Here is a 288,358-nt window from a genome sequence, read left to right as displayed (position 1 = left end):
TAAGGCGCGGCCAAGCTGGCGAAGAATGCGCCCCTGCTCCCGGCGCTGCCTGCCAGAGAAAACGCGATAGAACACCAAATCGTGCAGTGCAAAGCCAGAACGAGGCGAAGCAGCGGGAGCGCGCGGCGGCGGGTGCAATAGCTGCAGGAGTGACCGATGGGCGCGGCCATGTTGCAGTTCCGCTGGGGAACGGGTGCCGCGCGGCTGGGAGCGATATGAAGCAAGGAAAGTGCAGTGCGCGCGCTCGCGAGAGTGCGTGGCGAGCAACTTGGTTGATGTAATGGAAAACACGGCGGGACCCTCGGAGAGGCCCGCGAACAACACAGTGGGAGAGTACGGACACGACCAACGAAGCACAGAACGACTGCAACAAGATCGAACAACACAGTCACAAGGATACAAACACGTCCACTCTTACACAGAACGAGGAAGTAAGCTGTCCAGCGCGAAGCTAGGTGTAAACCGACGTACGCGAGATTAGACTGGCTGGCTGAGTTTTTTTTTTTTTTTTCTTTATTGATTTTCAATTCCCCCCAAAGAGGGCGGGCTGGCAGCAGCTTACTACGCTGCTCTACAGCCTACAGACTTTTTTAAAAAAAAAGGAAGAAGAAAGAAACATGAAAAAACAGGCGATAAAATGGTGACTTAAAGTGTAAAATGGCGTAAAAATGCGGAAAGTTAAAACAGAAAGCAAATGGGGTTGGCAATGTTGTTAAAGTACACAGGAATCAGACAAGTAACATAGTAGACACACAATTAAAAAACATGGCGACAGTCTGGTTTCTGTTCGCAAGAGATAAAAAGAGCACACTCAGCGACAGTATGATGGCTGTTCGCTACACTTTCCAAAAGACACAACACAGAGCACTCACTGGAAAACCACACCGTAAAACACTGCACGAAAATGGCGGCACAAAAATGGCACTCCCGATCCAAGGCAGAAGGGGGGGGGGACCTGAAGTAGGGGGAAAAACAAGGAGGGAGGAGAGGAAAAAACGAAAAAGGGGGCGGACCAAGGAGGGAGAGGACTAATAAAAGGAGGAGAAGGGCAGACGCGAGAGGGAATGAGAGGGGGCAGAGGAGGGAAATGTAAAAGGACTTGGGGGAGAGAAGGGGGCAAAGAGAGGGGAGATGTGGAAGAAAGAGGATGGAAGGGGGGAGAGGGAGCCCGGGAAAAGGACAGAGGAAAGGAGGGGGAGTGAGGATCAGAGTTGATAGGAGGGATAAATGGAGGGAGAGAGGGCATCATCTGGGAGTTCATGGAAGCCACCTTGGGAAAGGAGATGTAGGGTGTAGGGATGGAGGGTAGGGGGGACACAACGGTGAAGACGTGGCAGGGGGCGGGGATTGGAGAGGAGAGGAGCAACCAGGGGGTGAGGGGGTTCAAGACGGCGGGAGGTGTAGAGGATGTGGATATATTTCGAGGAATAGGAGCATATGGGGGAAAGGAATGAGATCATAGAGGATCCGCGTGGGGGACGGGAGGCGTATACGGAAGGCGAGGCAGAGTGCATGACGCTCAAGGATCTGGAGGGACTTATAGAATTTGGGGGGGGGGCAGATATCCTGGCAGGACTGGCATAACAGAGGATGGGACGGATTAAGGATTTGTAGGTGTGGAGGATGGTAGAGGGGTGCAACCCCCATGTCGGGCCGGAGAGGAGTTTGAGGAAACGGAGGCGGTTGTGGGCTTTGGATTGGATGGAGCGGAGATGATGGATCCAGGTGAGGTGACGGTCAATGGTGAGGCCAAGGTAGGTGAGGGTGGGGGTGAGGCGGACAGGACGAGCACAGACAGTAAGGGAGAAATCCAGGAGCCGGAAGGAGCGAGTGGTACGACCTACGATGATTGCCTGGTCTTGGAAGGGTTGAGTTTCAGGAGCCACTGGTTACACCATGCAGCAAGAGGGTCAAGGTGATTCTGGAGAAGGCGTTGGGACCGTTGGAGGGTAGGAGCGAGGGCGAGGAATGCGGTGTCATCAGCATATTGCAAGAGGTGTACTGGAGGGGGGGGGGGGGGTTGTGGCATATCTGCCGTGTTCAGGAGGTAAAGGAGAGGGGAGAGGACAGAGCCCTGGGGCACACCTGCAGAGGGGTAGAAGGTGTGGGAATTGGCATTATGGATGGTAACATAGGAGGGGCGGTGGGAGGGCTGGCTGAGTGCGAGGCAGGCGCTTAAGTATGCTATCGGGGGCGCCGTTATTGGCCGCTGGGACCACGTGTTCTACTGTGGCGCCCCCACACTAAAAGCGGGCGAGGAGGCGCGCGCCGCCACAGCTTACGGTGCGATGGCGCAGAGACCTCTACGCGTCTTCGAAGTCCATGACTTCTGGCGCGGATTCAGATTGCGCAGCGCGCGGTACCAGATTGGTCATCTGCGACATATGTACGCACAAAACGTTCAGCCTCGCTATTCGACTGGGGGTGGAAACGGGGTTGAGATCAAATGGCGAATGCCAGTAGCAGCACAGAACGCTTCAAACTCTGAGGACACGAACTGGGGACTATTGTTGGAGACAATAACTTCAGGAAGGCCTAAATTAAAAAAAATAGACGTCAAAGCGCGAACAGTACGCGAACAGATGTAGTAGAAGACATAGGTACAACAGAAGGGAAGTAACTGTACGCATCAATAACTATCAACCGGAGGGTGTCCCAGAAAGGACCCGCAAAATTAACATAAATGCGCTGCCAAGGCGCAGTAGGAGTCTGCCACGTAATGAAGCGCTGGCTGGAAGCAGATTGATGCTCCACACAAGAGCGACAATTAGCAAGCAAATTCTCAATGTGTTTATCAATTCCGACGCGCTATTTGCTTCGTCCGCAGGACACCCTAATGACCAGCGTGCAGCAATCTGAGGATTTCCCACTGCAACGAACGAGGTACAACCACACGAGACTGATCATTGTCAGTTCGTAAGAAGATAACACCGTGGTGTACAGACAAGTTGTGATGTTGCGCAAAGTAACGTCGAACAAGTGGATCACAGATCTGCGTTGCGGATTGAGGCCATTGAGTACGAAAATACAGCAAAAGAATCTGCAAAGAAGCGTCGGCAGCTGTCACGGAAGCAACGTGGCGAAAATCCACTGGAAAACAATCAGCTAATTCCTTATCTTGCTAATCAATAAACATGCAGGACAGTTCAGAAGAATTAAACACTTTGTAGGACTGATGGGCAGACGAGACAAAGCATCAGCATTGCCATGCTGGGCCGTAGGCCGAAACAAAATTTCGTAATTGTAGTTAGACAAGAAAAAAGACCAACGTTGCAACTTTTGTGCCGTACGGGCCGAAACTGACTTTGACGGGTGGAACAACGACGTCAAAGGCTTATGGTTGGTGACCAAATAGAACTTACGACCATACAAAAAAATCATGAAACTTTTGGCACTCAATATACAATAGCTCAAGCTTCTTCGATTTGAGAATAGTTTTGCTGGGCAGAACTGAGCAACTTAGACGCAAAAGCGATCGGGCGATCGACAGAATTAATGCGGTGCTAGAGAACTGCTCTGATGCCGTAAGAAGATGTGTAGACAGCAAAAACAACTGGTTTGGAGGGATCGAAAGGAATCAAACAGCGATCACTCAACAAAGTAGATTTGAGCTTGTGGAAAGCAGATTTGAGCTTGTGGAAAGCAGATTTGAGCTTGTGGAAACCAGATTTGAGCTTGTGGAAAGCAGATTTGAGCTTGTGGAAAGCAGATTTGAGCTTTTTCGTAGCATCACTAGAGCGGAACACATGGAAAGACACTGTCCTGGTCGTTGCACCGTTTGTGGCTTGTAAACTACACACGATGAGCACAGATTTTCTGTCCAGTAAATGCAGTCAGCGTGGAATGTGAACGGCGAAGTGTGGTCGAACCAAGCAAGTATACGTCGATCTGTTCAGTAAAGAAACTGATGCACCAGTGTCCAGCTGCAGGCGAACAGAACGTCCACAAATGTTCAAAGTCACAATAAGTTTCCTCGCATCGCGGTGAATGCAAGACGAAGTGTCCGGCAAAACTTGATTCACATGACAAGCTGTCTAAGCACATGAACTAAAAGGCTTTGAATAAATGGCATTAACGTCCATAGGCTGATGTGAATCACGGCGGTTGCCGTTGCAGTGACGCCCACACGATTCACGCGAACGGGAGACAAGTTGGGAATTAGAGCTTCTCTTACTACACACAGTTTGCACATGTCCTTTCTTATTACAAAAATAACATTGTGCTTGACGGGATGGGCAACTGTCCCGTGTGTGGGCACGAAAGCAGTTCGGACATGATTTGACTTTCTTAGTGGGTGCCTGGTTTGAACCATGTTTACATGCGCGCGAACGGGGCGGCGTGGCTGGCTTGGAGGGCACGTGTTGTGCCGCGCTAGCAGTACACACACCCAGTGTCAAGTCGAACGCGGAAGTAGCCATGTCTAATGTGTCTTGTCTGTCTAGCAAGTCCACTACTTTCTGCAAAGACGGGTTTTTAAATTTGAGGATTTGCTCGCGGATGCGGTGATCCGCCACGTTCTGCGCAACAGCGTCTCTAATCATATCTGCATATGAGCGTCCACACGAGCAATTAAAGTCACAATCAGAAGTTAGTCCCGGAAAGTCCGCTAACCAAGATTTATTCGACTGATTAAGGCAGGGCCGGCCAAACGCTGCACAGTGTGCAGACGTGCGGAAGTGCTGCACATGTGCGCACGTGTGCGACAGCGAGCGACAGCGACATCTGTTATTAGACATGGTCCTAAATGAACGGCGGCGGCTCCACTTCCCTGTTTATGTGGTACAAGCAAGAGCGCAACATACCCAGTCTCGTTTACCCCTGGTAACTCTAACCTTAACAGAGAAGTACTGAGAAAAGGCAAGTACTGTGGAAAAGCAAAGGACGGGAGATCTATGTTCTCAGTCGTTTAAAAATTACTGGGAACTGCAATTCTTTTTTGTAGCCGTTGGTAAAAACTCACAGTGTTTGCTATGCCGCCGAATAATGGGCGACCAGCGTAAGTTTTCAATTGAAAGACACTACAATACACATCACAAAGACGAGTGTAGTGTACTCAACAGTGAAGAACGGCAAGCAAAATTAAATGTACTTAAGAAAATGGGTGAGACACATCAACTCGATTATCATTTCCCATGACCCGTGAGAAACGTGTTTGGATTTATTCCTTTCATAATTAAAAATTATTGTTTACTAACTGTGCATTATTGCCTCATTCTGCTACATGTTACATTATTATCAGGAAAGTTGGTCATTAAACCGATTGTTCCAATGTATGCTTACATTTAGGGTTTTTTTTTAATGTGTGAAGGGGTACGCTCAGCTGAAGTCGATAAAACGTAACATTCATCCAATTGTCGGTTATTATGCAGATTTCAGACGTAACTGATGAAAGATGAAGCAATAATGGTATAGAAATAGGAGGTGATCATCGAGAGCTCTGCGGTTATCATTCTGTTAGAGGTCAGTGAGACAGAAATTATGTGGGAGTAACTGAGGGGACCGAGAATTAGTTATAGGAAACCTTGCTTTTGTTTAATGTTATTTGAAATCACGAATAAGGTTCGTTGGAAGTCGCTCAGTGCTCTCTTTCTTAAATACTAGATCAAAAACATTACGCGTATTTACGTGCTGTCAGTCAAGGTACCTTAATAAAAACCCGCGGTTGTTAAATATATTACTTGTCTTACTGGGTTAAACTGTTAACATAAAAGTAGACGTCTCAATGAGTAGACTGTGACGGTATGTTGTATGCTGCGAAGTGTGCCTCGAGCTGGGCGACGTATTCTGGCCAGCGTTCAACGTCAGGACTGAAGGCACGAAATGGAGGCGCCGTCGGCGACTGCGTCGGTACAGGCGGTGGCGTCGGAGGCGCCGAAGTAGCTGCAGTTTGTAGCGTGACCAGTCCATTCATGGCAGCAAGCAGCTGCGTCAGTTGCTGAGCCTGAAAACGTTCAAGATCGGACAGCGAAGTCTGTTCCTGTGGCGAAGCCATGGTTTACACAAATTAAAGTATTATACTGAGGCTAGCACGAAAAGAAAGCAGTACCGAACAAAAAAGGAATTGATAGGAGAAAAAAAAGGGACACCTCGTGGCCAAATTTTGTATCCTGCCTGGAAGGCGGCGCGTATGTAGGAGCAGAAAAAGGTGAAAATCTCTCGGTACTGCAGTGTGGATTAAAATAACCTTTACTTTAGCAACAAGAGTAACACATAACTTTGCCCTGAGGGGCGAAGCTGAAGCGAAGTGGCCCGGCCGTCTGCTCATGATCAAATGGGCTGAAAGTGGAGCGGAGTTCGTAGAGCTCTCCCGCTCCGGCTAGAGTGCGCTGTCGTCGGTGACTCGTAGTGCCAACTTATGAACCTATGCCGTGACATCGTTGTTATCGATACCACAGACTACATAATCCATGCTTGCGATCCATATTACAGAATGCGTCGGACAAATATTTTGTATGTAATAAAGGAATTGGTTGCTCCACTCCACGTGTTCGGTATTTCACGAAACGCACTAAATGAAGTCGATTTTCAACTTATTTCATATTTCTAGTCGTGTTTCCCTGCTGATTTGAGGTCATCTAGATAGATTCCAAGATATCTGAAGTTTAGTTGTGGAGTAATTTCTTGTTCCCAGCGTCCAAAACGGAGTTTGTGAGTATCCTGTTTTTGGCGATTAATGATATTGCTATGTCTTAATACGAAAAGCTAACTTTTGGTTGGATTAGGTCGGATTCTTCATTTACTGAGCCAGGTTTTAAGTTTGTTGATGCAGCTGTTGGCTCGTTCATTAATTGCATCCCTGGTGGATGCATGACACCAATAAATGGTGTCATCAGCGTACGGGACCATGTCTTTATTCTGTCACCTAGGTATTGGGATGTCCGCTGTATATATCGTACATAAAGTGGACATGAGGGCACCCTGAGGGACTCCCGCCTTGGCTGTGGAGAAGGACGATTTTTGACACCAACTCCTATTCTTCTGTTTTTGATGAGGTTAGCTAAAAATTGGACCAATTCAGGTGGCCAGTTTCACTTTAGCATTTTGTGACAACGCGCATTTTATATCTTATCAAAGGTACGTTCTGTGTCCAGAAAGAGGATATCAGTTGCATTTGTTAAATTGCTGGTTTCTGCTATATTGATAGTCTTAATAATCGATCAACGGTACTGTCACTCTTTCTGAAACCAGCTTGTTCTTGTGGTATAACGCTGTTGTCTTCTGCAAACTGTTGTAGTCCTTTATTAATTATTTCTTTCAAGGTCTTGCACATTATTGGAAGTAACGTGGTAAGTATCTATGAGTAAGGATTGTTCTTGCGTTGTCCACATTTCGGAATCATGATAATATGTGTACGTTTCCACTGGAATGGTACAGTTCTTTTGAGTTAAGGCTGAATTAAATATAAGTTTTAGTTCTCGAACAAGTCTCTGCGGTAGAAGTAGTTTAAGGTGTAATCGTCCAATCGCATCACTTCCAGGGGCTGTATTTTTGCCACTTAGTATATTCTGTTATTTCGGTCAGTAGTGGATGATCGGCTGGTGTGGTATTTTTGTATAGAAGTGAATGAAGTTCCCTACTAATAATTTCCTCGTGGTTGTCGTCAAATTTGGTGGTCTGTGGATGGTCGTGTATTTTTTCGAGTAAATAGAGGAATATTTCGCCCGTCTCCCTTTCGTCCACCGTGATGTCCTCATCGAATTGTAAATCCGGTTCTTCGGTGACGGTTTTGCCCTTGATTCTCTTGAATGTATTCCAAAACAGAGTGGGGTTACGTGGGTCAACTGATGTTCCCATCTGTTTGCCTCGATTCGACAAATCTCTGATCTAACTAGATTGTTAAGAGGGTTCCATTGCTGTTTAGCCATTTCATTAGGGTGCAATTTAATTTGGCTACATAATTTTCTTTTTTCTTTGATTAGGTTAAGAATACGTGTAGGAAGCCTGTGCATGTAGTCGCTTGCTTTAATCATAAATATACTCATGAGTGATGCTAAATCTTATTATCTTCACGCAAAGAAATGTATTATCTTCTCAATAACCTCCAAATCGTGAGCTCATCCATAATTTTGTATATGAAATTAGTGAATGTACTCATAGCAGTTTTGTTGCCTAAGACTCCTGGACACGTTCACAACGCAAACTAATAATCAAATTAATTAATGTAAGAAGACTTAGCCTTCAATTGTTTGTGTACCCATGTACCAGCACTATAAACTAGAAGCAGTGAAGAGTTGAGGAAGTATGAATGAGAACAGTGGCATATTTAAGTTTACAAAATAGTGACAAATTTTATTAAACCTTTTGTAAGTACAACTATCTGATGGAGCTTAAACAAAAATGACAAACACAGATCAGAAAAGGGAATAATGTTTGTTTGGCAAAGCGTACATTGGGACGGAAGCTATACAAAGACTCCCTTGAATCAATCCTTTTACAACTCAGTATGACTTCGTTGATATGAATGCACTGTGGGGCCCAACTTTATATTGGTCCGCAGCTCGTGGTCGTGCGGTAGCGTTCTCGCTTCCCGCGCCCGGGTTCGATTCCCGGCGGGGTCAGCGATTTTCTCTGCCTCGTGGTGACTGGGTGTTGTGTGATGTCCTTAGGTTCGTTAGGTTTAAGTAGTTCTAAGTTCTAGGAGACTGATGACCACAGATGTTAAGTCCCATAGTGCTCAGAGCCATTTTGAACCCAACTTTATTCAAATGGAATAAACTGCGACCAAGTATACCACAAACTGTGGTTCACCTGATAACGGGAAGCTGTGAATACCATTTAACAAACTTCCACCGGCGCAGCAGTGTTTCGCCCTTTGACTTTGATTCAGGCGGCAGCAGGAAACGGCGCGCTGTGGGCGAGGAGCGGTTCGCTCGGCAGCTGTAGTGTTCTGACGTGTCCGTGAAAATATGCTAAGTGAGCGGTCTGGCGTTCTGATTATCAGAACGCGGGAAACTTCCCTTTCAGACCACTGAACCCCGGCAGATTTCAGTGTGAGGTGCACCCGTTCACTGTTCTGGCCAAATCAATCTGACTCACAGGCGCCACGGTGTGTACTGGAATTATCAAACGTCAGACGACCGACTCAGGACGAATGCGTTCGCCCTCATGACGCACGATATGTGCAATGTGATTTGCAGTTCCACTGTCAGTACAGCTGGAAACTGACACTGACTCTTAGTCCACCACAAGATACAGACAACAGGTCTCACCCACTATGGAAAGGCCCGAAGTTCTCCACTAGGGAAAGATCGGACGATGACGAAGGCAAAGAATCACAATCAATTTCCGCGAAGCCCCGGTACGGGAGCTGAATCAGCAAAAACCAAACCGCCTCACATTGCAGAAACCAAGCGAACTATCCACTGTTCATTGAATCTTCCCTCTTGACTCTCCTATTGGCCTGATAACCAAGTCACACATAGCTAGGGTGTTCCCGCGCTTGCTGAGCAAGCCTCCATTTTGTACATGACGAGGGGAGCCAATCATCGACTCCAAATTTCCCTTGTCCGAAAGAAGATGATTTCAGACTAGGGAGGTGTCGTTATCAGGGTAAGCATGGCCATGTTTTGGCGAAAAAGCATCTGCCTACACGAGGTCGTATCCCTCATTTCCGGGGAGATCTAATCTTTCCACGCTAACCCTTTCCAATTTCTGAAAGAATGGTGTTAAGCTTCCCAAATAGCCGTGCCCATCAAATATGTTTCTGGCGCTGGCTAAATGAACATGGCGAGCTCCTGGCGTCAGGGGGACCTACAGTCTTTCCTCCTGTAGACAGGTACACCAGCTGTTCTGTCCGTATCGTCCCAGGATCTAACGTGAGAATGCACAGACCTTTATGATCTTCACACTGTTTACACAATAGCTCAGTATACAGCAGTCTTTCTTACATGGCTTCCTCCACCCACTTTCTGCTAGCTGGTCGCCGTCACTTGGCCGAAGACAAGTGTTTTATGAACCGGCGCCCTTCAGTCTGGTCCTAAGTAGGAGGAGGAGAGGGCTTCGGTCAGAAATCTCTCTGCAAGTACGACTCACTGGCGCTGCTTCCCAAAATCACTCACAAAGACAGGTCACTGCACTCAGCATTTTGGTCCTAAATTCACCTCTCCCCTGTTCTCCGTCACCTCCACTGTGGCTGCTTGGGTACAAGTTCTCTTCAGGTTACACATGCAATGATAAGAACACTGTGCCCACAATATCCCCGAGCAGAAAAAGTCATAAACCACACATAGTAAATGTAGTACTGGGGAACACAGAGGTCATGACATAAAACATGAACGTCAATCTGACTGACAGTGTTGTTAAAGTGTGAAAGTGGCATTCCACTACCCCTCAGCCTGTCCTCAAGTTCTTTGATGGTTTTCTTTGGTGCCTTATTAATAAAAGCTGGTTACAGCTGACAAGGGTTTAATTGCTGTCGTCTTGTATTTCTTGCTTAAAAATTTTGTTCTAGTGTTTTCTGTATTAAGGTTTTTGGAGACGATGATAGTTTTCCAGTTGTGGTTGTCATTTTTGACATGGATAATTGATGTCTTTTTTTTTTTATCATGAGGAGGTGGTATGTGGTAATGCTATCAGCTATTTCAACGTCATTACAGTGACTAGCCATTTTCCTTGTGCAAATAATGTTATCTACTATGGAGGTTCCAGCGTAATTGACGAAAGCAGTTGAACTATTATCGAAGTGGATTACACTGTTGTTTAGAGGTGCAGTGGGGAAATCGCAGTTTTTGTTGTTGGTTCCTTCGCCAGCAGCAGTGGATCTGGTATTAAGCTCTCCTGTGATGATTTCTGGGCCAAGTATAGAAATGTCATCAGAGATATATTGGTAGATCCCTAGTGGAAGGTACATATACGGTTTCCACGAAGATTGGTTGCCTATGTTTTCCTACTTTTTACGACAATAGCTAGTTGTGTCTTCATGTTTTCCGGTATATGACGTCTTATAATAGCCAGTTCTTTTGTATGAAAGAAGGTGGCTCTTCCTTGTGTACATCTTCCTCTGCCTGTTTTGGGATTGTGACCCGTGGCATATGTAATCGGGAAGACTTATGTCTTTGGTGATGCATTTGGTTTCAGTAATTCCAATAAATGTAATGTTTCATTCCAGAATTAATTTTTCTAGGAGCTCATCTTTAACACAAAAACCATTCTCGTGAACAAAGCATATATTATCGCTGTCTTTTCTGAAAGTGAATGTGAAAAGATTACCAAATTTTTAGATTGTAGCAATAGGTTAGACTTGGGCAGATGAGTCTGACGTGTTGCAGATGTAGATGTGTATGTTGCTCCGCACCTGCGTAATTTTCACCTACACGCATCAAAAACGTTTTGCATCACCTCGGTTCCGAGAGTTCAGGAACCTGCACAGAAAATTGGAATAGAGATCCTTATAAACATCATTTCCGCCCTTTTTACTGCTCATTAAAACCACATATTGCATGTTGTACCACCATACAGCGTGACCTTCAGAGGTGGTGTTCCAGATTGCTGTACACACGGGTACCTCTAATACCGAGTAGCACGACCTCTTGAACTGAACCCCCTGCGGGTTCAGGGGTTAGAATAGTCCCGTGCTATTCCTGCCTGTCGTAAGAGGCGACTCAAAGGAGCCTCAAACGTTTCGACCTGTTTGTGATGGTCCCCTATCGGGTTTGACAACCATATTTCCAAATTCTTCCGAAGAGCGAACCAATTGGGGAAGGGCGTCTTACGTGGTGCATTGTGGCCATCGTGCATTGAGACCTTTCGCCAGCTTTCTCGTCGTCTCATTGCTGTCCCGCTCATTCTCCATCTCTTGGGTGCGATTTCCACAATGCACTGTGCAGTGTTGCTTTTTGCGGAGACGACGACCATGGACTTCCTGGCACCTAATATCCAGTACGGTAGCCACCATGTACCCCGTTGGTTGTAGCCCTCTGACAACACAGGGACCGCTCTGCTGATGCCAGCGCCGTTAAATCCCCACGTACGCCAAGGAGTAGATGCCTATCTCCATGGGGCATTGGGACTCTCGGCAATGGCGATCCTGCCAGGTGGCCCTTGCTGAGGCTGGGTGGCGACCATGGGGAGGTCCCTTGGTTGGAGTGAGTGGCATCAGGGCGGATGACCCGCAATGAAGCGTGGTACTTCATCTAAAAAATGGTTCAAATGGCTCTGAGCACTGTGGGACTTAACATCTATGGTCATCAGTCCCCTAGAACTTAGAACTACTTAAACCTAACTAACCTAAGGACATCACACAGCACCCAGTCATCACGAGGCAGAGAAAATCCCTGACCCCGCCGGGGATCGAACCCGGGAACCCGGGCGCAGCAAGCGAGAACGCTACCGCACGACTACGAGCTGCGGACTAGGTACATCATCTCTCGCTGGTGGCCAGCCGCCGGCAGTCTCTAAGTGTTCTCAGGCTCAATTTAACGCTCAGAAATACGATCTCAAAACGTTCCCCTCCCTGGCCACACTGTGGCAGGAGCGTAAGTCTCAGGATGGCAGTGACAGTTATTCGCCCCAGTTCCTAGTTTGTACGAGAGCTGATGCGGAGTCTTTCATGTCCACAAAGCCTCAGTTCTTCGTAGAGCATTTACAGGACAAAATTGGGGAGGTGGAGGGTTTGTCCAAAATGCGCTCTGGGTCAGTAATGATAAAAATGGCATCCTCTGCCCAGTCATGAAGGTTACTTGCTTGTGACAAGTTGGGGGATGTTTCCGTTACCATCACGCCCCATAAGAGTTTAAATATGGTCCAGGGTATTATATTACATAGGGACCTTCTTTTGCAGTCTGATGACGAGCTGCACGTCAATTTAGAGCGTTGAGGTGTTCATTTCGTCCGGCGTATTCATCGGGGTCCAAAGGATAATCAGATTTCTATCAGTCCCTCCAGCTTGGCCTTCGAGGGCGATAAATAACCGGAGAAGGTCAAGGTGATGGTGTATCGCTGTGATGTCAAGCCCTATATCCCTCCCCCGATGCGATGCATTAAGTGCTGGAAGTTCGGCCATATGTCTTCCCGTTGTACTTCCAGCCTCACATGTCGGGATTGCGGACGCCCATCACGTCCCAATACTCCATGTGCCCCACCTCCATCTGTGTCAACTGCAGAGAGCATCATTCACATTGCTCGCCAGACTGGAGGATCTTACAGAAAGAGCGAAAAATCATGGAATATAAGACCCGGGACCAATTGACCTATACTGAGGCTAAGAGGAAACATGACTGACTACATCCTGTGCGAATGACTTCTTCATATGCCGCTGCTACAACAATCGTGCTAGCCCAATCAGTCCAGAGAATTCCAGCCGGATCACCGAGCTGTACAACTCCACATGCTCCCTTGCCCATGGGGGGGCATTACCCACCGTGTTGCTCATGAGTCACCTACCTCAGGAGCGATACCCCCCCCCCCCCACCCCACCCATCTGGGATGTCCGTCCCTGCTACTAAGCCAGAGAAGCGTCCAACGTCTTCGGCTCCTCTCGCTTGCAAGGGGTCCCTTGGGTGCCTCCCTTCCCAGGTTTCCACAAGCAGGAAGGATGACGCCCGACAGTGGCATAAACGCCCACAAGCAGCTGGTCGTAGGGCTTTGTGATCCACCTCCGTCCTGGAGACTGAATCGGTGAAGCCCTCCCAGCCAGTGAAACTCAAGGATCAGCGATAGAAGTCCAAGGGGAAGACCTCTAAGGCCAAAGAACTTGCTGTGGAACCCACCCCACTGCAACCTTCAAACTATACGTGAGAGGATGAGGTGGAGATTCTGGCTTCTGCTGTGGACCTAGATCTCGCCAGTCCCTCAGACACAATGAACAGCACTCGCACAGGTGCTCAGTCGGTTGCAGCAGGTGACCCAGCAGCGTAATCTGCCTCCCCAGTCCCTTCACGCCTTTCTCGGCCATGGACAATGTCATCCTTCAGTGGAACTGCAGCGGTTTCTTCCACCATCTAGCTGAGCTCTGACAACTTCTCAGCCTTCACCCTTTCCTCTGAATTCCTCTTCAAGAAACTTGGTTTATGGCAATGCAAACCCCTGCCCTCCATGGCTATCGGGGTTATTATAGGAACTGGGCATCTTATGAAAGGGTATCTGGTGGCATCTGCATCTATGTCCTCCACTCCCTTCACTGCGAGTCTGTTCCTCTACAAACGCCTTCAGAGGCTGTTGCTGTTCGGGTGTGGATGCCTATTACCGTCTGCAGTCTGTATCTTCCACAGGATGGTGATGTCCACAGCATGGCCTGGCTGCGCTGATAGCCCAATTGCCGTCCCCTGTTACTGGGCTACTTCAACGCCCATAACCCTCTGTGCGGTGGATCAGTGGCAACAGGCCAAGGCAGCATCGTTGAGCAAGTATTGGCACAGCTCGACCTTTCCCTTTTAAATGATGGTGCCTTCACCCATTTCAGTGCAGCACATGGCATTTACTCAGCCATCGACCTTTCGATCTGCAGCCCTAGCCTCTTAGTGTCTGTCCAATGGAGTGTGCATGACGACTTGTGTGGTAGTGATCACTTTCTGATCTTTCTGTCACTGCCACAGCGTCGCTCTTCTGGGCGCCCCTGCAGATGGGCTAGGAATAATGCTGACGGACTTGTTCTCTTTCATTGTCACTATTGAGCCTCTTTCTAATGACGCCATTGATGCGGTGGTTCACTCGGTCACCACCGGCATCGTTACTGCCGCAGAATCTGCCATTCCCTGTTCTTCTGGGTCCCCTCGGCAGAGGACTATGCCTCTGTGGTCGCCAGAGATAGCTGAGGCGATTAAAGATCGCAGTTGGATGCTCCAGCATCACAGGCGGCAACCCGCAATGGAACACTTCATCGCCTTTAAATGGCTCCGTGCGTGGGCCCACTGCATCAATCGCTAACACAAGCAGTAGTGGTGGGAAAGGTATATCTCCACTATTGGCCTCTGTACCTCTCCATCGCAGGTTTGGGCCAAGATTAGGCACCTCTTGGCTATCGGACCCCTGTCAGTGTACCTGCGCTTTCACTGATTGGAGCAGTCTGTACTGACTACGACACAATTACAAACCGCTTTTGCGCTGAGTTCCGCTTCTGCGAATTACCCACTGGCCTTCTGCTGCGTGAATGAGTGGTTGGAAGATCAGAGCCTTTCATTTCACATGCGCCACACCGAACTGTACAATGTTCCGTTCAGTGACTGGGAATTCCAAAGTGTTGTAGCCGCTTGCCCTGATATGGCTCCCGGGCCCGATCGCATCCACAGTCAGATGCTCAAACACCTCTCAGTGGACTGCCAGCAACGCCTCCTAGACCTTTAAAACCGTATCTGGATTGAGGGTGAGTTCCCCACTGCAATGGCAGGAAAGCATCGTAATCCCCATTTTGAAACTTGGGAAGAACCCACTGCGGGTGGACAGCTACTGCCACATCACCCTCACCAACGTTCTCTGCAAACTATTTGAATGTATGGTGAGCCGGAGGTTGTGTTGGCTCCTGGAGTCTCGGGGCCTTCTGGCTCCATCCCAGGGTATTTCCGCTGAGGTCACTCAAAGACAAATTATTTGGTGTGTCTTGAGCCTGCCGTCCGCACGGCATTTTCCAGGCGCACACCTCTGGTTGCCATCTTTTTTGATTTACGGAAGGCCTACGACACGACCAGCTGCCACCACATCCTTGCCACGCTGCATGAGTGGGGCCTCCGTGGCTCGCTCTCGATTTTTATATGGAACTTTCTCTCCCTCCGTACCTTCCGTGTTCAAGTAGGAGGCTCCTTTAGCTCTTCCCATATCCAAGAGAATGGGGTCCCACAGGGCTCTGAATTGAGCGTTCCACTGTTTTTGGTCGCTATAAATGGCCTAGCAGCAGCTGTAGGGCCGTGAATGTCACCCTCCTTATACTCTGACGATTTCTGCCTTTATTTCAGTTCCTCAACCATTGGTGTTGCTGAATGCCAACTACAGGGAGCCATTCAGAAAGCGCAGTCATGGGCTCTCGACCATGGGTTTCACTTCTCTGCCGACAAGACCTGCGTTTTGCACTTCTGTCGACGATGGACAATCCACCCTGACTCTGTCCTTTTTCTTGATGGCCATCTACTATGGGTAGTCGAAACGTATTGCTTTTTAGGACTGGTTTTCGACACCCAACTAACATGGCTCCCCCACATTCGTCAGCTTAAGCGAAAGTGCTGGCGGCATCTAAACGCCTTCCGCTGCCTGAGCAACACCACTTGGAGGGCAGATCACTCTACATTGCTGCGGCTCTACACAGCCCTACTTCAGTCACGACTCAACTACGGGAGTGTAGTGTATGTTTCATCAACCCCTCGGCCTTAAAGCTGCTTGATCCACCACTGCAGGGTCCGTCTAGGACGGGCGCTTTTCGAACGAGTCCACTGGCCAGTCTCATAGCGGAGGCTGGAGTCCCTCCACTGCACATCAGACGCCGCCAACTGCTCGCCCACTATGTAGCGCACGTCCATAGCTCTCCTCAGTATCCGAGCACTGTGTTTCATCTCCCAGAATGGCGGCCCCAGTCAGGGATAATGATCGCTGTGCGTGTTCGTTCCCTACTGTTGGAACTCGAGTCCTTACCTTTCCAGCGTCTCATGCGGGTCCATACACAAATGCCTCCATGTTTATGTCTTGGCCAAAAGTACGGCTGGACCTATCACGCTTTTGCAAGGACTCTGTTCCTCCTGAGGCATTCCACATTCACTTCTTATCCATCGTTGACGAATACCAGGGTTCTCAAGTCATCTATGCTGATGGCTCGCTGGTTGATGGTCGCTTCAGTTTTGCCTATGCTCACTCGGCCCATGTCGAAAAGCGCTCCTTGCCGGATGGCTGCAGTGTCTTCACTGCCAAGCTGGTGGCCATCTCTCATGCCCTTGAGCATATTCGCTCCTGTCCCGGTGTGTCCTACATGGTATGCAGCGATTCGCTGAGTGGTTTACAGGCCATTGATCACTGCTACCCACGCCATCCTCTGGTAGTTTCCATCCAGGAGTCAGTTTATGCCCTCGAACGATCTGGTCGATCAGTAATCTTTGTATGGACCCTGGGGCATATCGGAATCCCGGGAAACGAGCTTGTTGACAGCCTGGCCAAACAGGCCACTGGTAAGCCGCTTCTGGAGATTGACATACCCGAACCTGACCTCCTATTTGTGTTACGCTGCAAAGTTCTCAGGATTTGGGGTGCTAAATGGCGCAGCTTAGCTATGCCCAACAAATTCTGCGCCATCAAGGAGAGCACAAATGAGTGGAAGTCTTCTCTGCGGGTTTCTCATAGGGGCTCTGTGGTCCTCTGCCGCCTTTGCATCAGCCACACTTGGCTGACGCATGGCCATCTTCTCGGGCGTGAGGCCCCACCATGTTGTCACTGCGGCTCAGGTTTGACAGTGGCCCACCTTTTGGTGCACTGTCCATATCTCACCGCTCTAAGACGGAATTTTAATCTCCCTGACTCCCTTCCTTCTATTTTAGGCGACGATGCCTCCACGGCTAACTTGGTTTTATATTTTATAAGTGATGCTGGTTTTTATTCTTCAGTTTAAGTTTTATTTCCTGTTTTTTTGTCTCCCTGTGCTTTCTATCCTAGTCCTTTTGGTTTAGAGATTTTAATGTGTTGCAGAGTGGCTGGCTCATCATTTTATAGCCTCGTGATCAGCCAGCCTGGGTCATGTGCTTTACTGTTTTAAGCTCTTCTGCCTGTTTATTATTTGTCTGTGGTCTTCTTGTCTTCTCTTGTCCCTGGTGTGTTCAGCTTTGTGTTTTTTTTTTTTTTTTCTATTTGTCCCTCTCGAACTCCTCTGGTGTCTGGTACGTTTTCCGTTTTAATGGAACAAGGGACCAATGACCATGCAGTTTGGTCTCTTTAAACTTCAAATCCACCACCACCTCTTGAACTGATGCATGCCTTTATTCGTCGTGGCATACCACCACAAGTTCATCAAGGCACTGTTGGTACAGATTGTCCCACACCTCAACCGCGATTCGGCTTAGACCCCTCAGAGTGTTTAGTGAGTCACATCGTCCCTAAAAAGCCCTTTTCAATCTATCCCAGTCATGTTCGATACGGTTCATGTATGGAGAACATGTTGGCCACTCTAGTCGAGCGACGTCGTTATCCTGAAGGAAGTCATTCACAAGTTCGGCACGATGGGGCTGCGAATTGTCGTCCATGAAGACAAATGCCACGTCAATATCCTGCCGATATGGTTGCACTGTCGGTAGGAGGATAGCATTCACGTATCGTACAGCCGGTACGGGGCCTTCCATGACGACCAGCGGCCTACGTCGCCCGCACGTAATGCCACCCCAAAACAGCAGGGAACCTCCACCTTGCTGTACTCGCTGGACAGTGTGTCTCCAAACACGTCTCTGACAATTGTCTGATTGAAGGCATATGCGGCACTCAACGGTGAAGAGAACGTGATGCCAATCCTAAGCAATCCATTCGGCATATTGCTGAGCCCATTTGTACGACGCTGCATGGTGTCGTGGTTGCAAAGAGGGTCCTCCCCATGGACGTCGGGAGTGAAGTAGCGCACAGTTTGAGTCGTAAAACGACGTCCTGTAGCTGCACGAAAAACATTATTCAACATGGTGGCGTTGCTGTCAGGGTTCCTCCGAGCCATAATCCGTAGGTAACGGTCACCCACTGCGGTTGTAGCCCCTGCGCGGCCTAAGCGAGGCATGTCATCGACAGTTCCTGTCTCTCTGTATCTCCTTAATGTCTAATGTCTCCGAGACGCCTGGACCCTTCCATTGTTGAGAGTCCTTCTTGTAACAATGCCGACGCAATCGAACAGCTGTATTGACTGTCTAGGCTTGGCTGAACTACAGACAACAAGAGCCGTGTACCTCCTTCCTGGTGGAATGACTGGGCTAATAGGCGCTGCTCATGCATGATTCTTTACATTTTGGGCGAGTTTAGTGACATTTCTGAACAGTCAAAAGGACTGTGTGATACAATATCCACAGTCAACGCCTATCTTCAGGAGTTCTAGGAACTGGGGTGATGCAAACCTTTTTTTGATGTTGTATTTTCGCAGAAACTTTCTGCAAATTGTTTTTATCGTTTCAGTAATGAGGGATCTACGTTCCGGTAGAATGTTGAGTAGTGCAGCGGCGAACACACGCAGAAAGTTTTCAGTTTGTAAGCATTCAGCGTGGGGTAAGGTGGTTCTTCAGTGCACTTGATCTTATCTCTTCTGTCAGTGTGAGCCGTGGTAAAAATTGTTGTTTTGAAGAGCGCGCCGCAGCGCGTAATGTGAAGCAGTCGCTCTCCGTTCCTGGCGGTAACGCCGCTGTGGCAATCACAGCTTTGGTGTCTCCTTTTGATGGGAAAGGGGAAAGGTTGCCTGTTCACGTGTATTTAAGGGGCGCTATGAGCTCGCCAGTCGGAGTCTGGGTCAGTCTCTCGTCCCCAGCTTGTTAGTATGTCTCTCGTCCGCATTTGTTAGGCAGCTAGTGTCTGTCTGTTGTTCGGGGGGCTAGTATGTCTGTCGTTCGGATCAACCCTTAAAGCCGGCAAGATGAGAGTCTTTCCACTCCGCCAGTAAGAGAACTCAGCGAGTGGTCACCCGGTCGGGGCTTAGTTCCTGCATCTGAGTCTGCACGTTAGGCCGCCAGTCTGCTCGAGTTTGCTCAGGCAATGGTCATTGGTGGTTGGATCGATGGGTTGGTCGGTCGCGCATTAAGACACCAGATGACTTGTCCGTCTTAAGCGTCGGCGCATGTGAGGTCGTCACGTGAGTCCAGTGGGCCACGGCGTATAGCGAGGGGTAGTGACTTCGCGGTCGACACGAGAGCAACAGGAGTCAACCCACGACATCAGTCTGGCCGGTGCGAGCTGCGACGCCGTGAGAGGGGAGATCGGCGCGTCTTCCTGCGTCCGTTGAAGCGGCTGGCAGGAGACGGTTCGGGAGAGCTATTTGGGGGTTCTGCGCCAGGTCCTCTCGAGAAATCGCAGTTTATTAGAAGTTAAGTGATTGGTGATATGTTGTATGATTTACTCTTGTTAAATTCTTTTGGTTTTCTTGGTGAGGTCGCCGGCAGTTTTGTTTTGGTGTCGTCCCACCATTCTTTTCCGTTTGTTTATAAATTGGGTGGTCAGGTTTCCCTTGTGGAATAGGGGCGGGTTACCGGAACCTGCTGTTCGGGTTGTTCGGCAATCTCCCTATCAATCTACCGTACGTTAGTAGCTGCCTCTGTCATATGTGTCGGATTTGGTGTGTTAACGAATTTATTGCTTGGAGAGTAACAACCTAATACCTGAAATATGTTTTGATCTTGGGAAATTTTGATATTGTTGCCTATGATCTTGAGAGGCGGTATCTGTGTACGGTGGAGCATCTTAACTATTGTCTGGCCAACCTTGTAGAATTTTACATAAGATTGCATTTCATGGCCTTTTATTTAAATGACCATTTTAGTATATAATGTCGACACATTTCACCGTAAGACTTTTCTTAGAAGTTAAAATCAAGTTGCACCGTCAGTGGCAAGGTTAATAATTTAATTGTTAGTGTTTTGTACCATTTTCATCCCTCGTACAGGGGGTGCATAGTTTGTGTCCTTGTGTAAATTGTTAAAACTCTTAGTTTAAAGTAATCTGGTGTGTTGCAGATTTGCACCAGTGTAGTCTTTCAAAGTCTGTTTTGAGCGGTTGTAACTACGGCTGAGTCAAAAGGGAGCAGCAAGGTTCTCTGCCCGAAAGCTTATACAGTCAAAACCTGTTTCTTTCTACCTATGAATAAATTGTAACTTTGATGTTTAGATGGTGCTTTCTGATTATAATTTTAAATATGTTTCTTTCATAAAAATGCTTTTAGGCACTATTAAAGTGAATAAAATTCCCATTTGTTGAAAGGAATTTGGTTATGATTTCAGCAGTTACTCCCTGGCAACTACTTACATTCTTACATAGTGTGATTAAATGTGTTAATTTTCTTGATGAATAGCTAGTAAATAAAATAAATCTTTAAGAATATTCTTTGAAAATAAATCACGGTTCACAGTGGATATGGGTTGGTCCTGGCATTTTGAGCAATTTAGATCGTTAGCGAGGTGAGTATCATTACAATTGCTGCAGTCAGGTTTTTAGAATAAAATTTGCACTGAAAATCAGCTGAGATCCACTCCACTTCCCACATTTGGATTCGTTGCGTCATTTTTCGAAGGCCTGTTGAAAATTGTTGCATTCTTTGAATTGTTTGGATTGCGAATGGAGTGGATTGTATAGTTGAAACTTATGTAGTACGCAGTGCATCCTGAAATGCTATGAAAGCAGTTTCTCTAAGGTTTCCTTGTAATCATAGGTGACATGTAATTTTTTGCTGGGTCGTTTAGTGAGTCGTGAGTAGATGCGGGTTGCTTTTTTTGAATGAGTATCCCCGCATCTTTAGTTACTCTTCGACTTCCTGTTTGGTGATATCATGATCGACAGTACTAATGAGGCCACTTAGGAAGGGTCAACGTGGTTTCCATTCAGGTTGCGATTTAATGCGTGAGTTCATACACTTGATAGTTGCTCCCAGTCTGTATGTGGTCCGAGTTGTTTTCTTTAGTTTGATTTCAAAATCAGTTTCGCAAGTGCTGAGTCTGACGTGGTTCATTCTAAAATTAGTGTCAGTCACAAATTACGCTAGGTTGAACTGTTTCAGTGAAGACATGAAAAGACTTAGTAGTTTCCTTGGGGTCCAGATTTTTAATGATAACAATTCTAGGTTGAATGTTCACATCAAACTTCAGAATCGTTTGTTTGACAATGAGTACTTGGCTGGTAGTCGGACTGAGAATGTTGAGGTGGATGAGATTGTTGAGAGTCAGTTGGCGACTCTTGAGATTGGCCTGTGTGGTTGTGTCACATATGTTGTTTTTTTGTCAGGTTTCTTGTTTGGTGTGTACAAAGTCATTTCTGCATGGTAGAGATGGGATGACTGAGTAGCCTGCAAAACCTGCTCGCATTTTCTAGTTCTGGCCTTTGTGCCTTAGCTTTGGTACATGAGGGCTGACTGACCTTGGGATAGGACAGTGGCCTGCAGTAATTCTAACTTTTCGTCCTGGGTCTAGCACATCAATTGGGAGGCACCACTGTGCTCCTCAAACCATTCCATCACACTTCTGGCCCTGTGATGTGGCACATTTTGTTGAAAAATGCCACTGCCATCAGGAAACGTGATCGTCATGAAGTGGTGCACATGGCCTGCGACCAGTGTACGATACTTTTTCGGCATCATGGTGTCTTTTACGAGCTCTACTGGACCCACGGATACCGATGTGAATGTTCCCCAGACCACAATGGAGCCACTGCGAGCTTGTCTCCTCTTGCAGTACAGGTGTCAAGGAGGTGTTCTATTGGAAGATGGAGGATTCGCACCCTTCCATCGGCGTGATGAAGAAGTTATCGCTATTCATCAGGTCATGTAACTCTCTGCTACTGCTCCAACGTCCAGTGCTGATGGTCGCAATGCCGTTTCAGTCGTATTTGGCACAATCACGGGTCAACGCTGCAGAGGCCCATTGTTAGGAGTGTTCAATGCACTGTGTGTTCAGACATGCTTGCAATCTGCCCAGCATTAAAAACTTATGTCAGTTCCGCCAGAGTTCGCCACCTGTCCTGTTTTAACTGTCTGCGCAGCCTATGATGTCCGACATCTGTAATGAGGGGCGGCCGCCCAGCTCACCAACGTCTGCACGTGGTCTCACCTTGGGCCCACCACCTGCTGTAGACATTCATCACAGCTCTCCTCGAACACCTGCCAAGTCGTGTAGTTTCCGAACTGCTTATGCCTAACCTCAAGGCCACCACAATCTGTCCTCAGTCAAACTGGGTAGATGACGCGCATTCTCCATCCTGCACACAGATAGCAAGCTCACTGATACTACATTCCTCATGCGTGTGTCTGACTAACAGTCATTTCTCGACAGGTGATGCTACTGTCATCTGGATGAGTTTATAAGTATAGCAGGTCACTGGTCATAATGTCCTGGCTGATCGGTGTACACTCTTATACACTCACCATAAACACGTGACCTCGACCTATATGGCATCATGTATCATATGTGTCTCACCAATTCCAGGTTCCTGCTTATTACCTATTGTAGCTTTCTTCACCCGGTTGGTTGTCGATACGTGCAGTATCCCCTTTAGCATTCCTTTAAATGGCGTCATGCGACACACGTGTATAACAGACGTTTTTGTGTAAACTGGACCTTCACATTGACCAGTGACGTCGTTTCTACAATCTAGTAAGGTCCTTAGTACTTAGCTAAAAATTTCTTTATATTAGTGTCTGGTATACAGGGATTTGTAACTTACCCATTGTCAAACGCAGTACTAAGACAGCTTGTCTATGCCTCTGTTCACCTGTTCCTGTCGTTCTAGCACCTTCGTGTTTGCCTTCTGTACATTCCTACAAACTTCCCTCATCCGGCCTTAATTTAGCAGACAAGACGTTAAAAGCGGTGCCTAATCTTTCTCGATGATATGTGAAATGATGAGAAATCTTGTAATAGACTAACCAAATGCGGAAGGTTTTTTTCGGTTTAGCATTTTCGTCGTATGCGTCTATAAAAATGTTCCCAACTCGATAACCCTAATACTCATTACCACGTATTCAGGATAAGGCACCGTACTTTTACCACGTCGAGGGAAATTTTATTCATGACCTCTCTCTTGCTCTAAGTGGGAAGAGTCCAGATTAGGCTATTAGCGGTACCCCAAGAGCAACGCCAGTACCGGATTTGCATAAACCAACCCAGCCGTAACATGAAAGGATGTAAAATCCTTCCGTCCTTACAAAGACCGCCGACATAATGCATTAATTAATTACCTTGCTAATCACAATGATTTTACAGGTGACTTGCAAACTATTCCTATGTGAGGGGGGTGGGGGGGAATTTCAAGTGATTGAAATAAAAGTAAATTGATACTAGTATTGCATCTTTATTAACAAAAGATGAGAAACAGGATGTTTTACAAGTACAAAAAGTGAACCTCGTTTTTCTTACTCGCTCTGATGGCGTTAGAACATGACCCTATGAAACGGGGGGTCGGGGGGTTGAAGTGAGGGAGATGGTCCAGCATGACAAGGCAGGTGTCCGGATACTTTCGATCGCATAGTGTATCACGCTAACTAGTGAGAGAGGATGAGTGCAGGGTACTCTTCTTTATTTGTGCAGTCAGTTCAGCAGCTTCATTGTAGCCACAATGGCGCCACTTTTCCCGCCTCTATCGTTGTTCTATGGGGAGCACGTGGGACCAGTTTGAATGCTAGGTGATGAACAATGTTGTTCCTCTTCTTAGTCTCTCAAGCTGTCGTATCAATTCTGAAATTTCTCTTCTAGCTCACTGGGCCCCCTGATTGGCCAGTGTTGGAGGACGCCAGTGTCGGCTACCTGACACCCCTAGTGCCCCTCCGGAGAAAGGAATCGTCGGTCAGTGCTAGTCTGCTGCTGCTTATGGCTGGAGATCCGACGACGAGGTCCCGTATCGGTAACCGTGAGTGTTCTTTTTGAACTCCAGCTTCATTGGTTACAATATCGTGAGCGACTTAGAAAATCGATCATTTAAGCACGCTCATAATTATTTTTTCCGATGCTACGTCCCCATATCTAAGCATATTCGAGCAGGCAGAAGAAATTTTCAAAACAATATTTAAACCACATCTGAATTTCACTGGCATGAAATTATCTTCATTTTCTCACAGTTAGAACAAGTTTAGCGACATTACATAATGGCTGCCAAATCCACCCACCAGTGGAAAAGGATATATGCTAAACATTTTACAAGAAATTAAAAGTTACATACGTGTTACGACTTCTGCACCACTTGTTATCAGCAGACACAGTGGCTGCGCCAAAGGCTGAGACGGCGTGGAGTTGTTCAATTATTTATTGAACTTTCTTTACAATATCTCCCTCGTCGTCCCTGCCCAGCCCTACGGATCCCTCCACCTGGCTGCTGCTGCGTAGATTGTCCAACAATGTACGCAACGCGCGCCGCTGATCGCAATCGGGAGCCTCAGGCCACCAGTGTTCCGCTGAAGCCAGGATGCCCTGTGGTTGAGATGAACTCGTCGCCACTCGGCGCCCCAGTACGGGCACGCCCAAGGAGCCGCGTCGCCGTGAGGTGAGCTGCCGACGCCTGCTGCATCGGTGGCTGGGAAACCATCAGTCGCGATGTCCTCGAGGTCCCGTCATAGGTGGACCACGCGCCGTGGAACCGGGTTGCCGCGAACTACAGCCATCAATCCCCCGGCGGCGCCTGTGACCGACACCGCGCTGCGGCCGGTCCTGCTGGAAGTTTTCGCTGTAGTTAGTCAGCCAGGGTGCCGACCGAACTCGGGCCGACGTCCAGAGCTGAAGTAGACATCTGGCAGCTAACAGATGACTCCTGCGAGCTGGAACACACTTCTGAAATTGTCACCTACGAAGATTGAACATTTGGTCACTGACCACGTCCGTCCTCAGATCCGAACTGCTTCCTAATGGCTTCTGTCTGTTGCTGCCTGCGCTCCACTATTTATATCCAGAAGGAGGACGTTTTTTAACCTCAGTGGTAGCTTTTTGTTATTACTCCCGCAGTATATTGCAGCATAACTTAGCGTGCTGGCCTCACTTCCCCTTACTCAGCACTCTCCAGGCTTCGCTCGGCGCTCGGTATGTATCCTTGTGTCAACCTGTTGGTACACTACTCTTGTCAGCAAGGCTATTTGTGCCTGCCTACTTCGCAACGCCTCGGTCGCCGGCGTGCGTCTGTTTTGCCATTCTCTTCTGTGTGAAGCAACGCTTACTACATGTGCCCGCAACACTGCCTCCTCCTAAAAATTAAATTCGTCCCCTAATTTACCCTATACATTAACTTTAGTTCTATCCTGTATACTACTTCTTCCCTATATACATCCAGGTTGCCCTGACTCATGTCCTACTGGTAATCCATTCTACAGGAATCTCGTGGAGCGGTCTTGCATTAACATGCTGAATCCTCCGTTTTAATAAGACATATACCACACTGATAAATACAATCAACACGGTAATAGTACTGGTTGAAATACCAATGGTCACTATGCTACGTTTCCACCTGGTATCATACTCCTCTACATGCCTTAATAATTGCTGCATTGAAATTTGACCTCTCTCCAAATCAATTAGTTTATCTATCGTTTGCAATACTATAGCATCCAAGGTGTTGTTAATATACGTCAAATTTTCTCCTGGAGTGATGCTGAATGACCCATCTGGCCAGTACAACGTCAGATGAGTATCTGTAACCTTGGTGACTCCCGTGACTGTCGCTGGTAAGCTGAAACGATCCCCTACTATGTCACAATTTGCCCTGTTGATTAGCAAACCACTGTCCCGTGATTCCATCTCTGTGGTTGCTGTCCAATTGCCATTGTCATAACACTTGGCAGATATTCTCTCCGTAGCGAATACTGAAAACAGCCAATGCCTCCAAACTTGCTGAAAATGTGGCGTAGGCTTCACTATTATTCTCCGACACTCTGAAGCTTCTGCTTCTGCCCTAAATAAGTGGATCTCACACGACTCCTTGCCCAGGAAAAAACTCATGATGGACAAATGAAAACTGACTCCGTTAGACATCTACTCAACTCTAAACTCGACATAGTAGCATGAGTATCCCCCTCCTTAGAAATCAATAAAACCTCCTGTGTCCTGAGCTATACGCCCTTCCCCATGCGCTCCCATCTGATCGGATAAGGATGCACTGTGTAACAGTGATACTGTCTCTCCACACTAGTTACTGGAAATCTTATCTCTATATACATCTTAACTCGATCCGTTGTTACCTTAATCCTAGACATATGATAAAGTGACATACTCGCTTCAATTATCAGCACTATGTGCTCTACCTCCTCTGGAAACTCTCCCTCTGCCTGCTTCAGGCTCTGTCTGAATTTTTCTGGTGACAGCGTCACACTCACCTGCCCGTCCAATGCATGATGTACTGCCTCTTGCAATTCATCCATCCTCACTCGTGCATCACCAACGCTGTTAACCAGTTCCCGAAGCAATTTAGCCATTTCCAGCTTCCTTTCCACTATATCCAATTGCGTTTGTACCTCTTCCAGATCTGTATTCAATAATTTCTGTGTTTGTTCCATATATGCTAGTAACCCTGTAGCCATCTAGCCATCCCACACCCCACAAGTGTCACATTCAACAACTCTGTACCTAATACCCGTATCTCCGTTGTGTGTATATCCACCAATTTCCCTATGCTTTCCTCCCTGTCGCGAATAACTGGTAAAGAATTGTTCAAACCCTCAATATCGTCTCTAACCGCTGTTCCAAAAATTGTTTTCAGCAACTTCCCACCTGCATTCAACCAACCCCCTCTTACTCTCTTTCTCCTCCCTGGAATCATGCTCACGACTTGACGCAGTTGTTCCCTTATTTCCTTACGTGACCTATCCAAAGCCTCGTACTCTTCTTGCACGTCCCGTAATATTCTGTTCTTAGATGCAACCATTTCCACACTCGATACCAGCTCCTGTAGCTGCCGCATCTCTTTCCTTACCTGCAGGATGTTTAGTGCCAGCTGAAGCGTCCACTCGTGATTCGTGAAGACCACATCCAGTTCTTTCCCGAACAACACCTCACTTTGCAACAGCATATTCTGTACCTGGCCAGCTTGTGTCAGCTGCCAGAGGACTACGCCCCATACTATCCACTTTACCCATCCTGCGTCACCTACAGAATGGAGAGAGAAGGAAAAAACTCCCATATCTACTCTTTAATACCAATAAAATAACCCTAGTCCGTGCACAAAAATAGTACACACATGATAATTATTGCTAACTACACATCCCTCGAACGCAACATATACTTAATACCCAGTTTACTGTCTGCTTCTGGCGCTTCTTTTCGCTTCCTGCCAGAAGTACATATACATGGATCTACTACCCCCTGGACCGGCTTAACGGTACTAACGTGAACCACTGTTGTCTTAGTAGGCAATTGTAATTTTACATTGACAGGTGATGTCATTTCCACCACCTGGTACGGTCCCTGGAACTTGTTTGTGAATTTCTTGGTTCTCCCTTTTGGAGCATACGGATTACCTAGTAGCACCCATTGGCCTACTCTGTACTGTGGCAACTTCCTCATTGTACCTCTCATCCGTTCTTGTCGTTCCAACGCTTTCATGTTAGCTCGTCTAACTCTCTGCCATACAATGGTTTTCGCAAATTGCCTTACATGCTCGCCCTCCGCTCCCAGCCTTGGACGAAGCATGTCAAAAGGTGATGGCATCTTCATCCCATACACCACTTCGTACAGGGACAGTCCTGTCGACGTATGTGCCTTACTATTATATGCACTGGTTACGAATTGAAAGTACACATCCCAGTCGGTGTGTTGACTATTTACATAGTGACTCAACATCTTAGCAATCATGCGATGCACTCTCTCCATCCATCCGTTTGCTTGTGGATGGAATGGACTAGTCCGTAGTTTCTTTACCTTCAGTAACTTACACAACTGCTTCATCAGATCAACGTGAAATTAATACCTTGATCCGAGATTAAGGACTGAGGTATCCCATACCTGAGTAAGCAATTATTAACTAAAGCTTGTGCCACCGTACTTGCTTTCTGATCTGGTAATGCGACCATGACTAAATAGCTAGAAAAGTGGTCAATCACTGTTAACACATTCTTATTCCCTGCTGCAGTCCTATTAAATGGGTCTAATACATCAATTCCGATTTGTTGGAAAGGTCTGTCTGCCTCTGGTAATCTTTGAAGCTGAATCTTTTGATGGCTCAAGTCCGCACACTGTGCGCATGGCACACAGTTCCTGACATACTCGTCTACGTCTTGACGTCGTGTCCTCCACCAAAACTTCTCCGCTATCCGCCTATCCGTAGCTCTTCTCCCGCCATGTCCTGAAAGAAAATGGTCATGCACCTATTGCAAAACTTCAGATCTTAACGCTGCTGGTACGACGACGCGCGGGCCGCATTTCGTCGACCTGCAAAGTAACCCGTCCTGTACTAGGAACTGCGTTTACTTTCTGAACAATTGACAATCACTACCTACGGCTTGTGCCCTTTTCCACTCATCTTCAGTCACCTCTGTTACTTGTAATACTGCCACTTTCCTGCTCAATGCGTCAGCATTTGTATGTTTCACACCTGGCCTGCGTATTACCTCATAATCGAACTCAATGAGTTTCAGCGCCCATCTCACTAGCCTACTCGCTGGGTCTTTCAGACCTAATAACCATTTCAGAGCTGAATGATCCGTCACAACCTTAAACCTTCTACTGTACAGACAACATCGAAAGTACGAAATCCCGTATATTACCGCTAACAATTCCTTCTCCATCGTGGAGTAATTTTGTTCCGCCTTGTTAAGTTGACGAGACATGAACGCAATCGGATGTTCTTTGCCATCAATTTCTTGCCCAAGTACAACCCCAAGAGCGTGATTAGACGTGTCACATTGTAGTATAAACTCCTTCGAAAAGTCTGGAAACTTCAAAACTGGATCTGATGTCAGTATACATTTCAACTCTTGAAACGCTTTCTCGCACTCTGACGTCCACTGGAAGGTAACACCTTTTCTTAGCAACTTAGTAAGAGGCCTCGCTATTTCTGCGAACCCCTGCACGAATTTTTAATAATAGCTCGCAAGACCAATATACAATTGTAATTGTTTAACCGTTTGTGGAAACGGAAAATCTCGTACTGCAGAAGTGAGACGAGGATCTGTCTTTACCCCGTCCTGACTAATAACATACCCGAGATAATTTACTTGTACTTGCGCAAAATGGCATATGTCGAAACTTAATGTTAGCCGTGCTGCCTCTAATCTTTTAAACACCTCCTCTAACTGTTCCACATGCTGCTCTATCTCTCTTGAAAAAACTATGTCATCCAGATACACCGCGCATTTTTTCGGTTTCAACCCGTGAAGGACTACATCCAACAACCTCTGAAATGTTGCTGGAGCGTTTTTTAGCCCAAACGGCATTCTTTTAAACTCGAAGTGACCACAATCCGCCATAATGCTGTTTTTGGCCTGTCCTCTGGACATACTTCAATCTGGTGATAACAGCTTTGCAAATCCATAGTGGACGAAAATTTACACTGCCCTAGGTTGTCTAACGTTTCTGCGATATTCGGAATCGGATACACGTCCGACACTGTCCGTTCATTCCAATGTCTGTAATCGCAACAAAAGCGAAATTTTTTCGACCCGTCCGTTGTCATCTTCAGAACTAGGACCACGCTACTAGAACAAGGACTATTACTGTGCTGGATTATCCGATCTTCCAGTTGTTGCTCTATTAATTGCTCTAGCACTGGTTGTAATTGTTTCAGTAGTCTATACGGTTTACAATACACCGGAGCGTGATTCCCTGTCGGAATACGATGCTGCGTTATCGGTGTAGCAGGTAACGTACCCTGTGCTTCAAACAAAGCTTTATACTATAGTAATAATGTTTCCATACCCGAACAATCATTTCCTCTCAAATGATTTACCTTGTCACAAAGTGCAAATGTGCTGACAGTTTGCTTTACATCATAGTCTAGCCTCGAACTATCGATGTCCTCTTCATCCATTAACTCTACTGTGGCTATTACTAATCCCTTCGGCAGATCGACATCATCGCGTCCGAAGTTATCCTAACTCACCGGAACCATAAACTGCCCATTTATTTCCGTTACCCATGATACACTCCTACAAATAAAGCAATGCTTTGTCTAAAACCTCATTATTTGGTAGTGGCTCTACCAAGAATAACCCCTGCTGTGGCACATCGACATCCACCGGTACCCAGATCAACTTCCCTGTACCTGTTCGTACTTTGTCACACGAAATCACCTTTAATGCACTTGTACGCAGTTTAGCTGGTATCACCTTAGCTATCGGTGCACCTTGCGACTCTGAAACATTTGCAATGGCTGTACCCATTGAGAACAAGTTCCCATCGAGTGCCAGCGTATGTTGCGAAAGGTCAATTTTGGCGTGGTGTTTAATCAGAAAGTCCAGCCCAAGTATCGCTGAAAATCCCTGTCCCACAGTTGACAACACCTTCATTTTCTCCCGGAACGACACATTCCCTATCTTAAACTTGAGCTCTGCTGTCCCTGGCGCATCTAATTTTTATCACCTACTGCGCACAATCTGTATCTCGGAGCTTCCAATGATTTATTGCCCTCTAGGTCCACACTGACAACTGATACAGGCGCTCCAGTATCCACTAAAACTCTTCGCCACTTATCTTTTATCTAATCCATCCAACTACAATCCGCCTCTTCGTGCACTCTGAGTACCTCTTTTTACTGGGAATGCCTCCCGACGACAGGAGCACTCCCTTTTTCGTTTAACAGTTTTTACCTGCTGTATCATTAACCTGTTTCTTGGCTTTACACTGCTATGCCTTATGCCCTATTTTCTGACAATTGAAACACTGTGGTTCCCGACATTGTCCCTTAAAATAATCTTGCTTCCCACAACGGTAACACTCTTTGGAGGACGAAAAAATTTTCTTGTCATTGCGACTTCTAGTGGCGCTATCCACTTTCTGCAAATGTGTAGCTACGCACAATGCTGCTGCTAAGTCACTAGGATTTTCCATCCGTATCCGCCGAGACCCGTCGCAAAAATGCGTCTAAAGCTCCATTCTCTGCTTCTTTAAATATAAGTTCATTTGCACTCGCATCTTGCGTTAACTCTTACATGTGCGCATTCGTTCTCCTAATTCTGTCTGAAAATTCTTCTACCGTTTCACCCGTTTTCTTGCATCATCCTCCCCAATTTTTCTCTAAAAGGTCTGGCACTGTTTTGTTTCCTAAACCTTTGCAATAATCCCTCAGCCAACTCTGTGAACTTAGTAAAATCCCTAACCCTTCGTGGTATGTCGCATAAGTCTTTGCGTCACCAACTAACATTAAGCTCGCCATTTGCAAACAAGAGAGCAGTGTTAATTCCTTTGTTTTGCTTTATCTTGTCTTAAAAAATCGATGCATATAATTTAAGTTCAGTAAATTAAATATCGTGTGTGCTCGAGTACAAATGGTTCCTTAAACGCTGAACTATCTGCCACACCGGGAAAGACAATACCCTTGCATTCTACACTATCGCTTCCCTAACCTGACTGAGTATTTTGCAACAATTGTTGCTCCATCCTCTGCATTTGCTGCTTTTGCAACTTATTTTCTTCAACCAGTTTCATAACTTGCTCTGTGAATGCGACTACAGCGTCACTTGTGCTGGTTGCACGTGTCTGTGGCATTTTCCGTGTGGTGTACTTCACCTCACAAAAATAAAGTTGTATTACACAGAAGCAAGTTAATTCCTAGCATGTCTAATGGCAAGCTATCTAGACATACCACATTGCCTCGTTACATGACCATAGAAGCCACACACATAATAAATGCTTGGTACAAATTTATCGCAAGGACTGACATGGCCTGTTAATCCACACACTACACATTTAGATGGTATTAAGTTAACATGACTATCATTCCCACCAAACTGTGATAAGTCTACAGGCCTGCTGGGCCTTTCAAATGACACTCTCAAATCCATTAACGTTGCCCTCAACATATCTAGCTACACATAAAAAAATTTAGAGAGAAGGCAGTTGCTGGACTCACCCTATTTGGTGTTTCTCGGTTGCTCCGCACGGTGCTAGTCGATGTCGTGGTGTGGGTGTGCCTGACACCACTTGTTACGCTTCTGCACCACTTGTTAGCAGCAGACACAGTGGCTGCGCCAAAGGCTGAGACGGCGTGGGGTTTTACAATTATTTATTGAAGTTTCTTTACAATTTCTCCCTCGTCGTCGCTTCCCAGCCCTGCGGATCCCTCCGCCTGGCTGCTGCTGTGCAGATTCTCCGAGAACGCGCGCAACGCGTGCCGCTGATGGCACTCGGGAGCCTCAGGCCACAAGTGCTCCGCTGAAGACAGGATGCCCTGTGGCTGAGATGAACTCGTCGCCACTCGGCGCCCCAGTACGGGCACGCCCACGGAGCCTGCTGGAAAGCCATCAGTCGCGATGTCCGCGAGGTCCCATCATGGACGGACCACGCGCCGTGGGGACAGATTGCCGTGAAGTCCAGGCGTCAGTCACTGGCAGCGCCCGGGACCAAGACCGCGCTGCGGCCGGTCCTGCTGGAAGTTCTCGCTGTAATTCGTCAGCCAAGGTGCCGGCCGAACTCGGGCCGACCCCCAGAGCTGAAGTCGACATCTGGCGGCGAACGGATGACTCCTGCAAGCTGGAACAGACTTCCGGAATCGTCACTTACGAAGATTGAACATTCGGACACTGACCACGTCCGTCTTCAGATCCGAACTGCTTCCTAATGGCTTCTGTCTGTAGCTGCCTGCGCTTCACTATTTAAATCCGGCAGGAGGACGTTTATTACCCTCGGTGGTTGCTTTTTGTTATTACTCCCGCAGTATATTGCAGCGTAACTTAGCATGCTGGCCTCACTTCCCCTTACTCAGCACTCTCCAGGCTTCGCTCGGCGCTCAGTCTGTGTGCGTCCTTGCGTCAACCTGTTGGTAGACTGCTGCTGTCAGCTACGCTATCTGTGCCTGCCTACTTCGCAACGCCTCAGTCACCGGCGTGCCTATGTTTTGCCATTATCCACTGCATGAAGCAACGCTTACTACATTTGGCCGCAACATATGTTATGAAACGTTGAGACATTATTTTGAATGAACAGATGGAACTACAAAAAGAACCATTGAAGATTTCACCAATGTTAATCTAAATGTTTAATTTTTATAAGTACATTCCTTTCTTCAGATAATGTGGTACCATTGATGAAATTATTTACAGGTGAAGTTATGTAATCTGTGTTATAGTCAAATTAATCATTATCTTCGGATGTAAAGCTCACTGCCACTGAAAACTACGCAATAACCAAATTTATATGCTGATTGCACTGGCATATCAGAATATACACTCCTGGAAATTGAAATAAGAACACCGTGAATTCATTGTCCCAGGAAGGGGAAACTTTATTGACACATTCCTGGGGTCAGATACATCATATGATCACACTGACAGACCCACAGGCACATAGACACAGGCAACAGAGCATGCACAATGTCGGCACTAGTACAGTGTATATCCACCTTTCGCAGCAATGCAGGCTGCTATTCTCCCATGGAGACGATCGTAGAGATGCTGGATGTAGTCCTGTGGAAAGGCTTGCCATGCCGTTTCCACCTGGCGCCTCAGTTGGACCAGCGTTCGTGCTGGACGTGCAGACCGCGTGAGACGTCGCTTCATCCAGTCCCAAACATGCTCAATGGGGGACAGATCCGGAGATCTTGCTGGCCACGGTAGTTGACTTACACCTTCTAGAGCACGTTGGGTGGCACGGGATACATGCGGACGTGCATTCCTGTTGGAACAGCAAGTTCCCTTGCCGGTCTAGGAATGGTAGAACGATGGGTTCGATGACGGTTTGGATGTACCGTGCACTATTCAGTGTCCCCTCGACGATCACTAGTGGTGTACGGCCAGTGTAGGAGATCGCTCCCCACACCATGATGCCGGGTGTTGGCCCTGTGTGCCTCGGTCGTATGCAGTCCTGATTGTGGCGCTCACCTGCACGGCGCCAAACACGCATACGACCATCACTGGCACCAAGGCAGAAGCGACTCTCATCGCTGAAGACGACACGTCTCCATTCGTCCCTCCATTCACGCCTGTCGCGACACCACTGGAGGCGGGCTGCACGATGTTGGGGCGTGAGCGGAAGACGGCCTAACGGTGTGCGGGACCGTAGCCCAGCTTCATGGAGACGGTTGCGAATGGTCCTCGCCGATACCCCAGGAGCAACAGTGTCCCTAATTTGCTGGGAAGTGGCGGTGCGGTCCCCTACGGCACTGCGTAGGATCCTACGGTCTTGGCGTGCATCCGTGCGTCGCTGCGGTCCGGTCCCAGGTCGACGAGCACGTGCACCTTCCGCCGACCACTGGCGACAACATCGATGTACTGTGGAGACCTCACGCCCCACGTGTTGAGCAATTCGGCGGTACGTCCACCCGACCTCCCGCATGCCCACTATACGCCCTCGCTCAAAGTCCGTCAACTGCACATATGGTTCACGTCCACGCTGTCGCGGCATACTACCAGTGTTAAAGACTGCGATGGAGGTCCGTATGCCACGGCAAACTGGCTGACACTGACGGCGGCGGTGCACAAATGCTGCGCAGCTAGCGCCATTCGACGGCCAACACCGCGGTTCCTGGTGTGTCCGCTGTGCCGTGCGTGTGATCATTGCTTGTACAGCCCTCTCGCAGTGTCCGGAGCAAGTATGGTGGGTCTGACACACCGGTGTCAATGTGTTCTTTTTTCCATTTCCAGGAGTGTAGTTATATAACTTACTTTAAAATGTCTCTGACATATGCTACAAAGTCAGTTTATGTAACCTGGAAGAAAATACAGCCATATGTTAATTAACAAGAAACGCTAATCACTCAAATCTTTTTCAAAAGATATGTTCTATTCTGTAATGCCAGTAGCGCTAATGATGGACAGTTGCGCTCCTTACTATCCCAGCAAAGAGTAAATAAAGAGATTCCCTACTGTTTATGCCAGTCAGCTCCAGTCTGTCACCAGCCCAGATGCTCCATACGTTACGTAACCCAATGCAAACCATTCTTTTGCCAGTTCAGTTTTTACAATCACCATGTCATAGTATGTACATAAAATAGTCCCAGAAACCTACCCATTTGTTAAATTTAAATGTAGCACGGTAGTCATATCACCACTAAAGGCTGCAAATTATTCTCTTCCTGTACAACCCAAGTTCTTACACACTGATATTTAGTTCCTGCCTCACAGATATCAGAAATCTTTTTCTTCTAACTTTATTTCCAATTCTGTCCTGATCATGATTCCTTACCTGTAGCTACCAGCAGTCCCCATAATCAGCAACTTCATTCATTACGCAAATAACTGGAATAACTAGATGAAAAATGGATGTGAAGAATTTCTTCCTTTTGAGTAACGCACGTACACTGAAAGCTGTTTAAGCAACATAAAAATAAAAGAATCTTAAGTGTAAATTGATGGAAAACGCTTTCTGGTCGGTAGATTTGTCGCTGCCGATATCAACCAATTTCTACATCTAACATATTTTGTGGCTATGAAAAGCATTTTAAGTGCTAAATGTGAATGAGGTACAATTCTATGAATTACGCTGCAAGGACAGAAAACTGGAAAACTGATAAATCCAGTGCCTTGATACAGAGGTCCATCGATAATGGGTACTTTTTTGACCTCAAAATTATCTCTTATTATCAAATGAACGTTTCACATTAAGTCTGTCCTTAGCTGTATATACTCGTAAGATAAAAATCCGGTTTCTGTCGGCATGATTCCTTACTTTGTACAATAAAAGTTAGTTAAAATCGTAATGATATTCCCACCTCGATGTTTCTGTCATCACTGCCAATTCAGAACTCTACAACTACTGTTTACTGATAATCAGTTGCTGCAATTCAGATTCTGGTATTCACAAGCACAAAAATTGAATTTTGGTATTAAATAGTGTAATAAAATTATCTGACACTGACTGAAGCTAGCAGCACATAAATATGCAACACAGCATCAACTGCACTAGCGTAGTAACGTCAAGAAACTGGCAATGGGAAAAGTTACGTCAGCACAAAACTTGTGGAGTAGAACAAAATTTCAAAAAAGAGGATAGAATTTCGTGTAAAGTAATGATGTTCGTTATGTGACTCGCTGCTAACATTGTTAATAATAACTATTCCACAGTGAAGCTACAACAGAAACAAGTACGACACAATACCGTTATTACATGGCGAAGAATGTTTGGTCGATCTCGTTAAACATTCAGAACTCTCCGCGTCATAATTGAATTTCGAGTACAGAAAGTCCCACTTCTAATGTCCAACCATGTACTGTGCGACTGTTCGGTAAGTAGCTTCTACGTACTGGTTGTTTTCTTCTTTTTTACACTTGGTTGCTCATCTATGGAACAACCAAGACATTTGCCACAATGGTCTTTTAATCTTGTTAGTATCAGTTTCATAGATTGCAGGCAGTATTTAAACATATGAGGCCAAAATCCAAACAATATTCTCAACTCACTTTGGGTTTCGTTTAACTCAATTACATTTATTGATTTCCCTTTGAGGTTGAATTGTCGCAACAATAGGGCCAAAGCTTCTCGAATTTATTACTAAAACGGTGCACCACATTATCTAGCATGTATTCCCAGAAAAGTACCAAAGCTTCTTTTAAGACCAGTCACCTGTGTTCAAGCTCAAAGTTCCATAATAGCTAAACTTCGTGAAATTATTCTATGTCCAGCTCACGCTAAGATTGTTCAACATGGAAATACTTGCAACTCCAAACACTCGCTTACTCGTGGAAATATTCTATGGTAAATCTGTGCTACTTGCGAGTATTATTACCACTTCAAAACGCATACAAACTCACGAAAATATACTACTCTGAGATTGTACGACTTGCTAGTACTATTGCAAGTTCGGAAATCCTCTAACTCGCGACAATGTTCTAAAACTACATGATCTGTTTATCAAAAATTTTGCATTTGCGCTGGTACGCTAACCATCTGCATATAAAAACATGTAGTGCACTTGAGCCAATTTGCCATTTGTTGCATGCCCTCTTGCTGGACAAGATCCTGAAATTTGTAATGGCAGTTATGTACATTTGTTTCTTCCCTGTTAAATTACAAATTACGAAAGTAGCAGTTATTCGTCATTGAATATTATAGACTTAAGCACTAAACTCTTTACCAGGAGCACGTAGCTTCTTTACCTTGGCAATTACGTCTAAGAATTGTTACTGCGCCTTCCTCGACAGTTGCAATCGCTGAAGTAACAACTGGGAGGTGACAGGTCTGTATGTTGTGTCTACGAGGAACGACGCAGAAGGTTAGGGCTATCTCTCAACTGTACGCTCATGATGAGCGAGAAAGTGAGAAAAATGTGGATAAGGAACTGGTCTGAAATCGACATGATGTAGGAGGGAAGTAATATTTCTTTAAGGTGGGTGTTATTTTAATGGACATTGCAAGGACTGTCGAATCAATACAGAAGGATAAAAGCCAGTCGCTTTCTCTGCTCCAAAAATTCTTTGTTTGTCTAAATCGATATTGTGCATTTTCTTAATCCCTTTGCTTTCAGTGTCATATTTTACCGTGTTTCATGCTATCGGAATTAATTATCTAACGATTATGTAGCACCACAATTGCTCATACTCACGTCACGGGAGAAACACAATTGGCAACGAACTAACAGGCTGGGAGTTTGCATTTTCACTGCATGCAATGAAAACCTCTTAATGGGACACAGCGATGATTGTTACGACACTTATTTTGTTATTATTTATTTGCTGGCTATTTTTAGTCAATTAAACAGGGTGATTCAAAAAGAACACCACAACTTTAAAAATGTGTATTTAATGAAAGAAACATAATATAACCTTCTGTTATACATCATTAAAAAGAGTATTTAAAAAGGTTTTTTTTCACTCAAAAACAAGTTCAGAGATGTTCAATATGGCCCCCTCCAGACACTCGAGCAATATCAACCCGATACTCCAACTCGTTCCACACTCTCTGTAGCATATCAGGCGTAACAGTTTGGATAGCTGCTGTTATTTCTCGTTTCAAATCATCAATGGTGGCTGGGAGAGGTGGCTGAAACACCATATCCTTAACATACCCCCATAAGAAAAAAGCGCAGGGGGTAAGATCAGGGCTTCTTGGAGGCCAGTGATGAAGTGTTCTGTCACGGGCTGCCTGGCGGCCGATCCATCGCCTCGGATAGTTGACGTTCAGGTAGTTACGGACAGATAAGTGCCAATGAGGTGGCGCTCCATCCTGCTGAAATATGAATTGTTGTGCTTCTTGTTCGAGCTGAGGGAAAAGCCAATTCTCTAACATCTCCAGATACTGTAGTCCAGTTACAGTAGCACCTTCGAAGAAAAAGGGACCAAAAACTTTATTGGCTGAAATGGCACAGAAAACGTTCACCTTAGGCGAGAGTCACGTTCATACTGAGTTGTTTCCCGCGGATTCTCAGTGCCCCATATACAGACATTGTGACGGTTGACTTTCCCGTTAGTGTGGAAAGTTGCTTCATCACTAAACACAATCTTTGAAACGAGAGATTCATCTGTTTTCATTTGAGCAAGGATAAAATCACAGAAATCGATTCTTTTAATCTTATCAGCTGTAGCCAGTACTTGAACCAATTTCAGACGATAAGGTTTCATAACCAACCTTTTTCGTAGGACTCTCCACACAGTTGATTGTGGAATTTGCAGCTCTCTGTTAGCTCTGCGAGTCGATTTTCCTGGGCTGCGAACAAATGCTTGCTGGATGCGTGCTACATTTTCATCACTCGTTCTCGGCCGTCCAGAACTTTTCCCTTTGCACAAACACCCATTCTCTGTAAACTGTTTATACCAACGTTTAATACACCACCTATCAGGAGGTTTAACACCATACTTCGTTCGAAATGCACGCTGAACAACTGTCGTCGATTCACTTCTGCCGTACTTAATAACATAAAAAGCTTTCTGTTGAGCGGTCGCCATCTTAGCATCAACTGACGCTGACGCCTAGTCAACAGCGCCTCAAGCGAACAAATGTACAACTAAATGAAACTTTATAGCTCCCTTAATTCGCCGACAGATAGTGCTTAGCTCTGCCTTTTGTCGTTGCAGAGTTTTAAATTCCTAAAGTTGTGGTATTCTTTTTGATTCACCCTATATTAGCTCTAAAATACAACATACATTACATGTGAAAATTCTCATATAACATGTAATGTATTAAGATACAGTGTAAAATGTATTCATTTTTGTACCCATCCTTATTACAAAACAGCAAAAGGTCTCTTGGCCATAGTTGCAGTGTGTCTATCCAAAGGCCTCCAATGGTAACAAAAATCGATTAGCAACGTTTAATACAATTACTGACATATGTAAGCAGTTTAAAATGCTACCTCATTATACTGGGGATATGAGTATTGTTACATTAAATGTTTAGCAGAGTAAGTCAAGCAGTAACTCATTTGTAAAGTAAAATTACTTGTAATGGAAATGAAGTAGTTTACTTAGTATGGATTGCTCTTCTGACACGTAATTTTTCAGATCCAGAACTCAGGAAGCACACTACGTGCTAACGCTCTACAGCACCCTCCCCATTTCTACACCACAGGTACTATTTAGAATTCTACATCACACTGAATTTCATAGCTGTAGTGAGAAATTTAACATCTCGTTGATGCCGACCTATTTTAAAGTCACATTTTTTTACAGTTTTTTGGCAGATTCAAAACAATTTTAACTTTCCTGTGTATTTAGTAAATCTCTTTATATTACAGAATAACATTTTGATGTCAAAGATCTGTCTGAAAATAAAAATACTTACTTGCCCTTTTTCTCTCTTGACCTTCTAAATGTGCCGTGCTCTTGCATGTACGTTACTGGCACTGATAAAGTCTGCTCCAGTTTCTATCTGTGTGGCTTCGTCGAAATTCCGCGACGTTTCGATGAATGCCACTTCCATCATCTTCTAGCGAAATGTCGAGGTTGTGTGGGTGACCCATATAGAAAATCTAACGCCCTTAGGTGCAGATATTTTTGTATGTGGTACCTAAATATTTACGCTTATCACTGTTTTGGTTGTTTCTCTGCGTCGAACTGTCTTCTCGCAAACATGTCACGAATTTTCGACATAATGTTTTCTGCACAGTCGTGAGTACACCACTAAGCAGACGTCGCTTTTCGTTATAGACTAACCGTTTTCTGTGCACGTGTTCACACTTCAATCCCTGACCATTTGCCCAGGGGAGTAGAAGCATCAACGGCTCACCCTTGCCACACCTACTTGGAGATACCAAGCAACCTACAAACATATGTGTTGTAACAGCTATAATACTGTTGTAATGTCGATCGCCGCGCCGTCCTCAGTCAACAGTACAAATATCGGCACTTAACAGCCATTTCATCCTGTGTATACCTGAACGGTGGCCGACTCTCCCCAGGCGCGGCGTGTGGTGGGGGTTGTGGACCTCTGTTCGACTCTCGGTGCATTCAGTGCCCAGATTCGCAAGGAGTCAACTGCTGAGTGCACGCTTGGCGTAAAGGATCTCTTGCCGAACTCAGGTGATAGCTGTCATCTCTGCTTACGAGATTATCATGGAGCCTTATCTCACTAAATTCTTTGATTATACTGTCCCAAAATCCACTCGCTCGGCACATAAAATTCGCTTTCTCAAATTTTAACATATGCCCCTCGTTGAGGCTGTGTTTCGCCAGTGCTGATTTGTCTTTATTTCCAAAATGTACGCATCTAATGTGTTCCATCCAGCGTTGCGGGATGCTGTGCCACATTTGCTGGATCTGTTGGGAGCCGCACTCGCAAGGAATGTCATATATACCCGAACCAAATACATTATTCGTTTTTCGTAGTGATCGGAAGGTGACTCTGATGTTATCTCTGTAGAAAGATTCTTGCAGTTCAGGCTTAGGTGAGGCTCTGTTCATCTTTCGGTACATCTTATTTCCTGATGGCTGTATCATTCGCTTTTTTCGATGCACGTCAGTCTGCGCTTCTCTCTCTCTCCTTTTTTTTTTTTTCTACATACAGTTCTATGGTGTTCCAAGTACATATCTAAGCGAGTCCTTTTTATAGATTGCATATCCTAGCGTGCCGTCTTCATTTCATCTTATTAGAATGTCCAAAACTGGAAGACATCCCTTACGTTCTAGCTCTGTCGTCAACTGTACGGTTTCATGGAAGCTGTTCAGGCGGTATAGGAACTGAGTCATGACCCCTCTGCCATGTTCCCGAACGGCAACGGCGACGGCGAAATGCGTGTAAATTATTGGCACTTTATTTGGAAGAAACTGCAAGAAGGTGGGAATTTAAGGAGATGGGACCTGGATAAACTGACTAAACCAAAGGTTGTACAGAGTTTCAGTGAGAGGATAAGAGAACAATTGACAGGAATGGGGGAAATAAATACAGTAGAAGAAGAATGGGTAGCTCTGAGGGATGAAGTAGTGAAGGCGGCAGAGGATCAAGTAGGTAAAAAGACAAGGACTAGTAGAAATCCTTGGGTTACAGAAGAAATACTGAATTTAATTGATGAAAGGAGATAATATAAAAATGCAGTAATTGAAGCAGGCAAAAAGGAACACAAACGTCTCAAAAATGAGATTGACAGGAAGTGCAAAATGGCTAAGCAGGGATGGCTAGAGGACAAATGTAAGGGTGTAGCGGCTTATCTCACTAGGGATAAGATAGATACTGCCTACAGGAAAATTAAAGAGACCTTTGGAAAGAAGAGAGCCACTTGTATGAAAATCAATAGCTCAGATGGAAACCCAGTTCTAAGCAAAGAAGGGAAAGCAGAAAGGTGGAAGCAGTATATAGAGGGACTATACAAGGGTGATGTACTTGAGGACAATATTATGGAAATGGAAGAGGATGTGGATGAAGATGAAGTGGGAGACACGATACTGCGTGAAGAGTTTGACAGAGCACTGAAAGACCTGAGTCGAAACAAGACCCCAGGAGTAGACAACATTCCATTGGAACTACTGACGACCTTGGGAGAGCCAGTCCTGACAAAACTCCACCATCTGGTGAGCAAGATGTATCACACAGGTGAAATACCCTCAGACTTCAAGAAGAATATAATAATTCCAATCCCAAAGAAAGCAGGTGTTGACAGATATGAAAATTATCGAACTATCAGTTTAATAAGTCACTCCTGCAACATACTATCGCGAATTCTTTACAGACGAATGGAAAAACTGGTAGAAGCCGACCTCGGGGAAGATCAGTTTGGATTCCGCAGAAATGTGGGAACACGTCAGGCAATATTGACCCTACGACTTATCTTAGAAAATAGATTAAGGAAAGGCAAACCTACGTTTCTAGCATTTGGAGACTTAGAGAAAGCTTTTGACAATGTTGACTGGATTACTCTCTTTCAAATTCGGAAGGTGGCAGGGGTAAAATACAGGGAGCCAAAGGCTATTTACAATTTGTACAGAAACCAGATGGCAGATATAAGAGTCGAGGGGCATGAAAGGGAAGCAGCGGTTGGGAAGGGAGTGAGACAGGGTTCTAGGCTGTTCCCAATGTTGTTCAATCTGTATATTGAGCAAGCAGTAAAGGAAACAAAAGAAAAGTTCGGAGTAGGTATTAAAATCCATGGAGAAGAAATAAAAATGTTGAGGTTCGCCGATGACATTGTAATTCTGTCAGAGACAGCAAAGGACTTGGAAGAGCGGTTGAACGGAATGGACAGTGTCTTGAAAGGAGGATATAAGATGAACATCAACAAAAGTAAAATGAGGATAATGGAATGTAGTCGAATTAAGTCGGGTGATGCTTAGGGAATTAGATTAGGAAATGAGACACTTAAAGTAGTAAAGGAGTTTTGCTATTTGGGAAGCAAAATAACTATTGATTGTCGAAGTAGATAGTATATAAAATGTAGACTGGCAATGACAAGGAAAGCGTTTCTGAAGATGAGAAATTTGTTAACATCGAGTACAGATTTAAGTGTCAGGAAGTCGTTTCTGAAAGTATTTGTATGGAGTGTAGCCATGTATGGAAGTGAAGCATGGACGATAAATAGTTTAGACAAGAAGAGAATAGAAGCTTTTGAAAAGTGGTGCTATAGAAGAATGCTGAAGATTAGATGGGTAGAGCACGTAACTAATGAGGAGGTATTGAACAGAATTGGGGAGAAGAGGAGTTTGTGGCACAACTTGACAAGAAGAAGGGATCGGTTGGTAGGACATGTTATGAGGCATCAAGGGATCACAAATTTGGGAATGGAGGGCAGCGTGGAGGGTAAAAATCGTAGAGGGAGACCAAGAGATGAATACACTAAGCAGATTCAGAAGGATGTAAGTTGCAGTAGGTACTGGGAGATGAAGAAGCTTGCACAGGATAGAGTAGCATGGAGAGCTGCATCAAACCAGTCTCATGACTGAAGACAACAACACCAACATTATTTGGAAATATTTGCCGGCCGTTGTGGCCGAGCGGTTCTAAGCGCTTTAGTCTGGAACCGCGCTGCCACTACGATCGCAACTTCGAATCCTTCCTCGGGCATGGATGTGTGTAATGTCCTTAGGTTAGTTAGGTTTACGTAGTTCTAAGTTCTAGGGGACTGATGACCTGTGATGTTAAGTCCCATAGTGGTCAGAGCCATTTGAACCATTTTTGGAAATTCTTGCTGTGAAACTGATATCTACCATTGAGTTTCTGTGGTTGAAATATAGAGGAAACGTTTGGTTTCTTAACCAGTTCGCTATCGTTGAGACGTTTGTGTTCCATGATAGGTTATCATAGAACCAGTGAGCATTTGCCCCATGTCGTTGTTACGTATTAATGACCAATTGTTGAAGAGAAGCCTACTAATGGTTTGCAGAATTCTTAAAATTAGAGATTCCGCCTCAAGGTTGCGCTCTCTTAAGTTTCGTTGTAAACGCTCTGCTCCACATTGTTGCATGGCTTCAGTTGGTGCCTGCAGATTGGCACCCTAATGAACGTATTTGCTAAACGGTTAGCGATCACACTTTCCTGGACAATTCGTCAGAATGAACTGCTCACACGTACAGACATGTGTCGCGACACGAGCCGCACCCACACAGAGAACCTGTAGCGTGAGTTACAAACTTGTAGCGATGTGTATCTTCCTTCTCCGTGTCTTGTCGTTTTCGCACATCTTTGTTCTCAAACACCATATGTCCCCGAAATACACTATATGCTATATACCTTCCCTGCAAACAGAGATGATGGATAATATATTTTTTTTCATATTAATGGTTTTCAGTACATCACATCTTGCAGCTCTCGAATCTTCAAGGGAAAAAATTTTTAACTGTTTGCACCCAAGCTGCTAATTATTTATTGAATAACTAGTTTCGGATTTTGCGCATTTTCACAAGCCATGTATTTTGTACGTGGGGAATGCTTGTTGTGTGCAGCTGTACTGATGTCATGATACTTACATGCAGCTCAGATATTTATTATTCAGCATGATGTGATCCACATGACTACCTCGTTTAATATAAAATAGAGAATATGTTGCCATTTCGTACTGACAAATAAGCCTATGTGACACACAGTGTACTCCAGTGAGAACATATTCCTCTTATACATAAAATATTGTTATCACGTGGACAAGATCATCCTGAATAATGAAGCTCTGAGCTACTCTTACGTATGATAACATACCCTAGAGACAAAACGCATAGCTTGTGAGAATGGGTGAAACCCAAAACTAGTTAGCCAATAAATAAAGAGCAGCTTCTGTGTAAACATTTAAAAGTGTCTTTCATTCTTTTTTTCATATTGTTAGCTCTTACTATAGTTAAAATAATCTTGCATTAATGTAGACCATTCCGAAAAATAAACAACAATAACAACTCGTCAAGAGAGGATAAAACCAGTCTCCCTTCACCTGTCCGACGGTGCAAGGAACACGCCTCTTCCACTTTTCGTTGTAAGCTAACTGAACTAATTAATTCGAGAACGAAAGCATTTAATGATTTCTTAGATACATTGTTACTTAACTACAAGTCTAACAACTTCTAGAAAAAATTTCTGGGGAAATATCTTCAGTGAGGGTTATTGGTGATCCGTTGGAATTTGTGAGTAATGCGTAGAGGTCCAGAGGCCAAATTTTGCTTCTTATGAATTACAGACGCAAAGGGTAGGCTTTATGATGATTGTAGTGAACTGATAAAATAATGAATGGTACAATTTTGAACGTGGCCGATAATGCAGCAACCGTAGACGAAATTTATAATATTACTTGAAAAGACAGCTCTTCCGTTGCACAGGTAAAAAAATTTTTCAACTTTACCTAGGTTTCAGCTGCTCTAAGACAGCCTTCATCAGGAGTAAAAAAATTTTGTTTTACCTGTAACAGAGTTTTGGAATAATATAAAAATTATTAAATTAAACGTATGTAATAAAATTACATCATAGCTAACTGCTACGGTACAGTAGACAAAGAAAGCCTGTTCCACACACCCACGATCTCACAAAAAAGCATTTTTTCACTCTGCTGTTGACAGAGCAATCTCCACCCCTCTGTCCTCTGAAAATTTAAAAACCGAATTGAATCTAATTAAAACCATTCCAGTTAATAATGGTTACGAACCAAATATAGTAGATGATGTCTTCAGACAGAAAGCCAATAACAGAATTACCCCGCTTGGGACCACTATTGACGAGCCTAGCGATTTGAAGAAATACTTCTTTTTACCGTATGTAGGGCCACTAACCTACAGATTGCAACGTCTCCTTAAAAATAAATATGGCTGCAGCATAGTTTTCTCTACCAACAACTTTCTCAAAAATAATCTTATCCATAATTTAAAACCAAGACGGTCGCCTCTGCAAAACTCAGGCGTTTATAAAATCACCTGTGACACTTGCTCAGCTTATTCTATAGGACAGACTGGACGAACTTTGGCAGGTTGGGTGAAATAGGCGGTGAAGTGTTTTATGCAAATATTTCATTGTGAAAGCATTTTTGAAGGTAAATCTATGAAAACTGGTACGTGGCGTCTTTTTTGGAAATGAAAGAAAAAACGTGTTTCACTGTTTTTGGAAAACCAACCCCTAAGGGGGGTAAATAGGGCCAAACTGAGATTTTCACTCTGCAGCGGTGTGCTGCTATGAAACTTCCTGGGAGATTAAAACTGTGTGCCGGACCGAGACTCGAATTCGGTGCCTTTGCCTTTCGCGGGCAAGTGCCCCACAAGTTCTGCAAGGTTCGCAGGAGAGCTTCTGTGAAGTTTGGAATGTAGGAGACGAGGTACATGCGGGATTAAGGCTGTGGGGAGGGGTCGTGTGTCGTGCTTGGGTAGCTCAGTTGGTAGAGCACTTGCCCGCGAAAGCAAAGGTCCTTAGATCTAATCTTGGTCCGACACAGTTTTAATCTGCCAGGAAGGTTGAGGGCCAGACTGAATCACTGACTCATCATCGCCCAGCCGAAACCGCTATGGATAGAAACTTGAAATTTGGAGAGGGTGTGAATCTTATTCTGTAGATATCGTTTAAGTAGGGATTCTTCGAAATTGAAGACAATAAAGGTGTGAAATAGGGGACGGAAGGCTTTTTCAAAACATGCCGCAATGAAGGCAGTTCTGAAGCTAGAACTACTAAAACTGGTATTTGGTTTCTCAGTTAGAAGTAAAAAAATACACGTTTCAGAAATTTTGGAAATTCAACCACTAAGTGGGGAAAATAGTGAGTAAGCGTTTTCTGGAAATAATTCATTATCACTATTTAAAAACAGTCGTAGGTTGCACAATATTCATTATTAAAGAACAACTAACGCATTTTAAAGCTAAATCTATGAAAATGGATGCCTTAAGGGAGTGAAATAGGGGATGAAAAGTTTTATAAAATTGTTTCATTATGGAAACGTTTTCAATGCTAAATCTTTGGAAATTAGTACTTGGCTTCCCTGTTAGAAATAAAAAAAATATGTGTTTACTCTTTACAGAAATTCAATCCTTTATGGCGTAAAATTGTTGGGAAAATATTTCGTTCCATTAAAAAAATTTTGAAACTTTGCCTACTAAATTGGTACGACTATTTCACTTCTAGGTTAGCTATAAAGAAATATGTGTTTCAATGGAAATATCATCACAAGAACGCTAACGGCATGATTAACAGAATCCTTGAACTACAGCTACCGGAATTGCTTTTTGGTCAGAATTACATTCGGAAAAGACCATGCATCCATGGCCTCAGTTAGCGTGAAAAGTTTAGAAGGTGTTGCAATTTGTGAACAAAATAAAAATTTGATTAAAGGAAAACAAAAAAAAAAAACTTTGCAGACGATACAGACTACGCGTGAAAAGTATCAGGCGCTAAGCTAGTATGTGATACAGATGGAACTGCGGTTCGTGATACAAACATGTGGTGTCACAGAGATTAAAATCTGCTAAACCTGAATGTTGAGGAGACTTCCTCAGTTTTACAACAGAATAAATACCGTTCGCACATTTGCGTTGAACGAAACGTTGAACTAACTTTACCGAATTGTCTGTGCAGTCGAGGATATGGCTCTTGGGGTAATATTGTATAAGATTCTTGTAAATTCCTGTAGTCGACTGAGAGGTCGTATCAGCTCAAGTGGGAGATAATGAGGAGGTACATCAGCAGCCACAACCATGAACGGTCTGACAAATAAATCGAAACCAGTCTTCGACGTGCAAAGTCTTGATATTTCTTTGAGAACTGGTGACGAAAGTTTTCAATTACTGAAACGAAGGTAATCATGTCTGGTCCAGAAATGACTGCCTTGAGCTTTGATAAATGTTCCATGTCATGAACTAGAAGCTGATTTTTCCACAGGATTAACTTTTGTTTTATAGCATCAATTTAGTCGGCCATATATGTAAATCATACTCCCCTTGCATTAAAAGACTTGATGAAATCAAATAACTGGTGACGTCGACCATAAAAGATTTTGTCACTGCCCTATTTTTCTTTTAACTCTTCTTTGCCTAATCAAGTCGTCTTTGTGCCTGGTGGTGTAACGACGTTCCAATGAACGTTTTTCGCAGCACATAATAGTGCGATGGTGTATAAGCAGTTTGCATGGCCTTCAAAGAGCAATTCCCATTTAGCACTGAATGATGTGACTTGTCCACCTTTCTTTCAAGTGCGTAAACGCAGTGGTGTTCCTAATTCAGAACGTAAATGTAATTTAGCAGAGTCGGCGACAAGGCGACTGGCTCTCTCTAGCGGCGTCCGGCTGCTGACTCGCTTTGCATTTCCTGTTCCCCACCGCTCGCCCCTCAGCGCCATCTGCCGTGGCGCTCGGAGCGCTCTTTGGCCAGACCGGCTCTAAACATAACCAACTCACTTTTCTTAAAATATTTAGAATTCAATCAGTATCTTTCTTCAGTTTGGTGCGAAAATTGCTTCATAAAATAAGGTTAACGTTTCCTTTGTCTTACAAGAAATTATGAAAAAGATGTAAGAAATGTTTTCAAATGTAGTTTTAGACACGAGCTGTTAACATATATACTAGGTGTCAAAAGACTTTCCTATACCAAACGCTGACTGGAAATATCTTGTATGATAAGGGGCCCCATAATCTGCAGGTTGACAGAAACTGTTCCGTCAGTGGAGGCGCGTCTATTTGGTAAAACATACACACCTTCACCTCCGTGCGACTCAGCGCCTGCCTCGGGTGGGTCCTGCACCTGTCCTAGAGAGAGGAGGCGTGTTTCAGCCCGAATCAATGGAGCGCTCTGTTAGTTCAGAGGCAGGTCTCCGTGCCGGCGCTGACGCACGGCGTGGTAGGAGGTCCACAAAACCTCAGGTGTTGGTGGGGATGTTTTGCACTTTTCCAGAGAATACTCCTACTCGCACGACATCCCGACAAGAAAATTCATCCCTCGGTCCGTCTAAACGCCAAACGCATCCAATTTGTCGCTCGGCCGGCTGATACGCATGTAGGGCGCTTTGAAAAGTCGGCGAGCTGCGGCCGTATTAGCTAGACAGCTCTTGTGACGTCACATCCCCGAATCACGGGTTCGCGGTGCCTCAGTTAGCACTTAGCAGGTTGTATTCAGCGAGTGCGGTTCGAAACTTCTAATCTGCACAATTCCGGGTTCCTCACTTCTAATTTATCCAGCCGGGTTGCTGTTTAGACTTCCATAGAAAGGTAAACCTCCCTACGACGTAACAGTTACGTGTTGTATACTTTTCTTGCGATATCTCTTACAGAAATCGAATTATTCATGTTTCCATGGCGGTTCAGTAACTCGTTACTTGTTGGACGACCTCTGGAATTGGTAGGCCGAGTAGAAAGATTGCCAGCTGTGTATCGGTTAGCTTTCGTTAACGAAGTGGGTCCACGGAAGCGTCCGATTCCACCCTTCGGCTTTGACCCGTGACGTAAAGCTGTTGTGGTGTGTGACGTCACGACGGCGCGGAATTTAGTTTGTGAGAGCGGCGTGTTTGTAGGTGTCGTTTTCATGGGATCGATGGTGCTCTCTGGTGGTGTGTTTATGTGTTGTGTGTTAGGTGATGTTTTTGGTTTAGTTTGCATGTTTGTCGTGTTTATAGGGGGCGTATTGTTGCAGTCGGTGGTTCTCTCTGTTGGTGTGTTTATGGGTAGCGTGTTATGTGGCGTATGGGGTTCAGTTGCGTGGTAGTATTGCATGTATGTGGTGTCGGTAGTGACTGTGCTTTCAGCGGAAAATTTTTCAGTGAGTTAACGATTTTGGTTTCTTTCTGTTCGTCGTGTGTGAATTTTGGTAAGTTGCTTTGTTTATGGCTTTGGTAGGTATGCATATGACTGACAACGTCAACAGTTTTCGGTTGTCGGTGATGATGGGGGACAGTGCGTTGTCTCTAACAAAATTTCTTCAACTATTCGGATTTTTGGATGAAGTCGTGAAGAAATGAGGCTTACTAATGTTCCAGCATCTCGGACCAGTGATGGCTATATGTGGAGATGCCGTAAGAATAACAGGTCAAGGGAAGTGTTCGATCCTATTTTGATTTTCTAGGTGTCATTATGATAGTGTTAAGTGTGGTGGTGGCTAAAGTTTTGAGATTTATAGTCTGATATCGGTAGTTGTTGTTGACCTATATAGGTCAAGAGAAGTGTTCGATTCTATTTTCATTGTTTTGTTGTGTTTTTTGAGGTAGTAACGATTGTGGACGTGGTTTTAGTTTTGGGTTATATGATTTGGTCTCGGTAGTTTCTGTTGACCTATATAACTCAAGGGAAGTGTTCGATTCCAGTGGATATTGTTTTTAGTTGATTTTGGGAAGGTTGTTGTCATTTTACTGTATCGTTTTTGTCGTTTGGTTTAGTGGCGTGTGTTTATTTTTAGTTTGTCCTCCCCCGCTTGTCCAGTTAGTTTCACTATATTTTTAAGGAATATGTGTTTGATGGTTTTGCGATCTATTTTTGTGTTTGTTGACATGTTAACGTAATGACGTCATAGTCGCGATATGGGAGTTGTTGTGAATGGTCGTTTCCGCCATGTTGGTGACGTCATTGGCCAAAGTAGACGGGTGGAATCGGAAGTTTCCGATAACCCATATTTCCTTTGTGGGCTCTATGGAACACGGTGAATGACCGACAATATATGCTACACTTGCGAGAATTTGCTACGTACACGCATTCAATACAAGGGGGTGTCACAACATAGGACCTTGTGTATTTAGTTATTTCGACAACATACATTATTTTCAGGATACATAAACAAGTGCTTTGGCTCGTAATAATCATGCTGCCTCGTAATAGCGGCATGCTCTTCTTGACTGAATATCATATTTGCATCATATCGTACACTGCAGAATGGTACTGTATGACACTAATGTTCCTTGTACGTAATACAACCAATTCTATTCAATACCGCCTCATTAGTTATGTGAACTACCCATCTAATCTTCAGCATTCTTCTGTAGCACCACATTTCGAAAGCTTCTATTCTCTTCTTGTCCAAACTATTTATCGTCCATGTTTCACTACCATACATCATAAAAGAAAGTTGTATACCTGGAAGAATCCTGGAGATACTAAAAGGTATCAGATAGATTATATAATGGTAAGACAGAGATTTGGGAACCAGGTTTTAAATTGTAAGACATCCAGGGGGCAGATGTGGAATCTGACCACAATTTATTGGTTATGAACTGTGTATTAAAACTGAAGAAGCTTCAAAAAGGTGGGAATTTAAGGAGATGGGACCTGGATAAACTGAAAGAACCAGAGATTGTACAGAATTTCAGGGAGAGCATGAGGGAACAATTGACAGGAATGGGGGAAAGAAGTACAGTGGAAGAAGAATGGGTAGCTCTGAGGGATGAAGTAGTGAAGGCAGCAGAGGATCAAGTAGGTAAAAAGACGAGGGCTAATAGAAATCCTTGGGTAACAGAAGAAATATTGAAATTAATTGATGAAAGGAGAAAATATAAAAATACAGTAAATGAAGCAGGCAAAAAGGAATACAAACGTCTCAAAAATGAGATCGAGAGGAAGTGCAAAATGGGTAAGCAGGGATGGCTAGAGGACAAATGTAAGGATGTAGAGGCTTGTCTCACTAGGGGTAAGATAGATACTGCCTACAGGAAGATTAAAGAGACCTTTGGAGATAAGAGAACCACTTGTACGAATATCAATAGCTCAGATGGCAACCCAGTTCTAAGCAAAGAAGGAAAGGCAGAAAGGTGGAAGGAGTATATAGGGGGTTTATACAAGGGCGATGTACTTGAGGACAATATTATGGAAATGGAAGAGGATGTAGATGAAGATGAAATGGGAGGTATGATACTGCGTGAAGAGTTTGACAGAGCACTGAAAGACCTGAGTCAAAACAAGGCCCCGGGAGTAGGCAACATTATATTAGAACTACTGATGGCCTTGGGAGAGCCAGTCATGACAAAAGTCTACCATCTGGTGAGCAAGATGTCCGAGACAGGCGAAATACCCTCAGACTTCAAGAAGAATATAATAATTCCAATCCCAAAGAAAGCAGGTGTTGACAGATGTGAAAATTACCGAACTATCAGTTTAATAAGTCACAGCTGCAAAATACTAACGCAAATTCTTCACAGACGAATGGAAAAACTGGTAGAAGTGGACCTCGGGGAAGATCTGTTTGGATTCCATAGAAATGTTGGAACACGTGAGGCAATACTAACCTTACGACTTATCTTAGAAGAAAGATTAAGAAAAGGCAAACCTACCTTTCTAGCATTTGTAGACTTAGAGAAAGCTTTTGACAATGTTAACTGGAATACTCTCTTTCAAATTCTGAAGGTGGCAGGGGTAAAATACAGGGAGGGAAAGGCTATTTACAATTTGTACAGAAACCAGATGGCAGTTATAAGAGTCGAGGGGCATGAAAGGGAAGCAGTGGTTGGGAAAGGAGTGAGACAGGGTTGTAGCCTCTCCCCGATGTTATTCAATCTGTATATTGAGCAAGCAATAAAGGAAACAAAAGAATAATTCGGAGTAGGTATTAAAATTCATGGAGAAGAAGTAAAAACTTTGAGGTTCGCCGATGACATTGTAATTCTGTCAGAGACAGCAAAGGACTTGGAAGAGCAGTTGAACAGAATGGACAGTGTCTTGAAAGGAAGATATAAGGTGAACATCAACAAGAGGAAAACGAGGATAATGGAATGTAGTCAAATTAAATCGGGTGATGCTGAGGGTATTAGATTAGGAAATGAGACACTTAAAGTAGTAAAGGAGTTTAGCTATTTAGGGAGTAAAATAACTGATGATGGTCGAAGTAGAGAGGATATAAAATGTAGACTGGCAATGGCAAGGAAATTCGCGTTAGTATTTTGCTACCATGACTTATTAAACTGATAGTTCGGTAATTTTCACATCTGACAACACCTGCTTTCTTTGGGATTGGTATTATTATATTGTTCTTGAAGTCTGAGGGTATTTCACCTGTCCTATACATTTTGCTCACCAGATGGTAGAGTTCTGTCAGGACTCACTCTCCCAAGGCTGTCAGTAGTTCTAATGGAATGTTGTCTACTCCAAGGGCTTCGTTTCGACTTAGGTCTTTCAGTGCTGTTGTGCAGGCAGGGAGTGTATCATACAGTTGTGGTGTGTTCTAGTAACTATTCTACCCTGAGGCAATCACATTGAGCACCTACTGCAGAAACGTTTGGCCAATGGCCGACGATGCTACATTATGTGCAGAGGGTGCTGTGATGGAGGCAGAGATACATTTGTGTCTAGCTGCTGTGAACCACCTGTCTTCTTGGAACATTGGAACCTTGTTTATCTCTTACCAATTGTGTTCCCAGACAGTAACATTGCCTCCAAAATGCAGCTTTAAGTCAAAAGTAAATTACAGTATTGTGTTCAAACTGAGCCATTTTTAACCAAACAACTGTAGGATACTGTTGCTGCCTGTGAGATGGTAGTGACTGAGTTTGATCTATTTGTACATTTTTGGATTAGTGTTGGGCCAGATTCAGAGCAGCTGCCTCACATCAGTATTTTGGAAAAAAAAGTGCAGTAAAATAATGTTGGATTTGAGGCAGGTGAATGCTAGTCTAAGGTAAAAGTGAAAAGACGAGTTGTTAGGTGTCTGTGGATGGCCCTAATGGCATTCCCAAGAGAGTTAAAGAGCAAGCTCACAGTCTAGGGTAATCCAGAGGATCCTGCGTTAATGGACTTCAGGATATGGGGCTTACATTTAGTGCATGCTGACCTAGATGGGTTGTACTAATGTGTAAGAGCTTTACATGGTTTATTTAAAAATATTCCATCCCGCCTTGTTGATTTCAACAATATTACAATCACATTTGTTTTCCCACAGATGTTTTGCACTGTTTGGTGAATGGAAAATAAAATGGTGAGAGTCTGGGCTCAGAAAATATTAAGGGCTGTTTAATAATGTGTGAAGGAAGTAGGAACACAAGTAGGTAAAATCAGAGCCTAAGGTAACTATCAAAATTCCTAAGAGTCTTAGCTGCCTCTTGCTGACAGCTCATTTAAAATGTTTTTAAGACTGGATGCACAGACTGAGTCATTTCTGACTAAATTTGAGTCATTTCTGACTAAATTTGAGTCTTATACTCACTTATCTCAATTTACCTATACTACCCTCCAGCCTGTGGTCAGAATTTATGAGAAAATTTGTCAATCAAGGAGACTTTCTTCTAAATAGATCTGAATGACGAGATTAATTAGTTGCAACTTCCATGAAAGTGGACATCAGGCACAGAACCATCAGGCTTATTGTGCTTGGTTGGAAGTAGCTTGCCATCAGAGACCCTGGCAGTCATTGGCAATTTCTTCACAGTGGGCCACTTACCTTCATCTGTCTCATTCAATGAAACATTAATGGTATGAGGCTGAAGAATCAGGCACTCAGAGTTGCAATTTCGTATCTCATGATATCATGTACCGAATATGGTTATTCTTTTGCTACAGTTAATCCATTCATTATTCAGAAAGGTGTTGATGTAATTGCTGACCCAGTGAAATCTTGATTTTGTCTACGTAATGAGATTTTGTTTTTTGAAACCAATAATTATTTTAAAGCCCAACAACTACATAAAGCTTCTCCCCACCATAGTTATACTGTTCATGTTGAGGACCATCAAACACAAAATTCTTTTTGTTTTGTTATTTACACTTGGATGCGTTATGGTCTGACCGAGGGAGAAATCCATACAGACCTCTCTGATCAGGTCATCACTGCAGTGCATTGGGTAACGTAAATGGTTAATGCCATCTTACTCCTATACACTTTTTATCAAGTTGTGCTTCCATCAAAGATCAAAGCAGGTTATGAAGTTATTACAGTCTGACCATACATTTCAAATGTGATGCTTTGCTACTAGTGTCAATATTAAAATAACACTCTAATGTCCTGTAAAAACACTGTAAAATGTGTTACTTGTAGTAGGGATGCTCATGGGGATGAATGCCCACCTCTTCCTCCCCACTGTATAAATTGTAATGGAGACCATGACACCTCATCACAAGAATGTCCTGTGCCTCTTGATGAGCAGAATGTCCAGGAAATCCACGTGAAGGAAAAAATACCTTACCATGTTGCTCAGAGGCTGTTGGCTAGTCAAAAGCCCTGTGATTTACCATCTGGCACTTACAGTACCATTCTTGCAATGCCTCGCACCACAGATGAAATGTCCATGCAGACTTGTGACCTTCCACCATCGAAATACAATCCACCATCATGGAATCCGTTTAGTCGCTGGCACATTTTAAACTATCCTGGTTGAAAGTACCTATGCAGAAGCTGCCAAACTACTGCGGTCATACTGGCATGATCTTCCAGTCAGCAGCTACACACGCTATTTGTTTGCTGTGCTCGGCCACTCTTCCTATGCCTCCTTCAATGACTCGTTTGACTGCCAGTTTGGGGAGTGTCTCTCTTCTGTTACCTCCCGCAGTTCACTTTTGGCTATTGCTCTGACAGCTTAAGTTCATGCTATCCTCCACTTTCCTGATTGGTGTGAACCATTCACTACCTTCACTTTGTATGGCAGCCCATGTTCACCTTGGACTTCATTGGCTTCCTAAAGAACCTGACCCAAATTCTATCTATTGATGTAAGTTTCTTGAACATCACTGGGAACTTAGTGAAGATAAATTTGTGTACACAATGGCTCTCAGACTGACTGTGGTTCAGGTGTGCCTTCATCATTGTCACTGAAGATGTTTGGTATTGGCTTCCAAAGCACTGCTTAGTATTTACAGCACAGCTCTTTGCAATGTATCAGGTCAAGCTGTACATCCGGTGACACAGGCTTTTCAATTGTGTCATCTGTTCAGGTTCTCTCTGTGCCCTTCCGAGCTTGTGTGTGTTGTATACAGTTCAGCCTTTAGCACAACAGGTCCAAGAAAGGTTCCAGTTCCTCAGTCTCGAGGGAGCCACTGTGACAATTAGTGGGTCCTCGGTCACGTTGTCTGACCGGAAACGAGGCTGCTGATGCTGCTGCCGAGGCTGCAGTCCTCCTACTTTGGCCCACTAGTTCTTCCAAACTGATGATCTCCATGTTGCCATCTGTCAGAAGGTGGTATCACTTTGGCACCACCTCTCATCTTCCCTTTGGGGCAAAAAGGTCCAGGGGGAAAAACCTCTCCCAGTGGCTTGGCAGGCCTCCTCTTGGTCCTTTCTCAGAGATGATTTTAGCTACGTTCCATGTAGGGCACTGTTGTTTTAGCCATCACCTTTTGTTAATTGGAGAACCCTCACCACATTCTGTCATTGTCATCAACCATTGACAGTTCGCCATTTTAGGACCGAATCCCCTTTCTTTTAACCACTTCAATTCCAATGTATGTTTTCCATCTGAGTTATCAACCATTTTAGCAATTGACGCATTAGCTGTTGACTGCATTTTACATTTATCCATCCCAGGTGGCTGGTCACTCTTTGGTGGGTTTGTGCTTGGCTGCGACAGGGCCCCAGCTTTTGCAGCATCTTTTACCTTCCATGTATCATATCTATCCTCTAGCAGTTCTTATTTCTGTCTCTTGGGTGACATGTCTGGGCTGTTTTAGAAATGTATTCTGCATTTTCAGCAGTCATAATAAGAATATTCTGCACTGTTTTTTGTTCTTTTGTTTTTCTTTGTTGACCACCTCCTATCCGTCCCTCACTTCGGCATTTGAGGATCTTCTTCTTCTTCTTCTTCTTCATCTTCTTCATCTTCTTTTTCTTCCCTGTGTGCTCCTGAAGGCTGGCCCATGCATCTGATGCATAACAGGTGATGGGGTAACGCGTAATTCACAGCCCCAGGTCGACAGGTAGGGTCCGCACGTAACCCTGGAACAGGCCAGGCCGGGGAAGGGGTGACTGCCTGAGCTGCTACCTTCCCAAATTGCTGATTCGTCCCTCTGTGCGGTGTTTGGGAGGTGTGACCTGAGGTATGAACCCCTTCCCAAGGGGCTCCCATTAGGAAGAGTGCACCATCAGAGATGCTGGCACTCACAGGGGATTTTCTGACAGTGAGCCAATCATCTTCACAGTCAACGGATATGAAACATAAATGAAAGGAGGCTAATGATTCAAAGACCCTCCCAGATGCACTATGGTTCCTCGTGGATTCGTGTACTGAAGATGGTCAGTCCTTCGCTACGTTAAATATGTTTGTTATTCAGAAAGGTGTTAATGCAGTTGCCAGTCCTGTGAAATCCTGCTCTCATTTATGCAGTGGCATTTTGCTTTTGGAAACTACTTCTGATACTCGAGCACATGAACTGCTTGCTGCTTTGCTCAATGGCTATCCTATTCGTGTCGAGGCCCATTGAACACGGAATTCCTCCCATGTGGTTATTTACACTTGGTTGCTCAATGGACTGACTGAGGCAGAAATCCAAATGCACCTCTCTGATAAGGGTGTCATTGCAGTCCATTGGGTGACGAGAAAAGTAGATGTCTCTTTAGTGCCCACATGCACTCATTTTCTCACCTTGGGTAGAGTGGTGCTTCCATCAGAGATCAAAGCAGGTTACAAAGTTTTCACAGTCAAACTGTATATTCTGATAACTTGTTATTCAATCGGGCCCAGGAAATGACCTGGGGGGGTCTCTGCAGACATCATGAGACTCTGGCATAAAATGGGGGTGATATGCGATTACAAGAACTCAGCAAGAGAGTTCTCACAGCCTCTGTCACCTCAATTCTCCAACTTCCTACCTACACGTGGTGCCCCTGTTAAGCCGAGCAACTCAGCGGAAGGTTGGGTAACCAACCCCAGCGGGAAACTGAGTTGGTGAGCAGATAGGAGTTGGAGGACAGTGGAAGGCAACGGGAAACCACCACTGAACTATCCCAAGAAAACCCCATGGCTTCGCTCAGCTCAAAATGTTCCGGAGTTTCAAGTTCCCCGATCGGATCTCCGGGGGGAACCAGGTTGAGAGGAGCTTCACGAAGAGTAAGATGGTGCAAAGAGAAGCACTGCATAGGAACATGGAATGTAAGATCCATGTATCAAGGAAAACTAGACATAGTGAAAAGAGAAATGGAGAAAATTAACATCGACATATTGGGAATAAGTGAAATGAGGTGGACTGGCATGGGAGAATTTGCTTCGGATGGCCATATGGTGTATTATTCTGGGCACGATAACAACAGAAGTAATGGAGTAGCCTTCATAGTTAGTGATAAAGTGAGAAAAGCTGTGATGGGATGCAAATATAAAAATGATAGAATGATGTCCATCAGACTTCAAGGTCAGCCCCTCAACATCACAGTAATTCAAGTTTATGCACCAACAACCGATGCTGAAAAGGAAATTATTGACCAGTTCTATGGAGATTTACAAGAATTACTACTGTCAACACCAAAAAAGGATATCGTCTTCATAGTTGGAGATTGGAATGCAAAAGTGGGAAATGAAGCTGTAGAAGGTATAACAGGGAAATATGGTCTTGGTACAACAAATGAAGCTGGACAGAGACTCCTAGAATTCTGCCAAGAAAATTCATTGACAATTACTAATACACTGTTTCAACTACCAAAACGACGCCTATATACCTGGACTTCGCCAGATGGCCAACACCGGAACCAAATTGATTACATACTTTGTAATCAGAGGTGGAAGAGCGCGGTTCAGTCAGCTACAACAAGACCTGGTGCTGACTGCGGATCAGATCATGAGCTCCTGATTGCAAAATTTCGGATGAAACTTCAGAATGTACCAAAAAGTATCCCAACTTGCAGATACGACCTTAACTCTATACCCTCCGACTATGCTGCAGAGGTACAAAACAGATTTAATGTATTACAGCTGGAGGACAAAAGCTCGCAAGAGATGTGGACAGAAGTAGCTAATACTGTCAAGGAGGCAGCAGAGAAACACATTCCCAAGAAAAGGAACAGTAAGAAGGCTAGATGGCTATCAGTTGAGGCACTGCAAGTTGCAGAAGAACGAAGGAAAGCAAAAATCAAGGGAGATAGATCAGCTATGTTTGAATTAAATAAAGATTTTCAGAAATTAGCTAGAAGAGATAAAAATATATTCTTTAATGAACAGTGCAAGGAAGTTGAAGATAGTAACGTAATGGGGAAGACAAGAGATCTTTATAAGAAAATTAGAGAAATTAAAGGAAAATTCCAGGCAAAAATTGGAATGATAAAAGATAGAAACGGGAAAGATCTGAGTGAAGCGGAGGATGTTAAGGAAAGATGGGCAGAATATGTAGAAGACCTATACAAGAGAGAACTGCATCATGACAGGGCTCCTACTGCTGATGTTAATGTTAATTTAGAACTAGAGCCAGATATTTTGGAGAGCGAAATCCAGTGGGCCCTTGAAAATATGGCTGATAACAAAACTAGTGGACATGATGAAATACCAGCAGAATTGTTTAAAGTCACTGGAAAGGATGCAGTGAAAGTGCTGCACTCAATATGTCAAAAAATATGGATCACGCAGCAGTGGCCAGAAGACTGGAAAAGATCAGTATTCATCCCCATTCCAAAGAAGAAAAGTTCTAAAGAATGCTCAGATTATCGAACAATCGCACTTATTTCACATGCTAGCAAAGTTATGTTGAAAATCTTACAAAATAGACTTCGCCAATATCTAGATCGAGAGCTGCCAGAAGAACAAGCTGGATTTAGGAAAGGAAGAGGAACTAGAGATCAAATTGCTAACATTCGGTGGATTATGGAAAAAGCGAGAGAATTCCAGAAAGATGTGTACCTCTGCTTTATTGACTACGCCAAAGCCTTTGACTGCGTCGATCACAACAAATTATGGAACGTACTGAAAAACATGGGTGTACCAGATCACCTCATTCATCTGATACGGAGTTTATACCTTGACCAAGAAGCCACGGTGAGAACTATGTATGGAACAACGAAATGGATAAAGATTCAGAAAGGGGTCCGGCAAGGCTGCATACTGTCACCGTACTTATTCAATCTGTATGCAGAACATGTCATGAGGAATGCAAGGCTAGATGAAGGAGAAACAGGAATTAAAATAGCTGGAATAAATGTAAACAACCTCAGGTACGCGGATGATACGATCCTATTGGCAGAAAGTGAAGAAGATTTGAGAACACTCTTACTGAAGGTGAAAGACGAAAGTGAAAAGGCTGGTCTTATGCTGAATGTAAAGAAAACGAAAATTATGGCAACTACACCTACCAATTCGTGGGATATAGCAGGAGAAACCATGGAAGTAGTGACCACATTCAGTTATCTCGGTTCCCAGATCTCTGCTGACGGTGACTGCAGCCATGAAATCCGGAGACGCCTGTTGCTCGGTAGACAGGCGATGACAAACCTTGACAAGGTTATAAGGTCCAGAGATATAACACTAGCAACAAAGATCCGTATTGTGAGGGCTATGGTCTTTCCAGTTGTGATGTATGGATGTGAGACCTGGACCATTAGAAAGGCTGAACGGCGAAGAATTGACTCCTTCGAATTGTGGTGTTGGAGGAAACTTCTTAGAGGTCCATGGAGTGCAAAGAGAACCAACAGATCAATTTTGGAGCAAATTAAACCAGATTTCTCCCTGGAAGGTCTAATCTTAAAACAAAAGCTGACCTACTTTGGACACACAATGCGAAGGCATGCCTCGCTGGAAAAAACATTAATGCTGGGGAAGATTGAAGGAACTAGAAGAAGAGGACGTCAGAGGATGAGATGGATCGATGGCATCACAGAAGCAATGTGTTCCAACCTGGAAGGTCTACGGGAGAAAGTGCAAGACAGGAACAAGTGGCGTGATTTGGTTCATGGGGTCACGAAGAGGCGGAACCGACTAAACGAATAGAGAGAGAGAGAGAGAGTTATTCAATCAATGTGTTGATGTGCAGGATGAAAACAACAAAAAGTTCAGAAAAGGTACTTAGGGATTACAATTACTAACAAAATTAAATTGTAACTGTTAGACATGAAATTTTGTGGGAAGGTGAAGCAGGCTGTGTTTCACTGGCCGAACACTGAGAAGATGCAACAGGTTGACTAAAAACACTGCCTACACAACACTTGTCCATTCTCTACTGGAATATTGCTTTGTAATAAGGGACCCTTATTGGACAGAAATGACAGAGGCTAATGAAAAACTGAAAAGGGCAGCTTGTTGAGAATTATCACAAAAAGCAGTGTGTGTGTCATGGATAAGATACACGAACTGGGATACCAACCAAAAAGGGAGACTATTGATTGCAGTGACATCTTTCATGAAATTACCATCACTGACTGACTCCTACAAATGGAAAAATGTTTTGCCAACCCCCATATACATAGGGACAAAAGATCATCATAATAAAATAAGATAGGTGATATGAAGCCGTACATTCCCCACCCTTGAAGTCCTTTGCATGCTTGTGTTCTCGGCACACATGTTCTTGATGTACAGCACATCCTCCAAGTGGTGACTGAGGACACCCACCTAATAAGGGGAGCCTGTGTTCCACCAGCTGTGCATGTTGTCATGACCACCAGTCTGCACACCCACCCAATTCCCCAGCTTACAAGAAAGAAAAGGAGATAAGAGTATAAGTTGTTGGATTGTTTCCTATACTGGGGCTTGGCAGAAATTTGACCACCTTCCTTCCTTCCTTCCTTCCTTCCTTCCTTCCTTCCTTCCTTACATGTAACAGGTGACTGGGTAACATGTGATTCCCAGCCCTGGGACAACACTGAAGACTGTTAGTCCTTCACCATGATAAATCTCTTTATTATTCAGAAAGGTGTAGATGCAATTGCTGGCCCTCTGAAATCCTGCTCTCTTTTATGGAATGGCACTTTGATTTTGGAGATCACTGCTGATTCCCAAGCACAACAGCTGCTTGCTGCCTCACTTCTCCACGGTTACCCTGTTTGTGTCGAGGCCCATAGAACTTTGAATTCTTCCCGTGGTGTAATTTACACTGGGCTGCTCGACAGTCTAACTGAAGCCAAAATCCAATCTTATCTCTCTGATCAGGGTGCCAATGCTGTCCATCGTGTAATGAAAAAGATACATTGTCCTTAGTGCCCACCCACACTCTCTTTCTCACCTTTGATAGAGTGGTGCTTCCATCCAAGCTCAAAGCAGGCTAAGAAATTATCACCGTCCGGCCATGTGTTCTGAACCCAATGTGCTGCTACCAGTGTCATTGTTTCAACCACTCTAGAATTTCTTGTTGACACTCAGCCAAATGTGTCACCTGTGGTAGAGATGCACACGAGGGCCATTGTCCATCTCCTCCTCCCTGCTGTATCAACTACAATGACGGCCACACCGCCGCCTCTTGGGAGTGTCCAGTGTATCTTGATGAGTATGCTGTTCAAGAGATCTGGGTAGAGGAAAAGGTGCCTTATCCAGTTACTGGCTAAACGCAAACCCTGCATTCTCCTGTGTGGCACATATAGTTCTGTTCTTGTTACACCTCGCTCCATGAAAGACGTGGTCACGCAGACATGTGACCTCCAATTCAAGTCTGAGGTTGTGAAATCGCCCAGTGTCAAGGTAATATCACCATCTCCCTGTCCAGCTGTGCAACAAGCCGTGAAACTCTAGCCACAAGGGGCAAAACCACCAGCTACACAACTGGTAGGCCAGAAAGGACAGAAAGTGTACTCTCCTGAAGACTTCCTCTGTCTCTCCAGCCAAACACAATGCGAGTCTTCATCTAACTGGAAAGGCTTGAAGAAGTCCACCAAAGGCAAACGGTATTCTCCTTTGCCACCTTGGATATCGTCTTTGATGGTGTCAGCATGTGATACCTTAGCTCAGCGAGCCTCCGTGTCGCCAGGATGCACCAACAACCATTTTTTAGCATTGGACTCCACAGACCAACCACACAAGTAAGCCAATGCTTCTGTGGACCCCATGCAACAGGACCCTCCTGCTTCTGTGCCCTGTAGTAGCGCCTCTTTCCCAGCTGTTACTCGGCAGCTGCCGAGGTGACGCCCCTACATCTTTTCCTCATCATGACTGTCCTCCAATGGAATGTTTGCAACATTCAGTCCCACAAAGAGGATTTATGGCTGCTATTAATATTACAGCATCCTCTTGTAATCAGCCTTCAGGAAACGAAATTGCTCCCTCACAACCTCTATGAGCTTTCACATTTCTTTCTGATTCCCTCTGAGGTTGTCTTTCCGTCTGATGGAGGTATTATGCAGCTCATACAGGATGACATTCATAGTCAACCCATCTCCCTGACTACCAATCTTCAAGCTGTTGCATTTCACATTTTCCTTCCCCACCTGACTTTTTCCCTCTGTACCACACTTGTCCCTTCATCATCCGCTGTCACCAGGGCAGACATCCTTCAGCTTACTGGACAGCTACCTCCCCCATTTTTGCTACTCGGTGACTTTAATGTGCATCATCCCCTTTGGGGTTCTCCCAGGACCTGTCAGAGAGGAGCCCTATTGGCTGACCTTCTTGACCAATTTAACCTCTTCTGCCTTAACGCCGGAGCACCCACTTTCCTCTCAGACTCCTCACACACCTATTCCTATTTGGACCTATCTTTCTGTACTGCCCATCTTGCCCATCACCTTGAGTGCTCCGGTCTTTCTGACACCTACTCGAGTGACCATTTCCCATGTGCTATCCATTTGCTGACTCCTACCTCATCAGTGTGCACCCCTAAATGGCAGCTTCCTAAGGCTGACAGGCAGCTTTACTCCTCCCTGGCGACCTATGAAGAACAAGATTTCCCCAGCTGTAGAACGTTCCATACCTCACACTTATTCTATACCACTTCATGTCCCAGTCCCTTGGTGGACTGAGGCATGCTGCGATGCAATTCATGCATGTAGACATGCTCTCCGCATTTTTAACCACCACCCTAAGCTGGCAAACTGCGTTCATTATGAACAGATGCACGCAAAGTGTTATCACGGTCTTCGGGGTAGCAAAAGAGCTGGCTGGATTTCATTCACTAGTTCTTATAACACTTCTACACCTTCCTCTCCCCCCCCCCCTCCCCAGGGGGTCCACAACTCTTTTGTGGATACGTGCGTAGCGAGCACGGGACCCCGAGCTAATGTGGCCTTCCTTCCTTTCCGGGCTGCATACCTCCCCTTTCCGCATCCTTCCCCATCCCCCATCTTCGCTCCCCCCCCCCCTCCTCTGCCTCTTTCCTTCCCTTTCTCTCCCTCTGGGAGTATGGTTTGTGCCTACGTCCGGAGACGGACGCTCAAAACAGTAACAAATTCTTTGCTTTCTCCGCTTGCAAGTCTTCGTCCTTCTTCTGTCCTTCTCTTTTCCTTACCTCCTTTCCTTACCTCCTTCCCTTACCTCTTCTCTTTGCCCTTTTCTCCGCTGTGGCGTTTGACACCCCTCTTCTTTCCTTTCCCTTTCTCCTTTTCCCTCCCTGTGCATGTCTGAAGGCCGACCCACGCATTTCCATGCGTAGCCGGTGACAAGGTAACGCGTAACTCCCCACCCTGGATAGACAGGTAGGACACGTACGTACCCCCTGGTAACGGCCAAGCCCAGGGAAGTGTGATTACCCGAGCTGATACCTTCCGAAAGTGCCGATTGGTCCCTCCGTCCGTTTGTCAGGAGGTGTGACCTGAGGTGTGAACAATCACCTAAGGTGGGAGTGCCCGCAGAGAGGGCCCCTACAGGAGAGGAGCGCACCATCGGAGACGCCGGTAATCATGGGGGATTCTTCCGCAATGGTTTCCTCACCTTCCACTATGTCCGCCCACAACCGTAAGTTCACTGAGTCTCAGCCACAGACAGTTCTTCCATCGTTGCCACAGTTCCTTGTTGTTTCTCGGTCTGACGAAGGTCACGACTTCTCCACGGTCAACCCTTTCATTATTCAGAAAGGTGTCGACGCAATTGCAGGTCCTGTAAAGTCTTGTTCCAGATTACAGAATGGCACCTTGTTGTTAGAAACAGTCAGTGCCCTCCAGGCACAAAAATTGATGCGTACTTCACTGCTCCACACCTTCCCTGTCTGGGTTGAAGCGCACCGCACTTTATCCCTTGATGGATTGACTGACGAAGCAATTCAGCACTACCTTTCTGACCAGGGCATAACGGCTGTTCATAGAGTTATGAAAAGGGTTGACACGAACATCATTCCAACCAGTACTGTCTTCTTGACATTTGACAAAGTTCATCTCCCATCGAAAATCAAAGCAGGCTATGAGATAATTTCTGTTCGCCCTTACGATCCAAACCCTACGCGTTGCTATCGGTGTCTGCAGTTCAATCACACCAGCCAGTCCTGTTGCAATACGGCCAAATGTGTTGGGTGTGGCAAGGATGCCCATGAGGGCGCTTGTCCACCTCCATCCCCTCGCTGCATCAACTCTATGGGTGACCACGCTGCTTCCTCTCGAGATTGCTCAATTTTTAAAGACGAAAAGCTCATCCAGGAAAGAATAGTGAAGGAAAAGATGTCGACCTTTGCTGCTCGAAAATTATTCGCCAGTCGACAGCCCGCCATGCCTCAGACAGGAAAATACAGCACTGTTCTTGCTTCTCCTCGGCCAACAAAGGAGGCGGCCACGCCGACTTGCGACCTCGCCTTTAGTACCACCGTCGTCAGAACGGCCAGCGCAAAGATCGCCCGTTCAACCTCACCACTTTCGCCTGCCCACTCTATGGCTCAGCCTTCATCGTGTTCTGCTAAATCTCGAGCCCACAACTCAGACCCCAAGACTTCGAAAAAAGAGCATACTCGTGAAGATTTTTTATGTACCCCAACTCCACAACCATCGGTTCCTCCTTCATCTAAACATCATATTTCCAAGTAGGGTAATAAGAAACCCAGTTCATCTCCTTCTCAGCCAAGGCAGGTCCCATCTACAGCACCACCTGGTGGTAATCGCCCTCGGCTGTCTTCTGTGTCGCCGAGGCGCACTGCTGGCACCCGATCAACCGGCCGATTGCTGGTGGCAGGAGCTGCTCCTGAACAACCTATGGATCAGGATCTTCTGCCATCGGCTGAATGCTATTCCATGCTGTCGGTCAGAAGCTCTGAGCAGTCGTTGAGTTGACGGTAACCTTCGTCACATTCCTCCGTTTTCTGTTTACCCTATGTCCATTATCCACTGGAATATCCGCGGCATTCGAGCCAAGCGGGATGAATTGTCGACCCTCTTACGATCCTACACGCCGGTCATCTTCTGTCTTCATGAAACAAAGCTGCGTCCCCATGACCGCTTTGTTCTACCACATTTTCAGTCTGTCCCATTTGATCTCCCCTCTGTTGAAGGCACTCCAGCCCATGGTGGACTCATGATTCTTCTCCATGATACTCTCCATTATCACCCAATCCCCTTAACCACCTCCTTCCAAGATGTCGCTGTTCGTCTTTCCCTTTCTGAATATACCTTTTCTCTTTGTACTGTATACATTCCATCGTCCACACCAATGGCACGAGCTGATCTCCTTCATCTTCTTGGTCAGCTTCCACCTCCCTATTTGCTGGTTGGGGACTTCAATGCCCACCACCCGCTTTGGGAATCTCCACATCCTTGTCCACGTGGCTCACTATTGCTAGACGTCTTCCATCAAGCGGATCTAGTTTGCCTCAACACTGGGGTCCCTACATTTTTGTCTGCCTCCAAGACAAATTTATCTCATTTGGACCTTTCTGTCGGTACTGTTCCGCTAGCTCAGCGCTTCGAATGGTTCGCCCTTGATGATACACACTCGAGTGATCACTTTCGATGTGACCTTATACTGCAGCCTCAACTGCCATATATGCGCCTGCGGCGCTGGAAGTTTGCCCAAGCCGATTGGACACTTTTTTTCGTCTCTAGCGACATTCGATGACCGTCACTTTCCTAGCGTCGACGATGAGGTCACACATATTATCGACGTTATTCTTACAGCTGCGGAACGTTCAATACCACGCAACTCCGCATTGCCCCGGCGCCCCCCAGTTCCTTCGTGGAACGAGGCATGCCTTGATGCAATACGTGAGCGGCGACGTGCTCTTCGCATTTTCCCCCACCGTCCTACTTTGGCCAACTGTATCCGCTGTAAGCAGTTCCGTGCGCGATGCCGTCGCATCATCCGCGATAGCAAGAAGGCAAGCTGGAAATTCTTTACTAGCTCATTTAACAACTTCACTCCCTCCTCGGAAGTTTGGAGTCGAATTCGACGGTTATCTGGCGCGCCTAGTTTCTCCTCGGTCTCTGGGCTCACTGTCGGGCGTGATACGTTAGTTGACCCCGTCGCAATTTCTAACTCCTTGGGTAAACACTTTGCTGAGATTTCGAGCTCTTCAAATTACCCGCCAGCGTTCCTCCCGAAGAAACGTGCAGCGGAAGTGCAGCCTCTTGCTTTCTTCTCTCAAAATCGCGAAAGCTATAATACTGTTTTCTCCATGCGGGAATTCCAACATGCACTCTCTTCTTCTCGCTCCTGCGCCCCAGGACCGGATGGTATCCACATCCAAATGTTGCTGCATTTATCAACCCACAGTCTGCGTCATTTATAATCGAATTTGGACCGACAGTACTTTTCCCAGACGATGGCGGGAAGCTATCGTCGTTCCTGTTCCGAAACCTGGAAAGGACAAACATCTCCCAGCCAGCTATCGCCCCATTTCTCTCACGAGTAGTGTATGTAAGGTTTTGGAGCGTATGGTGAATTGCCGCTTAGCTTGATGGCTGGAGTCTCACAGTCTTTTAACACCTGCCCAATGCGGTTTCCGAAAGCATCTTTCTGCAGTTGACCATCTTGTTTCTCTCTCCACTTATATCATGAACAATTTTCTCCGGAAACGCCAAACAGTAGCAATATTTTTTGATCTGCAGAGAGCATACGATACCTGTTGGAGGACAGGCATCCTCCGCACACTGTTCTCTTGGGGCTTTCGAGGTCGGCTGCCACTATTTCTTCGCGAATTTATGGCAGAGCGCACATTTAGAGTGCGGGTGAACACTACTCTCTCCTGTACTTTCTCCCAAGAAAACGGGGTACCCCAGGGCTCCGTGCTAAGTGTTGAACTGTTTGCCATTGCCATAAATCCAATTATGGATTGTCTCCTTCCCGATGTCTCAGGCTCCCTCTTTGTGTACGATTTTGCGATCTACTACAGCTCTCAACGGACCAGCCTTCTTGAACGACGTCTTCAAGGATGTCTCGATCGCCTCCACTCATGGAGCATCGAAACAGGCTTCCATTTTTCTCCCAATAAGACCGTTTGTGTTAATTTTTGGTGTCGAGTTTCTTCCACCCTCCTTACATCTAGGAGCTGTCAACATTCCGTTTTCGGACGTCGCTAAATTCTTGGGTCTTATGTTTGACAGAAAACTGTGCTGGTCCTCCCACGTTTCCTATCTTTCGGCTCGCTGTCTGTGATCCCTCAACACCCTCCGTGTCCTGAATGGTACCTCCTGGGGAGCGGACCGAGTGGTCCTTCTCCGCCTCTACCGCGCCTTAGTGCGCTCGAAATTGGACTATGGAAGCATAGTTTACTCCTCTGCTCGGCCGTCTATTCTTCGGCGTCTCGACTCTATCCACCACCGTGGATTACGTTTAGTGTCTGGAGCTTTCTACACCAGCCCTGTGGAAAGCCTTTATGCTGAGACTGCTGAACCTCCGCTGTCCAATCGCGAGCAGTCCTCCTGAGTCGGTATGCTAACCATCTGTCTTCCATGCCTGCTAATCCACCCCATGACATGTTTTTCGACGCCTCCTTGGATGTAGGGTATGCAGGCCGCCCCTCCTCCTTACTACCACCGGGAGTTCGCTTCCGTCAACTGCTCCATTCTCTTTCCTTTCGCTTTCCTAAAACCTTCTTGACAACTTGGCGTACGGCACCGCCTTGGCTCCGTCCCTGGATCTGCCTGCTCCGTGACGTTTGTCAATTTCCCAAGGATGGTACCCCTTCACTTGTTTATCGTCGGGCATTTGCTGCTCTCAGTACACAAATGAAGGAAGCCACATTTATTTACACTGATGGCTCGAAAACATCGTTAGGTGTAGGGAGTGCCTATATTGTTGGCGACACCCCAAATCAATTTCGGCTTCCCGACCAGTGTTCGGTTTATACTGCGGAGCTTTACGCTGTTCTCCAGGCTGTCCACTACATCCGCCGCCACCAGCGGATACAGTATGTTATCTGCTCAGATTCTCTCAGCTCTCTCCTCAGTCTCCATGCTCTTTACCCTGTCCACCCTCTGGTCCACCGGATTCAGGACTGTCTGCGCTTGCTCCACCTGGGGGGCGTCTCGGTGGCGTTCCTCTGCCTCCTGGGACACGTTGGTATCTGTGGAAATGAGGCGGCCGATATAGCGGCCAAGGCTGCAGTCTCTCTTCTTCGGCCAGCTATTCAGTCGATTCCCTTCACCGATGTACGGAGTGTTTTATGTCGTCGACTTCTTCTTCTACGGCACGCACATTGGTCGACACTTCCCCATAATAAATTGTGGGACGTGAAAGTTCGTCCTTATGCTTGGACCTCTTCTTCCAGAACGCGTCGTCGGGAGGAGGTAATTTTAACTCGACTCCGGATAGGGCAGTGTCTTTTTAGCCATCGACATCTTTTAAGCGGCGATCCTCCCCCACTCTGTCCCCACTGCTCTCAGCTGTGGACTGTAAGACAGACACCTTTTAATTGAGTGCCTCTATTTTACTCCGTTACGCGCCCGTCTACAGCTGTCGCCTGATATATCGTCAATTTTAGCAGATGACACGCGCTCGGCCGATCGCGTTCTCGAGTTTATTGGTGACAGTGAAATGACGTCAGTCATTTGAAGCTTTTTTTGGGGACCACCAACCCCTTTCTGTAGTGGATTTTTAAGCCTTCCTTCTGCTTTTAGTTTCTCCAATTTTTTGAGTTTCGTTCCCATTTCTGCTGGTTTCCATTTTCGGTTTTTATTGTTTCCTAAGTCACGGACTGGGTGCTAATGACCATAGCAGTTTTGCGCCCTAAAACCAAAACAAACAGACACCTTCCTCTGTCGTGTGTGGGCCAACCTATAATGACTCTCTGGAACCAAGATCTATTCCCCAATTTCCCGCCTGACTGTCGCAGACGATGGAATTGTGGACCCTATTGCTATCTCCAACACCTTGGGCCGCTATTTTGCGGAAGTTTCGAGCTCTTCCCACTATCATCCAGCCTTCCTCCATCGAAAACATGCGGAGGCGCCTCAGGCGATACCTTTCTCTCCTCCAAATCGTGAGTGCTACAATGCCACCATTCATATTAGGGAGCTAGATCATGCTCTCAGCTCATCCTGATCCTCTGCCCAGGGTCACATGCCATCCATGTTCAGATGTTGCAGCACCTTTCTCTTGTGGACAAGCACTTTCTGCTTAACATGTACAACCACATCTGGGTAGAGGGCACATTTCATGGGTGCTGGCATGAAGCCACCGTCATACCTGTACCTATGCCCAAGCCTGGTAAGCACAAAAACCCTCCACTATCTACCACCCCATCTCTTACCAGCTGCGTTTGCAATGTGATGGAACATACAATTCATGCACAGCTGGTGTGGTGGCTCGAGTCTCGCCATTTACTAACTAATGCACAGTGTGGGTTTCGGGCACAGCGTTCTGCAGTTGACCATCTTGTTATTCTGTCCACCCATGTCATGAATGGTTTTCTGCAGCAATCCCAGACTGTGGCCGTGTTTTTCGATTTGGGGAAGGCCTAAGACACACCTGCCGGAGAACTGGTATCCTCCGTACTCTTTACACGTGGTGCTTCTGTTTGTGCCTGCCCTGTTTTCTTTGGGCATTTTTCCAAGACTGAGTTTTCAAGGTGCATTTGAGTTCTACCTTTCTGGACACCATTACCCAGGAAAATGGTGTGCCTCAGGGACCCGTCCTGAGAGTTGTCCTGTTTGCTATTGCCATTAACCTCATCTCCCACCAGGCTATTTCAGCTCTCTTTTTTGTTGACGATTTTGCCATCTATAGCTTTTTTCCATGGACCTGTCTCACTGAGTGGGGTCTTCAGCGCTGTCTTGATCATCTTTACTCCTGGAGCATTGACAAAACCATTTGTATGAATTTCTGGCAGTGCAAATGGTTTTTCCCGCCATCTCTACCTCTTGGGCCTGTTGCCCTTCCGTTCGTTGAAACTACAAAATTTCTGGAGCTCATGCTCGATAGGAAACACTCTTGGTCCTCCATGTGTCTTACCTGGCAGACCACTGTACACGGTCCCTCAGTCTCCTACATGTCCTCAATTTTCTTCCTAGGGTGCCGATCAAACCACCACCTCAGTTTGTACCGGTCCCTTGTCCATTCGAAACTTGACTATGGGTGCTTTGTTTATGTGTCTGCACACCCATCCCTCTTATGCCATCTCAAAACTATCCACCATAATGGCATCCATTTGGCCATGGGTGCTTTTTACACCAGCTCGGTTGAGTGTCTGTACGCTGAAGCTGCTGAACTACCACTGTCTGACTGCCGTGACTTTCTCCTCAGCAGGTATGCATGCCATTTGTCTGCCATGCATGGCCACCCCTTTATGCCTCCTTCTTCAGTGATTCCTTTGATTGTCAGTATGGGGCTTGTCCCACTTCTCAGTTACCTCCTGGAGTCCACTATCGCCATTTGATACGATGGCTTAGCTTCACACTACCTGAAACTTTCCCAGTGGGTGTGATCCCTTCACCACCTTCTCTTCGCAAAGCGGCCAATGTTAACCTTGGCCTTCATTTGCTTTCTAAGGACACTACTCCAGCCTTGGTCTATTGCCTCCAAGTCACGACCTGCACATGGAACTTCGCAACAGTACCTTTGTATACACTACGGCTCTCAGACTGACCACGGGGTCGCGTGTGCCTTCCTCATTAGCACCTGTGATTTTTGATATCCTCAGTATTTACAGCTGAGCATTTGTCTTGTATCAGGCCAGAAAGTACATCCGGTAACACAGCATTTCCAATTGTGTCCTGTTCTCAGACTCACTCAGTGCCTTCCAAAGTCTATGTCCGCTGTACACTGCTCATTCCTTAGTGCAGCAGGTCAAGGAAAATTGTCAACTGCTCACTGTTGGTGGAGCCAGTGTGATGTTTCTGTGTGTCCCTGGTGATGACAGTCTGCCAGGATATGAGGCTGCTGACGCTGCTGCCAAGGCTGCAGTCCTCGTACCTCAGCCCGCCTGTACCTACATTTCTTCCGATGATCTCTGCATTGCCGCCTGTCAGGAGGTGGTGTCCCTTTGGCACCGCCAATGCTCGTTCCTTCATGAGAATAAGCTTTGGCTTATTAAGCCTCTCCCAGTGCCTTGGACAAACTCCTCTTGGCCCTCCCACTGAGTGGAAATTATTTTAACTCGGCTGCATACTGGGCACTGCCCTCTTAGCCATTGTCATTAGCTAAGTGGCACTACCACTGTCATCCATCATTAAACTCATCTCTGTATTTGTGTTCTATAGTTTTGATTTTGGCATGTTTGACCCCAGTTGTTTTTTGCGTAAAAAAAAAAAAACCAAAAAAACAAAAACAAAAATCACCCACTGACTTTTTCCTCTGTATGTTTTATAAGTTCACAGGACTGTGAGTAGGACAGGTTCCCTCCATTCACAAATTTGCATTGGGTGGGAGTTTAACCTAGCAAGTGAGCATCCTACTGCACGACCTATCAAAAGAAACTGACCTCGCTTTAGCATATTAAAGGCAGTCAGAAAATTTAACTGGAGCACTTGAATCTTGGTGTTACATTTTTACTGTTTCTTCTGGGTTCTTGTACGTAGTTTATCCATATGGTAGCTGTATGGAATGTTGTGATCAATGAGGAGCTTTGCCTGGAGAAACTTGAGTGTGTGTGTGTGTCCATGTTGGTGAAGTGTGATGTGTCGTTCTGGGAATGAAGTGGCCCACTTCTCTCCTCTCTGTTGGTTGATGAAATATGTTTGCAAGTTAAGGCAGTTAGCAAGGGGGAAACACCACACTTACGGGAGGTGTTTCATGGTCTGTGCAGATCAGAGTGGTACCAATCCCATGCTGTCGGTGAGGCAGGTCACTAAAGGGTGCTTCTACCCACTCTGTGGAGTCATCTTCTCTGTGATGCTCTGGGTGAAGAGCACAGAGAAAATGTGACATCCGTGACATTGAAGAAATGCTCACCAGAAAACGAATGGTGTCAAAATACATTTTTGTACAAATACGGACTCAGATAGACATTCATTCTCCTCCAACTGGATTACATGTATATGTAGTCGATCGTTCATCACCTAGAATTTGTGTTACAGGCAATACATAGTTTTAACATTATCTCAGTGTGTTATTCCAGTGGATACAATGAACATCAGAAATATCTTTCAGCACCTTTTGATCAAAAGGAAGAGTAGTCAACTAAGAAGAACTGAGCCACAGTTAAAGGGTCGGAAATTAGCACAACCCTTTCAGCACAAGAAATATGGTGACTGATAAATATATTGCAAGTTGTTCGAAGAATTAACCTACAAAAATGCTGCAAATAGAGTAATGAATCGAATGTCACCAAGAAACATTTCACATACATGCATTAGTGTGTGCATGTGAAGGAGACTATTTAACTTGATTAATAACTATTTTCTTATTACCAACATAAAGGCTCCCCTGTGCGACAAAGAAGTTATTGCAGTACCTCAAGATGTGTAAAATTCTTTGTATAATAGTCTACTTTTCCAAGTAATTCCCTAATGATTCACTATTAAAATATTAAATGATCCAGTAAATCATAATAATAGCTACATAGAAAGAAAATTTTAGTAGGTAGGAAGAAAGTAAGACAGAAGTAATAAAATAAAAACAAGAGAAACATCTATTGCATCACTTCTTACGTAAATTTTCCAAGGGAAATGCTGTTTGTGGCTACCTGGGTACATCGTTGACTTTTGCCTGCACTGAGTGGAAAAAATGCCTACACTTGGGTAATTTGTAATTAATAGTTGAGTTGTTAAGTGACTGTGCAGAAACATAGTTGTCACTTTTATTATTAACAATAGCTGAAGCATTTATATTAAAACTGATTTAAAGTTGTGTTTACAGACACAACACTTCACTGGTCACATAGCCTCCCTTCGTGACCTTCAGCACCCCTGCCATCCTTTCATACCACCTCATCACTTGTCTATTGTCTTCCACTTGACTCCTCCTTCTGTTGTCCTTTCTTACAGTTGTATTTCTATATGCAGTAGCTTTTCTGAACTCATTTATTTCATTTAATTGTCCATGAAAGAGAATGTGAGGATGCAGTGTGGGCCCCTGCAGGACTAATGCAGCATGTGGGCACAGCTGGAAGCTGCAGCCACAGATGACGACAGCAGTGAGGACACAAATGGCAACATCATTGCCAAAATGCAGTACCTGGATATCAAGGAATGGCAGCATTCCTGCCAGACACTCTCCTCAAGTTTCACGTATCATTTCACTCTTACAATTTAGACAGTTCATGACCTCCTCAATACACTGGTAATCTGCCTAGTCTGCTGTCAATTCTGACTGTTGGTAGCCTCTCCATCAGCTAGTGAGCCATATCTCCATGGTTTGTATTGATAATAATAAAATGATACATTAATCAATCATAAAAAATAGAATATCATAAAGATAACCAGACCAGGTTTTAGGACAAATGTTCCAATGATTTGTATCTGTGTTCTACAAATATTTGAGCCTTACATATTTGATACCTTAATTTCACTTTTGTCAAAACTTCACTGGATTCCCATAGTCACCATTCACATTTAAAAAAATAGTTCAAAAACATTGAATAAATCCCTTCAAATCCTAAATATTCAAAAGGAGTATCATCATTGTGTTCAGAAAATTTCAGGGTACAACTTTATCAACACAGATTTTAAAAAAACATGATGCTACTAAAGTGGGTTATCTTGAAATCATATCCTAATTAGTAACTTTTGAACTACAGAAATTTATGGTATATAATTTTTCTGAAAAAGGAACAGCAGGTCCATAAAACAGGCAAGGTTGTTGGTTCTTAGGCTTCAACTTCAACCAGTGCATTTTTGGTCAGCAGTGAATTTGATATGTATTCAAAAAACGATATCTCCTGAAGTAATTAAGTTAAAGCAAAACAGTTGCCCCAAAATGTTCAGAGTTGGGGAAATTCTGTAGGGTGAACCAGAGCTCCAACAAACTTTGAGGTTGTTCAGGGGTACTGTCTGAGTGTTTTGGTATAACAGACACACTGTCTCTAGCAGCCTGTTACACGGTATTAATGTAATTATAATTTATCCAGTTTCTTACCCATATAACCTTTGTTTCAGTAAAGAGATCTTCACTACAAGGAAAAAGTCCATAATACATAAGCATCCAAATGTGCAACATACAAATAAAACTAAGATTAATGCTGCAACTTGAAGACAAAACAGTGGTATAACAGCCATTGCTGCAGAAACGTCTTGCCATATTTTCTTCATGCCCCTCTCCTGCATTTGTTGGAAGCATATACAAGTTGTAAGTTGGTCAACTCTTCAACAGCAGATGTATTGGTACTTCTGTGTGTGTGTGTCACTGTTCACGTATGTCTAATATTGCTACAAAAATACATCTGAGACAGAACAGTGCAGCACTGAATGTGAGCCTGAGGCTGAAGAGTGAGGTGGGCATTACATTGCCACCAGAAAGTACTGTTAATGGATGAAACAAATTCATTGCCAAACAAAGCACTCAGTGCACATCTTCGATGTTGGCAACATTGTGGTGATACTTTTAGTGCAATACAAATACTGTGCTAATTTGCTGAGTAAGCAAACAGAATGCAATAACTCTGAAATGATCTGCTGGAGAGGGCAGACCCCTTATGCCAAAATACTGAAGATCTAACCCTGAACCACCACTGAAAGCTTGTTTGCAGAGGACTGGTTCACCTGTTCGTGTAATAATACTGTATCTGTCTGATGGCAGATTTCAACTGTCTGGCCTATTTGAGCATCTCTCTTCATCTGTTTATATGCTCATCTTCTTCAAATGTTGTCCATCATTCCAATTCTCTTCCTGCCTCTGTCTCTCATTCCTTCATTTCTCTCTCCAATTGTTTGGTGTAGACAATTCCTACACTGCATATGTGCAAGGCAATATCATTTACTGTAAAAGTGAAATCTCTGTATGGATGAATAATCCAATGGAATCCCTGTTTAGTACAGGTGCAGTATCTCTCTCTCTCTCTCTCTCTCTCTCTCTTTCTTTCTCTCTCTCTTTCTCTCTCCTGTGTGTGTACAGGTGCAGTATGGTGAGTGCAAGTGCGAGTGTCTGAAAAATGAATATATGTGTCAGGATTACTTTAATTGCATAAACAGTGTCATTTTTCATGCTGTCAATGGGTGCCCGAAGGACTCTGAATAGTGTATTGAGTATAACCAGACATCTGAATTTTGAAATTTGCAGTAATTCCTTGATAAATAAACCAGTGTGTCATGCAGTGTAAATTCAATACGGTACCAAAAAATTTTCCATTGTTTGTAAAATATCACCGTCATCTGTATTGCATCATATGGTATACTGAAGATATGAGAGACATTAAAGTGTGATGTAAATACTACTTTCCACATCAACCATTTCCTAAATGCAATTATGTGGCTTGTGAAAATGTGTAAAGCTTGAAACTAGTCAGGCAGTAAATAAACAGCAGCTTTGATATTAAACATTTAAAAATCTTTGTTTTTCGATTTTTGAAAAGTTTGACATTAGACAATCAAATTGTCTGCAGAAGTTAATGAGACTTCCCGTGTTCTTGTCTGTGCATCTGTGTGTGGCAAAATGTCCTCCTATTGCCTTTTTCTCTTCTATAATGATTTGTGCATTGAAGTCACCTATGAGTACTTTCATGTGGTGCTTTGGGCCTTTTGGGGCTTCATTGTTAGACTTTCCTATATGTTTGGTTGTCATTGTTGGTAGACGGGTGTGCATTTATGATTGCATAGCCATTATTTGCTGATTTAAATGAGAGTAAGGACATTTGCTTCCATGGGGTGTGTAAAATTTGTTACCAGTTCTGTTACACTCCTTCTGCCACCAAAGCTGTCCAGAGCCTTGTGAAAGTTTGTTCTTTATGGTGAGTTTCCTGTTATAAACACTATAGGTCTCAGATAGGTAACTTGGATCTAAATTATTTATGTGAGGAACTGAATTTTGAAGCTTCTGGTATAGTCATAGTAGTGTCTCCTTAGAAAAATTGGACATCATTTTATGTGCACTCACTGAGAAGCAATTTACCAACTATGACATTATAATAGGTGGTGATCTTAATTCTGGTTTTGACATATCAACTGACAAGTGCAGTGTTAGTGAATTGAGAAACCAACTATGACAGTTTAATCTACAGTGTGTTAACTATAAACCTACTAGGGAACAAGCATGTTTAGACAATATATTTGTTAATTTTAAATGCGCCCAAGGCCAGTGTGGTGTAACAATGTCTCTCTTTCCTGACCTCCAATCAGTGTTCCTAATATATGCCAAAAGGACCAGCCTGGTCAATCTTAGTGGTGACCTGGCAAATTCAAAAATGATCACTATGCCAATGACAATGGAAAAATTGACAAGTTCAGGAAAACCCTTGCAGATACAAATCAGTTCTGCCAGGGAAATGATGGTAATCTTTGTCTATCAAATAATGAGGCAGATAAGTTAATTTTTGAATGTTTCTTTAACTTAATTCTGCAAATATTTAATGATGGTATTTCTATTAGGAAATGTGAAGTAACAGACAGAGGTTGTAAAAAGGTACCAAAAATGAAAAATCTTGGTGCACTAAAATGCTGTGTGGTATGAAAAATCATGTAATGATGCTATTAGATATATACAATAATAATAAATCTCTGTATGTAAGATGGAGAAATGATTATAAAAAAAGCAGTTATTGAAGACAAAAAGTACCTTGAGACTTCTAATAATAAATGCTGAGCTGCTTGGAATCTGATGAATAGTGGTGCCAAAGAATCACATAAGATCAAAATCAGTATCTCTCCACAAGAGTTTAATGATTATTTTATTAAATCTATTGAAGTAAGCAGTGACATCAGTTAACTTGATAACAGTCCATCAAAACCCTCAAAAACAAATTATCATGCGATGCCCTACAATAATATTCTCACTTTCTCAATTTTAAGTCATCAGTTGGTGCTGATATTTATGACATGTCTTGCAATTTGCTGAAAATTCATTGACTCCGTTGTTTATCCATTGACTCACTGCATAAATAAATGTTTATCAGAGGGATGCTTTCCAGAGGAGCTGAAATAATTTAGGGTGGTTCCTGTGTACAAAAAGCATGACAGACACAATCCTGCAAGTTTCGAACCAATATCAGAATTTCCAATTGTGGGCAAAATAATAGAATAAAACATTTATTGCTCATTTTGAAAAACTTGGAATATTTAATGTAGCAAAATATGGATTTATAAAAAAATCATCAACAGTAGATGCAACAGACTCAATAATTAAATATGTTCTTCAAGGGTTTGAGGAGAAGGGATTTGCTCAGGCCACTTTCTGTGACCTGAGTAAAGCATTTCACTGTGTAGGACATGACACACTTCTACAGAAACTCCATTTTTATGGTATCAGGGAGAACAGCCTAAAACTGCTAAAGTCTTATCTCGAAAATCATAGACAAGTAGTATGTATTGGCACTGAAAAGTCTATCGAGAAACAAACTAAGGTGGGAGTTCCGCAGGGATCTATATTGTGACCATCTTTGTTTTTGGTAATGATCAATGACCTACCCTCCTTTGTAAGTCCCAGAGCAGTGCTATTTGCAGATGACACTACTTTCCTAAACTACAACAATGATCTAAATTAGTTAAAAGATTCTGCTGACAATACACTTGCCCAAACATCATAATGGTTCAGCTCAAATGGGTTTGTCCTGAATGAGAACAAAACCAAAAACTGGTATTTAGTCTAAAGGACAAAATTCCTTTTAATGATCCTTGTTACATAAAGTTCTTGGGGGTATACCTAGGTGACATATTGTCGTGGAAGCAACACACAAAACACATTAGTGTTAAATTAACCATAGTAATTTACTTATTAAGATGTCTTATGAAATGTGTACCAGAAGCTTATGGTAAAAAATCTTATTTTACACTTTTTCAAAGTACCATGTCTTATGGACTTATTCTCTGGGGAAACGCATTACTTCTGCTGAAGAAAGCAATCAGAGTCATTACATGTTCTCAGCATAAAGCACATTGTAAGCCTTTGTTCTCTGAAGGTAAAATATTAACTGTAATAAACCTGTATATATATCAAGTGTTAATGTACATGAAAAATAATCAACATGAAGTAAAATGTAGAAACAATATTTATGGTCACAACACAAGAAATAACAATGCTGTACATTTGTCATACCATAGATTATCAAAGTCAATCAATAGCTATGAGATAGTTGGCCACAAACTACTTAATAACCTTTCGCAGAGGGTACAAGACCTTTCAGAGTGTGAATTGAGGAAAACATTAAATAAATGGCTTGTTGCCAACCCCTTCTATGAGTTAAAGAATTTTGTTGACTGCAACGTGGAATTGCAAGCTAACAACTGACATGGCCAAACAGTTCCATTTGCTAATGTGATGATTACGTTATATGTATAAAAAATTGTCTATTGCAGTAAAGGCCTGATGACAGTAAAATAATTCTTATCATCCAAGTGAATTCTCATGTCTGTGCCTGGTTTCCTGAAGTGCTAGTGTGTGTATGTTGCCTCTGTTTAAATCTGTCTATTGTTTATGTTTCCCAGTCTTTATTTCAGTGTCGTCCAATCTGGCAAGCAGATACTTCTTCTAAGGCCTTACTGGAGAAGTTCTAGGAAGTCTCTATTCTTCTTGACATGATGTTCTAGGCTCTGCACAATCAGGGGGTCAAATTGCATCACTGTTTCCCGTGATGGATTGTTTGCCTCCTGGAGTACTTCTCCTTTTGGTGTTCACAATCACTTTTGTCAAAAGTAACTTATCAGAGGGTGTTAATGCCTTTGTGAGATGAAACATCTGTGATTGAATCACCAAACGGGTTTTAACAGGTGACACATTATGAGAACAGATGCCTTCTATAGGCAAACACTTTGACAGCGCATGACTGATTTTTGCAATGGCCATGAACCGACAGACACTGACCACATAGCTTCTTTTTGCAAGTCAGATGTGATATGGATTGTGTTTCTCGTAGTGAGTTGCCTGCTCAGCTACATCCACTGTACTGTGATGCTCTCTGCTTTTACTGTCAGTGAGGTATCACTGTTTGGAGAAAAACTCTTCCATATTCATTGACGACAAGATTAATATCTTTCTACAGCTTGGAATCGGTCAATCTTCTTCACATGTTGCTAACCAGTTAGATCTCTCTCATTGCTTTTGGCCATTAAGGCCTTTGTCAGCAGTGGACACACACACACACACACACACACACACACACACAAACACACAAGCGCAACTTGCATACACATCTGCAGTCTCAGAGAGCTGAAACTACACTGCGAGCAGCAGCACCAGTGCATGATGGGAGTGGCGACTGGGTGGGGGTAAGGAGGAGGGGCTGGGGTGGGGAGGGGGAGGGATAGTATGGTGGGAGTGGTGGACAGTGAAGTGTTGCAGTTTAGACGGAGGGCAGGAGAGAAGGTGTGGAGGGTGGAGGGTTAAGTAGCAGAAAGGAGAGAAAAAAAATAAAAATAAATTAAAAGACTGGGTGTGGCAGTGAAATAATAGTTGTGCAGTGCTGGAATGGGAACAGGGAGTGAGGTGGATGGGTGAGGACAGTACGAAGATTGGATTTTTCCATTGATTGCTCACCTACGTCACACAGATCATAGAGTACCGATCCACCCCATTATGTGCAGGCTTAGGCCCTGGGGTGATTATGTTAAAATCTATTAAACAACAGAAAATCCAGAATAGGATAATGACAGTATTATGAAAAGGGTAGTTGCTATCACGATGTAGTGGAGGCTGGCCTCCACAGCCAGATACTGTGGTCGCATGTGTGTGCGTGCATGTGCATGTGTTTTGTCTGATTCCAATGGAGGCCTTTCAACCAAAACTTTACTTGTTTGGGAGTCTTTTTGTTGTGCCTATCTGTGACTGAGCATCTCTGCTGTATTATTATTACTGTATCATATATTAATGTCTTCAATATTCATGTATTAAATGTACTAAAAAATATAGCCTGTGTCTGAAGGTTACATTATTGTGTAAAACTTTTAAGTAATTAGTTAAGAATTTCTCAAAATGACTTCTTTTCTTTGTACATTAATATAGATAGTATATCATGGTTCTGTTGTTGTGGTTAACAGTTTTTTCACCCCACCTGGAAACTTAAAATTAAGCTTAGATGGCTCTCCTGACACTGGTTTCTTGCTGATGGCTCTCCTGACACTGGTTTCTTGCTATCTTCCCGACAGGAGCCAAAACAACTAGCATATCAGTGGCCTTCATTGAGCACTGGGGTTTGGGCTGCCATGTGGGTGAGCCCTGGCCTGACAACCAAGGTGTGCAGGGAGTTATCGGCTTCATCCGCCAGGTAAGTTAGTCTGCCGGGCAGTGGGGTATTCCTTGTATTTATCCTCGTACAACACTAATCACACTGTTACAATCCCCCTGATAGTAAATGGTAGTTGTTCAGTCTGAATTGGCACTTTCCCCTTGACTGACTGCTTATTTGACTACCTTTATCCTTTCTCATCACAAATACTGGAAACGACAGGGACAAATGACTGCTATGTCTGACAACTCTTTGAGGAGTTGCCTTTCCTGGTATTCCAGTTAGGCATGAGATAGATTTTATATGTGACAGGTTTTTGCATTTCTGTCAACACGCCTTACACATTACCTCTATACCAACAAGGCTGATACTACCCTAACAGGTGGTATGTGCCACATCACGAGGTCGGCAGTAGCTAGTCTCCCGGTAGCAGTAGGTTGTGCCTGCTTGCTGCTGCAGAGGTCATACACCTATCTCTCATGCCCTTGTGAAATGGTTTCTTGATTTGTCAAATATGTGTTGAAGGCTGTACAATAAATACCTGTAGTTAGCCTTCAGTTACAGACAGAAACCACTGTGTGGGACTCTTGTTTATATATGTTCAGATAGTTTTGTTTTTTGGAGGGGGGGGGGGGGAGACTCAATCTGTGTCAGACCTAATATTTTGTTCTATCAGTTACTTTTTCCACAATGTGTTTTGTTTAAAAACAGAAAATCAGCAAAACATATGTAACTAGAATAAAAGAAAGCACATGCATTTGTTTACGGTACATCACACTCGCTTGAGCTGAAAATAAAATGTTGTGTAGTGCTTTTCCTGATGCTAGGAGGAGTGCAAGGTGTGGAAATTTGTCACAGGACAGTTCGTGTGTGAACAGAAATCTGCAGGATAGTGGAGGTGTAGCACGAGCAGGGTGGGGAGACTGGGAGCCCTCAGCTTATGATGCAAAGTCTGGAATTCATTACTGCTGCCGTGTCCAGCAGTAGGGTACCCTCATTGCTGAAGACTGGCAAGTTCTTGTGGAAGCCGATGTTACAGAGTTCAGATAGAGAGGCAGAACAGTGAAGGATGTGCAGTGCTGTCTGTACACTTCTCCCATTCTTTGACAAATTTACATTCCCTCTCACTCATTCTGCTGTCAGAAAATGGACTATATCTCTATGTTTTTCTTTTGAAGCTTCCATTTTAGTTTCACATGTGCTGACACTGGGTTTACACCCATGCAATTCAAATGGAGAGTTGGGAAGTGCAGTGCTCTAATAATGTCTGCCACACCTTCTGTGGGCGGTGGCACTACTATACTTCCAGCAGTTTTCATTTTACACCCTCTATCTCATTTTTTTTAATGCACCTTATATGTGTCCACTGCCCTTCACTTTTTCTCTCTCCACCTTAACGCATCTTGCACCAGTTTACTTCCAATGAACTGCACGTTGCAGTATCATTGAAGTGATCAACACCGGTCTCCCACTAAGCTACTACTGCAGTGGACTCTATGTCATCCCTCGATCGCTTTGACGTCTCTGTGATGGCCCTCATCTTCTTCTTCACTGGCATCACTCTAATTTTCAGAGGCAAAAAGTCAATGTGACCATTCCAAAAGTGAAACTTGTGGGCTGATTTAATGGCCACAGTTTTTGAGCCTGCCAAGTATGTTGGCTATGACAGAAAATAATATTTAGTGATTTCCATTATCTAATGACCGGCTAACATCTGCCTTCAATGATACCTGAACCTGCATTTAAAATAGTCAGCTTTCTACTTTTTAAAAACCAGATCAAACCTTTGTTTTTTTTTTCATGTGTCAGTGACACACAGTCCACCACTGTCAACTCTTTTGTTAGTGCCACACTTGGGTACCAAATGCCAACAGGGACAAATATACAATTTATTGTGGCAAAAGGCACAGGGAAACGACTGTTACACAGACCAGAAGTGAAAAGCACAGGGTTTGTGCTCTGAGCGACACACAGGAAACCACTGTTTTGCACTAAATGCAGGAAACTGTGCTTTCTTTGAATGCACTGGATGCTATAGATGCCATCTTTTAAATTGAGTGCGGACTTGCAGGGTGGGAAGCATTTGAAAGCATGAGCTATTGCTGAATGTTGACTACACAGAGACTAAATGTTCAAGCAACACAAGACACACACAGACTGGTTAACATAAATCAACTGAAGATTTGAGATAGAACCTAGACTGTCCTGATGATCACCCATTTGTTTGGCCAAGAGATAGTGAGCTGCCTTTTTCAGCACAAAATGGTAGAATGCATATTACTGGTTAACCACCTGAGGAAAAACTTGGGGAAGGGGACCAGCATTTTTAAGAAATATTTTTACAGGTCAGTGCTCCAGATATCCCTAGCCCAGCCACTCCAAACAGAGGAAGAAAGATGGAACACAGAAATGAGTTTTCCTTTCATTAACCATTCAATCCAAAATTACTCGATCAGGAGCATCCACCACTGTCTGTGATTCAGACTTTGCCACTTGGAAGGATCATCAGTGTGCTGCCAGTGACCAATTCTGCAGTCATTTCAGATTCCACCTATAGTCACTACGTGAGATTGATCTGCAGCCTTGAGGCTATGTTAAGGGCAGTAAAATCATTCTTATGGAATTTCAGTAACTTTGAGCTTTTCTTTGAATTCTTGCATTCAGAATCAAATGACCAGTTTACTTTCAACTCTGACCACAGGTTTAATATGTTCCCTCCATTAGGACTATGTCTTTTTTGCTAATATCATGATAATCATGATATCACTTAGTGATAACAACTGTTTCATTTACACAACTATTTAAATTACAGCTTACAATGGACCATTTTCTTTTAGGAAGTATTTAGTGGCTGTTAATCATCAAGGAAAAAAATTTTACTTGAATATTTTTGAAAGAAAATAATTTACTCATCATATTTGACTCAATACTCACTAACGAGTAGGTCTATAGGTTGTATTAATCATTAATAGCAGACTGCCTCATTAAATTTAATAAGTTTAAAGTAGTCAAGTATTTGGTTAACCTCTAAACAGTATTTCTTGTGACAGAAAATGAATACAAATTAGGGTTATTGTACTCTTTACACATTGACCCAAAACCACCCATTTGTGTCTGGAAAGAAGCCGATCTAGGGGTAGTGCAAAGAAACAACCCGACATGAAAAATAAGAGCCTCCTTAAATACTGTATTTTATTTTAGAAAGAAACATAAAATTTAAAACTTTATGTCAACTTCCTTACAATTAAAAAAAGAAAGAGTAAAATTTCTCTTAGAAGCTAATCATTAAATCATGCAGATTTAAGCTAAAAAAATCTGTACCAAAGAAAGCAAGCTGCCTTGTGTTAAGAATGTTTTATATATGTCTACATTAGATCTATACACTGAAAACTATCATGAATCACGTGTAAGAGGATAGATCCCCACTGTACAAATTACTAAGGTTTCTTCACATTCCATTTATGTATGGAGCATGGGAAGAAAGATTGTTTGGATGCATCTGTGTGTGCTGTAATTATACTAAACCTATCCCTACATAAGCAATATGTTGGGGGTGGGTGTATATTCCTAGAGTCATCATTTAAAGTCCATTCTTCAAAATTTCTCGGTAGACTTCCTTGGGATAGTTTATCTTTATCTTCAAGAGTCTGACAATTCAGTTTCTTAACATATCAGTGACACTCTCCCATTGCTCAAACAAACCTTTGACCATTTGGGCTGCCCCTCTGTTTATGTTTAATATTGCCTATTAGACCTATTTGATGTGTGTCTCACACAGTTAAGCAGTATTCTATGATGGGTCACATGATTTTTGTACACAATTTCCAAAGAATGATTGCATTTACCCAACACCCTACCAGTAAAGTGAAGTCTACCACCTGCTTCACTGATGACTGAACCTATCATATATCTACAAAGTGTTACCTGTAAGTATTTGTAAGAGTTGTGTTGTGGGCAACTCATATTTTTAAAGTAAAGGTAAGTAAAATGGGCATTGTGATCTGAGAAAGTAAATAAACGCTCTCCAAAATGACAACTTACAAATTCAATTGCTACTGAATAAAACAAAAATCACAATTTAATAATGAAAACAATCAATTATTGACTATTGATGTTTGGGGGGGGGGGGGGGGGGCATCTGAAAACTCCCAGACTTGGAGGGAAGAGCGGATTTTGGACAAAAATGTTAAAAATGTGGATATAGGGGAGAAAAGTTGGACCCTCCAGAACTTCTGGGCTGCTGGGGCATGGTAGGGACGCTGACAGTAGTAAAGAGTGACAAATGGAGGCAGTGCTATTTTTACATCACAACCTACAGCTGACCACGTTTTCTTGTATACAAATCGAATCCCTTAAGACATACTCTCATTTTAGTGCAGAAAATTAAGGTGACAGAGCAAGGTGCAGGAACCAGAAATGAGATCATAGTTTCTACTAAGCCACACTTGTAATACCAGTATCATGACCTAATATAAGAAAACAAACACAAAACAGTTCTAAAAGTCAAATATGGTGCTTCGGCCTGTGGAGTGGTACATGATCATGATTAGATATATGTAGTGGTACAGAAGGTAGACATAGAATGAACTGCAGTATGTTCTTGTAGCTGTAATTGAACTTCATCACAGAACATAAACTTTCTCACTAGACAAGTGGCTTTTCCTCCTCAATCTTGCAGTATAGATATCCTCAGAATACAAAAACATGCTGCATGAGGTCTTTCTTTGAGAAGCAAGTGTGTAGTTAATTCAAAAACTAATAATACTAGGGTATAGCCTGCAGCGTAACTAAGAGTCTCTTAACAAAATATTTTCATTCAAAACACGCATGCCTCTAAATGTCATGAAATTTTGCGCTGTTGTGACAGAAACCAATGATTTAGCTAGATTCATTCAGCGTGAATAGCACAGACAACTTCTTCCAAACCTTTTCCATAGCAAGTTAAGCATCCAAAATATGCATAGAATTATCAGCATTTGAATAGTACTGAATTTTTCTTTCTTTCAAATTTCAAATACATTTGTGTTTAGAACCTGTATTAGAAGTACACTGACACATAATTCACTGAATTGTGGAATTTCATACTTGTCCCAATCTCATGTATTAATGGCTGCCCCTTCTTCCTCAGAAGTTCTCTTTGCCAAATAACTGATAACTGGTCCCTTCTATGAACCTGGGAATCCTTCTCAATTGTTGACTGAGGAAAAACTGTCTTCTTCCATTGTAAATATCTTCAAAGCAATGACACATGGAATGTCATCAAGGTTTTGGAAAAAATGTCTTTCTTTTCACTTCGGAGGTTATGATGATCTCTCAGCATATTTATTTAGTTGTGACAATTGCTGATAGAAAGCTTTTAATTTAATTTGCAGCTTCTTAGCTCTTGTGTCAGAAGTTGTGATTTTTTCCAAATCTTCACTTAACAGACTTAGTTTACTTCTAGTTATTTCATGTTGTATTGTCCACACAAATGTATACTACATTCTGTTATTGAACTGAAGGCAAATACACTGTATTGGCTTCTGTCACAAGCTTCCCTCAAAAGTGATTGACAAAGGGGGAGGTCTGCACTGCATCATAAACAGGTTGTGGCATCCGTACTTCTGATCAAACTCTTCTAGCTGCTTTGTACCTGGCTTGCAGTCACAGGCCTATTGTGTCACTTGACTAACATGACACTATGTGAGAAGGAATTCAGCTAAGTATACAGACAGTCTACATTAGATGACAAATTAATTTTTCATGTGGAAGTAGTATGTTTGCATATTTGATGTTTTATCTGGACATTGGCCAAATATTCATTTAGCATACATAGTAAGGTGGAAAAGGAGCAGTGAAAGAGTATAAAGGATTGGTTCTCAAAAAGAAACAATGACCATTGAGCTAGTTTCCAAAGATGAAAGTGTTTGACTTTCCCTAATCACAATGCCATTGTTTGAGAGTTTTAAATATTTCTAGAGATCTGATCAGTAAAGAAAATAGTCAAAGAATTTGCCAGAAATCATGACAATGTTAATGGGTTCTGGATGACAGTCATGAAAGAGAAACGTAAAATTTGAAGAGATTTGTCAAGCTCGCATGCATTTTCTTGATGTGTGGGCCAATGCTTGGCCTATCTTGGCTTCACTGTCTTTGTCAGGCGTGCTGAGTGTGGCATGACATTTCAAAATTGTAGTTGATGATGAAAGATTACAGTGAGTGACAGATAAAATTTATTGATCTGTACATTGAGAAGCACTTTGTGTTTAATTATGTATTAAATGATATTGGTCAAAAATGATTATATTCAAAATAATTGCTACTTTTGAGATTGACAAATTTAACATTTCTTCTCATACTGATGTTTTACAAATATTGGCATTCTCTATACAAATATATTTGATTGTAGTCAGCTCATGAGACAAAATTCACACCCTGTAACATGGGGACAGGTTGCAGACTTTACTTCCTACGAGTGATCTCCTCTGTTACTTCAGAAACTCTTTAGACGAAGTTACACTAAGCTAAACAAAGGTAGCACTCCTCATTGTTGTGAAGTGTTCAAGAGGTAACATTACAGCTAGTCCCAGGTAACACTTCCATAGAAATCAATAATCAGGGTACATATGCATTTTAAAAAGAAAAAAAAAATTACATAATTTTAAGCATGTACAAAATTAAACCCCAGACCATAACCCCAGGCATAGCTGCACTGTGTCAAGCATGCAAACAGGTTGGCTGCAGGTCCTCACCTGGCCTCCTCCAAACCAGTGCACAGCCAGCATTGACACTGAGGCAGGACCAGTTATCATCATAGAACATAAGACCTCCACCCTGCCCCCCAATTGTGACAGTTTGCCTTCTTTATTTCTTAGTTTGTTGTCATCAGTGTCGATGTACTGCATTGTGGTACTGGCTGAAAAATGATCTGTGGAAGTACAATAATATCTACTTTAACTAAAGTTGCTGACAGGTGCACAGTTGTCTTTCAAAGTAGTTTACTTTCACTCTTCACAACCACCAAATAGTACACAGTTATATATCCCCCAGGGGGTCCACAACTCTTTTGTGGATACGTGCATAGCGAGCACGGGACCCTGAGCCAATGTGGTCTTCCTTCATTTGCGGGCTGCATGCCTTCCCTTTCCGCATCCTTCCCCATCCCCCATCTTCGCCCCCCCCCCCTCACCTCTGGCTCTTTCCTTCCCTTTCTCCCCCTCTGGGAGTATGGTTTGTGCTGACGTCCGAGGACGGACGCACAAAACTGTAACAAATCTTTGCTTTCTCTGCTTGCAAGTCTTCGTCCTTCCTCTGTCCTTCTCTTTTCCTTACCTCTTCTCTTTGCCCTTTCCTCTGCTGCGGCATTTGAGACCTCTCTTCTTTCCTTTCCCTTTCTCTTTTTCCCTCCCTCTGTGTGTCTGAAGGCCGACCCACGCATTTCTATGCGTAGCCGGTGACGGGGTGACGCGTAATTCCCCGCCCCGGGTAGACCGGTAGGACACGTACATACCCCCTGGTAACGGCCAGGCCCAGGGAGGGGTGATTACCCGAGCTGATACCTTCCGGAAGTGCCGATTGGTCCCTCCACCAGTTTGTCGGGAGGTCTGACTTGAGGTGTGAACAATCACCTAAGGCAGGAGTGCCCTCAGAGAGGGCCCTCACAAGGAAGGAGCGCGCCATCGGAGACGCTGGTAATCATGGGGGATACTTTTGCAATGGTTTCATCATCTTCTACTATGTCAGCTCACAAGCGTAAGTTCAATGAGTCTCAGCCACAGTCCGTCCTTCCATCGTTGCCACAGTTCCTTGTTGTTTCTCGGTCTGACGAAGGTCGCGACTTCTCCACGGCCAACCCTTTCATTATTCAGAAAGGTGTCATTGCAATTGCAGGTCCTGTAAAGTCTTGTTCCACATTATGAAATGGCACCTTGTTGCTAGAAGCAGTCAGTGCCTTCCAGGCACAAAAATTGCTGCGTACTTCGCTGCTACACACCTTCCGTGTCTGGGTGGAACCGCACCGTACTTTAAATTCATCACGTGGGGTCATTTATACTCGATCCCTCGACGGATTGTCCGATGAGGAAATTCAACACTACCAGTCTGACCAGAGCATAATGGCAGTTCATAGAGTCATGAAAAGGGTTTACACGAACATCATTCCAACCCTTACTGTCTTCTTGACATTTGGCAAAGTTAAACTCCCATCGAAAATCAAAGCAGGCTATGAGATAATTTCCATTCACCCTTACATCCCAAACACTAGGCGTTGCTATCGGTGTCAGCGGTTCAATCACACCAGCCAGTCCTGTTCCAATACGGCCAAATGTGTTACGTGTGGCAAGGATGCCCATGAGGGTGCTTGTCCACCTCCATCCCAACGTCGCATCAGCTGTATGGGTGACCACGCTGCTTCCTCTCGAGATTGCCCATTTTTAAAGACGAAAAGCTCTTTCAGGAAATCAGAGTGAAGGAAAAGGTGTCGACCTTTGCTGCTCGAAAATTATTCGCCAGTCGACAGCCCATCGTGCCTCAGACAGGAAAATACAGCACTGTCCTTGCCTCTCCTTGGCCAACAAAGGAGGCGGCCACGCAGACTTGTGATCTTACCTTTAGTGCCACAGTCGTCAGATCGGCCAGCGCAAAGATCGCCCGTTCAACCTCCCCACTTTCGCCTGCCCACTCTATGGCTCACCCTTCATCGGGTTCTGCTTAATCTCGAACCCAAAAGTCAGACACCAAGACTTCTAAAAAAGAGCATACTCGTGAAGATGTTTTACATACCCCAACTTCACAACTATCGGTTCCTCCTTCACCTAAACATCGTGTTTCAAAGAAGGCTAGTAAGAAACCCAGTTCATCTCCTTCTCCGCCAAGGTATGACTCATCTACAGCACCACCTGACGGTAATCGCCCTCGGCCGTCTTCTGCGTCGCCAAGGCACACTGCTGGTGGCCGATCAACCGGCTAATCACTGGTGGTAGGAGCTGCTCCTGACCAACCTATGGATCAGGATCTTCTGCCCTCAGCTGACTGCCTTTCCATGCTGTCAGTCAGGAGCTCTGAGCAGTCACTGAGTTGACGGCAACCTCGGACACATTCCTCCATTTTCTGTTCACCCTATGTCCATTATCCACTGGAATATCCACGGCCTTCGAGAAAATCGGGATGAATTGTCGACCCTCTTACGATCCTACTCTCTGGTCATCTTCTGTCTTCAGGAAACAAAGCTGCGTCCCCATGACCGCTTTGTTCTCCCCCATTTACAGTCTGTCCGATTTGATATACCTTCTGTTGAAGGCACTCCAGCACATGGAGGACTCATGATTCTTCTCCATGATACTCTCCATTATCACACAGTCCCCTTAATCACTTCCTTCCAAGCTGTCGCTGTCCGTCTTTCCCTTTCTGGATATATCTTTCCTCTTTGTACTGTATACATTCCATCGTCCACACCAATGGCACGAGCCGATCTCCTTCATCTTCTTGGTCAGCTTCCACCCCCCTACTTGCTGGTTGGGGACTTCAATGCCCACCACCCGCTTTGTGGATCTCCACATCCTTGTCCACGTGGCTCACTATTGCTAGACGTCTTCCACCAAGCGGATCTAGTTTGCCTCAACACTGGGGTCCCTACATTTTTGTCTGCCTCCACGACAAATTTATCTCATTTGGACCTTTCGGTCGGTACTGTTCCGCTACCTCAGCGCTTCGAATGGTTCGCCATTGATGATACACACTCGAGTGACCACTTTCCATTTGTCCTTAGACTGCAGCCTCAACTGCCATATATGCGCCTGCGACGCTGGAAGTTTGCCCAAGCCGACAGGATACTTTTTTTGTTTCTAGCGACATTCGATGACCGTCACTTTCCTAGCGTCGACGATGAGGTCACACATATTACAGACATTATTCTTACAGCTGTGGAACGTTCAATACCACGCACCTACGCATTACCCCAGCGCCCCCCAGTTCCTTGGTGGAATGAGACATGCCGTGACGCAATACGTGAGCGGCGACGTGCTCTTCGCGTTTTCCGCTGCCATCCTACTTTGGCCAACTGTATCCGCTATAAGCAGTTCCCTGCGCGATGCCGTCGCGTCATCCCTGATAGCAAGAAGGCAAGCTGGAAATTCTTTACTACCTCATTTAAGAACTTCACTCCCTCCTCAGAAGTTTGGGGTCGGATTCGACGGTTATCTGGCACGCCTAGTTTCTCCCCGGTCTCTGGGCTCACTGTCGCGCATGATACATTAGTGGACCCCATCGCACTTTCTAACTTATTGGGTCAACACTTTACTAAGATTTCGAGCTCTTCAAATTACCCGCCAGCGTTTCTCCCGAATAAACGTGCAGCGGAAGTGGAACTTCTTGCTTTCTCCTCTCAAAATCGCGAAAGCTATAATACTGTTTTCTCCATGCGGGAATTCCAACATGCACTCTCTTCTTCTCGCTCCTGCGCCCCAGGACCGGATGGTATCCACATCCAAATGTTGCTGCATTTATCAACCCATAGTCTGCGTTACCTCCTTCGCCTTTATAATCGAATTTGGGCCGACAGAACTTTTCCTAGACGATGGCGGGAAGCTATCGTCGTTCCTGTTCCGAAACCTGGAAAGGACAAACATCTCCCCTCCAGCTATCGCCCCATTTCTCTCACGAGTAGTGTATGTAAGGTTTTGGAGCGTATGGTGAATTGCTGTTTAGCATGGTGGCTGGAGTCCCGCAGTCTTTTAGCACCTGCCCAATGCGGTTTCCGAAAGCATCGTTCTGCAGTTGACCATCTTGTTGCTCTCTCCACTTATATCATGAACAATTTTCTCCAGAAACGCCAAACTGTAGCAATATTTTTTGATCTGGAGAGAGCATACTATACCTATTGGAGGACAGGCATCCTCCGCACACTGTTCTCTTGGGGCTTTCGAGGTCGGCTGCCCCTTTTTTTTCGCGAATTTATGGCAGAGCGCACATTTAGAGTGCGGTTGAACACTACTCTCTCCCGTACTTTCTCCCAAGAAAACGGGGTACCCCAGGGCTCCGTGCTGAGTGTTGTACTGTTTGCCATTGCCATAAATCCAGTTATGGATTGTCTCCTTCCTGATGTCTCGGGCTCCCTCTTTGTGTACGATTTTGCAATCTACTACAGCTCTCAACGGACCAGCCTTCTTGAACGACGTCTTCAAGGATGTCTCGATGGCCTCCACTCTTGGAGCATCGAAACCGGCTTCCATTTTTCTCCCAGTAAGACCGTTTGTGTTAATTTTTGGCGACGTAAGGAGTTTCTTCCACCCTCCTTACATCTAGGAGCTGTCAACCTTCCGTTTTCGGACGTCGCCAAATTCTTAGGTCTTATGTTTGACAGAAAACTGTGCTGGTCCTCCCACATTTCCTATCTTTCGGCTCGCTGTCTGTGATCCCTCAACACCCTCCGTGTCCTGAATGGTACCTCCTGGGGAGCGGACCGAGTGGTCCTTCTCCGCCTCTATCGCGCCTTAGTGCGCTCGAAATTGGACTATGGAAGCATAGTCTACTCCGCTGCTCGGCCGTCTATTCTTCGGCGTCTCGACTCTATCCACCACCGTGGATTGCGTTTAGTGTCTGGCGCTTTTTACACCAGCCCTGTGGAAAGCCTTTATGCTGAGACTGCTGAGCCTCCGTTGTCCAATCGGCGAGCAGTCCTTCTGAGTCGGTATGCTAGCCATCTGTCTTCCATGCCTGCTAATCCAGCACAAGACATTTCTTTCGACGCCTCCTTGGATGTAGGGTATGCAGGCCGCCCTTCCTCCCTACTACCACCGGGAGTCCGCTTCCGTCAACTGCTCCATTCTCTTTCCTTCCGCTTTCCTAAAACCTTCTTGACAACTTGGGGTACAGCACTGCCTTGGCTCTGTCCCTGGATCTGCCTGCTCCGTAACCTTTGTCAATTTCCCAAGGATGGTACCCCTTCACTTGTTTATCGTCGGGCATTTGCTGCTCTATGTGCAAAAATGAAGGAAGCCACATTTATTTACACTGTTGGCTCGAAAACATCGTTAGGTGTAGGGAGTGCCTATATTGTTGTGGACACACCAAATCGATTTCGGCTTCCCGACCAGTGTTCGATGTATACTGCGGAGCTTTACTCTGTTCTCCAGGCTGTCCAATACATTCGCTGCCATCAGCGGATACAGTATGTTATCTGTTCAGATTCTCTCAGTTCTCTACTCAGTTTCCAAGTTCTTTACCCTGTCCACCCTCTGGTCCACCAGATTCAGGACTATCTGCGCTTGCTCCACCTGGGGGGCGTCTCGGTGGCGTTCCTCTGGCTCCCAGGACACGTTGGTATCTGTGGAAATGAGGCGGCCGATATAGCGGCCAAGGCTGCAGTCTCTCTTCTTTGGCCAGCTATTTGATCGCTTCCCTTCGCTGATCTATGGAGCGTTTTATGTCGTTGTGTTGTTCTTTTATGGTATGCACATAGGTCAACACTTCCCCATAATAAATTGCGGGACGTGAAAGCTCTTCCCTGTGCTTGGACCTCTTCCTTCCGAACCCATCGTCGGGAGGAGGTAATTTTAACTAGACTTCGGATAGGGCACTGTCTTTTTAGCCATCGACATCTTTTAAGCGGTGATCCTCCCCCACTCTGTCCCCACTGCTCTCAGCTGTGGACGGTAAGACACCTTTTAATTCAGTGCCCCTATTTTACTCCGTTACGCACCCGTCTACAGCTGTCGCCTGATATATCGTCCATTTTAGCAGATGACACGCACTCGGCCGATCGCGTTCTCTAGTTTATTAGTGCCAGTGATATGATTTCAGTCATTTGAAGCTTTTTTTTGGGGGACAACCAACCCCTTTCGGTAGTGGACTTTTAAGCTTTCCTTCTTCTTTCAATTTCTCCAAGTTTTTGAGTTTCGTTCCCATTGCTGCTGGTTTCCATTTTCGTTTTTTACTGTTTCCTAAGTCACGGACCGGGCGCTAATGACCATAGCAGTTTTGCGCCCTAAAACCAAAAACAAAAAAACAGTTATATATGGCCAGAGCACTATTGTTTTAACTTCATAAGCCTCATTAATAATTTGCAGGAAAACCTCCACATACTGCTACAATAGTTTACTCTTGAACTTCTATGAGCAGTAAAAACTTAACCACAAAGCTCACAGTTCTTGAAGAGTAGAGAGGTATGTATGGAGCAGACACTGTCATTGTTTTAACACACAACATAATTGTCTTACACTTATTTCACGGATGCGTTGTTGTTGTTCTAACTGACACAGGTTTCTCGTCTGAAACTCGGCTGTGGACTGACTGTCTCAGGCCAAAAAATTGGCCCCTTCTATATCGTCACAATAATAGGTACTGAAACTACACATTGTTTGACGTTAAATTTACAGAAATTACAACTGAAACATAACTCATTAAATTAAATGAATATATCGAAAAATTGGTTCCTTTAACAGTTTTGTCTACTACAAGAGCTATGCCAAATTAATTGTTTAAATCATGAAATTATCAATTATAGTTATGCAAACAACGATTTTGACAAAGCTTTTAAGTACTTTGCAATTAATTGAGGACTGGCTTTGCTAACATGTTTTAAAATCCATCCAATAGAGTCTTTAAGAGTACTATTATTTGTTCCTCCAAATGTTCATAATTAGTACTGAATTGATATTTCTTTATAATTAAATGTTTCCCTCTTTTTATTATCTACAATACTGATAGAAGCAGATGAAATGAATTAAAATTTGTGCTGTGGCCACGACTCGAACCCGGATCTTATTGCTTACTAGGCAGAAATGCTAACCATTACACTACCACAGCACAATGGTCAACATTGCTCCACAAACTACCTAAGCTGAGTGCCCGCCCCAATGATGTGCTTATCACTGAAAACTTAATTCTAAACAGCCCGTGCTTGTGTAACCTTAGACACTTCAGCTTCTGGGTCATGTACAAAAGTCCTTTTGTACTACCATATGCTCATTCTGGAAACTTAATTCTAAACAGTGCATGTTTACATAGTCTGAGACACCTCAACTTCTGGGATGTGTACAAAAATCCTTCTGTATGTTTTCTGTGTAGACACAAATATTACAGTCGGTTTTGCTTTGGAAGGAGAACAGCTCTGGAAATATTTAATTTATATTTTGTTCTGGTCTGTCTAGTCTTTGTATAGCTGTGATTGTTCCTTCATAATTCCACTTCAATGCCACACCACAGACAGCTGACACTGACAGCTTTAGAAAAGTCGAAATGTGCCCAACGTATTTGCTGCTTGTGTCACATCGAGTGAATAGTCCATGCTCAATGTCACAGAGCTCACCAATCAATGCATTCTACTGTTGCTGCTTCTCTCCTTATAACACTTATGACCCACCTCCTTTTATGCTGCTGGGCCCACCTCTCTTGAGGTCTAGTGGTCAATTCCACATTCCTTAAGAGTCTCGAGATCTGTTTCCTCAGGAACTTACACAATTACTGTGATCCCATAGTCATTCTCCCAGATTAAAATGAATTATACTTCACAAATTGAGACGTATTTTATCATACAAGGGTGGTGTGAAAAGTTCTCAGAATGGAATAGAAAACAGTACTTACATCACTGAAACTTTTTTTTAGTTTTCAATGTACTCTCCTTGTAGCTTATTGCTCTTGGTCCAACGATGTTCCAGTGCTTTGATCCCACTTCAAAAATGAGTTTCCTCCAGGCCTCTTTATCGTTAGTGTGGTTACTTCAATTTTTTAAAGCAATGGCAATATGCAAATTATTAACAGGAAATATTGAAAATGCATGGAGGTAAATTTCTGTAATAGCTCCTGTCCTCCTCACTGAAATTGGTATTGTGTCCATAATCCAGCATATTTGGACTTCCACGAAAGACATTAAAATGTATTTATGAATCTATTTTTCCTCCCTCAATAAGTCTTCTTTCACTTCAGTGACAGGTTTGCACTTGGTAGTGTTCATTGTGACTTCTGACCCATTTATGACAACTTCAGTTTCGGAGCAGCCCGCTTCCAAAACTTCATTTAGTTTACTGAATCACAACTACTCATGTTATGACTTGGGCTTGTGGAAATTCTGGCCATTGTTTTCGCACTCTGTCTCTGGAATTTTTGATTTTTAATCCCATTGTTTTGCACAAAACCTAAATTTGTTTAAGAATGTGGTTTAAAATTCTTCACCTTTGGAGTAATTTTAGGTTACACAAATGACCCAGATATGTGCTTATCATTTCTTGTGTCTAACGCATGTGTCTATGTTGCCCTGTTTGGTTTAATGTCTTTAAAATAAATGTTTGAAATGTTTGAAAACAACCAAGGCACACATCCTGTGCCCTTTTTTGATTGTCGTGAAAGTTCCATTATCTACAATTATTTGAGGTGCATTATCAATGTTAGTCTCTATTTCAGTTAATGCTGCATTAATCTAATGCAGTAAAACTCTCTATTTATTCCATTTGATGCTTCATCACAGTGAGCGAATTGCTGGTGGATTTCACCCTCTCCGGTACACAATAACGCTCACCCACAACATTTACTGACCTTTATCGTCATGTGCTCTTGCACTTTGATGCTGTAAAGGATATTAGATTTGAAGATGTATGGGTACTTTTCCCTTCATTAGGTACGATGGTACTTCATAACGACAATACCACTTCCTAACCACTTTCCTCTTGCACGTAGCTGATCTCCATTATTTGTATGACTTCATTTTTGGGCAACCATGTTGATAACATGCTTAAACAGTATCTTTCCTAGAATTTGGCCTTTGCTGTGACTAATGTTTCAATGTTCAGTTGATATGTTTTATTACTTGGTCCCACTTCTGTAGATGTTTAGCTCTGTTAAAGAGCTCTTGATGTGATGATGAGTCATTCCTTCCCTAATTGTTATGTACTTCTCATGGAGTTGGGAGATTAGCCAGTTGTGTTTCTTTTGTAGTACCACTCAGGGATCACATGTAGGGTCCTTTGAGGTTGACATGTGTGATTGTGAAGCTGCATAGACCCCTGAAATACCTAACAAGTTTTATAACTGACAAAAGGTTAATAAAAATATATCTTATGTTGGATAACCCAGTTTATAAATATATGGTACAACATATTGATTCAATCGAAAGTCATGACATTTAGTTTTTAAAAGATATTTACTATTCCATAAGATTTTGAGCTCAGTGGGAAAAAGGTCGAAAATTTTTACAGCAGCATACATAGCATCTCTCTGTAGCAGAGACTGTGTACGTAATTCTTTCATTTAGTGCCACACCTGTGAATTTCTGAGTTCTGTCACTAAGGACCCAGTCTCCAGGAACATGATACATTAGAGAAAAAAAGTGATGAGAAACAGTAGTCAGTTATCTCAGCTGGTTAAATTATTTGCAATGGGAGGTTCATGGACTCATTCTATATATGAATATTTTCACTGCTCAGTAGGGAGATGATAGTTTGATTAAGGAAGAGCTCCTACAGGACATATTTTTGTGTGACACTATGGAGTGCAAGTAAAGCGGAATAAGTTACCTGTCTGACCCCTCCATCATCCAGAATGAGAGAGCAAAACTGCTGAGCTCACTCTCTCCTCAGTCTCATAAATGTGACATTTCATGCATGATTTGCAGCTGATGTCAATGCCTAAGATTTTGATGGTATCACCTGATTATGTGCTGGTTATTCTTTGTCACTGAGTGTTTGTCTGGCTTTTCATGACTTCATGTAAAATGCATAAAATTTATCGTGTTTAGTCTTGTGTTAGCAGAAGAGCCAACACCGTGTTACAAGTGGAGGCTGAAATGCATGCATTTTAGCTCATGCAGGCTGGCATGAAGAGGGAAGAACTATACTGACATGAGCTCTGGAACATTACAAGGAATGAGAATTCAGAAAGCGGACATAATTAGTTTAATACTTAACTTTAATCCATTAATGCTGAATGTCACTCTTGACAGTACATAATTCACAATATTATCTGCTCAGAATACATTCTTGAAGATAATACTTATAGTAACTGAATAGGGCGCCTTGCTAGGTCGTAGCAAATGACGTAGCTGAAGGCTATGCTAAACTGTCGCCTGTGAAAATTAGAGTATATGTAGACAGTGAACCAATGCTAGCAAAGTCGGCTGTACAACTGGGGCGAGTGCTAGGGAGTCTTTCTAGACTAGACATGCCATGTGGCGGCGCTCGGTCTGTAATCACTGATAGTGGCGACACGCGGGTCCGACGTATACTAACGGACCGCGGTCAATTTCAAGGCTGACACCTAGCAAGTGTGGTGTCTGGCGGTGACACCACATTCCTCCCCCGCAAATCAGCGGATGGTTGTGGTATAAGGCCTTCGCCCATTGTGGGGAGGACCCCATGTTGACGTATGCGACGAGGTGGGGGGCCAAACAACAGGCGAGGCTGTTCCAACCGCACCCTGCCACTCGGACCGCGGGGAGCTAAAGAACGCCTGAAAACCTACTCCAGGGTGCACGCCAACATGCGGTGTATGTGCCCATAGAGAGAGAGGAGGGGCCGATGCGGCAGATGTAGCAAAGACATCAAGGTTCGATGATGGCGACTGTGGAGCAACTTAGCTGGCCAGCGACCATCTCGGGGCTGAGAGCGATACAAGGACAAAAAGAGCAATAATGCGTCCTCCCGAGAATGCGATTCTTTCAACTTCAACATCTGTGACTTGAAAGTCCTGACCAATCGTTCAGCGGCACTGTTTGACTATGGCGAAAACGGCGCGGACATCAGATGTTGAATACCAATGGCCTTGCAGAATGACTGAAATTCTGCGGACATGAATTGTGGGCCATTGTAGGAAACAATTCTGTGGAAGACCTGCAATGCTAAAGATAGCAGATAATGCTTGGATGGTGGCAGATGATATCGTAGAAGACATCCGGACAACAAAAGGAAAATTACTGAATGAATCTATCACAACGAAACATTGAGCATTCCAGAATGTACCAGCAAAATAAATGTGTAAGCGTTACCAAGGGAAAGTGGCCTTTGGCCATGCAAAGAGCTTCCGCAGTGGTGCTGATTGTTGTTCAGCACACACCATGCAAGAAGAGCATATAGTCGTAATCGCGGCATCGATTCCAAAACAGGTACAGTGCTGACGAGCAAGTTGTTTTGTTCTCACTATACCCCAATGTCCTTGGTGGAGAAGCTTTAAGAAAGAGGACTGTAATGAACATGGTACTACGACCCTGGACTGATCATCATCAGAATGCAACAGCAAAACACCATGTCGAACAAAAAGTCTCTCCTTGTGAGCAAACAATCGGCGAAGAACGGGTCTCCGATCCGTGACTTTGACAAGGGCCATTGCGTAGCAACAAAACGCAGAGCGGTAGCAAGGACAGGGTCGGCAGTTGTGGCTGTAGCTACATGGCGAAAATCAATCAGAAACGATTCAACCACGCCATCGGTTTCTGAATCAATGAACATGCAAGCAAGTTCAGAGAAATCGAATGCCCTATCCTCAGCAACAGGCAAACGGGACAACGCATAGGCGCTTCTCCCCTTAGCAGTGGACCGATACAAGATATTGTAGTGGTACTGCGAGAGGAAACTAGACCAGCGAATGAATTTCTGCGCTGTATATGGAGGTACAGGCTTGTTCGGATGAAAAAGCGATGTCAAACGTTTGTGGTCTGTGATTATGGTAAAGTGATGACCGTACAAGAAATCATGAAACTTTGTAACACCAAATACGAGAATCAATGCTTCTTTCTCGATCTGTGAATAATTTCTTTGCACAGACGAGAGCAATCTGGATGCAAAGGCAATAGGGCGATCGTGCGAGCCATCTTTGTGCGCAAGCATAGCACCGATCCCGAAATCCAATGCATCCCCTATCAACAAAAGGGGCTTCTGGGGATAGAATGGCGTAAGGCAAGTATTGGAAAGCAACGCCGATTTCAACCGGTGAAAGGCGCGTTCGCATTCCATCCTCCAGACGAACCAAACACCTTTACGACGTAAGCTGAGCGTAAATGGAAGAGGCATGCGGCACATATCTATGGTAATAATTGATTTTTCCCAGCACACTCTTTAGCTGCTTCAAATTCTGTGGCGAAGGCAAGTCTTCTATGGAACAGAGGTGCATGGGACTGGGATGTATGGCTTGGGCACTGAGTACATGGGCTAGGTATGGCAAGTCACGAGCAAAAAACACACATTTGTCCTTCCGTAAGCGAAGACCATTATGTCGCAAGACCTGAAATAATGTTCTGAGAGTGGCTAAATGTTGTTCTTCCGTCTTTCTGGAGATAACAATATCGTCCAGATAGTTTGCTCCAGTAGGGATCGATGCACAAACAGTTTGTAGATATTGCTGAAACAATGCAGGGGTGGATGCACACCCAAATGGCAGTCGTTTGAATTGATACAAGCCAAGAATCGTGTTAACCACCAAAACACGCTGGGATTCTTCATCTACCGGTATTTTCAAGTACGTATCTGCTAGGTCCAACTTCGAAAAATATTTTCCCGCGCACAGTTTGTCAAAAAGATCTTCCGGGCGGGGTAAAGGAAAAGTTGCAATCACTAGTTGTGGATTCACTGTTGCCTCGAAATCCACACAATGTCTCAATTTACCTGAAGGTTTTGGCAAAATTACTAAGGGTGATGCACAGAGAGAAGCCTCCACACGTTCAATTACACCTTCTGATTCCAAATCGTGTAATGGTTTTGCAACCTCATCACGCAATGTGTGGGGAACATTGCGCGCTCTGAAAAATTTCGGTGCAAAAATGTCTGCAAATTCTTCACATTGACGAGAAACACTGTCTGAAGGCACAGTCTGGTTCACTGATAGGACCTGATTTATTATAGACAAGTTAAACAACTGAAATAAATCGAAGCCAAACTAGTTCACTGCTGAAGAAGAACAAAGGACGTAAAATGACACAAGTTTTGTTTGTCCTTTGTATGTTGCAAGAAGGCTGCAGTGTCCTAACACAAGGATCTCTTGACCTGAATAGTTAGTTAACTTAACATTTGCGCCATGCAACGGAGGTGTGCCCAGCAGTTTGTAAATGTCTTGACTGATCAGTGAAACTGCAGCTCCAGTATTGAGCTGGAATGGGATCACTTTGCCATTAATGTCCAAGTCTACAAAAAGTTTATTGTTCTGCTGACGACAAGAGCGACTGTCTCATGCAACGTGAACTGACACTGATACAGAATCACTTGCGATTTGAAGGAAGTTCTGGCGATGTCTATTCACACTATTTGTGAGATGAACACAGTCACTGTTAGAGAGGGAGTGGCACTGGGCTGAGTGGAATGAACGACATGAATTTCCATGGGCGAAGTTTCGTGAGCCTGAGTATCCCTGGTTCGATTCCGATTCTGGTGTGAAGCAAAGGGCCTGGAATGGTTTTGAGTTTCCGATCTGAGCTTTTTCTGGCAAACACTTTGAACATTTCCTTTTTTATTACAGTAAAAGCAAACAGCTTGGCGTGACAGGCAATTCTCATGCAAATGTTTAGTAGTGCACCGCGGGCATGATATGAGCACTGCATTTGCTTGCCAGCGAGGCACCCGTGGCTGCGAGCTTGGCGGCTGGGCGCGAGGGCTGTTTACTGCTCCGTGCAGCTCGCCTGGTGGGCCGGTTAACCTGACACATGGCTGGCGAAGTTTCAAATGATTCCTGAGCCAAGACAAATGTGTCCTGCCGATACAATATGTCCGTCACTTGTTGAAGGGAGGGATTGACTAGTTTCAAAACCTGTTCTCTTATATGAACATCAGAAACATTCTGTGCAATTGCATCACGTACCATAGTATCTGAATATGGGAGTCCACATTGACACTCAAAAGCACAATCCCTAGTAAGGCCTTGCAAGGTTGCAACCTACTCCCGATTAGTCTGACCTGCCATACGTCTTGTACAAAAGAAGGTATACCTCTTCGCAACTACATTGACTGATTGTTTGAAATATGCATCTAATGCAGACAAAATTTCTTTGTAGGACAGAGTTGCTACGTCGCGTCGGGGAAATAATTTGACTATCACACGGTAGGTTTGCACACCGCCGGACGACAAAAGAAAAGGCTTCTGCTTGTTAACTTGAATTCTGCAGGTGGTGAGATGGAATCCAAATTGACGTGAACGCTCTGTCCAGCTTTCAAGTGCAGCATCAAAAGGTCTGAAGATTGGTGAAACTGCATGTTGTGGCTGCGTTAGCGGTGAAGCGGCGGCTGCCGCATCGTTTAGCATTGCATGCTGACCCTGGACGAGCTGTCCAAGGGCATCCAGTAATGCCTGCGTCTGCTGTGTCTGTAAGCGATAAAATTTGTACAGTACATCTGGAGATTGTGGCGTAGCCATTACACAATGAAATCAGGGCAGTCGCAATGACATATGGCAGTGTTGTAAGAACACTGTTTTTACTCCTAGTCACCAATTTTGTGTTAGCAGAAGAGCCAACACCGTGTTACGAGTGGAGGCTGAAATGCACGCATTTTAGCTCACACAGGCTGGTGTGAAGAGGGAAGAACTATACTGACATGAGGTCTGGAACATGACAAGGAATGAGAATTCAGAAAGCGGATGTAATTAGTTTGATACTTAACTTTAATCCATTAATGATGAACGTCACTCTTGACAGTACATAATTCACAATATTATCTGCTCAGAATACATTCTTGAAGATAATACTTATAGTAACTAAATAGGGTGCCTTGCTAGGTCGTAGCAAATGATGTAGCTGAAGGCTATGCTAAACTGTCACCTGTGCAAATGAGAGCATATGTAGACAATGAACCAACACTAGCAAAGTCGGCTGTACAACTGGGGCGAGTGCTAGGGAGTCTCTCTAGACTAGACTGCCGTGTGGCGGCGCTCAGTCTGCAATCACTGATAGATGCGACACGCGGGTCCAACATATACTAACATACCACGTTAGATTTAAAGGCTACCACCTAGCAAGTGTGGTGTCTGGCGGTGACACCACATTTAGGTTGGCAGGAGGGGAGTTAATAAACCTGCTACAGAATTTTGGTGAAATGTCATTGGTGATTATGTTTGACAGATATTCTGTTACAATGATGGTGTCATCTGTAAACATGGTACATTTCCACTATACACCATTCACTATTGCAAGCAGATCTTAGCATAAATCAGAGACACTGAAGGACTCAGAAGGACAGAAGGTGTTTCTCTACCCAAACACTGTTCTGGCTGTATTACTAAATGACTAATCAGGTTCATGATGCACAGTACCAGTTGCATGTAGCCTATATAAGTGCCTTCTTTGATTTTCAGCATTTCATACAAATGTGGGGTTAGTTTAAATTCCTGTCGTAATTTAGTACTTACATCTTGCAACAAAAGTTTAACCCTGTAGGACGAATATTACAGTCATAAATGGTATGTATATGTCTTGCAGCAGTGTAGCTCAAGTTGCACAAATTATACACACTATATATATCCAATGTTTCATAATGAGAGCACTATGTGATTTCCAAAAAACTTCAAACATAATTTCAAACCTCTCCTAAATGCTTAATGTCAGAACATAGTTGTGCATTTCCAAAGCAGTCAGAGGTATGAAGTTGTTTTATACGTTGTAGTTTGAGTCTTTAAACATACTGAGTATGATTTATGTAGAAGATATTTGTTATGCATCATAATTTGGGCATATTTTTATAATAATGTGGCTCATCACTCAAGCCTGAAATTCTCTTATGCAGATGTAACAATAATAAATATCCTAAATGATTAAAAAGTATTATTAGAAATTTCAGTTATATGTTACTCTTCTAACTGTACTTCACAGATAAGAAATGGATGCATGTGTTTGCTGAAATGTATTGTGCCATTGTCCTAACAATCTGAATGTTAGTAGTCTGTTACACTGTTACATGCATTACAACTTGAAGAAGCAGTTCATGGACAGTATTTTCTTTTACAAAATGATTATCATATTTGGAGACTGTGGACTTGCATATAATCAGACATGGTAAATGTAGCTACAATAACTGCTGGTCAAGAAGGAATTGCTACAGATGTGGATTTGTTAATGACATTGTAAATATGTGGTTGTCATTACTTTTTAAATTTTATGCTAAAGTAAAGTTTTCTATAATAAATAATTTAGAAACAGACAGAGGAATTTATGGCAAGTTATATTTACTTTGTGTTAGGTAACCTGTGTGTACAGGCTATTACCACATTTTGCCTTGGTTAAATTGTTACCTGTGCACATTTATACCATTACCACAATAGCACCATATTTTCCTAAAATTATAGTATCTCTTAACTTTGATATTTCTATATGATGCTTTTCTACATAATGACAGTCTGCATTTGTAACACAAAGTAGGAGGGGCATTCAATAAGTAATGCAACATATTTCCATTCTCGGCCAATGTCAGTTCAAAAAATTGTGCATGAAACATCTTCGGATATGATGAAGCTACAGGGGCTGAAGTAGGAATAGTCCACAAAGTTCCAATAAGTGGCAGCATTATTTGTGCCTTAAAAATGTGCAAAACCAGACCATTGCAGATATTCATAGGCATTTGCAGAATATCTACAGAGATCTGTTAGTGGAAAAAAAAAGCATGCAATTTACACACAGTTGTGACTCTGCAATGTTGGAACATGCGAACACTCTGATTGTGATCCGGCAATCACGAAAGATGGACCACCTCGCTGCTCAGCTGGACGTCTCTGTTGTTAGTGCAGACAAATTCGTCCACCAGTTAGCAGTTAGGGTATTCAAAGGTCTGCCCCGCTCTCTTCCGCCGTACTGGAGACTGTAAAGACCAATGAATGACCACCTGTGCCAAACTGTCTGCATGTTACAAGGGTCATAGTGATAATTTTTGTTGAACATTGTCAGATGGTGAAACACTTCGAACTGAGAAACAAAACGACAATCCACAGAGTGGCACCACATCACCTCCTCTGAAGAAAAAGATCAAAGCTGCTTCCTCAACCAGTAAACTCATGGTGGTGGTCTTCTGGAATTTTGAACTTATTATTGTGAGTGATTACCTCCGTCATAGTGTAGTGTTTTGCGCTACCATCAGGAAGTTGAAGAAATGACTTCAGCATGTACATCACCACAAAAATGGAAATGAACTCTTCCTTCTCCATGACCTTGCAAGACCTCACCAAGTGTGCACACCTGAGAGGAGTACACATACAAAGAGACGAAATCTGGAAGGTGCGATGTCCACACTGTTGGGTGGACAAGGAAGAACTGTCCATAGAAGGACGCTCTCTGCAGAAAGCAGTGTGTGGATGATGGGGGCGGTTGTTGATACAATAAGATGGTGCCATCATCAATCAGTAAAATGGTGTCACAGGCATACAAGCCCTCCCAGTAAGGTGGCGTAAGGCCATCAAATTGAACAGACATTGTGCTGAAAACTCAGGTTTTGTATCAGAGGTCATAGGAAATAATATGGTGTAAAGCAATCCTGAATAAAACCAATCTGCATCAGAAAAATTGTTGCATTATTTACTGAACGCCCCTCATATAATTAAGTCAGCAGTTTAGACAATCGAATGTTCCAATTTAGTAATATAGAATGTACTATTTTGTGTATTACGATTAGCTCAAACAATCTGCATAGTTATTTCAAGTGTAATAAATGTCAAGAAATGTCTTTTAACACTTAGTATTTAATGTTAGCTCTCTGTAGTGACTACAGAGGCTTGTTAGACATTATGTTTCATTAACGTTTCTATGTTGTAAAAATTACAGTTTAAAAAATGTAATATCAGAAAGGTACCAGTTACATGGAAGGAATATCTGACAGCATATATCAGTGCATAAAGTGCTGTTACATTTTTGAATCATTTAATGTTGCACTTTTGTATATTTACCCATTGTTAATTGTGTTATGACCAAAGAATGTACTTGTGATGTTAGAGAATGTGGTATTGTGTCAACTTGTTAGCTCAGCATAAACATGTGAATCTCACATATTAAATTTGACATTACTTTGATTTTAAATATGGTCAGGTACCACTTGCCATAAACAGAACAGTCATATGTGTCTCACTCTCTTCTTTTTAGAAACGTCTGACATTGCTTCCACTTACGTGTGTCAGACGTATTCTGTTTTCTTTTCTGTCGGTCTCTCTTGACCAACTCTTGATCTTTTCGACCCCGATGGTATTAGGTTGCGAGGCCAGAGGGTGTCTTTCATTTTCCTTATTTAATCTTCTCTCTGATGGGGGAGGACCTGCTCAGGTATTGAAGAACAAGAACAAGAACAAGAAGAAGTAGTTGTGATACTATTTTGTATCTCCGCAATGTGTTTGGAGAAACCTTTAGCAATGCTTGTATTGGAACAGAGTGACGACCAAGCTGTGGGGAGCATTATTAAATTTCTGTGAAGTTGTGCAAAAGGCTGGACATTCCTGAAGGACACAAAAGTAATTTGGAGGTGCCAGATGTTTGGTGAAGACTGAAATGAAAATGAGGACAGGACTTTGAGGTTGAGCATTGTTGAAAGTATGAGGTACTGCTGTACCTCCTCACAAAAGAGTACCCTCTCAGTAAACAGTTTCCCAGATACTACCATGACTTCAAAATTACATGGATAAAAGAAATGATGAAGTCACTATTTTGGTCAATTAGTTATGTAGTCATGTGCTCTTGGGATATTTTCATTGGTGTTACATACATTTAATGTAAACTACGCAATCTGTTGTAAAATTCCCACAGGTTTTTTCGTTTGCTGTACCCAGGGCATGTCAGAATTCCTATTACAGGTGTGTAAGGGTTGTAGAAGGGACTTTGTACATTTCCAGACATCGGTTCATTAATGAAACCTGGTGGATAAAGTTTGCTCTAGAACCTCTCTGTAATAGGAATTGTGAAACACTCTGGATGTTTAGTGGCCAGATGGATGGCATATGTTGAGTGTAGACTTACTGATGCTCAATAGTCAATTTCTTTTATATCTGTTATGGACATCATTCCACTTTATACAAGTGTTATAAATATTACTACACCGATAGAAATTTTACATAAATTTTGTGTGTGAGTTCATTGCTTGTCATGATGCCAATTGTTCAATTTTTTTTTATGCTTGTTGTTTGCATTAAACCTTATTTTGATGCAAATTTAGTAAAGATAGTTTTTGTAAGGGTTTTGTAAATTCTTGAAACTTTGTTTTGCAAGTAGTTCATTATCTGGCAGTGAAAAAAAATTGCTTGCATTTAGGAAGGTTTGCTTTAGTCTTACCTAATGGATATAAATATGCAATAATACAAATACATCATTAATCTGTGATGTCCATACAATTCTCAGTTTAGATATTTTGTAGGAATGTTACCCCAGTATGGAGTTGTCAGTTATCGACTTCCAAGTTTCCATTATAAATTCAGTATTACAGTGATGAACAATGTGAGTGAAACACAATAGGTAATAGCACAATAACTTGTTCATAAATATGTTCAGAATGCATGTGCTGTTAGCAAGAAAGTATATATGTCACCGTTATTCTATTACAACAAACTTTTTTGTTGTTAACAAGTTGCTGCAATAATTTCTTTGTATTTACAATATCAACACCATGGTGACAGTGGTATGCACACCAATTATAGTGATATTTCCGTTTTCCTGTCATACATATGTGAAAATTTAGTACCTAACCATCCAAATATTGTAAAGGTACCAGTAAATTGTTAATGGTTTAGACTCTGATGCCCCGTTGTACACAAGAGTTAAACTTCTGACTGGTTTGCAAATAAGTTAATGAGCTAAATGTTCCACTTAAAGCATAAACGCAAACATTTGCTGAACTTTTTCTTCCTTACATGCTTGAAGTTCATCAGAAGTCTATAAGTGCACACATCTTGAAATACTCAACAAATAAAGTTTGGGTATTTGCACACATGATCAGTTACACTGCCTTGGCAAGCACACTGTTTCCCATTGTACTACTTGCCAATATCTACTTACTAAAATGTATAGTCTTATGTTAAAAATGTCTTGTTGTGTTAAAGTCCATCAATAATTATGCAAAATATTTTTTTAGTTCCTGGAAGGCGTTAATTAGGCAACTTGCGACTGGTATCGGGTTCCTGAATATACAACTGAATCTCCAGTACCCCAGCATAAAAGTTAACTTGAAGGTCAGTTACTGGAAAAGCATTAGTTTAATAAGTTATGATGTCATTCGTTGTTATGTAAGTAACTTCTGTGCCTACAAAGTTAGTTTCGCAATACTGTCTGATTGTAAAGTGACTTTTTTAATGTAATAAGCCTTGAGTTATTAATATCACTGCATCTTCATTGGGGCTCTTTTCTGATTTTATTACACTAGCCATTGGCTACAGATTTTTCTCCATCAGATGCATGTATCCATGCATGTCCACTCTATGCTCATTTCTTACTTAATGAACACTCCTGGAAATTGAAATAAGAACACTGTGAATTCATTGTCCCAGGAAGGGCAAACTTTATTGACACATTCCTGGGGTCAGATACATCACATGATCACACTGACAGAACCACAGGCACATAGACACAGGCAACAGAGCATGCACAATATCGGCACTAGTACAGTGTATATCCACCTTTCGCAGCAATGCAGGCTGCTATTCTCCCATGGAGACGATCGTAGAGATGCTGGATGTAGTCCTGTGGAACGGCTTGCCATGCCATTTCCACCTGGCGCCTCAGTTGGACCAGCATTCGTGCAGGACGTGCAGACCGCGTGAGACGACGCTTCATCCAGTCCCAAACATGCTCAATGGGGGACAGATCCGGAGATCTTGCTGGTCAGGGTAGTTGACTTGCACCTTCTAGAGCACGTTGGGTGGCACGGGATACATGCGGACGTGCATTGTCCTGTTGGAACAGCAAGTTCCCTTGCCGGTCTAGGAATGGTAGAACGATGGGTTCGATGACGGTTTGGATGTACCGTGCACTATTCAGTGTCCCCTCGATGATCACCAGTGGTGTACGGCCAGTGTAGGAGATCGCTCCCCACACCATGATGCCGGGTGTTGGCACTGTGTGCCTCGGTCGTATGCAGTCCTGATTGTGGCGCTCACCTGCACGCCGCCAAACACGCATACGACCATCATTGGCACCAAGGCAGAAGCGACTCTCATCGCTGAAGACGACACGTCTCCATTCGTCCCTCCATTCACACCTGTCGCGACACCACTGGAGGCGGGCTGCACGATGTTGTGGCGTGAGCAGAAGACGGCCTAACGGTGTGCGGGACCGTAGCCCAGCTTCATGGAGACGGTTGCGAATGGTCCTCGCCGATACCCCAGGAGCAACAATGTCCCTAATTTGCTGGGAAGTGGTGGTGCGGTCCCCTACAGCACTGCGTAGGATCCTACGGTCTTGGCGTGCATCCGTGCGTCGCTGCGGTCCGGTCTCAGGTCGACGGGCACGTGCACCTTCCGCCGACCACTGGTGACAACATCGATGTACTGTGGAGACCTCACACCCCACGTGTTGAGCAATTCGGCGGTACGTCCACCCGGCCTCCCGCATGCCCACAATATGCCCTCGCTCAAAGTCCGTCAACTGCACATACGGTTCACATCCACGCTGTTGCGGCATGCTACCAGTGTTAAAGACTGCGATGGAGCTCCGTATGCCACAGCAAACTGGCTGACACTGACGGCGGCGGTGCACAAATGCTGCGCAGCTAGCGCCATTCGACGGCCAACACCGCGGTTCCTGGTGTGTCCGCTGTGCCGTGTGTGTGATCATTGCTTGTACAGCCCTCTCGCAGTGTCCGGAGCAAGTATGGTGGGTCTGACACACCGGTGTCAGTGTGTTCTTTTTTCCATTTCCAGGAGTGTATTAGAATTTTGGGTACATGAACATTGATTACTGTAGATCTTGTTTGTGTACATGGTTGTTGGGTGATCATAAATCATTAACTCAATCAATTAATTTATGGCTAATGATAGAAGCAGTTCCCAGTTGTGGATGGCTCTTCATTCTCCTATATCTTCCTGTACAAGCTCTGATTTCCCATATTTTATCTTGGTGATCATTCCTCCGTATGTAAGTCATTCGGAGGAGAAAGTTGGTGATTGGAATTTTGTGAGAAGATTCTGTAGCAATGAAAAATGCCTTTCTTTTACTGATGTCCATCCCAAATCTCGTATCATTTCTGTGACTCTCTCTCCCATATTTCACGATAATACTAAATGTGCTGCCTTTCTTTGAACTTTTTCGATGTAATCAGTCAGTGCTATCTGATAAGCATCCCACACCGTGCGACAGTATTCTAAAAGTGGATGGACAAGTGTAGTGTAGGCAGTCTCGTTAGTAGGTCTGTTACATTTTCTAAGTGTCCTGCCAATAAAACGCAGTCTTTGGTTAGCCTTCCCCCACATCATTTTCTGTGTGTTCCTTCCAATTTAAATTGTTTGTAATTGTAATACCTAGGTATTTAGTTGAATTTATGGCTTTTAGATTAGACTGATTTATCGTGTAACTGAAGTTTAATGAGTTCCTTTTAGCACTCGTATGGATGACCTCACACTTTTTGTTATTCAGCGTCAACTGCCACTTTCCACACCATTCAGATACATTTTTCTAAATAATTTTGCAGTTTGTTTTGATCTTCTGATGACTTTATTAGTCGATAAACGACAGTGTCATCTGCAAACAACTGAAGACGGCTGCTCAGATTGTCTCCCAAATTGTTTATATAGATAAGGAACAGCAAAGGGCCTATAACACTACCTTGGGGAACACCAGAAATCACTTCTGTTTTACTAGCTGACTTTCCGTCAATTACAATGAACAGTGACCTCTCTGCTAGGAAATCACAGATCCAGTCACATAACTCAGATGATATTCCATAAGCACGCAATTTAACTATGAGCTGCTTGTGTGGTACAGTGTCAAAATCCTTCTGGAAATGCAGAAATATGGAATCGATTTGAAATCCCTTGTCAATAGCACTCAGCACTTCATGTGAATAAAGAACTAGTTGTGTTTCACAGGAACAGTGATTTGGGGATCACGACATTCAGTCTTGTTATGACAGCCCTGTGTTCACTAATCCCTGAATTGGCTTTGATGCTTGTTATTAACTCAGGATTATTTGTTGCTAAGAGGTCAAGTGTGTTTTCACAACCATTTCCTATTCACGTGGGCTCATGAAGTAATTGCTCGAGATCATTTTCAGAGAATGCGTTTAGCACAATTTCAGATGATATTTTATGCATACCTCCAGAATTAAACATGTATTTTTGCCAACATATCGAGGGTAAATTAAAGTCACCACCAACTATTATAGTATGATTCGGGTACGTGTTTGAAATCAAACTCAAGTTATCTTTGAACCTTTCAGAAACTGTACCACCTGAATTGGGAGGTCGGTAAAAGGATACAATTATTATTTTATTCCAGTTGCCAACAATGACCTCTGCCCATACTAACTCACAGGGAGTATCTACTTCAATTCCGTGACAAGTTAAACTACTTCTGCCAGCAACAAACATGCCTCCACCAACCGTGTTTAGCCTATCCTTTCAGAACACCATTAGGTTCTCCACAAAAATTTCGGCTGAGCTTATATCCGGCTCTAGCCTGCTTTCAGTGCCAATAACGATTTAAGCATCAGTGCTTTCTATTAGCGCTTGGAGCTCTGGTACTTTTCCAACACAGCTATGACAATTTACAACTGCTATACCAATGGTTCCTGTATCTACGTTTTTCCTGTGTTCAGCCTGTACCCTTTGTGACTGAAGCCCTTCTTGTGTTTACCTGAGACCCTCTAATCTAAAAAACTGCCCAGTCCATGCCACACAGCCCCTGCTACCCGTGTATCCACCTTCTGCATATAGTGGGTAGGTGACCTATTTAGCAGAACCTGAAACCCAACCACCCTTTTGCGCAAGTTGAGGAATCTGCAGCCTACACGGTCGCAGAACCATCTGAGCCTCTGATTCAGACCCTTCACTCGGCTCTGTACCAGAGGTATGCAATTGGTCCTGTCAACTGTGCTGCAAATGGTCAGCTGTGCTTTCATCTTGCAAGCAAGAATGGCAGCCTTTATCACTTCTGTTAGCTGCTCGAAACCAGAGAGAATCTCTTTTGATCCAAAGCAACACACATCATTGGTACCAACTTGAGGAATCACCTACAGTTGGCTGCACCCTCTGCTCTTCATGGCATCTGGGAGGACCCTGTCCACATCTGCAGTGATTCCACCCAGTATGTGCATGGAGTACACATTGGATTTCTTACCCTTCTTGTCAGCCAATTCCCTAAGGGGCCCCATAACGCGCCTAACATTGGAGCTCCCAACTACCAATAATCCCATTGTGGCATAGCGCCATATAACAATCCTGCCTTGGAGGCGGTTAAGTGGGAGATGTGTCTCAGAGCTGGAGAGTGACAGATGGTGGCGCGAGACTGGACGCGCACATAGTTTATGTATCAGCCAATAGAGGACAATATTGGATAGGGGGACTATGATTTTAGTTTGGATTTTGCCCACTAGAGTGCACTAAAGTAATAGAATATTTCTCATTAACTGTTCTAGTATTTTCATAAAGTGTTATTATGTCTTTTTGTGTATGCAAAATGTTATAAATGTGTTTTAGCAGTATGAATGACGTGTGAGTGTGGTTTAAGGTTAATATGAAGATAATTGTTTGAGTTATGTAGTAGGATTTAGTGTGGGAACATTTTGAAGAATTATGGATATGGACAAAGGGGATTTTTGTAGAATTGATTTGTAAAGTAAATTTATGGTAAAGAGAAAGTTAATTCAGGAATAAATAACAACAGTAAATATCTTTATGCGTAAAAAAAACTTCAGCCTATTAGACAATTACATCAGTAAAAAGTGCAGTCATGAGGTTTACTATTTTGCAATTGGTTATCGATAAAAAGCGCGGACTGACATGGGAGAATGTTGTTCTGCTATTGCCTGTTGAGTAAACTGACCAATGGCAAAGCAATATTCTTCACGCGCTTTTCTCTGCTGGTAGAGCAGACTTTGAGTATTCTAGAGAAGTGTCGAAGCCTAGCCATGAAATAGATCGGACGTGGGTAGAAGTAGTTCCGATGGAAACGATAAGTTGCCAGATCTAGCAGTGTTTCATACATCAAAAGTGTTGGAAAGTGACGGCATAATTATTTTCCGATTTGTGTGTAGAAATTTCGGGATTTTTAAGTGAATTTTGTGACGAGAAAAGACATATATTCCACGTGATGTATTGAGCAGGTCGGTGGCTAAAAACTGTGACTGCATTTGGTACTGACAGACTTAATATTTGGCGAGCATTCTCAATCAAAAACAATCAGTATTTTTGTAGCTATTACGTTATAAGGAAATGCAACACCATAAACTTGCTAACATGAGTGAAAGGGATTATGAGTGACTGTGTTAAGACTAGCATGGGCTTGGCAGTGACACTTGTTCACCTAAGTTTCAGAATATATTAATTGAGGACAAAATTTCCAACCTTTCATTTCATGTTTCTCCCAAAATGTAGATTAGTGACTTTAATTGCAGCCTGGTTCAAATTGAAGTACAGTAGGTTTCACTCGGCTTTCATACTGATGATCTGCTGAGACAATGTTCACAGGTAGGTGCAGGTCCGTCATAAAGGGACGGAAAGAACTGCGCCGCTGCACCACCCTCCGCAATTGCCCAGATCTTGCAGGCTGAGTGGTTTCCTCTGAAACAGGACAGGTGACAGCATCTGGCTCAGTGACAGTGTCAGCCACAGACAGCACCTGGAACCTGTTTGTCAGACAAACCAGGGAGGCCTAATGTGCAGCTGCCTGGGAAGTCTTTCACCACGTACTTCGCCCCGGGGTGACCTCCCACTCGACCACAGGTGAGGGGTCAGCCTCAATGCGAGCAGTAACAGAGTTGGCCACCGGTGAGGATGGATCGGAGGACTCTGACGTGCTGGATGTCCATTGGATCCCCACAGCCGGCCCACAACAGTGGTGCCCATCCACTGCAGCCTCAAGCTGTGTAACGGAAGCCATCATAGCCTGAAGCTGGCTCGCACAACTTGGCTCGCATCTGCACACAACAATCGCAGTCCCTGTCCATACTAAAGACCATGTAAAACTAAACCATGCAGATAAAAGAACTGTCAGCACATGCTCTGCAATTCTACTGTAAAACCTGCCGAAAATGCACGAACTGTGTCAAGTAACATGCAGATATTCAAAAACCTAATTACCGAAGCACTCAGGTGAAACTAAATAATTTGACCATGATTTGGAACTTGTAATATGTCACAAAATTGGTTTACTATCTGAAGCAAACAAAAATGCGAGAACTGTGGCTATTAGATGTTAAATTTACTTGCAGAAACTCAAGAAACTAAACTACTAAAGCACACAGATGATGTAATAAAACTCGCTCCTGGTTAGGAACTCATAAATGGCAAATGCGGTTACTTATCTGTTCCTGCATCAGTCATGGTCAGCTACTGCTGCCTGAGTACTCTTACGACTAGTTGCACACTTCCATTCTTTCATTGTCCCCCTCTATTACTGCGATTCAGTACCATTACAATTGAAAAGAAGGCAAAGTGCTTGAGTGTTTCTCTAGAATGTTTCTAAATACTTTTAATGTGGCTATTTAGAGAGAGTGCTATACTCATATTCATTTTCCGTGGTGGATTTAACTTACTAAGCTACCAGTAGGAATAAATGGAATCGGTACCAATGTAGAAATTTTTGCTTCAATCATGATGATGAAGTACCAGTGCCTCATGCAGGTGGTTTTTAATCAACTCAAATGCTTCTTGATATTCCTTATGCCATTTCCAGTGGAGATATACTTGTGAAGATGAAAAAATCGAGGATGAATACTGTGATAGAAATTGCACAAACCGAGATATTTTCAGTTGTCTACATAATCATTTTCATGCAGGAAAATTTCTCACTGGTTCAATTTTCATAAGATCAGGTTTGATTCTGTGCAAAAAAATTACATGCCCAAGGAAATTGTTTCGTGGCATAAAATGTCTAAATGTTCTCCCTAAAGGTAGTACTAATTAGAATAACATTATGTAGGTGATAAGCGTGTCAATAATTCTTCTCTTAGAACTCCTGTGAGTGCTGTCATAAAGACCACTGATGATACTGACAGACTGAAGGCCATTCTTTTAAACTGGTAACACCTTCCATTCCACAGAAAGCCTGTGTTCTTCCTGCTATACCTTCATCTTCCAGTTGGTCACATTGTACAGTAAACTGCAGCATTTCTCCATGAGTATCAGTTAGTAAATGCACACTGCCGCCCCTTTTCGTTGCAGTGTGGATTGCATTAGAACATTCACTATCTGAGTGTTAAAAAATCTGATTCTTCTACATACCCTTAATTGCTTTATTAACTATGGCTTTCTAGAGGAAGGGTACTGGGTACAATTTACTATGGAATGGCTCATGATTCTTGAGTTTTACAAGCACATCATCTGATCGGACCAGGTGCTCTTAAAAGAGATTGACATAGCACCCTTATATTTTTACCTGTTCCTTCTGTTTAGGTTCAAGCACGTCCACTAATGTTTGACTCATACTTTGAGTGCTAGTCAGAGCATTTTAATCATCATTATTCTCCTGGAGCCTAGCATCCTCCTCAGACTTAGTTAAAAATGCAGTACCCAACTCATATTTATGAATGGAGCACCCTAATTGTCTCCCTCGACGAATCCTGAAACTCTCTCCTCTTCATTTCTGTCTCACTAGTGGAAGGAACATAAGTGTGAGAGAATGCATTTACAAACCTATTCAGAATCAGTGAATTCTGAGAACCAAACTGATATTAAGTGATCCAAAAATGAATACACTCTGCTCATACATACTCTCCTGAACTCTGAACTTTAACAGTGCCTGGCCTTTAGTGGGTTTACTTTGATTGTTTACAGCAGTGGAAATATGCAAATGATTAACAGGAAATATTGAAAATGCAAGGATGCAGATTTTCTGTAATAGCTCCCATCTTCCTCACACGAAAGACACTAAAATGTATTTATGATTCTATTTTTCCTCCCTCTATAAATCCTCTTTCACTTCAGTGACAGGTTTGGATTCGGTAGTGTTCATTGTGACTTCTGACCCATTTCTGACAATTTCAGTTTCAGAGCAGCCTGCTTCAATAACTTCATTTAGTTTACTGAATAATAACTTCACATATTGTGACTTCGGCTTATGTAATTTCTGGCCATTGGTTTTACACTCTGTCTCTGGCATATGATGGAAATTTTTATTTTTAATCTTGCTTTTTTCACACAACCAAAATTTGTTTAAGAATGTGGTTAAAATTCTTCACATTTGGAATAAATTTTGGTTACACAAATGACCCAGGTATTTGCTTAATATTACATGCGGCTGACGCACGTGTCTACTTTCCCCTCTTTGGTTTAATGTTTATGAAATAAATTTTTCAAATGTTTGAACTGTTGGAACCCAACCAAGGCGAACACCCTGTGCCCATTTTTGTTGTCCTGAAAGTTCCATTATCTAAAGTTATTTGAGGTGCATTGTCAATGTTAGTCTCTATTTTGTTTAATGCTGCATTAATCTTGTGCTGTAGAAGCACTTTATTTATTCCTTTTGACCCTTTGTCACAGTCTGTGGGTTGCAGGTGGATTTCGTCTTCTCCAGTACGCACTGCCACTTGCCCACAACCTCTACTGACCTTTCTTGCCACACGCGCTACTGCACTCTGATGCTCGCTAACCACTTTCCTCTTACACATAGCTGATCTCCATTATTTGTATGACTTTGTTGTTGGACAACCATGTTGATAACATGCTTAAACAGTATCTTTCCTAGAATTTGGCATTAGGTTTGACTAATTCCTTTAGTGTTCAGTTGACATGTTTTAGTATTTGGTCTCACTTCTGTAGATGTTTGGCCCTGGTAAAGAGCTTTTGATGTGATGATGAGTCATTCCTTCCCTGACTGGCATGTACTTCTCATGTAGTTAGGAGATAAGCCAGTTGTGTTGGTTTTGTAGTACCACCCAGGGATCATGTGTAGGGTCCTTTAAGGTTGACATGTGCGCACGTGAATCTACATTGACAACTGAAATATTTTTATTAACCTTTTTTCAGTTATGCAAGTTGTTATGTATATCTTAAGTTGGATAAGTAGTTTATAAAGATATTGTACAACATAGTGATTAAAGGGACAATTATGGAATAGCAAATAACTATTCAAAACTGAATTAAATAAGAAAACTACATAAGGTTTTTAGCTCAGTGGGAAGGAGGTTGAAAATTTTTACAGCAGCATACAGAGCATCTCTCTGCAGCAGAGACACTGCACATAATTGTTTTGTTTACTGCCACACATGTGAATTGCTGAGATCTGTGACCAAGGATGCAGTCTCTAGGAACAAGATTTTCAGTGGTGGATTAAATGTAATAAGTAGACCAGTGGGAAGCTGTTTCATAGCCTCTCACAGCCAAACACCACTGACTTTTGTAACAGGACTACTCACCACTTTATCACCCTTAAGGAAAACTCAGTTGCAGTGAATGTTTGTATACAACAATAGAACAACCCACATAAGCCACAGTCTTATTGGTGGATGTGGTCTTCCAGACTGCTGATTTGATTTGTGGAGCAGTTAACAGCCCGTCGCAGCTTCTCACTGTTTTCAACTTTTAGTAGAACTGTAGAACCATGACCAAATAAGATACCTTTATGTTCTTCTATACTTACATGCATTATGTTCAGCTGCTTTGCCTTTTGGTCACTTTACCTAGAGTACCATCTGTTGATAACACTGTAATACACAGAAAAGTATCATTGTTTAGGGACTCTAGGAGGATACATGTTGACTTGGACTGACTTTCTATTTAGTGTGATGAATAGCAGCTTGTTCTACATGTAAAAAAATGTAGGTGAATGTGGATGAGTAGGAGAATCAAGCCATTAATGTTCATACACAGTACTGTGATGCTTGACACAGTCTACATCCACATGACTGATCTGCAGTTCAGAATAAAGTGCATGGCAGAGGATTCGTCGACCCACCTTCAAGCTATGTTTTCTGTTTCACTCACGGACAGCACCTGGGAACAATGAACACTTCAGTCACACCGTGTGAGCTCTAATTTATTTGGTGGTGGTGATGGTGACGATCATTTCTCCCTATGTAGGTGGGTGGCAACAAATTATTTTCTCACTCTAGGAGAAAGCTGGTGATTGAAGTTTCATCAGAAGATCTCACTGCAATGAAAAAGAGCTTGGTTTTAATGATTGACACCCCAATTCGTGTATTATATCCATGACACTTCTCCACCGTCCACTGTCAATAATATCTTACGCAGATCTCACGAAGCACAGCAATACTTCAGAAGATGGTGGACGAGCTTGATTATATGCAGTCTCTCTTTTAGACCTTTGGCACTCTCAAAGTGTTCTGCCAATAAATTGCAATCGTTGTTTTTGGTTTCCTCACAGCATAGTCTATATGATCATTCCAATGCAATTCATCTGTAATTGTAATTGCTAGGTATTAAGCTTAATTAACAGCCTTTATATTGATGTATTGTGAAACCAAAATTTAGCGGGTATCCCCTCATACTCGTGTGAATGATCTCATTTCCCCTTATTGAGAGACTAACGCCACTCTTTGCACCAAACAAATATCTTGTCTAAATCAGTTCACAATTCATATTGATCTTCTGACAACTTTACACATCGGTAAATGACAGCATCATATGCTAACAAGCTTAGAGGACTGCTCAGATTGTTTCCTAAATCATTTGTGTATATCAGGAACAGCAGAGGGCCTATAACACTCCGGTGGAGATCACCAGATATTAGTTCCATTTTACTCGATGGCTCTCAATAGATTATTATGGTAATCATGAATCCAGTGCACAACTAAGACATGATGCAATTTTATTAGAAGTCACGTCTGAGGAATAGTGTTGAAAGCCTTCTGAAAATCTAAAAATATGGCATCTGTTTGAGATCCCCCTGTCGATAGCACTCATTACTATGTGGAACTAAAGTGATAGTTGTATTGCGGTGATCCATGAGAAAAATATTTTCCAAATCCATGCTGACTGTGTATCAACTGATTGTTTTCCTGGAGGTAATTCATGATTAACACACAGTTTGTGTTAAAAAATCCTGCTTCAAAACTGCATTATTGACATAGGTCTGTAATTAAGCAAATTACTCCTGTTTCTTTTATTTGTATTGGTGCAAATTTTGCTGCTTTAGTCTTTAGTTGTGGATCTTTTGAAGAGCAAATGGTTGTGTATGATTGTTAATTATGGAGTTATTGTATCAGCATATTCTGAAATGAACCTGAGAGGTATACAATCTCGACTGGAGGCCTTGCTTTTATTAAGTGGTGTAAGCTGCTTCTCAACACGGAGGATACCTACAACTAAGTTGGTAATGGTGGCAGTCATTCTTGTTTTGAATACTGGAATATTTACTTGGTTTGCGAAATTCTTTCAGCAAAGAAAACTATGCATTATAACTCAGCTTTAGTGGTACTTCATCGTTAACATCACCATTGTTATCGCACAGTGAAGGTATTGATTGCCTGTTGGTACTGTTGTACTTTTCATACAACCAGAATCACTTTCAATTCTGCCAGATTTGAGGACAGTTTCATTGTTGTAGCTGTTAAAAGCCTCTCTCACTGAAGGTCACACTAAATTTCCAGTTTGTGTAAAAAGCTTTTTTGCCAGTTTTGGGATTTTATGTTATTTTACATTTGGCATGCATTTCTTCATAGCTTCTGTAATAGTGTTCTGACCTGTTTTGTGTACTACACAGGTTGTCTTATTATTTTATTTGGTATATAGCTCTCAACTGCCATTGATTCTATTTATTCAAATCCACGACATCTTGTCTAGGACTACATAGTCAGATTAGAAGAATTTGGGGCTGCCTCTTAAAAAGGTGTCAACTACAATTTTTATCTGCTTTTATATATGTATATAGTGTTTATATAGTGTATATAGTATTTATTTTTGTGTGCTTGGATCTTATGATGTCTAGATTCACTACAATAAGTGTCTGGACACTAACCCGTGTATCAGTCATAATACTCCCTATTTGCTCAGGATTATTTGTTGGTAATTGGTCTATTACACTTTCGCAACAATTTATGCTTAAAGTGGGACTCTGAACTAATAATTATTGTTGAAATACTTATCTGAGAGAGCTTTTGGTACGATCTGAGATGACATCTTATGCTTACAATCAACTTGTGATGTTTATTTTGGCCAACATATGGAGGGTTGATTGAAGTCATCACCATCTGTAATTCAATGATTGGGGTGCCTATTTGAAATGACTGAGCATGTGTTTGAGCTGTTCAGCAACTCATCCAGGTGGTTGGTAAAATGAGCTAATCTTGAATTTGTTCAAGTTGTCAAATATAACCTACCATACTAACTCACAGGAACTATCTACATAAATAAATATAAGGGAATGGTGATGAGTTCAGCTGACTTAAACAGAGGGGAAACAGGATTAATTAAGGCTGTAGTTGTATTGTCTCATAAGAAGGTAATGACAGAAGGGGGAGGGAGTTTGAGAGAAGGAGCCATAATTCAGTTGGGTCGAGGTATTTTGTGGTTGACTGATGCTCAGAGCGCACCAAATGTCCCACCTTCACTGTGTTGAGTGTCCATCTTGTCTTTCTGTCCTCAGTTGACTTACTCTTCTGATAATTCATAATGTAATTGGATACATAGAGAATCTACAGTATAGAAGGTCTTAAAGTTTAAAAGCTCATGGAGCTAGTGGACCTTCCATGTGGCAGAAATGTTGAAGGGGAAGGAACAGTGGTCAAGGAAAAGAACGGGTGAGGTTTAGAAAAAAGGAGTAGAGATGGAAAAATTTGGAAGACTTCATGCTGCCATGGCCCCTTGTTTTAGTTGACTTTTCCAAATTTACTACTTTTCCTAAAATTCATCAGGCCATCTCTGTCACCCCTCTTCTTTCCCCTTCAACTCTTCTGACAGGAGAGGAGCCACTGGCTCCCAAAACTTACAAACTATAATAGCCTCTATATGATTGTTCTCCTGCCAAAGGTCGCCGAGTAGACTTTTTATGTATTCAGTTGCATTATATTTTCAAAAACAGATTATTTTCTTCTGATAACTGCTGTGTTTTACTTCTTGTCATCATTTACTAGGTGATTTTTAAATTAAAACTATATTGATTAGGCCATAATTTGAGGATTACTTTCTTTGAACAGGCTAAACTGTTCGCGCGTAGTTCTTTCACTGCATTCTGAGGAATTTTCCCAGCTTCAGCCAGTATTGGCTTTTTGTCCTGAAAGTGGATGCTTTGCTCATGTAAGGATTCCTAACACAAGCCTCTAATTATATTAGCATTGTACACTCATCAGTGTCACACAAGTGCTGCCATTCCATTGAGTTAATGCAGGGTTCCCAATCTGTGGGGACAGATCCTTCATGGTAGATTCCGTAGAGAATTTGTCACTAGAATATAGAATACAGGTGCGAGAGACTTGAGTAAAATAATAGACAACTGACTGCACCTCTGGTTTGTTAATCATATGCGGGATGGCCTCCACGTATTTCCCTACCAGGTTTTTACAATTCTCAGAGTTTGCAATGTAAGCTAATTTAACCATCTTCCCAGCATCATCTTCAACACTGGCAAGATGTGGAACTTGTTCAATTGCTATTGTCTCATTGATGATTGGAGATATGGCTTCAAGCATCTAAGGGCGCTAAATGACCATTCTGCTGTTGCTGCCATGACTGGAACTACTTGGAGAAGTTTAATGCTTCACATAAAATTTAATACTTCACATAAAATTTCTCCAACTGCAGGCTTTTGTGTAATGTACTTTCTCACATCATGCATGTTTTTTAAGACCAGTTGTTTTTTATTAGCAATATTGGCTAACATATTCAAATGTAAGTGTGGTCTCTCCATCTCTAGGTCATTTTTGAAAGTCTCAGTTGATTTTTCCAAATTTGTTTCACCTCTGTTTACTAAAAGCAAGCACTCTTGTTCAACTGTAATGACCTGTGTGAGTCCATTTGAAACAAACCACTCAATAACGCAAGATTGCACCGTTTCACAAACTTCAATGTAAATAGCTTTTTAGTATTCATTTTGGGTTTTGTTTTCATACTTCTTTGGTATACTTACATTCCAAGGAAGTGAAGGATCATCAACTTGTGAAGTTTTTCGTTTAAACACAATTTCCAAAAGTGTTCAAAAATATCACACCTTCATTCAATATACTAATCAAGCCCTCATATATATTTTCAGATCAGCAACACTTATATGAGGGCATTGAATTTTTTCATTGACAACCTCTATAGGTTTCATTGCATGGCAATAAAGACTTAAAAAGAAATGTCTTGAATTGTAACATTGACTCAAGGTAGCCTGCACATTCATAACCTGCCTCTATTTTGTCCTCTGCAGAAAATGTTTCAAAAAACTCTAGAAGTTCTTCAAAGTTTTTAAATATTCTCAAGGTACTACAAACTCACATAGTCTGTGAAGTCGAGCAAAGGGGTCATAGACCAGATTGGTCTTTGGCAGTCTCACAGTGTATGCTTTTGTTGGATTCCCTTATGGTGTTTATTAAGTCCTTGGCTAAGGCCGTAATGTCCCTTATAGACTTTCGATGTCAGACACTGTCTACAACTGTCAAGTCTAAACTATGAGCAGTGCAGTGCACATAATGTACTTTTGGTTGTATATCCAAAACTAACCTTTTTAATCTCTTGAACTTACCTCTCATATTCGAGGCACCATCATAGCAAGACAAGCAAAAACATCTTTTAAAATACTAGAGTTTGTGTTTCAGTACTGGGGGTCTGGTATTAGCCAATAAAATCTTCATTGATGATTAAGGAATCATCAACAGTACAAATACAAAATGACACTTGTTCATGAATCGAGTAATCACTTGTTTCGTCAACCATAATAGGAAAATTTTCAGTCTTCTTGATTGAAGCCAATACCTTTCTCAACACAGACTTTCCTAGTAGAGCAATGATCTCATTTTGAATATCATGGGGCGTCCACTCATACCCCAAATGCCCTAACCAATCTTTAAACTCATGTATGTCATTCTTCTGGAGTTCCAGCAATTGGAAAAAATTTGAGTTTACATCTTTGTGCCCTCTAATTGCTAGTCCTTGTTGCCATAGAAATTGAACAGTAGTAAAAATTGTCTCAAGAGCTAAACAGCCTTTCTTCATATCACTGTCTAACTGTTCATTCAATTGGGACTCCACACTTCTGTAACTAAATTCTATCACTAACTGAACACCTTCTTTATGCGTAGACATATTTTCATGAAAACAGAATTTTTCAAAAGCCTTTTTCCAGTTAGAAACCCTACAGAAGTAAATGCATCTTCTTTATTTGAAGAATTGTAATAAATTTTTAGCATCTGCCTCTTTCCAGGTTTCGCAAAAAAAATTTTTGTTGATTCTTCATATTCTAGCCATGTGTATTTGATCAACAAAGACTTCTGAAATGATCTTCCCTTACCAGATTGACCAGGGTTTGGCTGTGAGTGGTTCTCACCTGAAGACAATGAAGCAATTGATGACACAATAATTCCAGAATGAGATTTTCACTCTGCAGCAGAGTGTGTGCTGTTGTGAAACTTCCTGGCAGACTAAAACTGTGTGCCAGACCAATACTCGAACTTGGGACCTTTGCCTTTTGTGGGAAAGTGCTCTACCAACAGCGCAGGTGAGCTTCTGTAAAGTTTGGAAGGTAGGAGACGAGGTACTGGTGGAAGTAAAGCTGTGAGGATGGGGCGTGAGTCGTGCTTGGGTAGCTCTGTTGGCAGAGCGCTTGCCCACAAAAGGCAAAGGTCCCAAGTTCGAGTCTCGGTCTGGTACACAGTTTTAATCTGCCAGGAAGTGACACAATAATTGTTGGAGGTTGACTTGCAGTATCATCAACTTCCAAGTGCAAACTTAATTCACAATACACTAAGACACTAAAGTAAATGAATAAAATTTAGTTGTACAAAATAGTCCAATAGACACTAAAGTCAGAATACTAAACATGTCTGCAGCATGCACTGAATGAAACTACCTACACTGAATGACTGTGACAGCAGGATGGGCTTTATATAGCCATGGTGTCACAATGTCTCAAAGCGTTAAGGCGACGCAAGGCGGAGGGTTCCAGGCACTTCTGTTCCAGTCCTTTTGATGTCAACACAGCCTCAGTGCTGGCCTACCGGCACCAGTCATTACCCAAAGTTTCACACAGTGTCAAATACTAAGTGTGCCTGCAGCACCGTAACACTATCATGAGTCACACCCTTCGTTTTCAGTTAACCTGCTTACTACCATAATAATTACTTGTTTTAACTCATTACTGAAAGTATTTTAAAAGGTGACTATCGCAAACAAGGAAAATAAAAAATTCCAACATAATTTTGTGATTTTACAAAGCATAATATAACTAATAAATTTCTTAAAACGATATTTTGAGGGACTTAGTCCACCTCAGGCCTCTTGGAGTCGGTGCCTGTGTAAATGCTTTGTTCTGTTGAACTTTGTTTGTAGTCTGGCTGCCAATCAGTATTGTAGCAACATAGCAAATTTATCAAAACAAATGACCCCAAAAAACTAATTATCACTGTGTTGAAACTGTATATTTACTGGCTTTAATTTTTTCGTATTAGTTTCCTGTTCAGTGATTTTCCATCCAGCTTTGATTTTGTTGTTAGTTTTTTTCTATAAATTTGTCATTTTGGTACCTTTTAGTCACTAACAATACTTTTCTATATATCTTTCTGTATGTATGACAATAGTTATGAAATGCTGAATTGTTACGTTAGTTTTTCATTGAGCTAAGGTGCATTAACCCTGCTGTTCTGTTCGGGTCTATATGACCCGAAACGAATATGAACGTTATTTTACATTATGTAAATACCAATATATATTTATGAAACTTTGTGACTTTGTCTGAAAATGGATGAGCAGCATGTGTTTTAAAAGGTTTTAAAAAAGTTTAAGAAGTTTGGGCTTCAACTGTAATAGTTGCATATGTAATGTTCGGGTCATAATGACCCGACACAAATATGTTTAGTGTAACTCGTATTTATTTCTAAAATCTGGAAATGGCGAAAATTATTTTTGTTGTGTTGTGTGGGAATAGTGACTGCATCATTCCAACTTACTCTCAACAATCACCTAAAGCTCCATGCGTTCACAACAATGGGCTTGTTTGTTGCTTTCCCCAGGAAATAATAATTGGCAGTTCTCAATAATTGGAATGCTTTGTTTCTGCCCAGTTTGACTTGTGACACCATGGCGATGAGACCATTGAATGATCGTGAGTTGGAAGAAATAGTAAATGCCTCACCAGATGAAGGATCACTTTCTGAGTTTGAAGATCACATCAGCAATGCATCTGAAAGCGAGTGTTCCGATGACAGTTACGACAGTCCACAGCCCATACAAAATAGTGTAGAGACTTTTCTTTCTAAAAATGGGAATATAGAATGGCAGTTGCATCCACCAGCACAACATGGTCGCCTACCAGCTTCGAACATCATCAAGAGTACCCCAGGAGTTACCAGGTATGCAGTCAGCAGAATATCTGATGTAAAATGTTCATTTGAAGCAGTATTTCACACAGCGCTTCAAAATGAAATAATAGAGATGACAAATATTGAAGGGCAGCGAGTTTATGGTGAACAGTGGACAGATATTGATGGTTCTGTTTTCCATGCATACTTAGGACTCTTACTCCTAGCGGGTGTATATCGATCTCATGGGGAGTCTACAAAAAGTTTGTGGGATAAAGATACTGGGCGAAACATATTTCGAGCAACCATGTCTCATGAAACATTCTGTAAGATATCACGTGTCCTGCGATTTGACAAGAAATCTACTAGAGAGGAAAGACGACGTACTGACAAACTTGCCGCAATTCGTAGTATTTGGGAGAAGTGGGTAGAGGTCCTTCCTAAACTGTATAATCCAGGAGAAAATGTTACTGTTGACGAGCAGTTAGTAGCATTTAGAGGTCGCTGTCCATTCAAGCAGTATATCCCAAGTAAACCGGCAAAATATGGGATCAAAATATGGACCATGTGTGACAGCAAAACTTCATACGTACTGAAAGCCCAAATTTATACAGGAAAGGTGAGTGGAGCGGCACCAGAAAGAAATCAGGGAATGAGGGTGGTATCTGATCTCACTTCTGAGTTACGTGGTCAGAATATCACGTGTGACAACTTTTTTACGTCGTACAATTTGGGGCAGCTGCTTCTGAAAAGGAAATTGACTATGTTGGGAACTATACGGAAAAATAAGCCGGAGCTTCCACACAAAATGACCAACAAGGAGGTACACAGCTCTTCATTTTACTTCACAAATGACACTACTGTGGTTAATTATATTCCTAAGAGACACAAGAATGTTGTACTTATGAGCACTCTCCACCATGATGCGGAAATCAGTGACAGGGCTGATAAGAAGCCAAAAATGATTTTGGACTATAATTCAACCAAAGGTGCTGTAGACACGCTTGATCAGTTATTAGGTACATATACATGCAAACGAAAAAGTAATAGGTGGCCAATGATAGTTTTCTACAATATTCTTGATGTTTCTGCTTATAATGCATACGTTTTGTGGATTTCGGTTGACCCTAATTGGAATGCAAGCAAATTGACTAGAAGGAGAATATTCTTGGAGGAACTTGGAAAGTCACTGATAAAAGAACATATTGCATCAAGAACGCATTTCCCAAGAACAGAAGATTCTTTGAGAATGGTCACAAGCATCCAAAACCCGAATGATGTGGGTGGTGTGTCAGAATCGGTAACAACAAGAAAATCTACAAAACGTGCACGCTGTAAGTTCTGTCCATCAAGTAATGACAATAAAACAAACATGGTGTGTGGAAAATGTAGTAAACATATTTGCAAGAAACATGTAACCTACTTGTGTCCACAGTGCAAGCAGTAAGAAAAGAACTGTAGTATTTTATAAGATGATTGTATTGAAAATTCTGTTGTTTCAAATTTATGTGAATACTTGTGCCTAAACTACAATCAGTAAGAAGAGAGGATTCTAAAGTTGTAGTGCTTTCTATGTTGGAATGTAATAAAAAAACTGTAGTGTGTTCTGTACTGTAGTGTGCTCTAAGATGAATATCTGTAATGACAACTGTCTGTTGTTAGAAAATGTCAATACTTACGTCTAAACTGTCAACAATAAGAATAGAAGTATGGAAAAACTGTAGTGCTTTCTAAGTTGAATGCCTGTAATGGAAACTGTCTGTTGTTTCAAATTTATGTGCATATTTAAATGAAAAATATCCCTCAATAAAGTTGTATGCATTGTTATTATTATTATTATTACCATTATTATTATTATTATTATTATTATTATTATTACTAACAAGGTACTGGAATAGAACAACAATGTCGATAGCTAAAACTGTACCAAAATTTATGTTTCTAAAGCATTTTGATATGTCGGGTCATATTGACCCGAACAGTATATATGTCAAGTAAAAGTGAACAGAACAGCAGGGTTAAGGTTTCAGAGGATTTCCTTATCCCATTGGTTACCCAGCTTTTACTGTTGCATGATTTATTGATTCTTAGAACTTTAGGAAACACTTCTTCAAATCTGAATTTAAATATTGACAGAAACTTTCGAAACTTCCCATTTATCATAGTTTCTCCGTACATTTCCTCCCATGTTTCACTGTTAATTAGTGAGGTAAGTAGAGCTCTTTTTGACTTAGAGAAAACCCTACTGTACTTGTGTATTTTAGTGTTATTACCTAATTCTATACCTAAGTTTAATAACTGATTGTAATAGATGACCTTGGCATCTCAGACCATTCCAATGTCACACCAATCTTTTTCTCCATTCGTTAGCATATGGTCAATACTTGATGCTGAATGTCTGGTTATCCTAGTGACAGTGTTAATTAATGGTGATATGCCATAGTTGTAGATAATGTTATGAAAACTATTGCATGACATATCTGGGTTCATCATGTTAATGTTTAGACCTCCTCAAATGATGATTTTGCCTTTGGGGCTGGACACCATATCTAATGCTTGGGTTAACTTTGTAGTGAATGTGTCCGCGTCACCATTGGGAGCATGATAACTATATAGTACAGTTAGTGTTTGGAATACATGTAAGTTTGTTATCTCTAAAGCTGATATTTCTACGTGCTTATCCTCGCTTAATGCCATAATGCCATTTCTAATTTTATACATAATCCCCTCCTCCACATATTTCCATGATCCACCACATTTCATAGTGTTTCTACTGTAATTGCAGGCTAGACTGTATGAATATAGTGTTACATATGTTAATTCTTAATCATTACACCAATGTTCTGTTATGCAAACAAGTGAGCTGTCAATAGCCTGCAGTTCCACCTCTAATTGTAGCACTTTTTTTCTTATGGATTGCATATTTTGGTGGAAGACTGAGAAGCACTGAGCACTGCTTACCATGTTGTCTTTATGTTTCTCTTGCCTTGGTCTAAAAAATCCTTTTCGTGATGAGGTGTTACAGTTATCCTACCAATTGATGCAATGGCCACTATTTCTTCTGTTGGATCCTCACATTTTCTTGCTGTTTTTGCTGAAGATGATTCTGGTGCTGCCTCTTCTTGTTCAAGTGATGATCCTGGCTGTGCTGATGCTGTAAGCTCAAAATTTATGACTGAGTTGTCCTGCAGATCATGTCTATGACGCATGCTTCTCACGACAATATTCGGCACTTTGAGGTTCATTAGTGTTGTTTTTAGACACTGTGTGGCAAATTTACCAGTGTTTAAGTATACTTCATTGCTTCCATCCATGATTATGAACATGCCATTCTTAGATAAGAATTCTAGAAAGAGGAGAGAAACGTCTACTATAATTACCCCACTTGAGGGTACATTTTATCAGGAAATATATGTTGTTAGGCTGAAAAACTGAAGCAAATGAAACGCCCATTATATCCATACAGTCCTTGAGAATGGAGTTGTAGCTCTGAAACACATTAAGTAAGACTTCAGGAAAAAATCCTTAGTCATACACAAATTTTATTTTCTGCTCTCTGCCCAATGTGTTTATATTACTGCATGTTGAAAGCGGCAAAAAGGTTTCTTTGGTTATGATTTGGAAGTGGGTTACGTATTATTGAGTATATATGGGCGGGATAAAATTGTATAGCAGATTACGGTAAAAAGGAGAAGGTGAATACAAAGTGAAACTACTGGCAAAAACAGGTATCCCCAAACCACCTTCCCTACCCTCTGGCTCCTATCCTTGTAACTGCCCCGTTGTAAAACCTGTCCCATGCACCCTCCCACCACCACCTATTCCAGTCCTGTAACTCGGAAGGTGTACACGATCAAAGGCAGAGCCACGTGTGAAAGCACCCACGTGATTTACCAACTGACCTGCCTACACTGTGATGCATTCTATGTGGGAATGACCAGCAACAAACTGTCCATTCACATGAATGGACACAGGCAGACAGTGTTTGTTGGTAATGAGGATCACCCTGTGGCTAAACATGCCTTGGTGCACGGCCAGCACATCTTGGCACAGTGTTACACCGTCCGCGTTATCTGGATACTTCCCACCCACCAACACCAACCTATCCGAACTCCAGAGATGGGAACTTGCTCTTCAATATATCCTCTCTTCCCGTTACCCACCAGGCCTCAATCTCCGCTAATTTCAAGTTGCTGCCAGTCATACCTTACCTGTCATTCAACAACATCTTTGCCTCTGCACTTCCGCCTCGACTGACATCTCTGACCAAACTCTTTGTCTTTAAATATGTCTGCTTGTGTCTGTATATGTGTGGATGGATATGTGTGTGTGTGTGAGTGTATACCCGTCCTTTTTCCCCCTAAGGTAAGTCTTTCCGCTCCCGGGATTGGAGTGACTCCTTGCCCTCTCCCTTAGGGCCCACATCCTTTCGTCTTTCCCTCTCCTTCCCTCTTTCCTGGTGGGGCAGCCATTGGTTGTGAGGGCTGGAGTTTTGTGTGTATGATTATTTTTTATATATAAAAAATAGAGGGAAACATTCCACGTGGGAAAAATATATCTGAAAACAAAGATGATGTGACTTGCCGGGCGGGGGCGCTGGTACGTTGATGGACACACAAACACGGGCATACACGCAGGATTCTGGCTTTCACGGCCAACGGTTGCTTCATCGGCGGGGAGGGGGGGGGAGGGGGAGGGATGGGGGGATGTGGGTTTGGGGGGGGAGGTTCGGGGGTCGTTCCAGTCCTGGGAGCAGAAAGTCTTTCCGCTCCCGTGATTGGAATGACCCCTTATCCTCTCCCTTAAAACCCACATCCTTTCGTCTTTCCCTCTCCTTCCCTCTTTCCTGACGAAGCAACCGTTGGTTGCGAAAGCTAGAATTTTGTGTGTATGTCTGTGTGTTTATCGACCTGCCAGTGCTTTCGTTTGGTAAGTCACATCATCTTTGTTTTTAGAATATTTATTTATTTATTTATTTATTTAGCATCGAGTAGATCATACATGTGATATAGGATTTGTCATTTGATTACACGTAACACATAACAACACATATACATAATAAATTGACAAACATATAGAAACAGCAAACAAATTATATACACATAGTACATAAGTATTGTACAAGAACTTATTACCCAAAAAACAAAAGTACATGCTCACGATAAACAATTTTAGATAATGAACTATGCCTTATACACAAAACATGTTACGGATATACACAAAACGTATTACAGATATTTAACAGATTTTTCCTAAGTATCATAATTACAAAGTTGAAAACATTATTTAATTAGTCTGAATTTTTAAAAAATAAGTAAGCTACCGGTTCAATCCACAGTCTGAGACAGGTATTCATTTCCACTGTAGTAACATTTTTCCATCAAATATTTTTTTACTTCACACTTGAAATTATTTTTGCCTTTGAATTCTTTAATTTGAGATGGAAGTGCATTTAAAAGCTTTATTCCTAAGTGCCTAACATGTTTCTGACTTCTAGTTTTTGCTACATAGGGAATGTGGAAGTCTTTACAATGCCTTGTGTTGTGATCATGTTAGCTTGAGTTGGTTTGGAGATCGCAGTTATTTTTACATATCATTTCCAGGCATTTAAAAATATATATTGATGGTATTGTAAGTATCTTTAGTTGTCTGAATAAGGGTCTACAGTGGGTTTGTGGTGGGCTGTGTGTCATGATATGAAGAGCTCTTTTTTGCATAATAAAAATGTCATTTAGTCTTGACCTGGTTTTTCCCCAACAACTTATGCCATAGCTTGCAACTGATTGGAAATAACTGAAATTCACTGCTCTAACACATTCTTTGCTGCGTATCTTGGATATTATTCTTAAGGCAAAACATGCTGAGCTAAGTTTCTGAGTAAGATATACACTGTGTTCATTCCAGTTTAAATCTTGGTCAATTCGCATTCCCAGAAACTTTGTGGTGCACACTTTTTCTATTTGTTTGCTGTCCAGCATAAGGCACATATTTTCCCCTTGACACTTGCTTCCATGCTGTATAAAGTTCGTTTTCTTTGTATTTAATGTCAGCTTATTTGAATAAAACCATGACTGTATGTATGAGAGCGTTTTCTCTGCTGTAGTACACAATGATTCTTTTATATCATTAATTATGCTACTCGTGTCATCTGCAAATAGTAGAATTTTGGCTGAGCTGTCTGGAGCCTGTATATCATTGATATAAATTAGAAATAACAAAGGGCCCAGAATGCTGCCCTGTGGAACACCTGTTTCAATTTGTTTTGGTTCAGATATGAGTTTAAAATTGTGACGATTGTTGGATGACCTCAACTCAATAACTTGTGACCTGTTTTGCAGATAAGATTCAAACGATTTTTTAACAGTACCCCTGATGCCTATTGCTTCAAATTTCTCTAGTAATATTACATGGTTCACAGTATCGAAGGCTTTAGATAAATATAGATTAATTCCAACAACCTGTTTATTTGACTCCAAATTTCTTACTATTACTGTTGTGTAGTCCAATATGGCTGTTTCTGTACTGTGCCCCGCTCGAAAGCCATGTTGACTGTTATTTATTAGTTTATTTTTTTCTAGATATTTTGAAACCCTGATTTTCATTAGTTCCTCAAGTATTTTGGAGAAGGCTGGGAGGAGAGATATAGGTCGGTAATTTTCTATTTTATGTCTGTCACCATTTTTGTATAGAGGTATCACTTTGGAGATTTTAAGTTTGTCTGGAAATATCCCTTCACTGAGGGACAAGTTTGCTATGTGCACTATAGGTTTGACAACACGTGGAGCAATTTTCTTAATTATTGATACAGGTACATCATCCAACCCAGAGGACATTTTGAATTTCAAGCATTTAATGAGTTTTAGAACTTCATGTTCATCCTTTGGTATTGCCATCATGCTTGTATTTACCATTGGAGTCATCACTGTTGGTTGTTGCTTAAATTTACTACTTAAAGTAAGGGGAATATTTACAAAATAATTGTTTACATAGTTTGCCATGGCATCTTTTTCTATGGGAATATTTTCATTATTTTTAAGATTGATTTCCTGTTCTTTAGTTTGACCCCCAATTCCTTTTTTTACCATTTTCCACATCATTCTGGACTTGTTACTAGCATGCCTTATTAATGTATCATTACTTAATAATTTTGCTTTTGCTATTACTTTGCGGTAAGTCTTTTTGTATGTCCTCACATACTCAACAAACTGCTGATCATGACATGTTTTTAACTTTAAACTTAGTAATTTCATGGTTTCACTTGACTTTTTAATTCCGGGTGTAATCCAGGTCCCTTCGGATCCAGATGTACTATAACTCAAAAGCTTTTTTGGGAAACACATTTCAAAGTATGTCATAAAAGTGGAAGTAAATATATTGTAAGCATCATTTGTGTTTGTTTGTGCCAGGACCTCTGACCAAACGGCATTTTTTAAATTATTTTTGAACTGATTACAATTTTCAGAAGAGAAAAATCGTTTGTTCTCCTTTTTATTTTCCTCCTCTTCGGGAGTTGCAGTGAGATTAAAGGTTAGTGCATTATGATCTGATAATCCTATAATCACATTTGTAACTGCAACTTCATGTGTGTCCACATTTGAGAAGATGTTATCTACATCTACATCTACATTTATACTCCTCAAGCCACCCAACGGTGTGTGGCGGAGGGCACTTTACGTGCCACTGTCATTACCTCCCTTTCCTGTTCCAGTCGCGTATGGTTCGCGGGAAGAACGACTGTCTGAAAGCCTCCGTGCGCACTCTAATCTCTCTAATTTTACATTCGTGATCTCCTCGGGAGGTATAAGTAGGGGGAAGCAATATATTCGATACCTCATCCAGAAACGCACCCTCTCGAAACCTGTCGAGCAAGCTACACCGCGATGCAGAGCACCTCTCTTGCAGAGTCTGCCACTTGAGTTTATTAAACATCTCCATAACGCTATCACGGTTACCAAATAACCCTGTGACGAAACGCGCCACTCTTCTTTGGATCTTCTCTATCTCCTCCGTCAGACCGATCTGGTACGGATCCCACACTGATGAGCAATACTCAAGTATAGGTCGAACGAGTGTTTTGTAAGCCACCTCCTTTGTTGATGGACTACATTTTCTAAGCACTCTCCCAATGAATCTCAACCTGGTACCCGCCTTACCAACAATTAATTTTATATGATCATTCCACTTCAAATCGTTCCGCACGCACACTCCCAGATGTTTTACAGAAGTAACTGCTACCAGTGTTTGTTCCGCTATCATATAATCATACAATAAAGGATCCTTCTTTCTATGTATTCGCAATACATTACATTTGTCTACGCTAAAGGTCAGTTGCCACTCCCTGCCCCAAGTGCCTATCCGCTGTAGATCTTCCTGCATTTCGCTACAATTTTCTAATGCTGCAACTTCTCTGTATACTACAGCATCATCTGCGAAAAGCCGCATGGAACTTCCGACACTATCTACAAGGTCATTTATATATATTGTGAAAAGCAATGGTCCCATAACACTCCCCTGTGGCACGCCAGAGGTTACTTTAACGTCTGTAGACGTTTCTCCATTGATAACAACGTGCTGTGTTCTGTTTGCTAAAAACTCTTCAATCCAGCCACACAGCTGGTCTGATATTCCGTAGGCTCTTACTTTGTTTATCAGGCGACAGTGCGGAACTGTATCGAACGCCTTCCGGAAGTCAAGAAAAATAGCATCTACCTGGGAGCCTGTATCTAATATTTTCTGGGTCTCATGAACAAATAAAGCGAGTTGGGTCTCACACGATCGCTGTTTCCGGAATCCATGTTGATTCCTACATAGTAGATTCTGGGTTTCCAAAAACGGCATGATACTCGAGCAAAAAACATGTTCTAAAATTCTACAACAGATCGACATCAGAGATATAGGTCTATAGTTTTGCGCATCTGCTCGACGACCCTTCTTGAAGACTGGGACTATCTGTGCTCTTTTCCAATCATTTGGAACCCTCCGTTCCTCTAGGGACTTGCGGTACATGGCTGTTAGAAGCGGGGCAAGTTCTTTTGCATACTCTGTGTAGAATCGAATTGGTATCCCGTCAGGTCCAGTGGACTTTCCTCTATTGAGTGATTCCAGTTGCTTTTCTATTCCTTGGACACTTATTTCGATGTCAGCCATTTTTACGTTTGTGCGAGGATTTAGAGAAGGAACTGCAGTGCGGTCTTCCTCTGTGAAACAGCTTTGGAAAAAGGTGTTTAGTATTTCAGCTTTACGCGTGTCATCCTCTGTTTCAATGCCATCATCATCCCGTAGTGTCTGGATATGCTGTTTCGAGCCGCTTACTGATTTAACGTAAGACCAGAACTTCCTAGGATTTTCTGTCAAGTCGGTACATAGAATTTTACTTTCAAATTCACTGAACGCTTCACGCATAGCCCTCCTTACGCTAACTTTGACATCTTTTAGCTTCTGTTTGTCTGAGAGGTTTTCGCTGCGTTTAAACTTGGAGTGGAGCTCTCTTTGCTTTTGCAGTAGTTTCCTAACTTTGTTGTTGTACCACGGTGGGTTTTTCCCATCCCTCACAGTTTTACTTGGCACGTACCTGTCTAAAACGCATTTTACGATTGCCTTGAACTTTTTCCATAAACACTCAACATTGTCAGTGACGGAACACTGGAATCTGTTGTTCTAGTGGGAGCTGATATGTGGGGGAACATGTTGAAGCTTTTTAGTATGTCTAAAAACTTGTTTTTTACTGGACTCTGGACCAATAGATTAATATTAAAGTCACCACAAAGAATTATGGTAGAGTTCTCATTTGAGAAAATGTTGAGCATTTCTTCCATATTCTTAAGAAAGACTTCAGTATCTCCAGATGGTGACCTGTATATTGCTGCAACAATTATTTTCTTCTTTAAACTATATAACTGAATGGCTACTGCCTCAAAATCCTTTTCTATGATTAATGGTTTAGCCTCGTATCTTAACTTAAATTTAAGCTTGGGATTTAGATAAATGAATACACCACCACCTTTGGCATTTTGCCTACAGTACTGACTGGCAAGTTTATATTGGCTTAAGTTTATGCTGTTTAGTTCACTGTCCCTGCACCAATGTTCCATAACACATAAACAATCAATATGGTCACTATTTGCTGCTACCTCAATTTCAAGGTACTTGTTTTTAAGACACTGAATGTTCAGACTCATAATTCTTAACTAATTTGAACAATCCAACTGACCTGTGACTTTTCACTCTGTTGATGCATTTTCTCTTACACTGTTACAAGATTTCATACCATGTTGTAGATTCCTCTGCTTGCAAACATTCCCCTGTTTCCCTGTTATGTGCTGTTGTTCACTGTTTTGCCCCAGCAAAAATCCTGGCTTCTCAAGGGTGGCTGCCTTCTTCTGGTGTGATGACTGCTCCTATTTCCTCTGCTGCTGCTGTGTGCTGTTGCAGTGAATGTCAGTGATTCTGGTTGCTTGGTTATTGATGTTGGAACTACTGCTTCTGATGTTGCTGTGACTGTTAATGATTCTGGTTGGTTGGTTTTTGATGCTTTAACTATTGCTTCTATTGCTAGTTCTGCTGCTGCTAATGTTGGTCCAGTAGTAGGTTCTTCTGTTGCTACTGTTTTTTGGATGGTCCATTTGCGTGCTGCTGCTGTTTGTGCTGGTTTTTCTGCTGTTGGAGATTTATACCATCCCAGTTCAGTGACTGTCGCTTTGTAATTACATTTAATTGTTTCCCTTATTAAGGTTCCTAACCTGGCCTTCCCATTTCTGTTTAGGTGAAGCCCATGTTTCGTAAAACAGTCTCTATCAAGTATGCTTGAGTCAATTAATTTCACATTGCTGAATAGCCTACAACTACTTTTAAGTTTCGCATTAATTCTGTGAATTTCCTTATTCACACATGACCATTCAGGTAAATCATGCCTGTGGGGAAAGTTCACCAGTAAAATGTTTGTATTTGACAGTACTAGCATAACACTCAGGAGCTGCTTATACATTTACATAGCATTGTTTTCGTGAATGTATTTAGCTCCAGTGCAAATTACAACACTGTCCTGCTTGTCATAGTTATATTTTACGATGTTTTTCGTCACTTCTTTGAAACCAGCACCTGGTTTAACCATGCCTGTGACCGTCGTTGATTTACTATTTACTTGCAGTTCTTGAGAAATTCCTTTGGCGTGACTATCCCCAAAGACGTCGACTTTTGATTCTTTCTTCTTCGTCACACGCGTCGGTTTTTGTTTATTTGTATTTTCACTTTGTTGCAAAACATCATATTTGTTTGTATCGCAAAATGTGACAGATTTTACGGAGTTTGTTATTCTTCTAGTGGACAACGGATTACCTTTGAGCGACACTTTTATCCACTCAGACGTTGTTTCACTGTCTTGCATCACTTCACTAGCGTTTTGCTTATCCTTATTGCAGGCTTCACTACTATTCGACAGAACACTATGCCTGGTTCTATCTGCAATTATAATTTCATTTGCTGCCTTTTATGCCTGTCTATCGCTTCCTTTCCGCTTCTCATAACTCACCAGGTTCCCATTTTGTGGCTTAATTGTTTTATCATTTAGAAGATGGCGCAACTTCTTCAGCTCACAGTTTTCATTAGTTATATGCAAAATCTCACGTCTTAGAACATCTACAATTTTTTGTAAACTTGAAATGCATTCGTTTAGTTTTTCGATTTCACTTTTACAGTTTTCACAGGATTCCTTTTTTACGACAGAACAGTAACTTTTATTCACTCGTTCACTATGCATCACTACACTTGTCGCCATGTTGCTTAGAAGGTTGGTAACAAGTAGGTTTTTTAAATTAAAATACAGAATGTAGATATGTTTGCACATTTTATTTTGGTTGTTCCAATGTGGTACATGTACCTTTGTGAACTTATCACTTCTGAGAAAGCATGCTGTAACAGCGTGATTACCTGTAAATACCACATTAATGTAATAAATGCTCAAAATGATGTCTGTCAACCTCAATGCATTTGGCATTGATGTTATGTGATGTCTAAAAAGGTTCATTGCAAATTAATATTATGCATGCACTGTTATCACATCAATATTTTGAATACAGTCATGTTACTGAATTGCAGGTTCCACATATCTCTAATTTATGTGAGGAAATGCTGTGCCTGAACATTCTCATTATTTTAAATGTACCAGTAAACCCCTGATGCTTAAAGACTCGAACTCTCATATGTAAAACAGCTTCAGTCATCTGATTACTTTATAAATTAGTTACTGTTTTAAATATTGCATTTCAAACTTAATTTCAAATATTTCATGAACTTTCCAAACGAACTTCATGTACAAAAGTGAGAGAGTCACTAGGCGTTCTAAGTCTGAAATAATGGATGAATATATGAGTAGTAAAGATACTTGCATGTTGTCAGTTATGCTGCCTAAGGACACTAAGTTGTTAACTGTAATACTTAATTGATTTTGTTGTTAAACTTCAGACATAAGATAATGCCTCATAATGTGCAGATAATGACAGCATTATATCTATTTATATTAAGTCAATAATTACATGAAGTAATGGAACTCAGATGTATTGCTCCTGGAAGCAGTTACATACTTCTGAAAATGACTGACCAGGTCATTGGACAGTAATAATATTTATGCTGAATTGAAACAATCTATAGTAGTTGGATTAAAATAATCCTTTCATTTACCATCCTCCTCTAGGAAACAACTCCACAACTCCGGCTCTGTAGTTGGGCACTAATGGTGTTTATAAAGGTAAACAACAACCTCGTGCAGCGAGAGTGCATCCCAGTACTGGCCTTCGCATTACAGCTCACTCCCAACAAAGACGACAATGGTTGTAAAACCACTTTCTACATGGGCTGTATCTGATATTATTTGACATGTGTTGGCAGTGAGATCCTAATGTTTTTCAACTTCATCGGAGATGGGGTGCTCAGATGACAAACGCACAGCATGAAGTTTTGCGATTTCCAGTTTTTCTTTGTTTTCAATATTTCTCCATGTTTAGCTTTCAATCCTTCATGTACAGACCTTCAAATTCTTCTTTCCCTGATGCCTAATAGTCACTAAAATATGAGGAAGTCTACCTGCCATTAAGGATACATCAGCTTTTATGCAAAGTTTGTAGTGTTGCTGAAAGTAACATTTCCATAGTGCAAGAAATTCCTCATTACCATTATCAGTAGATAATGAATGTACATTTCTCCTGCATCATCCTTAGTAGCTCATGGGGTTGTGGCAATGTAGTGAACAGTCCATCAGATTTATCAGTAATTGGTTTGAGAACTCATTCTGGGTTTGTCGTTAACTTCAGTTGTTCTGCCAGCACGTCTTGCAGCTTCTGGTTAACCAAATTCCAATTTTCTGTGTTGGAGTGTCCCATTTTAGCTGCTGTATCCAGCTTGGATGGATGAAATTACTGTTCAAAGCTATTGGGTGTTGTGGTATGAATCTTTCATACTTGTGGTCTGATACGGGGTCTTTATAAGGATGGTGATGTAGCTGGAAATTGATCAACCTGCACATCTAGGGTTCACGATTTGTAAACCCAGGCATTCATGAGATCACTTTCATTCTATAGCTCATGGACACAGAGTTTTGTAGATGCCCGTTTTGAAAATGTGTAAGTTCAATTTCTCCCCATTCCGATTCAGCCTAGGGGCAATTAGGCCTACTTATTATATGATGTGAAACAGACACCCAAAATCATGCACAATAATGGTCATTTACTTGGCACAATTATTTGAAATACAGTGTGCCAGTTACTCTCAGGGGAAAAATTGATCTCAAGTTGTGTAGTAGTCAGTTTGTAGGCTTTGACCCTATTTTAGTTCTAGCAAATTTTCCTATTCTCACCTAGAACATAAAAAAGCAATAAGAAATTGAATAGAATGATTTTTAAAATTGTGTTTAGAATCTCTAATGTGACCACATCCCACACCTGGCTCTCTAGTTCCAAAGGGCTTAAAATGTGAGACAATGTATCAGAAATATGTCACACATGATAACTGTCATTTCATGATAGAACCGGCCATTAGCAACATCCGAGGTAACAAAGTATCGTCCAGCAGAATGCACTAGCTGCTTCCCAGGGAAGACTCAGGCACTCCCCACTGCACATCCACAGCTTAGATGCAGTGATATGGCCCCGCAAGAACACAATTGTGGTTCTCGTTGTAACATGATGCCAACTTGTGCTGGAGCCAGGCCAGATGTCATAGTAGGGAGGAGACATCTGCTATTAACTGGTGTCCATTCATAGCGGCCCACAGCTTGGAGCCATACCTCCCATCTGTATGAAAATGGCCAGCAGACACAGCTACCATCAGCCCTAAGGTATTATAGAAGATACCACAATAGTGTGAATTGATGTATCACTGGTGCACCACACAGCCTTTCCTCCTCCACAGAAAAGCAGGTACCTTCTCCATTTTCTCTCACAACAAGAAAGAAACTAGTCCCCTTCCTAACCTGAGATATGTGGACTTGAGATTTTTCCAGTCTGCATATTCTGGACCAAGAGACTGACTGCATTAAGAACCATAAAAACTTGACAGGGGCCCTCATAATGTGGGGATAGCTTATTTGGAGATTACCTTTTTGCCCTGACCCTCCCCCTGCCCCCAAAAAACTCCAAAATTGTGGATGAACCCCTTTTCACCTGGCTTAACCTCAGTGGAGTGACCCCCTTCATTATAATGGTGCACCTCTCTGGAGTGAGAGTTCTATGTTCCTACATGCTGGTAATTCGTGGGATAGCTCGACATGGAAGAGGCTGTAGTGGCCTTACTTGCCTCGCAGTGAACAGAGTTAAAAGCCAGGTTTAACAATTTAAGCAAGGTGTCCTGTCTTCAGTGAGAATGCTGATGAAATGCAATAAGAATCAACTTCAAACTCAGATTAAGACTCTGCAAAGGAGGGTTGCAGACACTAGGGTATTGTGGTGGAATGATTAGTGTCATTCACAAAGCAAAACCTCCTAAACTGATGCAAAACAAACGCTGGGCATTATCACTAACAAATTATCTCAGAAGGCCAATAATGGAAAATATTTGAGGTAAATGCCAAATCTTTTGACTGGCTGTGATGCCAGTACTTAGTACAAGCCGCACACAACTGGAAAGAGCATCCATGACAACCGGGATATAGAGGTCACCATCCTGTGTCCTAGATAACGGACAAATGTAATCAATGGACAGATTGCCCACCGATTTATTTTCCTTTCCAGACTGCAACCTCCCATTCTGAAAATTAGGATTAGACTTGGCTACCTTGCTGCTGTGACATTCTATCACTAACCTCTGAATTACCTGATACAAGGTGGGCCAGGCGAGTTGGTCCCTAATCTTTGAAAGTGTTCTGGCAACTGCTAAATGACTACCCGCTGCAGAATTATGGAAGTAATATGAAATAGCAAGAGTTGGTTCACCAGTCACCATTGAAACATTTCGCACTCCTGGCTTGGTAGCACATAATGCCCTTCCTTACACTGTAACCTGTCACACCACACACCAAGCAAGGTGGCGCAAAGATTACCACATTGGACTCGTGTAGTAACCACGACAGGAACTGTCATGGGGTTGCTGCTAATGAAAACGCAGTGGGACCAAATGGGAGAGGCCTGCAAACAAACAAGGTGGATGAACTGGAATGGAAGGAAAAGCACGACGACAGACAACCGAACAAGACCCCAAGTACAGCAACAAATTATTAAGCAATGGGGTCACAAGAGAGAACCTCATGAAATCAATACAACACCCACTCGTAAATGGGAAGAAGCACTTGCAGTGGAAACACGATGACTGTAAGTGAGATATAAACTGATTCAATGCGAATACCAGACTGCCTCACTGAGTGAGAGGCTGCCACCTAAATACAGGACAGGGTATGCCACTATTGGTCACTGGGACAACATGCTCTATAGTGGAGCCCTCATGCTGGATTCAGGGCCAGGAGAGTGTGCTGCCATGGCTTTTGGCATGAGTGCTGCAGAGACCTCTAATGGTCATTGAGTTCCATGTGGTCTGGCATGGATTCGAAACCCGCGGTGCTCCGGACCCAAACCCTCCTCCCTAAAACTTGTGCATTGACGTGAAAATGCTCTGGACTTGCCACAGTGGTCGGCAGATGGGAGAAGACCCAGGCTTGTCAAATGCCATTGTCGGGGAGGAAGGGATGTCCAAGGTGTCCATGATGGCCAACACAGAGGCCATGGCATCGTATGGAGCCTCCAATCCACCAGGGGGTGGGGAGGCCTGGCGGCAGGCTCGGAGGGAGACAGCAACCGGTTGCAACTTGAGGACCGTGTCTGTACCCGAAGGAGGGAGTGTAGGAGGATACAGCAGCAGGAGTCCCGCAGGGGTACAAGGGCAGAGCTGGTTATGATAGCGGCACTCCAACTCTTTCGATAACTTCACTAATGTCACATGCAGCCCATGGGCCACAATGGCCGTGGTGGGCGTCCAGCCCACCTTGTTCCCGTACACGCGAGCCCACATGGCCGCGCAAGAGGCATAATGCTGGGAGGGCTGGTAGCGGGGGTGGGAGGGTGAAGGTATCAGTAAATAGAGCAGGGTCCATGGCTGTCGCCCAATGGAGAAGCTCCGCCGGACTATGTCAACTGGGTGGTGTGATATGTGCTCAAGAACAGGGTGAGGGCTGATATGGTTGGCATTGTTTCAACTGCCTTTCTCATGTGTTGTTTAAATGTATGGACGGACAAGCCTCTCCGCTGTGCCATTGGAGGAAGGGTGGAAAGGTGGGCTATGGATATGTTTAATACTGTTGGCCTGACAGAAGTCTTGGTAGGAAAATGCCGTGAATTGGCAGCCATTATTGGAGACCAATGTGTGAGGCAGGCCCTCAATGGCAAGAAACTGAGCCAGGGCTGTGAGTGTGTCCTCTGTGTTGGTGGATGCCATTCGGATGACATATGAGTATTTGAAGTAAGCACCAACGATAGGTAACCACATGGACACCAAAACCGGGCCTGGAAAATCAAGTTGGATGTGATCCCAGGACCAGCGAGGCACAGGCCAGGGTGTGAATGACTGGGGGGGGGGGGGGGGGATTCCTTGCCTGTTGATGCGTGCACATACAGTGCACCTGCAGACCAGGTGGTCAATATCGCCATCGATGGTTGGCCAATACATGTGCTGGCGAGCCAAAACTTTCATGTGGGACATACCCCAGTGCCTGTGATGGAACAAAGTGGGTACGTGATGTTGAAAATCCAGAGGGATGAACACCCGATGGGCATCAGTCTCCATGGCCAACAGAAGGACATCATCAACCATGGAGGGCTGTTGGACAGGTGGTGCCAGGGGCTGAAGTCAGTCCCCATCCAATGAGTAGTACAGGAAGGCCAACCATGGATCATGTAGTGGGGAACCTGCCGCAAGATAGGGTCTTGGTGTGTAGCCGTGGCAATGTAAGCAGCTGTAGGAGGCAGAGAATCCAGCGCATCCCAGCGGTCACAATCAATGTGAAAGTGGAGGACCTCCTGTTGGTCAAAGGCAGGATTGGGGCCTGCTGGGAGACGTGACAAAGCATCTGCGTTAGCATGGTGGGTGGTGGACTTATACCGGATGCTGTATGTGTAATTCCGTAAAAATAACGCCCAGTTCTGGACTCATTGAGCCACCCGCTCTGGAAGGTGAGAGTATGGCACGAAAAGCATAACTAAAGTTTATGGTCTGTAAGGAGGGTGAACTTTCTCCCAAAAGGTAGATATGAAATTTTTGGGTGGCAAACATGATCGCCAGGGCCTCTTTTTCAATCTGGGAGTAATTCCGTTGTTTAACATCTTAGATGCAAGATGCATAAGCGATGGGCTGTTCTGAGCCATTGGTATTCTGATGTATGTGGACTGCCCCAATGCCGTATGCTGATGCATCAGCTGCCACAACCAAGGGGCAGTCTGGAGAGAAGGAAGTAAGGCAAAGGGTGGACCTCAGCTTCATCTTTAAAAAGAGAAATGTGTGGTCACAGGCAGGAGTCCAATCAAAAGTCGTCCCTTTGCAGTGCAAGTGATTGAGTGGATGAGCAACAGAGGCAGCTTGGGGTAAGAAATTTAAGTTATAAGTAACCTTGCCCAAAAACACCTGGAGTACAGATAAGTCCTTGGGACGAGGAAGAGCCTCTATGGCTGTGACATTGCGATCGGAAGGCAGAATGCCATCTTTACTAAGCCAGTGGCCTAAGTATTCCACTTCCAGGTGAAAAAAAGACACTTGTCCAACCGACAGCATAAAACTGCAGACTGCAGAGCATGAAATAAGGTGCTGAGGTTTTGCAGAAGTTCCTGGAGGGAATGCCCAGTGACCAACATGTCATCCAGGTAATTCACGCAGGCTGGGATAGGCTGTGTAAGTTGTTCCAGGAACCTGGGAAAATTGGTGGCACTGAAGCGACACCAAATGGAAGGCACTTGTACTTGTAGAATCCGAAAGGTGTGTTGATAACCATTATGTTCTGGGAATCAGAATCCAAGGGTAACTAATGGTATGCCTCAGCCAGGTCGATCTTAGAAAAGTACTCATCCCCACAAGCTTGGCGGGGCATGGGGCAAGTATCTACTAGCGACTGAGCATTGATAGTAGTGCCAAAGTCCACACACAGCCAAAGGGACCCATTGGGTTTCCGTACAACCAGCTGCTGGCGTTCTGGAGACAATAAAGTTCCTGCTTGACTGCCAGCCATAAGGCCACTGGAAGGGGTCAGGCCCAGAAAAAGTGAGGCTGTGCATCCAGCCAAAGTGTGATGTGTGCCTGAAAATCTGAAGCACATCCGAAATTCGTTGCAAACGACGACACAAAAGCTGAGCACAGAGCGTCCAAGTCCTGAAAAGGAACAGTCCTTAGCTTCATCAGAAATTGAAAAGCCAAACAGTTGAAATGTATCCAGACCAAAAATATTCTAAACCAATGGATGATCGGCAACAAATAGGGTAAGGAGCCAGTAAACATGAGTGTATGTCACATGGATGACGAACTGCCCATGAAAGGGACTGGAACCATCGCCATAGGTGACGAAATGCTTAGAGGGAGGTGAGAATGCAGGGGAGCCAAGGTGGGTATATGTCGCAGTATTAATCAGGGAGACGATGGCCACAGTGTTGACCTGCAAACTGACAGTAAAAGGCGGAGTGTGAGGAATAGCTTCTGTGCTGATGGGTCCTCCAGCTCGATGACCGATTGCAGAGCATGTGCTGTATCCTGAGGCCCAGTAGAGGCAGGATAGGAGCAAGTCGAGCGACTACAACAAACAGATTGGATGTGGCCCTCTTTCTCAAACAGCATGAACGTTTTCCAGCAGTGGGGGCAATCAGATTGAGAGTGTGTGGTAAAGCACTGTGGGCAAGATGGAAGTGGACTGCGTGACCAGTGACGAGGGGCAACCAGAGGCTCTGATGCAATAGAGATGTCAGGTAAAGAGGAATCCCGATGGTGCTAGCCTCTGTTGGCTGGGCCATGTAAATGTCACAAGGGCAGAACCTGCAGAGACACATCAATCGCTGCCACTTGTGGCCATCCCATGAGATGCTCGTTGGCTGCCTGAGCAATTTAAAATGAGTGGGCAATGCAGAGAATCTCTTCCAATGAGGGATTATCAAGTTTCAACTGCGCAGTGCGGACTTTAGTATCAGGAGCCAACTGAACACTCACATCCTGGATGAGGAAATCTGCATACGAAGCCTTACACTGCTGATTGGTGCATGTAAAATTGCAGTGACAGGTGACATCCTGCAAGTCCGTGACCCAGGAACAATATGATTGAGCAGGCTGTTTATGGCACTGGTGGAAATCCAGCTGAGAGGTGACCACTTGGTAGTGCTGAGAATAATAGTTTGTCAGCAAAAGGCATATCTCTTGGAAAGAGAGAGCCACAGGATCAGACAATGGTGCCAAGCGGAGAAGAAAAAATGTGTCTGGGAAGGCCCACGACAAAAGCAACGACCACTGCAAGGGTCACCCATGACCTGAAAAGCTATGAAATGTTGTTTCAGCTGATTTAAGTATGTTTCCCAGTCTTCTTTAGCATCATTAAATGGTGGGAACGATGGCAGACATGGGAAAGCTTCGGACACCCAAGGACTCAGAAGCTGTTGTGGATATCCATCCCACTGACATTGTCCAATAGACATCTTACAAAAGTTGATGTGGTTGCTAACTGGAGCTGCTGCTGCTATGTGAGCTGCTGCTGCAGGAGTTGCTGCTGTTGTTCCAGAAGGCAGACCAACATAGCGTCCATGCTAACAACTACTACCGTTTACTTTGTTACCACAATGTTGTAACCGCGACAGGAACAGTTGCAGGGTTGCCACTAATGAATATGTGGTGGGACCGAACAGGAGTGGCCCATGAATCATTCTCCACATTCAGCAGATTGTCCTGCTTATACTCCTGTATCTTCTTTCCCTTCTTAAAAGTTCCTTGATCGTCTGACCTATACTGAGGCCCGAAAGAAGTATACACTTCTTCATCCTGTGTCAATGACATCTAGCTATGCTTCAGTTACATCTTCACCCCTTCCTCCCCCTTCCTTACCCCAGTCCCAAATCCCTCTTCCCCCCCCCCCCCATGGCTCCCCCACCCTCCCCTCTGGGCGCTGCTCCCTTTCCCTAGCCGGAGAAGCGTCCCACTTCTTCAGCATCTGCCGGTCAAGGGCACCCATCCCCGGAGCCCCCTTCCTGCTACCTTCAAGGCCAGAGGTCTGCTGCCACAAAACGCCAACGAGAGCCACGGTCTGTAGGGGCACAGGTCTCTCACTCTCTTTCTGTTCCAGATCTTGCTGCAGCTGGCTTCCTTTCATAGCATAGCCCTCCTCAATCTCAAACAGAAAAGAAGAAGAAAATAAGTCCTGGGACAAGGAGCCTATGGTGTCGCCAGAGGTTCGATCCCCACCTTCACAACCTGACTCTGACCTAATGTTCATGGATTTCACACCCTCCTTGTTGGTGATGGATGGTGACCCTGTGCCATGACTGGCTTTAGCCTGTTCCCCCCCCCCCCCCCCTCCCCGCGCCACCACCATTTGAACCATTATTCTGTGGTTATCCAATGTAATTGTGATGGATATTACACTACCATCACCTTGCAGAGTTGAAATCCCTTATTTCGTTTTACTCTGCAGCTTCTGTGGTTCTAGAGGAATCTCATTTTACTGATGGTCACTCGTCAGGCCTCCATGGGTTCCATGCTTTCTGCCGAAATCGGGTTGGCCCCCTGGTGGTCGCTTATGGCATTTGTACATTGGTTCGTATGGACGTTGCTAGCACATGGATTCCTCTTCAAACTTCAGGTGGACCCTAACAGCAACTGCTTCCAATGGTCTCTGGGATCACAATTTGCAATCTTTATCTCTCTTCTTATAGGACTCTTACACCTGCTGCCTTAACTGCCCTTCTTCAGCAACTTCCTCCTTCCATCCCCATTCTCAGGGATTTTAATGCTCATCATCCCTTGTGGAGCAGTACATTTCCATCTAGTCGGGGTCTTCTCATAGACCAATTCCATGCAGACCACTATTTGTGCCTTCTTAATGATGGCTCCCCTACCCATTTCAGTGCCAGTCATGGTACCTTTCCTGCCACCGATCTTTCTCTTTCTTCTCGCTCCCTCCTCCCTTCATTACACTGGTTGCCATACAACAACCTTTGCAATAGTGACAATTTCCCATTGATTCTCTTGCTACCTTCCCACTCCCCAATGGACATGTTACCTCGTTGGTCTTACCAATACGCCAGGTGGCATCTATATACTGCACAGGTAGTACTTTCTCCCTCTTTGTCGGGTTGTATTGATGACGTCCTACGTGACGTGTCTGATGCAAATGTTCATGCTGCTAGCCTTGCTATCCCACGCTAATATGAACCATTTCACCGCCGACATGTCCTGTGGTGTTGTACGGCCATTGCCATTGCCATCCGTGATTGCTGTCAAGCTTTGCAAGCCCGTTACTTAATCAAATGAAGCAAACTGTTGTGTTGGGAATGCTTTGTTTCTTTGCTCGGTTATACTGTCCCACTGTCATGGTTATGGGTTTCACTTTACTCTCTCCAAGGGTGGCATTGGAAGTCTTCCCTTCCGGTCCTTGCCCTCCCAGATGGCTTTGCACGGACCTCTTGATTCTCATGGGATGTCTTGTGACCCATTTTGTAACAGCATCAGCATCTACCTCCTATCTGGCCACTTTCCTTCACCAGAAACAGTGGGCTGAAGGATCCACCTTACATTTCACCCCTTGTCAGTCAGAACCTTACAACAGACTTTTTTTTAATCGCTTGTGAGACCCCGATTTCCACTACTTGTATTGTGAAGTGGACCATCTCCTCTCCACTACTGTGGCCAATGTAATAAGCAGAGATCCAAAGTTGTGGCGATCTGCTGGAGCAATGCTGTTGTCTCACCTAACTCAAAATCTACATCTACATCTACATCCATACTCCGCAAGCCACCTGACGGTGTGTGGCGGAGGGTACCTTGAGTACCTCTATCGGTTCTCCCTTCTATTCCAGTCTCGTATTGTTCGTGGAAAGAAGGATTGTCAGTATGCCTCTGTGTGGGCTCTAATCTCTCTGATTTTATCCTCATGGTCTCTTCGCGAGATATAGGTAGGAGGGAGCAATATACTTCTTGACTCCTCAGCGAAGGTACATTCTCGAAACTTCAACAAAAACTCCAGTGGAAGACTTTGCAGGAGAGACGCTCAGTAGCTTGGTACGGGCTTATCTATCATCTCCATAATGCCTTCGCGATTACTAAATGATCCTCTAATGAAGCATGCTGCTCTCCATTGGATCTTCTCTATCTCTTCTATCAACCCTATCTGGTACGGATCCCACACTGGTAAGCAATATTCAAGCTGTGGGCGAACAAGTGTACTGTAACCTACTTCCTTAGTTTTCGGATTGCATTTCCTTAGGATTCTTCCAATGGATCACAGTCTGGCATCTGCTTTACCGATGATCAACTTTATATGATCATTCCATTTTAAATCACTCCTAATGTGTATTCCCAGATAATTTATGGAATTAACTGCTTCCAGTTGCTGACCTGCTATATTGTAGCTAAATGATATGGGATCTTTCTTTCAATGTATTCACAGCACATTACACTCATCTACATTGAGATTCAATTGCCATTCCCTGCACCATGTGTCTATTCATTGCAAATCCTCCTGCATTTCAGTACAATTTTACATTGTTACAACCTCTCGATATACCACAGCATCATCCGCAAAAAGCCTCAGTGAACTTCTGATGTAATCCACAAGATCATTTATGTATATTGCGAATAGCAATGGTCCTATGACACTCCCCTGCAGCACACCTGAAATCACTCTTACTTTGGAAGACTTCTCTCCATTGAGAATGACATGCTGCATTCTGTTATCTTGGAACTCTTCAATCCAATCACACAATTGGTCTGATGGTCCATATCCTCTTACTTCGTTCATTAAATGACTGTGGGGAACTGTATCGAATCTTTGGGGAACTTGTAATTTTTTCACCAAACTAGAGATCAGTCAGTCCACCAATGAAGTCAGTGACACAGCAGTCTTTACAGGTCTATGTATGCAGATAATGAGCTCAGGTAACTTCGCATAAACGCACATTGTACGGAAGTTTCTGGACTCAACTATGTTATTTAGATTTGCCCTTAGTTGTTTCATTGCCATATTTCCATGCTGATGTATTCCTGGCAGCATTAATTGAATGATTCTCATAAGCAACGTTGACCAAATGATCTGAATAGGCTGGAATGTCAAGCTTAAAATTGTAATGAAATCTGTTGTCCATAGCATTTGTGTGTGTCAGCTGATCAAATGATGGAGCAGAATAATAAATGAACAGAAGATACGTTGGCAATATTGAGGTATCAAATAAGTTCATAGGGTGACCTCACCAGTCTGCAGAACTAGTGTAAAGACATAACCTTTTTTCCTTATACCAAATGGTGTAATTGTTATAAAAATTACACAGTTCCCACATGCAAGAACAAAAAACAAGCTATCTTGATTTAGTTTACAATTTAATATGTAACTGATGTATATACACTACTGGCCATTAAAATTGCTGCACCACAAAGATGATGTGCTACGGACGTGAAATTTAACGGACAGGAAGAAGATGCTGTGAAATGCAAATGTTAAGCTTTTCAGAGTATTCACACAAGGTTGGCGCCAGTGGCAACACCTACAACGTGCTGACATGAGGAAACTTTCCAACCAATTTCTCATACACAAACAGCAGTTGACTGGCGTTGCCCGGTGAAACGTTGTTGTGATGCCTCGTGTAAGGAGGAGAAATGTATACCATCATGTTTCTGATTTGATAAAGGTCAGATTGTATCCTATCGCAACATTGCTGCTTGCGTTGGTCGAGATCCAATGACTGTTAGCACAATATGGAATTGATGGGTTCAGGAGGGTAATATGGAACACTGTGCCAGATCCCAACGGCCTTGTATCACTAGCAGTCGAGATGACAGGCATCTTATCCTCATGGCTGTAGTGGATCATGCAGCCACATCTCGATCCCTGAGTCAATAGATGGGGATGTTTGCAAGACAACAACCATCTTCACGAACAGTTCACAGCGAATGTCTCCGAGGTGATAGTCCATGCTGCTGCAAACATCGTCGGTTACCCTTGACGCTGCATCACAGACAGGAGCACCTGCTATGGTGTAGTCAATGATAAACCTGGATGCACGAATGGCAAAACGTCATTTTTTTCAGATGAATCCAGGTTCTGTTTACAGCATCATGATGGTCGCTTCCGAGTTTGGCGAAATCGTGGTGAACGCATGTTTGAAGCATGTATTTGTCATCGCCATACTGGCGTATCACCTGACGTGATGGTATGGGGTGCCACTGGTCACATGTCTCGATCACCTCTTGTTTGCATTGATGGCACTTTGAGCAGTGGACGTTACATTTCAGATGTGTTATGACCCGTGTCTCTACCCTTCATTCGATCCCTGCAAAACCCTACATTTCAGCAGAATAATGCACGACCGCATGTTGCGGGTCCTGTACGGGCCTTATTGGATACAGAAAATGTTCAACTGCTGCCCTGGGCACCACATTCTCCAGATCTCTCACCAATTGAAAACGTCTGGTCAATGGTGGCCGAGCAACTGGCTCGTTATAATATGCCAGTCACTACTCATGATGAACTGTGATATCGTGTTGAAGCTGCATGGGCAGCTGTACCTGCACATGCTATCCAAGCTCTGTCTGACTCAGTGCCCAGGCATATCAAGGCTGTTATTACGGCCAGAGGTGGTTGTTCTGGGTACTGATTTCTCAGGATCTATGCACCCAAATTTCATGAAAATGTAATCGCATTTTATTTCTAGTATAATATATTTGTCCAATGAAGACCCATTTATCATCTGCATTTCTTCTTTGTGTAGTAATTTTAATGTCCAGTAGTGTACTTTTAAGGGTTTTGAACACCAAAGAAAAGTTTTATTGACATAATGAAACATTTTTGAAAATGCAACACTTTGTCATCACCAACCACCATAGTGTGTTGTTGTTACTTCGGATAGAGGGAAGACATGTGATATAGGTCAGTCTGCACTTCCCAAGTGATTGGAAGCAAATGCAGAAAGACAAATGTTGATTGACAGCAGGTTTATTGCTTTGATCAGCACCAACAGTCACAGGGCATATATGAGGGTCACAGGTTTTGGGATTGTGAAGGCTACTAGCTCCAGGAAATTCTAGGAACTCTTGGTTCTGAATAACACAATTTGCATTCAGACTTATTACTACACTGGAGGGTAATTGTATACATTATAAAAATCAAAGGCTGCAACTGGCTGCACAACAGAAGTAGGTGTTCCTGCCCACAGGGTTAGAGGGAATGGCTGAATCACACTTGCAGCACTGTAAAGTGTGAACTTTGAGGGCACTACTCCAAGTGAGAAATTAGGTTTGATGGAGCATATCTAAAGATTTTGGTAGGGAACATACAGCATGGTATCTCAGATGGAGAGTCATCATCAGATGCAGAAGTAATGTTGGGTGTGCCCCCAGGAAAGTGAGTTGTGACTCCTGCTTTTCATGTTGTATATTAATGACATTTTGCAGATGATGCTGTTACCTATAATGTAGTACTATGTGGGAGAAGCTCCATAAATATTGAGTCAGATGTTTCTAAGATTCCAAAATGGTGCAGAGACTTAGTACTTGCTCTTAATGTTCAGAAAAATAAAATCTATCAATTCACAAAATGAAAAAAACTGAATGTCCTATGACTATTATATCAATGAGTCACTGGCAACTGAAGGAATACGTAGGTTCAGTTGTGGGTAAAGCAAGTGGTAGACTTCACTTTATTGGTAGAATACTAGAGAAGTGCAATCAATTTACAAAGAAGATGGCTTACAAATCACTCATGCAACCCATCCTAGAATACTGCTCAAGTGTGTGGACCCAGACGATACAGGACTAACAGGGACTATTCAACATATACAGAGAAGGGCAGGGCAAATGGTTACCAATTTATTTAATCTGTGGTAGAGTTTCACAGAGATACTGAAGGAAACGAGCTGGAAGATTCTTGAAGATATATGTAAACTGTCCTGAGAATGTCTGTTAACAATGTTTCAAGGACTGGCTTTGAATGATTACTCCAAGGATATACAACACCACCTTACATATCACACACATAGGGATTGTGAGAATTAGGTTAGAAAAATTGATTGAATGCCTCTGTGCATGCAATAATTATTTTTTCCACACTCCATACATGAATGGCTCAGGAAGAAACGCTAATAAATAAAGGAATGGGACATACCCTCTGTCATGCACCTCACAGTGATTTGCAGAGTACACATTTAGATGTAGATGTAGATGTAACAGTAGAAACTGGCTATGAGCAACAAGGAGGATTGTGGCAGCACACTATTTCTCTGTATCTGTAGTCAATCCACCAATCCACCAACATCACATGCATTATCTGTTGTTAGCCACTACTCTGTATGTTGTGATGTTTCTGGGCATTACATTGACTCCAGCTTCCAGCTGAACACTGTTGCTATGGAGCTTGAACGTCACTACACTTCCTATTACAACTAGCAACAACCATGTTCTATGTCACTTGGCATTGTAAATGTACTGAATTGCGGTTAGCATAGGCAGCAAGCTTCATGCACATAACTTTTTTTGTATGTTTGTGTTTGTGGGCAGGTAAAACAGAGAGAGAGAGAGAGAGAGAGAGAGAGAGAGAGAGAGAGAGAGAGAGTGTGTGTGTGTGTGTGTGTGTGTGTGTGTGTGTGTGTGTGTGTGTGTGTGATGCAGTTGCTGAGAGTTTCTGCAATAGAGTAATTTTTTACAATATTCTCTTGAATTGTAACAATGATTCCAAATCTGTTGCATAGAGGTGAACCTTCATCTTTTGGGATTATGTAGTTCAGGACATCAAATATGTCATTAATGACTTCAGTAGAGTGACCCTTAGTGTCTTTGCATAGAATGTACTTAAAGGACTGAACTATTCATCATGGAAATAGGCATGATGTCATCTATACATCCTGCCTTTCTATAGTTCTACTTCAGTAATGCAGTTTGTTATTGTTAGGCCACTTATTTGATCAGTTATGAAGAATGTGGTAGAGGAACGTCTTAACTTCAGTCTGTTACATAGCATAATACTTCCATCTATGAAATGGCTCTGCGACAACTTTAACAGATTTGATGTTCTAGAAAAAGCCTCTGCTCTTGGTTATGAAAATGTTGTATTTGTACCAACACAAACCTGGGTATTTTTTACACCCATATTTTATGTTACAGCTACAAAAATTGTTGCATCCCCTTTGACAGCCTTGATGAATGTCAGAAGAAAACTACTAGCCATAATTGTATAGTAATTGTAATAACCTGTGTTTCCTTATACATTGTGTGAATTGTGGTAATGTGAACACTGGGGTGGGGTAATTCAGTGCTTTTGATGTTCAGAAGTACAGTGCAATGTTCCTTCAGACAGGCTTGCATGTCCAAAGCAACAGTGCATTGTACTTCTGAACAACATAGAGCATGTCTATCTGCTGACACCAGGTAAGTGACTTTAAAATAAATTGTGAATTTTGATTAAAATATTTTGCCTGTACAAGACCATACGTAATGAATGTAAGAGTGTGGAGTTGAAGACACATGGTTGACAATAAGTGGAAGTTTGGGTTTGCCCATGAATCGCAGTTGGATAGGCTAAAGGTAAGGCTACTCTGTTTAATAAGGAAAAATCTGGGCTGGAGTCCTGGTCCGGCAGAAATTTTCATTGTTGTCATTCCATTATACAACTGATGGTTGTTCATATTAGAAACAATGAGTACATTTCATCAACATTGGTGTGTCGACCTACTGGTATGCCCTCCAATGGTGAATGTGGGAAATCTATGAGTATGCCAGGTCAGCATTTAAATATGGATGGATTTGTAAGGTGTTGCACTGCATGACAAGGGAATTTGTTACCTCTGCCAATAATATGTTGCATCCTTTCAGTGTCAGTTCTTTCTCTGCCTCCCTTTCTCATGAGGTTGATATTGCAAAAATCAACCATTTACAGTCTGTCTGAATCTGAAGAACTTTCAACGTGGTGAAATTTATACACATTTCAAAATGAATTTTCACTCTGCTGCAAGGTTTGTGATGATTAGAAACTAGAAATTTCCTGACACATGGAAACCCTATGCCGTACTCGGTCTTGAATATGGCATCTTTTGTTTTTGAGGGCAAATGCACTACCGACTGAGCTATCCAAGCACGACTTGTGAACAGCCCTCACCATTGTACTTCTAAGAGAGCCTCATCTCATACTTTCCCTACATTACTGAAGTTCTTCTGCATACATTCTGGGAATACCACTGCTGGAAGAAAGCATATTTTGGAGGTACGGCTTAACTACAACATGAGGGATCGTTTCCAGGAGTGTTAGTCCCAAAACATATGCTGGAAAATTCAGTGAAATTTGGAAGGTAAGAGATGAGATACTCACCGATATCCATCTGTGAAGGCCGGTCATGAGATGTATTTGGGTAGCTCATTTGGTTGAGGCCCTGACTATGAAAGGGAAAGTTTCTGGATTTGAGCCCCAGTCCAGCTCACAATTTTAATCTGTGTGAAAGTGGTCTTGAGGACAATTTAGAACATGAATCATGGTCACTACATGACATTCCAATCTAACCTTTACCCCCATCAAAGGATCCTAGCTCAGTTTATGATCTAGAATGAGTGAGAAACCTCAGTCAATCTGTTCCAATATGTTATATCAGAACACAGTTTTCAAACAATGTTCTTGTTGTGGTCTTCAGTCGAAGTACTGGTTTGATGCAGCTGCCCTTAACACAAAAATACCATTTACATTCAGCTCTACTTTTGCACCACTGAAATTCAATAGTGCTTGATGTTAATTTTAAAAATCTACTCCTAAAACTGTGTATGTGACAGTTTATGTCCTCAGTATGTCTGGGCCAACCTAATTAGCATTGAATTTCCTCCTTCCTACAATTAAAACTTCTCTTTCTCCACAATTGCTGCCATAACAGCAATTCTTTGTGATGACAGAATTAGTGACGTTTGTCATCTTCACTCTTATCATATGTGACGTTGCTGATAACCATAGTAACACTTCATGCAAAACAGCAAGACTTCACCTACAAAAATAATCGCAGGGTGAATGACTTTCTGTGATCAGTACCAGGTCGGATTAAAGAAAGATTCAGAGGCAGGCTGCAAGCTCTTTTACCCATAGGTTTGAACAACATGCAAGCATTACAGAAATTGGGAAGTTAAATGGGAATCCCTGGAGGGAAAGTGACCTTCTTTTTTAAGAACACTATCGAGAAAATTTGGAGCACCAGCATTTGAAGGTGACTACAGAATGACTGCTGGCAATGTACATTTCACATAAGGACCATGTGGATAAGATGAGAGAGAAAGATTAGGGCTTGAATGGAAGCATTCAGATAATTGTTTTCCCCTCACTCTGTTTGTGAGTGGAACAGAAATGGAAATGACTAATTGAGTTACAGGATACAGTTGGCCACACACTATACTGTGGCTTGTAGAGTATGTATGTAGGTATAGATGCACATAAAATGGAACAACTTATATCAGATATCATCCCCTTATATCTTCATGATGTAAAAAGTGAGTGCTACTACTACAGCTCCCTTTAACCCTTGTAGTGGCTAGTGGTGCTGCCGCCTCTTGTTCACGGGGTCCTGGGTTCAATTCCCAGCTGGGTTGGGTATTTTCTCCACCCAGGGACTGTAAGCTTGCATTGTCCTCACCATTTCATCATCATTCATGAAAGTGGTGAGATTGGACTGAGTAAAGTTAAGGTTTTGTACAAGCACTGACAGGTGCTGAATTGAGCACCCCACAAACCAGGCATCATCATCATCATCTATTATCTGTTCTACCCTGACTGTTGACTCAACTATCACCTGTATTGTTGTCATCATCATTGCATTTGTTGTTGTGAGGGACTGTGTCCTATAGGATTATTTCCTCCGTCTGTGGACCCAACCTCCACAACCTTTGCAACTCATAGCTATTTCTACTGAACCTACTGCCATAATTGTTGTCATTACACATTTGTGGGTTCTGAGGCTGCTGATCTTTGAATGGTACTCATTTGGGAATCTCCATCTTCAGTTTTCAATTATTTGGTTTGTATGGCTGTGGAAAGTCCTCTAGCTTGTATCAGCAACCAGAGAATCTTGATAAAAAATTCAAGCTGTAATAGTCTAGTTTTTGTAGAAACCTTTGAAATTCTTAAATATTATCCTCGCAATAGCTTGCTTATATAATGTGGTAGAAGCCTTTTATCACAAGCTTGTATGTGTTTACCATTGCCTGCTTGTGTAAAATGGCCTTTTCACTGTGTAACAGTTACCTCAATTCAAAATTGAAATGTGAGCATAAAAATCTCGTATTACTCAAACACGTATGCATCCTGCTTGTGCTTTAACTCTGATTCAACCTACAATATAATAGTTCCACAAAATACTTCACTATCACCTGCCCTGTATGGAGCTCAAACTGTATGGAGCTCAAACTGTATGGAGCACCATCTTCCATGCATGTGGCCTCTGACCTGACCTTGCAATGCATGTGACATATCTGTTTGTCCATCTAGGGCTGCAAGTATTTCTGGTGTGTGGTAGCACTCGTTGTCTTGTGCTCCTGTTTTTCTGTGGGATATATGTGGTTAGTCAATCATGTTTAACTTTAGTCCTCGCCCTTTGAAGGATGCTCATACCACATTCATCACAAACTCTCTCATTACATATACTGTGATCAGACATATCCTTTGTCTGCGGTAGCCCAAGGATTGTGAGCAATTGCACCACCTGACCCGTCGCACACGTTGTTTCTGGTTACAGGCCAGTAAAGAATAAGTGCATATCCTCATCGTTCATAAAAGTACAGACAAAAATCATGTACCACATGTGATGTGCTTCATAGTTCACGTTTGTGAGCTGAATCCAAAATGACATATTTAAGAATTTCCTCCATAATGAGTATTAGCACCATAAAGTGTGTCCCGATCTACAGTATACTATCATTATCATACTTCTAATCTTCTTTAGACAGGCAATTTTCAAAGTACAAAGTTAGATATGGTCAGCAGCCTACCACTGTGTTGCAAGCAGACCCCTAAATTACATGTCTGGAGGTTGTGGAAAATGTGGCATTTCACAATCACACACAAATTGCTTTCTTTACAAGCCTGTTCACCTCTCAAAGTCTCTTAAAAGTTATCATTGGGAGATCCTGTATCTTCTCTGGTTTGTGATAAATTTTCTTCCATCATACAACTAACCACTTCTTTCATTCACTTTTTGTATCTTTTTCCTCTATTATCCCTTCTCTCCTTATATTTTGGCATTTACCAAACCATCCTGCAACAATAGAAAGGTGGTTTAAAATGCTTTTCATAAACACACAAATTGTTCTAACAAACTACAACTGTTTTGTAAATCTTGTGTAATTAGAGATGTAAAGAATTGTTCAGTCAGATGTGACTGCCATAATGCAACATTTTTAGACAGAGCTCTTGAATTGTTCAAGAAACCTTCATAATACTACTTTAGACTTAAAATTTTTGTATATTTTGTATATTTAGTCAACAGACAAGAAAACACCTACATTATATGCGATTGTAGCCAGTGAAGTTTGCTGGGAGTGATGAAATTTTTTTGTCGTGAATGAAATTCTCATTTGCAAGTAACTCACTCAGAGCCAACACCTTGTTTGAAGTATGCTCTGTGGTTAGTACTTTCAGGAATTCAAATGTATACTCTCACTGAATGTATGGACCTGCATGATCTTCTCTACTTCAGCAAAGGTATACTTGCAATTGCAAAAAATCATTATCCAATTTAAGTACCACAAGGCGAATTTACAGTGACATTGAAGTCTGGTACAAAACTGATACATAAAGACAAATGCAAACAGCTGTGTAAATTTTAATCACTGATTGCTCTTAACAGTTATTTATTAATTTTCTTAATATTTGAAAATCTCTTTTTCAAACTTATCTCAAATCCAAAATCAACGAGGAAGCTGTTGTAGTGCAGAGTTACGATAGTATTGTATTGAACTTCTTTCTGTAAAGGAGTTGCCTATCAGAGGCAATTACTTTGTAGGTCCATGTATTACTTCCATTTACAAATTGCAGGAAGTGTCATCTACAGAAGTAGCAAGTGGTCTCAAAAATGATTTGAAAGCTTGGAATGGATTTAGTATATCCCTAAATCACCCAGGTTCATCCTTCATTGTACTAATTAGGAGAATATACTCCTTGTAATTCTTATCCTGGAGAATAACTGTCATCAGAAAAATGCAGCACATTTCTCTGCTTTGTCTGTCTTTCCACATTGGAAGTTTTCTCATGAAAGTGATTTATATTTTTCAGTCATTTCATAGATTAATTGATTTTCACCTTGCAGGCTAGTGTGCAAATGAATCAAATGTCCTGTAATGTCCAACACAAACCGAGTTCGGCAGCCCACTCTGGATATTCTGTTTTGTGGTGATGCCTTCTTTTGATCTTTAAAAACTGATTTATTGGGATTCTGTAGTCAAAAAAACTTTTCAGGACATTTCTGCAGCTAAGCCAGCAGAGTTCACTGTGATTTGGTTTTTCGCCATACTCATCCCCAATTTGAACTATAATTTTCTGAAACTGTCATTGTGTCAAAAGTGGTATCTCAGATGACTGACTGTCAAGAATATTTATCGCCAATGGTCATTCAGCTAGAAATAGGCTTTGTTTTTTGCAAAAATCACATTGAAATTTTCTAGAGCTATTTACAGTAAAAAGAGAGGGTTGATATACAAGGAATTTGTAAATACTGTACATGGTAAGGCAGTGAACATAGTGTTCATTCCACATTACAATTACTAACCTGGTGAGCACAATTAACGTACCAAGCTAACAAATACAAAATATACTGATGCAGTGATTAAAGAATTATTACCATGTAAGATAATAGCTAATTGCACTGTCAGCATACAATTAATAACCATTGTACATTATTCTGTTTATGAGGGCCCATCAGTTAACAAAATAAACAGTGGATATAGTTGATTTCACAGACTGATCTCAGCACTACTCGGATCATGAAATCTTGCAAACAGAGAAATGGGTTCTCCAATAACCAATTGTGCAGTCTTTCCTTAAAAAATTGTAATGGCATGCCCCAAACACTTTGTGTTATTAATTGAAGAGTTTTAATATATTCACCTTGTGTTAGACACAAGGTGGTGTTAACCTGTATCTTGGTATGTCATCATCCGCCTTCATTCTATTGTTGTAGTATGAATTTCTACCCTAGCAGAATTTTATATTTACGTGTAGTAAACAGATATATGTGTACATGATTATGTTTACAACAGTCAATAGTCTGAGCATGGTAAAGAGAGGATGACAGTGCTCTCTGGGACTTGTTTCACACATTGTGCATTACAATCTTTCCTGTCTTCTGAGAATTTTGGCAGTGTAGGAGGGTGTCTTATCAATTGAGGAGGTCATGAGTAATATGTGATGGCAATAATCCAAAGTATATTAGTCTCAGGAAGTCAATACTAATCATGTCTGTAAGTTTCCAAAGCAAGTAGGAGATCATAGAAATCTATTGCATACCTGACTAACATATTCTTCACAGTTAAGTTTGTAATCCAGAGAAAACAAAACAGCTTCTTTTATGATTGCCCAAGGACATAGAAAACAGATCTGTAAAACTGTTAGGAAAGGATATTGATCACAGAGTAATTTATTTGCTGAGAACCAGTGAAGGGCAGATTTGAGTGTTTCCTGTTTACTGTTATGCAAGGCTGAGTTCTTGTGACGTGACACTACCAGTGTTGTGTTGTCTGCATAGCATATGAGAGTATGATTTGTACAGAGAGGAAAATCACTGAAAATGAATTTGGAGAAGAATGGTCCAAGTAATGTGACCTGTTGAACACCACGTAAAGGGGTGTGTTTATTTTCAACTGTGACAAGCTGTGTTGTATTATGAAGATATGAAGCTATTAATGCTAATTCTGGATTGCATACTCCATAAGATTCTAGTTCTGTTGTCAGGATGTCGAAGGGAATGTAGACAAATGCCTTGCTTATTTCATGTAGGATACATGGCTTAGCGCAATTGCATCGACTTTTATCATACAGAAATATATCATACAATCAAATTCTTTTAATAGGACAAAGAAATTCCTCTGCTCTCCTTTGTTCCTCTAAAAGAATTTAATTGTACAATATTTTTACTTACAATAAAAATTGATGCGTGTGGGCTTGGCCTAATTCATAATGCTTGCGAACACATTGGATATATGTAAGTAAGTGAGATATCTCAGATTATGAGACAAGGGATTTTACCCATTTCATCTTTTGGAAAATAAAGAGTCGCCTTATATTCACTGATAAAGCTATAGCTATTTTGTGGAACGTGTGAGGAAACTGTGCAATATTGTATCATTTACAAACTGTTGTTTTATGTGAACAGGTTCAGAGTAAAAGTTTCATATACGTATGGATGCCATATTGAAATAAAGGAGAAATGTTATCCTTCAAAAAAGTTACTGGGTTCTGAAACCAGATCAATATTTTGATTGAGAGACTGCAATGATTTAATAAGTGCATTGCAAATGATAAATTCGGTCGCTGTTCATGTAATAGAATACTGTATAAAAATGTTACCAGTTTTTAATCAGCTGTTGAACATGATGCTGACATTCTGACAAAAAAAGATGGAACAAATGAAATCGTCGTCGTCGGCGGCGGCGGCGGCTGATACTCGTATCCGAGTTTTCATTTCTCTCCTGAGATTTCCTTTGTCACGGTTCAGGCGTGGAAGTGTCGTTGATGGCTTAGCAATCCAATCCTAGCGTGGAACAGGCGGCCACAGACATTACAGCTGATGGAAGGTGGAGGACGTGGCTGAGCCTGGAGGAGTTTACGTCTCTGGCGTTTGTCATTCTCCATTCTTCGACGTTCCAGCTCAAAGTTTTGAAGAGCATTTGAGGTAACTGAGCGCCAGCGACTTCGGTCTTCTGCTATTGTGGACCAGTTACTCGGATCGATGTTCAAGTTCTTCAGATTTTTCTTGTACTGATACTTATAACGTTTGAGAGGGGCACCTCATGGCCTTTTACCTGTGCTCACTTCGCTGTACAGCATTTGGCGTGGAAGTCTGTCATTTTTCATCCGCTGGACATGTCCGACCCATCTGAGTTGATGCCCAATGATAAGAGCTTCCATGCTATGCATTTTTGCTTTCTCTAGAACAGCCGTGTTGGATATGAAGTCATCCCATTTCAGGTTCATGATATATCTTAGCTTCTGTTGGTTGAAGCGTTCTAGTTTCTTCAGATCGCAGCGATACAACGTCCAGGTTTCGCAACCATATAGCAGGGTGGAAATGACTACAGCTTTGTACACCATCAGTTTGGTGTACAGTGTTAGGTCTTTATTCAGGAAGACACGCTTTGTAAGACGACCAAATGCTACATGTGCAGCACGTACTCTATTCTCCACATCTTTTCCAGATGAGCAGTTGGATGACAGTATGCTTCCCAGGTAGAGGAAATGGTCCACTTGTTCCAGGAGTGTATCATAGATGGATATGCTGAAGTCAGGAACGGAGGAGCCAGGAGTTGGCTGCGCCATCACCTTTGTCTTTGAAATATTGATGGAGAGACCAAATCGCTCGTACGCCCTGCTGAAGGACTCAACTGACAGCTGCAACTCTGCAGGTGAATGAGCTGGAGAGGCATTGTCATCAGCATACTGCAGCTCTGTCACACGAGTGGTACTGGTGAACCTTTTTGAATGGAGTCTGGACTGGTTGAATAATCCTCCATCAAACCTGTACTTTAGTTCTATTCCTGCATTGTTTACGGTTGTCATATTAAATGCATTTGCAAGAATAAATTGCAGTGGCAAGACGTGTCATAGAGCTGGTACCAATAGATGTCAGAAGATAGAAGCCGAGAGGAAGTTTGAGAATTGAACTGAATCATGATATTTAGTTACTTATTAGCTGTTGCTACTGCTGCTGTTACGTATGACTTGTGCCCCAGAAGATATTGCAATCAGTGTTTAACAGTCGATCAAGCACAACACTGTAGAAGGATTGGAAGAGGAACAGTGATATCAGCTTAGGTGAAAACTCGATTAGTACAGGCAGGGGAGTAGCGCGTGGCCAGAAAATTACATTGTTTTATTGGCCAACCATGGGAATCTATCTTACGTGCTTCAGCTTTTTAGGAACATATAACATGTTTAAATTGCAGTTTGCCTGAATCAGTTTGTAGTCGGTATTGAGTTGACTGTAAAATTTTACAAGAACTCAACAAGAGTATTCATTTCTGCAGGAGACAGTAAAAGTCTAGATGAGGAACAGAGGCGTATGTAAGTGTTTTGTGATGTCATGTAGTCGACAGTCACTGTGACATATGACGGGAATGAAACTGTGTCTCTGATGCAGGATCAATGCTGCCAATGAGAGAGTGGTGAGAAGACAATATCTTTGGAAGCAAGACATATTGTAATGTACGTCAGAGTAGAAGCACAATCCTATATGTATATGCATAAAAATAGCTGTATTCTGAGATCACAAGGTAACCACAACATCGGAAATGGCAACATTTTTGGAAGAAACAGCCAAATGTGACAACGATGATGTAAATTTCACAGATGTATGATGATGATGATGATGATGATGAGTAAAAACTAGTGGTCTCCTAGATGACAGGGTTGCTATGTGAAAAATGTAGAAAGGAAAACCATCTGAAAATTAATGTAAGCCTTTTTTTCTTCGTTTGTTCATTGTTAACAATTTGATAATGTAAGGACAAATAATACCTATTCTAAATGCATGCCATTTGTTTTATGTTAACTTCTGAGACAGATACTATAACAGTTTGTAATTTTGATTAGTCAGAATATCCACCTCCTTATATATAAAATTCTTGTGTCACAGTGCCATACTACTCTGAAACGGTTCGATCAATCCTGATGAAATTTTACATATATTTTCAGTACATCTGAGAATTGGTCATAATTTATTTTTCATACCCCTAAGTGATAAGGATGATCCACCCCAAAAATTTTTTTCTTATTTTTTGGACAGAATTTTTTCATTATATTTTTTGGTATGGCATTACAAAATACACACAACCCTAAATTTTCACCCTTCTACCACCAACCCCAATTTTTAAATAGCAATTTTAGTAATTAAATAATTATGAACCCCCTGTCGATAACTGATCAATGATCACTTGATCAGATGATGATGATGATGATTAGTGTTTTAGGGCGCACAACAGCGAGGTTATCAGCGCCCGACTTGATCAGTTATCACTGCCAAATGTCTACCGATGATATTCAATAGATAGTCAATTGAAGAAAATGTACCAAAAGGAGTGACTCGAATATTCCTCTTTGATTTGATGCAACTAGACTGAGAAGTTTACCTAGGTAGCATGTGTCATTTGCCAAATCGACATTTAGGCTTAGCGCAATTGCATCGACTTTTATCATACGGAAATATATCATACAATCAAATTCTTTTAATAGGACACAGAAATTCCTCTGCTCTCCTTCGTTCCTCTAAAAGAATTTAATGGTACAATAATTTTACTTACAATAAAAATCGATGCGTGTGGGCTTGGCCTAATTCATAATGCTAGCGAACACATTTCTACACAAAGTTGCCATTATGTTTGTATGCTCATGGACAAACTGTGTATTGGCTGCAATTGTTGAATCCACATGATCTACCATAGAAACGCACTTCCCCCTTAGCCTTTTCTCACTCCCTACACAGTTTTCGGTCATTATTATTGTTCGTGTCACAAGCTACCACCAACAATGGCTATTGTGTTACATGTATACATTGTGTTACACATATACATTATTCTTATAGACTAGAGATAATTTATATGGCAAAACAAAATAACATATTATTCTTAAGACCTGATATACCTGGCGCACTTTGGCCTGCCTCTGAAAAATCTTTATTTTTTTTTTTTTTCAAGAATGCCCTTGAAAAGGTGGGGTTGTCTTCTAAGCAGAGCCGTCTTCTGATCAGGGCCGTCTGCTGATGAGGGCCGTCTGCTGATGAGGGCCGTCTGCTGATGAGGGCCGTCTGCTGATCAGGGCCGTCTGCTGATGAGGGCCGTCTGCTGATGAGGGCCGTCTGCTGATGAGGGCTGTCTGCTGATGAGGGCCGTCTGCTGATGAGGGCCGTCTGCTGATCAGGCCGTCTTATGATCAGGACCATCTTCTAATTTAAGTACTGGAAGTACTTTGCAAACTTTGAGGGAATTGGGAGACACTGAAGACTGTAAACAGTTCTTAAGTATGGAAGCGAATAGTGTACACATCAAATCTGTTGTTTTCTTTACCATGTAATTTGAGAGCTAGTAACAGCCCATACTTAAGAGTTGGATAATTCTGAGACTTCTTTTAAATATAAGAAGGAACAGTCTCAACTTCTAATGATTACTAGCAAGTGTGGTGTCCCATTTTCCTGGCAAGTAATTCTCCTGCTTCAGGCAGCTGATACTGTATCGATTCTACTACTCTTCACTTACTGAAGTATAGAACTAATAGAACTATGATCCACATCCTAGATACTCTGGAATAAACCATCTGGCAGAAAGAAATGTGTGTCAATTTTTCCCCCTTTCCAAAAGTGTGCATATATCCATTACTAAGATAGTCATACTACTGGCCAATACGCAGTGTCCTATAACATGGCTCAATGCATAACAGCAGAGGTTTTTCTTCATAGAAAACAGATCCGTAGAGATGACAGAACAAATCATCATCTACAGAACCCATTATCCAACTGAATACTGAGGCAGGTTACTGACACAATGTCCTGTGTGGTCCTGATGCTTGAGCATCACTTTTCTTCACCCTCTGTTATAGATAGCACAATATTTTTAGAAACTTCTTCACTGAGTCCCCATTTCTCCCAAATAGAGGCTTTACTGCCTCAAATGGTGAAGGCATCTTCCTGCCGTATACTACACTATATGACAGGGTGAAAGCACAATATTGATGTGTTCTTTTACAGTTATAAGCTGATACAGCATATGGGAGTTGCACCTCTGTCATTTGGTTGGTGTTCACCAAAAAATGTAAAATTTGGCAATTGTAAGATGAAAATCCTGCCTTCTTCCATTTGAAGGGTAGGTCTAGTAATAAGGTTGTGAATGCTTAGCAAATTTGATAACTTTTTCATCAGATCGGACATAAAATTGATAGCCTCATCTGTGATTATTGTCAGCAACATGAAATTTCAGTAGCACCTGGCATTCCACAAATGGTCAGGCAACAGCCATCCACACCATTTCAAATTGTTTGGATGCTTCTGACAACCTTTGCAGTTGATGTCTGAATAATTGGTTAGAAAGGGTATACTGTGTACACAACATGCCAATTTCAAAGTCTGGCTCCTGCTCCTGGTCCTTGGCCAAACGTTTTTGTTCACTCATTGCTCAATTGGTATTCAACCTCCATGACCTGCTGAAAAATTGTCATATGCTAGGATTAGTGCTTTCCTAGAAAGCTGCAGGTACTTCCATGCACAGTCCACAGTCATTCTGCACAATAAACTTCTGTGTGTCACAGACTGTGGTTGCTCCCTATATTTGGCAGTCAGTGTTAGCAGAAGTTCCTGCTTTCACTCTGTAGTGCTGTTATTCATTGCTCACAGTACTCCAGCCTTTCTGCTTACTGGTGGTTATCTAGTTGAAGAGTGTTTTAGTCCTAGAACTCACTTCAATGCAGCATGGTCTGTCACATCATAATAATTTCTTCCATGCCGGTAACAATGTAAGTACATAAAACCATAGATGATGGCCAGGGTCTCCCGTATAATCAAAAGCTATACTTCCTTGTTCCATCTGATGACTTTTTGGGAAACAATTAAAACAGCTGTACCATGCAGATTATCACTACATTCAATAATCCATTAAGCAACCTATTGCTCGAGCAATTCTTACATTACTGGCTGTAGATCTTTCAGGATTCTGTATGGTTTCCCATGAATTTGTCCATCACTACCAACTGGTATCATACATTGCATAGCTGTTGTTGCTGGTAACGGTCCACCACATTTAAAAAAAATCTGAATCATCACAGTGAAGCTTTGACCACTGTTCTGTCTGTCTGTACAAAGTGATGTAGATGGATTTACAGTCTGCATGGGACTATCTCCACTTGACATACCTAAATCATCATCCTGAAGGATGTCCAAGTTTAATTCCCTGGCAGACAGACCTCATCTAACTGAAGTTATCCACACACCTCAGGACTATACAAGCTCGACCTATTCTCTTACACTTGCTATATTACCACGTAGAAAATATACAACGTATTCATCTCTTTAGTGGATTCCAACAGCTCCACAGCACTCATCATCTCACTTGATAGGTCACTACCCACATTCACCAAGACTATCAATTCTGTATCTGATGTAACTCTGCAGGCTTTCCCGGCGATCTAATGACATCCTGGGTTGTTGGGTGTTCTGCCAGATATCAGCGTCGTACTTGCACGATATTTCGGTCACGTAGCTCGTAACCTTCATCAGGTGCAACCTGAGACTGCTTCTCAAGTGGACCTGGTCCAGTATTTATGCCTGTGGCCTTCCCCCTCCACCAACGGCTGCAGGCACTTCCTCTGTTGTCCGCACCCATTCCCTGCGACCTGCTGGAGCGTTGCTGCTCCCTATTCCATCCGCTGCGGTTCTAGGTGTTCCCTCTGCGGTCCGCGCCCACCAAACCCGCTCCTGGGGGTTTAATCTACGGTCTGGGGTACCAAGCGTTCCCTCTGCGGTCTGAGCAGCAACACTCCAGCAGGTCGCAGGGAATGGGCGCGGACCACAGAGGAAGTGCCTGCAGCCGTTGGTGGAGGGGGAATACCATAGGCATATATACTGGACCAGGTCCACTCGAGGAGCAGTCTCAGGTCACACCTGATGAAGGTTATGAGCTACGTGACCGAAATATCGTGCAAGTACGACGCTGATATCCGGCAGAACACCCGACAACCCAAGATGTCAATTCTGTATCTGTTGGTAAAATACTGTGCAAATTGAACTTCAGTTTACACATCTGAGGTGTATTTGGTACCATCTGCATTATACTTGAAACTTGTGACAATGTCACACTGGCAGTGGTCGTTTGCAGCTGGGCTGTTTGTTGCCCCATATCCAGAAAATACAGATGAAGGACAACGAATGACAGTACTTCCATCTGGTCCTGAAAATTTCATACACCAACAATGAAACTGAGCCATGTTGATCCCAATGACACGACATCATTGTCTCCTACTCCACGCAACCTATATCATGTAGTCGCAACATATTGCCTGGAAATGCTCATAAAAAATACATCCAGGGTCCAGCCCCCGCCAGAATAAATCTTATCAGTTTCGGCGTTTTACCTTAATGCTTAGGAATGTGTATTGACCTTCATAATTATGTCTGAAAATGCATCTACTGATTGATTCCATTTCTGCATCAAACCATTGAGCTGTTCTCTAGAAAGTGTCGCACTCAACTGTTTGAGACATTGATTAAGGAACAGGCATCTGTACAGATTACTAAAAGGCTTTACCAACTGTATTGCAAGGTACATTATGTGTATCTTTGAGTTACCATTCAACTGTAACTTTGCGAACTGGCCTGATGAGACATGATTGCATATGGTTAGTTTGGGGCAGCTTTCAAATTGCGAATAAATACTGATACATTGTCAGCGAATTTATCCAAAAAGTAAGAGGCACCAAATTAGTTGCAACAGGATTTATAGGCATGATAATGATACTCAGTAAGGCTTTTCCCTGCACCGGCTCAGCTTGCCAACACTCATTAATGGCTAGCAAAATGTCAACGGGCTCCTGTGATATTACTGCTCCTTTGCACATGCGATATTACTGCTCCATTGCAGAGTTGCTGAATGATATAGCCATGCTACTCACACATTCAAAAAATTGATCTCTTGCTGCTTCGGTGATATTCACGTTTCCATTATTTGTGCAACCACCATTTGATAATATGGAAAATATGCTCTATCACCACAGTAAACAAACAAGCAGGGACTTACTAACATTAAACCTTACATGTAGTACTCGTAGAAGTGTCAGCTATATAGTGCAGCAGTGATCTGAATCTTGTCAGGCCACGGTACAGTCTAACTGGCACTGTCATTGTGCAACACAACCAGTACGCAAACTAACTGCAGCACTGACACCTAACTAAATGCTGATAGCATTAATACATTTTTAAGCTGATGAGAACATCCTACGGGCTAATTGTACTTGTAACACAGAAAACATAGCCAAAACCAAGAATCACTCACAAAAGCATAGTGCTGGGCTGGTAGGTGGGGCAGAAGTTGCCTCTGATGCCAGAGGACTTCTTTTACCAGATGTACTGTCCATGGGGCCGGACATTACATTGGGGGGGGGGGGGGGGGCGCAGAGGGCTGGCTGGGTTCAGGAGGCTGTCCAACCATCACACCAGGTGTGGTGAGTGGATTTCCATCTGACATCCATTGGCATTAGTGAAACAGTATTAAGACATAAAACTCTTTATTTTTGATAAAGTGCAATGGTTGACGTTTCTACACTCCAGGGAGCTGGCTTTGGCTGAGACAGTGGCAGGAAGCACCCACCCAGTACACGCTGTCTGAGGCGAGTGGCAGCAGCATCAGCTCTGGCTGTGTAGTGACACCAGACCTGTCAGTCCTATGCACCCGACACTTTGAAAGTGTGCCTCAGTTACTGGGTATATTCCGTGCAGGCTTGGTCTGTGAAATATTACCTACATTCGTGTCTCATCTTTCATTTATACTGCATGGGTTTGAACACTTTGGTGCCTACCGCTCTCATTTGGTATGACGGATCATGGCTTTCAACCTTGAATCTAATTTTGATTAACTTGTGTATTTTTAGCATTCAGTAACAATCGAGTCTGCAACACCAAGATACATCCAGTTGTCGCGTGCACACTTGAGATGCCTGAATGCTGTTCTGTCACTCGTGCCCCGAGACTTAATAAACAATGAATTATTGTCACATGACAGATACTTGCATCAATATCACATTATCCAACATGAATGCCATGCGAGTGGATCTCAAAGTTAATGTCATGCGCAATGGGAAACTGCTAATTTAATAATTGTGGAAAGGGCTAGTCTATTCCCTTAACTAAGTGACCTTCCCATAATAAAACAAACTCAACATTTTCATGACTATAACAGCTTCTTACATCATATATGTGACAAGAATTGGGAATAGCAGGAGTATAAGTTATTGAAAAATTTTTCACCTTTATTCTGGCTTATAATAATTATTGAAAAATCTTCCAAACTTTCTAAACACAAAATGAATTCCTTACTGATTGAGTTCTGATTAACTTTGCATTCTGCTCTTTCAAGAAAGAACTGAATGATGATCTACAAAGCAGTCCATAATCACAATAAAAAGGTTTCAAAATGTACACTGGTCACGCTGCTGGTACTGACGTATGGACACAAAGAAATTTGTTCTGCTTTTGTCCATAATCACTCAACAGATGATAAAATCTAAAATATTAGACCTACATAGTCCTGAATGGTATCATTGGAACGTTTGCGGAAATATCTGCGTACTTGCCTGTCTTAAAATGAATCTACATAAAATTCACAAACACGAGGTAGTAAGATGCGGCTCACTGGACATGTTTCAAATGAGTGATGATTTCTTAGAGAAGTAACTGATCACTTATATTCTATGTATCAGTGAGGTTAGTGAACATGGAAACACTGTTAGAGCATTTTAGCTGAGGTACGTATTGAATTAAACAACCAATGTAATGGTTGGACTCGACGGTCATAGCTCATACAAAGAAATGTGGTAAACATCCGAATTAGATACGTGCATCTCCTAGTCTGACCAATTCTGCCTAGTTACAGGAAGAAATTGAAACTTATTCCATATTATTGAAGCTTGGTTCTTAGAAGACTGCAGAGCTCTGCAAAATGTGGTAGACACTCACTGGTCCCAAGCAGCTTTGCCAGTCAGCCTGCCTAAGACTTTATGGGGCAATGGGAAGGAAGAGCTTTGCCACCAGCTGCACATATCCTATGGGTAATTGACCATTGTCTCACTCGAGGAAAGCTATATAAATGGCTTAGGAGCAGTCCTCTTAAAATTGTTTGCAGATGACACTGATATTTGTCATCTAAGGAAGGCATCATAGTATTAAAATCAATTGCAAAATTATTTAATCTAAATATCTGTCTGGTGTGAAAAGTGGCAATGTGACACCCCCCTCCACAAAACAAATAAATAAAAAGTGTGAGGTCATTCACATGAATACTAAAAGAAATCTGTTAAATTTCAACTACACAGGTAACCACATATATCTAAATGTAGTCTGTTCTATTAGACATGTAGGCTTTTGAGTTATGAACAACTTAAATTGAAACAATAATGTTGTTCGGAAGCCAAGCCAAAGACTGCCTTTTATTGCTAGAACATTTAGTAGACACCAAAGTATTCTTGTGGTTTATGGGATCCTTAGCAGATAAGACTAATTGAGTACACCGAAAAAGTTTAAAGAAGAGCACTTCATTTTGTAATATCGTGAAATGGGTGGAGGGGGAGGTGAGGCAGAGAGAAAATCACTGATATGTTAATTGTCATGGCAATCATTAAAACAAACACTTTTTTCATTGAAGTGAGATTTACATAGGAATGTGGAAATATTCGGTTAACACCCATGTAAGTATGGAGAAATTACAATTCTAATAACTCAAATATATCCTTGTGGAATCTGAACTCGCTTAAGCGTTCGTCTTTCCTATGTGCCGCTGGAGAGTGTGACGGTAGAGAAACAATTTGAACATGGTTCAAATGACCCTCTGACAAGCACTTACTGCAGCATGTCATCAATCTACATCTACATGACTACTATGCAACTTGCACTAAACACCATCAGTCTCCACAACAGGTCCTGCTGTTCCACAATATCACATAGACAGCTTGACAAGTAGACAGCAGACTGACTTAGGTTGCTCCTCCAGCCCTCTCTGCTGCAGACTGAGTAACTGTACTGGAAATGAGTAGTTCTTATGGGAGGATGCTACGTGTTCATTATGCATCTGGTCTGCTTTGTCCGTCTGCTCAGCTTTCCTGAACGCTCAGTGATGACCCAACTTTACTTTCCAGTCGCTCTTGCTACTGTATTTCGTAGCATCAGCATACTGCTGTTTCATCTGAGTTACACTTTCTTGCTTAATTGTGTATGGTCAACAGAATGACAGCACCTCCCTCCTAAGATATTTTGCTTCATAGGCTTCTCAGACAGCCCAGCTCATATGGTATGCAGCAATCTGTTCCATAATCCACACATAATTACAATATCGATGGTCTCCCCAATATGAAACTCCACTCTATTACTGCAGCTTGGCCTGCTTTCCTCTGCTTCCTGAGTTGCCAGGGAAGATGTCTGAATTTTTACTGGGCTGTTCTAATATATTCTATCTTGGTACAGCACTTCATAGCAGAGCGCTGTCAAGATTCTAGTAGAAGACTTACATGTATCAGCTGGCTATCCATTGGTCAATATCATTTCAGTGTTCAATATTTTTCAGACAGAAAAGAATTTTGTATCAGATTTAACTCATTAAACACCAACAGTAAAGCTCTTCAAATTTTACAACATGTGTTTATCTCACATGTAGAAAATGTCTGGCTTCTGCCACACTCCCCTCATGCCAGACATCGGAAACATTTTGTACATACAAAATCAGTATTTGAGACAGGAGTTAATCCTGGCATTGATTCAGTTCATAATTGAGATGATTCATGAACTTGTAAAGCAAGAGTATGCATCCTGAACAATGTTAGTATTGACGGTGTCTCCACAGAAGTAGTGAGAGATAGCCAGATTCCCTTTCTTTGTATTGTGATGTGGATCACCTCCTCTCTGTTAATGGGGCCAATGTGATATTCAGATGTAGTGTGCATGGAATTCTGCTGAAGTGAGGTGGTTGTCAGAATGGAGGTGAGTCAGTCAACTTGTAAAATCAAAATGTGATGGCAAAGCGTCCAGATTTGTGTATGTAACCAACCAGCTCAGGTAACATACCATGACATACATCTACATCTACATTTACATCTACATTTATACTCCGCAAGCCACCCAACGGTGTGTGGCGGAGAGCACTTTATGTGCCACTATCATTACCCCCATTTCCCGTTCCAGTCGTGTATGTTTCACGAGAAGAATTACTGCCGGAAAGCCTCCATGTGCACTCGAATCTCTCTAATTTTACATTTGTGATCTTCTCAGGATGTATAAGTAGGGGGAAGCAATAAATTCGATATCTCGTTCAGAAATGCACCCTCACGAAACCTGGACAGCAAGCTACAATGTGATGCAGAGTGCCTCTCTTGCAGAGTCTGCCACTTGAGTTTGCTAAATATCTCTGTAACACTATCACACTTACCACATAACCCTGTGACGAAACACTGCTCTTTGTTGGAACTTCTCTATGTCCTCTGTCAGCCCAGCCTGGAACGGATCCCACACTGATGAGCAATACTCAAGTATAGGTCGAATGAGTGTTTGTAAGCCACCGCCTTTGTTGATGGACTACATTTCCTAAGGGCTCTCCCGATGAATTTCAACCTGGCACCCACCTTACCAACAATTAATTTTATATGATCATTCCACTTCACATTGTTCCGTATGCATACTCCCAGATATTTTACAGAAATAACTGCTACCAGTGTTTGTTCCACTATAATATAATCATACAATAAAGGATCTTTCTTTCTATGTATTCACAATACATTACATTTGTCTATGTTAAAGGGCAGTTGCCAGTCCTTGCACCAAATGCCTATTTGCTGCAGATCTCCCTGCATTTCACTGCAATTTTCTAATGCTACAACTTCTCTGTATACTACAGCATCATCCGCGAAAACCCGCATGGAACTTCCAACACTATCTACTAGGTCATTTATATATATTGTGAAAAGCAATGGTCCCATAACTCTCACCTGTGGCATGGCAGAGGTTACTTCAGCGTCTGTAGACATCTCTCCATTGAGAACAACATGCTGTGTTCTGTTTGCTAAAAACTCTTCAATCCAGCCACACAGCTGGTCTGATATTTCGTAGGCTCTTACTTTGTTTATCAGGTGACAGTGCCTTCTGGATGTCAAGGAAAATGGCATCTACCTCTGAGCCTGTATCTAATATTTTCTGGGTGTCATGAACATATAAAGCAAGTTGGGTCTCACACGATTGCTGTTTCCGGAATCCATGTTGATTCCTACAGAGTAGATTCTGGGTTTCCAGAAATGACATGATAATTGAGCAAAAAACATGTTCTAAAATTCTACAACAGGTCGATGTCAGAGATATAGGCCTATAGTTGTGCGAATCTGCTCGACGACCCTCCTTGAAAACTGGAACTACCTGTGCTCTTTTCCAATCATTTGGACCTCATGTTGTGGCAGTTCCTCGATTGAATTGTGACTGAAGTATATAGAAGTGATACGCCACATGGTGTTGGGCAGATGTGCATGCTCTGGATAGAAATTAGACGTCAGTATTTCTGTATCCTACTTCCGTACTGAGATCTTTGTGGCAAATTATTTGAATAGCCCAAAAGGTCAGGCATAACAGTGTCATGGTACATGACACTGTAGCATTTGTGTGTGGTAGCTGAGCAATTGATGTAACAGAATGATACAAGAATAGGGTATATGTTGCTAATGTTGAGGTGTCAAGTAGGAACAAAGTGCATCTCCTTATGCTGGGTGATACTTAAACCAAACAGCATAGAATTATTATAAAAATTATTTCCTGATTTTGATGACATGTAATGTTGATTTAGCCTGTAACTTCATCTATAATTGGCATTAATGGTACTTTTGGCTTTCAAAAAGACCAAAGAAAGATTTTATTGCCGTAATGAAACGTTTTTTGAAAGCAACAGTCTGTCATCACTAACTAGATTAGTTGAACGTTTCCAAGGATCTCTTTTATAGTATTCTCCTCTATTGCAATATTGATTCCAAATCCACTACATGGAGGTGAACATTTATCATTTGGAGGTCTGCAGTCAATGACATCTTTGATATTTTGAACAACTTCAATAGTGCCCTTGTATAGAAGATACTTAAAGGGCTGAACTACTAGTCATGAAGATATGCATGATGCCATCCTTTCTGCATTGTCTAACTGTATAGTAATTTTGATAAACTGGTAGCTTATACAACCCATGATCGTAACAACCTGAATGTTGGAATGTGGATCTAATGCCATGGAGGACAAGACTTCAGATGCATGAAGGAATTTAATTGCAGACCTGACGATGTCATACATTCACTTCTTCTTCTTCTTCTTCTTCTTCTTCTTTATTGTTGCCTTGTCCCACAACTCATAGGGTCGGCGTTGCTCTTCTGGATCCATCTCCTCCATAGTACTCTATTCATTGCCTCTTCCTTCTTCCATTCTTTCTCCCTTAGGTCCCCGGATATTTTATCCTTCCACCTCATCTTCGGTCTTTATATCTTCAGCTCTGTTTCCGATATACTCTTCTCCTTTTCTCTGTAGGTGTCCGTACCTCCTTAGTCTGCTCTCTTGTATCTTATCTTCACAGCTCCTCTAACAAATTCATTTCTAATCCTGTCCTTCCTTGTTACCCCACACATCCACCTCAGCATCTTCATTTCCACCACTTCCATCTTCCTTTCCTGGGCTACTGTGATTGGCCACGTATCTGCCCTGTATATCATAGCAGGCCTTCCACTGACTTGTACACTTTCCCTTTCAACCCCATGCTCACCTCCTTGTCACAGAACACTCCACTCATTTTCCTACAGTTGTTCCAACCACAATTTATTTGGTGTTGTATCTCGCTTTCCAGTCCTCCGTCCCTTTGTATGTACGACCTCATGTTTAAATTTGCAGACCAATTTCAGCTCAATATCCTGGATCTTGCAAGACCTCATCTGAACATCCTTCAGAGCTAAATATTCTGACTTTGTCCTGCTAATTTTCATCCCTATTTCTTCTAGTGCCTTCTCCAATCCTCCAGCTTTTCCTCAAGTCTGTTAATGCTCTGCTCACAATGAACCACATCATCCGCAAACATCCTATTCCATGACACTTCCTTCTTAATATCTTTCACCAGCACATCCATAATCAGGTCAAAGTGTTAGGGACTAGGCACAGACCCTTGATGTAACCCTACTTTTACTGGAAACTCCTTTGTCATGCCCACACTACTTCTCACCTCTGTCATTGCTCCTCTGTACATTTCCTTCACTAACCTCACATACTTCTCTGGCACGTACTGCTCTCTCATGCTTCTCCATATTTTGTCCCTTTGGACTGTGTCATATGCTTTCTCCAAATCAATGAAAGCCATATGTAGATCGCCTGTAGCTCCCCGTGTCTCTCCACTATCAGCCTTAAAGCATGTATTGCATCAGTGGTTCCTTCCAGGCATGAATCCAAACTGTTCTTCACACACCACAGTCTCCTTGCATAATCTTATTTTGTACATTCACTGTTCAGGGTCATAGTTGTGAAAGTAAGAAAATCCTTTTCTAAGTGTGTGATTTAGGTTTTGGGGAGAGGGCTTGTAAAGTGAATATGTGGGCACTGTCAGCTGACTTTGATGTTATTCTGTTTCTGCTTAACAGGCCAGACACAAGTATACAAAGTGTTCTGTCATAATGTTTCACACCTGTACAAATATGACATATGGTTTTATCTTCCACACTAATTAACCTGTTTGCCCACTTTAACGAAAGAAAATTGTAGGGAGAATTTTTTTCTGCTTCTGTAGCACATCAAATCTTTATAGTTCCACTTCTTTGTCCATCTCCTTCTCCATTGGTTGGTATTTTGCAGCATCAACCTCAATTATAGAATGTCTCAATCTTAAGAACCATCAGCATTACCAGTGTCATCCTGTGTTGTTTTCAAGACCTCAGCAGAATGTTTATGATCAAAACATGACATTCCGGCCTCACCTGTACCTCCATCAAAGGATCCTGACTCATTTGTGATCTAGATGCAGTGAGAAATCCATGCTAACTATACTCAGATAGAAATTACTTGATAATTGACACTTCACGTGTTGGCGCAGGTTTCCTTCAATCTGAGTGCTCATCGTCATGCCCAAACAATTTGCTGTTGCCAAACTACAACAACAACTGGTCAGTTCACTGCCAATTCTTTATCTAGCATTTTTTCTTGAGATGTTTGTATCCTGAATCCTAGATTTGGCCCATTTATTTCGTATTTCATCACTTCTGATAACCACACTAGCCCCAAACCCTCACCCCACAAACACACGATACTGATTAAATACACACATTTTATACATAGCAGTAATCACACCAGTGGATCATTCTGTACAAGATGCAATTCGGTGCAGCATACACTGTTATTATAATTACAGAGATTGGCTTACATTAGATAAGCCTCAAACAACATTGTGCAAAGTTGAATTTTTAAATCGTTATGTTCAGTCATCGTTGCGAGACTGTCGTCATAGTCATAGATATAACCAGACGCTGTGCAGTAGTGTAGCACAGTGGTTAGCATAAAAATTTGACATGAAGAAGTCTGTTGGTTCAAACCCTGCCAAATACAGCAAAATTTTTTTTTGTTTCTAAATCAGATCAGAAGACTATAATTGTTAGTTGTATTAAGTTAATTGGTTTACGTGTAATTTTTTATTTCTGATACTAGCTGTGTCATTTTCATTGTCATACTCACTTTTCTGTATAGTCTCATTTCTCTTCCTATCATTCTTTTTTCATTTGGAGTCTACATGTGTCACCTATAATCTGAAACCAATTGCCAACCAGGAATGCTCATTGATTGGTAACATGCAGCTTTTGTGGGCAGTGTGAGGATAGTTTCAGGCAACCAGTGATAGTGAGAAATTACAGTTTGCTTTTAGCTATGATACTGAAAATTTTCTGCTTATAGATTTTAGCCTCAAACACCATCAACAAATGATTTTAGATTGTGATTGTTGACCACCATTTTCTTGGAAACATGATCACGAGGCTGTAGTTAAGATAAGTTAAGAATTCGAACTGTAGCAGATGACATGTTTTGTTCCCATAATTTAGTCATTGGTCACTTCACATTAGCCGTCGACAGAGCATCTTGCATTTCTCTCATACACGGCTCTTGTTACAAGGTAACAGCCTTTGCCACCCATAAATGAGCAGCAGCAGGCTACTGATGTGACGGCAGTGCAGCATGTAACATTCACTGGCAGCATGCATCCAAAGTGAAAGTTAAAAGAACATTTTGATGTATAATGCTCACTGTAACAAATAATTTATATGAATTTCTGTTTATTGAATTTCAAAAGGACACTTAATTTTGTGAGGAAAAAGATAATTATGAATTTTGCTATTATAAATGATTATTCAAAGAGTGTGAAATACTATCTGTGGCAGAGAATGTGAAAACCACCTCAGAAGAAACCATGTGTAATTAAAAATGACAAAGGCTGTACAAGAATTAGTTCAGATATAAATAGGCATTATATTGTAATAGAATCGCTTGTCTTCTGCACAGACTGAATGGGAGAAGAACCCGTGACTTTGCATTAGGCTCTTAGGTAGTCTTTATTTGTCATAACTCAATGATTGATGCCATTTGTAGCTCAGATTATAAAAGGTGTGTAAAGATTTTCATTGTTTCTGTTAAAATATATTTATCTAGTAAAATATGTTTGTCACAACTACTGCAAAGTTCACACTGGACATTACCCATTTTATTTAAGAAATTTCAGCATTTTATTGGATATCGCTGGTGGGTGCGGAGCTGCACCATGAGCGAGCAGTCTGCAGCTACGGCAGATTTAAATATACGATCTCAATAACAACCACATCCTAAAAAGGGTACAGGTAGAGGTGAATGAAAATATTAAAATCTACTATCCCTTTTTATTCTGCATCTGGAATGCTGTGAAAAGAAATACTTTATCTTGTGCATTCACAGGTGGATACAAGATGCAGCTTTTGCAAGTTTTCATTCAAAAAGCGATAAATTCTGAACATATTGTAAAGTGTATTTAAAGGTGGATACTTTTCATGAGAGCTTAGCAACATAAAAAAAGCAAATGTTTTCATGTTGCATTGGATTTTAGTTTAACTGGCTGTACCCCGACTCACTTTGAAGCACGACTATCTTTACTATATTTCGATGGACAATAATATTTTCATTCTTCCACAAACAGCTTTAGTACTAATGAATAAAAGTAAAACTCAAATCATTATTTTGGAACATACAAAGAAATTCATTTTTATTAATCTGCAACAGAATATTTCATACGTAAAGTAGTAATCACAGATGAAAAATTTATTATAACCTTACATTTCTCATGTCCATTCATGTATATGTTAAGTTCAATCTCAACGGTTTCCCAATCAATTTAAATGCAAAAAGCAAAGAAAGTTTAAAACCAGGTGGTCAACTCCCGAATAATTAAAACAGTCAGAATCACATTAAAGATTAGATTAGATTAGATTTACTTTCATTCCAATTGATCCGTAGTGAGGAGGTCCTCCAGGATGTGGAACATGTCAAAAAAACAACAATACATGACAAATATTTACAACTAAACAAATAAGCTAATGTACCATTCCACAGGTCCCAAGTGGAATGATCGTCATTTTTTAATGAACACTAAGAGTCATTTTACAAATACTAATGCACTGAATTTAAAATAAAAAAGTTTTTTATTTATTTATAATGTAATACAACTACTATAATACTTATTTACAATGAACACATTCCTGCACTGAAATGGTGCAGAAGTTAAATTATTCTAACACACACACACACACACACACACACACACACACACACACACACACACACACACACACACACACACAGAGAGAGAGAGAGAGAGAGAGAGAGAGAGAGAGAGAGAGAGAGAGAGACAAATTTTCAATGAACACATTACTGCACTGAAATTGTGCAGAAGTTATGTTGTACTTATATACAAATCAGTTGGTTTTACTAAGAAATTCATCAATGGAGTAGAAGGAGTGGGCCACCAATAAATTCTTTAGGCTTCTCTTAAGCTGAATTTCATTGGTTGTTAAGCTTTTTATGGCTGCTGGCAAGTTATTGAAAATGTGTGTTCCTGAATAATGCACACCTTTTAATACAAGACTAAGTGACTTTAAATCCTTGTGAAGATTATTCTTATTTCTAGTATTGATTCCATGAATTGAGCTGTTGGTCTGAAAAAGTGATATATTTTTAATGACAAATTTAATTAAGGAATAAATATATTGGGAAGCAGTAGTTAGTATCTCTAGTTCCCTAAACCGGCTTCTGCAGGATGTTCTTGAGTTCACACCAAATATAACTCTCACTGCACGTTTTTGTGCCCGGAAAACTTTAGCTTGGCTTGATGAATTACCCCAAAAAATAATCCCATATGACATTATGGAATGAAAGTAAGCATAGTATGCCACCTTTTTCACTTTTATATCCCCTATGTCTGACAAAATTCGCATTGCAAACAGAGATTTGTTAAGACGCTTCAGCAGTTCTGTGGTGTGCTCCTCCCAGTTGAATTTACTATCAAGCTGTAATCCCAAGAATTTAACACTGTCCACTTCTTCTATCTTCTTGTCATCGTATGTTAGACATATACTCTTGGGACACCCCTTACAAGTTCTGAACCGCATGTAGTGTGTTTTTTCAAAGTTTAGTGACAAAGAATTGGCTAGGAACCAGTGATTAATGTCCACAAATATTTTATTGGCTGATCTTTCAAGACTACACTTGATTTGCTATTTATTGCAATGTTTGTATCATCGGCAAACAAAACAAACTTGGCATCTGGTAATGTTACTGATGAAAGGTCATTGATATCCACAAGAAAAAGTAAGGGCCCCAAAATGTAACCTTGTGGGACCCCACATGTAATTAGTTCCCAGTTGGATGATGCCTGATAGCTTGATACATGTCTCTTTCCTAATAACACCCTTTGTTTCCTGCCAGAGATATAAGATTTGGACCATTTTGCAGCATTTCCTGTTATACTAAAATATTCTAGTTTACTTAAAAGGATATTGTGATTTACACAGTCAAATGCCTTTGACAGATATATACAAGTTGCCTGCAATTTTTTGTCTAATGAATTAAGCACATTTTCACTGTAAGTGTAGATAGTCTTCTCAATATCAGAACCTTTTAGATCCAAACTGTGACTTTGTCAGTATGTTATTTGAGATAAGATGGTTATAAAGACGACTGTACATTACTTTTTTGAAAATTTTTGAGAATGCAGAAATGCAGAAAAGCAGAAAGGATCAGACATAAACTGTCCTAATTTTAATCTGACTATAATTGCAATGTCTTGTCTCAAAACACAGTTTTCAGATTTTGTTCTTGTTGTCTTCAGTCCAAATACTGGTTTGATGCAGCTTTCTTTAACAACGCACAGATACCATTTACTATCAGCTCAATTTTTGCACTGCTGAAATTGAATATTGCTTGTTGTTCACTTAAATAATCTACCCTTAAAATTGTGTGTTGGCTAAGTAGTGCAATAATGGGAAAAGTTACTGCTAACTTAGGTCATTTTCATGAGTAGTTCAAAGTTATCCACATTCAAACTTTTCTCCTCCCTCACAATTCTCCTCTTAACTTTCGTTACTGGTTGTGATCATTTTGGCAGCTACTAAATGCGGTATCATTAAAAGAGCATAACTGGTTATTCATTATCTCTCTCCTCTATCCTCACTGTTGTGTCAATAAATGTTGTCATTGTTGTGGGAGACTTTCTCTCGTATGATTATTTTCTGGTTTCACAGATGTAACCTTAACAACCTTTACACCATTGTATGCCCATGATCTCTGCTAGTCATGGCTCTTTTTACTGAACTTAATTATCTGAATTATTTTTACTCCTTTGTGAGGGTACAGAGCACTCGTGTGGGGCAGCTGGATGATATATAAATTTTATAACTGAGTGAGATTCAGTTATTTGGTCTGTATGGCTGAAGCAAGACATTTGAGTGTCCTCAGTAGCTAGTCAATGTTATCAGTCAGGAACCATATTTAACAAATTCTGGTTCTTGTAGAAGGCTTTGGAATGCCTGAATATCATCCATGAAATAGTTTCCTTGTATCATGTGCCTTACAATTACAAGTTGTTGTTGTGGTCTTCAGTCCTGAGACTGGTTTGATGCAGCCCTCCATGCTACTCTATCCTGTGCAAGCTTCTTCATCTCCCAGTTCCTACTGCAACACACATCCTTCTGAATCTGCTTAGTGTATTCATCTCTTGGTCTCCCTCTACGATTTTTACCCTCCACACTGCCCTCCAATACTAAATTGGTGATCCCGTGATGCCTCAGAACATGTCCTACCAACCGATCCCTTCTTCTAGTTAAGTTGTGCCACAAACTTCTCTTCTCCCCATTCCTATTCAGTACCTCCTCATTAGTTATGTAATCTACTCATCTAACCTTCAGCATTCTTCTGTAGCACCACATTTCGAAAGCTTCTATTCTCTTCTTGTCCAAACTATTTATCGTCCATGTTTCACATCCATACATGGCTACACTCCATACAAATACTTTCAGAAACGACTTCCTAACACTTATATCTATACTCGATATTAACAAATTTCTCTTCTTCAGAAACACTTTCCTATCCAATACCAGTCTACAATTTATATCCTCTCTACTTCGACCATCACCAGTTATTTTGCTCCCCAAATAGCAAAACTCCTTTACTACTTTAAGTGTTTCATTTCCTAATCTAATTACCTCAGCATCACCCGATTTAATTCGACTACATTCCATTATCCTCGTTTTGCTTATGTTGATGTTCATCTTATATCTTCCTTCAAGACACTATCCATTCCTTTCAACTGCTCTTCCAAGTCCTTTGTTGTCTCTGATAGAATTACAATGTCATCAGCAAACCTCAAAGTTTTTATTTCTTCTCCATGGATTTTAATACCTACTCCTAATTTTTCTTTTGTTTCCTTCACTGCTTGCTCAATATTCAGATTGAATAACATCAGGGATAGGCTACAACCCTGTCTCACTCCATTCCCAACCATTGCTTCCCTTCCATATCCCTCGACTCTTATAACTGCCATCTGCTTTCTGTATGAATTGTAAATAGCCTTTCGCTCCCTGTATTTTACCCCTGCCACCTTCAGAATTTGAAAGAGAGTATTCCAGTCAACACTGTCAAAAACTTTCTCTAAGTCTACAAATACTAGAAATGTAGGTTTGCCTTTCCTTAATCTATTTTCCAAGATAAGTCGTAAGGTCAGTATTGCCTCACGTGTTCCAATATTTCTACGGAATCCAAACTGATCTTCCCTGAAGTCGGCTTCTACTAGTTTTTCCATTCGTCTGTACAGAATTCGCCTTAGTATCTTGCAGCTGTGGCTTATTAAACTGATTGTTCAGTAATTTTCACATCTGTCAACACCTGCTTTCTTTGGGATTGGAATTATTATATTTTTCTTGAAGTCTGAGGGTATTTCGCCTGTCTCATACATCTTGCTCACCAGATGGTAGAGTTTTGTCAGGACTGGCTCTCACAAGGCTGTCAGTTGTTCTAAGGGAATGTTGTCTACTCCCGGGGCCTTGTTTCGACTCAGGTCTTTCAGTGCTCTGTCAAACTCTTGACACAGTATCATATCTCCCATTTCATCTTCATCTACAGCCTCTCCTATTTCCATGATATTGTCCTCAAGTACATCACCCTTGTATAGACCCTCTATATACTCCTTCCACCTTTCTGCTTTCCCTTCTTTGCTTAGAACTGGGTTTCCATTTGAGCTCTTGATATTCATACAAGTGGTTCTCTTTTCTCCAAAGGTCTCTTTAACTATCCTGTAGGCTGTATCTATCTTACACCTAGTGAGATAAACCTCTACATCCTTACATTTGCCCTCTAGCCATCCCTGCTTAGCCATTTTGCACTTCATGTCGGTCTCATTTTTGAGACGTTTGTATTCCTTTTTGCCTGCTTCATTTACTGCATTTTTATATTTTCTCCTTTCATCAATTAAATTCAATATTTCTTCTGTTACCCAAGGATTTCTAATAGCCCTCATCTTTTTACCTACTTGATCCTTTGCTGCCTTCACTACTTCATCCCTCAAAGCTACCCACTCTTCTTCTACTGTATTTCTTTTTCCCATTTGTGTCAATAGTTCCCCTATGCTCTCCCTGAAACTCTTTACAACCTCTGGTTTAGTCAGTTTATCCAGGTCCCATCTCCTTAAATTCCTACCATTTTGCAGTTTCTTCAGTTTTAGTCCTCAGTTCATAACCAATAGATTGTGGTCAGAGTCCACATCTGCCCCTGGAAATGTCCTACAATTTAAAACCTGGTTCCTAAATCTCTGTCTTACCATCATATAATCTATCTGCAACCTGTCAGTACCTTCAGGCTTCTTCCATGTATACAGCCTTCTTTTATGATTCTTGAACCAAGTGTTAGGTATAATTAAGTTATGCTCTGTGCAAAATTCTACAAGGTGGCTTCCTCTTTCATTTCTTAGCTGCAGTCCATATTCACCAACTTCTCTCCCTTTTCTTACTACTGAATTCCAGTCACCCATGACTATTAAATTTTCGTCTCCCTTCACAATCTGAATAATTTCTTTCATTTCATCATACATTTCTTCAATTTCGTCATCATCTGCAGAGCTAGTTCGCATATAAACTTGTACTATTGTAGTAGGCATGGGCTTCGTGTCTATCTTGGCCACAAAAATGAGTTCACTATGCTGTTCATAGTAGCTTACCTGTATTCCTATTTTTATCATTCATTATTAAACCTACTCCTGCATTACCCCTATTTGATTTTGTATTTATAATCCTGTATTCGCCTGACCAAAAGTCTTGTTCCTTCTGCCACCAAATTTCACTAATTTCCACTATATCTAACTTTAACCTATCCATTTCCTTTTTTAAATTTTCAAACCTTCCTGCCCGATTAAGGGATCTGACATTCCACGCTCCGATCTGTAGAATGCCAGTTTTCTTTCTCCTGATAATGATATCCTCTTGAGTAATCCCTGCCCGGAGATCCAAATGGGAGACTATTTTACCTGTGGAATATTTTACCCAAGACGATGCCATCGTCATTTAACCATACAGTAAAGCTGCATGCTCTCGGGAAATATTATGGCTGTAGTTTCCCCCTGCTTTCATCTGTTCGCAGTACCAGCACAGAAAGGCCGTTTTGGTTAGTGTTACAAGGCCAGATCAGTCAATCCTCCAGACTGTTACCCCTGCAACTACTGAAAAGGCTGCTGCAACTTTTCAGGAACCACGCGTCTGTCTGGTCTCTCAGCAGATACCCCTCCGTTGTGGTTGTACCTACGGTACGGCTATCTGTATCGCTGAGGCACACAAGCCTCCCCACCAACAGCCCGGTCCATGGTTCACAGGTGGACAATTACAAGTAACTTTGTGAAATATGTGATAACCAGCTTCACAGGGCTACATGGATTGTCGGGAACTATGATTTCTTTCAAACCATGTATCTGAGCAAATGGGCAGTACTTCTATAATTTCAGATTGTTTGAAATTTCTGAGCATGATGATGTTTGTTAGCAGCTTATATTGATTGTAATCAGTAGATTGAAAGGAACACATGAGAGGACATGTGACACTTGTAAGGAAGAGGCTAGATGCTGATACCCAATTCCACTTCTAAGGACCTGCACATTAACCTTGAGCTTGTGACAGAAAGGGCACAAGGGAGCCAGGGAGAAATTGAATTGTTCTAGCCAAGTGCTAGTGTGGATATTACTACCAGAAATCCAAAACACTTGAAACTGCTAGGCGAGAAAAGAAGAGTTGAATTGAAAACTGTTGAAATCTTGTACCTGCAAGTTTTTTGTGATGTCTCGAATTGTATGACTAAGACAAGCATCCCGTGAGTACCATCTTTTTCAGAGGCAAAATATTAATCTTGGGAGTCACATTGTTTGTTATGGCACCCATCATTACTTGCTACCATTTTAGTATTCTCATTTGATGACCAATTTTTTGTTCCACCTCCTTTGTTTGAAATGGAAGAACATTGATGAAATTGGGCTCTGAGTTTGATGGCATGGGGTATCTGGCACCCCTGGCATCATCATGGGGTAGCATTCTCCTGAGATGACTTGGTGTTATTTTTTTATTTTTATTTTTATTTAAATTACTGGAACACTAGAGGGCTTACCTACTGTGGTGGTAGGATCTGATGAGGAGCCAGCGGCTGTGGGACGTATAGTCCATGTCTCATTCAGCCATTGGCATTTGTCAGATCACTGTGAAACCTACTGGTTTAGTTTTAGTAACAAAATTATAAAGTGAAATTAGCCAAATTCAACTACAGCTGTGTATGTGTTCTCTAGTGGTTTTTATACTAACAAACTAGATTCCATTTGATACTATTTCACTACAGCTGGGAAATCTATGCAATGCTGTTAGTTTTCGGGGAATACCAACTGGGCTGTGGCATGAATGGGAATTTGGATTGAGGAGGGAAGTGTATAATATAATCAGTGCAATAATGCAAAACCACTTTGCCAGGTTATTAAATGTAGTGGTTAGTGCATCTGCATAATGAGCAGGAGGCCTGGATTCAAATCCTTCCATTTGTAATCAATTTTCATTCATCATTTCAGTCTTTGTGTTTGAGGCATCTAAAACTATATGGTTTCATTTGAGTAAATTATGTTGCTTTAGTGGTTCTACTACTAACATAGGTGTCTGGTTGAGTAACCTTGCATTGTGCCCCAAAGAAATATGAGAATTGTAAGGGAAAGTAAATGACTAAATTTCAAAACACAAATAAATATCCAATATTAAACCAGATGATGTGGTAACAGGCTATTAGGACAGAGATGTACTGACAACTACAGAGGCTAATACTATACACAGTATAATCAATGTAATTTGACATAGCACTGCAGTCAGAGGAAGAGGAGCATGCACAGGCAGCATTGAACATGTCAGTGTCCTTGTGCAGTGTGTCAGAATGTTGACAGGAACAAATTCCTCACTTTTAATAGTTATTGATCAATTGCTATTCAGACTTACTTCAGTGTTCAGTACAAAAAGCCAGTATTAATTCAGAATGAATACACTTTACCAAGTTGCAAACTGATGCACAGAACACTTCAATACACAGATGACACATCATATGCTGAAACTCTCACTACCTTACCCAGCCAAGAACAGTGACCAAAAGATGACGATTCATGCTCTACGTCTTCCTCCTCAACTATCTCGTCAGTGACATCCTTCATCCACAGTTAGCACATGCCTGACGACCATTACAAATTTAATGCAGGTTTTCAAATATTGCAAATGTGAAGAAGAGAGTTGTTTAGATAGTAGTAATTGAACACCATTTCTTTGAGGTACATATTGTTAAGATGCTAACATAAATATGTTTTATATTCTGCATGAACTGAAAATGTTATAGGTGCTCTACGGACCATTTCTATTCTTCGTTTGTTTTATTCATCTATCTTTCTTGTAAATGTTAATCCACAAATTTCTGGTTGAATGAACATAAAAGCAAAAACATGTTAAATGCGGTAAATAATGGAGGTACTGTCGGTGACCTGGACACAGTAGTGACTCAAGTAGACACCATAGAGAGGGGATATAAATGCTACTACTTTTTCCAGATTTCAAAATAAAAGAGGGAGGTGAGAGCTACAATTTTTGGGTTTTACATTTGTTACTTAGGATCCCACACTTTATTGATTTTCTGGGTGGAGGGGGCGGGGGGGGGGGGGGAGGGGGGGTTATTTGAACACAATAAAATGTTCAGCTGCGTTTTGAAAGTTCCCAATCTTCTATCATAATTGTCCACATATTGTACTTATTTATTTATTTATTTTGTACAATGTGAAAATAGTTCTGGCATTTTAAGCACCATCTGCATCAGGATCACCGTATTTTCTAATTCTTCTTAAGAATTTCAACCATCACCTGCTCCCATCTGATATTACATAGAAATTTTTCTGCAAGATGCTCACCTCCTACATCTCTCACAACAAGTATTATCACTTGCTTCTGGTAAGATATTATTTTTATTGTACTGTTATATACTGAATTTAAAAAATCACACTCTTCAAATGCTAACTCTCAATGAGTTGGTCTGCTGTTGATTAGTTACCAATTCATAAGAATGACAGTGTTTTATTATCTGTAGCAATATGGTATCTCAGTTATGGCAAAACTTTGCTGTGGAAAGTGCACCTCTTCCAGTAACTACGTACTTCCTCTACCAGCAAGCAAGTGAGTACACAAGTTGCGAATGCAAAAGTAAAATTTCTGATGACTCTTCTACCCTCACTCTGTTCTGCTCCAAGGGAAGAATAAATGGAATCAGTACCAATGTAGAAAATTTGCTTAAATCAGAATGATGAAATACCAGTGCCTCACACAGCTGGTTTTTAATTAATTTAAATGCTTCTTGACATTTTTTATTCAATTTCCAGATGGAAATAGACCTGTGATGATACACAAAATTGAGGATGAAAGCTGTGATAGTAACTGCACGAACTGGGAGATTTTCAGTTGTCTACATCATTTTGGTGCAGGAAAATTTCTCACTGGTTCCATTTTCATCAGATCAGGTTCAATTCTGCACAAAGAAACTACATGCCCAAATAAATTCCAGGATCAATCCTGCACAAAGAAAGTACATGCCCAAGTAAATTCCTTTGCGACTTGGCGAATTCTTATTATTCCATCTTTAATGTGACTCATGCTCCACTAAACACTTAAATTACATGACATATATTGTCTAAATGTTCTCCATCAAGGTAGTAGTAATTAGAATATCACCTACATAATGTTAAATGTGTCAATAATACTTCTCGTAGAACTTCATTAAGTGCTGTCATAAAGGCCGATAATGATACTTACAGATCAAAGGGCATTCTTTTAAACTGGTAACATCTTCCATTCCACATAAAGCCTGTGTTATTCAAGCTATACCTTCATCTTGCAGTTGGTCACATTGTACAGTAAACCGCATCATTTCTCCATGAGCATCAGTTAGTAAATGCACACTGACATCCCCTTTTGGATTAGAACATTTACTATCTGAGTGTTAAATTATCTGATTCTCCAACACACCCTAAATTGCTTTATTAACTACTGCTTTCTAGGGCAAGGGTACTGGGTACAATTTGCTGTGGAATGGCTGATGATTCTTAACTTCAGTTTTACAAGTGGATCATTTGATCAGACCAGGTGATCTTAAAATAGGTCAACATAACAACCTGTTCCTTCCATTTAGCTTCAGTCATGTACATTAATGTTTGAATCATACTTTGAGTGCTAGTCAGAGCATCTTAATCATCATTATTCTCCTGGAGCCCAGCATCTTCCTCAGACTTCCTTAAAGATGCAGTTCCCAAGCTCATATTTGTGAATGGAGCACCTTAATCGTCTCCCTCGACAAATCCTGAAACTCTCTCATCTTCATTTCTGTCTGACTAGTGGAAGGAACAGAAGTGTGAGGGACTGCGTTTAAAAATCTATTCAGAATCAGTCAATTCTGAGAACTAAACTGATATTAAGTGATCCAAAAACGAATACACTCTGCTCACACATACTCTTCTGAATTCTGAATGTTATCTGTGCCTGCCTTCAAGGATACAACGTACTTTTATGGCTCCATATTATGTAAAAATCAGCACCTATTTCATTCAAGCACTGTTTATAATGTATATGTTGTACAGATTTTTTTGTTGATATCAGGTAATGCAGCACACTTTATAAACAAATAAGAAGTATTCTGAATATTTTTGAACCTGCTTAGGGTTATTCAAATAAATTAGAAAGAAACTGATGCAAACAGCTTCCTCAATTTGAGGTGCCTTTTAATCCAATGTTATACATTTGTAGGAGACCAAATTTTTACCAGATATACATGAATGATGGCTGAGATTCTAGATCTATTTAATTACACCTATTATGTATATTATAGGGATAAAAAAAATATCACATCTTACAATTAATTTTTTCCTAATAAAAATGTTATGTTTTCTATAATTTAGTTGATTCTGCAATAAAGCAAGTATGGACTATTGAAATTTACAGTAAAAAATAGAGCAATGCTATATAAACTTTAGGAAATATTTGTATCTGAATTCTGAAAAATACAACTTGCAGGAAATTGTGAATGAAGGTATGAGTCCAATAAACCATGCCTCAGAACATTCCTGAAGCATAGTCTTCATCCTGCAGCATTTATTCATCTTCAAGCTTCCTCTTGGCATTCCTTTTAGAACTTCTTGCTTCTTTGGTAACTTCAAGAGCTGAATCTTTCAGCTTCATGCACCGATTGTCTGTCAGACGCAAGCAACTGATCTTCAATATTAGAGCCACATTTTATGCCTGAATTTATCAGAACTTCCAACCTTCCTATCACTCCATCATTGAAACATATCACTGCATCTAGTACACCAACATTTAATGTATTTACTCCTACAAAAACATTCTTGGGTAATCTTTCCCATATGCAATGGTTGAAACTTTCATTTGTATTCTTAGTGCCCCCATGAAGACATTTACTAAGCAAAAAAGGTTCACTCAGATCTCTTAAAATTGGTTTTATTTAATTCATAACAGGCTCAGGAAGAGAATGCTTATGATGGTATATTTGACCACTTTCTTTTGCTTTCTGGTAACCAAATCAAGAATCTGCTCCTCTAGGGCAAAGTCTGTGAATAGGGTGGTCATCTGTGTACAACATATGAAAGTAGATAGCCCGTACAGCTTATCTCTTTGCTATAAAATCTTTCAGATTTGCAGTACGTCTAATGACCAGTCCATAATAACTCTGAAGAATGTCTATTTCAGTTTCTGTTAATCTGCCTTGGCCAGACAGAGCTTTCCCATCCAATAGAAGATTTCCTTTCATTTTTCTTTGTAGCTTCCTCAATTTAGTACCCATCCTGTATTCCACATGTCCACAACACTCCAGTTTTGTTACCAAGTTATCACCATAAACATGGAACTCATTAATTTTATTGAAAGCTTTAGAGTCCCCATAACCTGGGTACTTCGTATATCTAATGTTATAAATGGGCACCAACGTCTGAAATATTTTTAGAGCTCCATCACACTCCATACCTCCACTGTAACCACCATAATTCTTAGAACACCAATGCTCAATATGTCCTCCAGTGTTGCCACAGCAGGTGTGGCAGTACTTAGATAAGCACTCAACATCAACAACTTTTCCATTCTCCAGAGAAGTAGCACTTGCAACCCCATTCAAGGAACGATGTCCTCAACATTGCCATGTGCCATCAAGTGCAACAGCAATGTCCCTAGTTCCAAAAATATTTACAGTTTCTTCTACTGCAAGTTTCATAGATGCTTTAGACACAAGAGTCAAGGAACCTAAAAGTATTTTTATGTACTTGTTGAATCTACTGGGAGGAGGAGGAGGAAGATCCATCAAACCACAGAAAGTTTGGGCACCATTTTTTTCCTTTCCCTATTGTACACATCGCATACACTAACTTCAGATTCATATCATATGAGTTATGCACAATGTTCAAAGTCATTGTGAAGATATCAAGATAGATTTATTGCAGGATCTACACAGAACAACTACTTTTGACGCTTAACCCTTCCTGCTACTGTGTTATTCAGTTATTTCCAGACAGCATACACCATCACATTGTTTTCATTTCGCCACTTCCTTTATCAAAGATGGTAAGATGCCCACATCAACAACAACATAGCCACTATAAACAGCATCATTTTTAACACAAAATTTGAATCACCAGGATGTGTGCCATGTGGGAGTTTTTGCCTGAAGAACTGATACATAGGTTACTTTCAACAGTGTGGCTTGATTTGATTGTGAACTGGTTACCACGGAATTTCCTTTTATTGAATTTCTTGATGTACGGCATAGCTTGCATTTATTGCACACTAAATGATATGTAATTCCACTAAATATACATGTAGCACTTGGGCAACAAACATTCAGCAACACGTAAAGAAACTGCTTCAGCAAAGCAAAAGTAAATACTACCAAAGATAATCATTTACAGAGACAAGGAACCTGCACTGTTACCAACATATACAATGTATCATATGCATAATTGCTGGAAACAGAAAGTTCATTGTTCTTTTCAAAATAATACTGGTTTCTGTAACAGAAATAATTGAGCGTGGCACCCACATGACCGTAACTGTAACATTCGGTATATATATGTCATTTTTCATTTGAAATCCTATAATGTATATATATATCAGTGTAATCAGGATAGCTATAGACTGTCATAACGTCATAAAAAATTTGATTTTTCCACCATTTATAAGTACCCTGTATCCTTAATGGGTTTACTTTGACTGTTGAAAGCAATGGCAATATGCAAATTATTAACAGGAAATATTGAAAAAGCAAGGTGTTATAACCTTTAATCACCAATAATTATGTGGATATTCAAACACACTCACTTAGAAACAATAGCTGGTTACATGATAATAACTCAGTATCTCTTATTTGACTGCCGTCCCGTGATGTGCGGCTGGCGCCGTTCGTAGCTAGGTGGCGCTCCTGCGCTCAGCCGAGTTGCGGAGTGCCTCTATCGCCGTTTGCGCGTACTGTCGTGGCGGCACTGTAAATGTTGTGGCACAGTCACAACACTTCTCCCCCCTTGAAAATAAAAAAACACTCACTTCATTGGAGACATGGACAGTGCGGAGACATCCATGGCCTCTTGTGAGGCCCCGAGAAGATCCCACGGAGAGACACGAGAGTATGGTCGAAAATGTCCAGGATGGAAGCTCGTGCGTGGAACGTGCCTCTTGGACGAGATGATGGGTGAAAACTCCGGAGCAGCATCCATAGGTGTCGTGAACCTGGGGGTGAGCTCCAGCAAGATGGGTCCCGGAGAAGGCGGCGTCGTGACTGGGGCCGGTTCCGGTGTACTCGGAAGCGATAACGACGTCGGCTGCAGCAACACGTATGGTAGATCGGCAGCAGTGACAAGGCTGGCGTCTTGGGCTGGTGGAGGTGAAGGAAAGGGCGGTGGCACCGGCCTGGCCACCACTCGTGGGCGCATCTGATCGTAATGGCGAACAACCGTGCCGTCGTCCGTACGTATTTCACAAATCTGGCGGCCGCAAAGAGCCTTGACCACCCCTGGAATCCATTTAGGGCACGATCCATGCCCTCGTGCCCACACGTCGGCGCCCACCGAGAATTTTCCCACACTAGGGGACACAGCACAAGGCCTGACACGGTGAAGCAGGTGCAGCAGAGTGCGCGGTTGGCGGCCATGTGAGAGTTCAGCAGGGCTGCGATCACCCAGAGGCGTGAAGCGATGAGAACTCAGAAATTGCAACAGAGCATCATCTGTGGAAAAATCACTAAGGAATTTTTTCATCTGCGGATGGAAGGGCGGTGCTGTTACATGATGAATCCCTTGTCCAGTACAAAAATCATGGAAGGCCTGCGAAGAGAACTGAGGGCCATAGTCCGTGACGATCGTGGATGGAAGACCTTCTAGTGCAAAGATTTTGGACAAAGCCAGCGTCATCACCGCATTGGTGGGCAATGGACATCGAACAACAAATGGAAACTTCGAGAAGGCGTCAATCAACAGTAGCCAATAAGTACCGAGGAAGGGGCCGGCAAAGTCAGCGTGCACCCGTTCCCATGGCTGCGGCTGATCAGGCCACGAAGAGGGCATTGTACGAGGTGCAGCCAGTTGTGGAGCACACTGACCACACGCAGCAACCATATGGGCGATGTCCGAATCAATACCGGGCCAATGATAGGAATTTTCTGTTTATTATAAGTTCTCAGATTTCACGCAACTGGAGACAAAGGAGTGGAGCCTAACTACAAACACGTGTGAGAATTGATGAGAGTTACTGCAGAGCCAGTGTCCACTTGCATGTGAATGTCTTTATCCAGAACACGAACAGTAACAAACAACTTATTTGTTTGAGAAAGCACACATTCAACATCCATGTCCGATGCCTTGCCCTCGTCGACAGGAACTTTAGGGGACTGACACACAGAAGCAATGTGGCCTTTATTCCAACAGGAATTACACGTGGCCCAACGTTTTGGACACGCGGCCCTGTCATGCTGTACAAAACAACATGGACAAGAAGGAAGTGCGGAACGAACCTGCTTCTGTGGTTGCTGTTTTCGCTGTGAGCGTTGCGGCCCAACGCGACTTTGTTTGCGTGAGTGAACCGCCGCCACATCTTCAGTCTCCTGTGAAACAGGCAAATTTTCCGTGTCGAAAGTTGACTGTACAGTGCCTACATCACACCACGTGTCTATTTGCACGCCAGCAGCATGAGACACTTCAAAGGATTGAGCGATGCTTAGAACTTCCGACAACGACGGGTTTGGCAGTTGTAGGGCATGTTGCTGAACTTCTTTATCAGGAGCAGGCCATAAATAGCATCTCTAACCATTGCATCAGCATATGACTCATGATGAGTGTCCGTGACAAACTGACATTTCCTACTCAGACTGTGTAGTTCCACCGCCCAAGCCCGGTAAGATTGATGGGGCTGTTTACGACACCGGTAGAATGCCACGTGAGCGGCAACGACATGGGTGTTTTTTCGGTAATAGTTAGACAATAAGTCACACATTTCTTGGAAGGACAGAGAGGCAGGTTCCCACAGAGGAGCTAACTGAGATAACAGCTGATAGATCCGTGGGGAAATCCAAGATAGAAATAATGACTTACACATAGGAGCGTCGACAATGCCGAAAGCCAAGAAGCGTTGCTGCAAACGCTTCTCATAATCCTCACAGTCTTCAGCGGCCTCGTCATAAGGAGGGAATGTAGGCAGAGAAGAGGAAGACAGACAATGAGTACGTGACGTCAACAACGCCTGAATAGCAGCCGTCAGCTGTGTTTGTTGTTCAATGAGCGCTTGCATAAGCTGTTCCATGTCTGCCCTGTCACGAACACACAAATTCACAACACAGTGAAAAAATCCCATCCTCATTGCCAAAATGTGTTATAACCTTTAATCACCAATAATTGTGTGGATATTCAAACATACTCACTTAGAAACAATAGCTGGTTACATGTTAACAACTTAGTATCTCTTATTCGACTGCTGTGCCGTGACGTGCGGCCGGCGCCGTTCGTAGCTAGGTGGCGCTCCTGCGCTCAGTCGAGTTGCAGAGCGCCTCTATCGCCATTTGTGTGTAATGTTGTGGCGGCACTGTAAATGTCCTGGCACTGTCACAACACAAGGAGATAGATTTTCTGTAATAGCTCCCATCCTCCTCACTGAAATGGCTGTTATGTCCGTAATCTTGCATATTTGGACTTCCACAAAAGGCATTAAAATGTATTTATGATGATATTTTTCCTCCCTCTATAAATCTTCTTTCGCTTCAGTGACAGGTTTGCTCTTGGTAGTGTTCATTGTGACTTCTGACCCATTTCTGACAACTTAAGTTTCTGAGTGGCCCATTTCCAAAACTTCATTTGATTTACTGCATCACAACTTCTCATATTATGACTTCAGCTTGTGGAAATTCTGGCCACTGGACTTGTACTCTGTCTCTGGCATATGTTGGAATTTTTTATTTATAATCCTATTATTTTTCAAAAAGCCAAAATTTGTTTAAGAATGTGGTTTAAAATTGTTCACATTTGGAATAATTTTTGGTTACAAAAATGACCCAGATAATTGCTTAACATTTCATGTGGCTAACACCTGTATCTGTTTTGCCCTATTTGGTTTAATGTCTCTGGAATAAATGTTTGAACTGTTTGAACCCAACCAAGGCATACATCCTGTCCCCTTTTTGGAATGTCCTGAAACTTCCATTATCTGCAATTAGTTGCAGCGCCTTATCAATGTTGGTCTCTATTTCAGTTCACGCTGCATTAATCTCATGCAGTAGAATCTCATTATTTATTCCGTTCAACTCTTCGTCGCAGTGTGTGAATTGCCGGTGGATTTTGTCTTCTTCAGTACGCACTACTGCTCATACACAACCTCTACTGACCTTTTCTGCTGCATGCGCTATTGCACATTGGTGCTGTCAGGTATATTAGAGTCGAAGATGTACAGGTACTTATCCCTTAAAAAAGGTACAGTGGTACTTTGTAATGAGGATACCACTTCCTAGCCACTTTCCTCTTGGACATAGCTGATCTCCATTGTTTGTATGACTTCGCTGTTGGACAACCATGTTGATAACATGCTTAAACAGAATCTTTCCTAGAATTTAGCATTTGGTTCGACTAATGCCTTCAATTTTCAGTTGAAATACTTTAATACTTGGTCCCACTTCTGTAGATATTTGGCCCTGGCAAAGAGCTTTTGATCTGATGATGAGTCATTCCTTCCCTGACTGGTATGTACTTCTCATGCAGTCAGGAGGTAGCCAGTTGTATTGCCTTTGTAGTGCCACCCAGGGATCACATGTAGGGTCCTTATGGTTGACACATGCGCATGTGAAGCTACATTGACCCCTGAAATACTTTTATTAAGATTGTCAGTTATGAAACTGGTTAGGTATATCTTATCTTGTATAAGTAGTTTATAAACATATTGTACAACATTCAGGAGAAAGTTAGTTTTGAATGCGTATGTACTATTCCATAAACTAAATAAGAAAACTGCATATTATTTTCAGCTCAAGGCGAAGGAGGTCAAAAATTTTTACAGCAGCATACATAGCATCTCTTTGCAGCAGAGACAGTGTACATAATTCTTTTGTTTAGTGCCAGACATGTGAATTGCTGAGTTCTGTCACTAAGCATCCAGTCTCTAGGAATGTGATACATTAGAGAAAATAAGTATTGGGAAACAGTAGTAAATATTCTCAGCTGGCTAACTTTTTTGCAATTGGAGGTTCATGGACTCATTCTATATATGACTATTTTCACTGCTCAGTAGGGAGATTATAGTTTCATTAAGGAAGAGTTCCCCCCAGTAAATAATTCTATGTGACACTATGGAGTGCACAGAAGTGGAATAAGCTACCTGTCTGATCCCTTCATCATCCAAAATGAGAGAGCAAAAGATGCTGAGCTCACTCTCTCCTCAGTCTCATAAACATGACATTCCCTACATGATTTGCAGTGGATGTCAATGCCCAAGAACTTAATGGTATCACCGGATTATGTGCTGGTTATTCAGTGTCACTGAGTGTTTGCCTGGCATTTCATGACTTCATGTAAATTGCGTAACAATTATTGTGTTTAGGTTGGCAGGAAGGGAGTTAACAAACCTGCTTCAGAATTTTGGTGAAATGCCATTGGAGATTGTGTTCGGCAGATATTCTGTTACAATGATGGTGTCATCTGTAAACATGGTACATTTCCACTATTCACCATTCACTACTGCAGACAGATCTTAGGATGAGTCAGAAATACAGAAGGACTCAGAAGGACAGAAGGTGTTTCTCTAACCAAATACTGTTCTGGCTGTACTGCTAAATGACTAATCAGGTTCATGACACACAGCACCAGTTGGATGTAGCCTATGTAAGTGTTTTCTTTGATTTTCAGTATTTCATACAAGTATGGAGTGAATTTAAATTCCTGCCATAATTTAGTACTTATATCTTATGACAAAAGTTTAACACCATAGGACAATTATTACAATTGGAAACTGTGCATATATGTCTTGCAACTGTGTAGCTCAAGTTGCACCAATTGTACACTCTGTACATATCCAGTATTTCTTAGTGATAGCACTTAGTGATCCAAGAAACTTTAAACATAAATTCAAACTGCTCCTAAATGCGTGACATCAGAACATAGTTGTGCATTTGTGAAGCAGTCAGAAGTGTGAAGTTGTTTTCTTCATTCTAATTTGAGTCTTTAAACATACTGAATATGATTTATGTGCAAGTTGTTTGTTATGCATCATAATTTGACCATATTTTTACAATAATGTGGCTCATCACTCATGCCTGAAATTCTCTTATGCAGATGTAACAATAATATACATCCTAAAGTATTACAAAGTATTATTCTAAATTTTTGTTATAGGTTACTCTTCTAAGTGTACTTCACGGATAAGTAAAGGATACAAGAGTTTGCTGAAATGTATTTTGCCATTGCCCTAATAATCTGAATATTAGTTGTCTGTTACACTGTTGCATGCATTAAAACTTGAAAAAGCAGTTCATGATTTATGTACATTTCTACTAAACAGTAAGCTTTCAAGAATGACACAGCACTTCAGGATTATAAAATATGCATAATATTAGTATAACAGAGCATGAGTTGCAAATTGTGAGGGACTAGATATTATCAGTCTTCTCACTGCATGCAAGTATTTCTCACATTCCAGTAACTTGGTTTTTATGATTTTGGTGTATTTTAGAATGTAGGATTCAACTGACACTTATTGACACACCGGGAAACTATGTAATTTGCCTAGACATACAGTATCGGAAGACTTGTATATTGTCATTTAGTGTGTCTACAACAGAAATTGGAACAGCTGATTAATCCTTCGCTCTGTGTGTTGATGGCACTAGTAGATTTGATTAGTTGTGGTTCACACATGAGACAGTACGGTTCTGCAGTGAAAGGATGGAAACTTCATCCTTGACTTATGCTAGGTATGGATCTTTTCACATACTGTACAGCTCTTTCCTTTGTATCTGAATCAGAACATGCTGTTGTTCTTGTGTGGTTTTGTGTATGGACTGTTAATTATCTGTATATCACATCTCATTGAACATGGTGCATATTTTTCAGCACAGCCTACAATGGATGATGTTTTCTTTTACAAAAGGATTGTCATATTTGGAGGCTGTGGATCTGCATATAATCAAACTTGGTAAATGTAGCTACAATACTGTAGAAGGTATAACTGCAGATGGGAATTTATTAATGACCTTGCGAATATGTGATTGCTGTTACTTTTTAAATTTTATTTATTCATAGAATACTTACTTTAGCACAATTTAGAAACACACTGAGGAATTAATGGAAAGTCATATTTACTTTCTGTTATGTAGCCTGTGTATATCGGCAATTACTGTATTTTGCCTCGGTTAAACTGTTATCTGCGCACATTTATACCATTACCACATTGGCAGTATGTTTTCCTACAATTCTAGTATCTCACAACTTCGTTATTTCTGTATGACACTTTTCTACTTAATGACAGTCTGTATTTGTAACACAATGTATGAGGGACATTCAGTAAGAAATGCAACACATTTCTATTCTTGGCCATTGTCAGTTTTAAAAAATGTGCATGAAACATCTTTGTGGAATATTCCTGCTTCAGCCCCTATAGTTTCATCATATCCAATGTTCCAATAAGCGACAGCACTGTTTGGGCCTTCAAAATGGTGTCTGTAACAGAGGTGTGTTCCAGGCAGGGACCTGTTGAGTTTTCAGTGCAAAACCAGACCATCGCAGATATTTATAGGCACTTGCAGAATATCTACAGAAACCTGGTAGTAGAAAAAAAGAAACATATCAGCCGCACACAGTTGTGACCCTGCAATGTTGGAACACGCGGACATATTGACTGTGATCCAGCAATCACGATGGATGCAACACCTTGCTGCTCTGCTGAACGCCTCTGTTGTTAGTGCAGACACACTCGTCCACCAGTTAGGGTACTCAAAGATGTGCGCCATTGTGTTCCACCTAACTGGAGACTTCATTGATCTTCATAAACTGTCTGACAATGTTCGACAAAAAATTATCACAATCACCCTCATAATGCACAGACAATGAAACACTGATTCATCACTTTGAACTGACAATTAAAACGGCAAACGATGGAGTGGCGCCATACCACCTACTCTGAAGAAAAAAAGTTTGAATCCGCATCCTCAACCAGTAGAGCCATGGTGGCAGTCTTCTGGAACTGTGAAGTTGTTATTCTGTGTGATTACCTCCATCGTGGTGTAGTGTTTTGCACTACCATCAGGAAGTTGAAGAAACCACTTCAGCGTGTACATCACCACAAAAATGAAAATGAGCTCTTCATTCTCCACAACACCAGAAGACCTCGCACAAGTCTGCTCACCTGAGAGGAGCACACATACTTTATTGGGACAAAGAGATGAAAGCCAGAAGGTGCGATGTCCAGACTGTTGGAAGGAAGAACTGTCCATTGAAGGATGCACTCTGCAGAAAGCAGTGTGTGGATGATGCGGTGGTTATTGATGCAGCAAGATGGCACCGATGTCGACTAGTAGAATGCTGTCATGCAGGCATACTGGAAGTAAGGTGGCATAAGGCCATCACATTGAACAAAAATTGTATTGAAAACTACTGTTTTGCAGCAAAGATCATAGGAAATAATATGGAGTATGGAATCCAGAATAAAACCAACCTGCTTTCAGAAAAATTGTTGCAATAATTACTGAATGCCCCTCATATAATGAAGTCACAATTTTAGACAGTCAAACATTCCAATTCCGTAATGTAGAATGTATTATTTTGTGTATTACAATCAGATCAAACAATCTGCATAGTTATTTCAAGAGTAATAGATGTCAAGAAATTTCTTTTAACACTTAGTATTTAATGTTAGATGAGGTGTAATCTGTAGCGACTACAGGGGCTTTTTAGATGTTTAATTTTTACAACACAGACACATCAATGAAATATCAGTTTAAAATGTTTAATGTCTGCAAAGTACCAGTTACTTGGAAGGATTATCTAACAGCATATATCAGAGCATAAGGTGCTGTTGCATTTTTGAATCTATATTTAATGTTGCACATTTGTCTATTTACCCACTGTTAATTGTGATGTGGTATTGTGTGAACTTGTTGGCTCAGCATAAACATGTGAATCTCACAGTATCATATTCCACATGATCTTTGGTTTTAAATACAGTCAGTTACCACTTGCCATAAACAGAACAGTCATATGTGTCTCACTATCACCTTTCTAGAAATGTCTGACATTACTTCCACTTCGTCTGACATCACTTCCACTTTGTCCGACATTACTTCCACTTACTTGTGTCAGATGTATTCTGTTTTCTTTTCTATCGGTCTCTGATGACCAACTCTTGATTTTTTCAACCCCAATGGCATTAGGTTGTGAGGCTGGAGGGTGTCCTTCATTTCCTTTATTTAATCTTCTGTCTGTTGGGGAGGAGGACCTGCTCAGGCATTGAAGAACAAGAGGAAGAAGTGGAAGTGGAAGTGGAAGTGGAAGAAGTGGAAGAAGGGGAAGTGGAAGAGGTTTTTTATCCTCTCTTAATGTGTCTGGAGAAACTTTTAGCAATGCTTGTATCAGAACATAGTGATGACTATGCTGTGGAGAAACATTATTTAATTTCCATGAAGTTGTGCACAAGGCTGGACATTCCTGATGGACACCAAAGTAATTTGGAGATGCTTGATGTCTGGAGAAGGCTGAAGTGAAAATGAGGACAGGACATTGTGGTGGAGCATTTTTGAAAGTATATGAGGTACTACCGTGCCACCTCACAAAACAATATCTTCTTAGTAAACAGTTTCCCAGATGCTACTGTGTTCAGAGTTGTCTTTCATCCCAGACCTCATGGATGTCTGCCCTGATCCTATCATTTGTATTTAGATGTCCTGGAAGTACGCTAACAGGAAGATGACATGAGATCTAGCCAGCTTTGCCAGATGTCTGAAGTACCTTTACCTGCAGCCTATCACTTGGGGAAGGCACAAAATTGTCTCCATCAGAAGCCCTACTTGCTGAGCGTCACACTTATTCCAGCCATGTATGTCCCTCACCTTCCCAAAAATGCACATCAGCATTATAAAAGCCAGGGCACAAATGTATGAAGGGTAGTTCATGAGTGTTGTCAACTACTCTCGATCATGCATTGACATTGTACTCACTCACAGCAGATCAAAGTATCCAGACAAGTATTGTTCTGAATGCAATGTTAAGTGGTAGTGGATATACACTGTTGTCTGGTGTGGAAGGAGGCAGCTTAAAAGAAATTTGGTACAAGTTGTCAGCGTTATCCCAGCACTTCAAATTTGAAATTACCTTCCAGATGTCTTAAGACAGAGCCAGTGAGACCTGGTTGAGTTGGTACTGTGTGGATGTCACATGAAATAACTTTAAAATGAAACTAAACCCAAAGGGATTTGTTGTACTGCAGCTGCCAATTAACTATATATATTTTACCGATAGCAGATAATCAGCATCCCATGACTTCAGAATTAAATGGATTAAAGAAATGGTAAAGTCACTTTTTATGCCATTTATTTATGTAGTCATAAATACCATAACATTCATGCTCTTGGGACATTTTCATTGGGGTTACATACATTTAATGTAAACTATGCAATCTGTTGTATAATTGCCACAGGTTTCTCTTGCTGTACCCATGGTGTGTCAGAATTCCTATTACAGACATGTAGGGGTTGTAGAAGGGACTTCGTGCATTTCCAGACATGGGTTCATTAATGAAACCTAGTGAATAAAGTTTGCTATAGAACCTCTCTTTAATAGGAATTGTGAGACACCTTGGCTTCTTTAGTGACCAGATGAATGGCATGTGTTGAGCGTAGGCTGTTGAGCCTCTGTAAATCAGTGTCCTTGGGTTCATTAATGAATCCTAGTGAATAAAGTTTGCTATAGAACCTCTCTGTAATAGGAATTGTGAGACACCTTGGCTTCTTTAGTGACCAGATGAATGGCATGTGTTGAGCGTAGGCTGTTGAGCCTCTGTAAATCAGTGTCCTTTGTATCCAGTTTGCACATTATTCTACTTGCTACAAAGAGGCAGGTGTTGTCAATATTATTACATACAAAGACATTGTATGTTAATTTTCTGTGTGAGTTTGTTTCTTTTTATATTGCCAGTTCGTCAGTTTGATACTTTTGAAGCCTGTTGTATGCTGTGAAGCTGTTTTGATGCCAATGCAATGAACTAAGTTTGGGCTTTGTAAATGCTTGAAACTTTATTTTGTGAGTAGTTTGTTACCTGGCTGTGAAAAAAGTGCTTGTACTTAAGCTTTGCCTTAGTGTTATTCACTGGATACAAATATTCAATAGAAAAACGTTATTATTCTGTCATGTCCATACTATTGTTTGTTTAGTCAAACAATGAAAAATCCATGGTGGAATGTAACAACATTACAGAAAGAAAGTTGCTACTCACCATATAGCGGAGAGGCTGAGTCACCTATTGCATCTCTGCTCTATTGCCTGTTTATATTTTTTGTTGGTATATTACCCTGGTCTAGAATTGCCAGTTATCGACAGTTGTGTTTCCCTTATAAATTCAATGTTACAGTGATGGAGACTGTGAGTGCAACACATTAGGTAATAATACATTAGTTTGTTCATAAATTTTTTCAGATTGTTTATGCTGTTAGCAAGAAAGCATGTATGTATATTACCTGTTTACTGTTACAACAGACTTAAACTTCAAGCATGTAAGCAAGAAAATCAGTAGTCTGTAAGTGTGTTTATTCTGAAATACGCAATGAATAGTGTCTTGGTATTTGTGCACGATCAGTTACAGTGCCTCGACAAGCACTGTTTCCCAATGTGCTTGCCAATATCTACTCATGAAGAGGTATAATCTTATGTTAAAAATTTAGTATGCCTTATTGTGTTAAAGTTGGTCAATAATTACCACAAATATTGACAATCAAATTATTGTAGTTCCTTAAAGGTAATAATTAGGCAATCTGCAACTGGTACCAGGTTCGTTGATAGTCCCTGGATATTCAACTGAATCTCCAGTACCCCAGTGTATGAGCTACCTTGATTGTCGGTTCCTGGAACAGTGTTAGTTTAATAAGTGACGATGTCATTCGTTGTAATGTAAGCGACTTCTGTGACTACAAACTTAGTTTTGTAATATTATCTGACTGATCGTGATTTTTAAATGTAGTAAGCCTTGCGTTATTAATATCTACATCCACATCTACAGACAGCTGTTGACCAGGTATTAACAGATTTAGGCAAAGAAAACTGTGAGGTGGTGGTAGCAGAGCTAGGATTATCTGATCACTCAGCTCAAATCATTAATATAAAAGTGACTCCAGAAGAAACAAAGAAAATGCATATTTACAGACGAATTTTTTCTAAAAAAAATAGACATGAGTTTGCCAAACAGATAGCAGGACAAACATGGGACTCAGTATACTCAGAGGTAGATGCAAATGAAAAATTCAAAAATTTCATGACATTGTTTAAATTAAATTTTGAAGAAACATTTCCTAAAGTATTATGTCCATTACCAACAGCAGGAAAAAGCAAGTGGGTCACAAAAGGAATCAAAAAATCATCTGAAACACTAAAGTACCTGAGCTCCATTAAACACTGCCAAACTAATCCTGCTTTCTCACTATTTTATAAAAGATATAGGAAAACATATAGGAAAATATTGTTTGCAGCAAAGAGAGCTCATAACTCCAAAATAGTGCTCTCTGCTGAAAACAAAAATAAGGCAGTATGGAAGATTGTGAAGCAGGAAACTGGTACCAGGAAAATGAATCTGTCAAACTTGAAAATCAAAGAGGAAGGGACTTTAATAAAAGACCCAATATATTTGGCAAACTATATAAATGATTATTTTAGTAGCATAGGAATAAAATTACAGGAAAATTTTCTAACAGCCCCTCAGGTCAAAAAGCCAAATAATGGTGTATCACACTCAATGGTGTTATTCCCTACAACACAGGAAGAAGTCTATAAAGCAGTCAGCAAACTGAAAAACAAAAACTCAGCTGGTCTGGATGAAGTCCCCATTTTTATAATTAAGGACTGTATCAAGAGCCTACTTCCACTTTTAGTTGATATTATAAATCAATCTTTCAAGCAGGGCTACTTTCCAGACTATTTAAAATATGCGAAATTACTACCTCTCTTCAAAAAAGGTGATGCAGGAATAATTGAAAATTATAGGCCAATTTCTCTACTATCATGCTTTGCAAAAATATTAGAAACTATTATGAAAGATAGGCTAATCAATTATTTAAATAAATACAACTTACTGTCTGTTGACCAGTTTGGATTTCGATCAGGGAAAAGCACAGAATCAGCAACAGCACACCTCACAAAACACATTCTAGAAGCATTAGATAAAGGGAACTACACAACAGGTATATTTCTTGATCTAACTAAAGCGTTTGATACAGTAGACCACAACATATTGTTAAATAAGTTAGATGAACTTGGAATTAGGGGACTTGTGAAAAAGTGGTTCCAGTCATATCTAAAAAATAGAAGACAGATAACTGAAATCTCACATATTTCAAGTTGCTCAAACTATATTGTAAAGTATACTTCAGACCCAAATTATGTAAATATAGGTGTCCCACAGGGTAGTGTCCTTGGCCCAGTACTATTCCTCATTTACATAAACGACTTCCCACAGAGCATCAAGCATGGACAAACAATATTGTTTGCAGATGACTCAAATGTTCTAATCAGTGACAAATCACCAGATGCACTAAAAGAAAAAGCCGAACAAACACTAAACAGTGTACGTGAGTGGGCATCCAATAATAAACTAACACTAAATCTTAAAAAAACAAATGCTGTTAACTTCTATGTCTGCAAAAAACCACACTTTAACAACTTTAAGTTAAACAATGAAACTATAGAATGTGTAGACTACACAAAATTTCTTGGTATGCATGTTGACAGTCAGTTAAAGTGGGAAGAACATATTAAAATACTTAGTAACAGAATCGCTACAGCATGCTATGCTCTGAGAATTCTGACTGCAGTTTGTGATACTACATGTGTCAGATCTGTATATTTTTCTTATATCCACTCTGTTATTACCTATGGAATAATATTTTGGGGAGTCAACAGTAAAAATATTCAAATAGTTTTCAAATTACAAAAAAGAGCAATTCGTATAATAACCAAGAGTGGCAGTAGGGCTCACTGCCTTGAACATTTCCAAAAGCTGGAAATCCTAACTGTCCCCTGTGAATACATTTTTCAAAGTGTTATGTATGTAAAAAAAAATATTGACTGCTATATGAAAAATTCATTAGTACACAGCTATGAAACTAGAAACCAATTCAATCTGCATCTAGAGAGGAAAAATAAAGTTAAAACTCAGCAGAGCTTGTTGTACAATGCTGTTAAATTATATAATAAATTACCCCAAAAAATAAGAGATATTGACACAATCGGACAGTTCAAAACAAAACTAAAATTTTTTTTATTAAATAAAAGTTATTACGCAGTAACGGACTATCTGAATTAAAACATGTAGTGTAATTAAAGTAGCCTGCATTGTAATACATGAGGAAATAATTATGATATGTAATCAAAAATTGTACAGTACTATAAGAAAATTACAAATTACATAAGGATATAAAACTAATTTAAGATACCTCAAAAATGTGTGTAAATACTAATTTTATGTGTATAATTGTAGGTATATTGTATTGTATATGTTTTTGCTGACGAAATCCACACAATGTAAATTGTTACATGGATTAATAAAGAAATCAATCAATCAATCAATCCATACCCCGCATGCCACCTGACGGTGTGTGGCGGAGGGTACCTCGAGTACCTCTATTGGTTCTCCCTTCTATTCCAGTCTCATATTGTTCGTGGAAAGAAAGATTTTAGGTATGCCTCTGTGTGGGCTCTAATCTCTCTGATTTTATACTCATGGTCTCTTCGCGAGATGTACATAGGAGGGAGCAATATACTGCTTGACTCCTCGGTGAAGGTATGTTCTTGAAACTTCAACAAAAGCCCGTACCGAGCTACTGAGCGTCTCTCCTGCAGAGTCTTCCACTGGAGTTTATCTACCATCTCCATAACACTTCCGTGATTACTAAATGATCCTGTTCGATCTTCTCCGTCTCCTCCATCAGCCCCATCTGGTACGGATATCACACTGGTGAGCAGTATTCAAGCAGTGGGCGAACAAGTGTGCTGTAACCTACTTCCTTTGTTTTCAGATTGCATTTACTTAGGATTCTTCCAATGAATCTCAGTCTGGCATCCGCTTTACCGACGATCAACTTTATATGACCATTCCATTTTAAATCACTCCTAATGCATACTCCCAGATAATTTATGGAATTAACTGCTTCCAATTGCTGACCTGCTATATTGTAGCTAAATGATATCAATGTGTATTCATCTGTGTTTCTTTACTGTTTTTATTACTCTAGATATTGGCTACAGATTTTGCTCCTGCAGATGCATGTATTCATGCATGTCCTCTCTATGCATGTTTCTTAAAAATATTGTTCAAATGGCTCTGAGCACTATGGGACTTAACTTCTGAGGTCATCAGTCCCCTAGAACTTAGAACTACTTAAACCTAACTAACCTAAGGACATCACACACATCCATGCCCGAGGCAGGATTCGAAGCTGCCACCGTAGCGGTCGCGCAGTTCCAGACTGTAGCACCTAGAACTGCTCGGCCACCTCAGCAGGCGCATGTTTCTTACTTGGGTACCTTGTCAGAATTGTGGGTACATGAATGTTGGTTATTGTAGATGTTGTTTGTGCACGTGGTTATTGGGTGAACAGAAATGAACAACTCATTCCATTATTTTATGGCTAGTGATAAAAACAGTTCACGGGTGTGGAAGGTTCTTAATTCTCCTACATCATATCTTTACCTCAACATGCCTTTCATTCTTCTTCAGATACTGCCCACTGCAATACAGGTGACCAAGTACACAAAGTGTCTGTTGACTGTCTGTTCGAATTATCTACTCACTTCTCAAGATGAGCAATGTGGCTAAAATTGCCTGTTGCTTATGCCTGATTCTGTTTGTGGCTACAGGATGACAAGAATCTTTTTCAGAGTGTGTCAGTGTGGACTCCCACAATCCAGTCCCAGGACACAGTGATCACGATCTTAACGGCTGAAGCAATATCTTTGAATTTATTCTTCTTTGGGTTGTGAGAATGGCACCATTCCATTGACTGTCATTTTGTTTCGGGCTCAAAATGGTGAACCCAGGTTTCATAAACTGTCACAAGGTCTCCCCGTCAGCTTTAAAATGTTGCAAGACAGATATTTTTTCTGGGTGATTTGTGATCCATCGTAAAACACTGCTGGAACCACCTTGCACACACCTTTTAATATCCAAGAGTGCAGATAATTGCCTCCACCCTTTCTATTCTGAGTGACAGATGTCGAGGCATATTGTTGTCCCTCCTCACTGATGATATCAGCTCACTGCAACATGTCAAGTGTGACAGCTGAGGGTGGTCTCCCCAGCTACTGCAAATCATTGAGCTCCGTCAAGCCGCCTTCTGATGGCCTCACCCTCTGTGCCCAGTGACTAACTGTAGTGTTGACAGCAGATGCTCCATAAACTTTGCATAAGCATTTGTGAATACTCCCCACTGTTTATCTCTGCAGTGAGGAATTCAGTGACGCCTCATTGCTTGTAACGTACATCACCTATAGATGCCATTTTGAAACTGTCTTGCAGCTATGCTACCTTTCGAAAGTGACGGAAATTTGGCATGCTTCCTCAGGAGACTTCAAAGAACACATATGTAGCATTTTGAATTCATAGCATTGTTTTTGGCTGATACTAAACACACAATGAGGCCATTTAAGAATAAATAATTAACTTTGACGGTTCCCCAGGAAGTAATGCCCTTCATTTTTCTTTGAGAGGGAAAGCATCATTCACAGCAAAATAATAAGGAAATTTGCAGTTTCTTGCTGCAGAGGTGTAGGTTCCAAAAGTGAGAACTCATCTCAGAACATTGCTTTGCTGAAAGAGTTTTCTTTAAAAACTCTGCCATTATTGCTGTGGCCCTACTTGCCATGTAATTCCCTCTGTTACTACAAGCAGCAACCTGGTGTCGTACCAGAAGGCTCTCCCCGCTGCAGCACCTGGAATAACACTACTGTGATGCTCCAAAGCATTTGCAAGAATGGGACCTCTCCACAGGTCACTGGCACACCCCAGTGTTGTTGGTTGGCCGGGGCAGTGCCGAACCACGAGTTGTCGCATGCCCCCTGTGTGATAGCAGTTTTCAACGTCCTGTACTTTTCAGCCGTGGTACCATTCCAAATGTGTTTCTTGCCAGTTACAGTGAAACCAGAAACGGTATTCTCTGCAGCTACCGAGCAGGTTGGCTGAGGCATTCAGGAGGATGGCAGTTCAACTCTGAATCCGATCATTCAGATTTAGGTTTCCCATGATTTCCCTAAACTACTTCAGACAAATGCTGGGGTGGTTACTTTGAAAAGGGCATAGCCGAATTCATTCCCCATCCATTCATAACCTGAGCTTGTGTTCTGTCTCTAATGACCTCGTTGTTAAATGCTAAACCACCACCTCCTCCTCCTCCTCCTCCTCCTCATCCTCTTCTCTGCAGCTGTTATTCCCATCTCTCCCAAAACTTCAATTCTGATCCACCATTGAATCATATGTAGCAGCACCACTGTTTAGGATAAGGTAAAGTTAGTTTTTTGCGATATTCTGAGCACAAGTTACAGCCAGGTGCTGGCCAGTTTGCTGTAAGTTACGCTGACCAGCAGTTGTGAAGTGGAATGGAGGCCACAGGGGCCATCAAACCACTGAAAAAAGTAAATGCAGTGGCTTTCATGTCACAAGTTACAGGAAGAAGGGGCCCACTGGTGCAACCGGGTTGTGGGGTGTACCTGCCTCGGAGCAATGCGTTAGTGAAACAGAGGTGCACAGCCAAGTATAAATAGGTGTCACTATCTAACGAGATTGACTGAAGTGTTACAGCTCTCCTGGATGGCGGGCTGTGTTGCACCACCAGCTACACGTGGCAACAGATGGGGCGTGAGTGTCCCGGTTCACGGTGGGTCGTCAGTTCTACCCTCAGACACTGACACGGGGTCCACAGCCAGCCAGAGGAGGCCACTCCTCAGCTCGCTACCACAGGCAGTTGTCTCATCCCCCGACACACACCGTAGACTTACAAGGCGAGGGCTGCAGGTTCAGACGCAAGAATGGGGGCAGTCGTTTCCACCACGTTCCCAGCTGCACCAGCCGAGGAAGAAGCAGCAGCAGGGCCAGCCTACAGCTCCCGGCAAAGCAGCGCAGAGTCAACAAGGACAGTGGCTGCTGAGTTGGCTGCTGGCACAGCCATCCTGACGAAATTGGACCTCTACAGCTGGCAAACAAGGCCAACACGACACATCGTTGCGTTGCACAGGTCGCTGGGGCAGTGGCCTCAGAAATGCGGGGCCTGTTGTGATGCGGACCGAGGTGAACGAAGCTGTGTAGTGGAAATGAATAAATTATTTGGAAAGTTCTCGATGAGTTTTAATACGGCACCTCCTGGCACCCATCCACTACATTTGGCATCAATACGCGACATCTGACATCTGATACCATAACATTTGGTGTCAGAATAGCGGATGTCATCTGTCCAGTACGACGTTTGAGTCCATTGCCTGCAGTACAGTCACAAGATGTGGTGAGTGCTCTCCAAATTGTTCTATTGAGTGTTGGATGTTTTCTTTCTTGATGGTGTTTTGAGTATGACTTGCCAGAAGCCACATTTTAGATGTTTGCGTGGGCATAGTATTTTTTGTTGTCAGAGTAAGTGTTAGTATGTTCAGGGAGTATCATTGTTTTGTGGCGATTAATTAATTTTGTATAGGTTTATGATGTTACTGAGTGTGATGATACGAGCTGTAGGAAGTCTGGTTATTCTTGTACTTAATCCCGAAACAAAATGAGTAACTGAGAACCAGAGCAACACAATGGCAGAGTCAGGGACGCAAGGTGTATCAGAACCAGAAGCGGTACGAACTTTGATGAAAAAGGTAGCAAAATTGATAGTGGACAATACTCAGTCGAGAAATGAATTAACATTTAGAAGTGAGCGAGAAACCGCATCTGATCAGTAGTTGTTGCCTAGGGTTCAGGAGATTGATCCAACTGTTGCAAGTTTGATTATTCCATTTTCAGGCAATGTGTGTTCATTTGTGGAGGACTTGGAAATTTCAGCGGCGATGCATGGTTGGTCTGATGAGCAGTTGTTACATGTAGCCAAGATTAGACTAATTGGTGAAGCAAAAACATATGTAAGGTGTTCTGAGGCCTTAAGGAAGACAGGGCAGTTTAAACAGTTAAAGGAAGGGCTTTTACAAAGGTACAAGAAACAGAACAGTACTCGGTACTTTAGGGAGAGTTTAAGCACAATGACAAACAGACAGGGGGAGATGGTGGAGAAATTTGTGGACAGGATAAGGGAAATTAATGAGTACACTTATGAGTTGGGTCATAGCGATGAAGCGAATAGTGTTCTGTTGCAGGAGGCTGAGCAAAGGGCACTTGATGCATATTTGAGAGGGTTACCGGAGCATATGTCATGGAAAGTGCGTGAAAGGACTCTGAAAGATTTGTGTTCGGCCATTCCCCTGGCAATTCAATATGCGGAAATAGACATGGCAACAGGCGTACAGTGGGTATAAAATGTTATAAGTGTGGTCGTATGGGGACATGTGCAGAGGCAATGTACCCAGTCACCAAGGAATAGAGAAAGGTGTGGAAATCAGCAGTGTGGAGGATGAAGAAGTGGAGATAGGAGAGGTGGACAAGCGTTAAACAACAGAAGGTGCCAAAGACCCACCTAAAGGAGCTCCTTTTTAATTTCAATGCTACGAATACGTATGCAGAGGTGGAATGTTCAGTGGTAGAATCTGTATTAACTAAAAAGTTTAAGATTTTGTGGGACACAGGGGCCAAGTGTCAGTGGCTACTAATAATGTAATGAGACGAAGGAAGTTAGACCCACCACGTTATAGGTTGCGTGGAGTGGGGGATAAGGAGGTCACACCTTTGGGGTCAGTGACAAATCGGACTTTCTCTATGTGAAAGTCAACTAATACATGCATGGAGGTGGCACCATTGGTGAGCGAGGGCTACGACATGATCCTAGGAGTAGATTTCTTGCATCAACATCATGCCAAAATTGACCTTGGACAACGAACTGTGATACTTGGTGGAATGTTATTTCCGCTAGGGGAAAGTGCTGTCAATGCAGGGCTGTCACGAGGGGTGTTCAATGTAATGAACAAACCAATTGAACCGAGTACATTAGCATTAAGGCTTAATTTGCATGTGTGTGGGGTCCAGTGGCACCAGGAAGTCGGTTTGGGTAAGTGTGGAGTCGAATCTACCTGTGGGTACAGTATGTGTTATTGAACCAATGGACGATAATGCAGATTTGGCTTCATTGGGTTGTTTTGTATGCATACAGGAGGGGAGCAAGGGCCGAGTAGTTCCCATGGATGTGGATAATTTTAGCGTTGTAGTTGTGAATTTGAGGAAAGGACTTTTAGTAGCAAATTTGGATGTGCCAGATGATGAAGACTGGTGTTCGAGATGTAGGCGAAGTGACCAACCACTAACTGCCAATAGAACTGCATTGTGTGACACAAATTAAGCATACGAAAGGAGAAGAAAGGGAGCAGATGGAAGAATTATTGTGGGAGTTTAAGGATTTGTTTTTCCACAGGGGCCGTTGCCAGCAACTCCATTAGTTCAGCATAGGATACTAACAGGGAATGGAGCACCTGTTTACTGTAAACCATACAGAATACCAAGGTATTTGCTGCCGATTGTGGAGGATTTCATTGATCAGCAGCTTGCTGATGGTATAATAAAGCATAGTAATAGTTGCTGGGGGATTGGGAATTGTTGTTGTGCCTAAAAGATCTGCGGATGGAACTAAGAAATACAGGTTCTGTTGTGACTACCAATACCTCAATAATAAGACAGTAAAGGATGCATACACCATTCCAAACATATCGGAGACTTTCGATCACTTAGGACAGTGCCAGTACTTTTCTATGATGGATTTGACAACTGGTTATCATCAGTTAGAGGTGGCTCCAGAGGATCGTCCAAAAACTACTTTCTCTACACCTGGAGGCCATTGCCAGTGCATTAGAATCCCATTCGGTTTGAAAAAAGCTTCGGCAACATTTCAGAAGTTTGCTAGACAGTGTATTGAGGGGTTTCAAACCACGGCAGTGTCTTGTCTATTTGGATCACATTATAGTGTTTTAATAGTATGGAGCAACATAGACAGTAGTTAAGCGAAGTCTTTATGAGACTGAGAGCAACTCTTTGATGTTGAGCCTGGAAAAGTGTCATTTCGCATTAGAAGAAGTACAATATTTGGGTCATATTATCAGCAAGGACAGAGTGAGAACAGATCCGAGGTTGGTACGGGCTGTAAAGGATTTCCGGGCACCAAAAACAGTTAAAGAAGTGCAGTCATTCATCGGACTTTGCAATTTCTATCGAAAGTTCGTGAAGGGTTTTTCAGATTTAACACAGCCATAGACACGATTGTTTCGGAAGGGTGTGAAATTTGAGTGGACAGAAGAGTGTCAGAAAGCGTTTGAAAAACTGAGAGAAGTGTTAACATCAAGTCCGGTTCATGTGTTTCCAGATTTTGAAAAGGAGTTTATACTAGCATGCAATGCATCGAATCAAGCATTAGGGTGTGTTCTTAGTCAGGAAACTGATGGAAAAGAACATCCTGTAGCCTATGTGTCTAGGCAGTTGAATACAGCAGAGAAGAATTACTCAACAACAGAGAGGGAGATGCTCAGCGTAATCTACAGAATCACATATTTTAAATGTTTTTTTATATGGGAGAAGATTTATGGTAGTGACAGATCATGCTGCATTCAAGTGGTTGTTGTGGTTAAAGGATCTGTCCACTAGACTCACTAGATGGGCTGTGAGGCTTAGTGAATTCGACTACAAGGTGGTGCACAAGCCTGGGAAGAAGCACGGTAATACGGATGCACTAAGTAGGAAGGTGGCAAAAGTAGAAGTAATTTTTGCCATGCTGCTAGGTCATAATCTATGACAAGACACGGACAATGATTGATTGTAAATCGTATCGGATGCAGCCACAGTTTAATGTGTATGATGGTCTTCTGTGCAGGGAAATGAAGACAGGGCCAAGGGTAGTAGTGCCAGCGAAATTGAGGGATGAGGTTTTAAAGGAGGCACATGATCATGTGTTATCCGGTCATGGAGGGTGTAGAGCGGCAGACAGGAGAGTGGCAGAGAGGTATTGGTGGAGAGGTAGGAAAGTAGATGTGGATCAGTATGTCAAGAATTGTGTACCATGTGCGCAGAGAGCAGATTTGAGTCGGAAACAGATACAGCTAGAACGATTACCGGAAGCAACATGTCCATTGTCTTTCCTGGAGATTAATGTCTTAGGACCTTTTAGGCAAACAGCATCTGGGAACAGATTCGTTCTGACAATAATAGACCATTTTTCAATGTATGTGGAGATGGTGGCTGTGCCAAATCAACAGACAGCAATGGTCGCACAAGTGTTGGTAAATAACCGGATTTTGAAGTTTGGTGTACCAGAGACAATAATTACTGACCAAGGGACCAACTTCATGTCAGATTTAATGAAGGAACTATGTAAATTGTTGAAATTAAAGAAGGACAGAACGGGTCCACAGAACAATCGGGAAGATGCTGAGTTTTTATGTGGATTCTCATCACCATCAGTGGGATGAGTATTTTAGGCATATTGTATGCACATACAATGCAAAAGTCCATATAAATACTGGTTTGTCTCCATATGAGGTAGAGTACAGGCAGAAAATACCGTCACTGTTTGATTTAGTGAAGCTACAGAAAGGAAGGACCATTGAATCAGTACGTAAATTTGTGAGAACAATTGAGATGTTTGAAAAAAAAGGTACTAAAGGAAAATACAAAGGCTTTGGACAGGCAGGAAGACACAGTAAAGCGGAAAGGACGTTTTCCGCAGTATAGGGTGGGGCAATGGGTAATGCTGTCCAGCCCCTATACGCAAAAAGGGAAAACGAAGGAGTTCCTCATGATGTATCAAGGGCCATACGAAGTTGTAGAAACCACATCTCCCGTTAATGTTAAACTTCAGCTGCTAACGAGAACAATGATAGTAAACATTGGACGGTTATGGTCATTTAAGGGTTGCCTGCATGTGATTCCAGGCGTGTCACAGGAAGAAAAGAGGAAGAAAGAGAGAGTGAAGAGAGGTGCTAAGGACAGAGGAAACCAGGAAGATAGAGTACAGCATGAAGTATCGTATGCTTTGCAATCTAGTAGATTATTTGTAGTTCCCCACCCCCACCTGGAACTTTGGAAAGTGCCCCTGCTGCTAGAAGCAGTGGTTCAGCCTGCTCTCCTTTAGAAATTGATCTTCATTTTCATGTGATGAAACAGTGTCTGCAACTACCAGACATCTCCTACATTCAAGGCTGTAACTGGAAGATAGATTATATAATGGTAAGACAGAGATTTAGGAACCAGGTTTTAAATTGTAAGACATTTCCAGGGGCAGATGTGGACTCTGACCACAATCTATTGGTTATGACCTGTAGATTAAAACTGAAGAAGCTGCAAAAAGGTGGGAATTTAAGGAGATGGGACCTGGATAAACTAAAAGAACCGGAGGTTGTACAGAGATTCAGGGAGAGCATAAGGGAGCAATTTACAGGAATGGGGGAAATAAATACAGTAGAAGAAGAATGGGTAGCTTTGAGGGATGAAGTAGTGAAGGCAGCAGAGGATCAAGTAGGTAAAAAGACGAGGGCTAATAGAAATCCTTGGGTAACAGAAGAAATATTGAATTTAATTGATGAAAGGAGGAAATATAAAAATGCAGTAAGGGAAACAGGCAAAAAGGAATACAAACGTCTCAAAAATGAGATCGACAGGAAGTGCAAAATGGCTAAGCAGGGATGGCTAGAGGACAAATGTAAGGATGTAGAGGCCTATCTCACTAGGGGTAAGATAGATACCGCCTACAGGAAAATTAAAGAGACCTTTGGAGATAAGAGAACGTCTTGTATGAATATCAAGAGCTCAGATGGAAACCCAGTTCTAAGCAAAGAAGGGAAAGCAGAAAGGTGGAAGGAGTATATAGAGGGTCTATACAAGGGCGATGTACTTGAGGACAATATTATGGAAATGGAAGAGGATGTAGATGAAGATGAAATAGGAGACATGATACTGCGTGAAGAGTTTGACAGAGCACTGAAAGACCTGAGTCGAAACAAGGCCCCGGGAGTAGACAATATTCCATTGGCACTACTGACGGCCGTGGGAGAGCCAGTCCTGACAAAACTCTACCATCTGGTGACCAAGATGTATGAAACAGGCGAAATACCCTCAGACTTCAAGAAGAATATAATAATTCCAATCCCAAAGAAAGCAGGTGTTGACAGATGTGAAAATTACCAAACTATCAGCTTAATAAGTCACAGCTGCAAAATACTAACACGAATTCTTTACAGACGAATGGAAAAACTAGTAGAAGCCAACCTCGGGGAATATCAGTTTGGATTCCGTAGAAACACTGGAACACGTGAGGCAATACTGACCTTACGACTTATCTTAGAAGAAAGATTAAGGAAAGGCAAACCTACGTTTCTAGCATTTGTAGACTTAGAGAAAGCTTTTGACAATGTTGACTGGAATACTCTCTTTCAAATTCTAAAGGTGGCAGGGGTAAAATGATAGTAAACATTGGACAGTTATGGTCATTTAAGGGTTGGCTGCATGTGATTCCAGGCGTGTCACAGGAAGGAAAGAGGAAGAAAGAGAGAGTGAAGAGAGGTGCTAAGGACAGAGGAAACCAGGAAGATAGAGTACAGCATGAAGTATCGTATGCTTTGCAATCTAGTAGATTATTTGTAGTTCCCCACCCCCACCTGGAACTTTGGAAAGTGCCCCTGCTGCTAGAAGCAGTGGTTCAGCCTGCTCTCCTTTAGAAATTGATCTTCATTTTCATGTGATGAAACAGTGTCTGCAACTACCAGACATCTCCTACATTCAAGGCTGTAACTGGAAGATAGATTATATAATGGTAAGACAGAGATTTAGGAACCAGGTTTTAAATTGTAAGACATTTCCAGGGGCAGATGTGGACTCTGACCACAATCTATTGGTTATGACCTGTAGATTAAAACTGAAGAAGCTGCAAAAAGGTGGGAATTTAAGGAGATGGGACCTGGATAAACTAAAAGAACCGGAGGTTGTACAGAGATTCAGGGAGAGCATAAGGGAGCAAATGACAGGAATGGGGGAAATAAATACAGTAGAAGAAGAATGGGTAGCTTTGAGGGATGAAGTAGTGAAGGCAGCAGAGGATCAAGTAGGTAAAAAGACGAGGGCTAATAGAAATCCTTGGGTAACAGAAGAAATATTGAATTTAATTGATGAAAGGAGGAAATATAAAAATGCAGTAAGGGAAACAGGCAAAAAGGAATACAAACGTCTCAAAAATGAGATCGACAGGAAGTGCAAAATGGCTAAGCAGGGATGGCTAGAGGACAAATGTAAGGATGTAGAGGCCTATCTCACTAGGGTAAGATAGATACCGCCTACAGGAAAATTAAAGAGACCTTTGGAGATAAGAGAACGTCTTGTATGAATATCAAGAGCTCAGATGGAAACCCAGTTCTAAGCAAAGAAGGGAAAGCAGAAAGGTGGAAGGAGTATATAGAGGGTCTATACAAGGGCGATGTACTTGAGGACAATATTATGGAAATGGAAGAGGATGTAGATGAAGATGAAATGGGAGACATGATACTGCGTGAAGAGTTTGACAGAGCACTGAAAGACCTGAGTCGAAACAAGGCCCCGGGAGTAGACAATATTCCATTGGAACTACTGACGGCCGTGGGAGAGCCAGTCCTGACAAAACTCTACCATCTGGTGACCAAGATGTATGAAACAGGCGAAATACCCTCAGACTTCAAGAAGAATATAATAATTCCAATCCCAAAGAAAGCAGGTGTTGACAGATGTGAAAATTACCGAACTATCAGCTTAATAAGTCACAGCTGCAAAATACTAACACGAATTCTTTACAGACGAATGGAAAAACTAGTAGAAGCCAACCTCGGGGAAGATCAGTTTGGATTCCGTAGAAACACTGGAACACGTGAGGCAATACTGACCTTACGACTTATCTTAGAAGAAAGATTAAGGAAAGGCAAACCTACGTTTCTAGCATTTATAGACTTAGAGAAAGCTTTTGACAATGTTGACTGGAATACTCTCTTTCAAATTCTAAAGGTAGCAGGGGTAAAATACAGGGAGCGAAAGGCTATTTACAATTTGTACAGAAACCAGATCGCAGTTATAAGAGTTGAGGGACATGAAAGGGAAGCAGTGGTTGGGAAGGGAGTAAGACAGGGTTGTAGCCTCTCCCCGATGTTGTTCAATCTGTATATTGAGCAAGCAGTAAAGGAAACAAAAGAAAAATTCGGAGTAGGTATTAAAATTCATGGAGAAGAAATAAAAACTTTGAGGTTCGCCGATGACATTGTAATTCTGTCAGAGACAGCAAAGGACTTGGAAGAGCAGTTGAATGGAATGGACAGTGTCTTGAAAGGAGGATATAAGATGAACATCAACAAAAGCAAAACAAGGATAATGGAATGTAGTCTAATTAAGTTGGGTGATGCTGAGGGAATTAGATTAGGAAATGAGGCACTTAAAGTAGTAAAGGAGTTTTCCTATTTGGGGAGCAAAATAACTGACGATGGTCGATGTAGAGAGGATATAAAATGTAGGCTGGCAATGGCAAGGAAAGCGTTTCTGAAGAAGAGAAATTTGTTAACATCGAGTATAGATTTAAGTGTCAGGAAGTCATTTCTGAAAGTATTTGTATGGAGTGTAGCCATGTATGGAAGTGAAACATGGACGGTAAATAGTTTGGACAAGAAGAGAATAGAAGCTTTCGAAATGTGGTGCTACAGAAGAATGCTGAAGATTAGATGGGTAGATCACATAACTAATGAGGAAGTATTGAATAGGATTGGGGAGAAGAGGTGTTTGTGGTACAACTTGACTATAAGAAGGTATCGATTGGTAGGACATGTTCTGAGGCATCAAGGGATCACCAATTTAGTATTGGAGGGCAGCGTGGAGGGTAAAAATCGTAGAGGGAGACCAAGAGATGAATACACTAAGCAGATTCAGAAGGATGTAGGTTGCAGTAGGTACTGGGAGATGAAAAAGCTTGCACAGGATAGAGTAGCATGGAGAGCTGCAGCAAACCAGTCTCAGGACTGAAGACCACAACAACAACAACTGGAAGATGTTGTTAGCCTGTCAGCAGCAATGCAATGAGTTAATATTTGTTTTTTCACAGCCACTGTTGCCCAAGACTTGCTCTCTCTAACCACAATTACGGTGCTCGTTTTCTTTCTGGTGAGGACTCGTACTGGTTTCTAGACACTACCCTGGCTGTATGTACACAGGTGCGTTCCAGAGAGGCAAGGGTAACTCAGGCAGGGCCATTATGCAGGAAAAGTTCACTTTGAACCAGAGCACCTCATCCACAACGACAACTGTTGTGTTGTGATGCTATGATTACAAGACAAATGCACACATCGCAGATGCTGTGGTGTAGGACACACTGATTTTCACATATGACCTGTTTCACTCCTCGTTGTGTTCATTATGTGACTGAACAAATCAAATTGGAGTGGCATGACATGTGTTACAGCTCGGAGATAAGTAAATTGTATTTCATACCAATCTTAACTTTAAGTCACTCATCTGAAGTAGAAACTGCTGTCACTGTAGCCTGATCCAGCTGCTATCGACATTTACAGTATGAAGATAATATCAGTGTTCAGAGCTATTTCCTTACTCTGGCACATTTTACCATGACTTTCAACTCTGTCTCTTGACTGATATAGGTAATCCTTAAAAATGTTCTTGTTTTTGCGTGAAGATCAATTACTGCATCACCAACAATGAGAAACTTTAATTTCAAAACTTTTCGTGTACTTCATCTCCATGAAAAGTATCAAATTCTTCTTCAAACATAATTTTATTTGTCCTTTCTGTTACTGGAGAGGAAGGGACTCCACATACCCATGTGATGTACTAGTATGCAGCCTGCATGAAACACTCTATCTGTTTTTCCGGTCAGCAAACCCAGACATTTCTCAATGGATGCAATACAGCCAGGGGTTTGATTCATCACATCTGGAGCACCAGAGATCAAACATTACACATTATTATCACATCTGTTAACCTTCGATTGAGTGGTCCAATACTGAGGGCTCTGAGTCAAGGGAGGAGGACAGAGGAAAGGAAGGGGTAAGGAGGGTCAAGTAAGCAAACACCCAGTGCTGCCACGTTGCAGGGCTCTGCGTTCCACTACAATTCTACAAAATTCCTCTGTGAGGTACTCAGTACCCCAGCACACCTGCTCAAAGACTAATAAACTACCTTAACCATCAGCATGAGAAATTTCAGAATTAGTGAATTAATTGATGGCATGTACCGGCTGATCACAAAGTCAGTATAAAATTGAAAACTTAATAAACCGCAGAATAATGTAGAGAGAGAGAGGCAAAAATTGACACACATGCTTGGAATGACATGGGGTTTTATTAGAAAAAAAAAAAACAAAGTTCACAAAATGTCCGACAGATGCGCTTCGTTTGGTGATGATTGTGTGCTCAGCCACCACTTTCGTCATGCTTGGCCTCCCAGGTCCCCAGACCTCAGTACGTGCGATTATTGGCTTTGGGGTTTCCTGAAGTCACAAGTGTATCGTGATCAACCAACATCTCTAGGCATGCTGAAAGACAACATCCGATGCAAATGCCTCACCATAACTCTGGACATGCTTTACAGTGCTGTTCACAACATTATTCCTTGACCACAGCTATTGTTGAGGAATGATGGTGGACATATTGAGCATTTCCTGTAAAGAACCTCGTCTTTGCTTTGTCTTACTTTGTTATGCTGATTATTGCTATTCCAGTCAGATGAAGCGTCATCTGTTGGACATCTTTGGAATTTTTGTATTTTTTTTGGTCTAATAAAACCCCATGTCATTACAAGCATGTGTGTCAATTTGTAGCTCTCTCTCTATCTACATTATTCTGTGATTTTTCAGTTTTCAAATTTATGCTGACTTTTTAATCACCCGGTATGTAGAGCTCACTGGTAATGAAGGCTGAGGATGCAAAATCTAGATTTCTCTCACCAGATCAGGTGCTTCTCCATATTTTGTTCTTAATAACTAACACCTGAAACAGTCATTCACCTTAAACAATATATAAAATTTCTGCTACCTAGTACCCACACTGTTTGGCTGATTCACTTGTTGGAGATAGGGTGAAATAATCTTATCATTCTCCATATGGTCTCCATCACTGATGGCATCATTTGAGTGCTTGTCTCTTCATTTTGATTGCTTATATGAATCTAAAACTAGAGATTACTTCACTGAAGGACACACTTCTATTTGCAACTGAACAATGATCATTTTGTCATATTCTGGATTATTGCCTTTTGGTGGCTTGTGGAAGTAAATCTCAGAAAGTCGCCATAGGTACGTGACGTCTCTATAAGGTAGACCCTTAGGATTTCAACTCTGTAAAGTATTCATATGGTTAGATCTCATTGGTCGCAAGTTTGCAGATGTGTTCTTGTGCTCAATAAACTGATCATGCATGTGACGAAAAAATAAAACTTCGTAGCAGTGCATTATCAACTATGCTTGTAGAAGCCTTAGGTTGGATCAGCTGGCAGCATCTGATGTTTTTCCAAGGGAAGAGAATTCGTTATGATATCTTCTCATTAAATATGAGGAAAAAAGTCTTTGTAATTTACATTGGATGTTAGCGTGTATACAAAATGTTTCTGATGTCTGGTAAGAGGGGTGCATGACAGACCAGATATTTTCTCCCCTTGAGATGTTCAATGTTTGAGAAGCCATAAGTCCTGGCATTCGTGCAGGGGTCATAAGTAAGACAATTCACCTGCTTGAAAAACGAGAGACAAGTTACCTCAGGAAAGGTTAGCATTGATTGGCTATCTATTAGTACTGTTGCAGAGACCCTGATTCTCACTACATTTATTGTGAAGCTGACCATCTCCTCTCCAGTAATGTGGCCAATATAATAATCAGACATCCAATGTTGTGGCAATCTGCGGGAGCAATGTCTTGCCTCATCTAACTCAAATCTTGTAATTTTTACTTCAAAATAGAGATCATCTAGTCCACTAATGAAATCAAAATGTCAAAGCTGAGTGTAGGGGTCTATGTATGTAAGTAATGAGCTAAGGTAACTACTCATATGTTCACAGTGTGTGGAAGTTTCTGGAATGAACCATGTCATGTAGATGTGCAGGCACTGGACAGACATTTGCCCTCAGTTGTTTCCTTATCATGTTTCCATACTGATGTGCCTTTGGCAGCATTAACTGAATAATAATTCCATAAACAGCCATGACCATATTATCTGAAAAGGCTGGAAGGTCAAGTTAAGATTATAATGAAAGCCGTCGTCTTTAGTATTTGCCTGTGTCATCTGATCAAATGATAAAGCAAAATAGTAAATGAACAGGAGATATGTTGGCAATATTGTAGTATCAAATAGGATCATTGGGTGACCTTACCAGTTTGTGGAATTAGTGAGACCACTCTATTCCTTGCATAAAATAGAATATTTAATATAAAAATTACACAATTCCCATATGCAAGAACAAAAAACTAGCTATATTGATGTAGTTTGGAAGTCAACATCTAACTGATCTACATACTTTTAAGGATTTTGAAACCACCAAATAAAAGTTTTATTGACATAATGAAGCCTTTGTGGAACTGCAACACTGTTTCTTCCCTCTGTCTGATGTTATGACAAGAAACTACTGCAGTTGGTGATGACAGACATTACAGGTCAGTCTGCACTCCCTGAGTGGTTAGGAGCAAATGCAGAAAGATAAAATTCCAAGGATGGCAAGTTGATAGCTTTGATCAGTGCCCAACAGTCACAGACCAACTGTGAGTGGAGTCCCAAAATCTGCACCTAAGGCTACTTGCGGCAGGAAATTCTAGAAACTCTGTATGTAAATTTTGTTATTCATGCCCATGACTTACTGTTACACTGAAGGATAATTGTAAACATTATAAAAAGCAAAGAAAGCGACTCACTGCTCAATGGTAATCAGTGTTTGTGTCCGCAGGGTTGGAGCGAATGGCTGTATCCCACTTACAGCACTGTAAAGTACAAACTTTGAGGGTAGCACTCCAAGTGATAAAATAGATTTGCTGGAGCTTACTAGAAGGTGTCAACAAGTGACATAGAGTTTGCACCCCAACATTTTCAACAGAAACTCACGCTGAATAAAAAGATCATGGGTTTTTAAGGGATTGTGGCAGTGCACAATTTCTCCATATCTGTAGTTAGCCTGACAATCCACCGACACTTTACACACATTGGCCAGTCTTGCATGGAGCTGTGCAACTCGCTTGCATCTCTGGCCAACCAACTTTAGATCCCATCCCTCTGTAGGTGGGGATGTTTCTGGCCATTACATTAACACTCCGAGTTTGGTAGCAACTGCATTCAGCTGAAAGCTAAACATCACTGTCCTTCCTATTATGGCTAGCAACAGTTGTGTTCTACATTACTTGGCACTGCTCTGAGGCCTCTTGTAGGTGGGGAGTGCTGTTGTAGCACAGTTACCCATTTCTCACCTCATTCAAGCCTTTGTAAACACATTGACACTGCGGTTCACAGGGGCAAGTACCAAGCTTGTGTGTGTGTGTGTGTGTGTGTGTGTGTGTGTGTGTGTGTGTGTGTGTGTGTGTGTGTGTGTGTGTGTGTGTGCAGGGGAGGGTGAGGGAGGAAGAGTTGGCTGGCCATCTTCTAAAGTGACACTGTACAACAGCATCTAGGAGGTGGATGGGGTTGTCACTTACTTTTCTGAAGTGATACTTTTCCCTTGGTACAGCTGCAAATTGAAGGCCTCTAGGAATACTATTTACCTCTGGTATCATAAATACTATCACTCTGGCTGCTCCCTGCTTTGGGTGCCTAGATTTACTATCTTCAAGTTCCATTGCCTTCAGCCTAACCATGTACCAGTCAATATATTGCCAATATCACATAGAACAATTCTTATAGTATTTTGATGAATTGTTAATCAAACAATGGAAAATCCAGGATGGAATGTAACTGTGTGAATCTTTTTGTAGTTCCTATTGTGACTCAGGATCTCCGCTATATGTTGAATTGCTGAATTGTTAGATGGTTAATCTCTCTGCAACAGATTTGGAACCCTTTATCTTTGGGAATTCTGTAGTGATGATAATTAAGTCCCCGTAATCCTCGACAGAGCATAGGGGACAATGCAGGAGTCCCACACCGCCGTATTAGATAGAGTCCTAGTGGTGGTGGTTCGCCATTGCCCTCCTCCTACCATAATGGGGATGAATGATGATGATGAAGACGACACAACAAAAACACACAGTCATCTCATGGCAGGTGAAAATCCCTGACCCCACCGGGGATCGAACCCGGGACCCTGTGCTTGGGAAGGAAGAATGCTACATCGAGACCACAAGCTGAGGACAATTCTGCAGTTCAGTACATCAAATATGTCATTAATGACTTCAATAGAATAACTCGTAGTGTCTTTCCATAGAACTTATTTCAAGGAATGGGCTGCTGGTCTTGAAAATAGGTGTGATGTCATCCTTACATTGTGCCGTGCTCATCCAGTTTCACTAAAGCTCACTTAGGTAATACAGTTTGTTATTGTGATTCTTGAGCTTGTTTCGGCATATTTGATAGTCAAAATATCCACGCGTGTACTGCTGGACTACAGTGTCCAATGGGCACAATATTTCGGCGATCATACGTGTCACTATCGTCAGGTGAACTGTTGGACTGAGCTCCTGTGAACGTGCTGGCACGGAGATCCGTATGCTATGGCTGCTCAGAGGGAACTGGGTTTGGTCATGGTGGCGGCTGATTTAAATACCCTCCGCCCACGGTGCGATCCCTCTACTGTCCGTGCCCCGTGCCACGGTCGCGCGGTGGAAAAGATTGTGACGGTGTCTGAGATGACGTTGGAGTGATGGCTCTGTCCGCCGTGGTCATCCCAACTATACGTTTGCTCGATTTACTCTTGATTAACCCAATCGCTGGTTCCCAAGCCTTGCTAACATTATAGCCACAGTCACAGTTGATGAGGTTGTCATTGGTGCGCATTTCGATGGCCTCTCTAATAACACTGTCCCAGTATCTCGACGTCTGTACCAGAATCCTCGTGCGTTCATACTCCATAGCATGATTTTCTGACAAACAATGTTCAGTGACTGCCAACTTGCTCGGATACATTAGTCGAGTGTGCCTCTGGTGTTCATGGCATCGATCCTCGATGGTACGCATCGTCAGACCAATATACGACTTGCCACATTGACAAGTACACGTGGTACACGTGGGCCTTCCTCAAACCGAGGCCATCTTTGGCGCTCCCCACCAGTGCACAAGTTTTATTCAGAGGACAAAACACAGTTCTGTCCTGGTATTTCTTCAAAATGTGGGCGAATTTCCCCGAGAGTGCGCCTGTATATGGAATAAACGCAGTGCCTGCCTCCTCCCTCGTGATTTCAACCATCTCCACAGATTGTGCTGTAGTGGTTGGGTGGAGAGCATGTTGAATCTGCCACTCTGTGTCCCCATTTTTTCGAAATACAGTTCTTAGATGTTCCAATTCCTGGGGTAGACTCTCTGCATCAGAGATAGTGCGCGCCCTATGTACTAGAGGTTTAAGTACCCCATTCCTCTGTGAAGGGTGGTGACAGTTGTCTGTGTGCAAATACAGATCAGTGTGCATTGTCTTCCAATACACCCCATGCCTAGGGTGCCGTCAGCCCTTCTCTTGACCAAGATGTCAAGGAAAGGTAATTTACCCTCTGTTTCAGACTCCATAGTGAATTTGATGTTGTGGTGTATGGAGTTTAGATGTGTAAGGAAGTCAAGGAGTTTATCCATACCACGTGCCCAGTGTGCCCAGATGACGAATGTGTCATCCACAGTGGACAGAGCCATCGCTCCTGTGTCATCTCAGACACCATAGCAATCTGTTTCACTGCGCGACCATGCGGCGGGGCATGGACAGCGGAGGGAGCACACCATGGGCGGAGGGTAATTAAATTGGCCGCCGCCACGACCAAAACCAGTTCCCTCTGAGCAGCCATAGTGTATGGATCTCCGTGCCGGCACATTCACAGGAGCTCAGTCCGTCAGTTCACCTGATGATGGCGACATGTATGATCACCAAAATATTGTGCCCATTGGACACAGTAGACCAGCAGTACACCCGTGGATATTTTGATCAGTTTTTTATTGTTAGGCCACTCTTTTCTTCAGTTATGGACAACAAAGAAGAGGAACTTTTTGTTTGCAGTCCATTACATAGAGGTATTATGCTGTTTATGGAATGGCTTTGAGGCAACTTTAACAGATGTGGTGTTGAAGAAAAAACATCTACTGTTGAGTCAGAATATGGTGTGTTTAGGTGAACACAAACTTGGAATTTTTTACATCCATATTATGTGTCACAGCTACAATAAATGTTGCAGATTTTTAGACAGCCGTGATGAAAGTCTGAAGGAAGCTACTAGCCATAACTGCACAGTAATTGTAATAACCTGGTTTCTTTTACAATCTGTGAGTGGTGGCAATCTGATCATTCGAGTGTGATAATGCAGTGCTCGCATTGCTCAGACTTATGGATCAATTCTCTTTCGCACAGCCATGAATGTCCAAAGGAACACTGCAGTGTGCTTCTGAACAGCATAGGCATTGTGTTAGCCTATGTATCTGCTGACGGTGGGTAAGTGACTTTCAACTAAAATGTGAATTTAAACTAAAATGTTTGGCCCTTACAGCAGTATACATAATTAAGGTAAGAATATGAGCTGAAGTTGGGTCTGCCCACAAGTCATACTCGGGTAGACTAATAATCAGGCTACCATGTGCAATAAGTCTAAATCTTGGTTAGAATCTCAGTCCATCATAAATCTTGATTGTTGTCATTGCATTATACAACTGATGGTTGCCCGTATTCACAATATTCACAACTGGGAACACATTTCATGAACACTGGAGTGTCGACCTAGTGGTATTCCCTCCAATGGTAAATATGGGACATCTATGAGGATACCTGGGTGGGATTTAAGTTTGGATGGATTTGTGAAGTGTGCGCTGTGTGACAGAGGAATTAGTTACTTCCACCAATAAGAGTGCAATTATCTAGAAACAGTTCTTGAGTTAGTGTGTGGTTGATGCCACATTAAATTCACTTCACTTTTTGTTTCTGTTTTTGTGTTGTAAGATATTTGGACAGAATGCTGCCTATATTTGTGTGTCATGTGGTTTTATCCACCACAACGGTTAACCTGCATGTCAACTTTAATGAAATAAAACTACAAAGAGCATTTGCTTTGCTTCTCAAGGCTATGTTCCATCCTTTTAGTGCTGCTTCTTTCCCTGCCTCCCTCTCATCTGGGGCTGGAATTGCACAATATCAAACAGTTGTAGTCTGCCTGAATCTGAAGAACTTTCAATGTTACCACATTTACCCAGTATTGGAAAATGAATGTCCACTCTGCTGTGGGGTGTTTGCTGATTAGAAACTAGAGCTTTCCTGACAGATGAAATCTGTATGCTGTACTCACATGTGGCACCTTTGCTTTTTGTGGGGACGTGCTATACCAACTGATCTATCTGAGCAGGATTCATGACCCATCCTCACAGTTTCACTTCCACCAGAGCCTCATCTCGTACCTTCCTGACATCACTGAAGTTCTCCTCCATACATTCTAGGGCAAGCAATCCTGGAGGAAAAGATACTTTGGAGGCATGGATAGCCATAGCCTGAGGGATTGTTTCCAGGTGTGGTAGTCCCACAACATATGTAGGAGAATTTCTGTGAAATTTGGGACATAAGAGAGGAGATACTTGTAGACATCCAGCTGTGAGGGCAGGTCATGAGTTGTATTTAGGTAGCTCAGTAGGTACAAACCTTGACAGTGAAAGACAAAGTTACTGGATTTAAGTCCCAATCTGACACACAATTTTAATCTGTCTGAAAGTTGTCTTGAAAACAATTCAGGACACACTTTATGATCACATGACATTGCGACTTCACCTGTACTCTCATCAAATGACCCTAGCTCAGTTTGTGATCTAGATGGACCGAGAAATCTCAGTCAACCAATTCCAATATCATGTCCCAAGACACAGCTTTCAAACCATGTTCTTGTTGTGGTCTTCAGTCCAAATACTGCTTTCATGCAGCTGTCATTAACAACACAAAAACAACATGTACTCTAAGCTTTATGTCTGCACCACTGAAACTCAGTATGTTTAGTGTTAATTTTAAAAATCTACTGTTAAAATTTCTGATAGTTTTCCTGTCACCTACACAGTTTTATCACCAGGTTATGCCCCAGTATGTCTGGTCTGACTTAATTTCTGTTGAATCTTTCTCCTTCCCACAATTCAAACTTCTCTTTCTCCATGATTTTTACTGTAACTTTTATTATTTCTTGCCTAATCCTCACATTTACCAAATGTGATATCACTGATAACTATAACACCACTTCATGCAGAAGCGCAACACTTCAACAACGAAAATAATCGCAGTGTGAATGACTGCTCCGGATCTGCATCAAGTCGGATTAAAGAAAAATATTGAATCAATTCAGAGGCAGGCTACAAGATCTGTCACTGATAGGTTTGAACAACATTCACATATTACAGAGACAGTTTTCCTTTCAGGGCTCCCCATTTAAGTTTCCCATCTCCTTTTGTGAAGAAAATTTAGAGAACCAGCATTTTAAGCTGAGTGGAGAATGATCCTACTGCTGACAACGTACATTTTGGGTAAGGACTATGAGGATAAGATTAGATAGATTAGAGTGAGGGACAACAGATTTCCTATATGCCTCCATAGAAGCCCTGTTTGCGAGTGGAACAGGAAAGTGAATCACTAGTTGTAGAACAGGATACACTCAGCCATACACCATACGTTGGTTTGCAGAGTATGTATGTAGATGTACAGAAAATGAAACAACACATATGAAACACCATCCCCTTCTATCTTCATGATGAATGAAATGAGTGCTGCTAAGTCCCGTCTCTGTTACCTTAACTGTTGACTCAACTTCCCTTGGTGTTGTTGTTGTCCTTGGTGTTGTTACTTTTGTTGTTATGAAGTCTGATGTTAAACATCACACACAGCTTCCAGTGAACAGTATACAATGATAATAACTTGCACCAAAAAACACTACAAAGATCTTTGTAACTGTTTATGTAAGCTATTCACAATGTATACTGTGCACTGGAAGTTGTGTGTGGTATCCAACATTTGTGAAACTCTGCACAGATGGACCATCAGAAAATTTAGTCAACAAATTAAAACAGAATATCATGTATCAAAAACACTACATAAGAATGGCAAAGTAGAAAGAGAAAACATGGTAGTGAAAAAGGGAATCATTTCCCAAAATATGTCACGTAAAATGCAAATAAAACAATATGGACTGATAGCAAAGAACTTACATATAAACAAACACATTGATCTTTGAATATTTTGACTGCAATTTTTTTGTGTGTCTCTGGAGTAATCATTGCTATGGCATCCTCCATACAGATTACAGCTGTCATTGGTGATGCTTACCATAGTTTTAGTTTCCTCTGCTGATGGAATGTAGACTTTGTGCTTCACACCAGAGACATCACATAGCAATGCTTCATTCCATATGTTCAGTGCTTGATGGAGTGACATCGATGAATGCAGGTTCTGAGTCTGATGGCTTGAGAGGATCTGACCTGTGGGGTTACTTGGAGTAGCACTGCCCCAAGTTTTCTTCTTTCCCTCTTCAGTGGCTCTGGAGAATTGATACTCTCAAAGGACTTACCCTGTTGGGGTAGGAACTGAAGAGATACTGGCAGCCCTTGGACACGAAGTGCTGTTATCTTCAACCACTCCATGTTAGTGTTCATTGTTCTGAAGACAACAAGTTCATTAATCTTCCTTCCTTCCTTCCTTCCTTCCTTCCTGTCACTGATAGGTTGCTGGTCTGGAGAGGATCCTGTAATACAAGCCCAGTCACTAGTAGATTCTGGAGGATAACACTACTTCTCCAGCTGGATGTGGGGAGGTGATGCCCCCAAATGCAATAAACAGTAAAGATAAGTCCAGTTATATAGTATGTAACAATCATGGCAGAATGTGATGTCTTTAAGGTGGTATATAATTTATAGTACTTTTTCCAGAATTCTTAATATTATATACCAGGGAAGGCATGAACTTGTATGACCTTACATTCATTTATTAGGGAAGCACATTTTGAGGATTGGAAAGTGGTTTGGGGTTGTCTGCAGTTTCTGCAGTATGCTTGATGTTTTCCTCTCACAGTTTGTTCAAGGCAGGAGAGTTACTGGTCATAAAGAAACATCTTAATTTGTGTGAAGAGATTTCTGGAACCACATGGCTATTATGTGATAAGTTTGTTGCCAGATATCCATCCTGTGCCAGCTACTCCAAACAAGATCTCTGCTGAAGATGGCACACAGTCAGACTGAAGCCTGCCTGTCTTGACAGGCATTTCCCAGAATTCCTGTGCCCACAAACAATGTGAAAGCTACTCGTCATTGTGCACCTGGTGGCAAGAGTTTGGGCATCAGTTGTGTGCTCCTGCATTATCAATGGCTGCCACTGCATCTGATTATTAGTGTGATGTGACTGTAACAGAAATTTTAACAAATTGCTGCAATTCCAGCAGAGCCAGTCTTAGCATTGGCAGTTCTCTTCATCACTTCAGTTCAACACCACTGCCACAGTAGACGCTTGCAACAAATAAGAAAAGCTATTAAACTGTATAACAAGAAATGTACTGGGTCAGCATGCAGACTGTGTAGTGAGGTGTGGGGCTTGCCATGTGTTGTTCTGCAGCTGGGCGAGTGGTGGATTTCCTGACTGTTGTTCTAATTTTGTGCCCTTTGTATCTGTTGTTGTCTCCTAGTGCACTCTCTCTCTGTCATTGAAACTGCCTGTGACTATGTGCTCACCTACTAGTTTGATACAGTTAATTATATCTGGAGAGAGAATTATATGGAATGGGGTGTAAATGACTGCAGAAGTGGAACCGTATCATAGTCAGTGGTTCAGCTGCAGGACGTCATCCTTTTTTTTTTTTGGTCATCAGTCTACTGACTGGTGTGATGCAGCCCGCCACGAGTTCCTTTCCTGTGCTAACCTCTTCATCTCAGAGTAGCACTTGCAACCTACATCCTCAATTATTTGCTTGATGTATTCCAATCTCTGTCTTTCTCTACAGTTTTTGCCATCTACAGCTCCCTCTAGTACCATGGAAGTCATTCCCATATGTCTTAGCAGATGTCTTATCATCCTGTCCCTTCTCCTTATCAGTGTTTTCCACATATTCCTTTCCTCTCTGATTCTGCGTATAACCTCCTGATTCCTTACCTTATCAGTCCACCTAATTTTCAACATTCATCTATAGTACCACATCTCAAATGCTTCGATTCTCTTCTGTTCCGGTTTTCCCACAGCCCATGTTTCTCTACCATACAATGCTGTACTCCAGACATACATCCTCAGAAATTTCTTCCTCAAATTAAGGCCGGTATTTGATATTAGTAGACTTCTCTTGGCCAGAAATGCCTTTTTTGCCATAGTGAGTCTGCTTTTGATGTCCTCCTTGCTCCATCCATCATTGGTTATTTTACTGCCTACGTAGCAGAATTCCTTGACTTCATTGACTTCGTGACCATCAATCCTGATGTTAAGTTTCTCGCTGTTCTCATTTCTACTACTTCTCATTACCTTTGTCTTTCTCCAATTTACTCTCAAACCATACTGTATACTCATTAGACTGTTCAGCAGATCATTTAATTCTTCTTCACTTTCACTCAGGATAGTATTGTCATCAGCGAATCGTATCATTGATATCCTTTCACTTTGTATTTTAATTCCACTTCTGAACCTTTCTTTTATTTCCATCATTGCTTCTTCGATGTACAGATTGAAGAGTAGGGGCAAAAGGCTACAGCCTTGTCTTACACCCTTCTTAATACGAGCATTTCATTCTTGATCGTCCACTCTTATTATTCCCTCTTGGTTGTTGTACATATTGTATATGACCTGTCCCTCCCTATAGCTTACTCTTACTTTTTTCAGAATCTCGAACAGCTTGCACCATTTTATGTTGTCGAACGCTTTTTCCAGGTCGACAAATCCTATGGTAGGGTCTTGATTTTTCTTTAGCCTTGCTTCCATTATTAGCCATAATGTCAGAGTTGCCTCTCTCGTCCCTTTACTTTTCCTAAAGCCAAACTGATCGCCACCTAGCGCATTCTCAATTTTCTTTTCCATTTTTCTGTATATTATTCTTGTAAGCAGCTTCGATGCATGAGCTGTTAAGCTGATTGTGTGATAATTCTCGCACTTGTCAGCCCTTGCCGTCTTCGGAATTGTGTGGATGATGCTTTTCTGAAAGTCAGATGGTATATCGCCAGACTCATATATTCTACACACCAACATGAATAGTCGTTTTGTTGCCACTTCCCCCAATGATTTTAGAAATTCTGATGGAATGTTATCTATCCCTTCTGCCTTATTTGACCATAAGTCCTCCAAAGCTCTTTTAAATTCTGATTCTAATACTGGATCCTCTATCTCTTCTAAATTGACTCCTGTTTCATCTTCTATCACATCAGACAAATCTTCACCCTCATAGAGGCTTTCAAAGTATTCTTTCCACCTATCTGCTCTCTCCTCTGCATTTAACAGTGGTATTCCCGTTGCACTCTTAATGTTACAACCGTTGCTTTTAATGTCACCAAAGGTTGTTTTGACTTTCCTGTATACTGAGTCCGTCCTTCCGACAAACATATCTTTTTTGATGTCTTCACATTTTTCCTGCAGCCATTTCATCTTAGCTTCCCTGCACTTCCCATTAATTTCATTCCTCAACGACTTGTATTTTTGTATTCCTGATTTTCCCGGAACATGTTTGTACTTCCTCCTTTCATCAATCAACTGAAGTATTTCTTCTGTTACCCATGGTTTCTTCGCAGCTACCTTCTTTGTACCTATGTTTTCCTTCACAACTTCTGTGATGGCCCTTTTTAGAGATGTCCATTCCTCTTCAACCGTACTGCCTACTACGCTATTCCTTATTGCTGTATCTATAGCATTAGAGAACTTCAAACGTATCTCGTCATTCCTTAGTACTTCCGTATCCCACTTCTTTGCATATTGATTCTTCCTGACTAATGTCTTGAACTTCAGCCTACTCTTCATCACTACTATATTGTGATCTGAGTCTATATCTGCTCCTGGGTACGCCTTAAAATCCAGTATCTGATTTTGGAATCTCTGTCTGACCATGATGTAATATAATTGAAATCTTCCCGTATCTCCCAGCCTTTACCAAGTATACCTCCTCCTCTTGTGATTCTTGAACAGGGTATTCGCTATTACTAGCTGAAACTTGTTACAGAACTCAATTAGTCTTTCTCCTCTTTCATTCCTTGTCATAAGCCCATATTCTCCTGTAACCTTTTCTTCTACTCCTTCCCCTACAACTGCATTCCAGTCGCTCATGACTATTAGATTTTTGTCCCCCTTTACATACTGCATTACCCTTTCAACATCCTCATACACTTTCTCTATCTGTTCATCTTCAGCTTGCGACGTCGGCTGTATACCTGAACTATCGTTGTTGGTGTAGGTCTGCTGTCGATTCTGATTAGAACAACCCGGTCACTGAACTGTTCACATTAACACACCCTCTGCCCTACCTTCCTATTCATAACGAATCCTACACCTGTTATACCATTTTCTGCTGCTGTTGATATTACCCAATACTCATCTGACCAGAAATCCTTGCCTTCCTTCCACTTCACTTCACTGACCCCTACTATATCTAGATTGAGCCTTTGCATTTCCCTTTTCAGATTTTCTAGTTTCCCTACCACGTTCAAGCTTCTGACATTCCACGCCCCGACTCGTTGAATGTTATCCTTTCATTGATTATTCATTCTTTTTCTCATGGTAACCTGTCCCTTGGCAGTCCCCTCCCGGAGATCCGAATGGGGGACTATTCCGGAATCTTTTGCCAATGGAGAGATCATCATGACACTTCTTCAATTACAGGCCCCATGTCCTGTGGATACACGTTATGTGTCTTTAATGCAGTGGTTTCCATTGCCTTCTGCATCCTTATATCGTTGATCATTGCTGATTGCCTTCAGGGGCAATTTCCCACCCCTAGGACAAGAGAGTGCCCTGAACCTCTATCCGCTCCTCCGCCCTCTTTGACAAGGCCGTTGGCACAATGAGGCTGACTTCTTATGCCGGAAGTCTTCGGCCACCACTGCTGATTATTTATCAAAATTTAGGCAGTGGCGGTGATCGAACCCGGGACCAAAGACGTTTTGATTATGAATCAAAGACGCTACTCCTAGACCATGGGTACAAGTATTGTCATCCTGTCTGTGTTGAATTTGCAGTTCAAAGTGCAGTCTCGAAAGGCTTAAAAAACATCCTGTCCGATGGCTGTAACTGAAGAATGTTATGCGGTGACATATTCAGCATACAAACGTGATTGTTACCTACATATTCTGTAACTGCCAGGTCTTTATGACTAGCATGGCCATCCATAGTTAAGAGGACTGGATTTGTTCCCACTCGCAGAGTGTGCTGTTTAAAATAGTACAACCATTGCAAGAACACGTGCTGATTCATCCAATTGCTCTTAGAAGCTCCACTGAAAAGTACTGCTTCTGAACATACCATCAACTGACCATCCTTATTCAGTTTCATCTGAGGGAAACTGAAAATTGAAAAGTGTAGGTATAAAATGGTGAGTGACATCCATTGTGGACATTTGTGTTATGCACTGCTGCTTTGAAAAAGGGAAACACTGAACCAAGACATGTGATCAATGTGAAATTAATACTACTGATTAGAGACTTGACATTACACAAATGACTAACATTACGGAGCTGTAAACACTGTGACTGTGGCAGTTTAGTACAGAGAAGTGCCACCATCAAGCTGCAGTCAGAATCCCTAGATATCGTGGTATGGAATCAGAGTATGTGAACATGCTGCTGAGGTGTACTGTACCACATGGTTTGTAGGCATGTCTACAGAGTATCATCTTTGACTGCAGGAAGCCTGAAGGAATGAGTTGTTGACAGACTGTATCCCAGTCATGTTCAGTAGGTGACATGTCAGGTGAATGGATGTGCCAGGGAAGTGGTGGTACCATTCATTCTTTGAAGACAACTTGCACATTTCTTGCTGCACGCAGTTGGGTGTTGTCCTGCTGAAATATGCCAAGAGGAACTGCCTGTGTTAACGGCAGTACTCCAAGCTGTAAAACCTCCCTCATATAGTGGTAGCTGTTCAGACTGTCCTCAAAACATAGGCAACAAGATCACACATAGCATGCAATGGCGCCCAAACCCTCACAAATGGCGTTTTTCCACTATGGCGCTCACCAATACAGTCAGCCAGATTGGCTTCACCACAGCAATGTCGAAAGCCTATGCGGTCATCACTTTGGACGAGTTGTGGTTGACTTCTCTGAAAAAAGTACATCTTGCCACTCAGTGTACCAGTGATGGTGTTCACATGCCCACTGCAGTCTGTGGGGTTGGTGGGTCCTAGTCAGTGGAAACCAATGCTATGGTGTGCATGTCACAAGTGTAATCAACAATTACATGTTTCCACCTTGTATGATGGCTCCACACCAACTGAGTGATGTGTAACACTGACCTGTCCTGTCAAATAAAACAGGGTGTTGTTGGGCCTAAGAGCATGCCACCTCACTGGCATTTAAATCACTTATTATGGTTCTGCTGTTCTACAAGTCCTCTCATTGTGGTGTGTTTTAGACCACTGTTTGTGACAAGAGAAGCACTGGGATCTCCCAATAAGAATTTGCGAGAGCCTGTGATAGGTGAACAGGCATGCAAAGAAAAGAAGATGTGCAAAATATGGTGTTTGACAATGGCTTGCTATACCTGTGCACATACAGGGTATGTTAATGGTGTGACAAAGGATAAGAGATATGGACATCAGGGTCAATATGAATAACATGAGGTGCTGCACGTACATTCCATTAGTGTGTTTCTCGTATGTTAAATGCACAGCAACAGATATTATGATACCATAGATCCAAATGATGTATTCCTTGTAGTTCTTACATGTTTCCATGACACTCACTGCACAGAAACAAAATATTTCTGCAATGTATTTCTTTCTTCTTGCAGTACAGGCATTGTCGTGAGCGTTCCTTGCACATTGTGTCTAAATCTTAACTCTATGATCCTCATTGAGATCATGAGCTGAATTCCAAATTGGACTATACACAAATGAAACATTGGGCACAAATAAAAATATATCATACAAAGCCCATACAACCTACTGTAGTCCTTTGCCTTGTAATGTGGTGGGAGAAGGCAATGCTGTTGGCAAAGTGGCTGGTTACACCATGAGCAGATCACAGTGGCACTTCATTCACAGTGAGAAGCATTGCATATGTCAGCTACAGCCAAGTTGATGTCCAACATATCACGGACTGACAGAGGCATGTCATGTTCCACATATCAAGACGCCTTCCATGCATGGTGGAGCACAAGTCAATATTTTGGTGCTCAGAACTGATAATGTATGAAAGAATGTACTCTGAAAATGAAGAGTTTGACATGCAGATTGATAGTAAGATATTCATCAGCACATATGTACCCCCATTCGATGTGCCAATAGTTTATATTGGCAAAAGAAGTAAACGTCTAGAGGCTGGCAGTACTTTCAGTGAATCAATCTTTTTCTACAACTGCATATCTCTGTTGCAAAAGGATTTGGTCAGAAGACTTGTCAGTTTGAGCTTTCTACGAATACAACAACAGAATGACAGGTCTCATTATTTCCGTTTCCAGTACCTTTCACATCCAAGACAAAACAAGTGTTGTAGTCACTGTCGCACTAACAATGCAGCATATTCTATGTTCGGTGTTTTGTTCCATTGTAGTGGTTGGGACACTTGTTTGCTAAACTTGCCACACTATTCCTGAATGCAGGTGTACAATTTGTTTGTAATGTGTCCTGACGTGGACAAAAGCACTTGAATTTTATAACAGTGTGAAGTATATGTGGCAATAGCATGAAGACTTCTGATGCCCTCCCTCCAGTCACTGAACTCAGAGTAAACTGGATACTATCATACTCAAATCAACTCTGGTCTATATTGAACAGTGTTGGCTTTAGTGTGATTGTCAGTAATATAATCCATCAACTTTGGCACAAACTCCAGTGCTCTTCCTCACTTTGGTTTAAATTTTTTGCATAATGTTATTTTATAGTGGCATTGGAAGTGACGAAGAAAATAGGTGCTGGCCCTAAAATTAGGTATGCCTAGAGTGATAGCTGCTTGCTTTACCCACGTGTTTAAATGCCAATAATGAATTTAACGTACTATGTCACATGATTCATGGAAATTGGTGTATGTATGCTAACAAATTCTTGCAACCTTGTGTTCTGTAGTACAACCAGACTTAAGAGCTGTAACAGTTTGCCACACCTTCTCCGGTGTTGTCATGTGCTGCATTCAGTCACTGCTACAGATTTTCACCTAACCTCCACACTATCATTAATCCTCTGTGTGGTTCTTGGTGTGAATTGTTTGTATGTCACAATTGGTGGGGAAATAGGGGATGGGAGGTCGTGATAGGTCATAGGATCTGGATCTGTTTGCCACATTGTTTTTCAGTGGTGTAGCATTGTCGGACGATGTCCCTGCTGTCCCATCTCTTGTACTATCATGAATATCGCTCCACAGAATCTGTCTTTCCAACATGATAGATATCCTTCAAAATGTTGCTCCAACAGGTTCAACATCTCCCATGCAATACTCCTGTCAATGTACGGTAGTTGTGTAATCTGTTGATAGGTCTGTATCATCTCCGTCATTAGTATTTGTACTACAGCATGGGTATTGCACACCATTTCAGTAATCTCTGTAACAAAGATCATCTTCACAACCCCAGCATTGAATGGTTAAACACGCATGTACCCAGCAGAGCCATCTTTATTCTAGTGTGGCCAGGGCCTCCTATACATTAATGGGGTTCCTATGACCTTGACAGAGCACTATTTTGTTAGAATATACAAAGTGGAGAAGCAAGGTTCTAGACATATTTTTATTTCTTGACATTCACATTAAATGAATAAATAATCTAATATACCCCACAAAAGTAACCTGTGATGCTAAAAGGGTTAGAGGTTAAAAATCTAAATTTGAGAGGCAAAATCGTTAGTCCCATCTTCAATATCTGTATTTTTGAGCATATCACTTCCTATGTCCATGAGCAATAAAGTGGTTGATCTCTCTTGAAGAATTGTACTTCTTAATTCATTTTTTATTGTTTCCAATTTGGAGTAGGAGTGTTCTGCACTGCAAATGGTTACCATCATGCCTAAAAATATTCTCAATGCTGGTCCATCATATTTCAGGCTTGCAGCCGGATCACGTTGACATCTTGGCACGATATTTTGGCTAACAAACATGCAGCCATCTTCAGGTGAGAACGAGACTGAAGATTACTGGTGCGCGTCGTTCTATATATACCGAAAATTGGTGTGGCGGCACCTGCGCAGTGGAGAAGGCTAATACCGCGCCCCCTATCAAATTTGGCACGCTCTGCAGCAAAAGCGGGCCGCGCATGCGTAGTGGTGTACCTACATTTGCGCTATCTGTCGTAAAGCGCCTTCGCGCAGCTGAGGCGTGGTAGTCAAAAGTATAAAATCAATTTTCGTCAGCTGTCGCACTAGATGCAGACCCATGTCTCTGTGAAGCGATTAAAGAAATTACAGGATCCCATGCTTTATCCATCTGAAAGCCGCCGTCTCGACTAATAAGATCTTCTGCCAATAGTATCTCCATGGACTCCTTGATAATGGATTCCAAAACGATGTAGTTATCGCTAAAATTTTTGTTCCACAATAATCCATGGAGTGTCCCATCGAAATACAGTGTTCTGCTATGGCTGATTTGTTGGGCTGTAGTAGACGTGTGTGGCGCTCATGCTCCACGCATCTTTCCCATACTGTGCGAGAAGTTTGGTCAATGTAGGATTTGCACATTGACAAGGGATCTTATAAATATCCGCCTTCCTCAGACCCAGATCGTCCTTCACAGAGCCAAGCAAAGCCGATATTTTTGTAGGTGGTCGGAAGATAACTTTAACACAATGCTTCTTTAAAATCCTTCCTATTTTGGAGGAGAGTTTACCCACATACAGAACAAATGCCCTGGACCTGACCACCTCTTTGTCTTCTTCTTCTTGTTTCTCTTTACATTTCTTCTTTGTTACAGTTGTGCGGATTTGGCATGTAGAATATCCATTCTCCCTGAAGACGGATTGCAAATGTTCTAATTCTTTAGGAAGGCTGTCCTTATCAGATACCACATGTGCCCAGTGCACCAGAGTATGCAACAAACCCATGGTTTGTGCAGGGTGGTGGCAGCTTGTCGCCTGCAAATACAGATCTGTGTGTGTGGGCTTCCGGTAGATGGAGTGCCCCAAGATACACATTCTCAATGCAATTCCCACATTTGGAAATATCAGTTTTTTCTTTTTCCTTTTTTTTTTTTTTTTTTTTCAAAAGCTAATAAATTTCCTATATACTATTAATTCCTCCATTTTTATTATGCATAATTTTCAGGTATTCTGTTAAATGCAGGTATTCAGTTTCCAACTCTTGCTCATTAACATCTTCATAATAAATTTCAGTAAATCCTATGCAACTTCATCTCAGCTCTTCAACATTCAGTTTTCAAGCAAAAAAGTAAACTAAAACATTGACTAATGTTCTCATATGAACTTAACATCAGCATTCATCTAAAAAAGTGATTATCAGTTATGGGAAGAATGATTTCTACATTGAATTCCTCTTTTTCATTCAGTTGGACTGATGGTGCAGAGCCATCAGAAAAACTCCAGCATGAGCTCAAAATTTTGTTCTTTGAGATAAGTTCTTGTAACCAGATTCTGGGTTTTTCTTCGCTGAACAATTCAAAGTCATAAAATTTATCCCTGAGGTTAATGTTAAAATCATCAAGTGAAAGGAACAAACTAGTTGTAAAGTGCAATGTTAATGTTTCTTTCGAAGATACATCTACACCTACATCTACATGGTTACTCTGAAATTCACACTCAAGTGCCTGGCAGAAGGGTCATTGAACCATTTTCATACTACTTCTCTACAATTCTACTCGTGAATGATGCATGGGAAAAAGGAACACCTAAATCTTTCCGTTCCACCTCTGATTTCAATTATTTTATTATGATGATCACTTCTCCCTACATAGGTGGGTGTCAACAAAATATTTTCGCATTCAGAACAGAAAGTTGGTGATTGAAATTTTGTAAATAGATCTTGCCGCAAAGAAAACCGCCTTCGTTTCAGTGACTGCCACCCCAACTTGCATATCATATCAGTGACACTCTCAGCCCTATTGCGCAATAACACGCAATGGACTGCCCTTCTTTGCATGTTAAGATGTCCTCCATCAGTTCTACCTGGTAAGGATCCCACACCGTGCAGCAATATTCCAGCAGAGGATGGACAAGTGTAATGTAGGGCGTCCCTTTAGTGGGTTTGTCGCACCTTCTAAGTGTTCTGCCAACAAAGCACAGTCTTTGTTTTGCCTTCCCCACAATATTATCTATGTGGTATTTCCAATTCACATTGCTCGTAATTGTAATTCCTAGATATTTAGTTGAACTGGCGGCCCTTAGATTTGTGCGATTTATCGTATACCCAAAATTTATCGGATTTCATTTAGTATGCATGTGGATGACCTTGCACTTTTCTTTGTTTAGTGCCAATTGCACCTTTCACACCATACAGAAATTGTCTCTAGATCATTTTGTAATTGGAATTAATTGTCTGATGATTTTACTAGACAATAAATTACAGTGTCATCTGCAAACAATCTAAGGACACTGCTCAGATTATCACCTAGATCATTTATGTAAATCAAGAACAGCAGAGGGCCTATGACACTACCTTGTGGAATGCCAAATATCACTTCTGTTGTACTCGATGATTTACCGTGTATCAATGTGAACTGTGACCTCTCTAAGAGGAAATCATGAGTCCAGTCACACAACTGATACGATACTCCATATGTATGCAATTTGATTAATAGTCACTTGCGAGGAACGATATCAAAAGCCTTCTGGAAATGTAGGAATATGGAATTGATCTGAGACCCCTTGTTGACAGCACTCATTACTTCATGGGAATAAAGAGCTAGCTGTGTTGCACAAAGAAATATTTTCTAAATCCATGTTGGTTATGTATCAATAAGTCATTTTCTTCAAGGTGATTCATAATGTTAGAGTACAGTATATGCTCCAAAATCCTGCTGCAAATTGAGGTCAGTGATATGGGTCTGTAATTCAATGGGTTACTCCTATTTCCTTTCTTGAATATTAGTGTTCCCTGTGCTACTTTTCAGTCCTTAGGATCAGACCTTTTGTCGAGTGAGTGGTTGTATATTATTGCTAAGAAAGGTGCTATTGTGTCTGCATACTCTGAAAGGAACCAGATTGGTATTTGTTTTGTCTATTCTTTCCAATACAGAGTTCTAAACTTCCATTAATATAATAAATTCTAGCTTTCCCATTCTTCTGGACAGACTAAGGGCTTTGTCTGTAATTTCTATTGCCTGTTCTGTATCTTCTGCAGTGGACATCAAAGTTTCTATAGTTTGTTTATGACCTTCATCCAAGGCATGAGTTCAGTCTGACCACCTGGTTTGTGAATGACACTTAACAATTTTTTTTAACCTAAAAGTTCTGTCAATATATTCCATCAGTGCGTAGAGCTGAACAAAACGTTTTACACTTTCTGAACCATTTCAAGAAATTTTGTTGGCTCTGATACACACCCAGCAGCTTGGACACCTATCAAGTTTAGTGAATGTCCTGCCAAGGTATGAAGGTGGTGAAATTACATTTCATCTTGATTCTTGCTTGTAGACCAGTATACTTCCACAACATGTTTGAAGCATTGTCATGTCTTTGTCCCCTGTAATCTTTTATAGGAATATAATGATTCTCTTAAAAAAAAAAAAAAAAAAAAAAAAAAAAAACTTGAGATGGTTTCTGCTAATTACTCAGATTTATGGTCTTTAATGGGTAAACATTTCAGAAACCATTAAACAGAAACATGGTCTTCTATGTATCAAATTATAACAGTTAGCTGTTCAACATAAGAGGGAACAGGTGTAATGTGAGTGCTAAAGGAAAAATATTTGCTAATTGAACTTCATTTAAAATTTTTTGAAGATCTGTTTTCCCATTACATCCATAACCTCATTATAGATATTCACTGATAAATAAGAAGTGTTAAGTTTTACAAGATTCCCAAATTTTTGTAAGTGATCTGCATAAAATGGAATGAGTTCACTCGGTAATTCCACACATCACAAATAATTTCCAATGTGGGAAATCCTAAGATTTCATTGTCACAGTGAAATGGGAGCCCTATCGATGACAAAAATTTTACAACAGCTACTATCTGCTTAAGTATGTTTCTCCAGTAATCCACTTCCTCTTGATGTTGAGATAGTCTTTATCTATTCTACCAACTGCTGTACTTCATGCCAGATAAATCACCATGGACTGCCTATGTGGTGGGCTATTTTCATGTGTTAAAATTATGTGCTTAATGTGTTTCCAATCATTGCATCCAGTCAGAGAGCATAAATTTACATCAGGAGGGTTAAATAAGCAGGGTGAAAGACAAAATACAGTTTTTGAAAGGCAAATACAACCACTATTTTCTTTCAATGCTTCCATCATTCTTTAATTTATGTATAGATAATGCTTTGTTGAAATACCTAGTTGCTGATTACCATTTTCATTGCTTCTGGATGTTTCGGAAAAAAAGCCACACGTGGTAGCCGCTTGGTCTAAAGCTCCCGCCCATCCAATGTTCGAGTCGTCCCTCATGCCTGGGTGTACGTGTTGTCCTTAGAATAACTTAGTTTCAGTGAGAATAAGTAGTGTGTAAGCCTAGGGACCAATGACGTCAAAAGTTTGGTACTCTAGGAACTTCCCACCACCTTGGAAAAGTCAGGTCCTCTATTTTGAAAATATACAGATCCCTTATGAATAAAAAATTCATGACTTCTTTCTACAAAATTTTCATGAAAATAATCAGCAGGAATGTGTGATACTTCTTATGGGTTGGAAAACTGTTGTCCAGCTGACAGTTGTCCATGTTAGTAAAGTCAATGAAGTTGTTGCACTTTTGTCATAGGAATGGTATCTTTCTGATCGAATCTCTTTTCCTAAATTGGTAGAAATCTGAAATTAGTGTAGAACATGAACATTCAGAAATTCCCACAATTTGTGATTGACATGATCCATCATGTGGAAGATTCACTGTTTGATTGATGCTTACAGAAGTTGTTCCAGTAGTGGTGGTGGTAGTACTAGCAGTAGTAGTAGTAGTAGTAGTAGTACTAAAATATGCTGTTAATTTTGGTAACTTTTCAATTACTTCTTTCTGATGAACAGCTCTTTTGCTTTTTTGCAGAACCACTAGGATATGACCATTTCCACTTCTTTATTAATAATTCAGTATATATTTTACACCAAATATAGTTGCTAACAGAAAACAAAACAGGCAAATGATGATTTAACCAAAGAATACCTCAGAGCCCAGTCAGTGATGACAACAACAAACAAAACAAACATCACAACACCACAGACAAATTCAGGGAAATTCCTGATCATCGAGTTGGTTTATTTAAGTCGATCGTTCATGTTTAATTTTACATCACTATCCGGTCCATGCAGAACTGTGCACTGCACAAAGCTAATAAGCTAGTAGGTATTGTTGCTAGTCAGTAATTTTTCGAAATAAATTTGTTTTTTGGTTGTAAATATCAGTTATTATTTGGTGATATGGCAGGAATTAGGGGAAGAATAGGAGCCTGGTGCCTGTACTCACTGTCCACTACTAACACCTACTGTGCGTAAATGCCACTGCTGTAAGATGCACATCTTCAACACATGCACCCTCTCACTTGACATCACAAAGCATGTCAGATACACTGTCTGTGCGTCTAGGGCTGCAAAAAGTTCTGGTGGATGGTAGTGCCCATTGTCTTGTGCTCACGTTTCCTGTGGCTCGGCAAACATGTTTAACTGTAGTCCTCATCCTTTAAAGCTCTCTGTTTTATGACATTTATACCACATTTATTGCAAACTCTGCCATAACACATACTGCAAGTGGACATCCCCTAGTCCAGGGATTGTGAGCTGTTGGGCTATATGATCCGTCGCACATGTTATTCACGGTTACAGGCAGATAAAAAATAAGTGCATATTGTTGTTGTTCACATAAGTGAAGCCAAAAATGATGTGCCACATGTGCCCCCCTTTGTAGTTCAACAATGTGTATTGAATCTGAGCTGGCATATTTAAGAATTGCCACCATGTTGACTATTACCTTAAAGCAAGGCCATATTTCTATTACCATTATCATATTTCTAATCTTTCTTAGACAAGCCATTTTCAAAATAAAAGGTGAGATATTGTTATCAGCCACCCAATGTATTGAAAGCGGACCCTCACATTACACATCCTTGACTGAGGGTTTGAGAGACTGTGAAACGCCATGTTTTGCACATATTACGTTCTTTGCATGCCTGTTCACCTATCCTATCAGTCTCTTGCAGATTCTCACTGGGAGAGGCCATATCTTTTCTTGTTTGTGACAAATTGCCTTCCATTACACATCTAACCACTTCTTTCAATCTATTTTTGTACCATTTTCCTCTGTGATTCTTTCTCCCCTTAAATTCAGACATTTTTCAAGTCTTCCAGCAACAGAAATGCCATTTAAAAAAAACTTTCCATAATAAAATAAAATCATAAAAAGATGGGAAGTTTGTTAGAATAATATAACAATATTGTGTAACTCCAGATGTAAATGATTGTCTGGTGGTACTTGATTGCCATAATTCAACATTCCTAGATCAACATCTTAAATTGTTAAAGAAATGTTCAACATACTACTGCAGACTTCAAAGTATTGGATATTTGATATATTTAATCAGCAGACGGTCAGACACAAACATTATATGTGATAATCTCCAATGAAGTTTGATGAGAGGGACAAAAGTTTTTTGCTGCAAACAAAACTTACACTTGCAAGTAAATCACTCAGTGCCTACACCACAACTGAGATGCATATGTTTTTACTCTGGAGGGCAAGCATTGAAAAGAGTTTGACTTATGGAATTTGGTTCATGTTTCAGAAATTTCAATGTCCACTGTCACCCAGCCCTTGTGAGGACAACTGAGGAGCTACTTGATTGAGAACTAACAGCTCCAGCCTTGTAAACTGACATACAGCCAGGAGAATGGTGTGCTGACCACATGGCCTTCCATATCTGCATCTGGTGACACCTGTCGGCTGAGGATGACATGGCAGCCATGTTGTACCATTGGGCCTTCCAAGGCCTGTTCAGACAGAGTGTAGTTTTACAGCACCCAAAAAAAATCACGAAAGTAGTATTAAAATTGTCACCAGGAACAAGAAACTCCGTACAGTCTGGTGTAAGTGCGGGTGGGACTAGAGCTCATGTGAAGTGAACCACGAGGTGGGCAGGCGACTGCTTTCCTCTCCCCTCCACTATTCAATCTCCACACTCTGCATGCATTACTAATGTTGTGCACACAGTATTCAGTTTCTAATCTATTACTCAAAGTCCTGCTCATGGTCCCCTGCCAAAATTTTTGGGCTACTGATCAATCAGTTGCTCTCCGAGCTCCATGATATGCTGAAACATTGTCATATGGTTGTCTTAGTACTTTCTTTGAAAGCTGCTGAAACCACCATGTGTAGTCGACAGTCAGCAAGCCTTTACGGCACAACCACAGTCTGCGACACACAAAGTCGGCAGTCAGTGTCAGCAGACCATGCTTCTTGCCACTCGGCAGTGCTCTTATCCATTGCTCACAGTACCTGAACCTTTCTACTTGCTCATGTTGAAGAGTGTTTTACTCCTAGCAACCTCTTTAGCACAGCAAGGTCTGCCACAACATTAAATTTTCTTCCCTGCAGGTAACAATGTAGGTATGTAATACCATATACCGGGTGATCAAAAATTCAGTATAAATTTGAAAATTGAATAAGAATAATGTAGATAGAGAGGTACAAATTGACCCACATGCTTGGAATGACATGGGGTTTTATTAGAACAAAAATAAATAAATAAATAAAAATACAAAAGTTAAAAAAATGTCCGACAGATGGCGCTTCATCTGATCAGAATAGCAATAAGTAGCATAACAAAGTAAGGCAAAGCAAAGATGATGTTCTTTACAGGAAATGCTCAATATGTCCACCATCTTTCCTCAACAATAGCTGTAGTTGATGAATGATGTTGTGAACAGCGCTGTAAGGCATGTCCGGAGTTATGGTGAGGCATTTGCATCGGATGTTGTCTTTCAGCATCCCTAGAGATGTTGGTCGAACTTGATACACTTGCGACTTCAGCTAACTCCAAAGCCAATAATCACACGGACTGAGGTCTGGGGACCTAGGAGGCCAAGTATGACGAAAGTGGCGGCTGAGCACACTATCATCACCAAACGACGCCTGCAAGAGATCTTTCACTCGTCTAGCAATATGGGGTGGTTCTAATAAAACCCCATATCATTCCAAGAATGTGTGTCAATTTTTACCTCCCTATCTACATTATTCTATGGTTTATTAACTTTACAAATTTATACTGACTTTTTGATCACCCAATAATGGACAGCCTCTCCAATTCTTGAATAATTCCATTGTGCTTTATTGAACTGCCTCAATGCTTATGCCACTGAGTGTTCCTTGCCTTCCATGCCCTGGTTAAGAATCCACCTAACAGCCAAATAACTTGTGTCACATGATCCAATTACTTTTTAAAGTTGGAAACACCAATGATTGGGTTGTTGTTAATGCTCGTTTTAAATTCTCAAACATGGCCTGGCAGTCAGTAGAACACTGAATTTTTGCCCCATTCCTTAAAGAATCATATAATATCTCAGTAACTATGGCAAAATGCTCCCTATAAATGATGGAACAGCTTTGTTTTCTCAGTGGACAAGGTGATATGTACAGTAGAAATTAAATCTGGCTCAGTTTTCACCCTCTCATGACTAATTTATGTAACCCAGAAACTGAACCTCTGCTGCTGCAAAGTGACGTTCATCAACACTCAGTGTTAAAATTGCTATACAGTCTTTTGAATACCTACTCTAAGAGCTATACATGCTCTTCCATATCCTTAGGAAATAGAATGCTGTAAAACCAGAGAAATGGATGGCTTGTCTTGACAATGTAATTCTGATAGCCTTCGGAAAGTAGCTCACATATTCTTGAAGCTGAATGGCATCCTGCGATATTGAGAGCAATTCCATGGGACAGTGAGTGCAGTATTTGGCCAGTCTTCAGGAACTACTAGCTACTGGTGATAACAACTTTTCAACCCCATCGTCAAATAGTATGTACACAGACCCAAATTGTCCAGAGTCTCCATTATATCCATTATATTTGTTACAGGATGTGCATCAGTGGTAGTTCTTACATTCAGCTATCTGTAGTTTCATGAAAACCTATTATTTATTGTTCCATCTGATGAATTTTTGGGCAACAATTAAAACAGCTGTATCCCACGGATCATCATTACATTCAATAATGCCATTAGCAACCAGTTGATTTAGTAGTTCTTCCTTTATTGTTTGTAGATCTTTTGTGATTCTGTATGGTTTCCTGTGAAGTAGACCAATACTATCCGCTGGTATCGTATGTTGCATTGTTATTGTTATTACAGGATAAAAAAAGTCTAAATTGTACCAGTGCATCTTATCACTATTCTGTTCTTTTCCACAAAGTGACTCAACTTCTCTTGTGATGTAGATGGATTGACAGTTGGTGTGGAATGATGGTCTCCACTCGACATACCTAAATTGTCATAGTGCAGGATGTATCAGAACTATATAATCTACATCTATCTCTCTTACACTTACCACACTACCATGCACAAAATATTACATACAATGTATTCATCTCTTTAGAGGATTCCAACGGCTCCTCTGCAAACACCATCAGTCTTAGTGAGTGTGGGCCTTGACCTACCAAGTCAATCATTTCTGTACCTCTTGGTATCATACCATGCAAACTGAACCAAAGTCAACATGTCTGCAGTTTATACGGTACCAGTTTCATTACACGTGAAACTTGCAACAGTGTCACCCTAGCAGCGGTTGTTTGCAGATAGAATGTTGCCACATAACCAGAAAATCTAGGACCATGACTATGCAATACCCATCACCAACAAGTAGCAATACTTCCATATGCTCCCAAAAATTTCTTAATCCAACAGTGAAACTGAGTCATGTTGATGCCAACAACACTACATCATTGTCTCCTGCTCGACATGACCTATATCATGTAGTCTCGAAATATTCCATAGGTGCTCTTAAAAAACATAAACAGCATCTAGCCTTAAGCAGAATAAGTCTATAAATTTCCGTGTTTTGCCTTGACACATAGGGTTGTGGGCTGACCTCCGTAATTGTGTCTGAAAATGCTTCTACAGATTGACTAAATCTCTGCAACAAGCCATTTAGCTTTTCTCTAAAAAGTGTCAAGCTGTTTTGTTTCAAAACAATTGGTAAAGCCCCTTTGTAAACTGTTCAGATGACCGAAAGCTGCCCTTAAGTTAGCCATACACAAGCATGTCTCATCTGGCCAGTTTGCTTAATTACGGTTGAATGGAGACACAATGTTTTACGTCATGTACTGTGAGGCACAAATTGCTAATAAATACTAACGCATCCCAAGTGAATTTGCACAAAAAAGGAGGCACCAAATTAGCTGCAGTAGAGTCTGTAGGAGGGATATAGATATTCAATGTGTCTTTTACCTCTACCACCTCAGCTTGTTCACACTGACTAAAAGCTTCCCAAGTTCCAAAGAGCTCACGTAATGCAGTGTTACATCACCATAATAGAGTTGCTGAAAACTGTTGCATTTGAAAAGTTTGACCACTTTGTGCACCAGTGATGCTCATGTCTCCATTGTTTGTGCAATCTCCATTTGATAATACAAAAAATGCTGGGTCACCACAGTAAATAAACAACCAGAGACTAAGATTAAACTTTATGTGTAGCATTCATGGAAGTTTGTGGTTATGGAGTGCAGCAGTGCTCCGAATCTTGTCTGGCCATGATACAGTGTAGCTGGCATTGTTATTGTGTTTGTTTGGGCACAAGTTGCCAAACTGCAGCATTGACATACAACTGAATGCATTCTTTACAGTTGCTCATGAAATGTGAAAGGTCTGCAGGCTCAAGATGCTTCAGGAAAGGGACTTTTAAGCTACAGTGAACGTCCTATGGACTAATTGTGCCTGTAACACAGAAAAAGTATTCAAAACCAAGAATCACTCACTAAAGTTTAGCAGTGGATTGCAAAGTGAGGCAGAAGTTACCTCTGATGCGAGACGACTTCCATTACCAGATGCAATGCCATTGGGGTGGGACGTTATTATGCTGGGTGGCCTCTGAGGACTGACTGCATTCAGCAGGCTGTCCAACAGTCACATCAGGTTTGGTGAGTGGATTCTGGTCTCATGCCTGTGGGCATTAGTAAAACAGTATTAAGACACCAAACTGGTATTGTTGATAAATTACAAACATTGATGTTTCTACACTATAGGCAGCTGACTTTGGTGGGGGCAGTGGCAGGATGCATCTACCTGGAACCGAGGCAAGCAGCGGTGTCATCGTCTCTGGATGTGTAACATCACCAGACCTGTCAGTTGTGCACAGCTGACATGTTGAAACAGTGCCTTAGTTACTGGATATATTCCGTGAAAGCTTAATCTGTGAAACATTGCTCACTTTCATGTCTTATCTTTCATTTATCATGCACTGGTTTGAACACTTTTATGCCTAGCACTTATGTCTGGTTTGACTGATCATGGCTATTAACCTTGGGATCTAGTTTTGATTAACTTTTGTGTTTTTGGCATTCAGTAACACTCAGGTCTGCAGTACTTCAAGATATGACCAGTTCACACAGAACACAATTACTAAGGAATTTGTTCCAATTTTTTCTTGCAATCTTCTCTTTTTCAATGAAGAACTGAATGGTAACCACAATAAAAGAGTGGCTGGAAGAATGTAGTCACTCATTCACCTTCCAGAAATAATAATCTGAAGTAAATAAACGGTTGCATGCTTATCGCAAACTAATCCTCAAGGAGATGCGGACACAGAAGTAGCTTAAGCTATACAGACGCACACATGGCCACAATGTTTCCCCCACTATCACAAGATGAGGTACAAATTATGGCTGCATAATTTAACATGCAATAGGGTATAGTCACGTGTCTGCTATGACCCCAGTTACTAAGTGTGAAAACATACACTACGGTCATACTGCTGGTACTAACATTTGGACACACAGAATTTTGATCCACTTTTGTCCATTATCACTTGATGTTGTTGTTGTGGTCTTCAGTCCTGAGACTGGTTTCATGCAGCTCTCCATGCTACTCTATCCTGTGCAAGCCTCTTCATCTCCCAGTACCTACTGCAGCCTACGTCCTTCTGAATCTGATTAGTGTATTCATCTCTTGGTCTCCCTCTACGATTTTCACCCTCCATGCTGTCCTCCAGTACTAAATTGGTGATCCGTTGATGCCTCAGAACATGTCCTACCTACCAATCCCTTCTTCTAGTCAAGTTGTGCCACAAGCTCCTCTTCTCCTCAATTCTATTCAGTACCTCATCATTAGTTATGTGATCCATCCATCTAATCTTCAGCATTCTTCTGTAACACCACATTTCAAAAGCTTCTGTTCTCTTCTAGTCTAAACTATTTATCGTCCATGTTTCACTTCCATACATGGCTACACTCCATACAAATACTTTCAGAAATGACTTCCTGACACTTAAATCAATACTTGATATTAACAAATTTCTCTTCTTCAGAAATGCTTTCCTTGCCATTGCCAGTCTACATTTTATATCCTCTCTACTTCAAACATCATCAGTTATTTTGATACCCAAATAGCAAAATTCCTTTACTACTTTAAGTGTCTCATTTCCTAATCTAATTCCCACAGCATCACCCGACTTAATTCGACTACATTCCATTATCTTCGTTTTGCTTTTGTTGATGTTCATCTTATACCCACCTTTCAAGATAATGTCCATTCTGTTCAACTGCTCTTCCAAGTCCTTTGCTGTCATCAGCGAACCTCAAAGTTTTTATTTCTTCTCAATGGATTTTAATACGTACTCGGAACTTTTCTATTGTTTCCTTTACTGCTTGCTCAATATACAGACTGAATAACATCAGGGAAAGGCTACAACCCTGTCTCACTCCCTTCCCAACCACAGCTTCCCTTTCATGTCCCTCGACTCTTATAACTGCCATCTGGTTTCTGTACAAATTGTAAATAGCCTTTCGCTCCCTGTATTTTACCCCTCCCACCTACAGAATTTGAAAGAGAGTATTCCAGTCAACATTGTCAAAAGCTTTCTCTAAGTTAACAAATGCTAGAAACATAGGTTTACCTTTCCTTACTCTTTCTTCTAAGATAAGTCGTAGGGTCAGTATTGTCTCACGTTTTCCAACATCTCTACGGAATCCAAATTGATCTTCCCAGAGATCAGTTTCTACCAGTTTTTCCATTCGTCTGTAAAGAATTCGCATTAGTATTTTGGAGCTGTGACTTATTAAAACCGAGCGATGTGGCGCAGTGGTTAGCACACTGGACTCGCATTCGGGAGGACGACGGTTCAATCCCGTCTCCAGCCATCCTTATTTAGGTTTCCCGTGATTTCCCTAAATCGTTTCAGGCAAATGCCGGGATGGTTCCTTTAAAGGGCACAGCCGATTTCCTTCCCAATCCTTCCCTAACCCGAGCTTGCGCTCTGTCTCTAATGACCTCGTTGTCGACGGGATGTTAAACACTAACCACCACCACCACCACTTATTAAACTGATAGTTTGGTAATTTTCACATGTGTCAACACCTGCTTTCTTTGGGATTGGAATTATTATATTCTTCTTGAAATCTGGTGGTATTTCGCATGTCTCATACATCTTGCTCTCCAGATGGTAGAGTTTTGTCAAGGCTGGCTCTCCCAAGGCTGTCAGTAGTTCTAATGGAATGTTGTCTACACCCAGGGCCTTGTTTCAACTTAGGTCGTTCAGTGCTCTGTCAAACCATGCAGTATCATATCTCCCATTTAATCTTTATCTACATCCTCTTCCATTTACATAATATTGTCCTCAAGAACATCGCCCCTGTATAGACCGTCTATATACTCCTTCCACCTTTCTACTTTCCCTTCTTTGCATAGAACTGGGTTTCCATCTGAGCTCTTGATATTCATGCAAGTGTTTCTCCTTTCTCCAAAGGTCTCTCTAATTTTCCTGTAGGCTGTATCTATCTTACCCTTCATGAGATAAGCCTCTACATCCTTACATTTGTCCTGTGGCCATACCTGCTTAGCCATTTTGCACTTCCTGTCGATCTCATTTTTGAGACGTTTGTATTCCTCTTTGCCTGCTTCAAATGCTGCATTTTTGTATTTTCTCCTTTCATCAATTAAATTCAATATCTCTTCTGTTACCCAAGGATTTCTACTAGCTCTCGTCTTTTTACCTACTTGATCCTCTGCTGCCTTCACTATTTCATTCCTCAAAGCTACCCATCCTTCTTCTACTGTATTTCCTTCCCCCATTTGTGTCAATTGTACCCTTATGCTCTCCCTGAAACTCTCTACAACCTCTGGTTTAGTCAGTTTATCCAGGTCCCATCTCCTTAAATTCCTACCATTTTGCAGTTTCTTCAGTTTTAGTCTACAGTTCATAACCAATAGATTGTGGTCAGAGTCCACATCTGCCCCTGGAAATGTCCTACAATTTAAAACCTGGTTCCTAAATCTCTGTCTTACCATTATATAATCTATCTGAAACCTGTCAGTATCTCCAGGCTTCTTCCATGTATACAGCCTTCTTTTATGATTCTTGAACCAAGTGTTAGCTCTGATTAAGTTGTGCTCTGTGCCAAATTCTACCAGGCGGCTTCCTCTTTCATTTCTTACCCCCAATCCATATTCACCTACTATGTTTTCTTCTCTCCCTCTTCCTACTTTCGAATTCCAGTCCCCCATGACTATTAAATTTTCATCTCCCTTCACTACCTGAATAATTTCTTTTATCTCATCATGCATTTCATCAATTTCTTCATCATCTGCAGAGCTAGTTGGTATATAAACTTGTGCTACTGTAGTGGGTGTGGGCTTCATGTCTATCTTGGCCACAATAATGCGTTCACTATGCTGTTTGTAGTAGCTTACCCACACTCCTATTTTTTTATTCATTATTAAACCTACTCCTGCATTACCCCTATTTGATTTTGTATTTATTACCTTGTATTCACCTGATCAAAAGTCTTGTTCCTCCTGCCACCGAACTTCATTAATTTCCACCATATCTAACTTTGACCTATCCATTTCCCTTTTTAAATATTGTAACCTACCTGCCCGATTAAGGGATTTGGCATTCCACACTCCGATCCGTAGAACACCAGTTTTCTTTCTCCTGATAACGATGTCCTCTTGAGTAGCCCCCCCTGGAGATCAAAATGGGGGACTATTTTACCTCCGGAATATTTTACCCAAGAGGACGCCATCATCATTTAATCATACGGTAAAGCTGCAAGCCCTCGGGAAAAATTACGGCTGTAGTTTCCCCTTGCTTTCAGCCGTTCGCAGTACCAAAACAGCAAGGCCGTTTTGGTTAGTGTTACAGGGTGAGATTAGTCAATCATCCAGATCTGTCACTTGATAGATGACAAAATCTAAAATACTGCACCTATATAGTCCTGCATGGTATCATTGAATGTATGCAAAAAGATCTGCATACATGACATTCTTAAAATGAATCTACATAAAATTCACAAATATGTGGCAGTAAGATGATGCACATTGCAAATGTTTCGAATGAGCGATGACTTCTTAGAATTTACATGATCAGTCCATTCTCTGTGTACCAGTGAGGGTGATGGACATGGAAATGCTGATAGATCGCTTTAGATGAGGTGGGTATCGAATTAAAAAACCACTTACTTGATGGACTCTACGGTCATAGCTCAAACAAGGAAATATCATTAACATCTGAATTAAATACATGTATAATTTAATTTCTGCCATTTCCTAATAAACAGTGATGTTAACAGCTTGAACGTTAAGTTAGGACAAAGTCCGAAATTGTAACTACTTCACACAAACAAAGCAGAGTTCACAACTAGTGTTTACTCTGAAACAGATCAAATAAATTACACAGTCCTACACTTCATCCTGAATCATTTCTATCTAGTAACTTGAGTAAATTAAACCGGATTCTGAATTACTAAAGCTTGGTTCTTAAAAGACTGCAGAGCTGTGCAAAAGTGTTATTCACCAGGTTCCGGCCAACCTTGCCCCCGAAGCCTACCTCAAATTTTATGCGGTAATGGAAAGGAAGAGCATCATTTCCACTAACTGCACTCCCCCCCCCCCCCCTTCCACCACTCACTAGAGGCAACCACACCACTCTACTATCCCCAGGCCCTGATAGAGCATAATGGAAATGAGCTTGGAAACATACTGGGTGGAAGGCAGCAGCAGTCACAGTTGAGCCCTCCAAATGGTCTGCCAAGACCCAGTGTGTACTCTGAAAGTCTTTCAGTAATGAAAACTAATGAAATACAGCAGAATTTCAATCAAGAACTGCTTCCAATATGCGTAACTTAGAAGTAGGTACCGTCAGTTTAGCGAAGCAGCTGAAATCGCTTAATAATGACAAGTCCTCCTGTCCAATTAATGAAATCACTTTGAGTATGCTGACATAATAGCTCCATATTTCACACTCATACACAGCCAGTTGGTGGATGAAAGTTGCTCAATAACACCACTAATCAAGAAGTGAAATAATGGTAACCAAATGAATTACTAACCCATATCACCGACTTCTGTTTGTAGTAGGGTTTTGGAACATATACTGTGTTCCAACATTGTGAATTACTTTGTGATTATGAAGAGCTAGTTGGCTTTCATAAGAAAAATAATTTCTGAACCAGTGCTGAATATCTGCCATTAGACAGTTTTCTTCCAAGTAGCGAGTGCTATCGACAGGGAATTTCAAATTGATTCCTTATTTATAGAATTCCAAAAGGCTTTCGATAATGTTCCTTACAAGCAGCTTCAAATCAAACTGCATGCATTGGAGTGTGTTGCAGTTGTACAGGTGGATTCATAATTTCCTGTCAGGATGTCACATGTGGTATTCGGCATTCCCCAACGAAGTGTAATGGGCACTCTATTGTTCCTAATCTGTATAAATGGTTTAGGAGGAGACAGTCTGAGTAGCCCCCTTAAAACTGTTTGCAGATGATGCTGTCATTTACTGAGTAAGAAATACATCATAGTACAAAAATCAATTTCAAAATGATATAAGCAAAATATCTGTATGATGCAAAGAGTGGCAATATGACCCAAGAAATGAAAAGCTTGAGGTCATCCTTATGAGTATTAAAAGAAATCCATTAAATTTCGATACATGATAAATCACGTAACTCTACAGATTGTCAGTTCTACTAGATATCTAGACATTACAGTCATGAACAACTTAAATTGAAATGATCACAAACAATAAGGTTGTGGGAAGCCAATGTAATAAATTAAGAGAGATCGGAGCCCGCACAGAAAGATTTAAGTGTTCATCTTCCCTGTGTGTTGTTAAAGAGTGGAACAGTACAGAAATAATGTGAATGCTGTTAAGTGAACCCCTGGCAGGCCCTTCTGTGTGAACTGCAAGATGGTCATTAAGATGTTGATCGATGACGTGCTGCACCAACAGCATCAGAGGCTAACCAAAGGGTCTTGCTGTCCCACAGAATGTCATAGCCAGCTAGATGAGAAGACAGCAGACTGACCTAGGTCCCTCACCCAGGCTGTTCTGCTACAGAAACATGTAGCTGCAATGGAAATCAGCAGTTTTTTATGCAAGGCTGCTCCGTGTTTGTCATGCTACTGTGAACCTATAAAGACACACCTGGCCTGCTTTGCCCATGTGATCAGCTTTCCTGAATGCTCTGTGATGTCCCAATGTTCCATTTCACTCACTCTGGGTACTACATTTTGTAGCGTCAGTATACTGCTGTTGCATGTAAGTTACAGTTTCTTACTTAATCATGCACAGTCAACAGAAAGATGGCATCTCTCTCTTAAGATACTTTGCTGCGTAGGTGTCTGACTGCCGAGCTCATATGGTATGTAGCCATGTGTTCTGTAAATCAGACATAATAACTGAAATATTGGCAGTATCAGCAAACTGAAACTCCACTTGATTACTACAGCTTGGCCTGGTTTCCTCTGCTTGCTGACTTGTCAGGGAAGATGCCTAAATTTTTACTTGGCTGCACCAATATATTCTTTTGCAGCACAACACTACATAACAGAGTGCTATCAAGATTCTAGTAAAAGACTTAGATATATTATATGGCTATCCACTGGTCAGTATCATTTGAGTATCATTTTTACAATAGAACAGAATTTGTTTCCAGATTTCATTCACTAAACACCAGGAATAAAGATCTTTAAAATTTACAATGTGTGTTTATCACACATGCAGAAAACATCTGTCCTCCACCATACTTTCATAATGGAGATGATTCACATATTAGGAAAAACAAGAGTACACATTCTGAACAAGGCTAGAACTGACTGGTCTCCAATTTAGTACTCAGAGATAGCCAGATTCCCATTCTGTGTATTGTGAAGTGAACCATCTCCTCTCTGCTAATGGGGCCAATGTGGTATTCGGATGTTGAGTGCATGGGAGTCTGCTGGAACAAGGTTGTCAGCTGGCCTAAACCAAGACTTGTAATTTTTACATCATATTCGAGGAGACTCAGTTCACTCTTAAAATCAAAATGTGAAGGCAGACTATCCAGGTTTATGTATTAACCAACCAGCTCAGGTACTTGGAATGACTTCATGTTGTGTGGAAATTTGTGGATTGAGCTGTGACTGAAGTATATGGAACTGATAGGCCATATTGTGTTCAGTACATGTGAATGCTCTGAGTAGAAATAGAGGTCAATATTTCCATGCTGAGATGTTTTCAGCAGCATTAAATGCAGGTCTATCATAAAAAGCATTGATCAAATTATTGGAACAGCCAGGAAGGTCAGGCATAACAGAGTTACTCCTAGCTGTCAATAGGATTTGGGTGTGCCATCTGATCAGTTGATGTAGGACAATAATAATAGAACAGAATTCTCTAAGAAATCTCTACACCGTAAATATGATGTACAAAAGATAAATGATAATGAACAATTTACAAAAGAAAGACAAAATTTAAAACCTCAAAATTGGCAACAACTGCAAGCAGGACTTTTAAAAGCAGCTGAAACTGTAGCACCGCAAGCAAGAACACATAAACATCCATGGTGGACAGATGATTGTGACCCACTGATAAATCTCAGACAATAGGCATGGCAAAATTAGTTGTGCAACAAAAATCAAAAGACCCTAGAAGATCTCAAAGATACCAGGAAAACAGTCACAAAAGTAATACGAACAGTCCGTAAACAACACAAACACAAAAAATTGCAAGACATAGAAAATGATTTCAAGAAAAACAGTTCCCGAAATTTCTACAGAGTATTCAAACAAAATTTAACAAAGTACTCTCCTCCATCACTCCAATTCAAAAATGAACATGGGGAAATTGCCCATACCAACTCCGAAAACTGAAATTCTTGCAAAATACTTTTCTAAATTACTGAATTGTGAAAAGCCTGCAGAAAAATTTGAGTTCCATCACACACAACAAAACCCAGACTCAAAGCCACCAAGTTTACAGGAGATTAAAGAGATAATTCAGTCACTGAAAAATAACAAAGCATCAGGAGAAGACCAAATCATCCTGAGAAGTATGGAAAAATGCAGGAGAAAATCTTATTGCAAAACTCAAAGAAATTATACAAGAAATCTGGAAAACTGAAAAAATCCCCACAAATTGGAAGACAGCATTCTTTGTACAAAAAAGGAAGTAAAACAGACCCCAACAACTATCGTGGAATCTCTTTATTGTCAATAACATACAAAATTCTGTCTAAAGCCCTACTAAACCGAGCAGAACCTCAGCTGGATTCAAAACTAGGTGAATACCAAGGTGGGTTCAGAAAAGGTCATTCATGTGTAGAACAAATCCTTAACTTGAAAAACTCAATGAAATATTTTCATAGTACTTCAAACAAAACTTATGTCATCATGTTTGTCGAATTTAAAAAAGTATATGACAGTATAGACCGAGAATCTCTTTTTGAAGTATTAGCAGAATTTCGACTAGATCATAAGACAACAAACATCATAAAAGAAACACTCACAGAGACCAAATCCAAAGTAAAATTTATGGGAGAATTGAGCACAGAATTTGAAATAGACACAGGAGTACAACAAGGGGGTGTACTGTCCCCAGTGCTCTTCAATTGTGCTCTTGAAAAAGTTGTTAGAGAATGGAGAAAAGCAGGTGCACCAGCACACAGACTGGGACCAAGACGTAAGACCATAGAATTAGACTGTTTAGCATTTGCTGATGACATGGTACTCATCACACAAGACATAACCAATGCACAGAAACAGCTAGCATTATTACAAGAGCAGGCAGCAAAAATAGGATTACAAATTTCATTTGAAAAAACACAATTTATGACTGACATCAAAGATGCACCTTCTGATCTCAAAATTGGTAATAACCATCTCTCAAGTAAAAGAATTTAAATACTTAGGTGAATGGATTGCAGAAAATTGTAATGAAAAGAAATCTGTCAGATCAAGAGTCCTGAAAATGGAGCCAGCATTTCAATTAACAAAAACCATTTACAACAAAAAGAGTCTTTCGTGGAACTGCAAAATACAACACTACACAACAGTAATTAAACCCGAAGCTCTCTAGTCATCTGAGACACTAAACTTTCAACACAGAACACTAAAAGAGGAATTCGAAGTGAAAGAACATAAAATAATCAGGAAAATCCTTGGACCAAGAACTAAAGATGGTGAGCATTATCCAAAATCCAATGCAGAAATATATAAAAATATCTCCAAAATAACAGACACAATGCGCATGAGAAGAATCCAATTCGTGGGGGACTTAGAAAGAATTGACTCAAACAGGTTAACGCACAAAATCCATACATTTTTAAAGAACAAAACTACAAAGACTGAACTGGTACAAACAGACAGAAAAAGACCAGAGAGAATTAGGGTCTCCAAATCTACACGATAGAAATGAAATAAGAAAAATCACAAACACACGGGGTTTTGAGGAAGAAGAGAGAAAAACTAACCAACATAGGTGGTCTACACAACGAAAGCTAGCCCATTCGTTGTCTATGAAGGAACACTGGGCGAAAAGGTAGGCCAACAAATGTTGATTATGTGAGGTCCTAAGTGATCCATCCATGAAGAAGAAGAAGAAGAAGAAGAAGAAGAACAGGATATGAGTTACTGATGTGTAGTTGTCAAGTAGGAACAGGGTACATCTCCTTATGCCAGGGGGTAGGATGCTTACTCTAAATGGTGTAGAATTATTATAAGAAATTTTATTTCTCAGATTGATTACACATAATCATGATTTAAGCTGGAAGTTAAACCATAATTGATATTCATACATTTTTGGTTTATGGAAAGATCAAAAAAACATTTTATTGCCGTAACGAAACCTTTTTGGAAAGGCAACAATCCATCATCACGAACTAGCTTAGTTGAACACATCCAAGGATCTCTTTTTTTAGTATTCTCTGGACTTATTATATTGATTTCAAATCCACTACATGGAGGTGAACATTTATCATTTGGAGGTTTGGAGTTCAAGACATCTTTGATGTACTGAAGAACATCAGTAGTGTCATTAGATAGAACATACTCAAACTTCTGAACTGCTAGTATTGAAAATATACATTTTGCTGTCCATTCTACATTGCTCATCCACTTACACTAAAGATCATTTTGGTAATCTGGTGCATTATTGTGAAGTCACTTTTTTGGTGTTATCAAAAACTACGATAGAGAAACTTTCCAGTTTCCAATTTATTACATAGCAGAATGCCTCTTGTCAGTGCCCTCAATTCAGTACAATTTCAACAGATGTGGTTTGTTGAAGGAAACACATATGCTATTGCTGTTACCTGCTGGATTCAGAAAAGGTTTCATTTAATACCTGATATTTTCTGTATGTATATCATATGTCACAGGTACAGCATATGTTGCAGATTCTTTGACAGTCTTGATGGTAGTCTGGAGCACACTACTAGTCAGCAATTGTAATAAACTAGTTGCCTATACAACCCATGAATCTTGATAACCTGAGCATCGGACTTTGGATCAACTCCCATGAACAGCAACGCTTAACAGATGCATGAAGGAATTTAAGTGCAGACCTGGTAACCTGGAAGATGTACATTCATTGTTGAGGGTGTAGTTGTGAAAGTAAAAAAATCCTCTTCTAAGTGTGTGACTTTGTGGAGAGGTCTCATAAAGTTAATGCATGGGCACTCTCTTATGAATTCCATGTTATCCTCTGTTTCTGTTTAACAGATGACTTATAAGTATAGGAAGTGTCCTGCCATAATGTTTTACACTAGCCAAATCGACATGTGGTTACATCTTTCACACTGGCTAACCTATTTGTCCACTTTAAAGAAAGAAAACTGTAGAGAGCATTTGTTCTGCTGTCATATCCTCCTAGTCCTGCTTCTTTCTATGCCTCCCTTTTGTATGAGCTTGATATTGCAAAATATCGACCAATTATAGACTGTCTGAATCTGAAGAACCATCTACATTACCAGTGTCATCCTGAGTTGTTTTCGAGACCCCAGAAGATTGATGGAGGTATAGGTGTGGTCAGAATGTCATGTTTTGATTACTGACAAAGGATTCTAGTTCATGTTGTGATGTAGATGGAATAAGAAATCTCTGTCACCTATAGTCAGATTAAAATTACTTAATAGTTGGTGCTTCACACTTTGGAGCTGGTTTCCTTCGCCGGCCGAAGTGGCCGTGCGGTTAAAGGCGCTGCAGTCTGGAACCGCAAGACCGCTACGGTCGCAGGTTCGAATCCTGCCTCGGGCATGGATGTTTGTGATGTCCTTAGGTTAGTTAGGTTTAACTAGTTCTAAGTTCTAGGGGACTAATGACCTCAGCAGTTGAGTCCCATAGTGCTCAGAGCCATTTGAACCATTTTTTTGGTTTCCTTCAGAGTGCTCAACATCAGGCCCAAACTGTTTGCTATTGCAAAACTATCACAACATTTGGTTAGTTCACTTTCAATTCCTTATCCAACTTTTTTTTATTGATGTGTTTGGATGCTGACTCCTGGGTTTGGTCCATTTATTTCATGTTTCATCACATGTGATAACCACATCATAAACTAATCCACCACCCCACACGTGCTCACAAACACACGTGCGATAGTAATGAAAAAACACGTCACATACACAGCACTAGCCACACTAGCCATTTTACTGGATCCCTCTGCATGACATGTGATTCAGTGCTATTCATTCAGTTGTTAAAATTACAGAGATCGGCTTACATTACATTAGATAAGCTTGGGAAGATATTGTGTATAGTTAAATTTTTAAAGGCTAAAATTCATCATTGCAGCTGTGTCACTATAGTGAAGGGTATAACCTGCCGCTCTGTAGTAGAATAGCATAACGCTGTGCTTACTGTAAAAATTTGACATGTAGATGAATGTAGGTTCTAACCTCATCAAATACAGTGATATTTTTTATTTCTAAATCTAATAAAAATAGTTTGATTATTAGTTGTATTTAATTAATTGGTTTAAATGGAATTTTTTTTTTTTGTAAATATTTGATGTGTAGATGCCCGTAGGTTGTAACCTCATCAAATACACCAATATTTTTTATTTCTAAATCTAATGAAAAGAGTTTGATTATTAGATGTATTGAATTAATTCGTTTAAGTGCAATTTTTTTTCTAATACTTTGCTGTAATTTTTTCATCATTGTATTAACTTTTCTATTTTGTCTCATTTCTTCCTATCACTGTATTCACTTGGACTTACTTTACTTTTTCGTGTTTAGAAATTACAATTTGTTTGCCCAGTATTGGGCAATGTCCAATGCTTCTTCTTTAGCCAGCCATAGATCATCGAGGGTGCATCTGTGCGGGCAGGCTGGGCATTGTAGGAGATGTTCCATGTGCTGTTGAGTGCCGCAGTCTCTTTTGTTATCATTTTTGTCCAACAAACCCCATTTGATCAAATTAGATTTCACAGGAGCCACCCCAGTTCTGATGCAGTTAAGCATTCTCCAGGTTTTCCAATCACCAGAAATGCCCCTTGGTGGGTCCTCTCTTAGTGGATAGTGGATGGGCGGCTCATCTAAGGTGCAACTTAGGAAACGGCGTCTGGATTGGAGTCTGCTGGGGCCACACTCTAGGCCAAATATTGAGTGACGAGCATCAAAGGTTTGTTTTAGCTTCTCCGTATGTTCATGGGCTTTCCTATGTGAGCCAGGGTTTGTGAAACCTGCGGCCCTGTAAAGATTTTCTACGGGAGTTGGTTTCATGCAGTCTGTCACTATCCTGCATGTTTCATTCAAGCTAATATCTACCTTTTTTGCGTGGGCGGATCTGCACCGACCAGGCAGGCATATTCTGCAGCTGAGAAGCACTAAGCTTGGGCTGAAGTTCTGACCACGGTAGGTTTGGCACCCCATTTGCTGTTGGACAGATTTCTTATTAGGGAATTACGTGCTTCTACTTTTTTGCGTGATTTTTCGCAATGATATTTGTATGTCAATGTTCTGTCCAGCATGACGCCAAGGTAGGTGGGAGTATCTGTGTGTTCTAGTAATGTCCCATCCCAGGTAACATTGAGCCTGTACTTTGCCTGCCTCGAGTTCAGATGGAATGCACTCACTTGAGTTTTGGAGGGATTGGGTTTTACAGAATTCTTTTTGTAGTAGGTTGACATTATAGAAAGGGTGGTTTCTAGTTTCTCCTCGATGGCTTCAAACCTGTTGCCTTGAACTGTTATTGCCAGGTCGTCTGCATATACAAAAGTTTTGGTTTTGTCTGGAGTTGGTTGGTCATTTGTATATATGTTGAATAGGATTGGTGCCAACACGCTCCCTTGGGCGGGCCCATTTTTCTGATTCCACCATCGACTCTTTTTCCGCTCAGGCATTACGAAGAACTGTCTATTTTGGAGCAGGGATTCGATTATCTTGCATAGGTGGTAGTCTTTCAGGGTCTCATAGATTTTATGCAGTAGTGTCCGGTGATGTACTGTATCATAGGCGGAACTTAGGTCGACTAGTGCCAGCCCGGTGATTAGTTTATTCTCAAACCCATCCTCGATATGTTCCGTCAATGCTAGAATTTGACTGGTGCAGGACTTTCCAGGTCTAAAACCTGCTTGATGTGGAATTAGCTTCGAGTCAACTATCTTCTCTATTCTGTTGAGGATCAATCTTTCATAGAGCTTAAACAGATGGCAGAGAAGGTTTATGGGTCGATAACTCTTCGGACACTCTGGGTCCTTCCTGGGTTTAAAGAGAGCCACCACTTTTGACTTCCTCAACAGTTTCGTGCTTTGAAAGGTTTCACGGCACACGTTAAAAAGTCCAAGTATCCAGTCCCTGGTGCCAAGGCCGAAGTTTTTAATCTTTTCCACGCAAATATCATCATACCCAGCGGCTTTCCCATTCTTCATGGTATTTATGCCATTGTTCAACTCTCTCATGCTAAATGGTTTCTGAAAGTTGGTGTTTTCCATTGGCAGTAGGCTGATTTTGGTTTTCTGACGTTTGGAGTTGAACTTGCCATTTAGAAGGAGTTGGTTGGCCACCTGGTTTGCAGTTACGTTGGCCGGGGCCTTGCTTAGCCTTGGGTCACCATCAGGCTATTTTGCTACTGTGGGACATATCCATTCTTTCTAGGTTTGCTATCCACTTCTTCTCGCATGCCTCGCTGAGGGCTGACATTAAAGCTGTGCCACAGGTGATGGTTTCATCACTAAATGGGTCTTCCGTGAACAATACTTGATACTTCTCCAGGATGTCCTTTGAGGCATTTGAGAGCCCTGGGATATAGTGTTGTCTGCAACGCCTAGGAATATATTGTCTAGATACCTTTCGCAATGTCTCAACAAAGGTAAGGTAATTATTTGGTGTTGGGTTCAGACTGGCTAATTCCTCATCCAGCACTTGGGAATATTCTCACCACCTAGCCTTTTTAAAGTTGAATCTCCTACGGAGAGGTATTTTGGTTGTTTTGATTGTTGAGTAGACTTGGATTCCAATATGTCGATGTTGTGTCTTTGGGATTGCATCATATACTCTTTTGTAGCAGGTGTCGTAGATGTTCCGGCTGACAAAGCAAATATCGGGATTGTAAGCTCGCTTCCAAATTTTGTTGTTGAAGGGGCAGGGGAGCTTGGGGTCGTGGAGAAGTGAGAGGTTATTTGCCTCAGCCCATTGTTCTAGCAGCTGACCATTGGCGTCTGTCTCGTCGTAGCCGCAGGTGGTGCTGTGGCTGTTAAAGTCGCCCACAACGAAGTGTGTCCTTTGGTTGTTGAAGCTTTCTGGCGTTGAAGTGTGTAAGTTCTGGCCAGGGGGGTTTATATACGGAGCATGTTGTAAGTGATCCACTCTCTATCGCTAACACTTCAATGGTGTTGGTGGTTGTCTTACTCGTGGAAGAGAGCAGCATCTCGGGTCTGGTAAATATTGCGCTCCCATACTTTCTGGGAGGTGCTTTTACTGCCAAGCCCATTCTTTGATATTGGGTCTGTTTGCTGTTTCATCTCTATGCGTTTCCTGCAGGCACAGTACGTCTCACTTTTCTGATCGGCATAGTTGCGATATTACATCCTCCTCATTCTTGGTGATTCACTCGACGTTCAGGCTGACGATCGTCAGAGTTGGCCCTGAAGAGGACCTGTTTTTGTTTTTGGCTTTTGATTCCATTGGTTTCCGGTGGTGGAAGGTTTGGCCGTTGTCCCATTGGGCAACGTTTCCAGGGAGTGCCGGCATTTTACTTTCTTCTATGTAGCATGTAAGTAAAATGCACACGTGGAGGCACCTTCCTTGCTCACTTGGAATCTGCACGTGTCGCCTATAATCTGCAACAAAGTGTCAATCAGGACTGCTCATTGATTGGTTATAATATCTTGTCTCAAAATACAATTTTCAAATCTTGTTCTTGTTGTCTTCAGTCCAAATACGGGTTTGGTGCAGGTTCTTTAACAACACAGGGTACCATTTGCTGTCAGCTGTACTTTACCACCACTGAAATTGTATACTGCTTGTTGTTCACTCAAATAATTTACCCTTAAGATTGTGTGTGTGATAAGAAGTACAACAGTGACAAAACTGGCTGCATACTTATGTCATTGCCACATGCAGTTCAAAGTATTGCATTCAAACTTTTCTCCTCCCCCACAATACTTCTCTTAACTTCCATTATTGGTTGTGACTGGTTTGGCAAGACACCCTCTTTCCTGTAGACACTAAACAGTCTCACAGGATACTCATTATCAAGAATGTGAGAGGGAAAGACTTCATCAACAAAAATAATGACAGGGTGAACCACCAAGGCCTGATTTACTTCCAACAACAATCCTCATATAACTGCAAGATGTACAAAACCAGCACTGCTAAATCTGCTCTCCTCTACCCTCTCTCTTGAATCAGTTACCACTTGACTCATCATTCTGGTGAGGGACTTTCTTCCATAGAATTATTTCATAGGTTTGCCGATAACATTAACCCTTAGCTACTATGGATGTTGAGAGGAACATGACTGCTGTGCAAGGGTCTGTCAGATGGCCTTTTCATTTTTTTATGTATAAAACCACTTTTTTGGTGAATTTATGATTTCATGGCTTCCTGTTGTTTGTTACGCTTCCTGGGAAAAGACTTTATGGGAATTTTAAATACAACATTGTTAAAGAAATTGAAACATTTTGAAAACCAAAACTCAACAATATTTGCAATTTATTTTTATTTTGTGTATTACTAAAATAACAGCACATATTTACCTCTCTACTCACTCACAGATTATTACCAGGCAGAGAGTATTAGATATTTGCAACATAAGTGTATGGTGAAACATGTTTTAGTTAAGACAAATTAGTAAACTCAAAGTTGATTCCAAATTCAATCATCATTTCAGCCTTAGACTGGTTATTCCACTCTATAATTCTGTCAAGGGAGAAATTTTACCAAATTTTTAATTTGAAAATCAAGGAGAAAGTAATTACTTTATGTATTCTTCTGTGGTCCTGAAGCAAATTTTATTCACTTTCAGCTTGCATGCATTCCACGCAGACCCTCTTACAATTCTGCAACCAAATCAGATCACTGCACTGTTGACATAGATATCTTGTTTTCCACTTTGAAGAACATCAGCTTTTGTTGTCCTTGTTCGTTTTTCAAAAGAGTATTTTTGTATCTGAGGCTCATGTTTCCAAAACAGCAAGTTTACTCTGAGACTTTGCAGAATCAGTTGCAGTCGAGGCAGCTAAAAGACAGTGTTGAGTTGCCCTGTTCTTATGTTAGTTTTCTCCATCAAAAGCATCTTTCTGTTCTTACAGAAGAAGATGCTTCTCCATTGTTGTCATCTATCACATCTTCTTCACTTTCAGTTTCCTTCTCCGAATCAGTGTAGTGATCACTAAATAATTGCAGTCAAGGTCATTATCATTGTTATCAACTTTTTCATCTGAGAATTCACAGATGCATTCTTGAACACTCACATCTATCTTGCATAGAAAACATTGTATAGGAGGTCTAGCCTTCCTCTTCAGGAGAAATGGTAATGTTCGACATAAACATGACACACAAACACTGTGGTATGTCTTTGAGACATCCCAACACCCAAAAATATGACATTAATTGTAACAACAATGCCTGATTTATGGCACATGTAGCTTGCTGTCGAATAGGAAGGTACACAGAAGAGTTTGCTTCATGTCACAGGGATGTGTCAAAAAACTGTAATGGTTACAGAAGCTATCCATAGCAGTCAAGGGTTAACAATGTTTAAACCTTTGTATGCCACTGATCTCCCCTAGTCATGGCTATTTATACTAAACTGATCTTCCATAATTATTATTATGCCTTGTGGGGTACAAAAACACTAGTCCTTGGCAATCTGATGGAAAATTTCATAACTGAGTGAGATTCTGTTATATTTGGTCAGTATGGCTGAAGCCAGACATTTGAGTATCCTCAATACCTAGTCAATGTTCAACCAGGAACCAAAGTTAACAAAATCCGGTTCTTGTAGAAGGCTTTGAAATACTTGAATAATGTCCTTGCAATAGTTTGCTAGCTGGCCACTGTGGCCGAGCGATTCTGGGTGCTTCAGTCCGGACCCAGGTGACTGCTACAGTCACAGGTTCGAATCCTGCCTCAGGCATGGATGTGTGTTAGGTTAGTTAAGTTTAAGTAGTTCTAAGTCCAGGGGACCTTGTGCTCAGAGAGACTTGAACCAATAGTTTGGTAGTACCATGTGCATTAGCCTTACAAGTAACTTTGTCAAATATATGATAATCAGTTCTGTGTGACTACTTGAATTGTCAGAAATTATCATTTCTTTTGAACCATGTGTCCAAGGAAATGGGAAAGACTTCTAAAAAATCTGATTGTTTGTAATTTCTGAGCATGATATTGTTTGATATGAGCTTACATTGGTTGTGACCAGTAGGCTGAAAGGAAGACATGACAGGAGATGGGACACTTGCAAGCAAGAGGCTGGATAATGGTAGCGAATTCCCCATCCAAGGTCCTGTGCATCAACCTAAAGGTTGCGACCACAGGGGCACAAGAGAGCCAGTGAGTAAGCACACTGTTCTACCCAAGTGCTAGTGTGCATATTAAAACTGTAATTCCAAAACACTTGAAACTTCCTAGTAAGGTAGGAAGAGTTTGAACAGAAAACAGTTGCAGTATTGTTCCTGCAAGTTTTTCCTGATCTCTCAAATTGTATGACAAATATGTTGTCTCCAAAAAAGATCATACTCATGGGAGGCACATTTTAATGTCTTGAGTCATGTTGTTCATTATGGCGTCCATCATTGCTAACTGCTGTTTTAGCTTCCTCTATTGATGACCAATTTTTTGTTCCTCTTCCTTTGTTTGGAATGGAAGAACATTGACAAAATTGGTTCTGAGTCTGATGAGATGAAGGATGTGGCTCCCCTGATATAATGAGGTGGATTCTCCCAAGATTCTCTCTCTCTCTCTCTCTCTCTCTCTCTCTCTCTCTCTCTCTCTCTTTCTCTTTCTCTCTTCAACTACTTTAGAGTACTGGAACACAAGATCTGATGAGGAGACGGCAGCTAACTGCTGTTTTAGCTTCCTCTATTGATGACCAATTTTTTGTTCCCCTTCCTTTATTTGGAATGGAAGAACATTGACAAAATTGGTTCTGAGTCTGATGAGATGAAGGATGTGGCTCCCCTGATATAATGAGGTGGATTCTCCCAAGATTCTCTCTCTCTCTCTCTCTCTCTCTCTCTCTCTCTCTCTCTCTCTCTCTCTCTCTCTCTCTCTCTCTCTTTCTCTTTCTCTCTTCAACTACTTTAGAGTACTGGAACACAAGAGGGCTTACCTGCTGTAGCGGTAGGATCTGATGAGGAGACGGCAGCCTTGGAGCTTGCAGTCCGTGTGCCCTCCAGCCACTGGCTGGTGTCAGGTTGTTGTGCAAACTATTGGTTTTGTTTGGACACAAGTATAGTTATACTTGCCTAATTTCACATTATAATTTTGGTAGTACAAATTCCTCAAATTTATTGGTTTTGGATGGTAACAAATTAGATTCCGTTCCACCCTGAGGTGCTATTCCAGTGTAGTTGGAGAGCCTCTGCAATGCTGTTAGTTTTTGGAGAATAACAAGTGGGCTGCAGCATGAATGGGAATTTGGATTGAAGAGGGAACTGTGCTAGGATAGTCAGTGCAGTGGTGAAATACAACTGTTTTAGTGTAATGTAGTGGTTTGCACATCTGCCTAATGAGCAGGAGACCTATGTTTAATTCATGCCATTCATAAAAATTTTCATTCAAGAACTTCAGTCTGCATATATACATCATATGTGTTTGAGGTCTCTGGAACTATATAGTTTCACTGGAGTAAAACATTTTGCTTTAGTGGCTCTACTTCAAATGTAGGGGTCTGGTTGTGCACCCTTGCATTGTGCCCTTAAGAAATATGTGAATTGTAAAGGCCCAGCTTAAGGAAAAGACAATGACTAAATTTCAAATATTAAACTAGATGATTAGGAAAGGGATGTACACTACAACTACAGAGGCTAATATTATACACAGTATAACAAATGTTATTTGAAATAGTAGAGCAGTCAGAAGAAGCAGAGCATGCATCGGCAGCATTGAACATGTGCCAGTGTCCGTGTGCAGTGCTCCAGGACATTGAGAGGAGCAAATTACTGACATTTAATAAATTTTGACGAATTTATATTCAGACTAACTCCAGTGTTCAGTATCCAAAGTCAGTATTAATTTGAAACAAATACACATTAGCAAGCTGCAAACTGATGCACTAAAATGACCGTTAGCATGTGGTGCTGCTACATTGGACACATTCACACACAGATGGAATATAATATGCTGAAGCTCTTAATACCTTACCCAGCTGAGAACAGTGACCAAAATACAACACTGCATGTTCTGCCTGCTCCCATCTCAACTATTTCACGTCACTGACCTCCTTTATCAAGATTTACTACATGCATCACAACCATTCCAAATATAATACAGATTTCCAATTAATGCAGACGTGTACAGTATACTTGTTCCAATATTAATAACTGAACATCATTTCCTCTTGGGTACATATTGATAAGATCCTAACACAAATACATTTTATATTTTGCACAAACTGAAAATGTGATAGCTCCTCAGCAGATCATCTTTATTTTTCTTATGCTGGTTTTATACTATGTTGTTCATTTATCTACCCTATAAATGTTAGTCCATGAATTTCTGTTTGAATGAACATAAAAATAAAACCTTGCTAATTACATTAAATAATGGAGGTACTGGCGGTGACCTGGTTGCAGTAATGGCACAAGTCAACACCATTGAGATGGCTACAAATGTTAATACTTTTTCCAGGTTTCAAAATACGAGAGGGAGGGGGGTTAGAATTTATGCGTTTTACATTCCTTAATTGGGAATTAGTGAAGTTCGGGGGTAGGAGGAACAAGACTTTTGGTCAGGTGAATACAGGGCTATAAATACAAAATCAAATAGGGGTAATGCAGGAGTAGGTTTAATAATGAATAAAAAAATAGGAGTGCGATTAAGCTACTACAAACAGCATAGTGAATGCATTATTGTGGTCAAGATAGACACGAAGCCATCGGCTACTACAGTAGTACAAGTTTATATGCCAACTAGCTCTGCAGATGATGAAGAAATTGATGAAACGTATGATGAGATAAAAGAAATTATTCAGGTAGTGAAGGGAGATGAAAATTTAATAGTCATGGGTGACTGGAATTCGACAGTAGGAAAAGGCAGAGAAGGAAACTGTTGTGGGTTGATATTTGTAATTATAGACACTCTGGAAATATTGATTATCCTTGAATTAATGTTTTATATTCCATGATGTACGTTCCTTGGAGAGAAATAAACTAATGTTGTATTGGAATCACGGTGGTGTGTGTCCGTAATATATTGGTGCTGAAACCCGGGAAGAAAGTGCGATTTCCTGCGTGATTTCAACAATTAACGGCTTAATTCACACTGTAGGAAACAAGAGACGACGTCAGACCACATCACAAGCTAAGTCCATTCCCGCATGAACTGGTTGCTTCAAAACAATTTCTGTGGCTTTGTATTGCAAGCCTGAAACTGGCACTCAGAGTAGCTTGTTTTATTAAAAGGTTTTCGTTCACTTACGTTTGCGCATATGCTGCTTGTTAAACGTTTAAGCTATTCACAAGTGCACTCACAAACAATCTTACAACAGCCGTCTTTAGTAAGACATAATGCAGGATGAATCAGAGATGCAGTTAGCAAACTTCAAAAGAAAGCGAACTAGGGAGAGGACTAATGCTACGTGGTTTTGTGCGGCTGTTGATGCTCTTACCACAGAAAGTCCGTTTAATGATTGTGAACATTACAGGGAATGTCTTCAAGAAACTCTAGAGAAGCTCATTTCATTAGATGATGCTATTCATAATTTTCTCTCTGATGATGAATACAATGCAGATGTGCTGAGCTGTGAGGAATGTATAGACAAAGTCAAACGTGCTATACAGAAGGCTACAAAAGCAATTGATTACAAGCTTTCAGCCACAACGTTGCAGATGAATATCATGTCACCACCAGTGCTCACACAACCAACTGTATTCCACTCTGTCAAGCTACCAGCAATTAAGCTTCAGTCATTTTGTGGAGATGTTGAAATGTGATCCCGCTTCTGGGAACAATTTGAATCAACCATTGATGCTCCCATCCCTTTCTACAGTAAACAAACATGTTTTCCTACGAGGGTATCTGTCAGGTGAACTGAAGTTACTAGTAGATAGAATACCTATAACGGCTAACACGTATGAAGAAACAAAGAAAATTTTGTTTGATAGATACGGAGATAGCAATCGCATTACACAGGTGCACCTCGATTATTTGCATGCACTAAAGCCTGTACAGTCAGCGACACCTGAAACACTGAACAGTACATTCCTGGAATGTAACTGTCGTATTCAAGCACTGTGTGCCTTAGTAAAAGACGTCGTGGCATATGGTAAAATTCTCACTCCGAAAATTCTGCGTGCATTTCCCACTGAAATGTGCCAGAAATGGGTCATTCGTCCTAGAAGAACCAAAGTAGCAGAAGGAGATGTACTGAAACTACTTAACTGCACAAAAGATTCATACAGAATATCACTCATCTCCTAGTTTCACCCCCACTGCAGCAGTGCTTCACATAAATTCAAAGCAAGCGAAAAATCCGTGTGAGCCTAAACAAGAAGTACCGGTACAACCATATTGCGTATTTTGCAAAGCTCGCTCTCATTGGGCCCAAGACTGCAGCATAGTAACTGACAGCCAACAACGTATTGATAAACTAAAGCAAGATAATCGCTGTTTTATATGTCTAAACCGAGGTCATACTGCTAGAAACTGCAGAAGGGCAAGGTCTCATGTTCTAAGTGCAAAAAAAGTCATCACAAAGCTATCTGTACTGACATTGCTGCCTATTCTTCATCTTCTCAGCAAATTAGCTCTATATCTGTAGGGAGAATTGACACAAGTTCAGTAGGTTTTACTTATCTTCAGACAGCTCGAGTTTGGCTCAGTGGACCCGCAGCATTAAGCAAACTTACTCGCTGCGTTCTGGATAGCGGTAGTCAGTCAAGCTTCATTTCAAAGTTCCTGATTGATGAGCTAGGTTTAAGAACTATAGAACATTGTGATCTATCTGTCAACGCCTTTGAAATGCCCTCCCAAACTTCAACATATCGTAGAGTCATAGAATTCACACTACAGGGTACATGGACTAATTCCAAGACGTCTATGACTGAGTTTGAAAGCACATACTCATTTTCCGTGCACCCAACTGTGCCTTCCGATTTAAGAAAACTTGTATGCACATGAGGAGTTCAGTTTGCGGACCTAAGGGAAGCTACAGAAGATCTTCCCATCGAGATTCTTATTGGAGCAGATTACTATTGGAAAATCATTAAAGATTCCCCTCCGATTCGACTAACGTCATCAGTTGTTCTGGTACCTTCCATTCTAGGTTGGATTCTTAGTGGAAGCAAATCAAGCACCACGGCTAACTTTGTGACAGCAAACTACATCAGTTTAGAGACAGTGACAACAACAGACAATATTTTACAACGTTTCTGGAATTTAGAAACAATGGGAATCACAGAAGATGAAACAACAACTCTAAATCAGATGGAATTGGTGTTATTGCAAGACTATTCAAAATCCTACTGCATCAAAGACAAAAGAAGAGTTGTGTCTTTCCCCAGAAAACCCAACATTATGTTATCTAATAATCTTCAGCAAGCAGAGAAGAGATCTGCTTCACTGGAGAAAAAATTTATGAAGGACAAAAACTGAAACAAATTTAAAAGGCACAAATGATAGAACACATCAAGAAGAAACATGTGGAAGTCACCCCTTCTGGACAGAAATTGCATGACACATTTTATCAGCTACATCAAGCAGTAAAGAAAGAAAAGTTAGGTGTCATCAAATGGAGGATTGTATTTGATGGTTCGTCGCACGACCAGAATGCACGTTCATTGAATGACTCTTTAGAAATAGGTCCTAATTTACTTCCTGACATTCTTTCAATATTACTGAGATATCGTTTACATTGAGTAGCCTTAATTGCCGATATCAAACAAGCATTTCTACAGTTAGTTCTTCACAGGAAATATGGAGATCTCACGAGGTTTTTTTGGTACACAGTAATCGTAGATCAACAAGGAAACTATATTACAACTGACGAAAGGATTACATACCGCTTCACCCGGCTACCTTTTGGACTTACCTGCAGTCTGTTTCTTCTTGCAGCCACGCTGAAAGAACTTGCTGTAATGCACAAAGCGAATTTTCCGCAAGCTGCTTTACTTGTTGAAGATAATATGTACACGGATGATTTTGCAGTGGGTGCTAAAGAGGACAATGCCATAATTAATTTATATTATGAGTTTACATAACTCATGGGACAGATCAGTCTACCAATGGCAAAGTGGGCCACAAATTCAAGCCAACTGATTGGAATATGGCAATCAGAAGGTGTCATAAACACTACAGATACAGAGGTACTGGGAGTCCACTGGATCACACAGACTGATACGCTCAGTGTTGTTCACAACAATGTTACCGACAATGTTATAAATCGTCCTGCCGCTAAGTGAGAAGTACTTCAAAACACTGCTAGATTCTATAACCCACTGGGTTTGTTGTCACCTGTGTCCCTCACTGCAAAAATAATTTTTCAAGAAATTTGGTCAAGTGGAATTGAGTGGGATGAGCTTTTACCCCTTGATCTTAGCAAACACTGGCAAATGTGGGTATCAACATTGCCATCATGTTCACACATAAAAATTCCCCGATGGGTTGGTGTATCTGAAAACACTGAGCCTCAAATCCATGTCTTTTGCGACGCATCAGAAAAGGCCTGGGGACCAGTCCTTTATGTACGGTGCACCACAACAAATTTGGTATCAGTCCATTTAGTTTGATGTAAAAACCGACTAGCTCCCATAAAAAAAAAATAACTCTTCTATGGCTGGAACTTCTAGTGACACTTCTTGGATCAAGACTACTTCATTATTTCTGTAAGGCCACGAGCTATAATGCAAGTCGTGCAACATTGTGGACTGACCCAACTGTAGTCTTAGGATGGATACAACATGACCCTAATCGATGGAAAACCTTTGTGTCAAACCGTGTTATGGAAATACGACGACTAACGAATCCGTCACAGTGGAGGCACTGCCCTGGTGATGAAAATCCAGCTGATCTAACCTCCAGAGGTACCACAGCAGATAAACTTCATCATGCTTCTGTATGGTTTCATGGACCTGCTTGGTTAACAAAGAACAGAACACAGTGGCCTCGAATTTTACAGACAGAAGAGCACTCCTTGCCAGAAAAGAAGAAATTAACAGACCAAGTCTCCATGATAGAAACAACGATTCCTATTTTAACAGCTACATGGTACAGTATCTATTTCAAGCTGTTAAGAGTTACAGGATGCGTACTTTGCTTTAAACAGCACTTATTGAAAGAAAACAGAACATCTGGAGAACTAACAGCACCAGATTTGGGCGAAGCACGCACTTACTGGATTCAAGTTGTTCAACAGCAATATTTTGCGCTTGAACTGCATGCACTATACAACAACATGCCTCTACCACATAATTCTCAGATAGCTCGCTACAACCCATTCTTGGATAATGGTCTTAATCATCTCGGTGGACGGCTTCTGTTTGCACAATTAACCAGAGATCAACACCACCTGATTCTTCTTGATGGACATCATGCTGATCCAGCAGACTCACATTCATTTGCATCACCTTGGAGTAAACATAGTGTTATCTGAACTGAGAACACAATTATGGATCCTTAGAGCTTGACAGGCAATTAAACATGTTCTACACCATTGCCTACGTTTTAAGATGGTGAAAGCTCACATTGTTCAACAAACTGAGGCTCCATTACCAGCTGAACGACTTTCACCACGGAAACCATTTACAGTAACAGGTATTGACTTTGCTGGTCCATTAAATGTCAGACAAGGACATGTTACGAAGAAAACGTATATTGTTCTATTCACATGCATAACAACACGAGCCATACACCTGGAACTATGCTCAGATATGTCAACTGACAGATTTCTTCAAGCCCTACAAAGGTTTGTCAGAAGACGAGAAGTGCCCGGCAGAATTTACACTGATAATGTTACTACCTTACATGCTACGCACTTAGAGCTGAAGGAGCTCTGGCAGGCTCTCATGGCAAGAAAGACACACAAGTACCTCGCCCAGCAAGCCATCACTTGGAAATTCATCACCCCACACGCGCCTTGGTGGGCAGGATTCTGGGAACGGATGGTGGGATCCGTCAAACACTGCCTGAGAAAAGTTTTAGGACAGTCACAGTTGGACGAAGTTGTGTAGCCTGGTCAGCTTAGAAGCAGCACTAAACTCTAAACCAATTATGAAAGGGGGAGAGAAATCTGAGCCACTGATGCCCACACATTTCCTTGTAGGTGATTGACTCACATCATTACCTACTGGTCCAGAATCACCAGTTAGAAAGGACTTGTCCAAGGAATTTCAATGGCTGCAGAAGATGGTAAAACACTTCTGGAACAGGTGGAAGAAAGAATATCTGATCCTGCTCAAAAACTTCCATGAAACTCATCAACCAAAGCCAGGTTCAGGAAGACTCCAGCTGTGTGATGTCGTTCTTCTACACGAGGATGTTCATCCATGACACATGTGGAGGAAGGCACGGATAGAAGATCTTCATGAAGGAAGAGATGGGAAAATACGAACTATAACCTTATGAACTTCAGAAGGATCCATAATTTCACACCCCATTCAACTGGTCATTCCTCTAGAAGTTGACCAGGGTGGGGAGGTGTGTCGCGGGTTGATATTTGTAATTATAGACACTCTGCAAATATTGATTATCCTTGAATTAATGTACATTCCTTGGAGAGAAATAAATTAATGTTGTATTGGAATCACAGTGTTGTGTGTCCATAATAGAAACATAGTAGGTGAATATGGATTGGGGCTAAGAAATGAAAGAGGAAGCTGCCTGGTGGAATTTTGCACAGAGCATAACTTAATCATAGCTAACACTTGGTTCAAGAATCATGAAAGAAGGTTGTATACATGGAAGGACCCTGGAGATACTAAAAGGTATCAGATTAATTACATAATGGTAAAACAGAGATTTGGGAACCAGGTTTTAAATTGTAAGACATTTCCAGGTGCAGATGTGGACTCTGACCACAATCTATTGGTTATGAACTATAGATTAAAACTGAAGAAACTGCAAAAAGGTGGGATTTTAAGGAGATGGGACCGGGATAAACTGAAAGAACTAGAGGTTGTACAGAGTTTCAGGGAGAGCATAAGGGAACAATTGACAGGAATGGGGGAAAGAAGTACAGTAGAAGAAGAATGGGTAGCTCTGAGGAATGAAGTAGTGAAGGCAGCAGAGGATCAAGTAGGTAAAAAGACGAGGGCTAGTAGAAATCCTTGGGTAACAGAAGCAATATTGAATATACTTGATGAAAGGAGAAAATATAAAAATGCAGTAAATGAAGCAGGCAAAAAGGAATACAAACGTCTCAAAAATGAGATCAACAAGAAGTGCAAAATGTTTAAGCAGGGATGGCTAGGGGTAAGATAGATACTGCCAACAGGAAAATTAAAGAGACCTTTGGAGAAAAGAGAAACACTTGTATGAATATCAAGAGCTCAGATGGAAACCCAATTCTAAGCAAAGAAGGGAAAGCAGAAAGGTGGAAGGAGTATATAGAGGGACTGTACAAGGGCGATGTACTTGAGGACAATATTATGGAAATGGAAGAGGATGTAGATGAAGATGAAATGGGAGATACGATACTGCATGTAGAGTTTGATAGAGCACTGAAAGACCTGAGTCGAAACTAGGCCCCGGGAGTAGACAACATTCCATTACAAGTACTGGTAGCCTTGGGAGAGCCAGTCCTGACAAAACTCTACCATCTGGTGAGCAAGATGTATGAGACAGGCGAAATACCCTCAGACTTCAAGGAGAATATAATAATTCCGATCCGAAAGAAAGCAGGTGTTGACAGATGTGAAAATTACCGAACTGTCAGTTTAATAAGTCACAGCTTAAAAATACTAACACGAATTCCTTACAGTCGAACGGAAAAAACTGGTAGAAGCCGACCTCAGGGAAGATCAGTTTGGATTCCGTAGAAAAGTTCGAACACGTGAGGCAATACTGAACTTACGACTTATCTTAGAAGCTAGATTAAGGAAAGGCAAACCTACATTTCTAGTGTTTGTAGACTTAGAGAAAGCTTTTGACAATGTTGACTGGAGTACTCTCTTTCAAATTCTAAAGGTGGAAGGGGTAAAATACAGGGAGCAAAAGGCTATTTAAAATTTGTACAGAAACCAGATGGCAGTTATTAGAGTGGAGGGGCATGAAAGGGAAGCAGTGGTTGGGAAGGGAGTGAGACAGGATTGTAGCCTCTCCCTGATGTTATTCAATCTGTATATTGAGCAAGCAGTAAAGGAAACAAAAGAAAAATTTGGAGTAGGTATTGAAATCTGTGGAGAAGAAATAAAAACTTTGAGGTTCGCCGATGACATTGGAATTCTATCAGAGACAGCAAAGGACTTGGAAGAGCAGTTGAACGGAATGGACAGTGTCTTGAAAGGAGGATATCAACAAAATCAAAACGAGGATAATGGAATGTAGTCGAATTAAGTTGGGTGATGCTGAGGGAATTAGATTAGGAAATGAGACACTTAAAGTAGTAAGGGATTTTTGCTATTTGGGGAGCAAAATAACTGATGATGGTCGAAGTAGAGAAGATATAAAACGTAGACTGGCAATGGCAAGGAAAGCGTTTTTGAAAAAGAGAAATTTGCTAACACCAAGTATAGATTTAAGTGTCAGGAAGTCGTTTCTGAAAGTATTTGTATGGAGTGTAGCCATGTATGGAAGTGATACATGGATGATAAATATTTTAGACAAGAAGAGAATAGAAGCTTTCGATATGTGGTGCTTCAGAAGAATGCTGAAGATTAGATGGACAGATCACATTACTAATGACGAAGTATTGAATAGAATTGGGGAGAAGAGATGTTTGTGGCAAAACTTGACAAAAAGAAGGGGCTGGTTAATAGGACATGTTCTGAGGCATCAAGGGATCACAAATTTAGCATTGGAGGGCAGCGTGGAGTGTAAAAATCGTAGAGGGAGACCAAGAGATGAATACACTAAGCAGATTCAGACGGATGTAGGTTGCAGTAAGTACTGTGAGATGAAGCAGCTTGCACAGGATAGGGTAGCATGGACAGCTACAACAAATCAGTCTCAGGACTGAAGACCACAACAACAACAACAACAATTGGGAACTTTGAAGATTTGGTGGTGGTTGTGGAGGTGTGTTGTGTGTGTGTGTGTGTGTGTGTGTGTGTGTGGTGTGTGATTGTCATAGGCTCTTTTTTTTTTTTTTTTTTTTTTTAGACTGGCATCTAAATTACCACCTGCTTCAAGATCACCATGTATTTTTAATCGTCTCCAGGATTTCAAACATCATCTGATATTATAGATATTATATAGAAATTTGCCTGAAAAATTTCACCTTCTACACTTGCTGAGATGCACAATTTTAATGCATTTGTTGCCTTCTGATAATCTGGTACATTATGTTTGTTGTACTGGTATGTACTGAATTTCAAAATCACACTCTTGACATGCTGACATCCAGTGGGTTGGTCTGCTGTTTGTTGTTACAGATGGTGGGACACTTTCATTCTTACTAGATTGGTAACCAATGATAATGTCTTCCCAATAAGTAACAGTGAAACTTTCACGTGGAAATTGTGTCTCTTCCTGTAACCGTGTACTTCCTCTCATAGTGAGCACATGCACGACTTGCGAATGTGACAGTAGAATTTTCTGTGACTCAGTTAACCTCAATTAACTGACACCTTTTGGAGCCATGGGAAAAATGAATGGAATCAGTAGCAAAGGAAAATTTTTAGCTTAAGTCAGGATGAAGAAGTAGTGGTGCCTCACACAGCAGGTTGTCAATTAACTCAGATGGTTCTTGATGTTCCTTATTTTATTTCCAGACAGAGATAGACAGGTGAAAATAAACAAAATCAAGGATGGAATCATGTTAGAAATTGCAGAAACTGTGGTCGCTGTAGTTCTCTACAGCACTTTGGTGGAGGAAAATTTCTCACTTCTTCCATTTTTGTCAGATCAGGTTCTATTCCATACAAAGAAATTATATATCTGAGGAATTTAATTTACGAATTTGCAAATTCTTATTTATGCACCTTGAATATGACTTGAGCTCTCCTAAATGCTTAAAGAACATGGCATACTATAACTGAATGTTCCCTTCCATTGCAGTACTAATTAGAGTGTCATCTACATACTGTTAAAAATGTAAGTAATTCCATTAAAAATTCATTAAATTTACACACAAAAGCCTGCTGATGGTATTAACAGATGGAAAGGCATTCTTTTAATCTGGTAACATCTTCCATTCCGTAGAAGGGCTGTACGCTTTCTACTATCTACATCTTCTACTTGTTCACATTGTGCAGTAAACAACATCATTTCACCATGAGCATCAGTAAATAAATGCACACTGCCATCCCTTTTTGTCAGTGTGTATTGTATTAGAACAGTCACTACCTGACTGTTAAATTACCTGATTGTCCAACATCCCTTTAATTGGACTGGTCAGAGGATCTTAAATATCATTTGCCTGCAGCCCAGCATCTCTCTCAGAATTATTTGAAGCTGCAGTTCCCCCTTTTTGGGTAACGAATAACCTCATATTTACGAATGCAGCATGCTAACCATCTCCCTCGCTGAACCTTTAAACTCTCACATCTCCTCTTCCTTCCACTAGTTAACTCTGGTTTGACAGAAATGAAGTGTAAAGAACGCATTCACAAACCTGTTCAGGATCAGTCAGTTCTGACAACCAAACCAATGTTATGTGGTCCAATAATTAATACACTCTGCTCATACTCATCCTTTTGAATTCTAGACTTCAATAGTGACTGGTCTCTAATGGCTTTACTGTTATTTGCTTACAGCAATGGCAGTATGCACATAATTAACAAGAAATATTGAGTATCCAAGGAGGTAGATTTTCTGAAATTGCTGCCGTTCACCTCACCGAAATGAATGTTGCGTCCATAATAATTCCGCATATTTGGACTTTTACGAAAGGCATTAAAATGTATTTATGCCTCTCTCTTCCCTGTCTATAAATCTTCTTTCACATCAGTGACATGTTTGCACTTGATAATGTTTATTGTGACTCTTGACACATTTCCCACAACTGTCATTTTGGAGTGGGCCATTTCCAAAACTTTATTTAGTTAACTGAATCATAACTTCTCAAAAAACTATTGGGGCTTGTGGCACATTCTGGCCATTGTTTTTTCACTCTGTCTCCAGCATAGGGTGGAATATTTTTCTTCTTCTTCTTCTTCTTCTTCTTCGTTTCACCCAACTTTGGGGTACGTTGAATCAATCACTTCTGTGTGTTCTGTGCCTTTCTTTTCGCCCAGTACTGCTTCATTCTTTCTGATCTTGCTTTTCTTTCCTCATCAGAGATGACAATCGTTCTTTTCTTTCTATTTTGGAGCTGGAATCCCTCTTTTCTGTCTTTGCTTATCATTTTTGCGGTCCTGTCTGTGAGCATTTTTTCTGTGATGTGTAGTTCTCTTAAGTCTTTCTCTGTTTGGATAAACTAATTTGGTTTGGATTTTTTATTCCTGAAGTAGTCAAACATTCTTTTTGTAAGTCTATTTGGGTTCATTCTGAGAATGTGCCCATAAAACTCAATTCTTCTTTTCCTCATTGTATCCGAAAGTTTTTCTGTGGTTTTGTAGAGTGTCTCATTTTTGGTATGAATTAGTTTGTCGTTATGAAATTTGGGGCCTAAAATTTTTCTCAATATTTTTCTTTCTTTGATCTCTAGCCTTTCAATTGGGCCATGGTTAGTGATAGATAATGTCTCAGCTGCATATAGTGCTTCTGGTTTAATGACAGTGTTGTAATGTTTTATTTTTGAATTCCATGAGAGGGACTTTTTATTATAAGTATTTTTAGTAAGCTGAAAGGCTAGTTCAACTTTGTTTCTTCTTAATTCTATTGCTTTTTTCTCAAGGGCGTTCCAGCTAATCCATTCACTAAGATATTTGAATTCTTTAACAATTTCGATCTTTTGGTCTCTTACTTTAAGATATTTCATAGAACAAAAGCAAACTGGTGCTTTTCATTTATTATATTTCATTGGCTTTTTTATATTTGTGATTATTTTGGTTTTTTCAAAAGAAATTTTAAGCCCTATTTTCTCTGCTTGTTTCTGTAATTCGAGGATCTGTTCTTTGGCTTCTTCCCATGTTTCAGCTAGTAGGGCCATATCATCTGCAAATGCTAGGCAATTAACCTTGATGCCTTTGTTTTTTGTTCCTAGTCGGATTCCACTATTGATTTTCTTGTTCCATTCTCTTACTATTTTTTCTAGGGCACAGTTAAATAACAATGGAGAGAGTCCATCACCTTGTCGTACTCCAGTTTTTGTCTCAAATAGGTCTGAGAGTTCTCCCATAAATTTAATTTTGGAGTATGTGTTGGTGATGGTTTCTCTAATTAGGTTTGTAGTTTTATTGTCTAGGTTCAATTCTTTTAATATGGAGATTAGAGATTCCCTGTCTATGGAGTCGTACGCCTTTTGAAAGTCAATGAATGTGATGACATACGCTTTTGCTCTCGATTTTTGGTAGGCCATAAGATTTTTGAGGTTTAGAATTTGTTCTGGGCAGGATCTTCCCTTTCTGAAGCCTGCCTGGTATTCTCCAAGTTGACAATCTAGCTGGGGTTCTGCTCTGTTCAAAAGGACTTTAGACAGTATTTTGTATGTTACGTCAAGGAGCGAAATCCCTCTGCAATTGTAGGGGTCTGTTCTGGATCCCCTCTTATGAATTGGGTGAATGAGGGCCATCTTCCATTCATCCGGAATTCTTTCTGTTTTCCATATTTCTTCAAATATGTTTTGGAGAGATTCTATGGCATTTCTATTGACATTTTTCCACAGTTCAGCTGTAATTTGGTTCTCTCCCGAAGCCTTATAGTTTTTGAGATGCAAAATGATTGATTGTAGTTCCTCGACGGTGGGTAGTTCTGAGTTAGGACTTGTTGAAGTTGAGTTGCTGAAATCCATTTTTTCAATTGGTTCTTTACAGTTGAGAAGGTTTCTGAAATATTCCCTCAAAATTTTGCAATTATCCCTGTTGTTGTGTGCAATATTACCATTTTTATCTTGTAATTGGAGTGTCGGTGGGCTGTACTTGGTTATTTTTTGTTTAAAAGTTCTGTAAAAGCTCCTAGTCTTGTTTTTGTTGAAGTCTTCGTTGATCTGCAAAATGAGTTGATCTTCTTGTGCTTTTTTAATTCTTTTGAGGTTTTTACTCACTAGTTTTCTTACACTCAGGAAATTTTGCCTATTATATTCATTTTTCTGAGATTGCATCTGTTGCCATGCTTTCTTTCTTTGCTCAATAAGTTTGTCACATTCCTCTGTCCACCATGCGTGTTTTTTGATTTTGGTTATAGGTGCTATTTGTTCAGCTTTAGTTAGTAGGCTTTCCTTCATTTGATCCCAATTTTGGTTCCTTATATCTTGAGTCGCGAGGGGAAACTCCTTTGAATTCATTATCTTTTCTGGATCGTATCTTCTGCTTTTGGGTTTACTGTTTCTCTCTTTCCTTTTGGGGATAATTTTGAGTTTTATTTTAGAAAGATAGTGATCAGAATCCAAGTTTGCTCCTCTGAGTACTTTGACATTTTGTATTTCTGTATGGTGTTTCCATTTTATCGCCACATGATCAAGTTGAAATTCACCCAAGTGTGGGTTTGGTGAGGTCCATGTCTTCTGTTTTCTGGGTAGTCTCTTAAAGGCTGTGGATTTCAGGATCAAGCCATGCGCTTGGCAGAGTTCTACTAATCTGACTCCATTTTGGTTAGTTCTATTGTGCGCTGGGTAGTTTCCAACAACATTTTTGTATTTCTTCTCTTTTCCTACTTGAGCATTGAAGTCCCCCGTAAGTATGATGTTGTGTTTGTCTGGGATCTTTTGCACCACGTCATCTAGTTGTTCCCAAAAACGTTCCACCTTTTCCTTATTTTTCCTATTGTCTTCATTTATGGGGGCATGTGCATTCACAATTGTGTATACTCTATTAGCAGATTTAAAAGTGAGTGTGGAGAGTCTTTCCGATTGTGATTGAAAGCTGATAATGGAGTCTAAAATACTTTTATCTATTATAAAGCCCGTTCCGAGGTGGGGTGTGTTTTTCATTATTCTTTTGCCTACCTTTCCTTTGTATATTCTGAAACCTCCGGAATCAAAATTGTTTTCATCTATGTATCGAGTTTCTTGTAGTGATTGTTATGAGTATTCTATGATGTTTGAGGGTATCTGTAAGATATTTTAATTTTCCTGTTTTTAAAAGAGAGTTTACATTGAAAGTAGCTATGTAACTTGTTTTTTTACATTTCAATTTGCTTGATGTCTTATCATGTCCCGATTCATCTCTGTGCAATGCTGCAGACTCCCCAGAATCCGATAGTCTGCTTGCGCACCTTGGTGTGGTGGATTGTCCACTTGGGGTAATTTGTTTCACATTACACTCTTCCATGATTGATAGTATTATGTAAGGGGTGACTCTTCGAGCCACAAATTTACAACCACGGTTGTTAGCCCTGGAGGTTTTTCCCAGCTGCCCCTAACCTGGGGAACAGACGCTGACCAAAGAACCTGTTCCCCTACCGGGCGCGTCCCCAGGTGGCGGATAGGGGAAAGCTCTACAGATATGTAGGGTAGGTGGGAAATAAAATACCACCCGTGGACCAACACAGGAATATTTTTATTATACATCACATTGTTTTTCTCAAGACCAAAATTCACTTAAGAATCTGGTTTCAAATTCTTCACATTTGGAACAATTTTTGGATACACAAATGTCTGAGATATGTGCTTAACATTTCATGTGGCTGATGCACATCTCTTTTAGGGTTGTTTGGGCTAATTGTCTAAAATTGAAGTTTGAAGCGTTGGATAAAGGACACAGGATGTATACCTTGCTTGGATCCACTTTTCTGCAAATTTTGTGCACTAATTCCATTATCTACAATTATGTGAGGTGCATCATCAATGTTAGGCTCTACTTCATTCAATGTTGCATTAACATCATGCAGTAGGATCTCCTTACTTACTCCGTTTGACCCTTCATTGCAGTCTATGACTTCCCAGTGGATTTCATCTACTTCAGTACTCACTACAACTCACCCTCAATTGCTACTGCACTCTTTTTGCAGTGCATGTTAGTGCACATTGTTGCTGTCAGCGGTATAATATTGAAACATGTATGGGTACTTTTCCCTTACAGTAGATACAGTGTATCGACAATGTCGCATTCTAGCCAATTTCCTCCTGCACGTTGTTGATCTCCATTATTTGAATGACTTTGCTGTAGGACAACTATGTTAATAACATGCTTAAGCAGTATCTTTATACTTCCTTAATAATCCCAAACAATCCTTAGCATAGTTTAAAATTATTATTTCCTTAATTAACAACTAAAACTCTCATCCTAAAATAAATTACACATTTCAATGATTACCTAGGTTCCTATATATTAAACACATGAGTGAATTCTAGTCTATATACTAATTGTATAGTGTAGAAACACTTAGGTATTAAATGTTAACAATACACTTGTTATATTTACTAATTACAGAAGATTTGTATCATATAAAATGTTCCTACCAGTTAACAGACTTCTACACATTAGTGTAATTAAGATTCTGTAATTATTTTCTTTGTAACTTTTCCACAAGTACATATTTTCATACACCTCTATGTCAGAAATTACTGTTCATGGCTAAAATTTACGCATTTAAATTAATTTCAATTAGACTGTTACATTTCATTCTCCAGTGATTAAGGATGTGAAACACGCATGTGCTTTCTTGATGGTAGAATAGGCACTCTGAAAAGGTTATGAACAAACTAATGTATTAGTACTTTTATTCTCTTACAAACAAAAAAAAGGTTTGTTATAAGTTACAATTATTAATGCAAATATATGATTATGATGATGATGATGATGATCATATTTTGAATACAAATCTGGTATTGTAGTGATATTTATATGCTCCTGTTATTTACATGTGGAAATTCTGTACCTTATCCTCCAGCTCTCATAAATGTTCCAATAAGCCCCTGATTCTTTAAAGAATGAAATTCCCCAGTATAAAACAGCTTCAATCTTCCAATTTCTTTGCAAATGATTTTTTGTGTTACCAGTAAAAATTTGACTTGAGGCATAATTTCAAACCCTTTTCAACTTTTTCTTGCTTACATGCTGGAAGTTTGTCAGAAGTCTATAAGTGCACTCGTTTTGAAATACTCAGTGACTAATGTCTGCATATTTACACACCATCAGTTGCCTTGCCTTCATGAGCAAACAGTTTCTAATTGTAATACCTGCCATTATCTAATTGTTAATAGCTATAATGGTATGCTAAAAGTTTAAAAACTTGTATTTAACAAAATAAGGCATCATTTAATCACTAAGTTAAATATTGGAAATCAGATTTTTGTAGTTCCTAGAAGCCATTAGTTATACAACTTGCATCTGGTATTGGGTTCTAGGATTGTGTCTGGATATTCAGCTGAATCTTCAGTATCTCAGTGTCTGAGTTATCTTGAAGACCTGTTGCTGATACAGTGTTATTTTGGTGAATGGTAATGTCATTCATCATTATGTAAGTAAATGATTTGGCAACAAAGTTAGTTTCATAATAATGTCTGGCCAATTGTATAGTGGCTTTCTTCAATGTATTAAGTCCTGAGTTACTAATATCAGTGCAGTTTTATCTGCATTACATGCTTACACTAGATATTGTGTGCAGATTTTTCTCCCTGAGATGCATATATTAATGCATATCCCCTATCTGCATATATTTCCTCCGTAAATTTTTTCCATGTAATTACAGATTGCGAGTGAGTTCCTTGTCAGTGATTTCCAGGTTTCATTTATTATCATCACTGATGGGTGCATGAATACTACAGTGTAGATCCCATCTGAGCACTGAAAGGTTAGTAGGGTCACCTGTTTATTGGGTGATTAGAAGTCAATAACTGAATCATTTATTTTATGGATAGTGATAAAAGCAGTCCCCAGTTGTGGAAGGATCTTCCTTCTCCTACACTACATCTTTACTTTACAAATTTGTTAGCCCTGTGAATCAAAGTCCTGTTCATTATTAATACTGCTCACTGCAGTCCGCCCATCCTGACTAGTGGGTTGATACAAGTAACAGATATTTTCAGTGTGAGTAAGAAGGTCTGATTTCATTAATGGATCCAGGATGTCTAGGCATGGCGTTTTAGAATGTGGGTGTGGGCTACCCCCAACATGAATGCCCACAAATACCACCAAAGGTGGTGGTGGGTTGGATAAGACCTGGGGTAGTTATTGCCACAGCCTGTTTGTTCTTGCTAGAGTTGTAATTATTTGGGGGGATCTGAGTTTCAAAACTCAGATCTGGTCACTACCAAGATTATCAGCTGTGGTAGTTTTGATTTAGAGTTTTGCACCCATAGACTGGTTACTTTTCAAGGTAGTAGAAGTTTGTTAACTACTGTAGTGATGCATGGATCATAGGACATAAAACCATGTACATGGATTAAATGTGCGAGTGGTTGTGAGACAATGTGAAACACCTTCCCACTGATACAAACACCATGAACATTTCTTTCACGGACACTTTGACAGCTTTCCATGAGGATGATAAAGTGCACAGTGAATTATGTGCACAAAAGTAGAGTAATTCACATAACCAGGGTCTTACTTTTATTTTGTAAATTAGTGAATGCTGTTCACCAGACCACTGATATGATTTATGGAATAATTAACAGCAAATTGCAACTCCTTGCTGTTTTCGCATTTTTTTAGAACTGTCAAATCATCAGCAAATAAGATAGTTTTATGTGCTTCTACATTTCTGGCAAAGTCTTCAGCTACTTTGCCATTCAATCACTGTAAGTAATGTACTGTTCGCTGATGATGCTGTAGATATTGAAAAGTATCATCATTCAATGGCTTTAGGAGGATACAGGTTGACTTAGAGTGAAGTTCTCTTTGGTGTAATGAATGGCAACTTGGTCAACATGCAAAAATATTGTATGTTAATGTGGGTAAATATCCATGGAAGCTCTGTTTATCTTATTTTATTATAATGATCATTTCTCCTTATGTAGCTGGGTGCCAGAGAAAGGTTATCACACACTGAGGAGAAAATAGGTGATATAAATTTCATGAGAGAATCTTGCATATTTAAATATGTCTGCTTGTGTCTGTATGTGTGGATGGATATGTGCGTGTGTACGAGTGTATACCTGTCCTTTTTACCCCCTAAGGTAAGTCTTTCCGCTCCCGGGATTGGAATGACTCCTTACCCTTTCCCTTAAAACCCACTTCCTTTTGTCTTCCCCTCTCCTTCCCTCTTTCCTGATGAGGCAACAGTTTGTTGCGAAAGCTTGAATTTTGTGTGTATGTTTGTGTTTGTTTGTGTGTCTATCGACCTGCCAGCACTTTTGTTCGGTAAGTCACCTCATCTTTGTTTTTATATATAATTTTTCCCACGTGGAATGTTTCCTTCCATTATATTGATAACACTAATTAATTTGGTATATATTTCTCAACTGTCGTCAATACTATTTTTTTGAATCCAAGCTACACCTAGTGTGTGCTTATATAGTCAGATTGGAATATGTGGAAAATGTTACTCAGAAAGGCGTCAACATAATTTTTATTTGCATTTTATAAATACATGTATTTTTTGCTACTTTGTGGTGGGTTTGGATGTATTGAGTCTCTCTAAAACAATATTCTACTACATCTACATTGATACTCCGCAAGCCACCCAACGGTGTGTGGCGGAGGGCACTTTACGTGCCACTGTCATTACCTCCCTTTCCTGTTCCAGTCGCGTATGGTTCGCGGGAAGAACGACTGTCTGAAAGCCTCCGTGCGCGCTCTAATCTCTCTAATTTTACATTCGTGATCTCCTCGGGAAGTATAAGTAGGGGGAAGCAATTTAT

Source organism: Schistocerca serialis, chromosome 7 (assembly GCF_023864345.2).
Source record: "Schistocerca serialis cubense isolate TAMUIC-IGC-003099 chromosome 7, iqSchSeri2.2, whole genome shotgun sequence".
Taxonomy (NCBI): domain Eukaryota; kingdom Metazoa; phylum Arthropoda; class Insecta; order Orthoptera; family Acrididae; genus Schistocerca; species Schistocerca serialis.
Note: the sequence above shows the minus strand (reverse complement) of the source record.